Genomic DNA, 207,713 nt, shown 5'->3' with positions numbered 1-207,713 from the left:
GAAAAAACTGCCAAAAACTGATGAATTCTGATATTTTGTGTTCGCATTATTTAATTTATATTTTCTAGATAGAATAAAGTGATATCTTGAAAATTATTATTTGAGTTATAGCTTATTGTTATATGTATCAGTCAGGAAATTATCAAAACCAAATCTCATCTACTTTCATAGATATTTGAAATTACCTTCCCCTACCCCGTTGTAAAACTTATGTCAATTTTAGGCAAAATGCCAGCCAAAAATAAGGATGAAAATTTTTTTTTTCGCAAAAAGCAGAATCTGTTTGGTTAAATGGTACATTATTAGCCATATTTTAATGATTTAGCATTAATTTTTGGCAAAACTTTTGTTAGAAAGCAATATTTGAAGAAACATTTTTCAAAATGGCGGATATCCTGGGGAAAAAAAACGCCCGTACATCCTTAAGTCAGAATTTGTATTTGAAGAATATTTTAACATACTGCCTTTGCAACTTTTTTTCAGCTTTGCTAAAATTTAGATGAATGAATCATTAGATGCCAATTGAAAAAGGTCGATTCTTCCGCTGTCATGAGGTCAAAGTCCAAGTTCACCACATACTTAGTAACTGGGGTACCTCAGATAGGCTAGGTCATACTGTGAAATCATTATACCCCAACAAACGAAGTTTTTTGTTTCTTTTTATTTTGTGTGTGTGTGTGGGGGGGGGGGGGGGGGGAGTAGGTGGGTATTATAGTAACATAGGAGTGAGCTTGTCGGTCGGTCTGTGGGTGGGTGGGTCGGTCCGTTCTAACCCGAAATTTCGAGTTAGTAAATCGAAATTTCGAATTACGTAAGTCGAAATTTCAGGTTACTAACTCGAAATTTCGGGTTACGTAACTCGAAATTTCGAGATAATAAATAAAACCCACCCGGTGCTAATACTTATGCTCTTTCGTAAATTTCATATTTGAACAAGGAAAATTATCACGGAAGAGTACGGAAGAACATTAGTGCCAGGTGCTGTTATTTTCTCAAAGTTTCGGGTTACTATCCTGAAATTTCGAGATATTTAACTCGAAATTTCAAGATTCTAATTCGAAATTTCAAGATACTAACTCGAAATTTCGACTTAGTAGCTTAATTCGAAATTTCGAGATACTAAGTCGAAATTTTGAGTAAGTCACTTTTCGAGATAATAAGTCTAAATTTCGAGTTAATAACAAGCAATTTCGACTTCGTATCTTGCCCTTTTATCCGCAAAATTTGAACGTCTGTCCGTCTGTCAAAGGCCAAAAATGAAATGGACGACTTTTGACTTTTCGAACTCTTCGAAGTGGAATCATCTATCTACACATCCATATATTGTGCCCAACATGTAGCGACTTGTTCAAAACATAACACTACCATACATCAATGTATGACCTAACCCATAGCCTCTAGAGCTTCTCCAGATTTCAATCTGTATCCAGGATATATACCTTCATTTACATGTATAGTGTGTTCAGGTGGTAGGGGCTCAAACTAGGTCGAAAACCTTTCAAATATGGTCAAAATAGTGAAATATTCTAAGTTTTAATACTTTCAGGTCACCTTCTATGACCTCTCCTCAAAATCTAGATCGATCCAGGTACCCAATCTTGGTCAGACTCATTACTACACGTTCATGTAGGGTATGTCTATATTTCCTTGCCATATGGGCTCGAACTAGGTCGAAAACCTTCCAGACTTAAACATGGTTTAAATAGTGATATTTTTTTGAGCAAACGCTGCCCGGTCATCTTAATCATATAACCCTGTAGGGCTATCCGATGGATACACAAGGTACCTTGGCCAGGTCCTATACATACATGTAAACTATTGTAGTTAGTAACTCGAAATTTCGACTTAGTAACTCGAAATTTCGAGATACGTAACTCAAAGTTGCGACTTAGTAACTCGAAATTAATAAATAACATACATTTAACGCTAATGCTCTTCCGCATTTTCCTCACTTGAGCCTCTCTAGGTGTTTCTTTATGTCCGACCGCCGAATACGATGCCACGAAAAAGAAACACGCCAGACTTTGGTTCAATACTTTTAATGCTAATTATATGTATTGTACACAAGACACAGGCCAAAGAAGTAGATTAGGCGTAAAAAGAAATTGTTTGTTTCCGGTATCCCGACCTAACCTAAATTTTTGGCCCGACCCTAAATGTTTTTATGGCCTTGGAGAATATGTTTTTCAACTTTTAACAAAAAGTTGCAAAACTGCACTTTTTATGCTTTAAACATGGTCATGGTCATGTTAGAAATCAATTTACTGATGCTCTATTGTTTTTTAGGCCTTAGCGGCATTGGTCCTACAAGACGTTAATTGTTTGAACGCAAAAGTCAAAGGGGACGTGTTAGTGTAAACAGTTTATCTTACTACAAACCGACAATAAAACAAAAGCACACAAAAAATAGAACAAACATTCTGGTAAAAATATTTTCGTTTAAGATTTTTTTAACGTTTGTATTTTGTATTTCTTTAAGAATTTGAACAATTTGTGATAAAAAATCAGTGAAACCTCATGTATTACGCAATAACGATAACTTGTTGTAACAACGTTATTTGTAATATACTAATGTATTTTTTCTAATATTGAATTCTTTTACTTTAAGGCTTGTAAAACACCTATAGATGCTGCCTGTGGGCCAAATGCCCAAATCAGTCAGTGTGGAAACAATGTGATGTACAAGACATAGAAAAGGTTTAACTTTTTGATTTCTGTGCTAATAACACAAGGGAACCAGTGTTAAGTCCATCCATACAATGTGATGTACAAGTCAAATACAAAGTTTAATGGTTTGATTTGTGTGCCACAAGGCATAGACAACAGCAATAGAGTACCAGTGATCAGACTTACGATTCAACGTGATGTATAAGCAAAGTTTTAAGATATGTTCCTACAAGATGATTTCATACAAATCATAATGGAATCAGTGTTTGCTTCTACGATACACCCGATACATTGGCAAATCCTACAAGCTGCTGTTATACACAAGATATTATCCAAAGCATAAGGAAAACAGCGTTTGGTCCTGTGAAAAAGAAATTACAAGGCATAGGCAAAGTTAAACGCTTGATCCTACAACATGACGTCATGCACAAGACACAAAACAGTGTTTGGTACTGCGAGACAATGTGATGTACAAACAAGAGGGCCATGATGGCCCTATATCGCTCACCTGGTTAAATGGTTGCTATGAAGAGTTGCATTTAAGCTTGGCCCCGGGGTCATGATTTGAACAAACTTGGTAGAGATCCACTAGGCAATGCTACACACCAAATATCTAAGCTCTAGGCCTTCTAGTTTATTTCTAGACATTTTTGGAAGATTTTCCTATGTACAATCAAGTAACCCCTGGGGCGGGGCCAATTTGAAGCCGGGGGTCATGATTTAAACAAATTTTGTAGAGGTCCTCTAGGCAATGCTACATGTCAAATATCTAAGCTCTAGGCCTTCTGGTTTATTTTTAGAAATTTTTTGAAGATTTTCCGATGTACAATTAAGTTACCGCTGGGACGGGGTCAATTTTATCCCGGGTGTCATGATTTGAACAAATTTTGCAGAAGTCAACTAGGCAATGCTACATGTCAAATATCTAAGATCTAGGCCTTCTGGTTTATTTTTAGAAAATTTTTGAAGATTTTCCTATGTAAAATCAAGTGACCCCTGGGGCGGGGTCAATTTTGACCCCGGGGTCATGATTTGAACAAATTTTGTAGAAATCCACTAGGCAATGCTACATGTGAAATATCTAAGCTCTAGGCCTTCTGGTTTATTTTTAGATTTTTTTTGAAGATTTTCCTATGTAAAATCAAGTGACCCCTGGGGCGGGGTTAATTTTGACCCTAGGATCATGATTTGAACATATTTTGTAGAGGTCTACTAGGCAATGCTACATGTGAAATATCTAAGCTCTAGGCCTTCTGGTTTATTTAAAAAAAAATTGAAGATTTTCCTATAGAAATCTATGTAAAATCAAGTGACCCCTTGGGCAGGGTCAGTTTTGATCCTGGCGTCATGATTTGAACGAAACTTGGTAGAGGTCTACTAGGCAATGATTCACACCAAATATCTATGCTCTAGGGCTTCTGGTTTTTGAGAAGAAGATTTTTAAAGTTTTTCCTTTCGGTGGCAACCAGAGTTTTGCATGGAATTCAATTCTTTGAAAAGTTTTTGTAGAGCTTCACCCAAGTAATATTCCTGTGAAATTTGGATGAAATCGGCCTAGCGGTTATGAGGAGATGTCATTTAAAGTAAAGGTTTATGGACGGACAACGGACGACGGACGCCGGACGAAGTGCGATGACAAAAGCTCACCTTGTCACTCCGTGACAGGTGAGCTAAAAATAGGCAATGTTTGATGATCATTTTTTTTTCTAAAAAATGATGTCATGCACAAGTCACAGACCAAGTATTTGGGGGGAAAAGGTTAAGTGAGGCGATATTGTAGTCCTACAGGACAATGTCATATACGAGACACATACAATAGGCTAAGTGAAACGATACTTTGGTCCTGCAGCACGGTGCCATGCATAAGACATATACATCAGGTTATGAGAAACACTATTTTTGATCTGATTTTAATGTGGAGTTTACGACACACTAACACATTACAAATCGAATGGCACCAAACAGAACTGGAATCATAAAGATACAGCAAAACCAATTGTTAAGAACCTATTAGTCGTCTCTTGCGACCACGCAAGTCATATTATTTTGAACTACAAGATGATGTTATGCAAAATATAGCCTAATAGTAAAGGTAAACAAATGGGCCAAAGGCTAAGGTATATACGAGTTTTGATCCTACAAGACGTGTAATGCAATCAAAAGCAAGAGCTCTTTGTTAAACACATAATGCCCCGCATGATGGCTTTTGGGAATTAAATTGATACCAAATAAAGTATATTACATAACCTTTGATCAAAATGACCTCGAGAACAAAAGTTATCATTTTCTGACCACTAGCAAACATTCTATAACGCCTGACTTTTTGGGCCCAAATATTCTCCAGATATTGAGAAGAAACAATTTTCAGACTGTGGCGAAATATGACAGTTAAACATTTGGAGGTGATCTACTGGCAAAGTATTCCATAATTTATGTACAGAACTCGTTTTCAGTCGTGACTTTTGACATACTGACCCAAAAATGAGTGATCACAGACAATGAGAAACCATTTCCAGTTTCGAGGTCACTGCGACCTTGACTTTAGTCTTAATGACACAATAGTATCTTCTGACCACTGACAATCATCTTATACAGTTTGACAGTCATAGCACTAGCTATATGTATTGTTAAGTTGTCGATCAGATTCGCGCTCACTGTGACATTAACCTCTGAAACAACAGAGGTCATCTACTGACCACTAGTAATTATGTCTTCCACATGTAGTGGGGGAGACGTATTTATTTAGTGCGGTCCGTCTGTTTTTATGTCACAAAATTTGTCCATGCAACTGCAGTGTTTTACACCAAACTCCAAAAGAGTGATAATTGCCAAGCCTAGTTGTGCATATCGTCGGTATTTTTTGGTTCGATGATGATTTTCAGCGGTGTTACGAACCTTTATTCTTCCAATTGTATTATGTTTTGGCCACTTCTCTTACATTACTGGGTGGATTTCTACCAAAACTTACAGGAGTGAACATTGCCAAGCCTCATTATGAATGTTACCGGTATTTTCCGATTCGATGATTATGTAAAGCCGTAAAGGTGTGGGTCAGAACCTTGTACTGCACTTTGTATTTCACCGGCAACCAATGGAACTCCTTCAGAACGGGTGTTATATGATTGCGACGGGGCGTCTTAGTGATGACGCGAGCTGCCGTGTTCTGGACATGTTGCAACTTGTTAAATGTGCTCTTTGGAATACCACTTAATAAGGCATTACAGTATTCTAACCGTGAAGTAACCAGACTGTTGATAAGGGTCTTTGTGGCATCACTGGTAAGATACCGTCTGATGTGACCTATTGTGCGTAGTTGTGCACATCTAGCTCGGCACACAAGAGTTGACTTGTTGTTCCATATCCATACTGCACCAAGATTCCTAACACATTTTGTGGATTTTATCACAGAGTCATCGACCTTCACCGAGACGTCATCAATGTACTTGGAGTTATGCTTTGATGTGAATAACATTACCTTCGTTTTATCAGCACTGAGCTTCAGCATTTTGCAATGCATCCACGAGACAACTTCAGCCAGACAGCTCTCAATGCGGCGCAAAGCCTCACTTCTAGCCACAGACTCTATCGGCTTAAAGGACAGATAAAATTGAGAATCATCGGCATAGGAAATGGTGAAGAAGTCCATGACGTCTGCATATGGCAGCCACGGGTTGGTGTATATGGTATAGTTCTTTGGACCAAATACTGATCCCTGCCTGGGGCACACTGTATTTCATCAACATAGACGTCGACAACTCACCATCAACGCACACATTTTGATAGCGGTCACTAAGATATAATGACATCTATGCAAGTGCTTTGTCTGTGACTCCAAAATGATACTCTAGTCAGTGTAACAGTGTTTGGTGGTCAATCGTGTCGAAAACTGCAGACAAGTCTGGTAGCACGAGGACTGTTACAGAATTTTGGCCGAGAGATGCGAGGATGTCATTCTGTACCTTTACCAAAGCCGACTCAGTTAAATGAAACTTTCTGTAAGTAGACTGCAGTCCCTCATGTAGCTTTTCTTCACTCAAGTGTCGCTCAAGACGCGCATCTACTACCTTTTCTAAGATTTTTTTAAATGACAGGGAGATTAGACACAGGCCTGTAGTTTTTGAGAATATTTGGTTCAAGGCCTGGTTTCTTAAGCAGGGGTCTTATCCTAGCATTTTAAACTCTTTTGGTACATAACCTAATTCCATTGATGTATTTATGTTTATGTTTGTTATCAACGGCAAGAGCTAATTAAGAATTTCTTCAAAAGCCATGTTGGTGAAGGGTGAAGTTCACAGGTTTTTGTTTCGAGATTTTTGTATGATTTGTTTTACCTCTTCTGTGGTTGCAGGAGCCAAATTTGCTACTTCCTGGTGTTCTGAACAATGCAAGTCTGCTGAATCACAATCAGTCTGGGTATGCGAAATAATGTCATTCCTATTGTTTTCAATTTTCTCGATGAAAAATTAATCCTCACAAAAGTAATCATTGCTGAGTCTAATTGTACATACCATGGGCATGTTCTGGTTTTGTGTTTTACAGCAGGGTTATGGAATTTGATTTATCAAATTTTATGATGTTTTAGCCACTTCTCTTATATCATTCGGCAGATTTCCATCAACTCTTATATAATTACACGAGTGATCAATGCCAAGTTATATTATGCATAGAATTGACATGTTCCAATTCAGTGATGACCCTTTATTTTCAAGTTTTATGATATTTTGGCAACTTCTCTTACACGGCTGGGCAGATGTCCACAAAACCTTTCAGGAGTTATCAGTGCCAAACCTGGTTATACATATCATCGGCATGTTCCAGTTCAGAGATTTTCAGAACAGTTATAGCCCTTGAATTGTCGTACTTTACAGTGTTTACACTGCTTTCTACATACGATTAGATTGCATTTCATGAGTGCTGTTGTGCATATTATCATGTTCTGATTAAATGATTTTCATTAGTCATAATCCTCGATTTGACAAATCATTTTATCGATCTGTGCTTTGGAACTACATCAAACTTCACAGGAGTTAACACTACCAAGCCTAGTTGGGAACATTATTGGAATGTTATGGTTCGGTGATTTTTCCTGAATTTATGGCACTTATTTCTTGGCATTTCACAATTTCTGCATGGCAAGTGGCGATAGACATACGTTTTTTTCGTGAAAAATTATCTGTAGTTATGATATGAAATTAAACGGCGATATACCCCTCCGTTCCATAGGCATAGGAGCAGGGGGTTGAAGGGGGCGGGGGTGAAAGGTGGTTGGTCTCCTTGACTGAGTGCGGGTGGGTTCAACATATATTTTTTCCTTGAAAAGTAGGTTGGCTCGAGGCCTCATGTATATATCTGTAAGCAATGGAAAACAAGAGGGCCAAGATGGTCATAGGCCGCTCACCTGAGTAACACACCATAACAGTGTAAACATGTTTGACCTAGTGACCCAATTTGTGCCACCACATGACTCAAATTCAAACTTGTCCGAGTTTTCAAAAAGATTAACATTCTGATCAAATTTCATAAAGATTGGAGCAAATAAATGGCCTTTAAAGTGTAAACATGATTTTTCTTAGATTTGGCTTACTCACCTAGTTTTTGACCCAACCTGATCCAATTTTTAACCGGTCTGAGATTTCATGGAGACAAATATTCATACCAACTGACCAATTTTCATTACGATTAGAGCAAAAACAAGAGGGCCAAGATGGCGCTAGGTCGCTCACCCGAGAAACACACCATAACAGTGTAAACATGTTTGACCTAGTGATTTCATGGAAACAAAAATTCTTGTCAATTTTCATTAAGATTGGACCAAAAATATGGTCACTTGTGTTTAAACAACTATTTTCTTAGATATGACCTAGTGAACTAGTTTTTGACCCAAGATGACCAATATTCAAACTTGATCTAGATTTTATCGAGGCAATCATTCTGACCAAATTTCATGAAGATCAATTGAAAAATACAGTCTCTATCGCATACACAAGGTTTTTCTTTGATTTGACCTAGTGACCTAGTTTTTGACCTCAGATGACCCATATTCAAAGTCAACATAGATTTCATCAAGGCAATCATTCTGACATAATTTTATGAAGATCAATTGAAAAATACAGCCTCTATCCCATACACAAGGTTTTTCTTTGATTTGACCTAGTGATCTAGTTTTTAACCTAAGATGACCCACATTCGAACTTGACCTAGATTTTATCAAGGCAATCATTCTGACCAAATTTCATGAAGATCAATTGAAAAATACAGCTTCTATCACATACACAAAGTTTTTCTTTTATCTGACCTAGTAACCTAGTTTTTGACCCCAGATTACCCATATTCGAACTTGACCTAGATTTTATCAAGACAATCATTTGAAAAATACAGCCTCTATCGCATACTTAAGTTTTTTCTTTGATTTGACCTAGTTTTCGATCCCAGATGACCCATTTTCAAACTTGGCCTAGATTTCATCAAGGATATCCTTCTGACAAAATTTCATGAAGATCAGTTGAAAAATACAGCCTCTATCGCATACAGAATGTTTTTCTTTGATTTGACCTAGTGACCTAGTTTTTGACCCAAGGTGATCCATTTTCGAGCTTGGCCTAACTTTCATCAAGGTTATCCTTCTGACAAATATTCATGAAGATCAATTGAACTAGAATGTGTCTGTAGGACACAGGGTGTGCCCCCCATTGGTATATTTGTCACAAATAAGGGGCAATAATTAAAATGTTTGCAGTGTTAATGGGGTTTAGCCTAAACAAACATTTTATGAAAAGGATTCATTATTCTAGGCCATATATTTTTGAGCTATGAGCATCACAAACAAAAAAATCCACTATTTTGGCTATTTCAAAGGCCATAACTCTGTAATAAGTGCAAAGATTCTCAAGAAGAATGCCAAGTGTGAAAGGTCACGTCATGATAAAGACTCAAGCAAGGTTTCATGAATTTACATTAAATACTTTTTGAGCTAGGCACATAATTAGGTGAAAATGTGCATTTTTAACTATTTCATGGGCCATAACTTTAACAAGAGGGCCAAGATGGCCCTAGGTCGCTCACCTAAGAAACACACCATAACAGTGTAAAACATGTCTGACCTAGTGATTTCATGGAAACAAATATTCTGACCAATTTTCAATAAGATTGGACCAAAAAATTGGTCTCTTGCGATAAAACACGCATTTTCTTCGATATGACCTAGTTTTTGACCCTAGATGACCCATGTTCAAACTCGACCTAGATTTTATCAAGGCAATCATTCTGACCAAAATTCATGAAGATCAATTGAAAAATACAGCCTCTATCACATACACAAGTTTTTTCTTTGATCTGACCAAGTGACCTAGTTTTTGACCTCAGATGACCCATATTCAAATTCGACTTACATTTCATCAAGGCAATCATCCTGACCAAAGTTCATAAAAATCAATTGAAAAAAACAGTCTCTATCGCATACACAAGATTTTTCTTTAATTTGACCTAGTGACCTAGTTTTTGACCTCAGATAACCCATTTCATCAAGGCAATCACTCTGACCAGATTTCATGAAGATCAATTGAAAAATACATCCTCTATTGCATACACAATGTTTTTCTTCGATTTGACCTAGTGACCTAGTTTTTGATCCCAGATGACCCATTTTCGAACTCGGCCTAGATTTTATCAAGGTAATCATTCTGGCTAAATTTCATGAAGATCAGTTGAAAAATACAGCCTCTATTGTATACACAAGGTTTTTCTTTGATTTGACCTAGTGACCTAGTTTTTGATCCCAGATGACCCATTTGCGAACTTGGTCTAAATTTCATCTAGGTAATCATTCTGACCAAAATTCATGAAGATCAATTGAAAAATACAGCCTCTATAGCATACACAAGGTTTTTCCTTGATCTGACCTAGTGACCTAGTTTTTGATCCAAGATGACCCATTTTCGAAATCGGCCTAGATTTCATCAAGGTTATCATTCTGACCAAAATTCATGAAGACCAATTGAAAAATACCGCCTCTATCACATACACAAGATTTTTCTTTGATTTGGTCTAGTGACCTAGTTTTTGACCCGAGATGACCCATTTTCGAACTCGGCCTAGATTTCATCAAGGCAATCATTCTGACCAATATTCATGAAGATCAATTGAAAAATACAGCCTCTAGCGCATACACAAGGTTTTTCTTTGATTTGACCTAGTGACCTAGTTTTTAACCCGAGATGACCCATTTTCAAAATCGACCTATATTTCATCAAGGTTATCATTCTGACCAAAATTCATTAAGAATAACTGAAAAATACAGCCTCTATCGCATACACAAGGTTTTTCTTTGATTTGACCTAGTGACCTAGTTTTTGACCCGAGATGACCCATTTTCGAACTCGGCTTAGATTTCATCAAGGTTATCATTCTGACCAATATTCATGAAGATTAACTGAAAAATACAGCCTCTATCGCATACACAAGGTTTTTCTTTGATTTGACCTAGTGACCTAGTTTTTGACCCGAGATGACCCATTTTCGAACTCGGCCTAGATTTCATCAAGGCAATCATTCTGACTAATATTCATGAAGATCAATTGAAAAATACAGCCTCTATCGCATACACAAGGTTTTTCTTTGATTTGACCTAGTGACCTAGTTTTTGACCCAAGATGACCCATTTTCGAACTCGGCCTAGATTTCATCAAGGTTATCATTCTGACCAATATTCATGAAGATTAATTGAAAAATACAGCCTCTATCGCATACACAAGGTTTTTCTTTGATTTGACCTAGTGACCTAGTTTTTGACCCGAGATGACCCATTTTCGAACTCGGCCTAGATTTCATCAAGGTTATCATTCTGACCAATATTCATAAAGATTAATTGAAAAATACAGCCTCTATCGCATACACAAGCTAAATGTTGACAGACGACAGACGACGGACGACAGACGCCGGACATCGAGCGATCAGAAAAACTCACCTGAGCATTGCTCAGGTGAACTAAAAATAGGGGGTGGAGCCAGCCAAAAAATAACAGGTGTGCAAGTTTATATCATGATAAAGATGTATGCAAGTTTTCAACCATTTATATTAAATAATTTTTTAGCTAGATGTGTCAAAAGGTGAAAATGTGCATTTTTGACTATTTCAGGGGCCTTAACTCTGAAAATAGGGGACGGAGCCAGACAAAAAATAGGAGATGCGCAGGTTCATATCATGACAAAGACTCATACAAGATTTAATCAATTTATATGAAATACCTTTTGAGTTAGGACCGTCACAGTGTGAAAATGTGCATTTTTGACTATTTCAGGGGCCATTACTCTGAATATAGGGGGCGGAGCCAGACAAAAAATAGAAGGTGCATAAGATCATATCATGATAAAGGCTCATACAAGGTTTATTCAATTTATATGGCATACATTTTGAGCTAGGCACGTCATAAGGTGGGGGGGGGGGGGGGGGGAGACCGAGATGAAAAATAGAAGGTGCACAAGATCATATCATGATAAAGGCTCATACAAGGTTTAATCAATTTATATGAAATACATTTTGAGCTAGGCGCTTCGCAAGGTGAAAATGGGCATTTTTGCCTATTTTAGGGGCCATAACTCTGGAAATGGGGGGGGGGGGGGGGGGGGGGGGGGAACCGAGATGAAAAATAGAAGGTGCACAAGATCATATCATGATAAAGGCTCATACAAGGTTTAATCAATTTATTTGAAATACATTTTGAGCTAGGCGCATCACAAGGTGGAAATGTTCATTTTTGACTATTTCAGGGGCCATAACTCTGAAAATAGGGGGCCTACCCAAATGAAAAATAGGAGGTGCGCAAGTTCATATCATGATTAAGACTCATGCAAGTTTTCATGAATTTATATCAAATATTTTTTGAGCTAGGCATGTAACAAGGTGAAAATGTGCATTTTTGACTATTTCAGGGGCCATAACTCTAAAAATAGGGGGCTAGCCAGACGAAAAATATGTGCGCAAGTTATTATCATGATAAAGACTCATCCAAGGTTTCATCAATCTATATGCCCCCCACCACTCATGGGGGGCACAAAAATACAGCCTCTATCGCATACACAAGGTTTTTCTTTGATTTGACCTAGTTTTTAACCCCAGATTACCCATTTTCCAACTTGGCCTAGATTTCATTAAGGTTATCATTCTGACCAATATTCATGAAGATCAATTGAAAAATACAGCCTCTATCGCATACACAAGGTTTTGTTTTGTTTGATTTGACCCCAGATGACCCATTTTCAAACTTGGCCTAGATTTCATCAAGTTAATCATTCTGACAAAATTTCATGAAGATCAGTTGAAAAATACAGCCTCTATCGCATACACATGCTAAATGTTGACAGACAGACAGACGCCGGACATCGAGCAATCACGAACACTCACCTGAGTATTTGCTCAGGTGAGCTTAAAAGGCATCTAGAGTGTAAACAAGCTTTTCCTTTGATTTGAGCTAGTGACCTAGTTTTTGACCCCAAGTGAGCCAGATTCAAAAACATCCAAGACTTCGTGATAAACATTCTGATCAAGTTTTATGAAGATTGATTTAAACAAGAGCTCCGCCAAGCGGTGCAATATACGCCCGGAGGATTGCATCATAGGATGGGAGCAAAATTTAAAGAACTTGACTGTTGTAGCCCAAAGGAGCGGAACAACAAAAGGAAAACTTCAAAAAACAAATCTAAGTCTGCAAAAAAAATATTCAAAGTCCACAAAAAAAATCCTCATCAAGTACAGGTATGTAAAAATACACATAAAAATTAGAGGGACCATCCATGTTGTACCACAGAAAAGTGGTCTCGGTTTTTCCCTACGGCCAATAATAAAAAAGTTTCAAAATAAGCTATTTATCAGGCTGGTAACATTGCCCAATCGGGCTTTAGACATACAAACTAATGTTTCTTGAAAAATAATGAAGATATTACTTTCAAACTTGGTCCATTAATTAAGCATAACATATGACGCATACTAAGGTAGAAATAACTTTGTTGCCTTCAGTTTTGTTAGAATTACTTCCCTTTTTCAGATTTTTATGATGCATAATTTTTGAAGTCCAAAAAAATTATGTTTTAATGCAATGTTTAAAACAGAAAAGGGTTCAATGGGTTTCTGTTGCTCAAAACTTGTGCGCCCATACCTTTATTATATGTATTTAAGGTTGATATTTTGTTTCTAGTGCAGATGTATGAACAACTTTTTTACAACTAACATTTTTCTATAATGTTGTTAATGAAAGCACAGTAAAATGTATACATTCATGTACTAGCGCAATAATTTAGAACATTAGAAAGCCACTGAACCCTTTTTTATTTTAAACTTAGCATTAGAACACATTTTTTTTGGACTTCAAAAATTATGCGTCATAAAAATCTGAAAAGGAGAAATAATTCTATCAAAACTGAAAGCAACCAAGTTATTTTTATTTAAATTTGTATCACATGAAATGCTTAATAAATGGACCAAGTTTGAAAGAAATATCTTTACTATTTTTCAAGAAATATTAGTTTTTATGTCGAAAGCCCGATCGGGCAATGTTACCAGCCTGTTTATAGTAACATAAAAGGGAAGTAATTCGAAAAAAATTATTGCAAGTGAACAAAAGAGATCTGCCAAATAAAAACAAGAGCACTGCAATGCAGAGCAATATACACAAAGCAAAGTCATATATGACCTTTGACCCTTAAGTGTGACCTTGACCTTGAAGCAAGTCATCCGGAACATGCGCTCTGCAGATCTCAGTGTGGTGAACATTTCTGCCAAGTTTATTTGAAATCCTTCCAGCAGTTCAAGAGTAACAGAGCGGACAAGAAACAAATTGATATGACTTTTGACCCCTGTAACCTTGACCTTGAAGCTAGTCGTCCGGAACATGCGCTCTGCACGTTGTCTTGGTGTGCTGAACATTTGTGTCAAGTTTCTTTAAAATCCTTCAAGGGGTTCAAGAGTTACAGAGCGGACACGAAATTGCTAACGGACAGACGGACACCAGTATCATAACATAATACGTCCATTTGGGTGTATAAAAATGTGGCCCCTACAGTGTAAACAAGGCTAATGGTAGAACCACAGACCAGTAAGCCAGCTGGAAGATTTCCCCAAATGAAAGAATTCTTCACCCAATCGAGGTTTTGAACCCACAGCATTAAAGGCCAAGTCATAGAAGTCAGCATCCTTAACCTTTGAATTGTGGTTTATACAGGAAAAGTTTTTTGGAACAACAGTCTGTTGACAGGCAATGTATGGATGTATGGATGGATGTGATAGACAGCAGGAAAAGATATCACTAGTTCAGGTGGGATAAAACACAAAGACATTCATTAATGAACGACCAAAAACTTTTTTAATGAAATCCAGCACATAATTACTTACATCTATAACAGAAAGAAAACTGATTCCACAAGATATATTAAATCATTTACCAATCATTTTAATATCATGTATACCACAGTATACACAGGATTCAAATAAAAATCTATTAATAACACTACTCATTCACAAAGGCAGCAAAACTTTTCAATTTCTTTGCATTGGGTTTAGCACTGCATTCAGCAGTATCTCAGCTATGTAATGACAGGCAATTAACCTAACTGACAGTTCCTGGATTCTGTACCAGTATTATTCTCCACAAGTAACTTTGAATTAGAGGTGGTGGACAACTTGCTCCAGACACAATGTCTTCAAATCGTCACAGAGAACATATGTCTTGTACAGGGACTCAAAAGTTTTCAAAACAAACTTTTAAATATCCACACATTCTTACACTGGTGTAAAAGAAATGTGTACCTCACATCAGCACTCAAATTAAAATCAATTTTATCTCTGAAAATCAACAAAATCATATTAATAAAAATAAATGATTTAGTTTGAAACCACAGAAAAAATTGGCAAATAAATGAGTTGACAGTTCACAATCACAAATACCTTGTTCGAATTTTGATAATGTTTTTGGGTTTTAGGGCACACAGGTTATATGGCACCAAGCAGAACTAAAACTTTTGGTTTCACATATCATTCACATTGAAATGGAATATAAGGTTTGGAATCAAAACTTTTATTTTTGATGGAATTACAGAGATACAGCAAAACCAAATGCTCAGATTCCATAGCCCCCTCTTACAATCATGCAAGGGTTCGATTTATTTCATAAACCAGTTGTCCCACACCCACATACTTTAGGTGTAAACCAAATGCTTTATAAATCAAACTCTAGAAACTCTTTTATTTTTTACAAAATATAATACCAAGTAATGTCATTCTATAAAACCTGCAAATTTATATAAAAAATATCTGTTGCAACACCTTTATAAAGAGCAGGGAATCTAAAAACCTCAAAATTTAAGTACAATTTATAAACTTCATTTTTCAGCAAAGATCTGTAAGAGAAACACTTTCAGAAACATTAGCTTATAGTAACCCACTGGTTATTCAAATCCAATACAAATTACCATTTCTTAAATAAACACCCATCTTTTAAATGCCTACAATACCTAATACAAATGAAAAATCTTAAAGTAAACAACAAAATGTTGTTACAGCCATAGAATGTGAATCTATATACTCTCTCATGAAACTGTATTTTCCCCCAAAAAGTTGTAAATATAACCTGTACATTGTATATATAAACTATAGCTATCACTAAAGGTGATGAATGTACCCCCACATGCACTGACACAGTACATTGCAATTTGATGCACACAAGATTGCATAATTATGTGGACTGTATGTATATAGACTGTATGTATACAGTATAGTAACAAAAAACGAAGTCCAATAACTATGCAGAATATTTATCTAAAAGAACGTAACATGCACCATGCACAACTAGGGTTGGTACTGATCACTTGTGTGAAGTTTCATTAAATTGTGTGCAAGGGTTCGGAAGATTAGGCACGCACAAGACTGCATATGCAGACTGTATGTACATAGTATGTTAACAAAAAACAAAGTCCTACAACTCTGCAATTTTTGTCGTTGAAAGAACCTAACATGGTCCATGCACAACTACTGTTGTTACTGATCATTTGTGTGAAGTTTCATTAAATTGTGTCAAGGGGATGAGGAGAGATGGTGCGCACAAGATTGTGTCTATGTATATAGTTTAGTAACAAAAAACAAAGTCCCGTAACTCTGCAAATCTTTTTTCTGAAAGAACCTAACATATCCCATGCACAACTACTGTTGATACTGATCACTTGTGTGAACTTTCATTAAATTGTGTCGTGGATGAGGAGAGATGGTGCGCACAAGATTGTGTCTATGTATATAGTATAGTAACAAAAAACAAAGTCCCATAACTCTGCAATTTATTTCTCTGAAAGAACCTAACATGCCTATGCACAACTACTGTTGTTACTGATCACTTGTGTGAAGTTTCATTAAATTGTGTCAAGTGGATGAGGAGAGATGGTGCGCACAAGATTGTGTCTATGTATATAGTATAGTAACAAAAAACAAAGTCCCATAACTCTGCAAGTTTTTTTTTCTGAAAGAACCTAACATGCCCATGCACAACTACTGTTGTTACTGATCACTTGTGTGAAGTTTCATTAAATTGTGTCAAGGGGAAGAGGAGAGACAGTGCGCACAAGATTGTGTCTACTGACAGACAGACGGACAGACAGACAGACAACCTGAAACCAGTATACCCCCCCTTACAACTTTGTTGTCGGGGGAGGGGGGGGGGGTACAATTAGCCCTTAAATAAAATAAATTGGGAGAGCACATGCAAAATGGATTCAGCTAAACAAGATTCATTGTTAGATATACAAATGTACAACAGTTCTTGTCAGGTAATTTCCTAATGCTGATTACTCCAGTCTAACAGATTCAGCAGTTTAAATTATACGTTTATGTTTTAACTGCCATTAATGATAATTACATGTGAATAAAGGCAATGCAATAATGACAAAATTACATAATAGACAATGGTATATAAGTAAATAAGGACAACTGAATGATAATTAGGAATTGCATGCAAATCATGGTAATGTAATGATAACTGCATGTAAATAATGACAATATAATGATAATGAGAAAATTGCATGTATATCAAGGTAATGTAATGATAATTACATGTAAACAAAGACAATACAATGATAATGAGAAAATTGCATGTATATCATGGTAAAGTAATGATAATTACATACAAATAAAGACAATGCAACGATAATGAGAAAATTACATGTAAACTAAGGTAATGTAAAGATGTGATAATTACACGTAAATAATGACAATTCAATGAAAATGAAAAAAAAACTACACATATATCATGATAATGTAATGAGAAAATTGCACATAAATCAAGTACTATCCAGTTGCACATTATACAATTGTGATGTCAAAATCATGACTCTTGTAGCACCTAGGCCATACATGCAAATCATGATTAGAATATTGCATGTAAACTTAAATGCTGCAGGAAAAGATACAATACAGGTCAGTTGTTAATTAAGAAATAACAAGAGCTGTCCGTAAGACAGCCAAGCTCGACTATTCGAAATATTGTCACAGAAGCAGGAAATTATTACCCAAAATGTTAAATATCAAAAGAGTTTTAAGTTCGAAACGGGACATAATTTGACCAAAATGCATATCAGTTATGGGACTTGATGCTATCAACTAGTTTAATAACCCCGAAGAAACATGTGAAGTTTCAATTCCATATCTGCATTAGTTTTGGAGATAATAACTTGCATGTAAAACTTTAACCAGAATTTTCTAAGTCCAAAAGGGGGCATAATTTGCTCAAAATACATGTTAAGAGTTATGGAACTTGACCCAGTGAGGTTGGCAACTGACCTAGAAAAAGAATAAATAAGTTTCAAAGCTATATGCCTTTTGGTAATAGCTGTATGTACTTGTACGCAAAACTTTAACCAGGATTTTCTAAGTCCAAAAGGGGGCATAATTTGCCCAAAATACATGTCAGAGTTATGGGACTTGATTCTATCAACTAGTTTTATAACCCCGAAGACACATGTGAAGTTTCAATTTAATATCTGCATTAGTTTTGGAGATAGTAACTTGCATGTAAAACTTTAACCAGGATTTTCTAAGTCCAAAAGGGGGCATAATTTGCTCAAAATACATGTTAAGAGTTATGGAACTTGACCCAGTGAGGTTGGTAACTGACCTAGAAAAAGAATAAATAAGTTTCAAAGCTATATGCCTTTTGGTAATAGCTGTATGTACTTGTACGCAAAACTTTAACCAGGATTTTCTAAGTCCAAAAGGGGGCATAATTTGCCCAAAATACATGTCAGAGTTATGGGACTTGATTCTATCAACTAGTTTTATAACCCCGAAGACACATGTGAAGTTTCAATTTAATATCTGCATTAGTTTTGGAGATAGTAACTTGCATGTAAAACTTTAACCAGGATTTTCTAAGTCCAAAAGGGGGCATAATTTGCTCAAAATACATGTCAGAGTTATGGGACTTGGCCCAGTGAGGTAGGTAATTGATCTAGAAAAAGAAAAAATAAGTTTCAAATCAATATGCCTTTTAGTAATAGCTGTATGTACTTGCACGCAAAACTTTAACCAGAATTTTCTAAGTTCAAAAGGGGGCATAATTTGGCCAAAATACATGTCAGAGTTATGGGACTTGACCCAGTGAGGTAGGTAATTGATCTAGAAAAAGAAAAAATAAGTTTCAAATCTATATGCCTTTTAGTAATAGCTGTATGTACTTGCACGCAAAACTTTAACCAAAATTTTCTAAGTACAAAAGGGGGCATAATTTGGCCAAAATGAAGGTCAGAGTTATGGGACTTGGTGCTATCAACTAGTTTTATAACCCCAAAGACACATGTGAAGTTTCAATTCAATATCTGCATTAGTTTTGGAGGTAGTAACTTGCATGTAAAACTTTAACCAGAATTTTCTAAGTCCAAAAGGGGGCATAATTTGCTCAAAATACATGTTAGAGTTATGGAACTTGACCCAGAGAGGTTGGTAATTGACCTAGAAAAAGAATAAATAAGTTTCAAAGCTATATACCTTTAAATGATAGCTGTATGTACTTGCATGCAAAAACTTAACCAAGGTGTGACGCCGACGCCGACGCCGACGCCAGGGTGAGTAGAATAGCTAGACTATTCTTCGAATAGTCGAGCTAAAAAGTACATGTAAACAGCACATGCCATGATAATTAAAGTCAAAATGCATTTAAACTGTATAGCACCACTGTGAAAGTCTAACAATTATGTAGAAAATGAAATATAGTACAATTTTCATAGTAGAACGACAGCACATACTGGCATATGATTATCAACAATTATTTTCACACTATATTTACCTAAATATTTCTTCATGAAATGCAAGGATAAAATTTTCTTCAGTAATAATATCAATGTAATTGATTCTTAATAATTTGGGGCCTCCGTGGCTGAGTGGTTAAGGTCGCTGAGTTCAAATCACTTGCCCCTCACCGATGTGGGTTCAAGCCTCACTGGGGGCGCTGAATTCTTCATACGAGGAAGCCATCAAGCTGGCTTACGGAAGGTCGGTGGTTCTACCCAGGTGCCTGCTCGTGATGAAATAATGCTCGGAGGGGCACCTGGGGTCTTCCTCCACCATCAAAGCTGGAAGTTGCCATATGACCTATAATTGTGTCAAAGCGACGTTAAATCCAACAAAATAAATAAATAGTAATTTGAAATACATTTAAATCTGGATATTGATTATAATGATGTACAATGATGACTTATGCCAACCTACTTACAGGGACCAAGACAAAGTGCTATGACATTTTATCAACTATTTTACATTCAAGACGTATTGGCATAGGCAAAGGCATTCCTTAAAATGAACGAGTATGTCAAATCGGATATAATTATGCCACAGGGAATAATTCACTCTGCCTGCAACCACATAAAATTATTCTGTGGGACTTATAACCTCCTTGTTGTGTTTATTTATGTTAATCAAAAATTCAAAACACCTTTATGCTGTATACTGTTATGGATAGCAATCTGTGTTCAAATCTGTATCCAGAAAGGTTATAGCTAGTCTGTGTTCAGACCGTATGTTTGTTCAAAGGAGATAACTCCTAAGGCTATTCAAATTTTGTATATTTATGTCCCTTATCTTCTCAAAACATAGATAATCAGATCCAAGACTGATGAAGTCAGAATATTTTACGGAATTTTTTTTTTCTAAAATAAAAAAGATTATCTAGTCGGTAGCCAGACTAGGTTATAGCACAAAATATTACAGTTTCATAACTACAATATCATTATCAAAAATACTGCAACCCGATTTATTAGTTTTTGTAAGCAAAACATCTCCTGATCAATACATATTACTTTCACAACTAGAGCTATCACTAAAGGTGATGAATGTACCCCCTGCATGCACTGACACAGTACATTGCAATTTGATGCACACAAGATTGCATAATTATGTGGACTGTATGTATATAGACTGTATGTATACAGTATAGTAACAAAAAACAAAGTCCCATAACTATGCAGAATATTTATCTAAAAAAATGTAACATGCACCATGCACAACTAGGGTTGGTACTGATCACTTGTGTGAAGTTTCATTAAATTGTGTGCAAGGGTTTGGTAGATTAGGCATGCACAAGATTGCATATGCAGACTGTATGTACATAGTATGTTAACAAGAAACAAAGTCCCATAACTGTGCAATTTTTGTCGCTGAAAGAACTTAACATGCCCCATGCACAACTACTGTTGTTACTGATCACTTGTGTGAAGTTTCATTAAATTGTGTCAAGGGGATGAGGAGAGATGGTGCGCACAAGATTGTGTCTATGTATATAGTATAGTAACAAAAAACAAAGTCCCATAACTCTGCAAATTTTTTTTTCTGAAAGAACCTTACATGCCCCATGCACAACTACTGTTGTTACTGATCACTTGTGTGAAGTTTCATTAAATTGTGTCGTGGATGAGGAGAGATGGTGCGCACAAGATTGTGTCTATGTATATAGTATAGTAACAAAAAACAAAGTCCCATAACTCTGCAATTTATTTCTCTGAAAGAACCTAACATGCCCATGCACAACTACTGTTGTTACTGATCACTTGTGTGAAGTTTCATTAAATTGTGTCAAGTGGATGAGGAGAGATAGTGCGCACAAGATTGTGTCTATGTATATAGTATAGTAGCAAAAAAACAAAGTCCCATAACTCTGCAAATTTTTTTTCTAAAAGAACTTAACATGCCCCATGCACAACTACTGTTGTTACTGATCACTTGTGTGAAGTTTCATTAAATTGTGTCAAGGGGATGAGGAGAGATGGTGCGCACAAGATTGTGTCTATGTATATAGTATAGTAACAAAAAAAACAAAGTCCCATAACTCTGCAAATTTTTTTCTAAAAGAACCTAACATGCCCCATGCACAACTATTGTTGGTACTGATCACTTGTGTGAAGTTTCATTAAATTGTGTGAAGGGGATGAGGAGAGATGATGTGCACAAGATTGTGTCTATGTATATAGTATAGTAACAAAAAAACAAAGTCCCATAACTCTGTAAATTTTTTTTCTAAAAGAACCTAACAGGCCCCATGCACAACTACTGTTGGTACTGATCACTTGTGTGAAGTTTCATTAAATTGTGTCAAGGGGATAAGAGATGGTGCGCACAAGATTGCGTCTACGGACAGACGGACGGACGGACAGACAGACAACCTGAAACCAGTATACCCCCCCTTACAACTTTGTTGTCTGGGGGTACAAAAAGAGAGCTTTCTCACCAAGGCAGATACACAGCTTATACCACACTAACATACACTAGACTGCCAAATCTTACAGTAAACTTGTAATTCTGTATCAAAGTCAATATAAATAACCCATTAACATACATATTTCACTATAATTACCTAAACAATTATTCAAGTTCTTGTCTGAGCAATCTGAAGTTGTTCCTTCATAACAGTGAATGCCAAATACAGTGAAACACCGCTCGCTCGAGGTCGCAAGGGGATGAGCAAAATGCTCGAGTTATCCATGGTTTCGAGCGACCCGAACATTGACCAACATAAGTAGAAAATAGAATTTTGTTTTACCAGTTGTCATCGGGATCATTTACAGAGTAAATGGTGATGCGTAATAATAACATACTTGTGACATTTAGAAAAAAAACGTATTAAAAACGTTATCTATGATAGACGTTTCAATATGTAATTTGTAAATGGCACATATTAAGAAGCAACTAGGACTTTTAATTTTCATTTATCAACAAGTGCATATCAAAATTATCGTCTCAATTTTATGAAAAGTCTATATCATTTCCTTTATTTGCATGCAAACAAGTGCTGATTAAAATACTAAGATTTCATAACGATCAATTATTGATTACTTAAAACTTCTTTTCTGCGAGAAGATCCCGCAGAAAAGAAGTTTTAAGTAATCAATAATTGATCGATATTTGATCAACAGAACTTTTCTTTAACCTTTTATCAATAATTAATCTCATTAATCAGATCAAATATACCGACAAACAAACATTTAGGATAGTAGTAGAATAGACCACACAATTCTCACGGCGTGTGAAAATTTTTAATTAACCGATACATTCTGACCACCGAAGGTGTGAAAAATTTTGACACCTCTGCTCGAGTTTGCCAGAAGAAGCAAATAGTAAATTAATACATAGGGACCAGATGTCATGCTCGAGCGATCGAGTTATCGATGCTCGACCCAGCCATGGTAATTTCACATAGAAAATAGAAGGAAATCGGCCGGGACCACATGAATTGCTCGAGCGAGCCCGGGTACTCGAGTCATCGATGCTCGAGCGAGCGGTGTTTCACTGTATCAATTTTCAAGTGCTACTGATACTAGTTTCCATCAGAAGCTACAATCAATTTCCAATTATTTTCAAGTGTTTAATATAGTGGACGCAACTTGACCCCGATGGTTGACCTTTGTATCATAATAAATAATGAGGCACAACCTATCATTGAAAAGGAGTGTACATAAAACATGAGCTGCATGAGAAAAGGGAAATATAAATTTGTGTAAGTTAGTGTATTGGAAGGTTTTAACTGATCAAATGTAAGTATATAGTCTTTGATACCGCAATGTATACGGACTAATTCCATATAAATATACACAGCTACCCTAAGCACCCTTGATTTCTACAATGAAATAATCGATATGAATAATCAGCCTAAGGTCAACCATCGCGGTCAAGTTGCGACTACTATACTGACCTATAAATTCCATTAGGAATTAGAATTTTCAAGTGTTACCGGTACATAGTTTCCATCAGGAACTAGAATCGGTTTTCAAGTGTTACAGGTACAAAGTTTCTAATAAAAACAGTTCTAGAATCAATTTCCAAGTGTTACAGATATTCCTATTAGGATCTAGAATCAATTTTCAAGTGTTAGGTATACATAGTTTCCATTAGGAACTAGAGTCAATTTTTAAGTGTTCCATATACATAGATCCCTCTTGGAACTAAAACCAATTTTCAAGCTTTCTAGATACACAGTTTCCACTAGGAACTACAATCAATTTTAAACTGTTACTGATACAAAGTTTCCAACGGCAACTATCGTATTTGGGATATTTTCTGTTGAAATCCCAACATAAATTTCTGTCATAAAGCACCTGATGGCTATTTCTGAAGAACAGCCTTTTTCATGCCTGAGAACTAGGACCAAAGTTTGTTGCAAATATCTATGTAGGTCTTAGAGTATCAAGTCTTTGTTCTCACTTCTTCCTCAGTGAATAACCTGTAAAACAAAAAATAAAGGTTTCACCCTTGAAAAAGCTGAAACGGCTTACGTATTTTTAATAAAAGAATCTCATTTCTACCAGAAGTTAACAACAGCTTGACCTTAAGGTTTCGATGGAGGCCTTGAGAAACAAAAATCAAACAACACCAAATCATAGAAAGAAAGAGTTGTTTGACATGAAAATTGAACAGCATGTAAAACATGTATATTACTTTACGAAACAAGTGTCAGTATACTGATATAAACATTGAATTCCGGAAAAGGGCTGCCTAAAGGGGCTCCACTTCCGGACAGTTCAACGCCTTTAAAAACTCACCATTTTCAAAGAACAGTTACACATGTTCGTTTTGATGCATTTGCAATAGCGTGCGAGTGGTGAAATTTCGCATAACAAGGTGGAACACAGTTTTCAGCAATTGTTTATCTTTATTTATTTACAAATGGCATTCATTTTCAAAGGGAGACAACTGTTCCCGATTATTTTAAGTACAAATGACATTCATTTTCAAAGGGAAACAACTTTTTCCGATTATTTTAAGTAATCTTTGAGAAAAAGTTGTCTCCCTTTGAAAATGAATGCCATTTGTAAAGAAAAAAAGATAAACAATTGCTGAAAACTATGTTCCACCTTGTTACGTGAAATTTCACCACTCGCACGCTATTGCAAATGCATCAAAACAAACATGTGTAACAGTTCTTTGAAAATGGTGAGTTTTTAAACGCGTTTAACTGTCCGGAAGTGGAGCCCCTTTAGGCAGCCCTTTTCCGGAATTCAATGTTTATATCAGTATACTGACACTTGTTTCGTAAAGTAATATACATGTTTTACATGCTGTTCAATTTTCATGTCAAACAACTCTTTCTTTCTATGATTTGGTGTTGTTTGATTTTTGTTTCTCAAGGCCTCCATCGAAACCTTAAACCTTCAGACCAGGTTCATGCGCTCTGCACATAGTCTCATAGCCATCTACCTATATGCCAAGTTTAGAATCAATGCCTTTAATGAATATGAAATTATGCTCCGGATGCGAATTATGACTGATGGACGGATAGACAGACAGATGCAAGCACCATCACATATCCCGTTTTTTTTCAAAATTGGCGTATAAAAAGTGAAACACATTTTCTATTTTAAGCACATGTGTAACAATGACCTTGACCCAATATCTAACCTCAGTGACACTGACCTTTAAGATAATAATATGACCCATAACTACCAGAGAGCTGCCCCTTATCAAAACAAACACCTTATGTAAAGTTTGATAATATGGGCAGTAGTTAAGATAGAGTGAAGTTGAGAAGCTTGCCACTGGGGTACAACAGTTCCTCTTATTCTTTTAACAGATTGAGTAGCTTTTTTGTCATTATTTGTTATTCTGCTTTAATATTTGTAAAAGTTTCTTTCACAACGCTTGTTAAAATTCATGCCCTTTGCCCCAATATTAGCGAAAAGAAATGACTGCAAATATTTCCCAGTTTACAGTATTGCACCTTGTAACAAATGAAAATCAAGAAAATTAAATTATTTTTACACTAAGGCCTAAAAAAATATTGTTTCCGATACACCGACCTACCAAAAAAAGTTGCCGTGACCCTAAATGTTTTTACAGCATTGTTAAGTTTTCTTCGATATTTCTTTTTTGATTTTTAAGGCCTAATGAGGCATAAAATATCACCCATAATCACATCATAAAATTATGATGTTGCACAAGTATTAAAATACCTACCTCCATACATAATAAATGAAATATCTAATACTCACGTCTACCAGAAGCATCAGTTTCTGATTCCTTTTTAGGAGTATGCACAACTGGAGTTGACAGCCTGCAAGTAATATTACATAATAAATCTGTTTATAGATTAAATTTGTATCAAGAAATTATGCACGACATCTGCAGTGGAGATATTACGAAACAAGATGAGATGACTCGCATAACCTGTCACTGGTACAATATTTGAGCCGCACCATGAGAAAACCAACATAGTGCGTTTGCGACCAACATGGATCCAGACCAGCCTGCTCATCCGTGCAGTCTGGTCAGGATCCATGCTGTTCGCTAATGGTTATATACAATCCCAAACACAGTCTCCATGCAAGCTACCTATATACCAACTTTTAATTTGAATCGGTCACTTCTATCTCAAGTTATTGAGTGGAAATTAAGTCACCAGCCCACCCACCCAGACATCCGCTAATCTAACTAGAACTGTCACAGAAGTGACTCATACCCCCACCATATGGTCTTGTCACAGAAGAATGGCAACCATAAGGAATCTTAAAAATACTTTGGAGTACTTCATCCTGGGCTTCCACATATAAGTAATACTAGTATAATACTCGTATAGTAATACTAGTAAATATATTAAATCTCTAATATAAGAGATACACTAAAAGTGAATACAAAAAAGTGTCTTACCGACCCATGTTACCACGGAAAAATGTTTTTACTTTTTACTTAGGACTTATAATAAAAAAGTTAGAAAAATACCTAAAATATTGAAAATCTAAAAATAGAATTTCTAAAAATAGACTAATTCCTGGAATTTAAGGCGAAGAAATTCAGTACAAAGGTTAAAAAAAAGTTACTTCCCTTTGGCTCTAAGCCAATCAGAATGAGATATAGTGAAAATACATCAAAATTAACCTTAAATTCTAGGTAAAAGGGGACACAATTCAAGAAAAATAGTGTCAGAGTTATGCACCTTGTGTCACATGATGTGGGTGATGAGGTGGAACATGTATTTTAAGTCTGAATCAAATCCATTCAGTAGTAATTGAGATATAGTGAAAATACATCAAAATTAACCTTAAATTCTAAGTAAAAAGGGGCATAATTCATGAAAAATTGGTGTCAGAGTTATGCACCTTGTGTCACATGATGTGGGTGATGAGGTGGAACATCTATTTTAAGTTTGAATCAAATCCATTTAGTAATAATTGAGATAATAGATTTCGGGACGGGACGGGACGGGACGCGACGCGACAAAACTGACTCCTATATACCCCCTCAAACGTTTGGTGGGGGTATAATAACCATTTTTGAAAACCTGGTAAAAAATCAATATTCCTACACTTTGGGGAAGTACTTGAACATTTGCTTTTAAGCTAAAAAGAAATTTTTATAAATGATAAATTTGTTTAGTTGCTATCTTTAACATTGATTGTACGAATGTTTTCATTCAATATTTCTATTTTACTATATCATTTCTGTATCATGAAACAGGCCTATGATACAATATGCGTATGGCCAGACTAATGTATCGTGATACATTGAATTTCAATATACTGTTAACGCTTACCTTTTAGATTTCTTGTCTGCCCCAACAACAGGCTGAAATAACAAACAAGGAGTCTGTTTTACAAGTTCTGTTTTTGCTAGCACAAACATTTATTTCAAAGAAAACTCAAAAGTAAATTCTGAACTAGAAGATGCTTTTGTAGAAAAGTGCATGTCTCCCCCAATGCATAGTCATATAGGCAGGAAGTCAATAGGGGACAGGAGTAAAAGTCTAAGCAACACTGGTGCCTGGATGCAATAGGAATCATCTACTTGGCATGTCCAATCATTCCACAAAGTTTCAACATTCTGGGCTAAGTGGTTCTCAAGTTATGAACTGGAAACTGTTTTCCATGTTCAGGCCCCTGTGACCTTGACCTTTAACAGAGTGATCCCAAAATCAATAGGGGTCATCTACTATGCATATCCAATCATCCTATGAAGTTTCAACATTCTGGGTCAAGTGATTCTCAAGTTATTGATCGGAAATGGTTTTCCATGTTCAGGCCCCTGTGACCTTGACCTTTGACGGAGTGACCCCAAAAACAAAAGGGGTCGTCTCCCCCATAAGCGCTGCCATCCTATGATGTTTGAAGGTTCTAGGTCAAATGGTTCTCCAGTTATTGATCAGAAATGAAGTGTGACGTATGGACGGACAGGGCAAAAACAATATGTCTCCCTCAGAAGGTGTGTGTGTGTGTGTGGGGGGGTGGGGACATAATTAAACAGAACATTATACTGCGTCAAATATGGTATAAAAAAAAAATAAGTGTACTGAAGAGTAATATCTATGACTGTTTAATTTTTGCTAATATTTCCAAAGAATGCCTAAAGAAAATTAAAAATATTTGTGAATATTAATCAGCATCATGTCTTAAAACATCAAACACAAGTATTTTTTTTTTGTAAATTCTTAGCTGTTAACAATGAAGGCGCTTTATAGTTACCTAGTATATGGAAACTATCCAATTTACAGTATTACTGAATGAGCATTTAAAATATTAAGTGATGCCTCAAGTCCTATGTTTTAGCTACTTAATCTCAATATACTGGTAGGTAAGACAGTACTCTTGTCTGAAAATAAAGGTAAATAAATGTAAATTCAACCCATCAATTAAAGAGAACGGCCTCACCTTTTTTTTTGGAAATGACACTTCTGAATCGGTTGAATTGTTGCCTGCACTACTTTCAACTGCCAGCTCTCCAGATAGCGGTCTTTTCCTAGTCCCCCGTAAGTTGTCAACATTCTTCACATTCTTTTTAGTGGTTGATGCTGAACCCTTCCTCTGCCTTGCTAACTTGCCAGGTGGAGTACTTAGTAAATTACCTGGTTCTTCTTCAACTGGTGCAGGAATCTTGTCTTTGACTGCTGGAAATCTATTTCCTCCTTTTGACCTTCTACTTCTTCTTGTTTCAACATCTGATTGGTCAGTTGTAGCATCTGTCTCGCTGTTCCAATCATAAATCTTTTTCAAATCAGTTTTGCTTTTTACCGCTTTTTCCTTTGTAGCTACTGATTTTGCAGTTTCAGGTACAGTTTTCGTTGCAGAGCGAAGACGTTTTGGACGAGCTGGACCATCAATGTCAGACTCCTTCTCAGAATCATCTATCAATTCTGACATCCCTCTGCTTCTTGCGACTCTTTTCTTTGTTGAAGCATCTTTAACAGGTTCAGTGCTCTGGTCTGGTGAATCTTTAATTCTCTGACTTTGTCTCTGCCCTTTCTGTGGTGTACTTTCATTCTTTTTCTTTTGCAAAGTCTTGGAATCTGAACTAGAAGGTATACAAGGTGATTTGCTCTCTACAGCACTAGATTTTGTACTTTCTGGTTTAAGATGGGCACCAATATCTGGAATCATAGAAAGATCTTCATCACTTTCAATGCCTGATGTAGGTACACCTGTTTCTTTTTTCTTGGAGACTTTAATATCCGATACTGTCCTCGACTTCTTTTGGCTTGATGGAACAAAATCCTCGCCCGAATCAGATTGGTTCGTCTCCTGTGTATGTTTCATGGCTGGTGACTTATTTTTTGCAGCCGATTCACTTTTTGCTGGTGTCAGTTTCTTCTTTTTACCTGATTTTGGAGTTTTTACCAAACTAGTATTTCCAGGTGTTTCTGGAGATTTCTTTGTACCTGACTTCGGAGTGGTATTTGTGTCTGTCTTTCCTTCTGGTGTTTTTACATTTTCTTTCCTTTCACTAATATTTCTTTTAGCAGACTGCGGAGTTTTATTCTTTGTTTTAAATTCTACATTATGTTCTTTATCTATTTTCTCTTTTGGAGATAAATCTTTCTTACCTGATATATCACTCTCTGTGTCACTATCACTCACTATGTCAATTGTATCAGCTTTCTTTTTTGACACATTTTCACTTTCAGGACTTTTTTTATTGTTTTTATTTGTATTACCAACTGCACTCTTAATTGGAGTGACTGATTTTTTATCAGGAGTGCCAGGAACTGAAATTCGTGTTTTTGAACCACTATCTGAATTTTCAGAAACCTCTAGTGAAGGTTTAGCCTCTGTTTCAGAACCAGACTGAACTGCTTCAACAGGACTTCTCAACTTGCCAGCTTCATCATCTGATGCTGTTTTATGTGGAGTTATCTTTTCTTTCATTTTCAATGGACTTTTCTTTGGTGATGGAGTGTTGCTAACAGATTCTAAACATTCAGATGTCTTTGACTGTTTTTTTCCACCTTTTCTTGGTGAAATGTTAAGTTTTTCAGAAGGTGCAGTATTTCCCGATGTATTTGCATTAGACACACTGTTTTCCTGTATTTTGTCTTCACTTATTTTTTGTTCATTATTTTCATCACCATTTAAATCAATTATTTCCACTCCACTTTGTTTTCCAGAATTTTCAGTATTGCCAACTTTTGACGGTGTTTTTACCTTTGGTGCATATTTCACTGGAGACTTCACCACATCTGTGTTTCGAACATCAGATGCCACATCACCTAAACTTTTCTTCCTCTCTTTTTCATTTAATTTCATTTTTCTAGGACTTGATTTATCACTTGAGTCAGATTTTAATTTTCTTTTTTTTTCTGGAGATTTCAGTTCTTTAGACGAGACTTCTAATTCGTTCTCTAAAGACTCCACAGAATCATCTGTGAACATAGATTCATTGAGCTTCTCTTTGCCTTTAGACACAGATTTCCTTGTACTTGGAGTTCTGATCTTTTCTTTTATTTCTTCAACAATCTCAAAAATTTCTTCTGTTGATTTTGTTCTCTTTCCTGGGTCCTCATCTGCTGCACCTTCACCTTCACTTTCAATATTTTCAGCATCTGTAAATAAACTAACTGAGCCAGATACTTCTTTAACAACATTTGACTTTTTTGGTGTTTTTTTGCCTTTGATGGCTTTTTCAATAAATTTTTCTTCAATAGATCTGGTGTTCATTGCTTGTGTTTTGTTCTTCTTTTCAGGAGTTTGTTGAAATACATCCTCATCACACTCCTCTTCTGCATGCATTTTTGAAACTTTGCTTTGACTTTTTTTAGGACTTTTTCCAACTCTTTCACCAGTATCATCCTTTCCTGCAATAGAACTTATCACATCCTTCTTTTCACCTGACAAAGACTTCTTTGATGCTTTTTTTGACTTGTCTTTGAATGTGTCCGACCCCGATTCTGATGCGGCTTTGTAAGATGACTCTTTGCATTCCCCTCCAATATACTTTGCTGTGTTATCCAGTTCTGCTCCTTCTACAGTTGAGTTCTGGTCCATTTCAGATATATCTGATGTTGTAATTTCAACTGTCTCTGAGTAATTTGTTAAAGTTGACAAACCCGACATGCAGCTGAGACTAGTTTCAGACATAACACTTTCCTCTGCTTTCCTTGTATTTATAGGAACTGGACTTTTCTTTAACAGCTGTTTTCTTGGCGACCCAGTTTTCTGTAATTTTTTTGGCGAACTGACTTTTGATAAAGCCAGTCTGTTTTGGTCAGATCTGTCTTTATTTATTTTCTCTTCTGAAACAGTTGCTTTTTCTTCCAAATTACTTGCATTTGAATTTTCATCAGGTTCAAGAATAATATCGACTATTTCTACACTGCTTTCATGAACAGAACTTAATTCTTCATCTTCATTAGTACTCTCAATTGCATTGTCCTTATCGGCACCTTTAGAAAGTTGAGAGGTACTATCATCCTTTGTCTCTAACTCATTATCTGAATCAGTTATGCTGATTACAGTTTCAGAAAAATCAATTTCATCTCTAGATCCCTTATCTATTCCTTTAGTATTTGAAGCAGATACTGTCTCCAGCAAACCTTTTTCAGCTTTTATGTTTTGCTTTATTTTTACAGTTGAATCTGACATATCCTCATCCTTTTCTGGACTTTTCATGGATTTTGCTTTTGTTTTTCTTGGTGTAACCTTTCTAACAACACTTTTGACTTTGTGATCATCTTCTGATGCTGAAGTGACAGAGTCACAGAAATCTTCTGTTTTCTCTATTGCTGAAATATCGGAATCATCCGTCTCATGTTTCCTTCCATTCTTTCCAATTTTGTGACGTTTTCGTTCTTTATTTGGAGTTGATGAATTTGATTTTGTCCATCTAGCTGACTTATCAGAACTGTTGCTTACTTTACTATCATTATCTTTAATTGTATCTTCACTCACTTCACCTCCGATTGTTTCTTCACCTTCAGATAGAGAGCTAACTGATGTTATTGAGATTATTTCTGATTGAAGGAACTTCTGATCCTCTGGGTCTTTGACTTTCTCCATGACGAATTTTGGGTCAAGTGTGTAGGTCTGTGGTGAATTTATTCCATCCTCTAACACTTTTGTATCAACAAGTTTTTCTACATCTTCTACAGTCTTCAATACAATCGGCTTCAGCTTAGTACTCAATTCTTTAGTAGAACCTTTCCTGCGCTTTTTCTGTGAAGAAATCTTCGTGTTTGGTTCTTCAGTTACTTGTCCGTCTGCCTGAAATAAAGTAACAATGCGCTTGAATACACTGATAAACTTAATACATGATACTGAGCTAATGGTAAACATTATGCATTTTCTAACTGGCAAACTGTACAAAGCAGTTCTGTGGCACTATGAAGTTCATTTATGTCTAAGAAAGAATTTATGAAAACTTAAGAAGCATTCCTCTCCTAAAAGAATTTAATTACACAACATTCACACACCTAATCAAACATCCTGTCACTATTTATAACCCTTATCATATTAAGTTTAGCTTGTTTAAACGATCAGTCACAGTTTCGGTCTTTAAATACTTAACATAATTAGATACAAAATGTATGTTTCTGACATTGAAAAATTACAGAACAGTAAAAACCAAAATTAACAAGGCAGTCTGAAAGATAGCTATATTCCCCGCCATTGTTATGAATAGTGAAAGGGTTTATGGTATTGTGTGGAACCATTAAACAATCCAGTTGTGACCTTGACCTTAAGCTGGCAGAGGTGAATTTTAAATTCTACACACTGTCTTAATAAACTGAATATGACAGCCAAGTCATATTAAAGTCCTTCACAGGGTTAAGGAGATACAGAGCAGACATAAAATGGAAGGCTCAAACCTTTGACCTTGAGTTGTGACCTTGACCTTGAGCCAACAAGGCTGACTCTTGAGTTCTGCACATCGTCTTGATGAGGTGATTAATTGACCCAAGTTTCATGAAAATCCTTCAAAGGGTTTAGGAGATACAGAGCGGACAAAAAATGAAAGGCTCAAACATTTGACCGGGAGTTGTGACCTTGACCTTAAGCCGACATGGCTGACTAATGGGTTCTGCACATCGTCTTGATAAGGTGATCAATTGACCCAAGTTTCATGATGATCCTCCAATGAGTTTTGGAAATAGAGCGGACACAAAACTGAAGGCTCAAACCTTTGACCTCGAGTTGTGACCTTTACCTTGAGCCAACATAGCTGACTCATAAGTTCTGCACATTGTCTTGATGAGGTGATCATTTGACCCAATTTTCATGATTATCCTCCTAGTTTAGGAGTTACAGAGCGGACACGAAATGGAAGGCTCAAACCTGTGGCCTTAAGTTGTGATATTGACCTTGAGCCGACATGGCTGACTAATGGGTTCTGCACATCGTCTTGATAAGGTGATCATTTGACCCAAGTTTCATGATTATCCTCTAAGGAGTTTAGGAGATACAGAGCGGACACGAAATGGAAGACTCAAACCTTTGACCTAGAGCTGTGACTTGACCTTGAGCCTACATGGCTGACTCATAGGTTCTGCACATTTGACCCAAGTTTCAAGAAAATCCTTCAAAGGGTTTACGAGATAGAGATCGGAAACAAAATGTTACGGAGAAAGGATGGAAGGACGGAGAGTATTCCTATAACCCCACCACTCGTGGTGGGGGATTAAATATTTCTTAAAGGAGCAGTCTGAGAAAAAACCACATTCCCCATTACTGTATTTCATATGATCTTAGACAAAGGTGTTCCCAAGATATCGAGAAAAGTTGTTCTTGTACAATCAGTGTGACCTTGACCTTAGGTTTCAAAATGAAATGGGCCATCTTCTGCCCATAAGCAATGTGCCTACCAAGGTTGCTTATCATATGTGAAGACATTCTCAAGAAATGAAGCAGAAGCTACAGTCAATGTGACCTTGACCTTTGATCTCAAAATCAATAGGGGTCATCAATTTCCCATGAGCAATAAGCCAATTAAGTTATAAGGAAAATAAGGCAAAGCATTCTTAACTTCTGAGCAAAGACTAAACTATTAACTTAAGGTAGTTCTGCATGTTTGATAAACTGGCAGTGATGGATTAACATCATTATCTGGAAAAAGAAGAGTAAAGTCTGGATTCAGCTTTCAGAAATGAAAATAATTTTATGAATTAATTGCAACTTATGAGAAAATTGATTACAGTGGCATTGTTACTTTATAAGTTAAAATGTGATATTAAAACATCTGATACATTAAATAATTCAAAATAATCTCTTAAAATTAGCGTGAAATGTGCAGTTCACTTTAATTAATTTAATCAAATATCTCAAATATAAGCACATACCTGTTCGATTCGTAAATTCGGCCACTTTTTGCGGTTTTTCATAAATACTTCTTTTGTTTTACAATTGATTTGTACAAAATTTCTACCATATGTGCTTTAATACAAGCAACATTGATTATTATCATTAACGGCCGTTTACAGTATGGTAAACAATACAACTGCGTTTAAAATAACAAGACAGGTTTAGCCTCCACATTTTGCCTTCTAGAGGTTGTAAATATTCAGTCACTTTTTAAACATAAAGTTAGTTGTATTTTCAACATTTTCTTGGAAATAAATCGATGCTATAGCCAAAATTGTTCTTTTTTTAACAAACTGCAATCAATTTTCAATAGCATACCTCGTGGGAAATATTTGCCAACAGAGATTTAAAAAGCGCCTGTCATCCTTCTCACACCAGCATGACATAGTTTAATTTTTACGTCACGGTTAATCACACATTCTAGCATAAAACTGCTGTTCTTGTCACTTTTCGGGGGTGTTTCAACAGGAGAGTAAAGAGAATCTCTTGCTCACATGCTATTATAACACCTTTTTATATATGCGCGTTCCGTGGCAAAGCATAAACGTATTACGGCCCCAAAACGGATGATTCAAAAGGAAATGACGTCAACGTGAAAAAACAACGTAGACATGGAAATTCAATGACGTTGAGGGACAATATATTCATTTTCTTGGTTTTAACACGTTTTATGCTAGTTAGCGCATGTTCTTTTTGTGTTATAAAGTTTAGATTTGAATTAACCCTTGCCAGGCCTCAGCATAAACGAGCGCGTGCAATGACGTCACACGACCCGCGAGACAAAATATTTGCTATTTAGAGTACACAACTTTAGGGAAGGACAACTTTTTTTCTAGTCACCTCAACTTGTTGTTTTTGCCGACTTTGTAGCTAGCGCAAGTGCTTGTGATGACAGATATGCGTTCTCAAGCATCTTGCTCGAAAAAATGCTTTAAAGTGGGTGGCCGAATATTTACGACCTGGCCGAATTTACGACTCGAACCAGTATACATTTTATTTCACCACATTATAGGCCATATGTTTATTTACAACTGTGAGAAGATTCATTTAATTCTATATTTCAAAAAAAATTTCTATTCGCGAAAATGTTATGAAAGTTATGACATTCCCATAGACTCCCATTATGAAAAATTGCACGAGGTCCAAATTTTTCTAATCAGTCTAGCAAAAAATTAAGCACATGACCTCATCTTTTTATTGCTGAAGTTTTGAAAAATCAAGAGTTTAATCAAATTCTACATTGTAGAAAAAAATTCAATCTGAACGTGCAGAACTACCGTAACAGACGGAACAGAAAATGCAGAATGCTGATACCATTCATCATATCAGAAGAATTTCATTTAAAACATTTTTATGCAAAATACAGTATATACTGAGACTCCTCTAAACCAGAACCCCTGAAAAAAGAACCAAACAAATTATGCAGTCCCAAAATTTTCAGTTATTTAGTTAGAACAAGGAGCTGCGTTCAATAAACGCTTAATGCCCCCGGTGGCATCCTTGTCAATAGATTTTGCACCTAAGTCCAAAATGAGGTCAAGGTCAAGGTCAAACTGAGGTCAGGTGATGTTTGAAGATGAGGAATGGTCACAGGTTACATCTGCATTAGTATCAAGTCATTCTAGTAAGGGGTATTGATGCTAGACGAAACGGTCCCATTTGGTTAACCAAGAGATGGCCCATATAAAGCAACCTAAGTCCAAAATGAGGTCAAGGTCAAACTGAGGTCAGGTGATGTCTGAAGATGAGGAATGGTCACAGGTTACATCTGCATTAGTATCAAATCATTCTAGTAAGGGGTATTGATGCTAGATGAAACAGTCCCATTTGGTTAACCTCGTACGGACGGACCGGTCAATCACTAATGCCTCCCGCATCTGTAGATGCCGGGGGCATAAAAACCCTGTAAATAGGAATCCCTCTATTCTGGAAACCATACAACTGCTTCACATCAAACCTCTATAATATCAGTACACAAATAACTTGAAAACTGAACAACCTTTAAGGCAGTCTGAATAGTTTGAAACTTGTGACTTGAATTTACTTTTATATGACGAACCTGCTTTAGCTTCCACCTGTACTAAACAGACACTTGCCATTTGCAGCTGGTCAGTTAACTTCCCAAATTGACTTTTCGTTCTATGTTCAATCTGCCTTAAGCAGCCACACTGTGTCTCTCCCTAGGCTAGGTGCTTAATACAGGTTTGACTGTATTCCATAAAGTAATTAAAACCAGAACATCCAGATTGTAAATAATCAGCTTTCAATGTGATTACAATGTATATGACTATTTTATGATATGCAACAAACATTACACAGATGAAACACCTGTAAATGGCAACTCCTCCAAAAGAGACATTAATTCAAGTCCAGTAGCTGTTTTATATAGAAGCATTCTACAGTACCAGTAAATCAATATTGAGACTTTTTCACAAAATACAAGTTTCTTAATAAATCTGATAGTTTACTTTCACCGAAAAAACTAGAAAATGCTTTTGTAAAAAAGCGCATGTCTCCCCCAATGCAAAGTCCTATAGGCAAGAAGTCAATAGGGGTCAGGAGCGAAAGTCAAAGAGACACTGATGGTTGGCTGCAATAGGGATCATCTACTTGGCATGTCCAGTCATCCCGCTAAATTTCAACACTCTTGGCCTAGTGGTTCTCAAGTCACTGTTCAGGCTCCTGTGACCTTGACCTTTGATCAAGTGACCTCAAAATAAATAGGGGTCATCTACTCTGCATGTCCAATCATCCTATTAAGTTTCAACATTGTAGGTCAAGTGGTTCTCAAGTTATTTCCAAAAAATGATTTTATATGAACAGGCCACTGTGACCTTGACCTTTAATAGACTGACCCCAAAATCAATAGAGGTCATCTACTCTGCATGATCAATCATCCTATGAAGTTTCAACATTCTGGGTAAAGTGGTTTTTAAGTTATTGATCGGAACTGGTTATCAATGTTCAGGCCCCTGTGACCTTGACCTGTAACGGAGTGTCCCCAAAAACAATAGGGGTCATTTACTCTGCATGAACAATCATCCAATAAAGTTTCAACATTCTGGGGTGAGAGGTTCTCAAGTTACTGACCGGAAATGGTTTTCAATGTTCAGGCCCCTGTGACCTTGACCTTTCACAGAGTGACCCCAAAATCGTTAGGGGTCATCTACTCTGCATGACCAATCATCCTATTAAGTTTCAACATTCAGGGTCTAGTGGTTCTCAAGTTACTGACCGGAAATGGTTTTCAATGTTCAGGCCCCTGTGACCTTGACCTTTAATGGAGTGACCCCAAAATAGATAGGGGTCATCTACTTTGCATGTACAATCATCCAATGAAATTTCAACATTCTGGGTCAAGTGGTTCTCTAGTTATTGATCGGAAATGGTCTTCCATGTTCAGGCCCCTGTAACCTTGACCTTTGACGGAGTGACCCCAAAAACGATAGGGGTCATCTACTCTTTATGACCAATCATCCTATGAAGTTTCAACATTCTGGGTCAAGTGGTTCTCTAGTTATTGATAGGAAATGGTTTTCAATGTTCAGGCCCCTGTGACCTTGACCTTTGACAGAGGGACCCCAAAATCAATAGGGGTCATACTCTGCATGACCAATCATCCTATGAAGTTTCAACATTCTGGGTCAAGTGGTTCTCTAGTTATTGATCGGAAATGGTTTTCAATGTTCAGGCCCCTGTGACCTTGACCTTTGACGGAGTGACCCCAAAAACAATAGGGGTCATCTACTCCAGCAGCCCTACAACCCTAAGAAGTTTGAAGGTTCTAGGTCAAATGGTTCTCCAGTTATTGCTCGGAAATGAAGTGTGACGTACAGACGGACGGACGGACAGGGCAAAAACAATATGTCTCCTGGGGGAGACATAACTATGAATAAGTCCTTTAAAGAGAAGGTACAGTATTTTTCACTATATTCCTTTCCACAACATACTGCTTCACTGTGAGCCATATCTGAAGTTTACAATTATTGCAATATACACAGAGTAATAACTAGAAAATGCTTTTGTAAAAAAGCGCATGTCTCCCCAAATGCAAAGTCCTATAGGCAAGAAGTCAATAGGGGTCAGGAGCGAAAGTCAAAGAGACACTGATGGTTGGCTGCAATAGGGATCATCTACTTGGCATGTCCAGTCATCCTGCTAAATTTCAACACTCTTGGCCTAGTGGTTCTCAAGTCACTGTTCAGGCTCCTGTGACCTTGACCTTTGATCAAGTGACCTCAAAATAAATAGGGGTCATCTACTCTGCATGTCCAATCATCCTATTAAGTTTCAACATTGTAGGTCAAGTGGTTCTCAAGTTATTTCCAAAAAATGATTTTATATGAACAGGCCACTGTGACCTTGACCTTTAATAGACTGACCCCAAAATCAATATGGGGTCATCTACTCTGCATGTTCAATCATCCTATGAAGTTTCAACATTCTGGGTCAAGTGGTTCTCAAGTTATTGATCGGAAATGGTTATCAATGTTCAGGCCTCTGTGACCTTGACCTTTAACGGAGTGACCCCAAAAACAATAGGGGTAATTTACTCTGCATGAACAATCATCCTATGAAGTTTCAACATTCTGGGTCGAGAGGTTCTCAAGTTATTGATTGGAAATGGTTTTCCATGTTCAGGCCCCTGTGGCCTTGACCTTTAACAGAGTGACCCTAAAATCGTTAGGGGTCATCTACTCTGCATGATCAATCATCCTATGAAGTTTCATCATTCTGGGTCAAGTGGTTCTCAAGTTACTGACCGGAAATGGTTTTCAATGTTCAGGCCCCTGTGACCTTGACCTTTCACAGAGTGACCCCAAAATCGTTAGGGGTCATCTACTCTGCATGACCAATCATCCTATTAAGTTTCAACATTCTGGGTCAAGTGGTTCTCAAGTTACTGACCGGAAATGGTTTTCAATGTTCAGGCCCCTGTGACCTTGACCTTTAATGGAATGACGCCAAAATCGATAGGGGTCATCTACTTTGCATGTACAATCTTCCTATGAAGTTTCAATACTCTGGGTCAAGTGGTTCTCTAGTTATTGATTGGAAATGGTTTTCCATGTTCAGGCTCCTGTGACCTTGACCTTTGATGGAGTGACCCCAAAATCAATAGGGGTCATTTACTCTGCATGACCAATCATCCTATGAAGTTTCAACATTCTGGGTCAAGTGGTTCTCTAGTTATTGATCGGAAATGGTTTTCAATGTTCAGGCCCCTGTGACCTTGACCTTTAATGGAGTGACCCCAAAATCGATAGGGGTCATCTACTTTGCATGTACAATCATCCTATGAAGTTTCAACATTCTGGGTCAAGTGGTTCTCTAGTTATTGATCGGAAGTGGTTTTCCATGTTCAGGCCCCTGTGACCTTGACCTTTAATGGAGTGACCCCAAAAAAATAGGGGACATCTACTCTTCATGACCAATCATCCTATGAAGTTTCAACATTCTGGGTCAAGTGGTTCTCTAGTTATTGATCGGAAATGGTTTTCAATGTTCAGGCCCCTGTGACCTTGACCTTTGACGGAGTGACCCCAAAAACAATAGGGGTCGTCTACTCCAGCAGCCCTACAACCCTATGAAGTTTGAAGGTTCTAGGTCAAATGGTTCTCCAGTTATTGCTCGGAAATGAAGTGTGACGTACGGACGGACGGACAGGGCAAAAACAATATGTCTCCTGGGGGAGACATAATTAATGTTGCAAAACTTAAACCAATAAAATTCCAACTGAGTGCCACTGTGCAAAAACCAAAGTTAGGGTTTTTTGACCAGTATGGATCTAGATCTGGTCCCATACAGGTCCCTTAACCAGTTGCATACATAACCTGAAACTGATAATTAAACCCTGACACACACTAATCTGGATCCTTGTAAAGCCCTAACATTGCTTTTAGCAAAGCAGCGCACAATTAGGCAACCCTACTTTACGATTCTCATATCACATGGTGAGATAAAATTAATACACTATTACCTTCTTCCTCATCTTAAAATGCCCTAGAACAATTTACAGAATAATCTGTAAAATAAATTAACTATATCACAATTACGATAAAACTTGGAAACAAAAAGTCCCTACAACGTTAAAGAAACACTAAGCAAATTATTCAAAACGTTTTAATTGTAATTAGAGAAAACGTGTACCATACTGCTTAGTAACACAAAGCTGTTTCCTTCCCAACAGTTAGTTTTAACAATACAATGTAACAGCAGTGGTAACATTTCATATTCCTTTTTCTATTGATTTCTTAATTAATTCACTTTTCTAATGAGTTTCATATTGAGTTTATTTCTTTTTAATTTTGATTTTCTGTCACATTCTTTTATCTGTTCGACAACTAATATGGGCAAGAAACCCATAGAATTTGAACTCAACATGTGGTATCTTCCTTCATACACCATTAATTTTCCATATTCATTTTATCTCTATGATAATTTTAACATCTACATTAAAATGGTAACCCATGGTAAAACTAACTATATTTTCCAGTAAGCTGCTGCTATATTAACCCTTACCCTGCTGCAGGCGAATTTAACAGCCTTTGCAAACTGCTTGGAACCAGATCAGACGCCGATTAAATCGGCGTCTGATCAGGTTCCAAGCTGTTTGCTACTCTTGACAATATTTCTTCCAATTTTGGAGCAAATTGAATGAACTTTACAATTTTAGCAGACGACATTTCCAGCAGACCACAATTTATCTCGCATGCTAAAGGTTAAGCAGTCATCTGTCTTAAGCAACCAGACTGTGTCATTCAATTAGCTGGTTGCATAACAGAGGTTTAAGGATTCGATGGATATTTGACGGCTTGAAATTTCAAGGTGATCAAATCATAGAGAGTTGTTTTACATGAAAATTGCACAGCTTAGAAAATAAATTCTAAATGCCAATTTACTGATGGATGCTTGAATTCCCGAAAAGGGACCACATTATGGGGCCACATATCTAGACAGCTCAGTGCCTTAAAAAACTCACAATTTTTTTTAAAGAAATGTTACTGTTCTTCATTTTGCTACATTAGCAACAATGTACGAGTGCTGAAATTTCGAATAACTAGATTAAACATCAATTTTAGAAATTTTGAAAATTGTTTATTTTTATTTCATTACAAATGGATTTCTTTTTTTTTAAATTTCCATGTCAAACAACTCTTTCATCCATGATATGATGATGTTCAAATCTCAAGATGTCAAATGTCCATTGAATCCTTAATTGTGTTTCCAAAATCTGAAGTATTGTTTCCTTACCATACTAACTGTGATATAAGTAACAAAGTAAACACGATTTAAACTATTTTCAAAGAGCCATGCTTTTCATTAAACTATGCATAATATCTCCTTATGGCTCAATATCATTTTCATTGTAATAAAAATCTTTGAATCTTGAGAACATTTCTTTTCTAAACAAAAACATGTTTCTATATTGACAAGAATGAAATAGAGTCAATATTTCAGTCATCTACTGGTCTAGATATGAAACAGCTGTTGAAAGTCATTTGGGATGTCAATGAATGCATGCAAAGCTAAAGTTCAAATGAGTCAATAGTAATTTTAATATTTTACCCTGTTGTAACTAAAATACTTTCCTTTAAACTAAGCAATGCATTATAAATTCACATCCAAAACATGTGCTCTGCATGTCGTCTCTGTGTGGTGAACATTTGTGTCAAGTTTCTTATAATCCTTCAAGGGATTCAAGAGTTACAGAGCGGACACAAAATCACTAACGAACGGACGGACAGATGGACACTGGGGTATAACATAATACATCCCTTCAGGTATATAACAAGAGGACCATGATGGTCCTGAATCGCTCACCTCTTCCCACATGACCCAGTTTTGAGTATGACATCGTTTTTGACCAACTTTCATGAAGATCCCATGAAAAATGTGACCTCTAGAGTGGTCACAAGGTTTTTCTATTTTTAGACCTACTGACCTAGTTTTTGAAGGCACGTGACCCAGTTTCGAACTTGACCTAGATATCATCAAGATGAACATTCTGCCAACTTTCATAAAGATCCCATGAAAAATGTGACCTCTAGAGTGGTCACAAGGTTTTTCTATTTTTAGACCTACTGACCTAGTTTTTGACCGCACGTGACCCAGTTTCGAACTTGACCTAGATATCATCAAGATGAACATTCTGACCAACTTTCATGAAGATCCCATGGAAAATGTGACCTCTAGAGTGGTCACAAGGTTTTTCTATTTTTAGACCTACTGACCTAGTTTTTGAAGGCACGTGACCAAGTTTCGAACTTGACCTAGATATCATCAAGATGAACATTCTGACCAACTTTCATAAAGATCCCATGAAAAATGTGACCTCTAGAGTGGTCACAAGATTTTTCTATTTTTAGACCTACTGACCTAGTTTTTGACCGCACGTAACCCAGTTTCGAACTTTACCTAGATATCATCAAGATGAACATTCTGACCAACTTTCATGAAGATCCCATGAAAAATGTGACCTCTAGAGTGGTCACAAGGTTTTTCTATTTTTAGACCTACTGACCTAGTTTTTGACCGCACGTGACCCAGTTTCGAACTTTACCTAGATATCATCAAGATGAACATTCTGACCAACTTTCATGAAGATCCCATGAAAAATGTGACCTCTAGAGTGGTCACAAGGTTTTTCTATTTTTAGACCTACTGACCTAGTTTTTGACCGCACGTGACCCAGTTTCTAACTTGACCTAGATATCATCAAGATGAACAATCTGACCAACTTTCATGAAGATCCCATGAAAAATGTGACCTCTAGAGTGGTCACAAGGTTTTTCTATTTTTAGACCTACTGACCTAGTTTTTGACCGCACGTGACCCAGTTTCGAACTTGACCTAGATATCATCAAGATGAACATTCTGACCAACTTTCATGAAGATCCCATGAAAAATGTGACCTCTAGAGTGGTCACAAGGTTTTTCTATTTTTAGACCTACTGACCTAGTTTTTGACTGCACGTGACCCAGTTTCAAACTTGACCTAGATATCATCAAGATGATCATTCTGACCAACTTTCATGAAGATCCCATGAAAAATGTGACCTCTAGAGTGGTCACAAGGTTTTTCTATTTTTAGACCTACTGACCTAGTTTTTGACCGCACGTGACCCAGTTTCGAACTTGACCTAGATATCATCAAGATGAACATTCTGACCAATTTTCATAAAGATCCCATGAAAAATGTGACCTCTAGAGTGGTCACAAGCAAAAAGTTTACGGACGCACGGACGACGGATGACGGACACTGCGCGATCACAAAAGCTCACCTTGTCACTTTGTGACAGGTGAGCTAAAAATCCACTATTTATACTATACTGACCAGTTCCAGTATTGATGAAGATCCCCCAGCTTTGTCCAGGTAGAAGAGATTATCTGTTGCCATGGTAACACCAGTGTCCTCAGCATCTTCCTCTGTTACCGGCACATCATCTGTTTTTCCTTCATCCTCCTTGCTGAGACTCTGGAAAAAGTGTTTATTTTTTTACAACCATTTTTCTGTGGTTTCAAATCAAATCTTTCAAAAAATACATGAAAATATACACCCAATTTCAAAATATTTTTAAGTCAAGCATTTCTCTGAAATATCCAATAAATAGTGGATATTACATTTTGCTACTTAACTTTTTCATAACATAGTTAAAATGTGAAATTGGTGATTTTTTACTAAACTAATTCACCAAGAGAAGGCTTAAAGCATAATGTGAATTTTTTTTGGTGTTTTATATTCTTTTATTGTCATTTTATTCAATAGTATTTCAGTCATGTAACAGCAGTAACATAACCTATTTAACACAAGACCTTATTCTGCAGAAGGTCATAAATGTTCCAAACATATCCAAAATATTAACTGGCTTTAACTGAAATGGGTCATTAAAGAGGGAAAGAATGTACATGCAGACTCTAGATTTTTTTCTTCAGTATTAACTCATAATATAATAACAGAGACTGAGATTAATGGAGATTTGCAGGACATAATTCCTCATTTTGACAAGCGTCTAAGTGCCAAAATTCAAATGGATACAATTTTAATACAGTATAGTAGGACACAATTTAAATGTACATAGTAAGCTTCAAACATGGAATTTTATGTGAGCAATTTGATTAAATTCTTCAGATGAAAATTTCAGCAAACGTTAATCCTAAGTATAGGAATTTATGACGGATGGAGACCATTACCTCCCTCTCATCCCTACCCTCTCCACTACCCCAACCCTACTTCCCTTTAGCAGGTGGGGGGATGGAGGTGGAGGTGGAGGGGTTGGGAGAAGAAATTAGCCAAGAGGGTTAAACTAGATGCGCACACTTACATTTAAGAGAATTGTGATCAAATCATCTTCTGCTTCTTCCAACAGGAATCTGGTTATTTTTGTCGACTTGAACTTCTTGTCCTCTACAGGAATATATTCCATGGCCTCAGGACACTCCTCACTCAACCAATCAAGGAAGCCCGTCCTAGCTGGTATGTTTTTTGTTGCCTAAATAAAGCAAGAGGACCATGATGGTCCTGAATCGCTCACCTTGACCTAGATATTTTAAAGATAAAAATTCTGACCAATTTTCATGAAGATCCATTGAAAAATATGGTCTCTTGGGAGGTCACAAGGTTTTTCTATTATCTGACCTATTGACCTAGTTTTTTAAGGCACGTGACCCAGTTTCAAACTTGACCTAGATATCATCAAAGTGTACATTCTGACTTATTTTCATGACGATCCATTTAAGGGTATGGCCTCTAGAGAGGTCACAAGGTTTTTCTATTTCAAGACCTACTGACCTAGTTTTTGATGGCACATGACCCAGTTTCGAACTTGACCTAGATATCATCAAGGTGAACATTCTGACCAATTTTCATGAAGATCCATTGAAAATTATGGCCTCTAGAGAGGTCACAAGGTTTTTCTATCTTTAGACCTACTGACCTAGTTTTTGATGGCACGTGACCCAGTTTCGAACTTGACCCAGAATTTGCCAAGATGAACATTCTAACCCTTTTTCATAAAGATCCCATGAAAAAAGTGACCTCTAGAGATGTCACAAGGAAAAGTTTACGCACGGACGGACGACGGACACCGCGCGATCACAAAAGCTCACCTTGTCACTTTGTGACAGGTGAGCTAACAAGAGCTGTCCGTAAGACAGTCAAGCTCGACTATTCGAAATATTGTCCCAGAAGCAGGAAAATATTACCCAAAAAGGTTAAATATCAAAAGAGTTTTAAGTTCAAAAGGGGGCATAATTTGACCAAAATGCATATCAGTTATGGGACTTGCTGCTATCAACTAGTTTTATAACCCCGAAGGCACATGTGAAGTTTCAATTCAATATCTGCATTAGTTTTGGAGATAGACACTCGCATGTAAAACTTTAACCAAAATTTTCTAAGTCCAAAAGGGGGCATAATTTGCCCAAAATACATGCCAGAGTTATGGGACTTGACCCAGTGAGGTTGGTAATTGATCTAGAAAAAGAAAAAATAAGTTTCAAATCTATATGCCTTTTAGTAATAGCTGTATGTACTTGCACGCAAAACTTTAACCAGAATTTGCTAAGTCCAAAAGGGGGCATAATTTGGCCAAAATGAAGGTCAGAGTTATGGGACTTGCTGCTATCAACTAGTTTTATAATCCCGAAGACACATGTGAAGTTTCAAATCAATATCTGCATTAGTTTTGGAGATAGTAACTTCCATGTAAAACTTTAACCAAAATTTTCTAAGTCCAAAAGGGGGCATAATTTGCTCAAAATACATGTCAGAGTTATGGGACTTGACCCAGAGAGGTTGGTAATTGACCTAGAAAAAGAAAAAATAAGTTTCAAAGCTATATGCCTTTAATTGATGGCTGTATGTACTTGCATGCAAAAACTTAACCAAGGTGTGACGCCGACGCCGACGCCAGGGTGAGTAGAATAGCTAGACTATTCTTCGAATAGTCGAGCTAAAAAGGAAAACTGTAAAAAGCATGTTAAACAGTTGTAGTAGTAATTGCTTACAAATTACTTTAGCTGCAGCAAGGATTTGAACCTACATCAACATGGTGGAAGTGCCCAGAAACAACTTTTTTACAAACACAGATATACAGAGATAATACAATAAAACCTGTAATAAAGACTACCTCCCTTTTAAGGTCACTACTAAAATCCCTACTGATAAAGGCCACTATTTTCTCTCCCTGTTTTAATTACAAATAATGCTAATCCACCTATGTTGAGACACCACCCATCAACAAAGAAACTTCTGTTTTCATTTCTAAAGGATGGTCTTTACAGCTAGGTTTGACTGTATTAATTAGTGGCACATAAAAATCTGATACAAAAAAAATTAGCATGTTTTTGTAAAGGTTAAAGTTATAAGACCTGTCTAAGAATTCAGCTCTGTCATTGGTCAGTTTCAAAAAAGCGCTCAATTTTAGCCAATCAGAAGCTAGAGTTTTGAGACTGGTCTCTGGACATTGTTTAGACAGAGATCAGTATCAGGAAGTTGAAAAGATACAATTGTGTAAATTAAGTGATATATTCCCCAAACTTTAGAAAACATTCTAACTTCACTGCGCAGTTGGCAGGCTAGCAGATTAGAATTTATCTTTTGTTAAGACTCAAAAAATCATTTATTTATTTTTTTTTTTGTTATCATGGTTAAAACTGTTTACTCAAGATAACAAAGTCCAATAGGTTTTAGTAAAAGAAAACATATATCGACATATATCAGATAACCTGCAAGTCATTGGTATATATGAGAATTTTTCACATTTACAACAAAGTAACTGACATTAGAAGTTTGTGTTTTGGGATTTAATGTTATCATTTTTTTTTTTCAAAATTGAAAGCACAATTTAATTAGATATTATCAGATCAATTAAGTTTTAAGAGAATAAAAACTTGACATTAAGAAAATAAACACTGTCTAAAGATATGAACAGGTTTAACATTGAAGAAATATTTTAAGACGTGATACTTTGCATAAACATTCTAAGAAAGTACAGATGTTTTGCCATTTTGGAATGTCCTGGAGAAGTTTTAAGAAATGAGTTAGAATCTGAGACAAGTACATATTTGTCATGATGGAAAACAATATGAAAGCATTGAACATGTCTGACTCAGCAGAAAAACATCAGTGAAATGAACATGTTTACCAAAATAAGGTAATGTGACTGTTTCTTTTTTTAAACTGTGAACTTTATAGACATTACCATGTTTGTGCTAATTGTGAAAGAAGATAAAGACATTATCACAAAATGCATGCATGGAATAAAAACCTGCCTACAAAGTGTTCGACCACATGTGACTGTCCAACACCGTAGTCTAAGTGATCAGAGTGACGAGAGATTTAGAATTAAATGTGACAAGGTGATCTTCCTCGTCTCCAATAAATCTACAAGTGTAGAAACTGCTAAAACAGAATGGATTGCTAAATTGCCAAAAATCTGCAATGACAATGCAAAATTTAAGATTATCAGACTAGGTGCAACATATGAAAGAGTGAAAAAAGAGTCAAATGAGGAAGCTGGGGAAGCATCCAAGGCAAATGCTACGAAAGAGTCCAATAATAGTGCTGGGAAAGCATCCAAGGCAAAGGCTACAAAAGCATCCAAAGAGAATGCTGAGGAAGCATCCAAGGCAAAAGATACAAAAGAGTCCACTGATAGTGCTGGGGAAGCATCCAAGGCAAAAGCTACCAAAGCATCCAATGAAAAAGATGGGAAAGCATCCAAGGCGAAAGCTGCAAAAACATCCAATGATAATGCTGTGGAAGAATCCAAGGCAAAAGATATGAAAGCATCCAATGACAATGTCGGGGAACCATCAAAGAGTAATGCTACAAAAGTATCCAATGAGAATGATGGGGAAGCATCTGCTAAAGCATCCGATGATAATGTTCCAAATGCATCCAATAATGAAGATCTGACCAATAATAACACTAAGGAAGTGTCCGATGCTAATGCTACAGAAGCATTAAATGCTACTGCTGGTAACAGCAAAAACATCAAAAATGACAGCATAATTAGTGTTGCAAGTTTTGAAAGTAATGTATTTCAATGGTGGCCAGAAATTCTTGTGTTTCTCTTTGGAAAGACAAGCGTCGGAAGATGGCTAAATAGAGATGTACCAAGCAAGAATCTTTACTGTCTGCATTACTTTTCAGATAGTGCAAATATTGCTCATCCAATTACAAGACAGCTTCTTAACATGTTACAAACATTTGGTGCTCGTAAGGCTGGCCATAGTGAAGAGAAACAGTGCTGTATATTGTTATGCAAAGATGCTGGCATGCATTTACCCCTAAGCCAGCAATCGGAATTTGTAAACTCCTCAAAACATGGACATACATTTGCTGTAGCAATCTCGGGCACTAACTTTTCTGATGATCTTATAAGTCATACCGACAGGCACTTCACTAAGCACAATCAAATGAGCTTGATTCTTGTACTGCTAACAGAACTAAATTTGATCAACGCCAAAACAAGACACCAGCCTGCAGGATGGCAAAGTTCAGGCATGCATGTACCATCAGTGCTCAAATTCTTTATAGCACATTTGGTATTTACATTCAATATTCCGGCACTACTTATACAGCTTGCAGTCGCTATGGTCTTTCCCTGGCCATTTATGGTGCTTTTTGCGGTGCATGACAGTGACAAAAAGGTGAAATTTGCCAATCTAGGATTTGCAGTCAGTTCATTAGCAGCTATCATAATTGTGATAGTTACAGAATGTGTATTATATCCGAATTTTTCACCCTTTCCGATATCTGTTCCTGTTGCTATATATTTGTTAATCTGGCAGATCGGGGCTGGACTGAAACTTCACATTGAGCGTGATTACAAATATGGAATATTTTCTATACCATCTCAAATACTGAGTCGCAAATAATTACAGTACACTGTATTACCTTTAAATATAGCTGTTATAATGTGTCATTGCTTTGGCAAAAAAACAACTACTATGAAATCATCAATATTTGTGGGGAACTAAATTTTGTTGATTTCGTGAATACATCTATCCATGAAGTATAATCCCAAGAAACAAACAAATTAATACTTATTTTACTTTTTGGAAAGTTGAAATCCACAAGTTAAAATCCCTATGTAACAGCTGTTCTGGACAAAAGCACGATATTTCATGCCCACAGAATTGAATTAAATTACCAGTATTTTGTGGGACATGGAACATGTTATTTATTCTAACACGACCAGAAAATTACCTACATACAAATAAAAGAAAATCAATTCACCGTTATTTTGAGATAACCAATGCCCGCATAAAGGATGGTTTTGGCTATTCCGTATACCGCCAACCCCATGCCTGCAATTCTTTTTTGTGAATGAAAGTCATGTGATGCTTGTAAATTCTAGCATAAAAATCTTGGTATCCATGTACAACAACAAAGTTCCGTTGCGAAATGGCACAAACAACTAATCTGTTGCATACAGGAACAGTCCGCATGATTCGCCGTGGTTTTGGGGACTGGAGGGTAATTTATGAAAGGTTTGACGGTCCTGTTACACAATATTTGCTGCAATCTTTAAGCAATGGGGTGAATACATGGAGGAAATTTCAACAGCCAAATCCGGGTGCATTGCACAAAGTGTAGTTCACGTCGTAAATAGTAGATACCAATTTTTCTAACAATGTTGTTTCAAGTATGTCATGTTAGAATCAAAATAACAAGTTCCCAAGTGTGATTAAGCATAGAATAACCAGAGTTTTTCGTTCTTATGCGAAACAATATATCACCAAGGCATACAAAAATCACAGCTTATTCTACAATAAACCACACTCTGTAACTTATTATTTCTTAAATACACCAGATTTTTATAGCACCCTTTTCATGATAAGCACCTTCAAAGGCGCTTTACATAAGATTAATGTGGATTTTGTTTCACTGGGATTTAATTTTATTGACAGATGCAATCATGTAACCCTCGTAAATTAGCCTTCATGCATGTTATTTTTCTCATTACACCAAAAATGCCAAGCATTAGGTGAGAGATTGTTACACCAATATATCTGTTTGTGTGAGGTCTTTTGAAATATAATCCTACTGAACTGGAGGACCTAGGATATACCTATTACCATGCTTATATTGTCATTCAAATGATTGAGTGTTTTAATCAACTGATTATAATTATCCTCGTAAGGAAAAAAGTTAAAACAAACAAGATAAAAATTGTTCAAACAACTATTAAAGTCCCATAATGCCTTTACTTAAAATGTGGCTGCCACATTTTTCATTAGGAACATAAAATATATTCATTTCTTGTTTAATTATACTTCCAATAATTGTTTTCTCTATTTGTCAAAGGTTTGCATATTGATGAACATAGCAAAAAGTTTTATTGAGTTTCTGATTACCTCCCTTCATGACTAACTGAAATGTCATGTGCAGTATTAAAAGTAGTGTGTTTTTTTTTAACCATGTAATTATTCAAAACATCTATTTAGACAGTAGCTTCATTTTTAATTTTTTTTTTTTTTTTCATTTTTAATTAAAAATTGAAAGCCTTATGGAACTATAATGTAACCAATTTTTAATCAATTCTATACTGATGTAGCATGCTATATACAGCTCTGGTAAAGATATTTGAGCCGTGCCATGAAAAAACCAACATAGTGGGTTTGCGACCAGCATGGATCCAGACCAGCCTGCGCATCCGCGCAGTCTGGTCAGGCTCCATGCTGTTCGCTTTTAAAGCCTATTGGAATTGGAGAAACTGTTAGCGAACAGCATGGATCCTGACCAGACTGCGCGGATGCGCAGGCTGGTCTGGATCCATGCTGGTCGCACATGGCATGGCTCATTTCATTCAAATAAAAATTTAACCAAATGTATGAACATTGCATTTTTCCTTTTATCAATATTCAGAAAATCAAGAAAGTGCTAAAAGTGTCTGTTCAGTTACATTGGTCATTTAAAAGTAAGTCAGTTGCATGCTTCCAAAAGAGGTCACAGACTTTGTAAAAAAGATTTTGAATTTGTGTCATTTCTTCCTATTTTGTGAAAAGAAATATTTGATTCAGAAGGTCCTTTTTATAGAAGGAAATAGATTTGTGTCCAAAGGATACAAGTGTCTCAACTTACAGTCACTTGCAGCCGTATGTTACCTGTAGACAATGCAAAACTATGTGAACTTTCAATTTCACCTTCATTGTAAAGAAACCAAAACTAGAGTGGGCTGGGCCCTAATACATGTTTTCGACTGAGTCAAGGGCTGTAACCCTGGTCTCACTTAGTTAAACCCAAGAAAAATTCTGTGATTTTCAGCAAGTGACTTAAAGTCAGTAGCATCAACCGTTCTCCAAGTTACCCTAAAACTGAGCTAACAGAGAGTCAATACAAGAAGAATACTATCACTGCTCAGTTCATTTTATAGCCAATAATTAAGCCTGAAATGACATCAGAAGGGACATAACTGAGGAAAGTTTGATGTACATTCAACAAACTATATAAGCTCAACAGCATACTAAAAAGATAAGCAAAAAAAATCCAAGTCCACAAAAAAATATTCTAAGTCCACAAAAAAATCCTTACCAGGTACAGGTATGTCAAAATACACCTACAAATTGGAGGTACCATCCATGTTGTACCACAGAAAAGTGGTCTCGGTTTTTCCTTACAGCCAATAATAAAAAAGTTGCAAAATAAGCTATTTACAGTAAAATAAAAGGGAAGTAATTCAAATTTTTTTTATTGTAAGTGAACAAAAAAGGGATCTGCCAAATAAAAACAAGAGCACTGCAATGCAGAGCAATATAAACAAAGCAAAGTCATATATGACCTTTAACCCCTGTGTCCTTGATCTTGAAGTGAGACATCCAAAACATGCGCTCTGCACGTCGTCTCAGAGTGGTAAACATTTGTGCCAAGTTTCTTTGAAATCCTTTAAGCAGTTCAAGAGTTACAGAGCGGACACAAAACAAACTGATATGACCTTTGACCCCTAAGTGTGACCTTGACCTTGAAGTGAGTCATCCAAAACATGCGCTCTGCACGTCGTTTTGGTGTGGTTTCTTTGAAACCTTTCAAGGGGTTCAAGAGTTACAGAGCGGACATGAAATTGCTAACGGTTGGACGTCCGGACATTGGGGATATAACATAATACGTCCCTTTGGGCGTATAATAATGAGATAAGCTAAAACATATTATAATGATTTTGTTTTTGTTGGGTTTAACATCACACTGACACAATTATAGGTCATATGGCAACTTTTCAGCTTTGAGTGGTGGAGGAAGACCCTTGGTGTCCCTCTGTGTATTATTTCATTACGGGCAAGCATGTGGGTAGAACTACCGATCTTCCGTAAGCCAGCTAGATGGCTTCCTCACATGAAGAACTCTACATCCCAAGGGAGGCTCAAACCCACATTCAATTTGGTGAGAGGCAAGTAACTTGAAGTCAGGGACCTTTAGCACTCGGCCGCAGAGGCCCCACTATAGTGTTGAAGAACCAACCTTTAACCTATGGTGATAGATAAAACAGACTAGATGCCCACAGGCAGCATGTCGAGCCCGCCAGCTGTCAAAAGGACTAACATTTATGGTATTATTTGTTGGCAACAGAACTGATTGTGGCAAACATTTCTGCCAAGTTATTTAAGAACATCTCCATCCATGGCTAAGTTACAGCCCAGACAAGAGAAACTACATCAACTTCTGACCTTTGACCCCAAAGTGTAACTTTGACCTTTCAACAACTTACACCTGAAAGACTGTCTCATTAAGGCAAACAATTGTGCCAGGTTATTTAAGAAACCCCTCAGTCCATAAGTGAGTTACAGCCCGGACAAGGAAAACTGCTCCAAGTTTTGACTTTGACCTTTAAGCTACCAATCTGGTTGTTACACATGACACATCATCTTAGCGAGGCAAACATTTGTGCTAAGGTATTTAAGAATCTCTCAATCCATGGCTGAATTACAGCCCGGACAAGCAAAACAGCATCGAATTTTGACCTTTGACCTCAAAGTATGACCTTGACTTTTAAGCTACCAATCTGGTTCTTGCTAGCAATACATCGCGTTACTGAGGCAAACATGTGCAAAGTTATTTTTTGAATCCCTTGATCCTTGGAGAAGTTACAGCCCGACGGATGGATGGAAACCATGGATGGATGCACGCACGCACGAGCATGTACCGAACCGCCATTCTGACAACTATGTCGAGCTCAATGCCAGCGGGCTCGACAAAAAAGTTGAAACTTCATAGGCCGCTCGACACGGCAAATATGAAAATTTTGCAGGTTCAGTTTGATGGAGTCTGACTTCAAGGTGATACTGGGATGTCTATAATTATGGTATACAGTATCATGAAAAACAATGAAATTCAAACACCATGATTAAACAATATTAAATTCCAGGTGACTGCATTCTCTGTAATACACTAAACACTATAAGTGGTAATTTCTAGGGCTGCAAATAATTCCTAACATCACAGATGTGACAGTGCATACATATATTTATATGGTGAATCTATGATAGAACTTGTACCCATTCACACGACACAGCAGCCAGTACATACATTAAACTGAAAACAATGTAACCTCTCATGAAACTTAATTTTTGTTTTGTTTTGGGTTTAACGCCGTTTTTCAACAGTATTTCAGTCATGTAACGGCGGGCAGTTAACCTTACCAGTGTTCCTGGATTCTGTTTTTTTTTTTTTTTTTTTTTTTTTTTTTGATTTAACGTCACACCGACACATGATTGGTCATATGGCGACTTTCCAGCTTTAATGGTGGAGGAAGACCCCAGGTGACCCTCCGTGCATTATTTCATCACGAGCGGGCACCTGGGTCGAACCACCGACCTTCCGTAAGCCAGCTGGATGGCTTCCTCACATGAAGAATTCAACGCTTTAAGTGAGGCTCGAACCCACATCGATGAGGGGCAAGTGATTTGAAGTCAGCGACCTTAACCACTCGGCCACGGAGCCCCCCTCCTGGATTCTGTATCAGTACAAACCAGTTCTCCGCAAGTAACTGCCAACTTCCCCACATGAAACAGAGGTGGAGGACTAATGATTTCAGACACAATGTCGTTTATCAAATAGTCACAGAGAACATACGCCGCCCTCGAGGACTGAACTCATGACCCCGTGATCCGTAGACCAATGCTCTACCTATTGAGCTAAGCGGGCGGGCCCATGAAACTAATGACAAGACTAAAATGTGTTTGTTGTACAGATGTTCAAGCTTCAGAGAGGTTCATTTACTAAGAATTTCACTGAATTGCAAAGAAACTCTATCTATGCAGTGATATATTTGTTCTTCCAAAAAGTCATTAAAGGAGGTATAAAATGTATTTCAAACATATGTACTTACAAAGTGCAAGCTTCAGAGAGGTTTATTTAATAAGAATTTCACTGAATTGCAAAGAAAACATCTGTCCTTGTAGTGAGATGTTTGTGCTTCCAAGAAGTCATTAATGGAGGCACAAAATAATATATTTTAAACACATGTACTTACTAAGTTCCATGCCTGTATTTCTTCATGTTCTCCATAAGCATCTTTGACCTGTCTGACCAGCATTACATACTTCAGGTAGTAAACATGATCTGTACCCGAGGGCTTCACTTCCAGGCATTTACTGAAAAAGCAAAGACAAGCATTACTTGAGTTGTAAATATGGTGAATGCACTAGAAATTTGAGCAGATTTTTCCCCCTTTATGTGTGGATGAACAGACCTTTGTGCGAGTGTGTGAGTGGAAATACAAGATGGAAATACGAGATGCATTTTAAATGGGATGAGGGTGTAATTATTATTATTATTTACCAGATTTTTATAGCGCTCTTTTCATCCATAAAATAAACGTTCAAAAGCGCTGAGGAAGGTATAAAGGCATCTAAAAAGGGTATAAGATATAAGTTAGTGAGAGGAGGGCTGCAAGTGGGGAGGGTATCTGCAACATCTGGACTAAGAACTTGTATGAGATAGTTTGTGAGAGGAGGGCTGCAAGTGGGGAGGGTATCTGCAACACATCTGCCAAGTGGGAGGGTATCTGCAACATCTGGACTAAGAACCTGTATGAGATAGTTAGTGAGAGGAGGGCTGCAAGTGGGGAGGGTATCTGCAACATCTGGACTAAGAACCTGTATGAGATAGTTAGTGAGAGGAGGGCTGCAAGTGGGGAGGGTATCTGCAACATCTGGACTAAGAACCTGTATGAGATAGTGAGAGGAGGGCTGCAAGTGGGGAGGGTATCTGCAACATCTGGACTAAGAACCTGTATGAGATAGTTAGTGAGAGGAGGGCTGCAAGTGGGGAGGGTATCTGCAACATCTGGACTAAGAACCTGTATGAGATACAAGCACAGTTAAAATGTGAAGCATGCCATAAAACATAACCAACACTTTTAAAACAAGAGCTGTTGGATGACAGCGCGCTCGACTATTCGAAGAATTGATTGAAGAATGGGGTCAAAATATTACCACAGATATTCAGACAAAAGAAAAAAAAAAAGATTAGACAAACAATGTTCCTGTATTTGTGGATTTCGATGAGTCCTGCACTAAATGGCAATGTGTGAACCAATTTCAAAGTCCAAAAAGGGCCATAATTCAGCCAAAATAGTTGTCAGAGTTCTGTATTCTTATCTACAGATTGAAATCATGATAATAAACAAGTGTTTAAAGTTTAAAAGCAATATGTCAAATAGTTTTGATAAAACGTGGACTTGTATGAAAACAGAACAAATTTCCAAGTCCAAAAAGGGCCATAATTCAGCCAAAATAGATGACAGTGTTATGTACTCTTTTCTACAGATTGAACATTATACTAAACAAGTGATTAAAAGTTTAAAAGCCGATATGTCAAACACTTTTACAAAAAATTGACTGGTAGAAAACTAAACAATTTCCTAAGTCCAAAAGGGCCATATTCAGCCAAAATCTTGATGGAGTTATGTACTTTTCCTATAATGGACTATGGTGATGTAAACATGTGATGAAAGTTTCAAAGCTTTATCTCAAAAGACTTCGTCAAAATATTAAGTGGTACGAAAAACTTAACCCAGATTTCTAAGTCAAAAGGGGCCATAATTCAGCCAAAATCCTTGATGGAGTTATGTACTCTTGCCTATAATTGGACATGGTGATGGTAAACAGGTGTTGAAAGTTTCAAAGCTTTATCTCAACAGACTTTGTCAAAATATGAACTGGTATGAAAAACTAAACTGAGATTTCTAAGACAAAAGGTGCCATATTTCAGCCAAAATCCTTGATGGAGTTATGTACTCTTGCCTATAACTGGGCATGGTGATGGTAAACAAGTGTTGAAAGTTTCAAAGCTTTATCTAAAACGACTTTGTCAAAATATGAACTGGTACGAAAAACTTAACCGAGATTTCTAAGACAAAAGGGGCCATAATTCAGCCAAAATCCTTGATGGAATTATGTGCTCTTGCCTTTAAATGGTCATGGTGATGGTAAACAAGTCTTGAAAGTTTCAAAGCTTTATCTCAAAAGACTTTGTCAAAATGTGGACTGGTACCAAAAACTTGACCAAAGTGTGATGCCGACGCCGTGGTGAGTAGGATAGCTCTACTTATTCTTCGAATAGTCGAGCTAAAAATCTAACCCCAGTGAGCTCAACTTTTAAGTACCTGACCTATGACCCTTACTTAGATCAATCAATATGTAAGGTCTGGTGTTTAAAAGGGGCAGTAGGTTAAAAGACATAAAGAATTTAGCTGTCAGAAAACAATAACAAGTACTTTTACAATGATATATTATATTTATCTAACCCCTGTGACCATGAACTTGACCCTCAGAGTATCTGACCATAAACTATCAGATGTCTGCCTCATCCTAAAATCAACCCTTGTATGAAGTTTGATGACTACAGGGGCATTTGTAACCTGAATGCAACTGCAAGTTCAATAGTCCTTCTTTCTATTCAAACTAGAAAATGCTTTTGCAAAAAAGCGCATGTCTACCCCAATGCAAAGTCCTATAGGCAAAAAGTCAATAGGGGTCAGGAGCGAAAATCAAAGAGACACTGATGGTTGGCTGCAATAGGGATCATCTACTTGGCATGTCCAGTCATCCTGCTAAATTTCAACACTCTTGGCCTAGTGGTTCTCAAGTCACTGTTCAGGCTCCTGTGACCTTGACCTTTGATCAAGTGACCTCAAAATAAATAGGGGTCATCTACTCTGCATGTCCAATCATCCTATTAAGTTTCAACATTGTAGGTCAAGTGGTTCTCAAGTTATTTCCAAAAAATGATTTTACATGAACAGGCCACTGTGACCTTGACCTTTAACAGACTGACCCAAAATCAATAGGGGTCATCTACTCTGCATGTTCAATCATCCTATGAAGTTTCAACATTCTGGGTCAAGTGGTTCTCAAGTTATTCATCGGAACTGGTTATCAATGTTCAGGCCCCTGTGACCTTGACCTTTAACAGAGTGACCCCCAAAACAATAGGGGTCATTTACTCTGCATGAACAATCATCCTATGAAGTTTCAACATTCTGGGTCGAGAGGTTCTCAAGTTATTGATTGGAAATGGTTTTCCATGTGCAGGCCCCTGTGGCCTTGACCTTTAACACAGTGACCCTAAAATCGTTAGGGGTCATCTACTCTGCATGACCAATCATCCTATGAAGTTTCATCATTCTGGGTGAAGTGGTTCTTAAGCTACTGACTGGAAATGGTTTTCAATGTTCGGGCCCCTGTGACCTTGACCTTTCACAGAGTGAACCCAAAATCGTTAGGGGTCATCTACTCTGCATGACCAATCATCTTATTAAGTTTCAACATTCTGGGTCAAGTGGTTCTCAAGTTACTGACCGGAAATGGTTTTCCATGTTCAGGCCCCCGTGACCTTGACCTTTAATGGAGTGACCCCAAAAGTGATAGGGGTCATCTACTTTGCATGTACAAGCATCCTATGAAGTTTCAACATTCTGGGTCAAGTGGTTCTCTAGTTATTGATCAGAAATGGTTTTCAATGTTCAGGCCCCTGTGACCTTGACCTTTGACGGAGTGACCCCAAAATCAATAGGGGTCATCTACTCTTCATGACCAATCATCCTATGAAGTTTCAACATTCTGGATCAAGTAGTTCTCTAGTTATTGATCGGAAATGGTTTTCAATGTTCAGGCCCCTGTGACCTTGACCTTTGACGGAGTGACCCCAAAAACAATAGGGGTCGTCTACTCCAGCAGCCCTACAATCCTATGAAGTTTGAAGGTTCTAGGTCAAATGGTTCTCCAGTTATTGCTTGGAAATGAAGTGTGACGGACGGAAGGACAGGGCAAAAACAATATGTCTCCTGGGGAAGACATAATAATCAAGCTAAAATAATTGTCTAAAGGAATTCACATTTTAACAATAACTGTATTAACCCTCAGCCTGCTAAATTTCTAAAATGGACTGTTACATCATTCAGTTTGGGCAATACCATTTATTATTTGAAGGGGTGTTCACTGAAAATTTACTAACTGAATAGCGAACAGTGCAGACCATGATCAGCCTGCACGGATGTGCAGGCTGATCTTGGTCTGCACTGGTCGCAAAGGCAAAACCAATCGCCGCCAGCAGGCTAAGGGTTAATATAATAGACAGCAGCTTCACAACACTTGCTGGCTAAAATGCCAACTGAAATTATTACCAATAAGAGTACAAAAATTTTAAAAGTCAAAAGCTGTCTAATGACAGAGTGCTCAACTATATGAAGCCTTTCAACCTAATACCAGTTTACATTAAAAAACTTCAGCAAAATTTTGTCAGTCGATGACAGAGCCTAATTTTTCCAAAAAATAACCCAGAGAAACTTTCTATGTGAAGTCATCCCTAGAATCAAGTGGAATATCTGAGAAAATTTGGTAAAATAATTCATGAGAAACATGCTTATATGCAAATTGTCATAAAATTACTATGCTACAAAGGGGCAAAACTTTGACCAAACAAAAGTTAGGGTTATGTAGCTTGCCATATGAGGTCATCTATGATGCCAAAGACATGTGTGAAGTTTAAAAGCATTTCGTCATGTAGAAACCTGCTTGCATGCAAGAATTTAACCTAATTTTCTAAGTAAAGGGGCATAATTAGGACAAAAAATAACCTAGAGTTATGTAACTTGCTCCCTTAGGTCAACTTGTAATGCTGAAGAAAATTTGTATAGTTTTAAAGCATTTGGCCAAGAAGTTATTGAGGAATGAAATTCTAAGTTAAAGAGGGCATTATTTTGACAAGACCCAGGAGTCTTCTGAATTTAAAGGATTATACTTCACTAATAGCCAGGTATATTAATACTTACATAATAAGAGGTAATAGTATGTTGTAATAGTCATCTTCTGATCCCTGAATCTGTAGTGCTACTTCTAGTACACTTTCTGGCCACTGCTGCAGGATATAACATACATACCCTGCTATCTCACGTCCATACAACTTCTTCTGTACCACTTGACTGAAGAAACAAGAATTATGTCATCATTGTAAGACACATGCCCTCTGAAAATACTGGCAAAAATATGAAATCCACAAAAAAACAACTGAATACAAATCTGACATGAAATTCCAAACAATACTTCATGCTGATTTGTTTGTTTCGTGTTTATCGCCATTTTCAATAGTAACGTAGTAATTAATCTACCGGTAATCAGTTTTCTGGGATTCTGTACCAGTACTAACCTGTTCTCCAAAAGTAACTGACAACTTCCCCACATGAATCAGAGGTGGAGGGTGAATGATTTCATACATGGATTATCAACTATCATAATTATGCCCTGCCTCAGGATCTAACTCATGACCCTGCGATCCAGGATCTGCACTCTCCTATCAACCAAAAGGGGTGGACTTTCCAAGTTGATGATAAATACAAACTTCCATCTTAATTGGTTAGAACTGTAGGAGGAGTTGAGTACACAAGGTAAAGGTAAAGTTGTAATAACATAGTTAAGTCCAAAAAGGGCATTATAGCTCATAAAGTAATTACAGTGAAACACCGCTCCCTCGAGCATTGATGACTCGAGTACCTGGACTCGCTCGAGCAATTAATGTGGTCCCGGCCGATTTCCTTCTATTTTCTATATAAAATTACCATGGCTGGGTCGAACATCGATAACTCGTGCATGACACCTGGTCCCTGTGTATTAATTTACTATTTGTTGCTTTTGGCAAACTCGAGCAGGTGTCAAAATTTTTCACACCTTCGGTGGTCAGAATGTATCAGTTAATAAAAAAGTTTCACACGTCATGAGAATTGCGTGGTCTATTTCACGACTATCCTAAATGTTTGTTTGTCAGTAAATTTGATCTGATTAATGAGATTAATTATTGATAAAGGGTTGAAGAAAAGTTCTATTGATCAAATATCGATCAATTACTGAATACTTAAAACCTTTTTTCTGCGGGGTCAAGAACATAGTTATGAGATCTTAGTATTTTAATCAGAAGTTGTTTGCACGCAAATGAAGGAAATGATAAAGACTTTTCATAAAATTGAGATGATAATTTTGATATTCACTTGTTGATAAATAAAAGTAAAAAGTCCTAGTTTTTTCTTCACCTGTGCCATATGTATTGAAACGTCTATCATAGATAACGTTTGTAATACGTTTTTTTTTTTTTTTTTAAAATGTCACAAGTATGTTATCATTACGCATCACCGTTTACTCTGCAAATGGTCCCGATGGTAAAACAAAATTCAATTTTATTCTTATGTTTGTTAATGTTCAGGTCGCTCGAAACCATGGATAACTCGAGCATTTTGCTCATCCCCTTGCGACCTCGAGCGAGCGGTGTCTTACTGTATCAGACAAAAATCCCAATAATGTGCAAAAGTCCACTTCATGTTGACACAGAATGCCATGCTTCATCTCATTTCAATGGAAATTATTTGACCCGAATACAAAAGGTACAGAGGTAGTTCCAATATGGCTAACAATATGTTTTAACCTAGTGGCCTAGTTTTTTAACCTCAGGCATCTCACTTTTCAAAACTTCAAAGTTTTATGAGGATCAAATAGTAATGGGGCCTCTGGAGCGCTAACAAGTTTTTTTTGGGGTAATCCAACTTTGAACTTATCCCGTAATTGAAGGAGACAAACATTCCGACAAATAATTTTGATAAATCAAGATGAAAATGTGGCCTTTACAGTGTTAACAAGGTTTTTCTATGATTTGACCTAGTGTTCTAGTTTAAAACCTCAAGTAACCCATTTCAGACTTAACTTAGATTTTACTGACATTGTGACCTTGTTTTTCACCCAAAATGAGGCAGTAACAAAACACATCAGTTATCTTAGTGTTGGTGATCTGGCAAAGTTTTATTCAAACTGGGCTAAAATTACAACTTCTTCAGTGTTAACAGTCCAATGGTTGACGACCCACGTTGGACAATAAATATTAATGAGGGACTTAGGGTAATCACAATAGTTCATCTTGAACTCTTTGTCCTCAGATGAGTTAAAATAACTAGAGCTATCATTGAAGCCGATTAATACCCCCAGACAACTCTTTGATACAAAATAAAATGTTGTGAAAATTAATGATCTTTGTCCTTCAAGTGTGAATTTTTTTACCTTGAACTTAATGTGAGCGCCTCAAGTCTTCTTGATGAAGTTAACAATGGATTTTATAAAAATCTTTCCAGTGGTTAAGAAGACAGGAGCAGACACAGATGAGCTATTTGACCCTTGATATCTAAGTGTTACCTTGATCTTGAACCTAGTGACCTAGGTTGTGCACTCTTCACGTCATCTTGGTAAGGAAATATTTGAAGCTAATTTTATGAAAATCTTTGAACAGCCAAAACGCCCAAAGTGGTAAAATATCCAAAATACTAGGTCCAAACATGATTACCAATTTGTTGACCGATATAAAGTATACTTTATATTTCTTTGTAATCATTAATACCACTGCTTTTTGAAAAGTAACACTTTTACTTGATCTCATGCTTTTGATTTTTATTTTTGCTGATTCCTGGCGTCAACATCTCTAGATTTTGGCGAGAAACATGTGTCCAAAACCAATGTTGTCTCGTATTGTGTCTCATTGTGATATGTACACTATTTCCAAGGGTCCGATACAAACAGAATTCGAAGATAGTCATATTGAATTTACAAAAATTGGTAATTTTAAACCATTTCAATACTTTTCTATTTTTTCATTTCTTCGTTGATAAATGTCCGATTTTTGAAGTGAATTACGTTACACTTTTTACACTGACCTGATATTAAGCAGAAATAAAGATATTCTGTGGTTTGTTTTGCACATACAAAGCAGTTACTATAATAAATCAAAATATCATTGACGAGTACCCTTTACTCTAAAGTATTATGAAATTTTAGTATAATAGTGAAAGACAGCAACGTTTTACGTGAAGATGTGAATTACGTGCACCCTTTCCTATAACATGACATAATATATTAAACAGAGAATAGCTCTGTTGCATAAAAACCTTAAATGCAATTAAACCAAATCCAAATAAAGTCAGTTTGCATTTCTCATCCTGTTTAGATATTTTTTAATGATTTCACCGATTTGTGAATTACGTTACAGTGAATTACGTTATAGCACGTTTTTAAATTGATCCTATATTTTCAATACAAATGAGTTGAACGAGTACATATCACTATGCTAACATGACGTCATCAAAGAGCTAATAATACGTCATCAGCTGCCATTATACAGACCTCGTGTTATATCGAAAGTTCGCCTTACAGAAATTCAATCAAGGTAGGAATTTAAGAATTGTCTTTTTTCCACTTCTAGATTCAACTTCCCGAAATTATTTAATGTTTTTAAAGAAGAAACACTTTCAACTTATGACTGATATATGAATTATTAAAATGCCATTTTTTATGTTGCATTTAAATGAAAATAAATATGGTAACGTAATTCACTTAAAGGTAACGTAATTCACTAGCATATAGAACTTCTCTTTCAGGTAAAATGGCAAAGTCTAGAGCTGAAATCCAGAAAAAATATCGAGAAAGAAAAAAAGCCAAAGAGGGTAAAAAGTATTTAGAGAGAGAAACGACCCGGGTTAAGAAATATTATGTGAAAACTACAGACCTTAATCCACGTAAGTTAAAAGAGAAGAGAGAGCGAACAAGGAACTGTATGAGAAACAAGAGCTGTCGGAGGACAGCAACGCTCGACTATTCAACAGCCTTGTCAATTGAATGAATACAAAAGTTGAAAAAGGGACATAATTTTGTAAAATGCAAAGTAGAGGTATTGAACCTCTGTACTGCATGTCATATCATGACAGTGAACAAGTGTGTGAAGTTTCAATCCTTTCCAATTTGTGGATACTGAGATACCAGCTTACATACAAAAACTTAACAAAAAACTGCTAAGTCAAAGGGGCATAATTTTGTAAAAATGCCAAGTAGAGTTATGGGACCTTCACAGTGCATGTTAAATCATGACAGTGAACAAGTGTGTGAAGTTTCAATCCATTCCAATTAGTGGATACTGAGATATCAGATTACATACAAAAATTTAACCAAAAACTGCTAAGTCGAAAAAGGGGCATAATTTTGAAAAAAAAGAGAGTAAGTTATGGGACCTGCTTAGTGCATGTCAGATCATGACAGTGAACAAGTATGTGAAGTTTCAATCCATTCCCATTAGTAAGTACTGAGATACCAGGTTACATACAAAACCTTAAACCAAAAATTTCTAAGTCGAAAAAGGGGCATAATTTAGTAAAAAAGCAATATAGAGTTATGGAACCTGTGCAATGTAGATCAGTTCATCACAGTGAATAAGTGTGTGAAGTTTCAATCCATTCCCACAAGTGGTTACTGAGTTACCAGCTTACATACAAAACCTTAACCAAAAATTTCTAAGTCGAAAAAGGGGCATAATTTTGTAAAAAAGCAAAATAGAGTTATGGAACCTGTGCAGTGTAAGTCAGTTTGTCACAGTGAATAAGTGTGTGAAGTTTCAATCCATTCCCACAAGTGGTTACTGAGATACCAGCTTACATACAAAACCTTAACCAAAATCGGGACGCAGACGCGGACGCGGACGCGGACGCATGGGCGAGTCCAATAGCTCACTATTCTATGAATAGTCGAGCTAAAAAGAGATTAGAAGAGAAGCAGACAGGTGAAATTTTTTCTAATTCCCAACAAGACTATGAAAGTCAAGAACACAGTAATAAAATGAAAACAAATAATGGAACAGTGTCCGAGGAAGAACTAGGACCTTGTGATTCAACCAATTCAATTCACCCAAGTACAAGTCACGAGTCAGCTGATACATCCTTGATAGTGAAAATGAAATTCAATAACACTTCAAATAAAAAGCGAGAGGGTAAAGCTTATGGTATAGCCAAAAAGAAAATAGCATTTTTGGAAGCAAAACTTAACAGATTGGCACACAAAAACGATGCCATTGAGAAAAAAAACTTTCCCGACAAACTCAGAAAAATAATTTATCAATGAAGAAAGGGTTAGACAAAAACCTAGATACCGATATTTCAAGAACAGACACCGAAAACAATGCAACAAATGTTTGAAAATACCACAGGGGCTGGAAGCAATAAAACATCATGTGAAAGAAAACGAAAATGCACTACGAATGAGAATGATTTATCCGTACTTACACCCAAAAGTCGATCAAAAGAGGAGCTAAGAAGGGGAAGGTTTATCGCCGTCGAAATACCCTAAAATAGTCAAAAAAACTGTCTTTTCACATAGTCCTTGTCAATGACTTGAACGAGAGTATCAAAGAAACCCGAGGTAGACGTAGAGAAAGGTCAGTCATCCAGAGTTTAAGTGGAAAACTGATTAAGAGATACAGAATGAGGTCCTGGCTAAGAAAGGCAGTGGAAGTTTAGTCATCGTTCTATTTACAATGATACAAGTAAAAACCCTAAAGTGAAGTATCTGAAGAGGAAGGCACTAGTGACCAAAGTAGTCACTTTTCTAGAGAGAGAAGACAACAGCTCTTGTTTACCCGGAAAGCGTGATGCTCTGAAATGTAAAACTGAAAAGTTACAAGTAAGGGTTCTGTCAGACTACTTGTACAATCTGCATCTGAAATTCAAAAGTGAGTTTCCTGAGACAAATGTAAGCTTAACAACATTTTCAAGCTGTCGTCCAAAGAATATAAAGCTTTTACACTTCAGCTCCAGAAAGACCTGTCTGTGTCAAAAGCACCAGAATATGGCATTAAAAGTCAAAGCATTGAAACAACTGAATATCACAACCACAAACAGTCCGGACCTTTTAATTAAGAACATGACAGATGAAGATATTTTAGATAGTATTGACAGTTGTGAATCTTCTACATTCGCATACAGTGAATGGCGCCGAAAAGAAGTTGAACACAAAGGAAAGATCACGAAACGTATGCAGATAGAAGTCATTGAAAAACCCAAAGATGAATTTTAAAGAGCTGATGAAAAAGGAATTGATGAATTTCCGTCTTCACACAAAACGTGTAGCAACCCAATATGAACAATTTAAACTATTGAAAGAAACAATTCCAGAACATCACATAATATGCCAGATGGACTTCGCGGGAAAATTATACGTGCGTCATGCTGACGAAGTCCAGTCAGCTTACTTCGACAAAGGTTTTTGTTACTTACATCCAGTGGTGACATACTTTAAAAATCACGAAAATGAGTTGAAACACAAATCATATATTTATGTGTCTGATACACCATCTCACACGGCAGGAACAGTTTATGCATTTCTTAAAAGTATTAATGAAATACTGGTTAAGGAACATGACAATGTTGAATGTATTCATTATATTACAGACTCCCCAACCTCACAATACAGAAATAAACACATGATGAACGTAGTCGGAAATCACGATAAGCTTTTTGGAATCCAAGCCTCATGGCAATACTTTGAAGCAGGCCATGGCAAGGGTGCTTGTGACGGAATAGGCGGAACAGCTAAAGAATGGCAGACACAGCAGTAAAGAGACACGCAGTTGTTATACAAAATGCTGAAGATTTTTTCAAATGGGTTCCAGCCAGACACAGAGTCCAATAACTTACATGTTTGTTCCCAAGGTAAAATGTGACCAAGCCCAAGAAGAATTGACAGCAATGAATGCAAAATCTGTTAAAGGGACTATGGAAATTCATAGCGTAGTTCAAGTAGATACTGCAAAAATTGCAGTACGTGACACGTCATGTTTTTGTCCAAGTTGTTTTATAGATGGAGAGTTCAAAATGGGATGCAGTGGCTGGATCCTTCATAACCTTACCTCAGCTGCTGATAACAAAACCCAAAATACTGAACCGGCTATTGACAATGTTGCAGCAATTACTGTCAAACATGTAGCTAATGCAGCTACAACTTATTCAAAAATCGCTGTTAATACATTTGTAGCAGCAATATACAATGGTAAATGGTATGTTGGGAAAGTATTAGAATATGACCAAGATGACAATGAATACAATATTACGTTTATGCAGGAAGGTAGTAGCAAGCTGTATGTCACATTCAAATGGCCTGCAAAAGATGATGTACTATGGGTCCATGAATCATCCGTTTTGTGCACAGTAGATGATCCTGTCCAATACGGGAAGCGCAAGATGTATAAGCTGTCTGAAACCGACATGAACATGATAGTATCGAAATTTGAACTCAGTGATTTACGTGTTTAAAAATTGTGAATTACGTTACCAGGTTTAAACAATGTTAACTTTTTATCTGTGCAAAGTAGCCTGTTCATTTCCATATATTTGTTCAGAAACAATAGCAAAGCGAGCAGAAATGTTTGTTTTAAGACCTTTAAGACAGGATTTGTGCGTTTAATTTCCTGCGTTTTTGAATCCTTATGTTTTTTTAGGATTTTTTGCCAAAAGTTTGTTTATAAAACATTACAAAGTTGTATTGCCAGTTGGTTTTTCATTAGATTTACATGCAAAGTACCGCAAGGGACTAAAATGTTAAATGTTATCAAGTATTTGACTGATTGTAATATTCACTCCATTGTGACAGTATATGGCATCTCTTTGTGATTTACGTTACTTTTACTGTTACATTTATAGATGTTGTCAAGATAAAATGTAATATTATTTTTTGGTTCAACGATGTGCCTTTTATAATTTACATGTTTCGGTAACTGATCAAAATTTTGGTTTAGTTGTTAAGCAAACTTTTAACTCCACCAATATTTGAAAACATAGCATCAAAATAAAAAAATAAATTTGCTGCTATCAATATTTTAGGTAATGAAATCGGACTCTGTAATCCATAGATATTATGTTTGTATCAAAGAACATTAACTTGTATATATATGCCAAACATCTGTTATTTTAATAACCATGGTTTGAATGATGTATTTCTATTTTGGTTGAAATAAATAAGTTTGATGTTAAGAAAATGTGTTTATAACGTAATTCACACAACTTATATACTACCTGTTTTCAATGGCTGTCAACTATATAATTCCTTTTCTTCTAGATCTTCGGTTTATGATATTTTTTTAGTAAATACCTAAAACTTTCCGTGGATAAATTTTTAATACATTTGGAAATTAAAATTTTTTCGGACATTTTCTTAATCGCAATTTTATCATTTTTCCTGATTTGGCTGTGAAGCGATTTTTAAGATATGGAGGTGACAAGAAAATAAGCTAGTTGACATCCAAGAGTGACCTTGACTGTGGATAAAGTGACCTTGATTAATGACTCTGCCCACTGTCTTGATGAGGTTAATATTTGATGCCAAATTTATGAAAATCTTCCAAGCAGTTTAGAACATATACAGCAGATACAATTTTAAGCTATCTGACCTTTGAACTCAAGTGTGACCTTGACCTTGGAGCTGGAGACATATGTTTGCACATTGTCTTGATGCAAGTTTTATTAAACAAGAGGACCATGATGGTCCTGAATCGCTCACCTCTTCCCACATGACCCAGTTTTGAGAATGATGTCGTTTTTTCTATTATTTGACATAGTAACCTAGTTTTTGAGCTCATGTGACCCAGTTTTGAACTTGACCTAGATATTATCAAGATAAAAATTCTGACCAATTTTCATGAAGATCCATTGAAAAATATGGTCTCTAGAGAGGTCACAAGGTTTTCCTATTATTTGACCTATTGACTTAGTATTCGAAGTAACGTGACCCTGTTTTGAACTTTACCTAGATATCATCAAGGTGAACATTCTCACTAATTTTCCTGAAGATCTCATGAAAAATATGGCCTCTAGAGAGGTCACAAGGTTTTTCTATTTTTATACCTACTGGCCTAGTTTGACTGCACGTGACCCAGTTTCGAAACTGACCTAGATATCATCAAGGTGAACATTCAGATCAATTTTCATGAAGATCCATTGAAAAATATGGCCTCTAGAGAGGTCAAGAGATTCTAATAATTTTAGACCTACTGACCTAGTTTTTGACCGCAGTTGACCCAGTTTTGAACTTGACCTAGATATCATCAAGATGAACATTCAGACCAACTTTCATACAGATCCCATGAAAAGTATAGCCTCTAGAGAGGTCGCAACGTTTTTTTATTATTTGACCTACTGACCTAGTTTTTTAAGGCACGTGACCCAGTTTCAAACTTGACCTAGATATCATCAAGGTGAACATTCTGACCAATTTTCATGAAGATCCATTCAAGGGTATGGCCTCTAGAGAGGTCACAACGTTTTTTCATTATTTGACCTACTGACCTACTTTTTGAAGGCACGTGACCCACTTTCGAACACGTGACCCACTTTCGAACTTGACCTAGATATCATCAAGATGAATATTCTTACCAATTTTTATGGAGATCCATTCACAAGTATGGCCTCTAAAGAGGTCACAAGGTTTTTCTATTTTTAGACCTACTGACCTAGGTTTTGACCGCACATGACCCTGTTTCGATCTTGGCCTAGATATCATCAAGATGAACATTCAGACCAACTTTCATACAGATCCCATGAAAAATATGGCCTTTAGAGAGGTCACAAGGTTTTTCTATTATTTGACCTACTGACCTAGTTTTTGAAGGCATGTGACCCATTTTCGAAACTGACCTAGATATCAACAAGATGAACATTCAGACCAACTTTCATACAGATCCCATCAAAAATATGGCCTCTAGAGAGGTCACAAGGTTTTTCTACTATTTGACCTACTGACCTAGTTTTTGATAGCACGTGACCCACTTTCGAACTTGACCTAGACATCATCAAGGTGAACATTCTGATCAATTTTCATGAAGATCTCATGAAATATTTGGCCTCTAGAGAGGTCACAAGGTTTTTCTATTTTTAGACCTACTGACCTAGTTTTTGACCGCACGTGGCCCAGTTTCAAACTTGACCTAGATATCATCAAAATGAACATTCAGACCAACTTACATACAGATCCCATGAAAAATATGGCCTTTAGAGAGGTCACAAGGTTTTTCTATTATTTGACCTATTGACCTAGTTTTTAATGGCACGTGACCCAGTTTCGAACTTGACCTAGATATCATCAAGGTGAACATTCTGACCAATTTTCATGAAGATCTTATGAAATATATGGCCTCTAGAGAGGTCACAAGGTTTTTCTATTTTTAGACCTACTGACCTAGTTTTTGACAGCACGTGACCCAGTTTCAAACTTGACCTAGATATCATCAAGGTGAACATTCTGACTAAATTTCATGAAGATCTTGTGAAATATATGGCCTCTAGAGAGGTCACAAGGTTTTTCTATTTTTAGACCTACTGACCTAGTTTTTGACGGCACATAACCCAGTTTCAAACTTGACCTAGATATCATCAAGGTGAACATTCTGACCAACTTTCATAAAGATCCCACAAAAAATGTGACCTCTAGAGTGGTCACAAGCAAAAGTTTACGGACGGACGGACTGACGCACGGACGGACGACGGACGCTGCATGATCACAAAAACTCACCTTGTCACTATGTGACAGGTGAGCTAAAAATTACCCAGCGGTTAAGGAGCAGACAAAGACTGACAAGCTGAAGGGCCACCAGATGGACATGTGTGACTCTAATATTGCCCCCATATACATGTGTAAAATTCCAATGATAAAACCTGGGAACTTCATAGCATTAGTATCTGACAAACCATTTAATTTCACTGACATGAAATTTCATTGTTAAAATATCAAACACTCTAGTTTACTTCAATTTACCATTTATGAAGTCATGCATATATTTCATATCAAACTTTGTATATATGAAAATATAAATTTTTTTTACTGAAAATATGAATGTTCTGCTTTAAGCAATACACATACCTAGAATGGACACAACACAAGTCTATGAAGAAGGAAAGCAGTGCTGATACGTATCTACAATACATCTTCTCCTCTGATTCCTGAAATATACATTGATACTATTGGTGTATAATTTACACAGAGAAACTGTCAATATTAGGTTGTAGCTCTGTATGGATAATATGCAATTTAAATCCAACTTCCCCCCCCCCCCCCCCCCCACCCCCGCAACCCCGTCAAAATATTTCGGTCTTCTCCAGTTCTTGCAGGGTCATGTATGGCTGAAGAAAATATTACAAGGGAGCACAAACAATACATAGACAAAACATCTATAAAACACTTCAAATGACACAAAAGAACACTGTCACGACCAAAGATAAGAAAGCTAAAGATTGACAGAATACCGAAAAATGTCCACAAACATCTGCGATGTGCTGACTGATGCAAAACTTTCCAGAAGTATGTATCAGTAGGAGAAAATGTTCTTATTTTTCATATAACAGTCAAGTTATTGTTGAACAATACTGATATGCTTCCCTGTTTTTACAATCTTAAATCTGGATTTTGACTTTTAATGAAATCAGATTTTCAATCAATTTCAGGCCACGACTTGGCCAGGCCAACACATTTCAATAAACTGTTTTTTTTTAGTATTTTGTTGCATCCATGTTCTGTTGTGGCAATGAAATGTCATGTCTATGTTTTGTTTTCTTATGTTTTGTCAAAAACCTTATGAAATTAATTACTCAGAGATTTCCAAATGTTAATCTTGGGTCAACTGCTTTTTTTAAAATGTTGTTCATCCAACAATGTCAATTTACAGCATTTGTTGTTAATAAGAACATTTATTCTGATGTTCTACCAGCCCTTGTATAAGGCCACCTGGGAAGAACCACTGACCTTCCATAACGAGCTCATTAAACCTTCACTGCAGAAGCTGAACCTACAACTTTCTATTCTTTATATGGAACTTTCAAACTAAGAAGATAAAATTTACCTTCAATTTGTCCTTTTCAACCTTCAGATGAGAACTGGTGATAAATTTCTTTATGATGTTGGCCAACTTGCCTGACCTGCAAAGAAAGACAGGAAAGTTGTGAATTTAATGTATTGTGGATTTCATGGTTTAGTCAATCCACAAAATTTAATCCCAACAAACAAGTAAAATTCTCATTCATTTTATATTCAAAAGTTGAAATCCACAAATTCATATGAATATGGTGTACTGATTTTTTTTAAGACTGAAAGTTAGGAAAACATTCTATAACAATTTTACCTGAGAGGTTTTCCCTTTGCTAAACATTTGTCCACATCATTCTGAATAGATTCAAACAGTACTTTGAGTACTCTGATAAATGCTAAAGGCATGGAACCAGTCGTCAGTTCCAGCAGAAGACTGCACATGGGCAACCAGTCAAATTTGGATTTTCCATCTTCCTCATTCTGAAAATGATTTAAAGAGAAAGAAGAGTTACCACTTTACTATTTCTACTTCTGTTTTTTTCCCTGTAATTTAAACCAGCAAGTCATTTTCTTTGCAAGAAATAACCAATTTTATCAAATAAGACAGAATTATAGTCAACTCTGACAAAATTTTGATGAATTTCTTCATTTAATTTCAGTGATTTTGTTTCCGTATTGTTTAATATTACTTATATATACAGTCGAAACTCGGTATCTCAAACTCGCTTACCTCGAAATTCCGCTTAAGTCGAAGAAATTTTCAAGTCCCGTCAAATTTCCTTCTTTATATATGTAATTCAACTCCGGTTCTGTCAAAATTTGACTTACTGAGATCCCGGATGTGTCGAAACGGATTTTCAGTCTCGTCAATAAAATTCAAGTGCATTGTAAACTCAGTAAGTCGATGTGAGAAAAATATGCGATAAAATTTAACACATCTCATTGTGAATGTGGTTGGTTTTTAACACATGTTCATGTTTATTGCCTATCCAGAAAGCCGTGATGCCAACATATCAAAGGTGCGGCAATTATCAAAGTGAGATGATGTCATACTTGTTTGCACATGCCATAAGGCGTAAAAAAAAAAATTGTTTGTTTCCGGTATCCCGACCTACCCTAAATTTTTGGCCCGACCCTAAATGTTTTTATGGCCTTGGAGAATATTTTTTTCAACTTTTTAACAAAAAGATGCAAAACTGCACTTTTTATGCTTTAAACATGGCCAGTGATGTTAGAAATCAACTTACGGATGCTCTAAAGGCATAACCCCCTTATTTGTAATCACTTTTTTGACAAAAAAATAATTTCTGAAAAGTCTCCCTTAATAAAAAAAATTCCAAAAAAAAAAAAAATTTTCCGACCTACCTACCCTAATTTTTTTGAGCATGTTACTGGAAACAAAGAATTTTTTTTTTTAGGCCTAATGATAATTGTTTGATGTTTACAAACATTACATTTCGTAGTCAGCGATCATTTGTTTTCGAGACGTTATGAAAATTGCTTTTAATGTAAATTAAATGAATTAATTAGTTCGAACAATTGGGATCTTTAGTTAGAGGTAATCGCGATGAAACTGTATAAAAAATTCTTCTTGGGGGAAAGCATCATTTGTTCAAAATGTCAGATCGAAATGCTGTCAATCCTCCAGGAGAGAAACATGGTACAAAAAGGAAACTTGACTCAAAAACATTTGAGGTTAGTATCATTTTTATTCTTTGATAAACTGAAAACTTTGATAAACACAAACTGTACAGAATCATGTACGCGTAAAGTGCCGAGAGCGTATACACGGCATCAAGGAAACAGTTTTTATTTTTTATTAAATCTTTTCATAACTTAACCAACTTTTTTCATCATTTGTCCATATACATCTCTCCTCATAAATCGAATTTCGGTTATCTCGAAATAAAAAGCCCGGTCCCTTCGTAAAATTCGTAATACCGAGTTTCAACTGTACCTACTTTTTAGGATATGGTGTTTTTAAATAAAACAGGTAAAAGTTAATGCAGAAATGCTGCTGTACTATCAGATGAACTACTCACAATAACAGCAGCATCTGTCAGCTGAGCTACTCCGAATTAGAGCTTTGCCAGTAAAAACTTTATAAAACTTAACCAAATTCCATGTTAAAAAGAAGCATAACTCTGTCAAATTAAAATCAAAGTTATGAAGATAGTTTCTCCTTGTGAAGACTTTGATAGTAACTACCTATTTTAAGTTTCAAGTCAATAGCTTTGATAGTAACAGAGACAAATGACTTTATCAAAAAATTTAACCAATGGCGATGGCCACGCTGGGGCGAGTGCAATAGCTCTACTTTTTCTTTGGAAAGTTAAGCGAAAAACCTGTGATATTCATACATGTCATCAACAAAATTACAAATAATACTAAATATGTATGGGATATTTCAAACTGGGCTTCCATAAAGATTACATCTAATGTAAAATGTACCTTTGATATCTCACACAAGTCATCAAAATCTTGAATAACTGTCCTGATGAAGGTGTCAGTGACATCTTCCCTGTTTAACACCTTCTGCAAAAATGTTCTGTCTGAAATATTTATACACACAGCACAAAATGTAATCAAAGCTGGTCTATAAAAATGATCTATTAAACTTCATACATTTTAGTTGTCTATTGAAATACGAGTGTAGGTGATAACCTTACAAACTCATTGGTTTCCATGAAATGAGAGCATCAACAATATTTCATCCACACTTTGTTGTTTTCTGTGATTTTGTTTGTTTGTTTTTGGTGTAATGCCATTTTTCATCTGTATGTCTGCCATTATGTAATTGTTGGCAGTCAACATAACCAGTGTTCCTGGATTCTGTACCAGTACAAACTGCCCTCCACAAGTAACTTCCAACTTACCCAAATGAATCAGAGGTTGCTGACAAATGATTTCAGACACAACGTCTTCTATCATATTGTCATGCAGAACATATGCCTCGCCCGTGGACAGAACTTGCGAACCTGCGATCCACAGATTTGCGCTCTCCCTGATGAGCTAAGCGGGCGGGTGAAATTTGTTTAAAATTGTTGAAAATGCCTGTGACCTTCACAGTGGATGTATATGGCTGACATCTTGCAACACTGGTGTATCCCTTCATCACTCAAACTTTATAGGTGAGAACAACTGTCATTTTCGGTTGGGCTTAATATCATACCAACACAAGTACTAAACTGTAGGCAACATGGTGACATTACATCTTTAGGTTGCAGAGGAATATCTCAGGTGCCCCTCCAGGCATAATTCCAAACTGCCAAAGAGGGCCTCTCAAGCAGGCGGGTGAAGTAACAAAATGAAGTACTCTGCGATTATTACATGTCTCTCTTCATGATTAAATAAAACTCAGGAACTGATATATACTCACAGACAAGATATCTCTTCTTGTCATCAAGTTTCTTCACGGCACTCAATTTTGGCTTCTTTGGTTGCCTGTCCACTAGGTTGTATACCTGTAACAATTTATATGTAACTATGTTAAGCTGGCTTCAATGCCCCATAAGAATCCATTGTTTAATTCCTTAACAGATGAAATAAACCATAGGAAGGTCATGATTGATTAATAAACAAGCACTGACAGCCAATGTCCTACTACAGTCGACATTGTATTAAGAGACCACCCAAGGGACTGTTAAGAAATGGTCTCTTAATGGAATGGTCTCTTAATGATGAAAAGAAAATTTATTTTTAACTGCTACTGTGTATTTATTATGAACATACATGTATGATTTCAAAATCTGTTTTAACATCGTAAACACTTTTCAAAGTCCACAAACAGTGAAAATTATAGCTGGATTGTTTGTCAGTTCGACTGATACAAAGGATAATTGTATCCAGTCACGTGCAAAACTTACTCGCTAATTACACAGGCAAAGAAATTCCCGGTAGAATTTTGGTACCCGGTTGCTTAATAGATACTTTTGTCGAATATTTTACCTGTCAGGACTACATTAATGTGGTCGCTAGTCGTTTAATAAAAAAGTCGTTTAATGGAATGAACTTATGTACTGAAAACGTTCTGGAGGGGTTTTGACCGGTCGTTTAATACAAAAATCGCTTAATAGAAATGGTCGCAAGTACGATGTCAACTGTATTTGAATTGTTGTACCAGAAGCAGGAATATTACAGTACCCTAAATTTTAAAATATCTAAAGAGTTTTAATCCAATATCTGCATTAGATTTGGAGATAGTAACTTGCATGCAACTTTAACCAGAAGTTTTTAAGTTCAAAAGGCGACATAATATTGCAAAGTACATGTCAGACTTATGGGATTCGATGCTATGACCTAGTGTCATAAATCTGAAGAAATGTGCAAAATTTCAATTCAATAAATGCATTAGTTTCTGAGACAGTAACTTGAATGCCTAACTGTAACAACGATTTTCTAAGTCCCAAAGGTGCATAATCTGTCCAAAATAAATGTCAAAGTTCTGAGACTTGACTGTGATGTTAGTAACTGACCTAGAAAAAAAGGCAAGTTTCAAAGCTATATGCCTTTAAATAATAGCGATATGTACCCTGTACTTGCATGCAAAACTTTAACCAAGGCGTGACGTCGACACCAGGTGAGTAAAATAGCCTGGACTATTCTTCAAATAGTCGAGCTAAAAACAGTGTAAAGATCATTAACACTAACTTAGAGCATAGCAGTTTTATCTTGTTTGTTTGTTTGTTTTGGGTTAACACGGTTTTCAACAGTATTTCAGTCATGTAATGGCGGGCAGTTAACCTAACCAGTGTTCCTGGATTCTGTACCAGTACAAACCTGTTCTCTGCAAGTAACTGCCAAATTCCCCACATGAATCAGAGGTGGAGGACTAATGATTTCAGACACAATGTCGTTTATCAAATAGTCACAGAGAACATACGCCCCGCCCAAGGATCGAACTCTCGATCCCGCGATCCGTAGACCGACGCTCTACCTACTGAGCTAAGCGGGCGGGTTATGCAGTTTTATCTTGAAAATACTCCACTTTGATTTTTCAAGAATTTAATTTCTGAGTCATCACTTTATGGATTAATATTGCCTTAACCTTTACTCTGCTAAGTTTCTAAAATAGACTGGTCCATCATTTAATTTGGGCAGTACCATTTATCATTTGAAGGGGTGTTCACTGAAAATTTACTGACTGAATAGCAAACAGTGCAATGATCAGACTGCACAGACTGATCTTGGTCTGCACTGGTCGCAAAGGCAGAATAACTTGCCACCAGCAGGCTAAGAGTTTATGACATTTCCTAAAATCCTAGGTACTGTTCCAGAACATCAGAGCATTCTCCTTGCCTAGTGACCAAATCCCTAGCATCTAATTTCAGTATTCAGTCAAATCATCACAGAGAACAATATTCTAACCCAGGTACCAAACTCATAACCTCTGATTTCAGGGTCTTCAGTTACGTACAGTCGAGACTGTTTTAAGAGACCAACTTTGGGAAGCAGCGAAAAAGGTCACATATGACAGGGAGTCTTTTAAAACAGTTTCACTTAACAGGATGAAGCTGGTTTCATATATTTTTCCAATTAAAGTACATGAATATCGGATACTTATATATTGGCCTCTTTTAAGGTAGGATTGGAAAATGATTAAATACTATTTCTTTAATTGCATATTGATAAAATATAAATTTCAAATAATTTGCATCATTCGTATGATGTTGATAAAACAAATTTAAGCTCATGATCTGGCAAGAAAATAAAGGGGAGCAGTAAAATATAAATGTTCCATTTGAACTATATACACACTGAGGTTTATGATATTTATATTTTTGTGTACTAATTGTTCATTGACATTTATTCGATTATTGACTGCATCTTTAATCTGTGTTTACTTCGTCGTTTCCTGTTAAATACCGCCATATTTTTGTTTCACCAGGAATAAAGTTGATTTATGCACCTACTCCGAATTCTTCAGCGACTTTATACGCTGGTTTTCCCTAATCAAGCAATTCAAGTGCCGTAACACGCTGTTCTAATGTCAAAACAGTTCTTTTTTATGTTTTTCATCAGCCATTTTTTGTAAACAAATAAGTTCTCGTCTCAAACAACTTCACGCGAGATAAAGAAGGGTAATGCCATTGTGTAAAATCTTGCGATGGAGCGTCTCAAAGTCGCTGAAAACGGTCTAAATATCGATTCGGGAGCCTGATTTCACAGTCGCTTGTCGCGTAAGGCAGGGGGTTGCTTAATTCAGACTCTTTTAATAGTAAATTGCGTCCGGAGCATAAAATAGGGTCGCATATGACCGGGAGTCGCTTAATTCAGGGGGTCGTGAAGGCAGTTAGACTGTAGGTACAAAAAGCTACATTTAAATTCACAACAATATCTATCAAATTATATTCAGATGTGCATCCATATCCAGTTTAAATTTTGTACCACTTTATGCACATGTTGTTTTGTGCCTTCCTCCTCTGCAATGTCTGTCCTTCCATCAAGCTCCGACTTTGTCAGTTCTTCCAGACTGTCATCCACATGACCACTGATTGACGGTAACTCTCTAGTACACAGATCCTTCAGGCTTCTGTAATTGTAGACAAATAAAGAAATGAGCTGTGCCATGAGAAAACCAACATAGTGGCTTTGTGACCAGCATGGATCCAGACCAGCTTGCGCATTCGTGCAGTCTGGTCAGGATCCATGCTGTTCGCCAACAGTTTCTCTAATTGTAATAGGCTTTGAAAAGGAACAGCATGGATCCTGACCAGACTGCGTAAATGCGCAGCCTGGTCTGGATCCATGCTGGTCCCAAAGCCACTATGTTGGTTTTCTCATGGTGTGGCTCATTTTGATTCTTTATTGAAACATTTTGTAAGTTTTACATGCACCTTGTTTCTAGGATCATACTGAAGCTTAGCTTGCTACTAAATAATTATTAAATAGTAAGATGTATTTTAGTTATAATTTTATTGTGCAGTCCTTGACCCTTCATATGAAGCATTGTATTAGAATTTATATGTAAAATCACTTTAATTCAAATAAATTTTAATAGAAAACCTTTTGGCAGCATATAACTTGACCAAACAAGATAATTGCAGACTTATTTGTTTTAGGGTTTAGTGCTATTTTTCATCAGAATTTCAGTTATGTAAAAGGGTCACGAAACCAAGCCATTGTTCCTGGATTCTGTACCAATACTAACATATTATCCGCATGAATCAGAGGTGGAAGATGAATATCTTCACATACAAGTTGTCATGGAGAATACATGCCTCAACTGGCATCAAACTCGCAACCCCAAAATCCAGAGATCTGCGCTCTCCCTACTAAGCTAAGGAGGCAGGCTAAAACTGAGTCTGTTTAAGACCCCAATAGACCAGAAACAATGGCAGCTAGTATAAGGACTGTTAACAGCTGCCACATGACACTTTAAAAATGCTGTTGTGAGGCCTATCAATCTAAAAGAAGACTGAAAGCATACAATCTAACAATATCTTCGCATATCAGTCTAACATGTTAAAGCTGCGAGTCTCCCAATTTATATCATTTTTTTTTTAAAGTTTGAAAGTCAGTAATTGATACAGAAAGAATTTAAGCTCATTTATAATAAATAATTAACACATATTTAGTCACTTAATATGAAGAAAAACACAAAAGCATTATTAACTTTTGAAATTAACAATACTGCTGTATATTTCTTTTCAAATCTAAATTTTAATGTCTACTCGTATCTGTTTAAAAAAAACTTCTGAAATTTTGATGCTGATCTGGAGGCAGGTCCCTTTAAAACTCACTTTTCTAATCTCTTCAGGTTTTTATCAAAGTTATTGTTGAGCTCATCTTGCAGTTTGCCAGCTGAGATGTTTTTGATCGCCTGCACAAATGAAGATTTCAGATCTTCTTTCGGAATCTCATCTTTGTATTCTGAAAGTAAAAATCCACCAACTTATATATATATAATAAACAAAGCAGTCTTTTAGCATGCCTGGTAATGTTGAACAGTACTATGAGCTACTGCCAAACATGGAACAAAGACGGATAATTATCAGACAGGAAATACGTGATGCAGGAATAATAAACACAGGAAATGCTCATTCTACACATATAGATTATAATTTAGTCAACAGATCATCTGTTTATCTAAAGATAATTTAATATGCTCATTAACATATTACTTTTTCAAAATTTATTTGTGTCATAAAAATACAAAAAGACGTACATTTTCAATCACAATACAAATTAATATAATTATGTATTACTAAGTGATAATAAATATATTTCTCTGAATTTTTTTGTTATGTACTGCGAAATCATTAATATTCGTTGGGGACTAATTTTCGTGGATTTCGTGGTTCAGTTAATCCACTAAATTTAATCCCAACAGACATGTACATTGTAAAATTCCCGTTCATTTTGTGTTAAAAAGTTGAAATCCACGAATTCATATCCCCATGAAATTACTGTTTTGACTAAAACCACGAAATTTCATGCCCACAAAATTAAATGATTTCACAGTATTCTTTTATTGATGTCCGTTTTTGAAAAACTTTTTTTCATCAAAAACTTTCTGATAATGTTTCAGTAAGCTATAGGAGAATGTGATTTTATAATTTCAAGACCCTATAACCATGATAACTGATGATAGAGTTTGGAATATGTGATATATTGATTAATATTTTATAAATATTGCATTCCTGAGAGGAGGATACAAAAATTATTCACCCCAAGATGTATGTTAATCGGCCAAGGTTTTAGTTCTCCCTTCAGGTTTCGAAGTAGGCCTTGATAAACAAAAATCAAACATCACCAAATCATATATATGTAGAATATATATCATCATATATAGTGATATAAACATTGAATCCCAGAAAAGGACTGCCTAAAGGAGCTCCACTTCCGGACAGTTAAACGTCTTTAAACACTCACCATTTTCCGGAAAGAGTTACACAATCATGTTTGTTCTGATGCATTTGCAATAGCATGCTAGTGATGAAATTTCGCATAACAAGGTGGAACACAGCTTTCAGCAATTGTTTTTCTTTATTTCTTTACAAATGGTATTCGTTTTCAAAGGGAGACAACTTTTTCCGATTATTTTAAGTACAAATTGCATTCATTTTCAAAGGGAGTCAACTTTTTCCGATTATCTTAAGTAATCGTCGAGAAAAAGTTGTCTCCTTTTGAAAATGAATGCTATCTGTAAAGAAATAAAGATAAACAATTGCTGAAACCTATGTTCCACCTTGTTATGTAAAATTTCACCACTTGCACGCTATTGCAAATGCATCAAAACGAACATGTGTAACAGTTCTTTGAATATGGTGAGTTTTTAATTAAAGGCGTTTGACTGTCCGGAAGTGGGGCCCCTATAGGCAGTCTTTTTTTGGAATTCAAAGTTTATATCAGTATACTGACACTTGTTTTGTAAAGTAATATACATGTTTTACATGCTGTTCAATTTTCATGTCAAACAACTCTTTCTTTCTATGATTTGGTGTTGTTTGATGTTTGTTTCTCAAGGCCTACTTCGAAACCTTCAAAATATCAATATATGCCTATACTTTTTCGAATTAACTTTCTCTGGAAGTAAATATTTTATTTTACAATATTTAATATTTTCCATCAATAAACATGTCACACACTCCTATCCAACTCCAAGCCACCAAAAGAGGGGTGTGACAATAACAATAGACATGTAGATGTTCATGGAAACAACATCCCAAGGAGTATAAGAGAGAATTATTTTGGTCTGGCAACTGTAAGTGTACCAAAAAATTTACTGCATAGACCAAATCAGTATAAAATACAGAAAACGGCAACAGGAGATAATCTTTCGTAAGCTTGTCAGTGCGTTATGTTATTGAACGTTTGCTGACTTGATTAATCATGATCAAATCAACACACACTTATTAAATTATTACACTGGCGGTACAGCCGGCACGTAATAAACTGTATCGGGTTCAATGACAACTGTTCATTTCTCAGACTTCCAATCATTCATTTCTTCTCCGTATAGAAAATATTAATCAGGTCGGAGACTTCCCCTGGATTGAGAGACAGTCTCTTTAACTAAACACTGTCTCTCGTTTGAAAGATAAAATGATCGAAAGACTGTATTTAGCTTAGGCCTAAAAAAAATCTTTGTTTCCAGTAACATGCTCAAAAAAATTAGGGTAGGTAAGTCGGAAATTTTTTTGGGGGAAATCTTTTTTATTAAGGGAGACTTTTTGGAAATTATTTTTGTGTCAAAAAATGAATACAAATAAGAGGGTTATGCCTTTATAGCATCAGTAAGTTGACTTCTAACATCACTGGCCATGTTTAAAGCATAAAAAAGTGCAGTTTTTTTTATGCCTTAAGGGTTGAAAAAACTTGAAATCATTATTAAAACAATAATTTCAAATAGTCGCATTATTTATTCATTGTTATTTCAAGTAAACTTTACAAGAAACACATTGTCGTAGATGTTTGCCAAATAATTTTGATTTTGAAAATTTGATAAGGCCTAAAAAAATATTCTTTGTTTCCAGTAACATGCTCAAAAAAATTAGGGTAGGTAAGTCGGAAATTTTTTTTTTTGGAAAGTTTTTTTATTAAGGGAGACTTTTCGGAATTTTTTTTTTTGTCAAAAAATGATTACAAATAAGGGGGTTATGCCTTTAGAGCATCAGTGAGTTGATTTCTAACATCACTGGCCATGTTTAAAGCATAAAATGTGCAGTTTTGCATCTTTTTGTTAAAAAGTTGGAAAAAATATTCTCCAAGGCCATAAAAACATTTAGGGTCGGGCCAAAAATTTAGGGTAGGTCGGGATACCGGAAACAAACAATTTTTTTTTTACGCCTAAAAGGTAATTTTCTATATTTGAAATAAATTTGCACATTCTAAAAAGAGAGTTTTAATTACTCTTAGTCCAAATAATTGTACTCGAGAGTTGAATATCGTTATATTTTTTGGACTTGTCGATATGTCTGCTCCTCTAGGCAGACAACGTAAAATATCAAAATGTAAAATCGGTCTACCCGAGGTCTCATTATTTCAACTAAATTACTCTTTCATTGATTTTCATTTCTCAGGCTAGCTAAAAAATTTCAGCTCAGAGATGTTTATAGGCTGTTACGGATCTTTGACCAGAAAATAAAAACAGCGTCAGTTGAGATATGGTAGTCAGAACTATGCTTAAGCTAATTTGAGTCTTTCAATCGAAAGCTTTCGAACGAGAGACAATGTTTAGATCGAGAGAATGCCTGTCAATCCAGGGGAAATCTCCGACCTGTACATTAGATTAAACCGACAGTTGGCAAGGCGGATCAAACGTGCAATGGGAATATCCCCAAATAAATGACTGGTTAAACCACAAAAATTTAAAAACCAAACAAAATAATTAAGAAAACAACCTTCAAATATGCACTGGCTTAAATTGTGAATGAAGGTTTTAGCCTTCATCTTTTCCTCGCGTCCTGTCTCGTCTGAGGTTAATTTCCAGTGAGTATTCAGTAAAATTAATTAAAACACGTGCAATCCGTGAGCTCTTGTCAAATTGTTTACTTTTTGCAACGCTAAGTTTGATTGGGGAGAAAATATAGGAATTCCATATTTTTGTCCAATCAAAATGCTTTTTATTACCCGCAAATATAACGAACAATTTTGGTATTTTTTTGGAATAAAATTTATTTAAGATATTTTTGTTACTTTTGAAATTATGCTTCGAAAAATATATCTGTATTCGTTGTGTGGATTTTGCATTTTCCAATTTTTCTTACAAATTTGTAGCTTATTCGAAACTAAATACTCGTCTTTTAGTCAGCTTCGTATGAAATTTGCATTGCATCTTGGGATAGACTGGAAAGCAGAGTTTTGTGAAATTTTTAGCAAAATCTTTTCACTCAATTCAGCTTTCTGCCTTTAAGAAGAATGCATTGCTGTTGTCATTTAATTCCATCATTTCCTTAATAACTTGTCTAAGTTCCAGAATCTAGGAAACATATCTATGTGGAGCAGCTGAGAAGAAAAACGCAACTGAAAATGTTCCCAAACGGTAAGCATTGTTTATTTACATTTGTGATGAAATGGACACGTTTTGGGTAAATATTTTAGAAGTGTAAATATTTGTTAATCCTTTTGTTTCTTTGCAGGTTCTAACGGAATGGGTTCCCGACAAGATCCACAGCAGAAAAGGCCTCACAACTATAAGTTAGTGATTGATCCGATGATTCACCGAGGCGGTCAAAAAATATACAGATTTGATGGAATTGACCCAGCTGTAAGACACATTAACAAATACCTGATACGTAAAATGTCAGGATTAGGTATTTGTTAGTCCAACTAATTGTACACGAGTCGGGGTATTGTGATTTTTTGCATAGGTCAATATCCCTCCTCAAAATTATGTACAACATAGGATTAGGAAGGACTTTTTCTGCGGTGACCCTTCCACGACAATTCTAATTGACAATTTTTTATATCTCATTTTAACTTAAAAAAAACCAAAAAACATAAAAACATTAGTGAAAAATTACGATACCTAGAAAGAGTATCCATTTTTTCCTTCCATTCAATTAATGTTTGTGAATTGCAAAACACGAGTTTGTCACAACGCACCATAAAGTTAACACATATTTTACATGGCTCCGCTTCATGTCACATGATTGATAACAACCAGCTGCACTGTCAGCTATACTGAGTGTAATGGCGAACATGTTAATACATCCAGGTAGCCAAAATGAAACATATAGTGTTTACGTTTTTTAATGTGTTTTACTTTATGTTAAACCATAAAATGATTCAGTTTTGTTTTGTTTTACAATTTCATCGTTTAAGTATATTGCCTGATCGTGTTTTCACCTAAATCTATTTTCACCACAGAAAAGGTCTTTACTGGTTTTGACGTAAAGAGAGGGATTCTGCCCTATCACGAAAAATATCTCGGAATCAGTTCTGACGTCAAATTATTTGGACCAGGTATTTGGATCAAGTTTTGGGTCTACCTGTAATAAAGATGAAATGTTCTAAAACATTTTTTTTCCAGGGATTTTCAGCTCCACGTCCAAAATGTTAGTGCATTTTTAATGTGACTTGCCCAATCACATGAAATTTGCAATAGCGGAAATTGAAATGGACATTTCCACACTTTCCTCAACTTTCAATTTCTTTGTGCTGTAAATGTGCATTTTTTTATTTGAAGGTCTTTTCACATAGTATGCATCAAATTTTTATATGCGAGTGTTCTGAAGCCTAGTTATCAAGTTTTTGTAACAATGTTAAATGGTTTCATGAACAAAATTGTTAGTTTAAGTTGGTATTTTGTGAGATGCAGGGATTAAAAAAATTTGCAAGTGCAAAGAAAAAAGTCAATTCTATCCCAAATCTGTGTTACCTGACATATGTAAATGAGTTAGTCCAACTAATTTGACACGATCCTAGAAAATATTGAGTTATTTTTTTTTATGGGCAGTATCTCCACTCGCGTCCAACACTTGAAAGACCAAAACAGTGGAGGAAATTTCCAATGAAATTGTCATCGCTGCCGATTTTGGTTTAAATGCTGGTTTTGTTGCGAATATGAGATAAATTTAAATGAAACTTAAATGTATCAAAAGGGGATTCCATTGCTCATTGATTTATATAATGATTATGAAATAATTTTCAAAAAAATTAGAAATTTTATGGTGATATAAACCTATGTACGTATAGTACATAACGTTTACAGCGTCTTCATGGCTATATGCGCAAGCGATAAAACCAGTAACTTTACATGATGGTGTACTGTGATTTATCCTCATTTATTTTGGTCCTTCGAAGTTTTGACGGTAAGATTACCCTTTACAAATATATAACAATCCAACTGTCTAATTATTTTGACTATTAAGAGTCGTATGTTTACTTTAAAAGCTACACAGTAGAAAGAATAATTACAGGAAGTTTACTAAAAAGCAAAAAGGGAAATTGGGTGTTTTGGAAATCATTGAGTGAAGTTCTGCTTGTTTTATTCAAGTTGTTCTTTTTTCTTCCAGGATAACACATTGATATCTGTGAAGGACCCAAGACCTCGTTATTTGAGATTTTGGAGTAAGAGGATTCCAGCTGACTTGCCAGTCCCGAAATTCCAGGTTAGTGTCTGTTTATTTGTATTTATATACAGGAAGGTGTTAAATCAGAAATTCAGCAAGAACAGACTGCTTCTGCGTTTAAACTGGGAGCATCTTAGATTATAATACATTTTAAAGTTTAGTTTGTTAAAAGTTCTATTGTTTTAATTACTAGTTCTACTTCATGGGTTTACTTGTAAACATCCACCATGTAGACATCTATAATGATGTTACAAGTCGACAGGCATTAGGTAAATGTAATGGAATAAGTATCGTAAAAGAATTTTATGGATTTGCCTGGCAATATGTCAGCCAGTTTTTCCTGGACTATGATACACGCTCAGATGAATTTGCTAATTATTATTATGTCTTCCACCACACAGTGGTGTGGGAGACATATTGATTTACTCCAGTCTGTGTGTCTGTCACAAACCTTGTCCGCACTCTAAGTCGAACATTTCTCATCCGATCTTCACCAGACTTTTACAAAATGTGTTTGACCATGAGATCTCGGCCAAGTTCGATAACTAGCCAAATCGGTCCAGGCACTTCGGAATTATGGCCCTTGAATTACCGAAATATGCTCAGGTCTTGGGAGCTAAAACGGCCCATATACTACCAATCATTAGTAGTATAGGAGTCCCTTTGGGGCACTTTATGTGCGCTCTAAGTGCAAGCTTCACCAAACTTGAACAAAGTGTGTTTGACTATAAGGCCTCGGCCAAGCTCGATATCTACCCAAATTGGCCCAGGCACTTTGGAATTATGGCCCTTGAATTACCGAAACGGCGTTTTTACTCTTGTCAACGGCGTTTTTGCTCTTGTCTGCACTCTCAAGTCGAACATTTCTCATCCGATCTTCACCAAATTTGACCAAAGTGTGTTTGACCATAAGACCTCGGACAAGTTTGATAATGAGCCAAAACATGTTTAGGCATTTTTGAGTTCTGGCCCTTGAATTGTAGTGAGTAAACAGTATATAAAGACTGACTTGCTATTTAGATGATTAGGCAGTTGTTGGAGACTTCGCTTTTCTCAAAAGCAGCTCTAGTTAAGAATAAATGTGACTAAGAAGATTTGTCCACTTGATTCTTTTTGCCAGTGTTACTTCATCTTTGTTTCTCAGACTCCTCTTGCCAAATTGTCATGAAAAAATTAAATGATTTTGTATTAGCTCTTCTGATTTTTAGCCCACCATCATCAGATGGTGGGCTATTCAAATCACTCTGCGTCTGTGGTCCATCCGTCCGTCAGTCCATCCATTAACAATTTCTCATCGCATCTCCTCAGAAACTACTGACCAAACTTTGTCAGAATGATGTATTGGTACCCCTAGTTGTGTCCTTCTGGAGATCAGACTGGTTCAACAATTTTTAGCTCACCTGAGCACAAAGTGCTCAGGGTGAGGTATTGTGATCGCTCACCGTCCGGCGTCCGTCCGTCCGTCCGTCTGTCCGTCCGTCCGGCGTCCGTCCACACTTTCCTTTAAACAACATCTCCTCCTAAACCAACAGGCCAATTTTGATGAAACTTCACAGGGATGTTCCTTGGATGGCCCCCTTTCAAAATTGTTCAAAGAATTGAATTCTATGCAGAACACTGGTTGCCATGGCAACCGAAAGGAAAAACTTTAAAAATCTTCTTCTCAAAAACCAGAAGACCTAGAGCTTAGATATTTGGTGTGAAGCATTGCCTAGTGGACCTCTACCAAGTTTGTTCAAATCATGACCCCGGGGTCAAAATTGACCCCGCCCCAGGGGTCACTTGATTTTACATAAGAAAATCTTAAAAAATCTTCTTCTCAAAAACCAGAAGCCTTAGAGCTTAGATATTTGACATGTAGCATTGCCTAGTGGACCTCTACTAAAATTGTTCAAATCATGACCCCGGGGTCAAAATTGACTCTGCCCCAGGGGGCACTTGATTTTACATAGGAAAATCTTCAAAAAATTTCTAAAAATAAACCAGAAGGCCTAAAGCTTAGATATTTCACATGTAGCATTGCCTAGTGGACCTCTACAAAATTTGTTCAAATCATGGCCCCCGGGGTCAAAATTGACCCCGCCCCAGGGGTCACTTGATTTTACATAAGAAAATATTTAAAAAAATCTTCTTCTCAAAAACCAGAAGCCCTAGAGCTTAGATATTTGACATGTAGCATTGCCTAGTTGACCTCTACTAAAGTTGTTCAAATTATGACCCGGGGTCAAAATTGACCCCGCCCTAGGGGTCACTTGACTTTACAACGGAAAATCTTCAAAAGTTTTCTAAAAACAAACCAGAAGGCCTAGAGCTTAGATATTTCACATGTAGCATTACCTAGTGGACCTCTACAAAATTTGTTCATATCATGACCCCCTGGGTCAAAATTGACCCCGCCCCAGAGGTCACTTGATTTTACATAGGAAAATCTTCAAAAATTTTCTAAAAATAAACTAGAAGGCGTAGAGACTAGATATTTGACATGTAGCATTGCCTAGTGGACCTCTACAAAATTTGTTCAAACCTTGTCCCCCGGGGTCAAAATTGACTCCGCCCTAGGGGTCACTTGATTTTACATAGGAAAATCTTAAAAAAAAATTCTAAAAATAAACCAGAAGGCCTAGATCTTAGATATTTGACATGTAGCATTGCCTATTAGACTTTTACAAAGTTTATTCAAATCATGACCCCTGGGGTCAAATTGACCCTGCCCCATGGGGTTACTTGATTGTACATAGAAAAATCTTCAAAATTTTCTAAAAATAAACCAGAAGAGCTTAGATATTTGACATGTAGCATTGCCTAGTGGACCTCTACAAAAAGTTTTCAAATCTTGTTTTTAAAGTTACTTAAAGAAAATTTCAACTATATTTTCTCATAATTCTTTTGATTGATTTCTATTATGATCTTTTGACCTTGAAGACTTGTCCTTAAGTGCAATGATAACAGGTGAGCGATATAGGGCCATCATGGCCCTCTTGTTTAGTGAGTTATGGCCATTTGTTTATTTCTATAATTTACATAGATTTATATAGTGAAAAACTTTGACAATCTTCTTGTCCAAAACCACAGAGCCTAGGGCTTTGATATTTGGTATGAAGCATCATCTAGTGGTCCTCTACCAAGATGATTCATATTATTTCCCTGGGGTCAAATATGGCCCCACCCCGGGGGTCACATGGTTTATATAGACTTATATAAGGAAAAACTTTGAAAAACCTCTTGTCCAAAACCACAGGGCCTAGGGCTTTGATATTTTGTATGTGACATCATCTAGTGGTTCTCTACCAAATTTGTTCAAATTATCCCCCTACGGTCAAATATGGCCCTGCCCTGGGGGTCACATTGTTCATATAGACTTGTATAGGGAAAGGCTTTTAAAATCTTCTTGTCATTACCTACAACATTCAAATTTGGACCACATGTATGGTTTTGAGTGGCAAGATGAACCTTGACATGAGTTGACCTTGATTTTGACCTAGTGACCTACTTTCACATTTCTGTAGCTACAGCCTTCAAATTTGGACCACATGCATAGTTTTGTGCACCGGAAAAAACTTTTACCTTGACATTGACCTAGTAATCTACTTTCACATTTTTGAAGGTACAGGCTTCAAATTTGGACCACATGCATAGTTTCCTGTTCCGAAATGAAATCGGACCTTGATTTTGACCTAGTTACCTACTTTCACATTTCTCAAGCTACAGCCCTCAGATTTGGACCACATGCATAGTTTTGTGTACCGAAACAAACTTTGACCTTGAGATTGACCTAGTGACCTACTTTCACATTTTTCAAGCTACAGCCTTCAGATTTGGACTACATGCATAGTTCTGTGCTCCGAAATAAAATTTGGCCTTGATTTTGACCTAGTGACCTACTTTCACATTTCTCAAGCTACAGCCTTCAGATTTGGACCACTTGTATAGTTTTGTGTGCTGAAATTAACTTTGACCTTAAGATTGATCTAGTGACCTACTTTCACATTTCTGTAACTACAGGCTTTAAATTTAGACCACATGCATAGGATTGTGTACCCAAACAAACTTTGACCTTGACATTGACCGAGTGACCTACTTTTACATTTTTTAAGGTACAGGCTTCAAATTTGGACCACATGCATAATTTGTGTTCTGAAGTGAAATTTGACCTTGATTTTGACCTAGTGACCTACTTTCACATTTCTCAAGCTACAGCCTTCAAATTTGGACCACTTGCATAGTTTTGTGTATCGAAATAAACTTTGACCTTAAGATTGACCTAGTGACCTACTTTCAAATTTCTCAAATTACAGCCTTCAAACTTGATGCACATGCATAGTTTTGTGCACAAAGAACTTTGTCCTTGAAATTGATCTAGTGACCTACTTTCACATTTCTCAAGCTACAGCTTCAAATTTGGACCACATGCATAATTTGTGTTCTAAAGTGAAATTTGACCTTGATTTTGACCTAATGACCTACTTTCACATTTCTCAAGCTACAGCCTTCAAATTTGGACCACTTGCATAGTTTTGTGTATCGAAATAAACTTTGACCTTAAGATTGACCTAGTGACCTACTTTCAAATTTCTCAAATTACAGCCTTCAAACTTGATGCACATGCATAGTTTTGTGTACAAAGAACTTTGTCCTTGAAATTGATCTGGTGACCTACTTTTACATTTCTCAAGCTACAGCTTTCAAATTTGGACCACATGCACAGTGTTGTGTACGGAAATGAAATTTAACCTTGAGCTAGTCAATAAGTCTTGATATTTGGAACACTCAAAAATGGTACATTGGTGGGTGCCAAGATCACTCTGTGATCTCTTGTTTTGAATAAAATGATGAGTTATTGTCATCATTTGATCGGCGTCGGCTTTGCCAGGTTAAATTTTATGATTAGATCAGCTTTTCTCCTAAACCATTAAAGCTATTGCTTTAAAACCTGCAGCACTTGTTCACTATCAGTAGCTGACTCTGTACAGCAAGAAACATAACTCCATACTGCTTTTTGCAAGAATTATGGCCCCTTTTGAACTTAGAAATTATGCGATTTCTTGGTTAAGTTTTGCATTTAAATAAACTTTTCTCCTTAACGGTCAAAGCTATTGCTTTAAAACTTGCAACACTTGTTTACCATCAAAAGCTGACTCTGTACAGCAAGAAACATAACTCCATCCTGCTTTTTGCAAGAATTATGGCCCCTTTTAGACTTAGAAAATATCAGATTTCTTGGTTAAGTGTTGCGTTTAGGTAAACTTTTCTCCTTAAAGGTCAAAGCTATTGCTTTAAAACGTGGACCAGTTATTTGCCATTAAAAGCTGACTCTGCATAGCAAGTACTGTAACTTTACATTGCTTTTTGCAAGAATTATGGCCCCTTTTGGACTTAGAAAATCAGATTTCTTGGTTAAGTTTTGTGTTTAGGTCAGCTTTTCTCCTAATCTATCCAAGCTATTGCTTTAAAACTTGCAACACTTGTTCACCATTAAAAGCTGAGCTGACTCTGTAGAGCAAGAAACATAATGAAACTATACAAATCAGTTTTCTTTTTGCTGAAATATTGTAAAAAAATATGGTAACACTCAGTGTATGTCCGATTTCATGAATAGATTGAACAAAAAAATCTCTCCTCCCATGGAAAATCTAAGAAAAATCTGGATTTAAGAGCGAAAAAAAAACAACAAAAGATTTGCTATTGGGCCTCCTTTGTCATCAGCTTCAGTCTACAAAAAACTTGAAATAATTTTGAAATAAATGCCAAATGTTTGAACACAACTGGCCTCAACATGATCTGCATTTTCAAGTTTTTCACATACTGTTGTGCATCTTACTTACTCTTGTATTCTTTCTCTGTACACTTCTATTCCTTGCCCTTTTATTTAGATTTAAAAAAAACAAAACAAAAAAAAAAAAAACACTAAAGAAATTTGAGAGAGAAATAGAATTTACCCATCATTCTTTCATCACTGTATTATAGTTTGATGAACATTACATTGGTATGCCTCCACCCAATGAGGTGACGTTCACAAATTTGAATGACAACATCAACCGAGACTTTCTGGAAAAGATGTGTGATCCATTTGGGAAAATGGAAGAAGTCAAGATTTACTATAACCCGAAGACAAAGAAGCATATGGGTATCGGAAAGGTAGGTATCGTTATTGTTCTTTTGGGTTTTGTGCTACAGCAACCAAATTTATGCCAGGTTGTGACTTTACAGCTTAAATGGCAGAGAAAGATGCCAGGTGCCCCTTTTAAGTATTATTTTCAGGTACATAGTTTAGGCTGTATGGAGACTTGTAAGATTTTAGTGGCTGAGGAACACACATTGCCAGGCACTGTTATGAATGTTTTGCTTGCTAAATACATTGTGAAATACAAATATGAGGGGCATACTGTTGCTTAGTTTAGGCAAGTTTTCAGTATCAATTGTATTTATTCGGCCTCTTCCCTAGTCCAAAAAGTATGATTTCCCCAATTTCGACAATTATCGGATCCTAATTTTTTTTACATGTTCTCACACAATCTCTTATTAGATCTACATAATTAATACAAAGGTACCATTTAAAACACAGGATAGTATGCCTTTAAGTAAATTAAGCTCTTTATGACTGTAACATAATGAAAAATGTTGTTTTTACATTGACACAATTTTCCCCCAGTGAAATTTTCCCCTCCAAATAGGCCCTGCCACCATTCTCCCAAAACTGGAAAAACACTGCTATTGTACATAAGCAGATCTATGTTTGTATTTCAAGCAGCATGCATATCCTTTTTTTGTGACTTATTCATAACTTACAGAATGTCTTACATAGTTGGTTGTTGTTTTTTTCGCTCAGGTGGTGTTCACATCCTCGAAGGCAGCAAAAGCCTGTGCCCTTAAACTTGATCAGACATCAAAGATGGGAAACATCATGAACGTATTTGTAGACCAGCTGGGTAAGAAAGAAAATTCACTTATAATAAAATTACTTTTAATATATATACCTTTGAAGGTGATACAAGTATATCTAAAAGTTCATCTGTACATTGTGGTATGGGAGACATATTGATTTACTCCTGTCTGTGTGTCTGTCACAAATCTTGTCCACACTCTAAATCGAACATTTCTCATCTGATCTTCACCATACTTGAACAAAATGTTTTTGACCATAAAACCTCGGCCAAGTTCGATAACTAGCCAAACAGCCCAGGCACTTCGGAATTATGGCCCTTGAGTAACCGAATATCTGCCTTTTTATTAGCTCAGGTGAGTTTTTGTGATCGCTTGTTTGTCGTTCTTGTTCGCACTATAAGTCAAACATTTCTCATCCAATCTTCACCAGACTTGAACAAAATGTGTTTGACAATAAGTCCATGGCCAAGTTCGATAAATAGCCAAACCATCCCAGGCATTTCGGATTTACGGCCCTTAAATTGTCGAAAAATCGTCCTTTTTACTCTTGTCCGTGCTCTAAGTCGAATATGCCTCATCTGATCGTCAACACAAAAGCTCCTGTTTCATGAACGCTTAACACTGAAAATAGGGGTGCTAACCATGAAATTGTTAAAATTGTCTTTAAGTATATGCAGAAATGGCACAATCCACAGTATTTGCTGATGATTTAAAAGGTAATTTACAGTACTGTTTGTCTTTTTTATTCCATCAAAACCTATGATGACGTATCATTAACTTAGACATACTTTCAGTACATCAGTATTGCATGTTACACTGATGGCCCTTTGATATACTGAGAACTTCATCATTTTCCAGAAACTATTTTACTGTTTTTGGGACTTGCAGTTTCCTATACAAATGTCAGTTGAAAGATTAAACTTACGTGTAAACTTTATTTTCATTTTGCACATTTCAGGGGCAGAAAGACAAAAAATAATGGACAACATTTTGGACAATAAACCTACTTGTAAACCTCCTTCACCAAAAACAGATCCTAGGACAGGACTACCAGTAGATATAAATGCAGCTCTACGTATAGATCACGACCCTGTCAGTCAGAATGCATTACCACCGTTTAACTCGAATACCTTACTGGACCCAGGTGGGCTAGGTATAAATCACCGTGGGAATACGTTCATGCAGAATAATATGGAGCAAACACCGTCAGAATATAGTTACTCTTCAACAAACCACTCGGATCAGGGTTACGGAACACCAGGATCTGGCAGTTATCGTGGCCATAATGTGAGCGGGAATCAACAGTTTAATAATAATCAGTTCAATTCGGGTTTTGGTGCAAATAATGGTGGTTTTGGAAATAGAAATCAGTTCGGTAAAAGTGGACCTCCTTTTGGGAACACACCTGGTGGAAGTAATTTTGGAAACACCCCAGGGAGTTTTGGAACTACACCTGGTAGTGGTAGTTTTAAAGGAACACCCATGAGCTTTGACAGTGGTATTCAGCCAACGCCCTCTACACCTCAAACTCCCATGCCATACGGGATGAATGATATGAAAAATGACTTCCCGAACATGAATGATAGTAACAATAGAAATAGGGGTAGAAATTTTCACAATCGTGACAGAAGAGACAGCTACAATAATAGAGATCGTCGAGATAGTTATAACAGTTACAACAGAGACAATAGGGATAGGAACAAAGACAATGAATATAACAGACGTAAAAATAGTGACTGGAATACTAGTAGGGACAGACATGGAAGAGACAGGGACAGAAATCGTAGAGATTGGAAAAATGATCGGAATGATTATAAAAATGAAAGAGATGATTGGGGGCGTGATAGAGATCGAAATCGACACAGAGATGGAAGAGATACCAGAGACAGAGATAGAAATAGAAATGAATTAAGAGACAATAGAGATGAGCCCACAACACCAAATTTTAGAAACAAACCTGCTGATCGTGCTCCAGCATATCCCCCACCACCTCCCCAGGAAGAAATTCATACCCCAGCACCAGTATTCACTCCGCCTGCCCCTAAACCACCTCCAGTCATCAGTCCACCCCCACAGATTCCATTGCAACCACCACCTAAAGAAAAAGAAGAAGATGACACTAGAAGTATGAGTCTTGACTCTCGTATCCAAAGTCTTCTATCTGGTTTTAAGAGTCCGGAACCAGAAAGGCCTAAAACTCCCCCCTCAGCAAAAGCAGTCCCAACTGACATGTATAATCAGTCTCCACATGATGTACCAAATCAGCAGATGTACGACTCAAACCCTCAAATGATGGTTCCAAATGGTAATATGTATGCCGAAATTTCGATTCAAGGACAGCAGCCACAAGACGATGATGATCGTATGAGTTTAGATTCAACCGGAAGCACCGGTGTTCCAGGAGCAATTGAAGTAAATCCAGCAGACACGTCCGTTCCACCACCACCTTTGATCCCTTCACAGATGCCAAATTCAACATCCCAAGTTCAGAACTGGCAACAGCAAAACGAAATTGGCAGTAATTACCTGCCGGGTTACATGAATAATTACTCTGGCGGACAATTTAACCAAAACTTTGTAAATCAGTTTAGCAATGACTTAAATAATCAGAGATTTGAATCCTTGAAACCCAAAGATCCGAAAGAAGAGGCTGATAAACATGAAGTGACATTCGAAAAAGTGCTTGAAGATTTTGTAAATGAACTGAAGGAGATAATGACTAAAGATTTATGTAAGAAAATGGTCGAGACATCAGCTTTTAAATCATATGAGCAGTGGTGGGACAATGAAGAGTCAAAGACAAAGGTATGTATTGTTTGGCTTATGCCTGGCTATCTGTGAGTTTATGTAAACATTTTTCAACATTCTGTCTTAACTGTCATAATAGAGTCAATGCTTTTTACAGATTTTATTGTCATTTCGACCTTTCTGCATCAACAATGCTCTGTAGATTTAAAAATATCCTTGCAATTTCTAATGATTTGTTTCATTGCCTATCAGATAATGTAGGTCACAGCGGTCTTAATACTGAAAATGGTTTCTGCTCAATAAAAGATAATTGTCAAGTTTCATAGGATGATTGCCTGTTTTCACTAGTTGACCCCTGTAGGTTTTGGGGTCAGTTGGTCTCTAGAGGTCACATTGACCTTGAGACTGAAAATAGTTTCTATTCAGTAACGTAAGAACCCTATAGATGCCATACTGTCTTCAGACTTCGTAGGATGATTGCCTTTGGGCACTAGATGTCTCTTACTATGTTGGTGGTCAGTACTTCAAAGGAAAAGGCCATAGTGATCTCAGAACTGAAGATCAGGCCATCATGGAGATCATTTGAGCCGTGCCATGGGAAAACCAACATAGTGGCTTTGCGACCAGCATGGATCCAGACCAGCCTGCACATCCGCGCAGTCTGGTCAGGCTCCATGCTGTTCGCTAACAGTTTCTCCAATTCCAATAGGCTTTAAAAGCGAACAGATGGAGCCTGACCAGACTGCGCGGATGCGCAGGCTGGTCTGGATCCATGCTGGTCGCAAAGCCACTATGTTGGTTTTCCCATGGCACGGCTCATTTGTGCTTTACAAACAGCACTTGTTCAGTGTATGATATTTTTTGTGCATTTACTCCAGCCTCAGAAGCCAGTGGTGATGGAGAAGTCTAAACCCGAGGAGAAACCCTCAAATGCTGTTGTAGGCAAAGCTGAAGTGAGTGCTTCCTTGGTAGGCTTATTTGCACAGCCAGAACGGGCGCGGCACCCGTGGAGTAAAGAAGGACACTTCGATATAGCAGCAGCCTATGGCGGTATGGGAGAAAGTCCAATGGGTGGCATGGGAGGGCTGCTTGGTATTAGAACAGGCATGCCTAGACTACCGTCTTTCAAGGTATGCACATTTCAGTCGTTGAGTAACATTTATATACATTGAAATAAAGACCATAAACATGCTTGATATTTACTGTAAATTCTTTGAAATTAATTTTCAGTGACTTGTTGTGTCAGTTGATAAAATTTAATTAAATTTCCATTTATTTGAAATTCATGAATACATGGCATGATAGCCAATATGTGAATTTTATAACTTGGTAGCCAGTAGGTAAAGTAGATATCTCCTATGACAATCCTTTTGTTTTTAGCTCACCTGTCACAAAGTGACAAGGTGAGCTTTTGTGATCGCGCGGTGTCCGTGCGTCCGTCCGTTCGTAAACTTTTGCTTGTGACCACTCTAGAGGTCACATTTTTTATGGGATCTTTATGAAAGTTGGTCAGAATGTTCATCTTGATGATATCTAGGTCAAGTTCGAAACTGGGTCACGTGCCGTCAAAAACTAGGTCAGTAGGTCTAAAAATAGAAAAACCTTGTGACCTCTCTATAGGCCATAATTTTCAATGGATCTTCATGAAAATTGGTCAGAATGTTTATCTTGATGATATCTAGGTCAAGTTCGAAACTGGGTCACAAGCGGTCAAAAACTAGGTCAGTAGGTCTAAAAATAGAAAAACCTTGTGACCTCTCTAGAGGCCATATATTTCATGAAATCTTCATGAACGTTGGTCAGAACGTTCACCTTGATGATATCTAGATCAAGTTCGAAACTGGGTCACGGGCCTTCAAAAACTAGGTCAGTAGGTCAAATAATAGAAAAACCTTGTGACCTCTCTAAAGGCTATATTTTTCATGGGATCTGTATGAAAGTTGGTCTGAATGTTCATCTTGATGATTTCTAGGTCAAGTTCGAAACTGGGTCACGTGCCGTCAAAAACTAGGTCAGTAGGTCTAAAAACAGAAAAACCTTGTGACCTTTCTAGAGGCCATATATTTCACAAGATCTTCATGAAAATTGGTCAGAACGTTCACCTTGATGATATCTAGGTCTAGTTTGAAACTGGGTCACGTGCGGTCAAAAACTAGGTCAGTAGGTCTAAAAATAGAAAAACCTTGTGACCTCTCTAGAGGCCATATATTTCATGAAATCTTCATGAAAATTTGTCAGAATGTTCACCTTGATGATATCTAAGTCAAGTTCGAAAGTGGGTCACGTGCCATCAAAAACTAGGTCAGTAGGTCAAATAATAGAGAAACCTTGTGACCTTTCACATGGGATCTGTGTGAAAGTTGGTCTGAATGGTCATCTTGATGATATCTAGGTCAAGTTCAAAACTGGGTCAGGTGCGGTCAAAAACTAGGTCAGTAGGTCTAAAAATAGAAAAACCTTGTGACCTCTCTAGAGGCCATATATTTCATGAAATCTTCATGAAAATTTGTCAGAATGTTCACCTTGATGATATCTAAGTCAAGTTCGAAAGTGGGTCACGTGCCATCAAAAACTAGGTCAGTAGGTCAAATAATAGAGAAACCTTGTGACCTAACTAGAGGCCATATTTTCCATGGGATCTGTATGAAAGTTGGTCTGAATGTTCATCTTGATGATATCCAGGTCAAATTTGAAAGTGGGTCACGTGCCGTCAAAAACTAGGTCAGTAGGTCAAATAATAGAAAAACCTTGTGACCTCTCTAAAGGCCATATTTTTCAATGGATCTTCATGAAAGTTGGTCTGAATGTTCATCTTGATGATATCTAGGTCAAATTCGAAACAGGGTCATGTGCGGTCAAAAACTAGGTCAGTAGGTCTAAAAATAGAAAAACCTTGTGACCTCTCTAGAGGTCATACTTGTGAATGGATATTCATAAAAATTGGTCAGAATGTTCACCTTGATGATATCTAAGTCAAGTTCGAAAGTGGGTCACGTGCCTTCAAAAAGTAGGTCAGTAGGTCAAATAATGAAAAAACGTTGTGACCTCTCTAAAGGCCATATTTTTCATGGGATCTGTATGAAAGTTGGTCTGAATGTTTATCTTGATGATATCTAGGTCAAGTTTGAAACTGGGTCAACTGCGATCAAAAACTAGGTCAGTAGGTCTTCAAATAGAAAAACCTTGTGACCTCTCTAGAGGCCATACCCTTGAATGGATCTTCATGAAAATTGGTCAGAATGTTCACCTTGATGATATCTAGGTCAAGTTTGAAACTGGGTCACGTGCCTTAAAAAACTAGGTCAATAGGTCAAATAATAGAAAAACCTTGTGACCTCTCTAGAGACCATATTTTTCAATGGATCTTCATGAAAATTGGTCAGAATTTTTATCTTTATAATATCTAGGTCAAGTTCAAAACTGGGTCACATGAGCTCAAAAACTAGGTCACTATGTCAAATAATAGAAAAAACGACGTCATACTCAAAACTGGATCATGTGGGAAGAGGTGAGCGATTCAGGACCATCATGGTCCTCTTGTTTAACAATTGATGATACTGTTACGTGGCAGTTTATTCTCATAATTCATGACAGAAGAATGCTAAGTATGCCTTGTTATGTCTCCCACCACACAGTGGTGTGGGAGACATATTGATTTACTCCTGTCTGTCTCTGTCACAAAGCTTGTCCGCACTCTAAGTCGAACATTTCTCATCTGATCTTCACCAAACTTGAACAAAATGTGTTTGACCATAAGACATGCTTCCCAACCTTTTTCTACCCTCAAGAGGGGTTTTCATGATTTCTAAATTGGGTATTTGGAGTCCGAAGTGGGAGGTTTTTCGCGGCACAATTTTTTGTGGTGCATACTATAACAATTACATTGATGGTATTATACCTTACTATGATGGTTTTTGACCTTAGTTTACTAGATAAATAGGATTTATAATCAAATACAGCAGTTTCATCTTTATTGTATTTATTAAAGTAATTAAATCATAACAGGATATCATTTATACATACAGTCTATGTTGTGAAAGAGCTCTCATTTCTTTTGTTCAAAGATGACACTGATGATTCATACTTTCAAACATTCTTATTCAGTTACCCTCATGAAGTGTTGGCTTGCATTTTCAGAGACAAATATCAGCAGATAATTAATAAGCAACAAGTTTTGTTGAACAACTATCAATAAGCAAATTTATTTTGTCAGTCATCACATATCATTTCATAATTGATTTATGTTAAGAGCATAGGCAATTCGTCAAATCCACATGTAATCAGTGACTTTGTACCTATATCACTGATTAAACCCATTGTTCTTCGTTGATGCCAAAATGAAAGTAGAATGCAACGTAAAAAGTACATGCTGTGAAATTTGCTAAATTACATCATCTGCCACTATGCATAACTTTTTCATGACATCACCTGTGCATCAGGGGTTCTAACTGACCAGTCAGAGAGCTGCATTTATCATTCCCTCATTGCTCGGAAGTTTCTGCGATAAATACACAAAAAATAACTGATTATGAATCTGTTTTTAGCCCACCATCATCAGATGGTGGGCTATTCAAATCACTGTGCGTCCGTGGTCCGTCGTCCTTCCGTCCATTAACAATTTCTCGTTATCGCATCTCCTCAGAAACTACCAGAGAGATTTTGACCAAACTTTGTCAGAATGATGTATTGGTACCCTAGTTGTGTCCCCCTGAAAATCAGACTGGTTCAACAATTTTTTAGTCAGTTATGGCCCTTTGTTTATTTCTATAATTTACATAGTTTTATATAGGGAAAAACTTTGAAAATCTTCTTGTCCAAAACCACAGAGCATAGGGCTTTGATATTTGGTATGAAGCAGCATCTAGTGGTCCTCTACCAAGATGATTCAAATTATTTCCCTGGGGTCAAATATGGCCCCGCCCCGGGGGTCACATGGTTTATATAGACTTATATAGGGAAAAACTTTGAAAAACCTCTTGTTCAAAACCACAGGGCCTAGGGCTTTGGTATTTTGTATGTGACATCATCTAGTGGTCTTCTACTAAGATTATTCAAATTATCCCTCTAGGGTAAAATATGGCCCCGCCCCGGGGTTCACATGGACTTTGAAAATCTTCTTGTCCAAACCACAAAGCCTAGGGCTTTGGCATTTGTAATGTAGCATCATCTAGTGGTTCTCTACCAAGTTTGTTCAAATTATCCCCCTAGGGTCAAATATGGCCCTGCCCTGGCGGTCACATGGTTCATATAGACTTATATAGGGAAAAGCTTTTAAAATCTTCTTGTCAATAACCTACAACATTCAAATTTGGACCACATGTATGGTTTTGAGTGGCAAGATGAACCTTTTACATGAGTTGACCTTGATTTTGACCTATTGACCTACTTTCACATTTCTGTAGCTACAGCCTTCAAATTTGGACCACATGCATAGTTTTGTGCACTGAAAAAAACTTTGACCTTGACATTGACCTAGTTACCTACTTTCACATTTTTGAAGGTACAGGCTTCAAATTTGGACCACATGCATAGTTTCGTGTTCCAAAATGAAATTTGACCTTGATTTTGACCTAGTGACCTACTTTCACATTTCTCAAGCTACAGCCTTCAAATTTAGACCACATGCATAGTTTTGTATACCGAAACAAACTTTGACCTTTACATTGACCTAGTGACCTACTTTCACATTTTTGAAGGTACATGCTTCAAATTTGGACCACATGTATAGATTTGTGTTCTGAAGTGTAATTTTACCTTGATTTTGACCTAGTGACCTACTTTCACATTTCTCAAGCTACAGCCTTCAAATTTGGACCACTTGCATAGTTTTGTGTACCGAAATGAACTTTGACCTTAAGATTGACCTAGTGACCTACTTTCACATTTCCGTAGCTACAGGCTTCAAATTTAGACCACATGTATAGGATTGTGTACCTAAACAAACTTTGACCTTGACATTGACCTAGTGACCTACTTTCACATTTTTGAAGGTACAGGCTTTAAATTTGGACCACATGCATAGATTTGTGTTCTGAAGTGTAATTTTACCTTGATTTTGACCTAGTGACCTACTTTCACATTTCTCAAGCTACAGCCTTCAAATTTGGACCACTTGCATAGTTAATGTGTACAGAAATAAACTTTGACCTTAAGATTGACCTAGTGACATACTTTCAAATTTCTCAAACTTCAGCCTTCAAACTTGATGCACATGCATAGTTTTGTGTACAAAGAACTTTGTCCTTGAAATTGATCTAGTGACCTACTTTTACATTTCTCAAGCTACAGCTTTCAAATTTGGACAACATGCACAGTGTTGTGTACGGAAATGAAATTTGACCTTGAGCTAGTCAATAAGTCTTGAAATTTGGAACACTCAAAAATGGCACATTGGTGGGCGCCAAGATCACTCTGTGATCTCTTGTTCCATCTAGTCATACAGTATTCAGTAATATAAACATAAGTGTGGATGCCTACGGTTCATTGCAAGTAATAACTCGAAATTTCGGCTTACTTGACGCTTGTGACCGTGCACTTTCAACTTAAATTTCGGCCTTATAAAAACGTCTTAACAAATTATTTACGAAAACAAAACTGTGGCCTTGCATTTTTAGTTTATTCATTTAAATCTCAAAAAGTGTTTATAACTTTATCGCTAAGTTATCGGTTATTTCCATACGGATTAGAATCTGTGTTTTCAAATTTTCAAGATGGTGGCGACTTCTGCATCGGCGTAAAGAAATAGAATAAATCTTGTAGATAAAATTGATATAAAATATTTCGAGTCTGGTCAATTTTCTTGGGTTGGTCGGCGATCGGTAAAGGGCAAACATGTATTCAATATTTAATTTCTAAAGGCCTAATGAGCGCATCGAAAATGTGCGATTATCAATCTGCATTTTAAATGATTACAACCTTTTAAATTAATTATGGTTTAATGGACCATTTTGAATCATTTCTTCCATAAAAGGCTACATGTAGCTTCACGGCCGACATGCTAAAAACGACAATTTTTCATCTATTATTCCCAATTAAAGTATAATAAAACAGTAATTGATTGCAAAATCATGTCAGTTCTTAATCAGGGTCATTCACGGTTGATGCACCCACGTGTCGGCCTCTTGAACAAAGCCGTTATAATCGACGGTACAATACACGGAACATGTCCCGCAGACATTGACTAACCTGGCTGGTTTTGAAAGGGCAATCTATCACAACCATAACATCATAACAATGCCCCGAAGCTATTTGCATTACACATAACTTTGGAAAATATTCAAATCGGGTTTTTTGAATGCTGATTGGGGTGATCGGGACTTGGCTTCCTAATCGGGATAATCCCGATTGAATCGGGAGGGTTGGGAAGCATGATAAGACCTCGGCCAAGTTTGATAACTAGCCGAATCGGCCAAGACACTTCGGAATTATGGCCCTTGAACATAATTACCAATAACTACCGGTGCAACTTAATAGACCGTTAACTCCACTCTGCTACCGAAACAGCATTGTAGACCGGTGCAGCAGTGTAGACCGGTTACCACTACCGACACAGTATTGTAGACTGGTTAGTGGTTACTCCAACATGTGAATACCAATAGGCCACAAACAGTTTACAAAGACAGACTTACTATTCAGATGATTAGGCAGTTGTGGGAGACATGCGCTTTTCCCAAAAGCACCTCTAGTTAGTATTTCAAAATTTTAGAAAATGTTACTGATTATATTTCTGATTACTGTAGAAAAAGGTCATACAGAAGTCACCAGAAGAGATAGAAAGGGAAGAACGACGAGAAAGAAGAGAGAAAGAGAGGAGAGAAAGAAGGGAGAAGAAAAGAAGAGAACGTGAGGAGAAACAGAAACAAGAAAAGAAGAAAGAGGACTCTGAATCAGGTATTGTTTCTCCAGTTTCATGCATTGGTAAGATAAACTTTCGAAGTTTGTTTTAGGCATTTTTTATTGGGGATTGATTAATTTTTAGCTCATCTGATTTTTTGAGAGAAAAAATGATGAGTTATTGTCATCACTTGATTGGCGTTGGCGTTGGTGTTGTCTGGTTAAGTTTTGTGTTTAGCTCAGCTTTTCTACTAAACTATCAAAGCTATTGTTTTAAAACTTGCAACACTTGTTCACCATCAATAGCTGACACTGTACAACAGAAACATAACTCCATCCTGCTTTTTGCAAGAATTATGGCCCCTTTTGGACTTAGAAAATATCAGATTTCTTGGTCAACTTTTCTCCTTAACGGTCTAAGCTATTGCTTTAAAACTTGGAGCAGTTATTCATCATTAAAAGCTGACTCTGCACAGCAAGAACTGTAACTCTACATTGCTTTTTGCAAAAATTACGACCCCTTTTGGACTGCTGCACAGAGACAAAAAAATCAGATGAGCGTCTGCACCCGCAAGGCGGTGCTCCTGTTTAACTTTAGAAGTCTCTCGCATTTATGTCCACTGCTGGATTAATTTTCTTTGAAATTGCTTCAATGCCAGTGGGAAATTGGTAGTTGCATGTTCTCTTTATTACAAAGGGGTAAATGCTTGCAGTTTCACACAATGCAGTTGTACACATTCAAAATGCACGTTAAAACAAAATCTAATCTATGAAATGGTAATGTTAACATATCATATGGTGAGCTACTCATTTCTACAGTCAAATTTTTGCAGATTAAGAAACTCGCACTGGTTGAAGGTGTGGATAGAAATATCTGATCCATGTTCAGATACATGTAGTTACCACATACAGTTATACGGGAGTCGGATATTTCCATCCAGGCCTACAGCCATTGATAGATTCTTATTCTTGCATTCCGTATTGTTAAAATGGTAGAGGAAATGAAATAAAACAATGGTAACGTTGTTCTTCATAGAACTATATTATGGGCTCGATCCTAAGGACTGCCCTATTGCCTGGAGCAGGTGAAAGTGGAGTGCGGGGAGGCAAAACATCCTCGGTTGCCCGTCTGGCAAGTGAAATATATGAAAGATCCCAAGAAATACTTATCAGAAAATTATCAACTACTGTTTTTAGCTCACCTGAGCAATGCTCAGGTGAGTTTTTCTGATCACTCGATGTCCGGCGTCCATCGTCTGTCGTCCGTCGTCTGTCAACATTTAGCTTGTGAATGCGATAGAGGCTGTATTTTTCAATTAATCTTCATGAATATTGGTCAGAATGATAACCTTGATGAAATCTAGGCCAAGTTCGAAAATGGGTCATCCTGGGTCAAAAACTAGGTCACTAGGTCAAATCAAAGAAAAACCTTGTGTATGCGATAGAGGTGGTATTTTTCATTTAATCTTCATGAATATTGGTCAGAATGATTGCCTTGATGAAATCTAGGCCGAGTTCGAAAATGGGTCATCTCGGGTCAAAAACTAGGTCACTAGGTCAAATCAAAGAAAAACCTTGTGTATGCGATAGAGGTGGTATTTTTCAATTAATCTTCATGAATATTGGTCAGAATGATAACCTTGATAAAATCTAAGCCGAGTTCGAAAATGGGTCATCTCGGGTCAAAAACTAGGTCACTAGGTCAAATCAAAGAAAAACCTTGTGTATGCGATAGAGGCTGTATTTTTCAATTGATCTTCATGAATATTGGTCAGAATGATTGCCTTGATGAAATCTAGGCTGAGTTAGAAAATGGGTCATCTCGGGTCAAAAACTAGGTCACTAGGTCAAATCAAAGAAAAACCTTGTGTATGCGATAGAGGATGTATTTTTCAATTGATCTTCATGAATATTGGTCAGAATGATTGCCTTGATGAAATCTAGGCCGAGTTCGAAAATGGGTCATCTCTGGTCAAAAACTAGATCACTAGGTCAAATCAAAGAAAAACCTTGTGTATGCGATAGAGGCGGTATTTTTCAATTGATCTTCATGAATTTTGGTCAGAATGATAACCTTGATGAAATCTAGGCCGAGTTCGAAAATGGGTCATCTGGGGTCAAAAACTAGGTCACTAGGTCATATCACGTAAAAACCTTGTGTATGCGATAGAGGCTGTATTTTTCAACTGATCTTCATGAAATTTAGCCAGAATGATTACCTTGATAAAATCTAGGCTGATTTCGAAAATGGGTCATCTGGGATCAAAAACTAGGTCACTAGGTCAAATCGAAGAGAAACATTGTGTATGCAATAGAGGATGTATTTTTCAATTGATCTTCATGAAATTTGGTCAGAGTGATTGCCTTGATGAAAACTAGGTCGAATTTGAATATGGGTCATCTGAGGTCAAAAACTAGGTCACTTGGTCAAATCAAGGAAAAAACTTCTGTATGTGATAGAGGCTGTATTTTTCAGTTGATCTTCATGAATTTTGGTCAGAATGATTGCCTTGATAAAATCTAGGTTGAGTTTGAACATGGGTCATCTAGGGTCAAAAACTAGGTCATATCTAAGAAAATGCTTGTTTTATCGCAAGAGACCAATTTTTTGGTCCAATCGTAATGAAAATTGGTCAGAATATTTGTTTCCATGAAATCACTAGGTCAAACATGTTTTACACTGTTATGGAGTGTTTCTTAGGTGAGCGACCTAGGGCCATCTTGGCCCTCTTGTTGTTGTTATACTGCTTTGCAATATCTCATCTCGTCACCATGTTACATTTAGGCAACCAAAAATTGGGTTTGGGCTAGTATAAAAGAAAGAGTTTAAATTGCCTTAATGGGCAAATGCTCTACAGAGTTAAATGTCAAGCCACGATTATAGGAGCATGTACTCATAAGAACAGCACTAGAACCATCGTACACATGTGGTTTAATAGAGGAGGCTCTATACTATAATTCTGCCCAGACCGCTATTGTTGACTGTGGTTTAAGAAAAAAATTTGCATCCCCTGTCTGGCATGTAAGAATACTTCTATGAATTTTCTGTAGGTAGACGTGCACATCAGCATCTTTAAGCCGCTGTCTCTTTACACTGTACTTACTCAGTATTTAGTTATGTGAAAATAAATTTCTGTTTTGGTTCCACACTGTAAGATTGATAAACTTACTTGTACATTGTATGTTTTTAAGAAAAAGATGAGGAAAGTAAAGCAACGCAGAAAGCAATATTCAGCAGCAGTGAGTCAGAAGCAGAAGAATCAGAAGGTAAAGCTATTGTTTCTATACATTGTTTTAGTCCCCTACCGGTGGAATACTGGAGGGGACTATAGGAATACCCTCTGTCTATCTGTCTGTCTATGCATCCATCTATCTGTCTGTCCGTCCGCAAATCTAGATCCTGCAAATATTCAAGTATAAGTATTCAAGCTAGGTTCATAAAACTTGAAATGTGATGTAGATTACGCTTGCTTGTAGGTCAAAGGCCAAGGTCACTGTTAAAGATCAAGTAAAAATTGTTTCATCTCCATAACTTTTATATATGACTTAGTGCTTCACAATGACATCACATGACCTATGCTTGTTGGTCGAAAGTCAAGGTCACTATTAAAAGTTTTCCACTGGAAAGGGACTTCAGTATTGCCACTGCAAGACCTGGTCACTTGTTAATTCTAACATTACCTATTAACAAAGAAGACTGAAAATGTGACATTATTATGCAGAAAAGTCACTGTACATCACAATTATTATGCCAGAGTGTCATAAGTCTAGGGCATGCTTGAAAAGGATACATAAAACAGGCATATATTTGATGGATAACATAAAGGATGCTGGTAGTAATCCTTGATACTTTGTTAGAATAGTAATGGTATATCTCAAGTATTATTTTGTCCTGGATAGAACCACTGTTTTTCATTCAAGCGCATGATACAAATCGTTCACATATGAGTTCCAAAGTTGAAACGATGATTTAATTCATTGACAAAATTTTTGTTTGAAATATCTTATTTCTTAAATGACAATTACATGCTTTATTTTAAGCATAAAAGCATAAATATGGATAATTGGATGTCTATTGTCAAGTATATTCAGTCACTGATGTTAAATTGTTTGTCTTTTAAGTGTTTGTGTAGGTCAGATTCGTCTGTATGAGATATCTGTTCAGTTGGTGTCTGAAAGATTGGTGGTTTGAATTTGATAACATAGGTGCCTGAAATAATACTGAAATGGTGTGTCTTGGCTCTTCCACCTGTATTTTAACAGTAGAAGTCCCTATTCATTGCATTTGGCTACTGGTGTAACTTTAAACCCTAAAAAGACGAAAAACAACTTCTTAAAAGGTATAAAGATAAAAAAAGATTGTTGTGTTGATGACGATGATGATGATGATGATGATTTTTGTTCACAGAAGAGGAGGGTGAAGCAACATCAGAGGCAGCAGCAACCTCATCCAGTGAAGCCGAATCGTCTTCATCATCGAGTAGTGATGATGATGATGACGACGATGATGACGATGAGGAGGGTAGTGACAGCAGTTCTGAGGCAGCATCATCAAGTTCAGAGGCAGAATCTTCGGACGAAGAGGAAGATAAGGACATTGCAAAATCTGATAAGAGTGATGACAGGTATGTTAGGTGCTGTCGATTAAAAGCAGAAGTTTTCAGTCTAAGAAGGGACATTACTCCAACTTTATATCAGATATTTCGAGAATGCTTCTATAAGGAATTGTAGGTAAAAAAAACAAAACGCTTGATTTATTGAGTTCTAAGCAATCATTGTAAAAGCATTTGTAGTGTGTTAAAAAAGCTGTTAGTCAACTGGTGCAAATTTGATGTAAAATAGAATGAGTGAGAAGTTGGAAGAGTGACTTTAGACACACACAATTAAAACAAAAAAGTTTTTTTTTTCTTTTTACATAATATAATTACTTTTGCAGTGATGAAGAAGTTGAGGTCAAGGTTACCGGAACATCTTCATCATCATCCGAAGCTTCCTCATCCGAATCTGAGGACGAGGAGGGAGAGAAGGAGAAAGAAGAATCAGAAAAGGAAGAAGGAGAAGTCAGTACTCAGTCAGAGGGAGAGACTGACAAACAGAAGGAAAAAGAGGAAGAAGAAATGGAAGTTGAAAGAGAGAAGTATGGGTTTCTAACTAGAAATTTAAGTTGAAAATTACAGTCTTGGTAACTGTGACTACAAAGAAACAAATCCTGGTTTGAAGGAGAGGTAGACTCAGTAATTCAAGCTTGCTTTCACAGTAGATTAAAAAAAAACGTAAATTGTCGGAAACTAAGCAAGAAAGCGTCCGGGGGCCGACTGGTTAAGGTAGCTTACTTTAACTTACCAAGGTGCCTGCCTGTGATGAAATATTGCACAGAGGGGCACCTGGGGTCTTCTCCACCAACAAAAGCTTGAATGTTGCCATATGACCTTAAATTGTGTTTGTGTGATGTTAAACCCAACAAAAACAATAAAAAAGAAAAAAAAGCAAGAAATGCTCTCTTGCTTAGTAAAACCACGAATCACTGAATCTTACTTGCTTTGAGCATACCATCTTCAAAATTGTGTCAATTGCATGACTTTGGAGTAAAGATTAATCATAAATGTTAACATTGATGCTTACTTACACAAAATAGTTATGTAAATTATACATTTTATTCTGAGATTTAAGTTCTTTTTATAAAATACTCAAAATGCAGTTTCATTTGTTATATAAACTGAGAATTTTATGTTACGATTTATTATCTAAAAGTTTGCTAGTTTATGTTTTGAATTGCAATGAAATGCTTTGTTTTCTTAGAATTAACATACCTTGTACATGATAAATTGTAGGTCACCTGATAAGGCAGCACCTGATCTATCCCCTAAGAAACAAGGTTCACGAGCTGATACGCCAGTTGACATAGAAACACCAATGACAAGTGAAGAAAAAATGGAGATTGGACAATCCAGGGAGGAAACTGCTCAAATTGTGCCACCAAAATCACCAGTGAAAAAGACACAAAAGAAATCACCAGGGCGGCCTAAGAAAGGCCAGCAGCCTGGCGTATCAAAAGATCAGCAAGATCGAAACTTGTTTGACAATCTTAGTGGTCATGGCGAAGGTGCCAGTGCTTCAACCGACATAAGTGGATTATCATTACTCAGTGAGGCAGCTTCAATGTCATTGAGGGAACTAGTGGAGAGGGCACCAGCATTCAGGAAACCGGAAACCGATCAGACTTCTCAGGATGAAAGTGATCGCCGGGAGTGGGACGAAAATCGACCTAGTTTCCTGTCCGAGCATGCTTATTATGCAATGCCGAATGTTGAGGAGGATAAAGAATCAACTGCAACACTTTCTGCTGAGGAAGATGATGAAGAAGATGAACTGAAAGGTCATCGACTTGTTTGGATCGACCACAATTACTGCCAAGTTCCGTCTCCTCAGATTCTCGCTGACATGCAGAAGGAATATGAACAAACGCTTGAATTGGCACGAGCCATTGAGCGTAAACAGGAAGAACAGACTAAGGACTTAATTAGAAATGAGAATCTAGATCAGTTGGAAAAACCGAAGAAAGGCAGGAAAAGAAAAGTTGATGCTCTTCTGGATATTACAAATAAAAAAGACAACAAAATTAGTCGTGAATTGGCTGGTTTATTAGAGCCAGTTAAACCCAAAGAAGTGAAAATAGTTAAATACGAACCTCGGACTTTTGAAGAGGAAAGGCAAGCGTTCTATAATATATTTAGCAATGGAATTGATATTGAGGATATAAACTATTTAAAGCAAAGTTACGAGAAATTATTATCGACAGACGATCCAATGTTTTATTGGTTAAATGACATTCTGTGGGTGGATCACCCTATCACAAATATTCCAGATCCTGTACCACCAAAACGTCGGCGGAAAATGGACCAAGAAGTTCCGACGTCCAAACATAAAACAGGTTATTACTATTTTCATGATTTCTGTGTCATTCTTAGTGTTTAGAAAATAAAAGACAATCAGATATTAAAGTGAATGACTTTAAAGTCAGATGTTTCCATTGATATAGGAAAGCAGGTCTGGTTTAAAATTAAGTTTGGTTTACGTATCTGAAAAAGATTTTCAGCACAAAGTTTACGCGTTAAATGTGATAAAAATTAATGATTTTTACACGAAAGTTTGCTTTTTATAATTTCATTGTGATTGAAAGAGTTTATTTATTGTTTTTAGCTCATCTGATTTTTTGAAAAAAAAATGATGAGTTATTGTCATCACTTGAGCGGTTGTCGGCGTCGGCGTTGCCTGGTTAAGTTTTATGTTTAGGTCAGCTTTTCTCCTAAACTATCAAAGCTATTGCTTTGAAACTTGGAATACTTGTTCACCATCATAAGCTGACCCTGTATAGCAAGAAACATAACTCCATCTTGCTTTTTGCAAGATTTATGGCCCCTTTTGTACTTAGAAAATATCAGATTTCTTGGTTAAGTTTTATGTTTAGGTCAACTTTTCTCCTAAACTGTCAAAGCTTTTGCTTTGAAACTTGGAATACTTGTTCACCATCATAAGCAGACCCTGTACATCAAGAAACATAACTCCATCTTGCTTTTTGCAAGATTTATTGCCCCTTTTGGACTTAGAAAATCAGTTTTCTTGGTTAAGTTTTATGTTTAGGTCAGCTTTTATCCTAAACTATCAAAGCTATTCCTTTAAAACTTGCAACACTTGTTCACCATCATAAGCTGACCCTGTACAGCAAGAAACATAACTCCGTCCTGCTTTTTGCAAGATTTATGGCCCCTTTTGGACTTAGAAAATATCAGATTTCTTGGTTAAGTTTTATGTTTAGGTCAACTTTTTCTCTTAAACTATCAAAGCTATTGCTTTGAAACTTGCAACACTTGTTCACCATCATAAGCTGACCCTGTACAGCAAGCAACATAACTCCATCCTGCTTTTTGCAATAATTATTGCCCCTTTTGGACTTAGAAAATCATTTTCTTGGTTGAGTATTATGTTTAAGTCAACTTTTCTCATAAACTATCAAAGCTATTGCTTTAAAACTTGCAACAGTTTTTCACCATCATAAGTGGACACTGTACATCAAGAAACATAACTCTATCCTGCTTTTTGCAAGAATGATGGCCCTTTTTGGACTTAGAAAATCATGGGTAGGACAATATTTCTATTACACAAAAAAAATCAGATGAGCGTCAGCACCCGCAAGGCGGTGCTCTTGTTTTACAGGCTGTAGAAGGTACAGTTTATAGTATACTCGACATGTATGATATATCAATAATTAAATACAAATGGTATGTTAGTAGTTTTTAAGGTTTGATAGTTCCTATAAAATTTATGATTTGTTATAAATGGTACACCAGTATCTAGAACAGTATTGTTAGCATGAATTATGTTTTTCAGGTTGTGCTAGAACAGAAGGTTATTATAAGATCAGTATGAAAGAAAAAGCATCATATCTTCAACATGCATACAACCAACAAAAGGCAGTCGAAAAAGCCAAACAGCTGGTAAGTTCTTGTTGCTTTTTCCCTAATTATCTGATCATACAGAGTAAAAAACTAGAGTTTTAAGACCAGTCGAAAAATTTTCAGCTTCTGATTGGTTAATGCTGAGCTCATTTCGAAATTGACCAAAAACAATACTGCAAATTTGCATTCAGAGACTGGTCCCAATCACAGTTTATCATACCCTGGTTTGCTGGTAAACAGGAGTTATAAATGCCGCATTTTAATACTTTCTTTTAAAAATGCAAGAAAAAAAAATGAATGCCAGGGTTAGATTATTAAAGTTTTTTGCTGGTTGTAGGTGTAGATGGGAATATCTGACACTAGGGTCACTTAAGGTGGTAAAGAGGTTTTGCTAATTTACCTTAAAAAAAAAACAGTTACCCAAATGCTAGATACAAATGTACATCTAACTGCACCTTCCAGTGATACATTCTTTTCCTTGCATACCATATTATAAAAGTCAAATGGTTTATCGCGGCCAGAAATTTGTACAAGCCGGACAGAAGTTGCGAAATTGTCATTTGTGCAGGAAAGAAGCATTTACCATAATGTTCAGTACTGGACAGGTATTGTGACCATGCACGGACACAGCCAATTTTCTCAGAGGGGGTCCGATCCCCTGCCCCCTCACCCCCACCCTGGAATTTTTGAAATTTAGCACTTCAGTTTTGCATTCTGGGACAGTTTTATGGACTAACCTGTTAAATTTGGGAAAAATGATAAAATCAAGCTTTCTTGAAGGTAAAACTCTGGATCTGCGCATGGTGACATATCATGCTTCAGAGCTCCAGATAAGCTTTTGGTGCAATTGGGTATTTACCCATCACTTTTTGTCTGAATTGGGTATTGGAAATTTGAATTGGGTAAAAATAATATCATTACCCAGCCTTTTCAGAAGTAATTGGGTATTTGCTAAAACCAATTGGGTATTTTACCAATCTCGCACTAACAATTGAGTATTTTTTTGCTTACAGTATACATGGTATATATCATTAAACAGGACTGACTAAGTATTTTAATGGCGCTCTTCAATGTTTAATACAAAAATGTATTTAAAATTGTAATGAATGTTTCATACTGTTGTTTTCTTTTTCACTTTTAATGCAGTCTGAGATCAGTTCATCCACAATATCCCGAACGATGTGGTCACCGCAATATGCATTCTCCCAAAAGATGTCATCCAGTATTGGTGACACTACGTTGTCACAAACAGAACTGTCATTGTTGAACAGTAAAATATCCCACTAATTTGTTTGTTTGTGCTGCAACAATGTTTTTTCCTGCAACCTCTTTACATTTTATCGGCGTAAAATTGTTTACAAAGCGCCCAAATAACACCGATCAGCCGACTGAATGGTCCTGTTATTTTTCGATAAATTGCAACCTGTTCTGCAGTAACGTATAACCAGTCAGTCAAATCTAGCGTTAAAGTCTCGTACCCATTCTAGTTATAAGGAAAATGCGATACGCAAGCTATTTTTTACGAATTGGGTATTAGGAATTTTAATTGCGTTTCAGTACGCACGCTGTATGAATTCAATTGGGTTTTCTGCAATTTCAGTTGCGTAAATACGCAAATACGCAGCTTATCTGGAGCTCTGATGCTTTCTGTTTATGCAGGTAAACTTGTGTGTGGTTAAAATTTAACAGAGCACAATTGTCTGAACAGTGTACAAACTCATTACTGTTTTTTCAGGCAAGGGTGGAAAAAAAGTGGTAGAAAATGAAAGCAGTAACATTTTTATTAAATGAAAAATAAACAATGAGACAAACATTTCCAACATCTTTGGACGGTTCAGAAATCCCATGTTAAACATACAATAAAGCCCGAAACGCGTGAAAATGTTCCGAATGTAAATCGGGCGAAGTAAGCGCTCTATGTATGCATCTAGATTGATTAAACTGACTGGGCGAGTCTACTTACTTATTACTTGAGGATGAAAAAAAAACATGTTTTTTAAATGTTCCTCTTAAACAAGGGTGGCGGTTGAACTACTAAAAGTACAACAACAGTTAATTCACAACAAATCGTACGGTATGTTTTATAATCGGTAGAAGCTAGTCGTATTTACGCTAATGAGACCTGTTTCACCCACAAGTAAAGAATTCACAGGTCCATCATGAAATATTTTAACCAGCGCGCAAATACTTGTCCTATTCAAAATGATAAAAGAAATGGAATAAAACAAAACACTGTTTTCTCATAGATGTATGTTCAGATGTCCGTTAACTGAATGGCATAATATTTCAAAACAGAATGATGATATTTCAGTGTAAACAACAACTTTAGTTCTAGTTTAGATTATGATTAGTGTGAATTTTGATCTTAAGTTTGTTATTTTATAAAAACATGTTATATCTGAGGCACTCTGCTATGTGTATACCACTCTCCAGACGGGTGCTTGTTTCATATGCAAATTTGGGCTAGAAACAGTCATAATAGTGGATTAGCAAGGTGATTTTGATGAAACTTTCCAAAAACTAGCGGACAAGCTTTGCAGATATAAAGAATATAAAATCCCATTCTTCCAAAAAAGCTGCAGTTTGTATTATTAATATTAGTAGATAGGTTTCTGTTTAGGATAGATGCAGGTTTAGTTCGATGTAAGACGGTGTATATACATGTAGTTATGCAGTGACAGCTTGATTTGCGGAATCAAATGTTTCACCTGGTAATTATTAAAAATGAAATATTTTGTTTGTTTACAGGAGGACTCTACAAAGGCATCCAAGTCTTTAGCATCAGTTCGTGATCTCAGGCATGAAAATAGACGATTACAAGTCTCCTTACAGGAGTTCGAGTTCTCAGGCGATCTTTTCAAATTTAATCAGCTTAAGGTAGGCATAGTCTTAAATTGTTTACTTAGTGGGTTTCTTTTTTTTTTTTTTTTTACCATATAAGGCTACAGTTTTTCAGTTTTCTAAAAGTGTCAAGAATTTAGTTAGGTAGGTACAAAATGTCTTGTTTTTCCTTTTATTTTCTAAACAGAACTCGCAAGATTATTTATTTTTGATATACCTCACTTTTGTCTACAATGATAAAATCCCATTACCCAAGAAAGAGATATTTTGACTACCAAAAACATTTTCAACTTTTTGACACATGACCAAGCGAAAGTGACTACTAGTATCAGGTCATGTGACTGAGCTGATATTTTGAATGTCATATAAGGGTAAATAATAATTGCTTCAATTATTTAGCCAAATCATGAAATGGTTGCCTCCCTTGTACACATATAGTAGTCACATCACTATTCAATGCGGTATTTTGTTTACCTTGTTGAACTTGTTTGAAATGAAACTGTTGAATTAAATGAATTAAAAACATTTTTTAACTTTTTTAATGTACTTAAATTTGTTCAGTATGATAAAATAAATATCATATGGCGGCATGTGTGACATTGATTTTGTCAACCCTCGAAATAGTATGTCATCACTCAGTTTTTGCCTCAGGTGACCTCTGGTTGACAATATCAGTGTCACACACGCTGCCATATTATATCTATATAATATGAATAAAACATGAAATTGTAAAAGTAAAGGTATAGTGGACGCAACTTGACCCCGATGGTTGACCTTTGTATGATAATACATAATAAGGCACAACCTATTATTGAAAAGGAGTGTACGTAAAACACAAGCTGCATGAGAAAAAGGAAATATAAATTTGTGTAAATATAAATTAGTGTATTGGAAAGTTTTAACTGATCAAATGTAAGTATATATACCTTGATACTGCGCTGTATACAAACTAATTCCACATAAATATACACGGCTACCCTAAGCACCCTTGATTTCTGTAATGATATAATCGATACGAATAATCAGCCTAAGGTCAACCATCGCGGTCAAGTTGCGACTACTATAAAATTTAAATATTATTTATTGTTACTGTGTGAAACAATGAACATAATTCAGTTAAAGTTAAAACCAATTATATGTTACCCCCAGTAATTGTTTAAACAATATTTATTTTCATTATAAATAATACACAAAGTCATATAAACAAGAACATGTACATAGGTTTCTAGTCTTAGGATATGTAAACAAACCTATAGAAGCTTATATTAATATAGCTCAGTAATTGGCAATAAGTTATTTACGATAGTTATGAAAAACCTTGTTAGTAAAACTTTATAATAATAAAAGTTCTCTATTATCTGTGTATTTTTAAATATTTTCAGTTCCGAAAGAAAGCATTGAAATTTGCCCGCAGTGGTATTCACGACTGGGGTCTCTTTGCACTGGAGCCTATCTCTCAGGATGAAATGGTGATAGAGTATGTGGGTACAAACTTACGGCAGTCTGTAGCAGACTTACGTGAGAAACAGTACGAGGCAAGCGGTATCGGCAGCAGTTACATGTTCCGTGTAGATGGTGAAACCATCATAGATGCTACAAAAACTGGCAATTTAGCGAGATTTATTAACCATAGTTGTAATGTAAGTATTTCATTAACTTTAAGTTTATTGTAAGTTCTTTACAGATGCAGTAAGGGGAGGGGGGTTATGAAGAAAGGAAGGAACCTGAGCATGTCATTTTGGGGAGCAGAGGAATTTTCATGGTACTGCGGCAAAGAGGAATATATAATTCTTGGTGAAAACCAATTTCAGGGAGGAATCTGCATGATTTGAAAGCCAGCATTCCCACTGACTTTTTGAAAAGTGGGTACATGTACCCACATACTTCAGAAAATGTGGGTACATGATAAAAAAGTTGGGTACAAACCATACAAATTGAAAAAATGTTCCAACTGAAACAAAATTATAAAGAAGTATATGGGAAGTGACACTTTTATTCAGCCTGTGTTAATGACAGTGGTTTGTTTTACACATGCACCATAGGGATACAGCTAAAAGTCACTTCTCCTTATAGAAAAGTGGAGAGACTTCTAGTTGAAAAACAGAAATTTATGAACATCATTTCTAACTCAGTATACACCCACCCCCCACTCCCCCACCACACACACCCAGCAAGCTTGTGAAGCAATTTGAAAAGATGGCTATAATTTTCTTGTTTCAATATGGATAAAAGCTATTGATGTGACCATTCATTTTCTTAGATAATCATTTTCCATGCAAAGAGTTTTTCTTTATTCCATAGTTCTGAAAAAAAAACGACGTTTCCAAAAATTCAAGCAGACGCTGATAAGTACCACCCACCGAGTTTTTATAATATTTTTTTGCTGCTATATCTTGCTGCAACATTATAGCAACAAAACAAAAATGTTATAAAATAAAAACTCGGCGGGTAATACTTATTTAGCATGAACAGTATCGGACTCGAATAAAAATGAAAAATTGCCCGATGAAAGTCAGTCTGCAACCGGTCATTTTGTAAATATTAATAAACAAGCAGCTTACGAGTCTTTCTTTTACAATGGAGACCAAATAATTGTGTAGTGGACGCCAGCTGACCACTTAATTATTCAACCACTTGTTGAAAAAATCCTTGTTTTTGCACTCGCACATGTTGACAATTATCGGAAAGTGTCAAAGATGCAACTGCGTCGTTGACTGGCTGAATACTATCACGTCTAGTTTTACAAATTATTTGATTGGCTGTCACAGTTCTCGCGAAAATCTCACAAGTATCTGGAGTAGGCGGAGCTTAAATTATGCTACCGGCATGTAAATTCAACTCGTCTTGACATACATGTAGCAAATTGCGGTAATTTGCGTGTACGGATCAAAAATAATGTCTGATTACTTGAATTTCGTCTCTTTATCGACGAACAATGTATTTTCTGTCAGATTTTTTGCGCGTGCATTGTACCCGTGGAATTTTAAAACTTGCGTGCAGTTGACTTTTTATGCGTGAATTACGCTGATTTTTGCGTGAATGGGAATGCTGAAAGCTATTTTCAGAGGGGAAGAGACTTATAAACAGCCACTACTATAGCAAAAGAAACCCAGAAATGAGAAGTGTCTGCCTTTTGCTTTAAAAAATTGAATATCTATAGATACCAAACTTGCAGTTATGCATGTTTATGATGTAATTTGTTAAAACTGAATTGGATGTAATAGTCTTTGTGTTAAAGAGTTGCAGGTTTTTCAGATTCTCACTTTCACACACATTTTCTGTCCAGTAAGGGAGGGAACTCTGAGAATGCTTGCCATCTTTGTTGTATAAATGCAGTGAGATCATTAATATTCTTTGGCAACTACTTTTTAGCTCACATGTCACAAAGTGACAAGGTGAGCTTTTGTGATCGCATGGCGTCAGTCGTCCGTCCGTCAGTAAACTTTTGCTTGTGACCACTCTAGAGGTCACATTTTTCATGTGATCTTTATGAAAGTTGGTCAGAATGTTCATCTTGATGATATCTAGGTCAGGTTCGAAACTGGGTCACATGCGGTCCAAAACTAGGTCAGTAGGTCTAAAAATAGAAAAACCTTGTGACCTCTCTAGAGGCCATACTTTTCAATGGACCTTCATGAAAATTGGTCAGAATGTTCACCTTGATGATAGCTAGGTCAGGTTTGAAACTGTGTCACGTGCCATCAAAAACTAGGTCAGTAGGTCAAATTATAAAAAAAACCTTGTGACCTAGGCCATATTTTTCATGGGATCTGTATGAAAGTTGGTCTGAATATTCATCTTGATGATATCTAGGTCAAGTTCAAAACCGGGTCAAAAACTAGGTCAGTAGGTATAAAAATAGAAAAATAACCTTGTGACCTCTCTAGAGGCCATACTTTTCAATGGATCTTCATGAAAATTGGTCAGAATGTTCACCTTGATGATATCTAGGTCAGGTTCGAAACTGGGTCACGTGCCTTCAAAAACTAGGTCAGTAGGTCAAATAATGAAAAAAACCTTGTGACCTCTCTAGAGACCATATGTGACATATTGTTTTTGCCCTGTCCGTCCGTCCCACTTCATTTCCGATCAATAACTGGAAAACCATTTGACCTAGAACCTTTAAACTTCATAGGGTGGCAAGGGCAGGACTTACGGAGTAGACGACCCCTATTGTTTTTAGGGTCACTCCGTCAAAGGTCAAGGTCACAGGGGCCTGAACATGGAAAACCATTTCCGATCAATAACTTGAGAACTACTTGACCCAGAATGTTGAAACTTCATAGGATGATTGGTCATGCAGAGTAGATTACCCCTATTGATTTTATGATCACTGCGTTAAAGGTCAAGGTCACGGGGGCCCAAACAAGGAAAACCATTTCCGGTCAGTAACTTGAGAACCACTTGACCTAGAATGTTGAAACTTCATAGGATGATTGGTCATGCAGAGTAGATGACCCCTATTGATTTTGGGGTCACCCTAATAAAGGTCAAGGTCACGGGGGCCAGAACATGAAAAACCTTTTCCGATCAATAACTTGAGAACCACTTGACCAAGAATGTTGAAACTTCATAGGATGATTGGACATGCAGAGTAGATGACCCCTATTGACTTTGGGGTAACTCAGTTAAAGTTCAAGGTCACAGGAGTCTGAACATGGAAAACCATTTCCGTTCAGTAACTTGAGAACCACTTGACCCAGAATGTTGAAACTTCATAGGATGATTGGACATGCAGAGTAGATGAGCGCTATTAATTTTGGGGTCACTGCATTTAAGGTCAAGGTCACGGGCCCAAACAAGGAAAACCATTTCCGGTCAGTAACTTGAGAACCACTTGACCCAGAATGTTGAAACTTCATAGGATGATTGGTCATGCAGAGTAGATGACCCCTATTGATTTTGGGGCCACTCTATTAAAGGTCAAGGTCACTGGGGCCTGAACATGAAAAACCATTTCCGGTCAGTAACTTGAGAACCACCTGACTCAGAATGTTGAAACTTCATAGGATGATTGGGCATGCAGAGGAGATGACCCCTATTTATTTTAGGGTCACTCTATTAAAGGTCAAGGACACAGGGGGCTGAACATGGAAAACCATTTCCGGTCAGTAACTTGAGAACCACTTGACCCAGAATGTTGAAACTTCATAGGATGATTGGACATGCAGACTAGATTACCCCTATTGATTTTAGGGTCACTTGAGCAAAGGTCAAGGTCACATGGGCCTGAACATGGAAAACAAATTCCATTCAGTAACTTGAGAACCACTTGGCCCAGAATGTTGAAACTTCATAGGATGATTGGTCATGCAGAGGAGATGACCTCTATTGATTTTGGGGTCACTCCGTTTAAGGTCAGGGAAAACCATATCCAATTCATAACTTGAGAACCACTAGGCCCAGAATGTTGAAACTTAGTGGGATGATTAGACATGCCAGATAGATGATCCCTGTTGCAGCCAACCACCAGTGTCTCTTTGACTTTCGCTCTTCTCCCCTATTGACTTCTTGCATATACTACTATGCAGTGGGGGAGACATGCGCTTTTTTACAAAAGCATCTTCTAGTTTTCATGGGATCTGTATGAAAGTTGGTCTGAATGTTCATCTCGATGATATCTAGGTCAAGTTCGAAACTGGGTCACGTGCGGTCCAAAACTAGGTCAGTGGGTCTAAAAATAGAAAAACCTTTTGACCTCTCTAGAGGCCATATTTTTCAATGGATCTTCATGAAAATTGGTCAGTGTTCACCTTGATGATATCTAGTTCAAATTTGAAACTGGGTCACATGCTGTCAAAAACTAGGTCGGTAGGTCTAAAAATAGAAAAAAAAACTTGTGACCTCTCTAGAGGCCATATTTTTCATGAGATCTTCATGAAAATTGGTGAGAATGTTCACCTTGATGATATCTAGGTCAAGTTCAAAACTGGGTCACATGCCTTCAAAAACTAGGTCATTAGGTCAAATAATAGAAAAACCTTGTGACCTCTCTAGAGGCTATATTTTTTAATGGATCTTCATGAAAATTGGTCAGAATTTTTATCTTGATGATATCTAGGTCAAGTTCAAAACTGGGTCACATGAGCTCAAAAACTAGGTCACTATGTCAAATAATAGAAAAAAACGATGTCATACTCGGTTCAAAACTGGGTCATGTGGGGACAGTTGAGCGATTCAGGACCATCATGGTCCTCTTGTCATGGATTTTGTAGTTTTGTCCACCACATTTATTCCCAACAAACATAAAGTTCCTATTCATTTATCTTCAGAAATTGAATTCTATGAATTCATATCCTCACAAAATATCCATTAATATGGTCAAAAGCATGAAATTTTGTGCCTGCAAAATTATATACTACACTATCTTCCAGTCATTCTTTGAAATATTTAATGAATAAGTAAGTTGACCAGATGTGATTATCAGCCTGATTGCGCTGACATTTCTTTACTAAAAATATGTATAAATGGTTAAGATGTCTGACAGAGTTGACGGTCCAAGACTGTTGTAGTTAAGGGTCTAACAGTTGATCAGATTCTTTCATATTGAACGGTCGTTTAGCTGGCTTGTGGTAGGTCTGTGGTTTTAAAAAGAAACCCATTGGTGCCTAAAATAAGACATGGAGAGACATCTTTGGTCATTTGAATCATTTAAAATGCTGTTTGAAATATCTTGTTGTGACTTAAACCCAACAACAACAACAACAAAAAGTTACTTTGTCGTTTCACAAAAACTTACTTTATTCACATGTATTTCAGCCAAACTGTTATGCCAAAGTGATTACTGTAGAGAACAGGAAGAAAATTGTGATATATTCCCGCCGCGACATCAATGTGAACGAAGAAATCACATACGATTACAAGTTTCCCATTGAAGATGAGAAAATTCCATGTTTGTGTGGTGCAGCAGGTTGTCGAGGAACACTTAATTGAAAGACAAAAATCTGTGTTATATGTGTATTACATCTTGTAATAGTGCTAGTCTAGTTTACAGAATGGTCAGAAAGATCACTTCTCCTGATTGCAAAATAATGCAAATACAGTCTGACAAATACATGTTTACAGTTTGATCAGGGTTCAGTGTTTGATGTTTTATTGAAAGTGGAAGACTGTTTCCTACTTTGTTTAACCCGTACCCTGCTAAATTTCTATAATGAAATTGTCAATCAATTTGGACAGTACCATTAACTATTAAAAGGGGTGCTTACCAAAATATACTGACTGAATGGCGAACAGTGCAGACCATGATCAGACTGCACGGATGTGCCGGCTGATCTTTGTCTGCACTGGTCGCAAAGGCAGAATCACTTGCCACCAGCAGGCTAAGGGTTAATATTGTTCAAAGTTGAACATTTAAACACTTGACATTCTTTAAATTTTAACTGTGCAGTTTTATTTCTGTAATTGTAGGTGAAAGGTACAAGTATACTGAATATCACTACCAATGTACTTTATAGACAATTCCACTAGTTTTATGTACAGAAATAGAGTCTTCAAAATATAAAAATAGTCACACATGATAAATATTTTTCTGATGTACACAAATTTTCTTGCAAAAAAAAAAAAAGAAGATTTTTGTAGGATTTTTATTATAATTTCCTGTATGGGATAGCTTCAATTTTTGTTTGTTTAAAAGACATATTATTTCAGTAAATAGTATTCGTCCAGACCTCTGGCTGTTTTCATCAGGTTGAACGTTTAAAGTCTGAAACTTAGTCTTCAGAATGGAATCATTCAAGTTGCGTAGCATGTTTAAAATTTGTAGCTGCACATTTATGCAAAGTTTCATTACTATCTGTGCTAATTTTACAATGATTGGGCAAAAAGAAAATTTAGCATTTTAATGTCTTAAATCTCAATTTTAGACTTCAAATGTTGTTGAATACTAGCCTATTAGTTGCTAAAATTTAGCATAAACCTGTACATTCAAACCTATGATTAATACAAGCTATGTATTGAAACCACTTCTCACAGAAGACTGAGGTCGGAGACCATTCTCTAATATGCAACCTTGCCATTAGCCAATTTCATGTTTGAGCTCGGAATCCACCAGCCATGTTGGAATTTGTAGTGAGGTCCCCAAATTCAGTTTTACAACCTTGGGATGGGGGTTAGGGCATTCGTTCCTTTTCTGATAAAGCATAAATTTGTCCTGTGTTATAAATCTTAGGGTATGAAAAAGTTACTGTATCATCTCTTACTGGTTAAATTTGAAGTATAACCTTGGGGGTTTGGAGTGGGGCCATTAGTTTCTTTTCTTTATAAAGCATCTGTCCCATGTGTTAACCATTACTTATTAAAATCATTTGTCCCGTGTGTTGACTTTAATGTATTAAAAAGTTGCCAACTGTTACTGGTTAAATTTGACATTTTCATTTTCAACAGAAGTATGAATTCACATCTGTGCAATAAGAAGAAGCAGTATTTTCATATCAAAAATATTTGGATTGCCATAAACTTTATCTGTCTCTTTAAACAGGAGATTAAATGTACTTTCATTGAAGTTGTTGAAGATAAAATATTCCTGATATTTTGAAAATTCTGCTGGTAAGCAGATTGCTTTTGCTTTATATGCTTTATGTATGCGGTAAAAAGTACAGCCGGACTTCGTTTGCTTGAACTCAACGAGACTGGCAATTTTTTTTCAAGTTTTGGGTAGCCTGAGCCACTGAAATAATATGCAGCATAGGGATTTCTGTGGGACCTGACAATAAGTTTGAGCTGGTTTTCGAATTATCCAAGTTCGAGCAAACGAAGTTTGACTGTACATATAAGTATCAGCTTGTATGCTGTAGGCAGTAACTTTACATTTAGATAACATGTTTGAAGTTCGCTTCGGGTAAAAATTTATGTTAGCAACTGTTAACGTAGCAGTCTTGGGCCCATTTGTTTAGTTCCTTGGGAATTTGCAGTTGAATTGGTTCTTTATCATATACCCTTTACCTGAAGTGATAGGTATCGGATACTGACTGGTACCCGGTCCCTACATCAGCCTGTAACTTACAAAAATGTTGGCAAAATCTAAAATTTGGACATGAGTTTTTAGGGAATACAACTTTTAATACTAATTGAATTATTAGGATACTGAATGTAGGAAGGAAGGTACATAGTGTTCTTGGAAAATGAATATACTTGTATCTTACTAATTCAACATATTTAGTCAGTGGTTATTTATATGTGAATCACATTTTGTAATATGTTTGATCAGTTCTTGTATTTTTTCTTGTGTTATAACTAGGACCTAAATAACATGGATTTGTAACTTTGGATTTATCTTTAAACAAGAGCAAAACTCTAAATACCCATAATCCTTGGCATTCTTTTTGGACAGTTACCAGTAATATTTACTAGGGTTTTTTTGTGGAGTGGGAGTGCAATAGTTTTATCTCCGATAATGGAATAATCTGATGCAATTACTGTCTTGACTTTTGCAAGAATTAGCCACCAAGGCAGTCGCAATCTCATGATTTCTCACTTGTCTGTCCAATTGCGAGAATATGCTTTTATGATACATATATGAGCCGTGCCATGAGAAAACCAACATAGTGGCTTTGCGACCAGCATGGATCTAGACCAGCCTGCGCATCTGCGCAGTCTGGTCAGGATCCATGCTGTTCGCTAACGATTTCTCTAATTGCAATAGGCTTTGAAAGCGAACAGCATGGATCCTGACCAGACTGGGCGGATGCGCAGGCTGGTCTAGATCCATGCTGGTCGTAAAGCCACAATGTTGGTTTTCTCATGGCACGGCTCATATGTAAAAAGAAGTATTATATCCATGTTTATTTAGGTTCCTTGATTTTATGTTTAACATAACTGTACAGTTAGTTGATTTCTGTTATGAAACGGATGTTATGGAATAAATGTTGCTCATTAACGTGTAAATTTTTACAATAAATTCCAAAAATAATGGAAGATTTTTATATATATCACTTGTGCTAGAAAAATTTCATAATGAAATTCCATTTAAAAAATGTGTATGTGGACTTCATTTTTGGAAGTGTTTGGAAAAAAACAGTAAACATTATAAAAAAATGATTTAAATAAATGAAATTAAGATAAAGAGTTTGTTTTACTTTATTTTACTTTATTAGTGTACATGTATATAAATCTTCATCAAAATATTTCATGCTTCTGCCTTTCTATCTCAGCAACTACCGCCCTAACTTCAATTGAACTTCATTTGAAGTTTCACTACCAAGGTGGGTAAGCTTATTTATTGCAGTTATGACCCTTGAATGGTAATTTTTAGCTTGATTATTCAAAGAATAGTCCAAGCTATTGTACTTTACCTGGCGTTGGCATCTGCGTCGCACCTTGGTTAAAGTTTTGCATGCAAGTAACTTTCATTTAAAGGCATATAGCTTTGAAACATAGTTTTTCTTTTCCTAGGTCAATAATCAACTTCACAGGATCAAGTCCCATAACTCTTGTCTTCAGGTTGATAAAACTAGGTCATAGCATCAAGTCCCATAACTGACATGTATTTTGCCAAATTATATCCCCTTTTGAACTTCTTCTGCCGGATTGAAACTATAGATATTTTAACATTTAGGGTAATATTTCAGCTTCTGGCTGTCTTACGGACAGCTCTCGTTAATAAAGTTCTTCTACTCTACCTCTTTATTATGCCCCCCTTTGAAGAAGGAGGGGTATATTGTTTTGCAGATGTCGGTATGTAGACCAATCAATTTCCGGATGATAACTCAAGAACGCTTGGGCCTTGGATCATGAAAGTTGATAGGGAGGTAGGTCATGACAAGCAGTTGACCCCTATTGATTTTGAGGTCAAAGGTCAAGGTCACAGTGACCTGGAACAGTTAAACGGTTTCCAGATGATAACTCAAGAACGCTTGGGCCTAGGGTCATGAATGTTGATAGGGAGGTTGGTCATGACCAGCAGATGATCCCTACTGATTTTGAGGTCAGTATGTCAAAGGTCAAGGTCACAGTGATCTTGAACAGTTAAGTAGTTTCCAGACGATAACTCAAGCACACTTTGGCCTAGGATCATGAAAGTTGATAGGGAGGTTGGTCATGACCAGTAGATGACCCCTATTGATTCTGAGGTCAATAGGTCAAGGTCACAGTGACCCGGAACAACTAAACAGTTTCCGGATGATAACTTGAGAACAATTAGGCATAGGATCACAAAAGTTGATAGAGAGGTTGATCATGACCAGCAGATGACCCCTATTGATTTTAAGGTCAGTAGGTAAAAGTCAAGGTCACAGTGACCCGGAACAACTAAACCATTTCCGGACAATAACTTGAGAACAGTTGGGCCTAGGATCACAAAACTTGATAGGAAGGTTGATCATGACCAGTAGATGACCCCTACTGATTTTGAGGTCAGTATGTCAAAGGTCAAGGTCAAATTGACCCGGAACAGTTCAACCGTTTCCAGACAATAACTTGAAAACACTTGAGCCTAAGATCATGAAACTTAATAGGGAGGTTGATCATGGCCAGCAGATGACCCCTATTGATATTGAGATCAGTAGGTCAAAGGTCAAGGTCACACTGACGCAGAACAGTAGAACTTTTTTTGCGAAATAACTAGAGAATGCTTTGGTTTAAGATCAAATTTGTTACAGAGGTCACTTATGACTGGTAAATGACCAGTAATTATTGATTTGAGGTCAGTACGTCAAATGTCCAGCGCACAGTGACCAAATAATTTCTGTTCCTTGTGCAGTTACTGAATGCATCAAGGGGGGCAGTTCCGCACAATTGCCATGTGATAGTAACAGCTGAAAATGGAAATGCGTTTAGGATGATATTTCACAAAATACAGTCTGTACAATCATTTAATAGACCCTCTTAAATATCGTCAAACGGTTCTGCGATTCTGTACATGAAAACCACAATAGTGTAAAAAATAAAAACATTCACATGACCTTCTGTATACAACTGGATTTAAGTTGATCAAACTTGCTCAGTAGCATTCTTGCATATAGATATATAGATTTGAGATGGTCTGCAGCATTCAGGGGTAAGGTCAGGTGAGCGTTTTGATGCCAATCTGTCTTTCTAAAAAATGTCACACGTGCATAAAACTTGAACCAACTTCACTGGAAGCATCCATACAGTGATTTAGTTTCTGACGCTGGAAATGTCAACCCGATCAATTCAAATAAAAACGATCAGCGTTTTCTGCCTGTGGTTTGATAAATGTGCAGTGATCAACATTTCATGAATAAACCAATGAATAAATAAGCATCATTCTCGCACAAATTGGTATACCCGGTGTCTCTACCTTTGAAAAATTAGAATAATCGGCCTCTTTTAGTTACAATGATTGATATATTCATAACAAAAGCGGTTTGATTATAATATTGCGATAATATGTTCCAATTAACAGTTACAAACCAGTCATTATGAAACGAAGTCCTCTGTCGATATTATTCTATTAATTAGAGAAGTTTCACTGACTGATTTTGAAAAGGGTTCTGGAAATGCATGTTTAATTATTTACTATTGCAAATATAGCAAATATAATCTGATACATCCGCGACCCGTCGTCATAGCAACGGCGTAAAAGGCCAAATCAAAACAGAAAAAGTTTCTTGCAGCCCTTCTAAAATACAGAAAAAAGTTGATATAGTGCTCTTAAAATTATGAACAGATCTGTAAGGAAAAAAAAACGCATTTTTCTTAAGCCATCCGCCAGTGGTGTTTGTCGAATTTGCTCAAATATTCAGCATCTCGCGGGCAGTTGTTCATGTTAATGTCTATGTTTGGTAATGTAACTTCGTTAAAAAAAAAAACCCTTTCTGCTCAAATACATTCTCGCATACCAGAGGCCCTACCATTGTTCCCAGGTCGTCACAGAGCTATGCCGAACTTGCGGAGATTCGGAGCGGATCGAATCAAACGAAACTATCTACTAACCTATGCGCTCTTGTCTGTACCAAACTTGGTATGAAGAACTGATGTCAGAGCTAGCTGCGCTGGTCATCTTCATATCTGGTTAAATGTTTTTTGCAGAGTTGTAGGCGTCTTATGATTTTTTTCAATATGCAAAGTATGTATGTGGTGGAGGTGTGGCATAGATATGCAAAATACTGACCATGTTCCATTGTGCATAGTATATAGTTGATACTTGCCTCGGAGACACGTGCTTCTTTTTGAAAGTGGTTTCTCTTCGTTTCATGCAGTGTAAATAAGCCGTGTGAAAGGTGTTGTTCACATACGAAATGGATTCAGGCGAATCAAATAATTTGTCACTCTAAATAACAGGATTTGGAGCCTAGCATGGTAATTTGTTAGATGGTCGCTACCAAAGGGGCGGTTGCCGAGTGTGCAAACAAAAATGCAAACAATTTTACTACAAAAGCACATGGCAGGGAAGTCAGGAAACAAATTTTATTATTTAACTGTAGCATATTTGTCAAATTAAAAATCAATAGATATATTGTACCGTAGAAAACAAATAAAAGACATTAAATGACAGCTTGCGGGTCGCAAGACATACAGGGACAACAAATATTATGTTGCTTCAAATCCCATGTCGGATATCATTATGCAAACTGAATGCATTATTAGTTGTTAAGCAACATAAACATGACATATGCGTTGGTTACAGACACGTTTAACACGACAGCGCCTATAAGCCATCGAGAAGCTTCCCGCTCTGTATCTTCCGGTTGCAGCAGACGGCATTAAAAAGTCATGAAAAGCACGGACATAGAGATGAAGATTAAGCATTGACATATCCGGTAGAAGAGAGTGAAATCAATACGTTTATATCTAATTTACTAATACGATCAGGCAAATTAATCAAGATTATTACTTACTTCGAAAAGGGAAAATTGCGGCGACAATCAAATGGAAATTATTTCGCGTCGAGTAATTGAAGGCAATTGTCCGATTTAATGCGACTTTCAAGCCTGAAATGTATTGAGAAAATGTTGATACAGTTGGTAAAAAGGTAAGATGCTTAAATATTTGTTTATTTTTTAATTTTTAATATTATAAAAGAGACACTCTGGCTTGCTTCTTTTCCATTCGATTCTCTTGTTCCTATTGTTTTTAGAAAATTTTAGGCATATTTGTTTTACAAAATATAATTTACAACTAGATTTTGTAACGTATTTTACTGACACAAACTTTGTGTTCCTGTACTTAAGAATATAGAAATGTAAATAACAAATTATATAGGCTGCGATTTTTTTAGGATTTTTAAAGTCGCGCACTGTTTCCTTATCTGCGAAAGGTATTAATCAACACGATTTACCTATTACAGAAATTCGTATTTAAAAAATCAAAATAACAAATAAAATATAAACCAATTGAAATATCATAGATTCACCCAATTGTAATCGTAAACTCGCTTTATAGATACTTTTAATGGCGAATGAATATGTTAAGTATCTTTTATATATCAACATTGATAAATTCTTACACTGTAAATATGATTCCTTGGTTTTTGTTTACAAAGGAAATATCTTTTGAAATGCTGTTGGAAGACAGGTTCAGTATTTCAATGCAAAATGAAATGATTGAATTCAATCTACGTAAACAGTGTCAAAACGAAATTATACCTTTTTATTAAAAGCTTAATTTCAAAAAAGTGTATATACACAATCCATCTATTGTATGAAAAGTGCATCAATAGTTTTATATTCTGTTTTTTTTTATCTATTTATTGGAGTTTCGTCAATAACTATGGACTCACTTTGCACACAGCTTTCCCACGATACTGCAGAGTCTGTAAGTGTCTTGAATTGATAATTGTAAAAGCCTGAGGCTATGAAGTCTTCGTTTTTTACCCCTAAAGTTATTTGTCTGCGTTAATTCAGTCTTTGATTACTTTAATGCAGGAGGTCTTCTAGACTCTCGCACAGTCTAAATAAAATTCTTTTTCTTTGAAAAAACAACAACAACAACAACGGGCAAGCGCAGCGTAAAAGCCTTGTCTTCTTTGATGTCTTAGATCATGCCATCTTCTTTAACTGTTAAAGATCGCGTCATCTTCTTTGTCTGTCGTCTTTGACTGTCTGAGGTCATGTCATCTTTGTTTTCGGTCATACCACCTTCTTTTACTGCAGTAGGCCATGCTATCTTGTTTGACTGCTCTAGGTCATGCCATTTTCTTTGTCTGCAATAGGCCATGTCATTTTCTTTGTCTGCAATAGGCCGTGTCATTTTCTTTGTCTGCAATTGGCCGTGTCATTTTCTTTGTCTGCAGTAGGCCATGTCATTTTCTTTGTCTGCAATAGGCCATGTCATTTTCTTTGTCTGCAATAGGCCATGTCATTTTCTTTGTCTGCAATAGGCCGTGTCATTTTCTTTGTCTGCAATAGGCCATATCATTTTCTGTCTGCAATAGGCCATGCCATTTTCTTTGACTGTTAAAGGATTACGTCAGCTCTTTTGTCTGCTTAAGGTCATGTCATCTTTGAATGCTTTAGACCATACCATTTTCTTTGACTGCTTTAGACTGTGTCATTTTTACAGCTTTAGGCCGTACCATTTTCTTTGACAGCTTTAAACCATCCCATCATATTTGTCTGCTGTAACTCATGCCATCTTTTTTGGCTGTTTAAGGTCATACTATCTTCTTTGACGACTTTAAACCATGTTGTCTTGGCTATGTCATCATTACGACTGCCTCAGACCATGCCATCTTCTTTGCTTTAAGCCATACCATCTTCTTCGAGTGCTATAGGCCAAGCTATCTTCTTTAACTGTTGTTGAAGGTTTCGTCTTCTTCTGTGACGGTTGAAGGTCACGTCATTTTATTTGATATTTTATGCCACGACATCTTTGTCTGGTCTAAGGTCATGCAAAATTTTTGACTACTTTTTGTAAGTTTAGGCCTTGCCATATTTTATTATTCTTTCCCGTTAGTAGTATCTTCTTTGCCTGCTTTAGGCTGTGCCATCTTCCCATCTTCTTTAGTTGCTTAAGGCTATGCCATCTTCTCTGACTGCTTTAGGCCGTGGTATCTTCTTTGACTGCTTTAGACCATGCCATCTTCCCATCTTCTTTGGTTGCTTTAGGCTATACCATCTTCTCTGACTACTTAAGACCATGTCATCTTCTTTAACTGCTTTATACTTTGCCATCTTCTTTGACTGCTTTTAGCCATACCAATGACGTACGACTATCTTAGGCCATACCATCTTCTTTGACTGCTTTAGGCAAAGCCATCTTCTTTGGTTGCTTTAAGGTCACATCATCTGGACTGTTTCATGCCCAGATGTTTTCTTTGACTGCATAAGGGAACGATGACTTCTTTGGCTGCCGATTTATGTAACTTCATTTTCTATGCCTTGTGTATTTTATGACGTCTCCAATGATTTAATACGTGAAGTCCTCTCTTACTTTATAAAACATGGTGTCTGCTTCGAATGCATTTTTTTTCGAATGCTTTCGCCAATTTGAAAGACGCCGTTGAATGTTTCAGACCAGTACACACATATGAGCCGCGCCATGAGAAAACCAACATAGTGGCTTTGCGACCAGCACATCCGCGCAGTCTGGTCAGGATCCATGCTGTTCGCTAACAGTTTCTCTAATAGCAATAGGCTTTGAAAGCGAACAGCATGGATCCTGACCAGACTGCGCGGAAGCGCAGGCTGGTCTGGATCTATGCTGGTCGCAAAGCCACTATGTTGGTTTTCCCATGGCATATTTTGTGACTCTTTTAGAGCAATGGAGTCGCCTTAAACTGCTTTATGTCACGATATCTTCTTGGAAATAGGTGTGTCGGTACTCGTGGGAGCTGTGTAAGCTTCCACTTGATTGGACTGGACACGACTATAGGATTTTATGATTTGGGTTATGGCTTAATAGGCAAAGTTGTAATGTTACAAAGTGCCATGACCCTTTGACCATACTTACAGATCTAGAATTTCACAAAAAAAAAAATCGATTGCTATCCCATTGACAGCGCATATACGAGGGATGTTAAAAAATAACGTAGACTTTTGCTGTCAAATGTTGCATATTGTGTAAATAATAATGTGAAATATATCGTTGTAATTCGGAATCTTTCTGTAATTTGGTCAAACATTTTTTTGTAACACTTTTGCTGATAGGCGCAGCGCGTCGATTGTTTTTATTCCTACGCATAACCGGCGCAGTCGCTTTTTGATTTGTCGTGATATGAATTTGATCCCTATGTTCGAGCTAATAGTATACTTATTTGCCCCAAAATATGCCAAAGTGGCGCACGCATGCTTTGATATTGAATGTATGTTAACTGTAGTTCTGTTTAGTGATGTCGCATACGATAATAAGACAGTTGCTTAGTTAGGAGAAATTTTGGTGAACAGCAACTGAAATTCATCAACTAATAAAGTTGACGCAACAAAAATGTTTATTCATCTGTGTCTTCATCTTCAAGTGGTACAAACGGTTCTCAAATAGTCCAGAATTGCTTAAAGACAGCGAAGATGGAGGGAGAAAAAAGGAAAAACTGCGAATGGACGTTAACGCCAATGTATGACGCCGTAGATGAAGACCAAGTACTCATGTTGAGTACCCTGTCCGAAATGCGTGTCATAAGTGTTCATACATTTTTAGTATTCTAACCAAACAACTTTTATGACTTAAGTATTGCTTATGAAAATTTATGAAATAAATTTACAAATATGAATTAATGCAAACTTAATGAAAGCATCACGATGAAGGCACGGCGTCGTTAACGTCGTTGAAATATATTGCCGTGCGCCGGGTCCATGTAAGTGACTGTTTTTGAGGAGGCGTAACTCCTGAATGCATGGTGATAATCAAGTCAAAATTGCAGTGCAGTTAGTAGAAAGATAGCAAATTAATATGATATATTTCTTGTTTTGCTTCATTAAAGTATATAAAAGCTAGAGAAAAAGTCTACGTTATTTTTGAAGAGCCCTCGTATTAGGACAAAAACACACGAGAAAATCATGCAAACTTGTTTTGATTCTTATTTATTTCTAATATATATGTATATCGTTCAGTCTGTGATTATGTCGCTAACTGAACACCATACTTGGACTCCATTCCATACTGCTTTGCATGTAACGAATCCATTATTCATATGACAAGATTTATGGAGCTTTTAAAAAAGAAAAACAGCCACTTTTGTCAGCAAGTATTTCAATTTAAATATTTCTAAATGCATTTATTGCTATGTATAGAGACTTCTTTTTGAAGACCGCTGTTAAACAGTGGAATAAAATCGATGAATCAATGTAAGAACAAGATACATAAATATTTTGATATCTGTATATGCTAAAATCATCCTCCCAACAAAGGCCACTAGTATTAAATCAATTTAGTAGTATATTGGTTCTATACCTAGTAAGTGTGTCCATATCCAAGAAAAATCCTCAGACAACCTATTCATTATTATACCAGTAAGACTGTCGCCTCTGTGCAAAGCTGTTTTTTAGTCGCAACCGATTACCGTTATGGGCGACCCCTCTAGAGTGTTAGTATATTTTTATTTAGAGGATATTGCACAGTGCGGGAGACGTTCAAGTTTCAACTTTAGCGTGCCAGGTGTAAAATACCTATACGCGACTGAATTCTTAACCGAAATATATTTATTTCAGTCGGAATGTTGGGGCCCGAACTCACGAATCCTCGTGTCGCAGTCCGGCCAAGTACCACTGTACACTGTCACCTCTTAAATGATTCCATAAAGCTAATCTATGGGACTAGACCTGAACCTCAGCATTTAATTGACTGTTTCTAAGCGTCTGATTGGCTGTTTCTAAGCATTTGATTTTCTGTTTCTAAGCATCTGATTGGCTGTTTCTAAGCATCTAATTAGCTGTTTCTAAGCAACTGATTGGCTGTTTCTAAGCGTCTGATTGGCTGTTTCTAAGCGTCTGATTGGCTGTTTCTAAGCATCTCATTGGCTGTTTCTAAGCATCTGATCGGCTGTTTCTAAGCGTTTGATTGATTGTTTCTAAGCAACTGATTATTGATTGGCCGTTCTTATGCCTCGATCAATTGTTTCGAAGCATGTTTTTTTTTTTTTGTTGTTTCTAAGCACAAAACTGGATTTTAGACGGATCATTGTCAACATTTTAGAGCCTCTGGGTAACCGAACTTCTTTGTGTGACTTGAAAAGTGAGGCTTAATGCTACTCAACTCCTTTAAGTAAAAAAAACATGTCTTCGCTCGCTGGAGAAATTAGTGATCATCATTCGATCAATTCTCTTGTTAATCTCTCATCAAGTAGATTTATTTGTATTTGATTGCAGTTACGAACACTGGACATTGAATATTTACAAGTTTTAAGTACATTTAAACAATGTATTAGTTGCTAAAAGATTTGGACGTAAAATATTTGAGAGAGGGTATGGTTACTGCATACATAGTGTAAGGTTTCATGTTATTGATAACGAGGCTTCAAGTGGTTTTATGTGGCGTCCTTATTGTATGGTTAGCATTTAGCCTGTTATCCCCGTACTCTGAAAGTCATTAAATATCCCTATATGTTTTGAGTACATTTTGGCTTCCTTTCGTTTAAATAAATCTAAATGTATTTGTTTAAGGCTTTAAATGTTACATATTTGACTTTTTGGCACTACGACTGACTTCTTAAACATCGCCAAACATTTGTTTTCAAGCTGTGCCACTGAATGTTAGCATAGATGTGAAAACTCATAGCTTCTATAGATAAACAAAACAAGACAGTGTCGATGGTTTGAAAATAGGCTTGATTTCAGTGGTAACAAATTCTTCTTATCATTGTCTGAAATATCACCGAAACTTTGTCTGAAAATTGTTGTCTGAAAATTCAACAAAACGAAATGTTGTCTGAAATATTTGAACATGGTCTGAAAATCAGCCGAAACGTTGCCTGAAAAATCAGCGAAACGTACATGTAGTTTGAAAGTTCAAGTCATCCTTGTTTTAAAACGTTACGTAACGTTGTCTTGGCATATTTTCATTGACTGAAAATAGTAACAGTGCAGTAGTTTATTGAAAATTCATCGTGTGTTTAGGTGAATTTGTATCATATCGTTGTCGTTTTGTCAATAACCATCGTTGAAAATTGCTTATACCTTAAATCATAGCATCGTGGTCTGAAATATTTTCAAAACTCATCTCAAAGATTGTCCGTGCACCGTTTGCAAAATATGTATTTTATCAGTACGTGCTGAGAATTTTCGTTTTGTACCAGATCTAATTGAAAGACATATGCATTTCATGAAAATTCAAAGCATCGTTGATTAAAATTCCATAATGTTGTCAGTTTTACTGATCATTACGTCAAGTGTGCGTTATTTATTAACTGCCATTGCAATAGGTACCTTGTTGTCCCTAGAGGGTAATGTAAGATGAGCGGACAATGTTGGCTTTTAAATATATCAATATTTTAAGCATGTTTAAGTCTGGGATGATTTCAATCCAGTTTGAGCCTATATGAAAAGGGGATATAGATCTACCCTAAATGAGAGTGCAGTTACGGGTTCTACCCTTTGAAACCAAGATCGGATACCTGGTTAAGAGGTCATAGAATGTGATGGTGTTCAAACAGATATTTCACTACACGTATTTTGATCATATCTAGATGGTTTTCAGTTTGGTTCAAGCCCCAACTACCGGAATATACACCGCATGTATACATAGGTATATACCCTGGATAAGGTTCGAAAGCTGTAGTAGCATTAGATGCTAGGACATGTCATACATGGATATATGCTGGTATATATTCAAGTCCCTACATGCTTTATACCATATATGTATGTGTAGATAGATGTATCCACTTTACATTTTCAGTCGAAGAGTCAATAAAATAACTTCCCGGCTCATGTGTGTAGGAGAAGTACAAAATGTATCTCATTAACATTTTGACAGATAGGCAAACGCTCAAATTTTGCGAATACGAAGGCCCTATTAACTCGAAACCTTCAACTCACGTAACTCGAAATTTCGAAGTCCACATTTCTAAATTTCAAGGTGTTAAATCGAAATTTCGATTTAGTTAATAATATTCATCTGACAGCAACGCTGTCCAGTAGATCATACAAGGTAATGGGCATTCAGTGCTCGAATCGATGCCTTATTGTTTTTTAAAGTTGGCGAGACCTTGAACCGCCTGTGAATTTTTCCTTAGTGTTGGTTTAATACCATTTCCATCCAACTTTATCTATATTTCTTACAATATCTAAGATCAGATATTTATTATTTAACATTTTTATAAAACATTGCATGATCAATTTATTCGAGGTCAGCTATTGACTTGTCTAAGTGTCTAAATGGATTTGTATCCGAAAGAATCCAATACTCTTATAATAATATATAAACTCAATACCTCTGATATTCAGAGTTTTAAAAACTATCTATTCTGTGTCAATTATCTAAACTAAAATACGAAGCCCATTACATTGTAGATCGATCTATACCACGGTAGGGTTACAGTTTGTGTGTATTTTTTAATATATTGCTTTTCAAACAAGGCTGGGAATTTTTACGTCGAGTAAAATAATTCAAATTATTCAACATCAGTGACCTGGATATACCTTTAGAGGTAAAATATTTTTACATATTTGAACAAGGTGAGCAAACATGCAAAATCAGTATGTTGATTTGTCTTTGATTTATATATAGGTACAGAGTTGGCAAATTATGAATACAAACTTCAGTATTTCGAGTGTACGTTGGCATATATGATTACCTATGTCAAAATAATACAATAGGTATGCTAATGTAAAATAATATTTAATCATTGAAAAGAATGATGCCTGAATAAAAAAGAAGATTGAACGAGGTTAGAACTGGTAGAACGTTGCGTATTTTATTACACTTACACTGAAACACCCCACACTGGTTTTGTCGGCAGATAATTTTCGTATAATTCTGCTTTTAATAAATGTTTGTTGTCAATATTGCTGTACGTCGTTTTGTCATTATTGCAATGCATCATCGTGGGAGCTCTTACTTTTATAAAATATCAGAATGATACCCAAATGCGCAAGAATACCCTTTCTTATACAGAAAAGAAAAGAATTTAAAGAAATATCTGCTGAAAAAAGATAAACAGGCGTCAGCTCACAATGAATTAAAAAGTCTCTCAAGGATTATGCTCTCTCTCTCTCTCTCTCTCTCTCTCTCTCTTGTATCTACTGATGTTTGGCTATTCAAACAAAATTTTTGAGCTTGCTGTTCGTCCTTAGTTAAGTTTCAATAACTCTTGTAATGTACACCGTTTCTGTGTAAACTCGTGTATTTAATATTCATGGATTTTTATCTGTTTAATTAAACGAAATAAACAACAATCGATTATCAGTTCATCGTATATTCACGTAGCCATGAAGCTCGCTGCCATGTTGTTTGATATAACAATCACAATTTGCATATTTAATGTCTTCTTGCATGCATACTACATGATTCATTTACTCTGCACTGCGCGGATAGATCCACTGCTCCAAACAGAGAATTGTTTGTTTCATTGAAAAGAAATAGAATATTTGCCATTTTTAAGATACATAGTATATCAGTTTATTTTGTTACTCTGATTTTTAGACAAGAGCATTACTAAGAACATTTATGTTGTTATGAAATATACAGTCGCAGTTTGTACGTGATTGTTCGAGCTTGCGACTTCCTGATCCGGAGGCCAGCAGACATATGATCGACTGCACAGCGCTACTCCCCTACTCATTTTTACTAAGGAAAAGATAAGACACACGAAGGGTATTTTTTTTAAATGCAGTAATGTTGTTTTTTTTTCTATTCTGATACTTTGGTCCCTTTAAATCGCAGACTTGGGGTAACTGCTTCCCGTCGCTCTTAGTCCGTGGTAGGCCGGTGTTGATATTTTTTAAAAATGTGGCAGACATTTGAATGTCGATGCTTCTACCTAGATGCCCGTCCATTTCTGAAGTTTTGTCATGACCCATGATCAAGAGTTTCTTTATCATTAGCACAGGTAAGTCCCGACATGACATTCAACTGATTAACTGGCAGCGTGATTTAAACCGCAACCAAAGTAAAAATTTATCTGGTAACCTTGCTAGTGGCTCAAAAAGTCTTGTCTTTTAAAGCAAGAGACATTAAATCGAAATTTAAGACGGTTTCAAATTCTGTAATGTCAGATAATTGTTCAATAATGTAAAAGAATATTACAAACTGGATTATCTTGATACGTCTTGTTTTCTTTCTGATGGACAGCTCGTGACTGGGTCGTTCCATAGGAGATGTGTAAAAAAACCCACATAATCTGAACTGATACACACATTAACCTGAAAAGTAGATCCCTTTTCTAACTCCCTAAGGAAGAAACTGTGTAAACTTTTCATTTCATTTATCTTTCCGACCGGTGTATTCTCTCACACTGCACTGAGAAAAAAATAAAAGAAGAAGAAGAACCCTTATTATGCATGAAATCTTACAAGAAAAATATCTGATGAACATAACTATGGTCCACAGAAAGATTTTTCTAAGAAACATAGAGAAAATAAGATGTTATCGCAAAATAAATCAAATTTGTGCTATTTCATTAAGTGAGATACATTTTAGTTCATCAGCGCATTTTGATATGCTAAAATATATCCTAGTTTTTAAACTGTTGTTTAACTATAGAAATTCCTTTCTTTATATCTTTTGTAAGATTTGATTTGAACTATAAATTGACATTTGATTGTTACAATGTTCTGTTATTTTACTTTTGTAACACTTTGGATTAAATATCATAATCAAAACGGAAATTTTAACCTTAGGTGAAGTAGTATGTAGCGTAATACAACTGATTTGGCACAGACAAAAATAGTCAACCATTTGTTCACACTAATTACATATTTAAAAGTGTGTACATATTATTGTAAATATTTATACTACAAATGCTCTAAGTGGCTTGAGCAAATTTATAAGCTCTGATTTGTTGACATTTTTAAAGAGCTATTAATGATAAAATTTCGATGTTTTTTGTCTTCAATTTTACACTTAGAAGTTCTACGTCCAAGCATGCCATGTGACCACATAGTTTATTTTCACAAAGAAGCCTGGTCACGGCCCCTAAAAGGCTGCTCTGTAAAGATGTTTGTTAATTTTGTTATGTATTTTGTCCTAGTATTACTGCAAGATTACAGGCTTTCAGATTTTTACGACCAGAAGTTTAAATTATTTTATCTATCTTGGCTTAAAAATGTAGAAAGAAAGAGGGTTATCTTGTAGAAACACCGTTGATGACTGTGAGACAGGAGTACACCAAAGTGGGCTTCGAACCGCGGTACCGTTTTCTGTTAAACGAAACTTTTTTTAATCAACTGACGGTTTCCTGACTTTCCTCAAGACTCTTAATAACTCATTTATAAAGTACAAAGTTAAGTTGAAAATGATATTGAGAAATATCGGTTATGTTATCGATTTGATTTAATATCTTTATTTATTACTAAAGTTCAATGTAATAATAAAATTATATGACGTCAATATCAATAGATATAATTAAATGTAAAGTTTGAATACATCATTGACAATCATAATGTATATTAACTGACATCAAGGTTTTTGTAATAGAAGTTTGCCCCAATACCCTTCAGCGAATAAACACAAAATGTCAAAATGGACATCTATAAAGAGAACTCCAAGAGGTCTCATGGTATTTATTCAACATATCCGGATCTTAAGTAAAACATTTATTTAAGACTTGCATTAACACTAAAATGGTAAAAGCTGTAAGAGTTTTGGTCATTTCTCTATGACTTACTCTATATATAGGTTCGTCGATAGGATATTATATGCGGGACGGAAATCAAAATATTTGCTATGTCATGAAATCTATAAAACGGTCATTCAAGGGTAGGGTATACCCTAAAATGGAAATATAGTATGTTTGCATACGATTGTATAGTAGCAAAGAACATTACCAAACATACATCATACAGCTTTTATATAATCTCTTTTAGAGTAAACTTTTTCATGAAGGTGGCTAAGAGTGTTTCTTTTTTATTTACGGACATATGCTTTTTATGACCGGAGTGCTTATATAAATCGCCGGTCCATAGTTTGTAGTATTGACTGGTCTATATTTTAGCACCAAATCTTGTTGGGTTAAAGTCAAAACTTGGAAGAAAAGATGTGAACATTTATTTCTTATGTCATGTAATAAAAGACTTATTGAATGACTTGCCGGTCAGTAGTCAAAACTGTTTACCACTGACCAGCAGGTGATTTAATAAACGTATACAACTGTACATCATTGTATATATACATTTTAAGACAGGAACAAAAATGCAAAATGTCGCCTTGGTCAATTTAAGAACAGTACAAACACCATTTATGATCAGGAACAAGACAAATTTGCGGCACAATAGTGGTTTTTTAAAAATATATTTTGATATTCCCCTCGGGTTTTGCCCACGCCATTAAGTTACTTACATTAAGAATTGTAGTCCCTTTCAGAACAAGCTGTCAGACCAGACACACTAATACTAGACGTTTGGGCTTCTTATATTGATAATAAAAAAGAAGTTGGTTTGCGTTGTTAGACTATTGTTTAATGTTAGGGAATACTCTAGCCACTGGACTAGGAAATGACCATTGCATATAAATGGAAACGTTTGAATACTCCGAGGTTAATTCGGGGGTTTATAACATCTAATGTTGCTACATGTATATTTTTTATCAAACTTTTTATGTTTACAGAGAATATATTTAAAATGTAAACCAAAACATGATGTCATCTTAATGCAAAGGAGATGGAAAATGTTTAGGCGAGTGAAAATAAAAATGATTAAAATTTATTGAAGCATACTTTGAATAGCGGTTCATCAAAGGCGAAAGAAACTGTGCTGCATTTAACTCAATAGATTCTTTCTATCAATAAAGAAGCGTCGGTTAACTTATAATGTATGATCAAGTATTTGATATTTTCTTGTTAAATTTACCATAGGTAATATGATGATTTTCTTTATAAAAATTTATAAATATTATGCATTAAGTTGACAGGTACCTACTAAATATGCATTTCTAAACTGTTCTATCGTCTTTTGAAAAAAATAAATCATCCGCTTAAGTAAGAGTGTCTGAACGGGTTATTTTACGTACAACATAATAAGAATTGTGCACGTGTGCACCTACTTAACGTGCAGCTTTATTTCTTGTTTTATTTTCTTTCGTGGAGATGCTTCCGTACAGTATAGCTCAAATATCAGTGTATATATAAAATATTTCAAAAATGTTCATTTTCACTATTTGAAGTATCACCATTAGTAAAAAGACGCTTCAGGCATACAGACACTAAATAGAAAAATGGCGCCAAAAAAATGGTATCGCATAATGGCGGATACAAATAGTCCTCAGTTTTTTTTGCCCTGTAGAGCTATTTTCCTTATTTTCTTTGCATTTTTTTTGGCTAAAATCACATGACAGATCTATGCTTGACATGTAGGTAGCATTTTCATAATGAAATAACAACATGACAAAATTTTTCATGGAAACTTAGATCATACACCACCATCATAATTTGGGGTCTTATTTTTTAGCTGATTTTGCAGTTTGTGTGTTTGACTGAAATTATTTTTCTTGCATCAAACATGACCCCCACTTTTCTCTTGATCTTTAGTTAGCACTGACAATATTCTTCAAGAAAATGTAAGTTACAGACATTTAAAATGGGTCCTGATGTGTGCTGCGGTCATTGGAATTAGGTCAATTTTATATAGAATAAAGAACAACAACTATTTAGTGTGTTATAACCTTAGATGACATTGGTGAAAAATGAAATCTGGCCAGATGATGGTGGAAATGGGCTACTTTGATTAGAATTTGATAGAAAATGACAAATTAATTGCAATTTTGTTGAAAATGAGGATAAAACCCAAAAATATCACATTTTCACTGTTTTGGGTGTATTTTTCTCAAAAACTGCATATTTATAGGCTACTGATTGCTATTTTCTGGCTATCAGAGGTAAAAATGAACATATTAAACAGTTTAAATGTGTAATTTGCATGCAGATCAGAGTAGAAAATGTCAAAACAGGGCAAAACAAGGCTGCATTTAGGGTAACTGCTTCAAAATTATGTCGCGACAGCTATTTTTGACAAAATCTGACGCTTTGTCTTATGGTACTGAAAATGCCGTAAAAACTTGGAAACTGTTGATATCAAGCTAAAACCTTGTATTTTTCAATGCATTTGGGTTCTTGTACATTTCAAATGAAACTGGCACGGTGTCAGAGAAAAAAAGTTTTTATTATAAGCATACAGACACTAAATAGAAAAATGGCGCGAAAAAAATGGCGTAATGGCGGATACAAATAGTCCTCAGTTTTTTGCTCTGTAGAGCTATTTTCCTTATTTTCTTTGCATTTTTATGCCCCCGAAGGGAGGCATATAGTTTTTGAACCGTCTGTCTGTCTGTCGGTCTGTCGGTCTGTCCGCAATTTTCGTGTCCGGTCCATATCTTTGTCATCGATGGATGGATTTTCAAATAACTTGGCATGAATGTGTACCACAGTCAGACGACGTGCAGTGCGCAAGACCCAGGTCCGTAGCTCAAAGGTCAAGGTCACACTTAGACGTTAAAGGATAGTGCATTGTTGGGCGTGTCCGGTCCATATCTTTGTCATCGATGGATGGATTTTCAAATAACTTGGCATGAATGTGTACCACAGTCAGACGACGTGCAGTACGCAAGACCCAGGTCCGTAGCTCAAAGGTCAAGGTCACACTTAGACGTTAAAGGATAGTGCATTGATGGGCGTGTCCGGTCCATATCTTTGTCATCGATGGATGGATTTTCAAATAACTTGGCATGAATGTGTACCACAGTCAGACGACGTGCAGTGCGCAAGACCCAGGTCTGTAGCTCAAAGGTCAAGGTCACACTTAGACGTTAAAGGATAGTGCATTGATGGGCGTGTCCGGTCCATATCTTTGTCATCGATGGATGGATTTTCAAATAACTTGGCATGAATGTGTACTACAGTAAGACGACGTGCAGTGCGCAAGACCCAGGTCCGTAGCTCAAAGGTCAAGGTCACACTTAGACGTTAAAGATCATTTTTCATGATAGTGCATTGATGGGCATGTCCGGTCCTTATCTTTGTCATTCATGCATGCATTTTAAAATAACTATGCATGAATGTGTGACACAGTAAGACGATGTGTCGCGCGCAAGACCCAGCTCCGTAGGTCAAAGGTCCTAAACTCTAACATTGGCCATAACTATTCATTCAAAGTGCCATCGGGGGCATGTGTCATCCTACGGAGACAGCTCTTGTTTTTTGCTAAAATGACAAAAATTTTCATGGAAACTTAGATCATACACCACCAGTATAATTTGGGGTCTCATTTTTTAGCTAATTTTGCAGTTTGTGTGTTTGACTGAAATTATTTTTCTTGCATCAAACATGACCCCCACTTTTCGCTTGATCTTTAGTTAGCACTGACAATATTCTTCAAGAAAATGTAAGTTACAGACATTTAAAATGGGTCCTGATGTGGGCTGCGGTCATTGGAAATAGGTCAATTTTATATAGAATAAAGAATAACAGCTATTTAGTGTGTTATAACCTTCATACATCTAAATATATACAGGAAGTAATCTAGTAGCATTTAAAAAGCTGGGAACTAGTAACTGTTTTATCAAGCAACTGAAATATTCTGGTCAATATTGCGGCCCAGGGTGTTTTTCCTCATTCCTCCTTAATATCTTAGTGTATTTTGTTTTTGAACGTTGCAAACCCCCTTGAAATGTATTTGATATATTCGCACTTCTAATGTTTAATTTCGCCCAGGTCTTAAGTGTTTGATTTTGAGAAAGTATTCCATGTTTCAAGTGTATAGAGTAATCCCCTTTGCTACCTTTAATGCCGTATGTAAATAAGGCATATACCGATTCAACAGAATGATATAAAATGGCCCTAATAAAGCTATTGTCAATAAGTTACAGGCTTAAATTTGAGGTAATAAATCTACTTCTATACGTATGGCCAACTAATTTTGATCAAGAATACCTTACTGAACCTATACATTAAATCTTCTATTACCATGTATGTCATGAAGATATCTAAAATCCCATAAATTTATCAAATTAAGAAATATGAAAACTCTTCTTTACGCAAGCGTTTAAAAAAAAAAAGGAAATAAATTGAGTGCATTACTGGTAATATAATTGATTTAAAAACTGGAGTACATAATAGGTAAAAAAAATTTTTTTTCAAGGACAGTTTTATATTTTTTACTTTCTGTACTTTTAAACTGACAGCGCAATATATAGGCGGAGTCTTACTGCATGCTCTTCGAAATTAATTTTGTCAAATCAGCCTATATTATGTGCCAGCACTGATAAATGACATTATTCTACGCAACTTACTGACAATAAAAGATGACGGACAAATAACTTCAAATACATTGTCGTCGGTCAAGCCAACAAGCAGAACTAGTGCCATGCCCGAGATTTAAACTCACGATAATTCTGTTTCCCACCTATTGAGTATATACAGACGGGCTGGAAGAATTTTAACCCCTTTAATAGAATAGCCGAATATAACAATTATTCTTCCCTTTAACATATATCCTGCTGGCGGCAAGTGATTCCGCCTTTGCGGCCAGTGCAGACCAAGATCAGCCTGCACATCCGTGTAGTCTATTCTGTTCGCTATTCTGTCAGTAAATTTTCAGTAAACATCCCTTCGAATGGTATTGCCCAATTTGAATGATGGACCAGTCCATTATAGAAAAATTGCATGCTAAAGGTTAAGACGCAGGGCTTAAATAGAGACTGCTGTCTGTGATAATGCCTCTCTCTGCGGCATGGCTTAACTAGTCGTTTAAAAACAAGGTTCTGTTTAAACACAATTGGGACTAAACGTTTTAAATAATATGTGACCTTGAAAGAAAAAAATGACGACTAATAATTACTAATATCACTGTACAAATGTTTCTTATCACAAACAGGGAATCGATCAAAAACTCGAATCTCGGTTACAGTTTAATTTAATTTGTATTTTTGTATATAAGCCAAAAAGAAATATTAAATATACATCAATTTATATCAGTCTATATCAAGCCGTTTCGTCCTTAACAAAATTAATTGCCAAATCGCAACAATATTTAAAGTCAAATCGAGCCAATCGCATTTATATGTTGATCGTCAAGATCTATAATCCGCATTAATACCAAAATATATTTTGCCTATCAACTGACTGTATTAGTTTATGTATGGACACATTGAAGAAGTATTGCAGTAATTGATGAACGGTCTTTAAAATTTTATTTTTAATAAAAGATTGTGAAGGATAAATTTAAAAACAACATGGCTAATAACTATCAAGGTAATCTTTTCATAAAATGCGTTTCATAAAATTGCAGTAAATTGTTTATTATTACATAATCATTGGTTTTCAATGTGGATTAATTGGAATTAATTGTTATGTCATTTCTTTAAGTCGGTAGATAAAAATTGTAGATGTTTAATTCGTTTATTACAAACTCGGTCTAGGGGAATATATCAGAATACGCCTATTGACAATTCTCTCACTGGCGTGTCTTAAGTTAGAGAGTGTTTGAATAAAATTCAAGTGGAGTCACAATGTAATACTGAAGTTGAATATTTTAATTTTTCATTTCAGAAAGTAAACAGTGTCGGGATTGCGGATAGAGTGTTTTTGAAATAAAAAACAGTCTTCAGTGGTATTTGTGGATCTTAATTTTTTAACATTTCCTGACTCGGAAAATTTTCCGTGGTGAGGAAAATTCAAACTGTGATTTTGAGGCAAAAAGTGGAAAGATAAGCGGACAAATATAGCTACTACCTGTTCTTGTCAGGGAGCAAAAGAGGAAAGAAACTAAAGGATTTTTGGCGGGAATCTGAGTGTGGCAGGAGAAAAGAGTTTAGAAATTGATGTCCATAAGTTCCGAATGCAAAACACACAGAGCCCCGAGTATGTTGATATTTGGAGTACACGAAGGAGAAAGGGTCGCGATAGATGTGCCTATTGGTTCCACGGTGGGGGAGGTGAAGAAAATGATACAGGTAATGTACTAGAGCCGGCGACGATATAGTTAACAAAAGTTTTCAGTTCATATCTGAGTGTATTTTTTTGTGTTAGTTATTTATTTTAGCTCGGTTGTAATGAAAGCTTGGCGCTTATTCGAATTACCTTCGAGTCCGCTTCCTGAAAAACCCATTACTGGTGTCACATGAGAAGGTATGGGCGTGATCCTAGTTGGGCTCGAATCAACGACCTCCGGGTTGAGTGGCCGACACCTTAACCACCGCTCCAATTATATTTTCAGTGACACCATGATTTGAAAGGGCCGTTTTTTTTTCAGAATAACGTGTTGACAATAAAGATCGTAACTACCTAAGCTTTGAGAGCACCGACTCATTTTATCTAAAACATTGTTTTAATATATCTTATTCAGCCCACAGAATTCATCAGAAAAATTACCCCCAACCCAAAGCAAAACTAAATGATTACTTTTTGAAAATGTGAAACTATATTCCACCGTACAACTAAAATGTATTCTTTAAACACTAGAAACTGTGACTGTGTAAAGCGGGAGTTTGAATTTTAAGTGACCAGTTCTCATTTTAAATCGCGTTCTATCGTAGTGAATCTAATATTTTGCAAGCGAAGGGTTGTACAGCTGATGTCGATTTTAGATAATAAAGTAGAACCATTTTACAACGATGTAAGAAGTTATACTTGTATATAGAGAGTAAAGTAGCGTTAATCCAATAATGTGGGACTTTTATCTCTCAGAAGTTCATATAGTTCAGATATTAAGAAATTTTATTGAGCCAACTGTACAGGATACTTGTAAAGGTTAGTGAATGGAGACCGGCTTTGCATTTGAAACAAACTCATCAACGCAAAGATTCAGTTTTATAAGGCATGGAAATCAATTTTCTTTCGATACAGTAAAAGGAAAAGTTCAAACGGTGCTTTCAGCAATATAGGTTAATCGAGTCCTAACCTGTAGATTAAACTTTTGAGGATTATCCCACCTCTTTTACTTCGAAAATCCTGATCCTTTGGAACTTTTACAAAATGTATAATTAAGTCAGTATGTGTTAAGTATGTGGTGCATCCGAGGTTATTCGGCCGGGCGGTCTTCCCTGCGCTTATGTTGTCGGAAAGTGGTTACCATTTCTCTGCCCGGTGTATTTTACGGGGATGGTCATTCAAAATATACTTTGACCATTAACAGGGCCTTACGTAAAAGTCAAACTCTAGAACGTATAGATCAGCAGTCTCAAGCTTTGAACCAAGAGAAAGACCCTGACAAACTTTAATACAAGAAAACAAAGAAACAAAATTAGAAAGAAATATCATATTTCCCCCAGTGGACTCTTGAATACAAAATTCCGCAGGGAGAAAAGTTATTTCACCCTTTACCAACTAGATTTCTTTTTCTTCCCATCTTTGGCCGGTCTTTAACGTTAACATGCACCAACATATTACTTAATTTCGTTTTTCTTACATTTCAGGTCAAACTTAACATTTATTTTGATGATCTGGTAAAACAAGACAAGAAAGTTCTGGTGGTGTCTTATGCCGGATCAGATCTGAACGATGCATGGATTTTTACGGATTTGGGGATTGTACCTGGGTCAACTGTGAAAGTCTGCATGAAAGAGGAGGTCAAGCCAGTCCTGTTTGTGAAATGTTCACACAGTGGTGAAGTTATTGAGATTATGGATGACTACTTTGTTGAAAAGCTTCTGGTTGACGATCTGAGAACAATGGTGTCCAAGAAATCCGGACTACCGGTTTCTATTTTTAGATTAGTTTCACGTGATAATTTGGAATTGTTTGACAGACATGTTCTGTTCGATTACAGTATAGAATGTGGAGACACTGTTTACATGGAGAGTTGGGACGGATGGACAGAGCTGATAAATTACAGCATATTGGGATTGACACCTAGCGTAATGCCTTTGATTGTATCAGACGAGATACAGTCTCGATTTCAACTCAAAGTAGTGTTATACATAGCCGCCCATTTTGGATGCGTAGACTTGGCACGCACTTGCATAAAATCGGGAATCCGTCCAGATGAGCCGATAGGTGAACATCCTAGTAGACAATGGTGTAAAGAACAGTCACACACTGAGACAATGAGGTCCGCCGTGCACGAAGCCGCCGAGTTTGGACAGCTTGGAGTATTAAGACTTTTTGTGAATACTGATATCACTTGCTCAATGGCTAGAGATGGCCACAGTCTAACACCGCTCAATCTGGCCCTTCGAAATAAACAGCGACCGTGTGCCTCTTTCTTGTTGACAAAGCAGTGGGTTCGAGTCCCCGTGACTCGTAGCCAATCTATGACCTTGCAAACATTTAGAAGAATCAAGCTCTGGTGCGAAAGATGTAAGGAAAAAGCATTTATGAAGTTTGGCCCTAACAAGTCTTCTCTAAAGCGTCGTTCTTTCAACACTGGGCCACTTGTAAGCCACGGTGTCATTGTGGACGGGTATTCAGTCAGTCCAATGAACGGAAAATCCAAAAATGTACAAAGTATGAGGGACCGAAGACGACAAGCAAATGAAAATAACAACTCGACATCGGAAAGTGACGGAGATCCTGAATCGTATTTCAAACACTTGACGGCAGTTCAGACTTACGGTCCCAAATTCCGGCAAAATACTCGTTGGGGTAAAATGGTCGGGCGGTCAAGCGTCGGTGCAATGCTGGGTGCCGGCCTGAAGAATGTCTTGAAGGGAGATAAACCTGACGGTCAAGAGAGAGAAGAATCCCCGGATGGAGGCGACGTTAAAGATTCGAATACAGATAAAGATACAAAGCTTCCTCCTATTATGGAAAAGGCCAGGATTAACATGACTTTATCTCAGTCACAGCCTTCTGTTGCTCATGGCAATCCCGACGAAGAAAAATTAGATCCAGCTGAAAAGTTGAGTGTCGTTCCGGAAAAAGGCCGAAAATATATCCGCACCGGTGTAATTTCACGAGCGAAAACTACAGATATGAGCGCATCTATGCCAAACATGAAAGTAAAATCCACAAGCGAAAATAAAGAGAATAAAGAGCCCAAAGAGCCAATTAAAGAAAGAGATAGAGGTAGCCTAACTTCGGCAAAATCCGATAAAACCATGGAAAGGGCTGGAACGTCCATGTCTCTTGCAAACAAAAAGAAGAAAAAGCTCTCAGCCGCCATGTTACTGCAGCAAGGTAGGAAATCGAAAGCGGAAGGGGCTGTTCCACTTCCGGCAATCAGCACGGAGCACGATCTTCGGCCATTTTTTTACCACAATGGTGTGCGCGAGGACGATATTGTAATTCCAATGATGAATCTTGTAACACAATATCAAGGCACAGATGCTAGAGATAGAGCAGTAAAGTCTTTAGCCATTGCTAACACGTTTAAAGAAAAGCCATGGCTGATGCAGGTGCGCATGGCGATGAGTCTGACGTCATCGACGTTAAAGCGTGAGGTCACTAACTTACGTCACAGTTTTAACGAAGTTTCAAGGCATGAGCGCCGGAGTGGAAGAACGGTAAAAAGTTTAAACGCGTAAATTAATCAAGTTTGATTGGATGGCAAACTTCCTTTCAATCCAAATTATTACTGTAGTACGGATATGCAAATGTAACAAAAACTAGACAACTTGTCCCTGATTTGTAGAAGCTCAGACTTACAGACGATGTTAATTAGGAGATTATACACGTGCATTTTTACATTGTGATTCAGCCGTTTTGCTTCGCACGCATGCTAGATAAAATTCACGCTGTTTTTGTTTGAAGAAAAAACAACAACAAAAAAACGGGCATGCAATGCTTCACAAATATAGTGTTGCGTTCACATTAACACGTGTACACTCTTAGAAAAAATGTATACGTTATTAAATAATGATAAAAGTCTTTTAATAATGTCTGTCTAACTATCAAGTTCTGTATTTCAAGGTCTTGTTTTTCGGTATATCTTTCCAACTTCTAAACAAACAAACGATTGTATATAAATAGTTGTAGATAAACAGAACTGATATGTTTAATGTTAACAGTTCTTTTATTGAATAAACTGTTTTAGTTCAGTTATGGTTAATTAACAATGTTGCGTGCAGCATAACACTTGTAACAATAGAGATTAGATTTTGAAACAGTTATTTTCGTCCGTAGTTATTAAATGTTGATATTGTTGATTTGCATAATTTATTTAAGATCTTTTTTCTTTACTGTGATACAATAAGAATTATGTTTGTGATATATTTGTAATGATTTGTGATATATTTGTGATATTTCATTTAACATTTAATCTGTTGTATTTACTAACACAGTGAAAAAATAAATTTTTAAATGTATGTTTATCATTGTGACATTGACCGTACATAAGGGCCTCCAGTTTAAATTATGTTTAGCTATCTTGTTATTGTTAGAATCTAGACATGAATACGAAGTTTATTAACACTAACATGTGTCATATATATGTAAACATTAATGCGCCATACTGCGTTTAAAAGTCACGGGAAAAACCTGTTAACTTTGAAATACTGGCGCGTCTGGACTGTGGGTTTGAACCATATTAAGGGAGCAGAATTCTTTTGTATGATGAATATGATTGCTTCTTCTCAGGTGTGCACTTCTGGTTGAATTAATGTTGCATTATTCGCTAGTCGGGAATGTGCGTGCGTGTGTGTGCGTGCGTATGTGTGTGTTCGGTTTTAACGTCTTTTTCAACATTTTTTCAGTCATATAAACGACGGTGTCTATTTGTAGCAGTGAGCACAATGCCCAACTTTATAGTGCTGCCTCACTGGAATTATATCACGCTGTAGACACGTGGCATGATACCCCACCCAGTCACATTATACTGACACCGGGCTGACCAGTCCTAGCACTATCCCCTTAATGCTGAGCGCCAAGCGAGGAAGCTGCTAGTACCATTTTTTTTTTACGTCTTTGGTATGACGCGGCCGGGGATCGAATCAACGACCTCCCGCACTCGAAGCGGACGCTCTACCACTAGGCTAGTCGGGAAACTCGCAATTTGTCAGCATAATCATGTGTACAAACATTTGGATGCAGAAGTACTGAACAGCTCGAGTTTGTGCCAAAATAGTTCGCGGACATTTTTAAAAGTGTCCAAGTGTCCATTGACCTACAGACGCCAAAAAACTAGTAGTAAATCATGGTCAAACTGGAGCTGCTTTTGAGAAAAGCGCATGTCTCCCACAACTGCCTAATCATCTGAATAGTAGTAGAAGATCGGATGAGAAATGTTCGAGCGTAAACTCTACTCCCTATAAATTCCTAATTCCCAATCAGACTTTCAGTGTTTTGATTATAAAAAACAATCCAATCAGACTTTCAGTGCTTTGATACAACCCAGCTTTGATACAACCTAATCACACTTTAAGTGCTTTGATTATTAAAACAATGTTTCAAGGGCCATAATCCCGAAGTGCCCGGGCCGATTTGGCTAGTTATTAAACTTGGCCGAGGAATTATTGGCAAACACATTTTGTTCAAGTTTGGTGAAGATTAAATGAGAAATGTTCGATTTAGAGTGCGGACAAGGTTTGTAACAGACGGACGGACGGACACACAGCCAGACAGGAGTAAATCAATATGTCTCCCAGCGGTGTGGTAGACATAATTACAAACGTGATCGATAAAACAAACCACCGAACCACCGGAAATTTATGATGTTGACGGTAAAGCAACAAAGTACTGTCAATTTTTGTTCGTTTTCATTGGCACAACAAGCTTTCAAGTTATTTTCATGATCATTGTCTATCCGATGGTAAAACAACAAAAGATGGGCAATGTGATATCATAATCATCGACCTTCAGACAGCTTCTGAAAATATGGGCAATTCATTATCATGATTTTAGCCATCTGACGTTAAAACTTGAAAACATGAGCAATTTATTATAATGAATTTGACCTTCTGACGAGAAAACAACCATGAGTTGTTATCATGAACTTTGACCTACCGAGCCAAAACAGCACACTATAATAGTTGTGTTCTTTGGCCTTCCGGTGCCAAAACAACTATGGGCAATTTGACATCATCTATCTATCTATTTTTGTATACGGCTGGACTCCCCTCACGGGTATAATAGCCGGGTTGCACGTCACAAAATGAAGATAGTGAGATGAAAGTGTTAAGTAAGACGAAATACGAAAAAGGGTTTAAAAACATCCGCTTTGCGAGTTCAGGGGCGGTAAGAGAGGACCGAGGGGTCAAGACATCGTTTGAACCCCTCAAGGTCAGGCTGGAGTACAGTTTGAGATGGCAGGTGGTTCCACAATACGACAGTATATTGGAAGGAGTATTTGAAATAATTTGCTTCAGTATGGACTTGACGGAAGGAGAGTTCATGCATATGCCGGGTCATTCTCACAGGCCTTTCTAAGTAAGATGGAACTGGTACCGCAACTAATCCATACCCGATCTTAAAAAACATGGTCAGTTGGGCTAGGTCGCGTCTGTCCTGTAAAGTCTGCAAACCAAACTCGTTCCGCATGCTGGTGACACTGTCATAGGTAGAATAATTATTTTTAACCCATCTAACAGATCTTTTTTGAACTTTTTCTAATTTATCAATGTTGGTATGTGTGTGGGGTCTCTAGACTGTAGAGGCATACTCTAATTGCGGTTTTACCATGGTCTTATAGGCTCTTTCCTTAATATGTTGGTTTGTAGTCTGGATGTTTCTACATAAAAATCCTAATGTTTCCTTTGCATCTGATGTTATTTGCTCTATGTGTTGATTCCATGAAAGGTCTTCAGATATATTGACTCCAAGATATTTTGCAATGGGTACTGATTCTAATATTTGGCCATGTAAGGTGTAATTGAATTTAATTTTGTGTTTGGTACTTTTAGATATATGAATGACGACACACTTGCTTGGAATGAACTCCATCTCCCAAGCATCCTTCCACAACACAAGTTTATTTAGATTCTGTTGAATGGAATAGTCTTGCTTGCTGATGATCATTAATATAAAGAAGAAAGAGAATAGGACAAAGTGCATGATCATGATCTTTGGATGCCCCCCCCTCCCAACAAATAAAGGGTTTTTACCTATCTGCTACTCATAGTAAAAACCTTTAAGCAAAAGAGTGAAACCTTCCAGAACCAGTAAGGTAAGAGACGGCGTAAAACTTGCATGCAAAACATCGTCCAGCATAGGGCAGAAATGGAGAACACCTTGGATGCTCATCAACTGACTTTGCATGCTTTAAATGATAATATTTTTCCCTTTATTATTTGAAATGAAAGTAAGCACAGAGTATGTTCTTTTCCTTTATTAAGTATACAAATGCATCAGTAAATAAATTCATCTAGTTGTTTCTTTCTTGGTTATACAATACAAAAGCAGAAAATTTCGGATATAAAATACTAGTATACTTTGATTGAAAGCGTGTATCTATCTGACTAGAAGTCATTAAGATGTAAGTGTGTATGTAAATATCGTAACATGCCAAAATACTGAAAGACTGCAAAACACACTATGATATACAACAAAATGCTTTGCCTTGAGTTTTTTCAAAGTAAATCAAATCTTAATCTAGAAATAATTTGAATGATACAAATATAACTTCTGATTTAGAATTATATAGACCAAATAACCCCTGGAAACACGTCAACCTAAAGACCTTCTGACCCTTGTTAACCAATCAGCCTCAAGACCAAATAACACCTTTAAACCAATCAGATTCAAGACCAAATAACCTCTGTAAACTGATAAGCCTCAAGACAAAATAATCACTGTAAACCTCAAGACCAACTGACACCTGTAACCCAATCAGCCTCAAGACCTTCCGACCCATTGTAAAGCAATCAGCCTCAAGACCTTCCGACCAATTGGAAAGCAATCAGCCTTAAGACCTTCTGACCCATTGTAAAGCACTCAGCCTCAAGACCTTCCGACCCATTATAAAGCAGTCAGCCTCAAGACCTTCTGACCCATTGTAAAGCAATCAGCCTCAAGACCTTCTGACCCATTGTAAAGCAATCAGCCTCAAGACCTTCTGACCCATTGTAAAGCAATCAGCCTCAAGACCTTCTGACCCATGTAAAGCAATCAGCCTCAAGACCTTCTGACCCATTGTAAAGCAATCAGCCACAAGACCTTCTGACCCATTATAAAGCAATCAGCCTCAAGACCTTCTGACCCATTATAAAGCAATCAGCCTCAAGACCTTCTGACCCATTATAAAGCAATCAGCCTCAAGACCTTCTGACTCACTGTAAAAAGCAATCAGCCTCAAGATCTTCTGACCCATTGTAAAGCAATCCAATCAAATAACCCCTTTAAAGGGATCAGCCTCAAGACCAGATAACCCCTGTAAAGGGATCAGCCTCAAGACCAAATAACCCCTGTAATGGGATCAGCCTCAAGACCAAATAACCCCTGTAAACCAACCAGCCTCGAGACCAAATAACCCTGTTAACCAATCAGTCTCTAGACCAAGTAACTACTGTAAACCATACAGGCTTACAAACAAATCATAAAATCTGTTTGGTTTTAATAGCAGGTTATTTCATAATACGAAGAACTTGTTCTTTACCAAGGCTATTTTTACATGTGGAAAGATTAATTCCTTTTTATGAGTATCTGATTTACAAGGGTTTCACTGCAAGTGATAAACAGGACAACTGGTTATTTTTTTTTTAAAGTTGAAATCAATTTCTTAGAAGTTAAAGGAAATGAGTAAGTAACTGTTGTTTCCTTTTTAAAAGCTAGTTACTAATTTAAAAATGGTTTTAAAAGAGGTTTATTATATCTTTCAGGTATTCTGCAGTTTCTCAGTATTTCTATACACTGGATAAATTATGCAAAAGAAGAAAAACAAAAAAGAACCAGTCTTTTAAAGGCATAATCTTCAGGAGAGAGTGTATAAATTCTTGACAAAAGAATTAAAACATCAACAAGAAACTCGGAAGATATGAGTCTTACAAAAAGAAGATACAAAAAATATATTTTTTTAACAAAAAATTGATAAATTGGTAAACAATCAATTAACAAATTAGATTAAAACAACCAGTGTGATTTTTCAGATGTAGGACTTTACTGACAAAATGTTACAATGTTGGTATCAGTCAGTCTACAAAATGGCTTCTGTTATTCTCTGATATGCTGGGAAATTATTTAATTTCATAGGCACAAATTTCTTGAGTTGGCAAAAAATGGTTCCTGGATTTTAATTGCTCACATAACAAGAGCACCGCCTTGCGGGTGCTGACGCTCATCTGATTTTTTTTGTATAATAGAAATATTGTCCTACCCATGATTTTCTAAGTCCAAAAAGGGCCATCATTCTTGCAAAAAGCAGGATAGAGTTATGTTTCTTGATGTACTGTGTCTGCTTATGATGGTGAAAAACTGTTGCAAGTTTTAAAGCAATAGATTTGATAGTTTATGAGAAAAGCTGACTTAAACATAATACTCAACCAAGAAAACTGATTTTATAAGTCCAAAATGGGCAATAATTATTGCAAAAAGCAGGATGGAGTTATGTTTCTTGATGTACAGGGTCAGCTTATGATGGTGAACAAGTGTGGCAAGTTTCAAAGCAATATCTTTGATAGTTTAAGAGAAAAAGTTGACCTAAACATAAAACTTAACCAAGACATCTGATATTTTCTAAGTCCAAAAGAGGCCACCAATCTTGGAAAAAGCAGGATGGAGTTATGTTTCTTGCTGTACAGGGTCTGCTTATGATGGTGAACAAGTGTTGCAAGTTTTAAAGCAATAGCTTTGACAGTTTAGGAGAAAAGCTGACCTAAACATAAAACTTAACCAAGAAAACTGATTTTCTAAGTCCAAAAGGGGCAATGATTCTCGCAAAAAGCAGGATGGAGTAATGTTTCTAGATGTACAGGGTCAGCTTATGATGGTGAACAAGTGTGGCAAGTTTCAAAGCAATAGCTTTGATAGTTTAGGAGAAAAGTTGACCTAAACATAAAACTTAACCAAGAAATCTGATATTTTCTAAGTACAAAAGGGGCCATAAATCTTGCAAAAAGCAGGATGGAGTTATGTTTCTTGCTGTACAGGGTCAGCTTATGATGGTGAACAAGTGTTGCAAGTTTCAAAGCAATAGCTTTGGTATTTTAGGAGAAAAGCTGACCTAAACATAAAACTTAACCAGGCAATGCCGACGCCGATTAAGTGATGACAATAACTCATCATTTTTTTTCAAAAAATCAGATGAGCTAAAAATCAATGAGAATTTTACCTGTTCAATGGATTTAAATTTCAAAGATTTATTTTTAACCAAAATTCATAAAAATTGGCCTCTCAGAACATTAATAATTTCACACTGGCATTATTCATCACCTGTACAAAATGCTGAAAACGGTATGTACCAAAATAAATTGGCAGTTTTACTTGGGTGTGTATGAGCTGAACAAATGTTTTTTTCTTTTATTCTACTCAATTTATCTTAATTATCTTCAACAAATACATTGACACAATTATCAGTCATAGTGTCAAGGGGTTTAATTTGTTCAAAAATCATAAATCATGGAACCTGTGAACAAGTCTTGTTTTTATGCAAGGTATCTGTAACACAATGCAAACAGCTTCCATATTTATTTTTGTCTTAAACCTTCCTGGTTGTTGTATTTCAAATGAGGAAGTTTTCCAATTCTTGCACAGACAACTGGTATTTCTAGAAATAAATGTCAAAAATTCCTACAGTAAATATTTCAGAGTCTGTTCTCACTGGCAGTTTACTATATTAACTCATTTCTTTTATAAATATGCGAATAAATACAAATAATATGTACATATAAGGAATGCATGTTATATTATAAATTATACCTGAAGTTTGAATATGTTTAATTAACCTTTATCCTGCTAAATTTCTAAAATAGACTAGTCCATCATTCAATTTGGACAGCACTATTTATTATTCAAGGGGGTGTTCAATGAAAATTTACTAATTAGATTGCGAACAGTGCAGACCAAGATAAGCCTGCACGGATGTCGCAAAAGCAGAATCACTTGCCGCCAGCAGGCTAAAGGTTAACTAAACCTTTACTTCAACAGACTGGTTTCAATTTATTATATCTGTAAAGTTTAGACTGAATTAAAGCATTATCGTAACATGTAATTTTAAAGTTTCCATAAATCACAATTAAGACTGGTTTAATTTGATCAAAGTTTTGTAAATCACAATTATGACCAGTTTCCATAAATCCTATCTGGTTCCCTGTCAATGTGCAAGAGCTCCCATTGGATCCCATGCTGGAAGCACGACTGGTTCCTGTTCCAATATTGCTAAAGTCTCTGCATCTAGAAGCTTTTTGCTGATAACAACTTCATACACATACTCCGAGAACCAGTCATCAGTCATTACAAGGTAGCCTGTAATTCAATCATACAGAAATGTAAAGTAGATAAAGCTAAATGTAAAAGTTTCTTTAAAGTGGGAAGTTGACAAAAGTCTCCAACAAAAATAAATGAAAACTTATTTACAGATAAGCCCACGACAGGTCTCAATCTAATAACTCACATAGCACTTGGCTATCTTAGCCTATACAATAAATGTTTATAACTGAATTACTAAGAAAGGGAAGTAATCTCTTCTAAAATGCTTTACTGGATCCAATGTTCTAAAATCCTATTGCCATCTCATGTTTGCAAATCTTTGTAAAATTGATGTAATTATGCCTTAAATCAAGTTTAATTAAGATAAATTGTTGGAAAATAGCTAGGACCCAAGTCTGGTTTTCACAAACCTCAATAAAATTGTTGCAAAATAAAATGTCAAGAATCAAAAGTAATTACCTTTGTCCCCACGATCATTTCCCCAAGAATTTTCTACCCTCCATTTATCTGCTTTTGGTGTTTCATCTGTCTTCTCAACATTCTGTAAATAAAATCACATCTAAAAATAATAACTTAGGCATTCAACACCATGGTAAACTACAAAACTGGATATTCCTTCTCAACTTTTACTAACTATGAATCTACACACAACCACTGTCACATGGGCAAATTACGCCAAAATAATTTCACCTTTTTTATTCATTTGTTTAATGCATTCTTGTTTTGTTTGCAAAGAATGTTGGCAGAACCTTTAATTTTCTTTGATCCCTAAATACATTAGAAGAACAAGAGCTGTCACTAATGGTGACAAATGCCCCCGCAGCACCTTGACCTGGTGACCCCAATGTCAATAGGGGTCGTGTACTCAATAAGTACTATCAGCATGTGAAGTTTGAAGGTCCTGGGTGCAGTGGTTCGCAAGTAAAGTGCCTTCATGCAAAAAGTTAACATTGGCCCCTGTGACCTTGACCTTTGACCTGGTGACCCCAAAGTCAGTAGGGGTCATGTACTCAATAAGTACTATCAGCATGTGGAGTTTGAAGGTCCTGGGTGCAGTGGTTCATGAGTAAAGTGCCTTCATGCAAAAAGTTAACATTGGCCCCTGTGACCTTGGTTTTTGACCTGGTGACCCCAAAGTCATTAAGGGCCGTGTACTCAATAAGTACAATCAGCATGTGAAGTTTGAAGGTCCTGGGTGCAGTGGTTCACGGGTAAAAAGCCTTAATGCAAAAAGTTAACATTGGCCCCTCAGACCTTGACCTTTGACCTGTAGGAGTCGGTACTCAATAAGTACTATCAGCATGTGAAGTTTGAAGGTCCTGGGTGCAGAAGTTCGCGAGTAAAGAGCCTTCATGCAAAAAATAAACATTGGCCCCTGTGACCTTGACCTTTGACCTGGTACCAATGTATTGTCATTTTATAGAACTGTTGACCAAGGCCGATTGTAACAGTTCTTAACTTCATCTTAAAGAACGTAACACCATTTATATAGAGCACTTCGTGATACATGATTTTTTTACAAAAATTCTGAGTTTCTTGCTTGTAAGTTAATCCCTGTGCAGACCATGGCATGAGCCATAATTGTGTCACCTGTAAGTAAACCCCTTTGAAGACCACAGTCTGTGCCATAAGAGACTCACCTGTAAGTTAACCCCTGTGAAACTATGGTCTGTGCCATAAGCGACTCACCTGCAAGTTAACTCCTGTGAAGATCATGGCATAAGCCATAAGTGACTCGCCTGTAAGTTAACCGCTGTGAAGACCATGGCCTATGCCATAAGTGACTCAACTGTAAGTAAACCCCTGTGAAGACCATGGCCTATGCCATAAGTGACTCACCTGTAAGTAAACCCCTGTAAAGACCATGGCCTGTGCCATAAGTGATTCACCTGTAAGTAAACCCCTGTGAAGACCATGGCCTATGCCAAAAGTGACTCACCTGTAAGTTAACCCCTGTGAAGACCATGGCATGTGTCATAAGTGACTCCCCATACATCAATCTTTCTGCTTTATTCATCTTGTGTGTATCTATCCCTAGCACAAGTTTGTAATCAATCCTGCAAAAGTTGTTTTAAATTAGCATTGTAAGAGATATCCATACAAATAACCCCTGGAAAGGCAGAGTTTTTTAATTAATAAATGTTCATTCTGCTAGTTTTACACCACCTTAAACAGTGGTTGGTGAATTTACCCAAAATGCACCCACAGTGAAATTTAATCAAGACTGGCAAATCCATTAAATTAAATTTTAAAAAGGTCCCTTTTATACCTACAACATATTTCCTTCAAACCTGTTAAGCGTTTTTACATAACTTACATATTTTCATGTAAGGAATGTTCTCTGCAACTACTAGTACATGTCGACTAGTCTTAACAGCAGCACGTTATCACTAACCGGCAATATTGTAAGTTTTGTACCTTTTCTTTTGGGTTTAAGCCAAATGAATGTTTTTATTTTCAATGTATGTAAGTATAAAAGCTTACCCTTTAAGATCCAAATATCCATCATTACCCCTGAATGACTTCCCTACATCACAGCCAAACCATACTGCCTGAAAACATTTATTTGTAATATTGTTTTGATTATTTTTGGATAATTGTAAATCTAACTTATATAAGGTCTAACTAATATAAAAGAATAAAATTCTGACACACAAAAGCAAAACAAAGTAAAGACCAAAAAACACTGTACTGACAAGTATGTCAGGACAGACGCGAACACAACAGATGGACAAAGCGGCAGCTATATGCCTTATTGGCAATATGACAATGATGACCTTAAAGGTAATATCACAGTGATGGCCTTAATGGTAACTTTTACAATGTTGGCTCTAATGGCAATATCACAATGTTGGCTCTAATGGCAATATCACAATGTTGGCTCTAATGGCAATATCACAATCATGACCTTAATGGCAATATCACAATGTTGGCTCTAATGGCAATATCACAATCATGACCTTAATGGCAATATCACAATGTTGGCTCTAATGGCAATATCACAATCATGACCTTAATTGCAATATCACAATGTTGGCTCTAATGGCAATATCACAATCATGACCTTAAGGTGGCAGGGGAGCGGTTTCGTAGTTTGGCCCCGGTCGATTTTCTGTATAAACAGGACAGGGTAGATATAAAGGCATATCTATCTTACTGGTTATTTATCATTATTAATTCTTTAATATATCTGGGGAATGAGGAACGGTTAATGATTCTACACGGTGGGTGTTTTAAAATTCCTAGCTCAGTACTTCCGATTGAGGCTAAAACATAAACATTAGAACAAAAAGTCGACCGGACGCTCGGCTGTTATCCATCCACTTTTTTTCAAGTGAAAATTAGGGAAATAAAGTGGTGGTTGGGAGACACATTCCAAACCACGTGGGTATGCATCTATGTTCGCACTATACATATATGCTACGAAATTGGATTTAAAAATACAAAATGGATGAATGGCAGAGTTCAAAGTGAGGCCCGGTTAGGCTAATTTTGGTCTATAAATTTTGGGTGATTTGGCGAATTTTCACTACATCTGGCATGGAAAGCGACAGGTGCATAGGACCGGAGGGTCGTCTTTATGTAGTCTATAGTGTCTGCAATAGTCCATAGTAGTTTCAAAGAAAAACTAGAAAATGCTTTTGTAAAAAAGCGCATGTCTCCCCCAATGCAAAGTCCTACAGGCAAGAAGTCAATAGGGGTCAGGAGCAAAAGTCAAAGAGACACTGATGGTTGGCTGCAATAGGGATCATCTACTTGGCATGTCCAATCATCCCGCTAAATTTCAACACTCTTGGCCTAGTGGTTCTCAAGTCACTGTTCAGGCTTCTGTGACCTTGACCTTTGATCAAGTGACCTCAAAATATATAGGGGTCATCTACTCTGCAAGTCCAATCATCCTATTAAGTTTCAACATTGTAGGTCAAGTGGTTCTCAAGTTATTTCCAAAAAATGATTTTACATGAACAGGTCACTGTGGCCTTGACCTTTAATAGACTGGGTCTAGTGGTTCTCAAGTTACTGACCGGAAATGGTTTTCAATGTTCAGGCCCCTGTGACCTTGACCTTTCACAGAGTGACCCCAAAATCGTTAGGGATCATCTACTCTGCATGACCAATCATCCTATTAAGTTTCAACATTCTGGGTCAAGTGGTTCTCAAGTTACTGACCGGAAATGGTTTTCAATGTTCAGGCCCCTGTGACCTTGACCTTTAATGGAGTGACCCCAAAATCGATAGGGGTCATCTACTCTGCATGTACAATCATCCTATGAAGTTTCAACATTCTGGGTCAAGTGGTTCTCTAGTTATTGATTGGAAATGGTTTTCCATGTTCAGGCCCCTGTGACCTTGACCTCTGACAGAGTGACCCCAAAATCAATAGGGGTCATCTACTCTTCATGACCAATCATCCTATGAAGTTTCAACATTCTGGGTCCAGTGGTTCTCAAGTTACTGACCGGAAATGGTTTTCAATGTTCAGGCCCCTGTGACCTTGACCTTTAATGGAGTGACCCCAAAATCGATAGGGGTCATCTACTCTGCATGTACAATCATCCTATGAAGTTTCAACATTCTGGGTCATGTGGTTCTCTAGTTATTGATTGGAAATGGTTTTCCATGTTCAGGCCCCTGTGACCTTGACCTTTGACAGAGTGACCCCAAAATCAATAGGGGTCATCTACTCTTCATGATCAATCATCCTATGAAGTTTCAACATTCTGGGTCAAGTGGTTCTCAAGTTACTGACCGGAAATGGTTTTCAATGTTCGGGCCCCTGTGACCTTGACCTTTAATGGAGTGACCCCAAAAACAATAGGGGTCGTCTACTCAAGCAGCCCTACAACCCTATTAAATTTGAAGGTTCTAGGTCAAATGGTTCTCCAGTTATTGCTCGGAAATGAAGTGTGACATACGGACGGACAGAAGGACAGACGGATGGACGGACAGGGCAAAAACAATATGTCTCCTGGGGGAGACATAATAAGCAAAAACGAGATTTCTATGGATATTTCAACACTGGTACCCACACGTCGATGTGGAATTCGCAAATCTGTACTCCCCTGCCACCTTAATGGCAATATCACAATCATGACCTTAATGGCAATATCACAATGATGGCCCTAACGGCAATATCACAATGATGGCCCTAATGGCAATACCACAATCATGACCTGAATGGCAATATTACAATTATGGCCTAAAATCAATATTAAAATGATGGGCATAACTGCAATATTACGATGACGGCTTTAACAGAAATATCACGATAATGGCCCTTATGGCATTGCCGCAATATAACAATGATTGCCCTAATGACCATCCAGGTACTGTACAGTATTTAGTTTGTTGTACTTACCGATTTATTGTCCACAATAGATTTAATTGCAAGCTGTTTCAACACATCAACTGGTTTGTTGATATAAAGAACACGTTTTCCCCCAGTCATGTTGCCAAGGTACTGCACAGTGTACAGTTTGTTGTATGGATTCTGAGGTCGAGGATCATTCACCAAACACACCTGTGAATGAGAAAGAAACATCAGATGGTTTGGTATAGTAGTAATTTAGCTGAAAAAAAAAAGCCCCTTAAAATTCATATCTAAACAGACAAGTTTGTTAAATATTTTACACATAAACTGGCACCATTATTTCACATGTGGAATGTGTTTTATATAAACAAAATCATTTTCAAGGCTTATAATAGCATTTATTTGAGTTTTGTTTTCGAAACAGATATCAATTTTTTGACCTGTATAACTATTTGGATCAATGAATAAAACTGCTTCATCCACCTAATATGTAGTAGGTTTTTTTTTTGTGAATTTCCACTTTATTATGCAATGTCTAGATGTAAGTTATACATTACTCTTAAGATCCCCATAGGTGCTATTTTGACCTTTTTTTTTTAATTGTGAAGATATCTTGAATACTGTCAACTTTATGGACAAACAAGAGCTATGCTAAATCAAAGAAGTATAAAATACACAGAATGGCAACTGGCTGTAATCTCGCGTGAGCTCGTGTCAGAGCGTGATTCGGCGTTATCTTACTAAAAACAAACATCGGCAAGCATGGAGTTACAATTTGTACCTTTAAAACTACATTTAAAATACATGTTAGCTTCTAAAACAAAATTATTAATGTGAAATTGTCTTAAACAACGAAGTACACGTTTTTTTTAGCCATCGAAAGAAGCGTGGTCATACGGTGATAATTATTTTACCGATGAATAATTGCTTTCGCATACAAAATGGTGCGTGGAGAAAGCGCCACTTCCGGTAAACGAGATCTCGTTTTTTTGTCACAGGAGGTTGGCGAGATTTGCTCTATATGCCTTTCAAGTTGCCAATCTATTTATTTTTATAGCTCTTTGGTCAAATAACGGGCATAATTTTGTACAAAAGTTGTACAGTTATGGAACCTGCCCAGTATAAGTTTATCACAGTGAATAAGTGTGTAAAGTTTTAATCCATTCTCACAATGGTTACTGAGATACCAGCTTACATACGAAAACTTAACCAAATTGGGATGCATACACCGGCGCACTGGTAAGACCAATAACACTACCATTTCTTTGAATAGTCAACCTAAAAATATGATTTTTCCTGTGTAAAAATCAGGTCAAAATACAATTTCAAAAACCTTTTTGATTTTAAAATGGCACAATTTATTTTACATATTAAAGTTGTTTTAATGCTACCCTGAAAGCTTTATAACAATCTTTCTCAAAATAAAACCAAAATTTAATGGAAAAAAAAATCTAATAAAGGTATTTTCAAAAGTTAAAAAGTTCCTACAAATGAGTGGAACTCTAGACAGTATACCTTTATGGTCCAAAAATGTCAAAATTTCATATATTGGGATTCCACTGTACATTTAGAAGAAAGTGTTTTATTAGTACATAACCTAAAAGAGAAAATATTTACTCTGAAAGCTGTCCAGCTGGCAGGGAAAACAAATCCTCATCCCTTATTATGCTTGCAATTACCAAAGAAGGGATTTTATTGTAAGTATTAAAGGTAAACTACAGGTACTGTATTAAATTCAGCCTTTTCCATAGCTTTAAAAGATTTCTACAACGGAATCTGTACAGTAACTGTTGTAGCATCTGGTTTAAAAACACCGACTATCAAGAAGGTCTGATGAAAGGGAAAAAACAACAAGAGCTGTTCGTAAGACAGCCAATGATCTACTGTTCGAATTGTTGTCCAAGAAGCAGAATATTACCCTAAATGTTAAAATATCTAGAGTTTCAATCCAGTATCTGCATTAGATTTGAAGATAGTAACTTGCATGCAAAACTTGACAAGTCTAAAAGGGGGCATAATTTGGCCAAAATACATGTCTGAGTGATGGTACTTGATGCTTCATGATGTCATCCAAGCATGGAAGTACCATGTGTAATGACTCAGATTAAACTGAACAGAAAGTCAGACTCATGGTTTAGGAGATGTGGTTTCAAGATTTTTCTATTTTTAGCTCTGGCTGCCCCTATGTGCAACTGCTGGTAGAGTAACATCCAGGCCAAGATTCATCAATTTCCCTCAAAAAATTTCAGAATATCCAATGTTGTTTGAAGAAAATGGATAAAGGACTGACAATTGATGAAGGCATGTGATCCCATTAGCTCAAACTGAGTATGTTGTGCTCTGGTGAGCTAAATTAATGAGAAGATTTTTAAAGCACAAAACGAATCAAATAAGCATACCAAATCCTCCATGTCGAGGCAGTCTGGTTTGATATGTTTGCTATAAAAATCTTGAGGCGATAATGGTCCTAACGAGTTAAACTTAGGCGACTTGTCATTCTCACCCTTGCTGTAGTACTGGAATGTGAAGTTGGTCGGTGGTGTTCCTAACACTATACACATCATACGATATATCTGGAATGGAAATAAAATGGAAGACTCAGAATGTAGCCTTACAAATTTGGGGAATATTTTGTGTTGATATGATATCGTGACTGTATTAATCAACAAAATTAAATTCCAACAAAGAAAATTCCTATACATTTTCTCTGTAGCCTTGGAAATCCATGAATTTAAGTCCCCGCAACATTGCTGTTTGGGTCAAAAGCACAAAATTTTATGCCAACAAAATTAAATGATTTCACAGTACATGTATTTCAATTGTATGGTACATCTTGATAATATTCAAACCTCTTCCATCATGTTCATTTTCTCTTTGTTGATTTCTACATCCGTTTTTCCTGCAGATACCATTCTATGCAGACACATACAGTTTTCTCTCAACTGAAAAAAAATGTTGTTTCATTTGTAGTCTTAGAGCAAAAAACGTTGTATCTAATGCTTTATATAAAGATGGCAATTTCTTAAAATTTTAATCAATCCTGTGTAAGCAGTGAAATAGTTTTAAGTGTTGCTCTATGTAGAACTGGTTCATGCAAAGATGAGACTGTTGGGCATCTTCTGATAACGCTTTCAATCAAGTCAGATTTAATTTAACCTTTAACCTGCTGGTGGCAAGTGATTCTGCCTTTGCGACCAGTCCAGACGAAGATCAGTCTGTACATTTTCAGTGAACACCCTTCAAATAATAAATGATACTGCCCAAATTTAATGATAGAACAGTCCATTTTAGAAATTTAGCAGGGTAAAGGTTAAAGTTGTGACACAAATTCTTTTAGAACTTTGTATCCAACCTCAGGCATTTTGCAGAAATTAACTAACTTAAGCTAAAACAAAGAAATTGTATGGATGTTTTTGGAACAGAGAAATCTGTTATTGCTTAGTATTAGGGATGACTGAGAAAACTACTTTCTTTGACTTACTGACCTCTTGCAATTCAAAAGTTGGTTGCTCTATAGAAGTTTCATAAAGTTTCTATCAATCCAGTCCAGTACTGTGATATCATATCTTTTCGTGGGGGACTAATTAAGAAGGATTTCATGGTTGAGTCAATCCGCAAAGTAAAGTCTGGTTGAACAAAATTAATACAAGAGCTGTCACTAATGGTGACAAATGCCCCTGCAGCGCCTTGACCTTTGACCTTGTGACCTTGACCTTTGACCTGGTGACCCCAAAATCAGTAGGGGTTGTGTACTCAATAAGTACTATCAGCATGTGAAGTTTGAAGGTCCTGGGTGCAGTGGTTCACAGGTAAAGTGCCTTCATGCAAAAAGTTAACGTTGTGATGAATGAACGAACGAACGGACGGACAGTTGAAAACTAATATGCCTCCCTTTGGGGGCATAAAAATTGTCATTACTTTTTTGTACAAAATCTGAAACCATCACATTATGTCCCCAGTAATTAGCTTTTTGGCCAAAACCCTACAATTTTGTGCCTAGAAATTATCTGTTTTCACAGTATCATCAGACTGTCCTGTTTATAAGGCTGAACCACTTTATACAGCAGAGGCAAAGCTACTTTTTCAGGGAAGTTAATAAATGTAAAAATTTTGTACAAAACGGGCAGACCAATATTCCCAGTCCTTGATTCTAGTCAAACCTGTGCTTAAGTATACATGTGAACTCTACAGAACATATATTTAAGTTCCATATCCATGATATCTAAATATTCAGAGTGCTTTTAAGTCTATAAGTAAATACCAAATGCATACACAGAGCATTTCTGGCTCTCCAATGTGTGAATTTTACATAATTGAGCCGTGCCATGGGAAAACCAACATAGTGGCTTTGCAATCAGCATGGATCCAGACCAGCCTGCGCATCCGCGCAGTCTGGTCAGGCTCCATGCTGTTCGCTTTTAAAGCCTACTGGAATTGAAGAAACTGTAAGCGAAAAGCATGGATCCTGACCAGACTGCACGGATGCGCAGGCTGGTCTGGATCCATGCTGGTCGCAAACCCACTATGTTGGTTTTCCCATGGCAAGGCTCATATACTGAAGCATTATAATCTTACCCTATTGTTCAACAATTCCCCAATTTTCCTCGAATTTTCTGCACTCCAACTCTCTGGGTAACAAACTTTTGGAATAACCCCATACTTCTCAACCAGGTTTGTCAGCATATCCCACTGGCCCCCGTCCTCTGAGGGATTGTGCAATAAGTGACTTATTAGTCGACCCTCGTAGGTTTCACCATTCCTTGCACATTCAACAAAAGCATCAAGAAGGTAATTTGCTCTCTCAACCTGAAAGAAAATAGTATAAGTTTAACCCTTACCCTGCTAAATTGCTTAAAACCTGTCCTTCTTTCAATTTGAACAGTACCATTACCTGTAAGAAGGGGTGCATACCAAAAATATAGTGACTGAATAACAAACAGTGCAGATCATGATCAGACTGCACAGATTTGAAGACTGATCATGATCTACACTGGTCGCAAAGGCAAATTCAGTCGTGTCCAGCATGATAAGGGTTAACAAGATCCTGGGATTTTATATATTTTGCTGAATGCATTGTGTAGCAAGGGTTGTATTAGTCAACCATCGTATGTTTCATTTTTACCTGCATATTCAATGGAAGCCTTCCAGAAGTTAAGCTGCACTCTCAATATGAGATAACTCAATCTTACTCAACAGACATGGCAGATACAATATTAATAGAATCAAAATAACGTGTTCTGTTTTTTAAAATGTAACAACTTACAAATCATTAACTAATTTTCATAATTATGCAGTTCAGAGCTGTATGTCATAAGTACTTGCAAGAAACAATTTTTTGCAGAGCTCTGTGGTTGCCACAATTTATGAATATAAATCCCAACAGTCAAATAAACTTTCCATCAATTTTATCTTCCGAATTTAAAAGGCATAAATTCATGTCCCTACAAAATTATTTATTTATTTGTTTGGGTTTTACGGCGCACCAACACAGTATAGGTTATATGGCGCCAAACAGGACTACAAATTTTGGTTTCACATCTCATTTATATCAAAATAACAAGAGGACCATGATGGTCCTGAATCGCTCACCTCTTCCCACATGACCCAGTTTTGAGTATGACGTCGTTTTTTCTATTATTTGACATAGTGACCTAGTTTTTGAGCTCATGTGACCCAGTTTTGAACCTGACCTAGATATTATCAAGATAAAAATTCTGACCAACTTTCAAGAAGATCCATTGAAAAATATGGTCTCTAGAGAGGTCACAAGGTTTTTCTATTATTTGACCTATTGACTTAGTTTTTGAAGGTACGTGACCCTGTTTTGAATTTTACCTAGATAATATTATCATCAAGGTGAACATTCTCACTAATTTTCATGAAGATCTCATGAAAAATATGGCCTCTAGAGAGGTCACAAAGTTTTTCTATTTTTATACCTACTGGCCTAGTTTTTGACCGCACGTGACCCAGTTTCAAAACTGACCTAGATATCATCAAGGTGAACATTCAGATCAATTTTCATGAAGATCCTTTGAAAAATATGGCCTCTAGAGAGGTCAAAAGATTTTAATAATTTTAGACCTACTGACCTAGTTTTTGACCGCAGTTGACCCAGTTTCAAACCTGAACTAGATATCATCAAGATGAACATTCAGACCAACTTTCATACAGATCCCATGAAAAGTATGGCCTCTAGAGAGGTCACAAGGTTTTTCTATTATCTGACCTACTGACCTAGTTTTTGAAGGCACGTGACCCAGTTTCAAATTTGACCTAGATATCATCAAGGTGAACATTCTGACCAATTTTTATGGAGATCCATTCATAAGTATGGCCTCTAGAGAGGTCACAAGGTTTTTCTATTTTCAGACCTACTGACCTAGTTTTTGACCGCACATGACCCTGTTTCGAACCTGACCTAGATATCATCAAGATGAACATTCAGACCAACTTTCATACAGATCCCATGAAAAATATGGCCTTTAGAGAGGTCACAAGGTTTTTCTATTATTTGACCTACTGACCTAGTTTTTGAAGGCACGTGACCCACTTTCGAAACTGACCTAGATATCATCAAGATGAACATTCAGACCAACTTTCATACAGATCCCATGAAAAATATGGCCTCTAGAGAGGTCACAAGGTTTTTCTATTATTTGACCTACTGACCTAGTTTTTGAAGGCACATGACCCACTTTCGAACTTGACCTAGATATCATCAAGATGAACATTCTGACCAATTTTCATGAAGATCTCATGAAATATATGGCCTCTAGAGAGGTCACAAGGTTTTTCTATTTTTAGACCTACTGACCTAGTTTTTGACCGCACGTGACCCAGTTTCGAACTTGACCTAGATATCATCAAGATGAACATTCAGACCAACTTTCATACAGATCCCATGAAAAATGTGGCCTTTAGAGAGGTCACAAGGTTTTTCTATTATTTGACCTACTGACCTAGTTTTTGAAGGCACGTGACCCACTTTCGAACTTGAACTAGATATCATCAAGATGAATGTTCTGACCAATTTTCATGAAGATCTTGTGAAATATATGGCCTCTAGAGAGGTCACAAGGTTTTTCTATTTTTAGACCTACTTACCTAGCTTTTGATGGCACGTGACCCAGTTTCGAACTTGACCTAGATATCATCAAGGTGAACATTCTGACCAATTTTCATGAAGATCTTTTGAAATATATGGCCTCTAGAGAGGTCACAAGGTTTTTCTATTTTTAAATCTACTGACCTAGTTTTTAAAGGCACGTGACCCAGTTTCGAACTTGACCTAGATATCATCAAGATGAACATTCTGACCAAATTTCATAAAGATCCCATGAAAAATGTGACCTCTAGAGTGGTCACAAGCAAAAGTTCACGGACGCACGGACGACGGACACCGCGCGATCACAAAAGCTCACCTTGTCACTTTGTGACAGGTGAGCTAAAAACATGAGGTATGGAATCAAAATCTGCATACCTGCCGGAATTACAGAGTTACAGCAAAACCAAGTGTTAAGACCCTATTAGTCGCCTCTTACGATCATGCAAGGGTAAGGCAGTGGTTCCAATTCTTTTCATACATAGATCATCCCAGAACCACATGGGGCCTCTACAAAAATACTGGTTGGTGTTCAAGACAAAATGACAGACTGTTGTTCTCTTACATACTTACCAGCTATATTCAGCAGGTTACATAAGTAAACTAAACTTACATATTGTCATTATGCTAGATAATCCTCCAAATTTCTCTTTAAAATGGGGAGGGATGTTTTTTTTTTTTTTTTTAAAATATTGTTATCCCTGATAACTGAGTGAATCCTGTCTGAATAAGGCATAATATGGGGTTATTTAAAAATGGTATGCAACAGATTGAATTATGTCTCAGTCAACAGTTAATAAATCTGTTACAATAATAATTCTAATATGCCTATCAATGCTTCAATCATCACAACGATATTATGTTGACGTCACTTCGATGTGATATCTAATGCCGTACATGCATCAAGAAATAGCACAACTGTCTCGATTAATTTACAAACACACTGAGTTGGTTATTCACTGTGCAGAATAATTCGCCATCATTTGTGTCCTAATGGAACTATTCCGCAAGACGTATTATCACTTTCGGTCCTGGTGTGTATAAACAAAAGGAGTGCAACGATCTACCATTTGGCGCGATACATGCATGAAGAAACAGTTCTATCATATTTTATCTAAATTTTACAATAAAAGATATATTAGAATCGAAATGAAATGAAATAATTTCACATGGGTTGCACCCTCATGAAATTATAACCACCCATCATGTATAAATAGAGTTAAATCACGGTTTTGCCCTAAATTATTTCTTAAGTAATAACTGAAAAACAAGTATCATTTTCCTAAAGATTTTTTATCAAAAATATTCCAGCACTGATATTTCTAGAAAACAAGAAAAGCCAGGAAGATGTAAAACACTGGCAGAGAGAGGGGATGTTAACCTACTGGTTGGCGACCCAGAATTTCGGATTACCCAGAAACCCGCACAGTCGCGTAAATGCTTATTTTGACGTTCTTTTTGATCATTTGTTGACAAGTACATAGACGCTTGCTTCATGTGCAACATCCACTATAACAATTGCAAATCGGTAAGTAAAACTTACAAAATTGGAATATTTACATTTGTTCATGAAATGTTGTGACAGCTCTGGCTGGGGAAGATGCATGTGCTTTTAGTGAGCATGTGCATACTTGTTTTGAGGCCCAAACATTATTCAAGGGGTACTCATCTACAATCTGCTAAATGAAGACAAGAAAATTGCATGTTTTAAAATGATCAAAATGGGTAGATAGTGCCAGGCTTAAATAAAATTTTCCAGAAGATAATGGCAATTATAAATTTCAAAATTTTGTGTTGTCTAGGCCAGCTGATTTTTAACTCTCGACAGCCTTATATCAAACAAGCAAATTCGATGAATTGGAATCCCCTGCTGAAAGGGTCAGAGTTGAGGAACGGCAAAAAAATATATCCAGCAAAAAGTTAAGAATGTTACCAAGAAGCAAATAATTTCATAAGTCAAAATCAAATTAAAAGAAAATGAATGGTTTGTTTGGATGGGGCTGGGGGGGGGGGGGGGGGGGGGGAGGATACAACAGTTTACATGTTGATTATAAATATTGATAGAAAATGAAAAATGAAAAAAAAAAAAAAAAAAAAAAAAAAAAAAAAAAGGGGGGGGGGGGGGGGGGGGGGGAAACCAAGGTAAGGTGGTGACCAGGTGTAGGTACACAACATCACATGTTTATAATAAATGTTCATGGAAAAGAATGAAAGAAGTTTAATGAAATTCTTCCAATTGGTTGGTTTGTTATGTACAGATCTGTGGATTTTTAAACAATTAAAGGGCAATAACTATATGGAAAATTGACCAATCGAAAAAAAACTTGAAGGGCATCGTCGCAGTATCTTGGTTCATGTCTGTTTCAAGTTTGATGAAATTCTACCTGCTAGTTACTGAGAAATGGCTGCAGACGGACATTTTTCATTAAATCAAGGGCAATAACTCTGACTGAAATTGACCTATCAAAAAAAAAACTTGATGGGCATCAGCACAGTATCTTGGTTCATGTCTATTTCAAATTTGATGAAATTCTACCTGTTAGTTACTGAGAAATGGCTGCAGACGGACATTTTTTATCAAATCAAGGGCAATAACTCTGAGGGAAATTGACCAATCAAAAAAAAACTTGACGGGCATCATCGCAGTATGTTGGTTCATGTTTATTTCAAGTTTCATGAAATTCTACCAAGTAGTTACTGAGAAATGGCTGAGGACGGACGGACTGATGGACGGACAACGCCATTTCAATACCCCCCTCCCGATTTCATCGGCGGGGGATAACAATAAGAGTTGAATGTAAACAAGGTATATATGTTGTTTTATCATTAACACCGACCTAAAAGTGATTCTGCAAGGCAGAAATGACAATAATTAGCGTTTTCCTATGGTTCTATTTCTGGGTCCTGCAACAGGTTAAATTTACATACCCTCTTTTGGGCCTCAGTGACGTGTTCGGTTTTTCAGAAACAAACAAATTTGCGTTTTGTGACACTGAAGAACTGAACTAGAGTCAGGTTACATTTCATGGATCTTGCATTAAAAATGAAAAAATGACAGCTGAAAAGGTTGTAAAATTGTCCGAATATGGGTCGCCAACCAGCAGCAATTATTTCATTATGGCCTTATAGGTTCATTGCCTTAATTAACCAACATGAATTAAATTTTACTTTTAACATGTGTACCATATTTGTGTTAGTAAAATAACTTCACTACATTGATATAATTTGCACTGAAAAATCACAAGGTCAAAAGTTATCTAATTTAACAGTAAAGGCTTAGAACTATCAGCATTACCTTGTCCCAGAAGAAGAGGTAAGTTTGGCTAAACTCAAACTCCTCCAGGTTAAATTTCTTCATGAATGGAATTCTCATGATATTGTTACAAGCAAAGATCCAGCACCTCCCGGAACCTTTCTGATTGGTCATAGGACTTCCTTCCTTTTCAACCTGAAAATATAAAGTTCTCTCTTAGCTAGAAATATATTTGTCACAGTGTTACTATTTTTTTCTCTCTCTTGCAAATTCCTTAGTGGACAAGTTGTTTAAAAGGAGACTAACATTAGAATCAGTTGCCCTTCACCTCTGTTAAGTCAAGCATTGTTTCTCTTCTGTCATGTGAGGAAGCAATACTACTGGCTTGCAAAGAATTGGTGGCCAAATTCACCTAGATACTTTTTGAGATATGAATGACACAAATTTGGACAGATGGATGGACAAATGGATGGACAAGGGTATATCGAAGCACCTCCCTGCCCCCTGCAATTTTTTTTTAAGGAGGCACAATAATCAGACAGCCACATTATAAACAAAAGCATTATGAGCTTTTAAATACCAAGGAATTAACATTACAGAGCTTTTTAGATTTATTCAGGTTATGCAAACCAATTCATTCCCAAAAAAAGCATGGCTATCATAGTGTGCTTACTAAGTGGTTATCATTCTTTTACTTCTCAGTTTCAAAAACTTTTAGAGGGGGCACAATAATCCAACAGCCACATTATAAACAAAAGCATTATGAGCCTTTAAGTACCAAGGAACCAACATCACTGAGCCTTCTAGATTTATACAGGTTATGCAAACCATTTCCTTCCCAGAAAAGCATGGTTATTATAATGTGCTTACTATGTGGTTATCTTTCTGTTTACCTCTCAGTATTCCAAAATTCGTTTCTGACTAAATGTTGTGTACAAACTGTAACAGTTGGTAAATTTCTATTTCTAAATTTGACCTGTGAACCTTGACCTTAAGTTATCAGAATATTTCCATGAATGCATCACTGACCAGCTCTGCAATATATACATATAATTCCCGCCATAAGGCAGTTCTTAGATAAAACTTGAATAGCTCACATCTGTGTCTTTCTTGTTTACTATCTCACGTTAGTGAAATCCCGGAATGCAAATAATACAAAAACATTACACAAACCTTGTGAGAAAAGCAATGTTGTGTTGTCTGCTTCCTGGCTCGGCTGGAACACATTTCCACCAGACTATGTTGTACACACACATTTTGTGCCAGTAAATTCTTCTCTGAGCTTTCAAAATTCTTTTGATATTTCTCTATCCATTCTTGAGATATCCCTGCTCAATAAAATAAGACTGAAATTTAGGCATATACAAATCAGATAACAGTAATTAGACTTTTACAAATCATTTGAAATGATCGGTGGGTTTTGTGTAGCAAATTAACCTTTAGCCTGCTGGCTGCAAGTGATTCTGCCTTAGTGACCAATGCAGACCAAGATTGGCCTGCTAATCATAGTCTGCACTGTTCGCTATTCAGTCTGTAAATTTTTATTGAACAACTCTTTGAATAATAAATGGTTCTGCCCAAATTGAATGATAATTGATGGACCAGTTCATTTTTATCAATTAAGCAGGCTAAAGGTTAAAGACATCATTACAGCTTACTAAAAAGACTAGACAGATGTTCTCCAGATTCAACCTTACTGTCAACTCTTGCGACATAAATATCTCACCTGAAATCCATCCAGAACATTATCAAATGTAAGATTATTGTGCACAGGCAGATACACCTATGTTCATTTTCTTTTACAAATATGATCACTTTGAAAAATTGCATTATTAATTTATAGGATGAAAGATTTCACATCAATCTTTAACTTCGAAAATTCATCATATTCACAATTTTTGCCTTTAACCCTTAGTTTGCTGGCAGCAAGTGATTTGGTTTTGCGACCAGTGCAGACTAAGATCAGCCTGCATGGATCATGGTCTGCACTGTTCGCTATTCAGTCAGTAATTTTTCAGTGAACACCCCTTTGAATAGTAAGTGGTACTTAGAGATTTAGCAGGCATGGACTCTATTTATAACAAAATGATTGTATGAAAGGATAAATTTTATTCTGTTTAATTAATTTATGTTTCAGCTTTAGACTTTTGGCAAAAAAATCGTTAAAACACCAGGTAAAAATATCACTATTGTCGTTCAAAGAAGACAGGTGGGGAATTTTAGCATTTTCTAGCATATACCTATTACCGTGAATTTCACATTCAATCTAAAGAAGTTGTTAAATTGATCTAAGACAAAGACAGCATTTCTATTTTACAATGGGCAAAACTAAGTATGAAACAGATATGGCAGAAATAATCAACTTAATTGAAAATTTGCAGAGAAAAAATGCAAAGATTAACCATAACAACCAGTCAATTAGCTAAATTCCTTAATTTCTGGGATCAGTGTGAAATTAAAATAAAGAAACTCTAATTTTCAGAAATAGTTTTGCCAAAAATCTAAGCACATTGAACATGAATTTATAATGAGAGAAAAAATGTAAAGCAATGTTCATGTTAAGTCGGCCAATAGCTATTCATAGCTAATGTTATTATGTTTTGAAACCAGACTATAAATAAAATTTTGTATCTTTTAAGTGTCAAAACAGGAGATTCACGGTAATATGTATATCCCAGTAACTGGTATACCCAGTACTGTATATAGGTCCATGTGTTTGATTTTGAGATACTTTCCCATCCAAATAAACTGTCAAAGTACATGTGATATAGGACAAAATGTGTTGTTCAATAGTAAATAACCTGTCTTGAAAGCTTTTCCTACTTATTACAAACAGCCTGGTAGATTCTTTCGGCGTAAAAAAAATTGTTTGTTTCCGGTATCCCGGCCTATATACCCTAAATTTTTGGCCCATCCCTAAATGTTTTTATGGCCTTGGAGAATATTTTTTTCAAATTTTTAACAAAAAGATGCAAAACTGCACTTTTTATGCTTTAAACAGGGCCAGTGATGTTAGAAATCAACTTACTGATGCTCTAAAGGCATAACACCCATATTGTAATCATTTTTTGACAAAAAAATAATTTCCGAAATGTCTCCCTTAATAAAAAAAATTTCCAAAAAAAAAAATTTTTCTGACCTACCTACCGTAATTTTTTTGAGCATGTTACCAGAAACAAAGAATTTTTTTTTAGGCCTTATGATAAATCAAGGCCTATGTGACATATAAAAGTTTTTAATTAAAACTAAAACAAAAATTCATGGAAGGGTTAAAAGATCCTTAACAATAACATTTCATTCATTGAAATCCTTTAAAAATATAAGAGGCGTCCTTCTTAATATTTTATTTCAAATCCATGACTCATTTAGAACATGTGAAAGAGAAAAGAAATTAACTGAACAAATAGGAAATTATATCATTTGGACAAAATATGCGAGTATCCGAATTCACTGCACGTGCTTTGAGATGTCAACTTTTGAACCATGCATATTCTGTTCAGAGAATTCCTTCAAAGTTGATTATATAAGTGATAAAAAACTTTATAGATCTATTATGTTATTATAGAGAGTACCTGGTGTTGTTTTTGACATTATTTACAAACTTTACTTTAATGATCTTGATGTTGTTGATATATTTCTACGGAGTTGTCGCCCTTCAACAATTAGGGGGAGGGTCTTTTCACCCAAAGTCACCCCAAAACACCCTAAGACACCTAAAACTATCTTATTGTTTAGTATTAAGATGTCAAAATAATAACATATTTTAAAGTTATTGGATAAAATTTTCTTTTTTAAATTATCGTAGAAAAGGTACACAACTATAAAACATAATAATTCAAGGGGAACAATCCAGAAAGCTTAACTGTAAAAACCCTTTTTCAACCCTTCTTTATCTTGCTTTTTACCTTTACTTTTACTCTTTTAATATTCTCGCTAGTTGACGCGCAAAGTCTAGGTCCCCAGCAGGGGTTTGACTAAATGGCAGATAGATAGGTCCCCTGCTCTTCCTAGCTTACATAAATGACCTCCCACAAAACATTAGTTCCAAAGTCCGTCTGTTTGCAGATGACACGGCAATATATCTAACATTGTCATCTGCAGACCAATCTGTCACTCTCCAAAATGACCTAAAACTTCTAAAAATGTGGGAGTTGGAGTGGGATATGGAGTGAAACCCCTCCAAGTGTCAAGTGATCCACGCCACTAGAAGGAAACATCATTCCCTACCCAGTATTCCCTTTAAGGGAGTCCCAACTTGAATCGGTCAGCTCAGTAAATACCTAGGCGTGGATATCCCCAAATGACCTACATGGGACAATCACATAAATAGGTCAACCAAAAAAAACTAACCAAACCCTAGGGTTCTTACGAAGAAACAAAGGTCAAATCCCAACCCTTTAAAGACCTTTTGCTTACAAGACTCTAGACCGACCCAGCTTGAATATGCATCCGGGGTATGGTCGCCCCACACCCAACCCAGATAGACCAAATGAAAGCGTCCAAAGGAGAGCCGCCCGTTGGATAAAGACTGACTACGGCCGTCTACTTCTAGTGTACAGATATGTTTCCACTCCCTAAACCTTCGTCGACTGGATTTAAAGGGCCCGTATAGATTCTAGGTTATCACTCTTCTATAAGATTCACCATGATTTGGTTGCTATCTCAATCGTAGATTGCCTTACCCAATGACCCGATGTGTCCGCTATGGCCATTCCCTAAGTTACAGGTTAATTACTGCAACCGCTGACTATTGCAAGTTCTCTTATTTTCCGAGAACTGTGTACCATTGGAACCAACTTTCCCCAGTGTCCCCCACCTCCCTACCCTAGAGCAGTCCAATCCCGCAGTTTGCAGCCTTGAATTTGGGCTCGCCCCTGTTATCCTGCAACTCAAGTTTTTAACTTTTTTATTTCACCAAAATTATTTTTTTTTAGTTTCTTCCACTCTAAATTTTTATCACTATATTCTTTCTCTTTATGATTTTGACGCGCAAAACGTCTACGTCCTCGCAAGGGGTCCGACGGTTATGGCACACAGACACTAAATAGAAAAATGGCGCGAAAAAAAAATGGTAGTCGCATAATGGCGGATACAAATAGTCCTCAGTTTTTTTTGCTCTGTAGAGCTGTTTCCTTATTTTTTCTTTGCATTTTTTTTGCCTAAAATCACATGACAGTGTATGCTTGACATGTAAGTAGCATTTTCATAATGAAATAACAACATGACAAAATTTTTCATGGAAACTTAGATCATACACCACCAGTATAATTTGGGGGTCTCATTTTTTAGCTGATTTTGCAGTTTGTGTGTTTCACTGAAATTATTTTTCTTGCATCAAACATGACCTCCACTTTTCTTTTGATTTTTAGTTAAGCACTGACAATATTCTCAAGAAAATGTAAGTTACAGACTTTTAAAATGGGTCCTGATGTGTGCTGCGGTCATTGGAAATAGGTCATTTTATTTTAGAATAAAGAACAACAACTATTAGTGTTTTATAACCTATAAGATGACATTGGTAAAAAATGAAAATTTCTGGCCAGATGATGGTGGAAATGGGCTACTTTGATTGGGATTTGATAGAAAATGACAAATTATTTTGAAATTTTGTGAAAATGAGGATAAAACCCAAAATATCACTTTTCACTGTTTTGATGTATTTTTTTTTTTCAAAAACTGCATATTTATAGGCTACTGACTGCATTTTCTGGCCATCAGAGGTAAAAGTGAACATTTTAACAGTTAAATGTGTAATTTGCATGCAGATCAGAGTAGAAAAATGTCAAAACAGGGCAAAACAAGGCTGCATTTAGGGTAACTGCTTCAAAATTATGTCGCGAAGCTATTTTTGACAAAATCGGACGCTTTGTCTTTGGTACTGAAAAGCCGTAAAAACTTGGAAACTGTTGATATCAAGCTAAAACCTTGTATTTTTCATGCATTTGGGTTTCTTGTACATTTCAAATGAAACTGGCACAGTGTCAGAGAAAAAAGTTTTCCTTATATGGAAGATAGATAGATAGATAGATAGATAGATAGATAGATAGATAGAAAAAACCTAAAGGAGTTATTTAAGCCAGTTATTTCCCTTCCATTCAGAAGTTACTGTGTTTGTAAAATATGTTAGTACATTTGAGCAAAAAAAATATTTGTTTTTATTGTAAGGGCGTCCAGGATCTGCAGAATGACCATATCCAAGGGAAAAAATCAGTATGTTATTTACACAGTAACGTTGGCTTACCTCCCTTTAACATTAATAACAAGTTCGTTTCAGCTGATGTTCATAGATGTAGGCCCTATTTATGTTTGCATGTAAAATCCTGAATTTAGTGTCCACCGATGTATGAACACATCTTAGTATGTCTCTAAATCTTATTTCGGTAATTGTAACATGTGCAAATGTTTAAGAGCCATGGGCGGTAACAGGCATTTCCACTACTAGTACCGTCCATGAACGGTCTCTATCACACCGAGCCTGCAGTATTTTATTGTTTGTCGTTTCTGGCAACCTGTGGAGTTTCCATCGTTTTTAGCTCTTTTTTTCCGAAGAAAAAGTAGAGTACAGCTATTGCACATGCCCCAGCGTCGGCGTCGGTGTCGGTGTCGGCGTCGGCGTCGGCGTCGGCGTCGCCGTTGGTATAAGTTTTTGATAAAGTCTAATATCTCTGTTACTATCAAAGCTATTGACTTGAAACTTAAAATAGTCATTTACTATCAAAGTCTACACCAGAAGAAACAATCCCCATAACTCTGATTTGAATTTTGACAGAGTTAGAATTTTTGGTTAAACTTTTTGATAAAGTCAAATATCTCTGTTACTATCCAAGCTTTTGACTTGAAACTTTAAACAATTATTTACTATCAAAGTCTACACCAGGAGAAACAATCCCCACAACTCTGACTGACTTTGACAGAATTATGCCCCTTTTAAACTTAGAGTTTGTTAAAGTTTTTATAACGTCCAATATCTCTGTTACTGTCAAAACCATTGACTTGAATTTACTATCAAAGGCTACACCAGAAGAAACAATCCCAATTACTCTGATTACATATTTGATTGAGTTAAGCTCATTTTACTAGCAAAGCTCTAATTCAGAGTCAAGCACTAAGAAAAGTCGAGCGTGCTGTCTTACGGACAACTCTTGTTATTTTTCTTATCTGCCAGCCATACTAGTAGAAGGCATTTATTACTAGTCCATACACCGACCAACATACAGCCCACAGGTGTCTGCTGACGACTACCTGTGACGAAGCTGAAATACTGGCAAGTTAATTGTACATTTGTATTTTAACACATGACCTGCCAGTAACGTAACAAGTATGGTTACAGTAATACTCACCTCGAATCTGCTTTATATTGCTCATTTTACTGATCCTGGATATAATCACTTAGATATTTCCCTTAGTTAAATAATTATAATGTTCAGAACACCAAAATAATTACTTATGTTCTGTAGCGTAACACTTGCACGGTCTGTTTGTGAACAAGTGTGCAATTCTTTTTCATAAAGGTATTGCTTGAAAAATCTTCAACTGAATGGTTATCAGTGTTAAAATGAATATCAATTTTAGTTGAATGAACCTGAAAATATGACATCAACAATTTTGAGGAATTTAATGTTGCTATTCATTTCAACAGAGATAATCGTTATGTTGAAGATTGTCATTCAGGCCGATTGATAAATTTCACGACTATATGCATAAATGCACATTTCATCAAAATATTTAAAGCTATTTTATTTATCCCAATTCAGCAATTTACTACACTGAAAATGATTAATTGTTAATTGTTACAGATTTATATTGTTAATTCGTACTATACAATTAAAACGTATTTGTTCCTTTCTGTTTAAATTTTACTTTGATGTAATATACTTCGATATCACTAAGTTCATTTATTCTGATTATAGTCCACTAACAAAGCAAACACTAAGCAGAAAGCTTATAAAACCAGATGTAGCCTTCACTAAAATGCGAAAGAGCGCTGAAATAACGACTAACGTTTTCTACAAATGTTAATTTGTTCAGATCTATCACTTTTTTTCCAACATGACAGATGACAGATGGCCATTGGCAAAAGCAAATGTTTATAAATTTTGCGGGTTTTCATTTATTTACATTTTAAAACGACTGATTTTGTCCTAAGGTATATACTTCAATAATTTCACGTGCATATGTTGAATTTCTAACCACGTTAAACCAGTAGATTAGAAATTTTACTAACTATTTAAATGCAACGATGCATTTCAACGATTTTGTATGCATAACATAGAGATAGTACCTAAAATTACAAATTATGAAAAACAATTAAAAAATAAACGTTGAATGCTTATATATAACATTTAAGACCGAAAATAATACATAAGTATTGATTTGATCATTTTGAAGCATGTTGTATGAGCTTTTATGAAACTTCTATTTAATTTCCAAGTAGCTGCTCTTGCCGATAGTTCTACCTACCAAGTCATTGACCAATAGTTAATTTCCAATTATACCCAGATTACTGCGGGAAGAACTTATCTCAATGCAAAACAGTTGTCAAAAATACGATTACTGTATGGCATCAGAAAATGTTTTAAATCTATTGAAATAAATTCAGATCCATTATATAAGCTAAAATTTAGATATTAGATATAATGTTATTTGTACCATAATACATATTATACATAAAAACAAGAAAAAACTCTTCTGTATTTACCATGAAATTTAACATTACAATGAAATGACTGATCACAAAGTTTTTAACTATACAGTTACTTCATTGTTCCTTATAACTTCTGTCATACAGGTGTACAGGTAAATGCAGGGTAGGATTATCATTTGTGTGTTGATTGATCTTTAGTACTATATCTACATAACAATTGAATGTTATGTTGAGTCTTAACTAAATACATTTTAGAACTCTATACTATAAACACTTTCGTAAGTCATTGAAAATATATCTAATAATCCTGCACATTTTGTTCTGAATTTTATGACTAGAGTGTCACACGAAAGGTATCGAAATATTTCAAATATATATAAAGAATCTACATTAATTTGACTTGGCTGAGAAGCATTAACCCTTATCATACTGGAAACGACTGATTCTACCTTTGCAACCAGCGTAGATCATGATCAGCCTGCACACCCGTTTTAAAGGATGTGTTGTCCCTTTCTGGTAAAGTATCCCACAAAGGCACGTTAAAGAGGGTTGATATTTTGACAGCAGAGGGAGAAATTCATTATACTTTCCATTTATTCCACTGCAGTTCTACTTGATTATTGACTTGACATCTATTGGCAATTGTTCAAACCGGTTTTAGTGGTTTATGGGATCATAATATTCATTCCCAATGTCCGTGGTATCCAGTTATTTTTTTTTATCATGGTGTTTTATTTACACTTGTTGCCGAAAAATTGCTCCTTGAGTTGAATTGCCAATACACTGAGCTTGTGGTTTGGAATAGGGGTGTTTTTGTACAGCAGACAGAGCTTTGGCTGGAATATATTTTGAAATATTTATTGGTTGCTTAAGGCTATCGAACTGAAGGGTACACCTTGGAAAACATCAATATATCAGTTTGTGTATAGTGTTGTTTTGTTTGCGTTAGCTTATACAGTCAGTGAATAAACTGGTATTAGTTTTGGAGGTGTACATTTGGCGCTTGCAATTTGTCTGGCATCTGGTGCCCTAGGTGCTTTTAATATAGAGGACATTATCTTCGGTTTTCCATATCTCGAAGCCACGAGGCTAGAACAAGTGTTCCTAGCTGCAATTCACACAGCACAGTTGACGGGTACTAGGTTTCATGACCAGTAGAATGGCCATTTTGGTAACATTTATGACAAGTGTACTATCTGTTCTCTCTTTTGCAGTTAGTCCGCTCGCTTAGTTTTAAAGGGAGATCGCAGATCTACGGATCACGGTATCATGAGTTCGATCCCCGGATGAGGCGTATGTTCTCCATGACGATTGATGAAAAATATTGTTTCTGGAATCGTCCTCCTCCTTTGATTCATGTGGAGAAGTTGATAGTTACCTGGGGAAAACAGGTTAATAATGGTATAGAGTCCAGGAGCACCAGTAAGATTAACTGGCCGCCGTTACACAACTAAAACTCTGTCGAAAAACGGCTCTATCATCCCAAAACAAACAAACAAACAAACAAACTTTTGCACTTGGACCCGTTGTATCCGAACTTAAAAATGGTAGCACTTAAGAGGTTTTCGTATATATATGGTAACGTTTGTAATGACATTTCAGATCTTTATAAAGGAAGAAAAAAAAAACGGAATGCCAGATGTTAGAATGGCAGTGTTATAGATGATTTCATTGCCTTGTCGTTTTATTTTGACTTGTGTAGTTGCAGTAACATGTTGTTCAGCAAAGCCTTGCACTATGACCATCTCAGAATCACGGCGCAAGATCAGGAGATAAATGACCCTCTTTGAGGAATCCAGAGTACGGTGTGCAGTGTACTTACATAGGTGTGATATCAAGTGGATCATGGGCGTAAATTGTCTTTTCAACTTCAACAAGTAGGTCCCATGTATGTAATTCGGTCATGCACACTTTGTTTTTAGATCTAACTTTCCAAAGTATTAATTTTAAGTCCATGAAGAACACCACTCTTTTATTTGAAATTTTGGACTCTTTTACTTTTTCAAACGACTGCGGTTATTTTTAACACTAAGTTGCATCCATGACTCAACAGGAATAAGTGACACTATTTGCAATGTCGACGTCATTCATTTCTTGTTCAATGACTGGTGTAACGAAGTATTATATAAATGACCACAGTTTCTTCTAAATATACAAGAGTTAAAAAAGAGTAATTACACATAGATCTTTCATTTTTTACCTTTGGAAATTGTTCTTAAAGTATACTTTTAATACATAGATATTTTAGATACTGGTGTAGTTGCCTGTATCAAAGTCCGTAACCTGAAAAAAATAAAGGATCATTTATCATGTTTGTCAAAACATGATCCTGGGTAAAATACTCTGCGAAACTTGTAGGTTTAGGTGTCATTTTATCTCAGCAAACTATGCAATGAAAGAACACGCGTAAAATTTAATGCTAAAGGCAGATTTTGATAAAACCTTTAATTGTCAGTCGTCGGTAATTTGCAAAGAAAAATAGTTAAAAATATGCTTGCCCTGGCTGTTTTCAGTAGTAAAATTTATCAACAAACAGACGATGTGTTTTTCTTTCCCCTTTCTTTGAAAAAAACAAAACAAACAAAACCCATAGAAGTTCACATGGGAGCGATTGCTTGAATGAGAACAATCTCTGCTACCTATATATATGCGTCAAGCTATGGGAGTAAATATCTAGAAATATGATATATACAAATAAAGCAATTTTGAGGTGACTGTTAGTTGCATGACTGTTTCATTGCATTGATGTTAACTCAATAATTGCTTGTTTCCCTGGGGTAGAGTCTCTAATCTAAGTCGTATATCAGTGTGTACATGCCACTTGGTATGTGACGTCATTTTCATGTATTACGGCAAGATAATTAATAAACAAATCCATCGATTCAGAACTTGAAAACACCGTAAGTATTTCATTTTTTCACCGATTTGAATAATTGTTTTTACGAGGCTCAAGCCAAGATAGTGGGCTATAAACACAAGACAATGTTTTTCTGAAATTCTAAGCCGTTTTTGCAAAGGTCGGTTCCAACCCTAAAACTTGGCACATTCTTGAAGGGTAATACGGCAAGAAAAACCCGTGTTTTACAGAATAATGCAGAATTGCTTTCCTTTACATTGTTGTGCCTTTCACCGCTGTTTATTTGGGTTCCAAGAAGGCCTGCGAACCACTGTACTGGAAATAAAATGGTAGGTTTCTCTGTGAAAAAATGTGTCTTCGAGAAATGCTAATACGGCAAGAATGATATAACGGCAAGCATATTCATGATTACAACTTTTGTACCTAACAGTAGTTGAGACTTGATTCTTTAAAACCTCACTTCTGTCAGCTTGATTGTATCTAAATGTAAGTAAATAGGGTCTATACCTACTTAATTCATGGTATGCTTAACTAGACGGAACTGATTATAAACAGTAAAGCCTTGTTTGATTTTTAAAGTGTTGACAAAACATTTATTAGAAGGAATAATTCAGTGGTCTGTTTTCAAAAGTCATAACGAGGCAAGTCGTGCGTGTATAATGATGCAAGAAAGATGTAATTAAAGCTCTAGGCCTCTACATGCATCACTGATTGATATGATTAAATCAAACAATCAGTATCTTAAGAATAAGCATCCTCGATGGCGGACTTCTTTTATCAAGTTGAATAGAAAGAAGTGTATTATACCGCCTACGTCACATTAAAATATGATAAATGTAGATTTCCAACTACTTTATTATTTATGTTTCAGAACTATGACGGAAGCAAAGACTCATATTTGTTCTGTGGAAAGTCATACAAACACATGCGAAATTTGGCAACACCTGAAAAAAACCACAGTTGAACTCTGCCCTTCACATGCTGTAGATTTGCTTTTCCGTCGAGAAGGGGATTACAGAGACACAGGTTAACCATTAAAGCTTAACCATATAAATGATAGCTTTGAAAAACAATTATATTCCAAATTTATCTAGACAAAGACAAAAAGAGACCAGAAAGGTAGCTATCAGTTTTCAGAATTTTCAGTCAACCGTTGACTTTTAACTGTCTGGAACATTCCTTACATGGCACATCTTATGAATCATCTTACAGTTTTAATGCTCGTTATATATTGTATTATTAAACCGTTAATTTCACCATTAAGTAATCATTGGAGTAGGTCTTAACTGACATAAGAAACTGCGCTTAAATTGTTTCACTGTGTTTTTAGACAGTGTCTTTAAAGTTTTCAATTGGTTATAACTTTCATAACTGTTATTCAGTTGTTGATTACATAATAGAGTGTTACCTTTCTATTCACTTACATTATTAATAGTGCAGCCATTTTTAAATAAAATTTGATGTCTTTCAGAGACAACGAATTTGACAACGAGGGACGTTTGCGAGTAAGCTATAAAAAGAGGCACACTTAGACACAAATAGAAATGCAATATGTAGGGGTGCACTAATGAGGGCAAACTGTTGCCAATCTACAGACCAGGCACTGGGTTAGAGGAACTGAAATGAATGCTGCGTATAACTGAAATTTTAAGTGACTTCACATTGTAAAGAAATTGATATAATTTCTTTTTGTTGAAAGAAAGCACACTCTCCTTATATCTTTTCAAAGTTATAAAACAACTTTTCTTTCAAAAAGGCGAGACTAAACAGGTTAAGGTCTAAGGTAATTAATAAGACGTCACTATAGAAAAAACAAATGTTGTTTTTTTTTTACAAAGTGCACATAAAATGCATCTAAAGTTATTAGTCAGGTCGTATAAGTGTTATATTGCAGTAAAATGATGGACATTGGGTGCAACTTGAGTGGCAATTTATCTATATTTTACGAGAAATATTTTTATTGTTTATTACTTTCGATTTGTACCAGAATTCATTAATTTTGCTTATGTAAATGATGAAATTTGACCAATCTGTATAAATATGGAGACAAAATGTGTATTGTCGGACTTAGCTGAAAGGGAACGCTCGCTCACACAGCAACCACGTGGTGGCTTGGAAGCCGGCCGGGGCTAAGGCCTTGCGCTGCGCGCAGCCTGAGAAGGAAAAGAAAGGAGACAGAGAGTTATGAAATGCTTAAAGGCTTTTTGTTTTCTAAAATGGAACTTTGTAGCTCTGTCAGTTAGACGTTATAAATTTGTGACTGAAAATAAACTGAATGGAAACCAAAACAGTTGTATTGAGTTAATTTATCCAGAGAAATTAAGGAGCGGGACGCTACAACATTTGATTTTATATGCTGTTCAAATCTGTACACGAACTACATGTATATTGTGAATTCTTACGTAGGATATTTACATATAAATATTTGTAGACTTGTCTGATTATGTACTTATTTGGAGCAAAGAAGTCTTGTATCAAATTAACAAAATTGCAGTTATACGAATTATTATATTCTCTTGTGTTTTCTCTTTATCGTTCGTGTTATGTACAGGTTAAACTTATTGTATTGTTACCCAAGTTTATGGCTATGGATGAGCTATGAGACACTCCTTATAACAGTTGCCTATGATAATTTAATGCAATAACTGCGTTTTTATCCCCCGCCGAAGGCGAAGGGAAACAGTTTTGGCATTGTCCGTCCGTCTGTCCTTCCGTCCGTATATTTCCGTCCGTCTGCCCGGAGCCATAACTATGAAGTGGTTTGAAACATTTAAATAAAATTTAATATACATGTTCATCCCCTTAGTAATTTCTATTTATACAGGGTACTATAAATATGGCAATTTCTGCTTCATAACTTGTGACGTATTTGACCTAGAACTATGAAAACTAAACTGAATTTAGATCACCACGATGTCAGCATCTCCTTACAAACTTCAGAGTTAATGCCCTTGAATTGTTTAAAAACCCACATATTTGTACATTACGCACTCACCAATTGGTAGAATTTTATGAAACTTGTATCTTTCCATGTAAGGACATCTGTTCTTTTAAGTTCAAATTTACATGTTTACATCCTTAAACGTTTTGCCGGAATGTATAATTTTCTTTGCCATTTCACACCACAGACACATTCGGCGGGGGATACAAATTCATCGAATTTGTTTGTTTCATTCATGAAATGGTATAAATTAACACACTGAATTATAGTATAGGCAGATAGTTACAAATTTTAGAAATTTATTAAATGTTTTTAAATGTAAAACACAACAGTAAAAATTATTCATGAATCTGCTTGCCGTTCAGAAAACATTGTCTTTATAGCTCACTAGCTTGGCTTGAGCCTCGTAAAAAATTATTCAAATCGGTGAAAAAATGAAATACTTACGGTGATTTCAAGTTCTGAATCGATGGATTTGTTTATTAATTTTCTTGTCTTAATACCCGAAAATGACGTAAAATACCACGTGATATGTACACACAGTATATCAAGAGTGTCTTTCCTCCAATCAATAATTGTGTGTCATGCATACTGTAAATTTACAGTAAACCCAGACTTTTATAATGAAATTCGCGGGGACAGTATATTCACAAACTGAAATTGTCACAAAATCCTGTGACATCATCGCTAACTTAATAATATAATGCTATAATATCACTTTTGAAACGCGAACATTAATAGTCACGGCGGCGTCGATCGACGGCAACCACACGAAATATTGCAGCCGCAAACATTTACGAGTTTACAGTTAATGTTCAGATAGATTAATTACACTTGAAAAAGATTCATGTTCGCGCCTTGACATATTTTATTTACTGTTTTTTTGCGATTTAAATTTGATCATTTTTAGTTTAGAACAACGGTTTGATTGAAAGATAATTTTAAAAATTAAATGTAAATATCAACGATCATTTTTACAAAAGAATATTATAGCATGCCCTTAAAAATTTCATGCAGATAAAATAAAAAACTGTTGGCTAATCATATATATTTTTCCAAATTTATTAATAGAGCTAAAGAAAAGTTCATAAAACCCCAGGGAAAGACTAGAAGAAATATCGAAAAAGTATTTCCAAGGGGATTTGAAACTATCATGTGTTTTCACAATTTTAATAAGTCTTGTCCCCGTTAGACAAAAATCATAAAACAAAATCTTAGCCGGGGATCAAAGATTTTTAATAAATTTTATGATTTCCCCAAAAACATGCGGGTTTTTGCTAAGGGCATTTTTAGTTTACCAAATGGCATTTATATTCGGGGGTGGTCTTCAAATTTCGTTTTTAAACCAAAGCCGGGAAATCATACACGAAAAAAAAATTAACACAAAATCCCCATTTCATTTTTTTAAAAAAATAACAACTTGAAAATGATTACTTTTTTTGCTTTGTGTGCAGAAAATAGCTGGTTTGTTTTTTTGTTTATTTTGGAATTCATTTTGCGCTTTTGTTTGGCAATTGTCGCTGATCGTAAAGTGGGGGTCTGGGTTTTGTTCCTTGTCCCCTTTTCCCTTTCACCTCCCCCAGGGGCTACCCTTGGGGAAAAAAAAGGACCGATTTTTCGTAGTCTTCCCTCCCCGACACACCTTCGCAACAACCCTTTTTTGCATGCCCCCCGGTTGCGCCACACGGTAAGAGCACCTTGGGGCCTCAGGCAAAACTGCGGGGGACTGGGAGGGGGGTTTCCCCCCAACATGGGCATCCCAGGCCCACCGGGTGGGGACACGCCCTGACCTATGAAAAACCCCCATTTGGGGACAAATACCCTGTTTTCCCCGGGATATTTTAACTGGGAACAAGGGGTGAAAACCCCCGAAAAAAAAACCAGAGAGTTGAAAAAATCTCAGGGCACTCTTTTAACGAAACAGCAAATGCAATATCGCTATGTTACACACCACCCGGTATTCCCCAAACGGGTGCTGAATCTCTGGGGCCCTCCGGGGGGTTTCAGTGGGGGCTCGGGCCTCGACAGAGTCCCCCCACAGTACTGGGGGTCCCCCCTTTCAATCCCCAACTGAAAGGAAGAAGGGGAAATACCAAGAAAAGCCCCAACCCTCACAACCTTTCAGGTTTTTGCATTGGAATCGGAGGTGCTTCAAAAAAAAAGCTGAATTGAATATCCCCCATGAGAAAACACCTGTCTTTTGATTCGGGAAAACTCATACAGTAGGGGAAATCCTTCAAAGTCAGGGGATACCATGTTTCCGTAACAAATTGGCAGACAAAAGGAGCTCATGACTTTGGTCGGAACAACATCAGCGCTGCCAAACCAAACGGAATGATGACTCACCCAAGTTTGGGCCTCGAAAGAACGATTTCGATTAAACTTTTTTAACTATATCTCCAAGTGACAAAGCTCTTCCCTTGAAAAAGTTAAAACTGATAAACCATTCACTTTGTAGGAGATTTTAAACAGTCATCACAAAGCGGGGGATTCCCACCGGGAAAAACTAAAATAACCGGGCAAAGATAAAAGCAAAACCCTCATCCAACCCAGATGCCCCCCAACCCTTTTTACCCCAAAGCGGGCAAACAACATAAACCCCCTATTTTGTTATTACTGAGGGAATAAGGGACATGTCAAGGGGGAAGTCTAAACAACTGGGGTACGCCCACCGCCAGTCCAACTCATATGGAACTTATAAGCCCTCTTCATCAAACCCCAGAGGAAACTACAAGAACCAGATCCCTTTTCCCAAAAGTCGAGGATGACCTGAAAAGACTCAGAGTAAGTAGAGATATAAACCCGGGTTGTCAAAGATTCAACCCATTTACACTTAAGGCTGCTTACAGCGCCTTCCAAGAGGGCAAAAAGGGCTATAACCCCTGGGGTATGGGGTTGGGGAATCACAGGGAAATTTTCAAAGCCAAGGGGGAAACAAAAAACAATCCTCACAAGAAAATAAAAACCTTTCTCAGAAGCCCCGCCAAATTTCCCCAGGCACAAAAAGGGAAGAAGAGGAAGAGTGGAGAAACAAAACAGCCTCGGGCCAAACCTAGGCAGATCCAAAACTGTGGGGAAATTTACGGAAAACTGAACGAGAAGAAAAGGAAAAGGGTCTAACTTTGGGAAAAGAAAGGGGAACGTTGAAGGGGAAACAAGGGGCAAACATTTTGCCTCTATTAAAAGATTTCCAAAACCCCATCAACAGGGGAAAGGCAAAGGAACCGAAGAGAAAAAAGCCAAGTGACACCCGAAAGCATGAAGCGGTCTTAAACCCGCTGACTACAGAATCTTAGGCAGTTAAAAAAAAAAAAGTCCCTTGGGCAAGATGGGGGTCAAAATGAAATGTGACCCATCTAGGCACTGAAAAAATTTTCAAATCTGGAAATTTACAACTCAGTGGCACAAGGGTCTTCCAAGATTGGGGAAAAAGGGGTCATGTCCCCACCCCAAGAAGGGGAAGGGCCAAAGAAGGCTGTAAAAACTACCCCCCAACACTAACCAGCTGTTTGGAAAGACCATGGGAAGGGTTTTGAATGCACGCCCGAAGTGACTGGAGACTAACAACCATTTCAACGCAACAAGCGGCTTCAGACAATTGCCCACTGAGGGCCCAACCCCCCTTATCTTGCAAAGATAGAGGACGCCTTCCAAAGCAAAAGTCATCTTACAGCAGGATTTATCTGCAGAGGGGTTTGACAAAGTCTGGGTGATGGACTCCTCGTCAACGATGGGGTGGGTTTGGGGGTCACATGCTGAGGGGGATTAAGCCAAACCCCCAAAAAATAGAGCAAATCAGTTTAAACATGCCAGCATAAAATTCCGTTGCGTCAGGGGTCCCACAGGGGGAATATTTTCCCCCTACCTCTTTTTGCTTTTCATCAATGATCTGGGGTCTGAATTACCGAAAGAGTTAAGGGTGTCCCCACGTGACATTGGGGTTATGGGGTAAGGGAAAACATGCCACTACAGCCACTACAATGCAAGAAGCAATCAACAGCTTTTCCCTTGGGGTGAAGTTTGGTGTGTATCGTCAATACAAAAAATCGCACCCACACATTCTCCCCGTCGTCAAAGCAAGGGCGGTAAAATCAAATGGGAAAAATTCGTTGATTAAAACAGACGAGGGAAAAATCTTGGGGGGACCCTTTTACAAAAATTTTAAACAGAAGGGGGCCCGTTAAAAAGCTTGCCTGATCCAAATTGCGGGAACAACGTGGGGGGCAAATGAGCAAATTCCCAAACATATATCAGGGGAAAATGAGCCCCCTTTTGAGTATAGCTCAACTCCCGGTCCACTCTGCCAAAACTAACCAAACTTTAGACAAGGGTTTAAAACCCGCAATGCGGATCGAAGGTCTACAAAGTCTACAAATCTCCCTTTTGGGAAGCTAACGGCACACAGCCTTACAAGCAAAACATCAAAGGGTTTCTTCAAGCAGAGAATTCAGGTCTTTTCAAGCCTCCAAAAGCCAAGCAGGGTGGGGTATACAAACAAAAGGCTCAAACTAAACTTGTCATGGGGAGGAAACCAACCAAAATTCAAACGAACTGAGATTCAAACGACCCCTTAGGGATAAGACATATAAACCACGGAAGGGTTTGCCCATGATGTGAGGGCTTCGTTCCCGTTTTGACCCCGGGAAGCAAAAGGGTGAGGCATTGGGAAAAGCCTCACATTCTATGATCAATGAAATATCCTCCGGAAATTTTGGACTCGTCTAACAGAGGGTCACCCCATGCGCCCTCAAAGATGGAGGGGCAGGGTTTTTATTCAATACCCTCTGGCAAAGAGAAAAAAACTACATGACCACGGGAAAACATGCAGCAACTTAAGGCAAGATGAAGCACTCAGAAGCCCCTCCAATGCTGAAGATCGCAAAAAACTCCTCAGTCGTCTTTTTCACGATGCATGTCGTCTGGAACTCTATCAACAATAAATCCGCAGCTAGCAGGAGAAAGCAGCCCCGAGTTTAAACCCCAATGCGACTTCATGGTTCCATCCCATTTGGGGCTTGCGGCAATGAAGAGGGAGACAAAACTGGAAGTAGGGCTCAGCAGAACAACCAACGTTTCCCGTGAGTTACAAAGGGGAAAGTCACCATACAAAGGGCCAAGAGACCCAAAGGGGAGGAAATGCTTTTTTCCCTTGATCGGGTTTAACAAGGATGTGGTCAGGTCCGCCCGGGGCCCAAAAAGCTCAATACTCAAGTCAAGAAATACAGCTGACTACGCCAAATTGTTTTTTTGAAGAAATCAACTGCGGGGCTATATTCAAGATGTAAAAGGGACGACCAGGGGGCGAGCGCGGGCTTGGCCAGTAAAACCTAATCCCCCAAAAATGAATGGATGCTTAGGGTCTTAGGGGAGACCACAATTTCATCGGGCTACTGGGTTTAAAATGTAATGCGAACGACAAGAAAAAAAAGAAGATTTGCGCTTTTTGAAAATTTAGATTTTAAAAGCAAAAGTTTTTAGTAAATATTTTACATTTTTACATGTGCATTTTACCTACACATTTATGAGTGAACACTATTAATGCGGATTAAAAATGAAAAAATCAACTTTTTACATTTGGAAAATCATGACGCCAGGGTAGGACCTAACCTATTGTCATAGAACAAAAAAAGCAATTCGGTTCAAAAAAAAAAAAAAAAAAGAGGTGGCAAAAAAATGAAAGGACGGGAAATAATAAAGGAGTGAATAAAAAATAATTTGCAAACTTTCCACAAAAATTCCCGCTGTGATTCAAACAAGATGCTTCTCACAATGCACTGTCTGTCAGGAATCTGTAACAATAAAGCTCCCGCACCCAGGAAAATCAACCCGAGTATAACCTGCAAAGAAACACTTCAGGGGATTCCACCCCATTTGGATTGCGGGCAATGAAGGGCAGAAAAAACGGCTAAGCTGGGAGCCAGTCAGAACAACCAACAGTACCTGTGAGTTAAGGAGAAAGTCACCATCATAAAGGGGCACTAACGAGCCCAAAGGCTGGGGGAAGATGTTTTTCACCCCTTGAGGGGTCTGAACAAGTGTGATGGCAGTCTCCGCCAGGGCCAACAAGCTAAATGCTCACTTAACAAGAATACAACTGACATCATCCCAACTTGTTGTGGTAAGAAATCAATGGGGAGCATTATTTCAGAGATGAAAAGGCAGCCGGGGAGCGGCTCGATTTGGGCCAATAATCCCTCAATCCACCAAAACGTATGGATATTGGGGATCTAGGGACCAAAATTTCTCGGGGGCTACGGGTCGAAAGTGTAGATCGAACAAAAGAAGAAGAAGTTTTTGCGTTTTTTTTTAAATTTAATTTTAAAAGCAAAATTTGTAGTAAATATGTACATTCTTACATGGCTTTTTTTCCTACTGAAATGATAGTAAAACAATTAATGCTTAAAATAAAAAAAATTTTAACAATATTGGAAAATCGTGACTGCCCGGGGTGTCGAACTAACCCTTTGTCACAGAACAAACAAAGCAATTACGGATTCAGAAATAAAAAAGGGGAAAGAGAGGGGTCAAAATCGAGAAAAGGGGCATGGGAAATAATAAAGGGGTGAATAAAAAATTTGCAAATTCACCACAAAAATTCCGCTGTGATTCAAAAAAATGCTTCCAAATGGAAAAATAAAAAAAATAATATGAATAATATTAAAAGAAAAATATGAATCTCTAACATAACAAAGGTCAGAAACACAAAAGTTATTCAAAAACCCCAAAGATCGTTAAAACAAGACAATCCATTTGTGATTTATCCTTTAAAACGTTTTCGACGTTTTTGCCTCACAGAGACAGGGCTGACAATACCGGGTAAAACACAGTAGTGAGCTTGCCCCTACGGTATCGCATGAACAAGTCCCTCGTCCCGGGAAAAGCGCGGAGGCGGAGTCCCATATTTATAAGTCCAATATAATTTAAAAATTTCTGACATTTTCTGGGTGGCCCCCCAAATTTGACACTTTGTTTTAAAACATTGCAAAAATAAAACTTTTTTACGATTTCAGTCGTATACAGCCCACCACCACACAAAAAACTTTTTCAGTACAAATTTAATTCCCTTCAGCACGAAGGGCCTCTGTTTCTTTAAAAATAGCTCATTTGACAAGCCAAATTATTTTTGGGCACTTAAACTTTCATCAGCTCCTACGATCGTGACCTTCCAATTAACAGCTTCGGGAAACATTGGGTTTTGGGGCAACATTTTCAAGGACCAACACACTTAAAGGGACATACTTTGGGATTTCTTATCACAAAGACACTGAAAATATTGTATCAAATATTGAATTACGACCCGGGACTCTCTATTCAAAGGAAGTATCACTTCCATTTCGTGGGGTATTTCATATTCAAGAGAAAAAACCTGCCCCCAATAAAAAAACGGCCCTTTCCCAAGTTAATCCTTTACATTAAATTTTTTAAAAACGAAAAAAAATCTTTGGAGTTTTCTTGACACAACCTTAATTTCTGAGTTGACAAGCAGGGGAATACTGAACAACTTTGATATCACCTTTGACCACACGCCCTTGCTTACAAAAAATAGTTTCCCGACTTGCCCGGTAAAAAAGTACTACACAAGCCAAACTTTGAAACGAAAACTTGAACGCAAAGGGAGTAAAACAAATATGACATGGCAGGGGTATACAAAAACCCCTCGCTTCGTGAATAAATTGCTGAAAAAACACGGAAATTTCACTAAAACAAGTCCTCAACGAGATCAGAAAACTTTATTCAAATGACAAAGAATCTTTTTGGGAAGTCATGAGCCGTCTGCCAACATCTTTCTCTTCCAAAAACTAGCGCAAACTTTCACGATTTCTTCACCCTAAATTGTGGAAAAGAAATAAAATTAGGTCAAAAAACAAAATTTAAAAACCGGGTTTACCACCGAAAAAATTTCGAACACGCAAATAAAAAATTTGTTGTTTTCACCCCATCTCACGGGATGAAGTGAAAAAATTTTTCAAAATCTGCAAGTAAATCGTGGAGCTAGATCCATTCCCAACATGGCTTTTTGAAAGAATTTTAAAAAATGCTACCATTTCTCCAAAAATAATCAATTTTCTTTGGAAAAGCATATGTACCGAAATACTTCAAAATTTCTTGATCAGCCCATCATAAAAAAATCAATCGGGCAAATGTTTGAAAATACAACCTGACTAATTTACCGGACCCCAAAAATACTTAAAAAAGGTAGTCGATCTCTTTTGGGGAAAGCCACTTGTCTTTGAACATCCCCCACGAAAACACCAGTTGCATACAAAAAAATTTCACTCCACTAACTGATTACGAAGGTTCAAAGGGACATTCTCAACTCCCTTGCCCAAAATGATGAAAACAATGTTGTGATGCTTGACCTTCGGCTGTTTTTTGGGGGGGGGGATACCATCGGCCAAAAACACTATAGCACCGCCCCCACGACCATTTTGGTATCGCGGGAAACCACTTAAATGGATAACTCTTTTCTGAGCGACCGCTACAAACAGTGACCAAAATATGAATTGTAAAAACCTGCAAAGAAAACAGTGGCCCACGGGGGCCCCTTTCGGACCAAAAATTTTTCACAATGTCACAAAAAACCATTGGACAATATCAAAAAACATGGCTAAATCATTTTTTTTATGGGGGCAGGCATTTTATTTATCTTTAAAAACCAACAAATCCGTCCCCAAAAAGGAGCTTTACTTTGTTAAAAATTGTCTCTAGAAATCGTATTTGGGATAACAGCATGTTCAAAATCAATGCCGAAAAACGAAGCCATTGTTTTCCCCAAAAAACAAAAAACATTTTAATGGGTTACGGGAAAAATTGGGAGAAGAGAACGTTAAACCATCTAAATTTTAAAGGAATTTGGTCCTTTTAGACTCCAAAAGGGCATGGAAAAAAAATTTTAACCTTTTTGAGTCGGGGTACGGACAGCTACGTCAAATGGGCCACATAAAAATATCAAAACAATGCACAAAACTTAGTAAAATTCATTCGTCACTTCCGCATTATTATTGAAAGCCTTTGTTTGGGTTCCAAAGGGTCTTGCTTTTTTAACTTCAAAAGTCTTCAGAACACGGCACCGAATTTATCAAATACGCGTTATGATCACATTACCCATTAAAAGAACTGCATTGGATACCTTTTCCCCTAGGTGGATTTTAAGTTTCTATTCCACAACAAACATTGCAACCAATCACCATCTTGAAAAGACTTGTTTGGAACCTATCACCAGGAAGAAATTTAGACCCAAGAACAACCCAAAACAACATTGTTTCAAAAAGAAAAACTGTGAGGTAGGGGACGTTTTTTTCATCATGCACCTAAGTTAGGGAAATGCTCTTTCGGCTACCATTAGAGAGAAAAAAGCTTGGGCTTTCAAACGATCATTAAAAAACACATTTATCTTAAAATCATTGAAACTCACTTTGCCACGGAAAAACAAGCTTTGCGAGGAAATTATTTCCAAATGTTAATGGTTCTTTTAAAATATCTATACATTAAATGAGATTTAAACGTGATTCGGGGCAAATCTTTTATTGTTGATTATTTTTTTGTTTATTGCATGCCCAATTCATTCTGGATATGATTTGACAGCGTTTTTGTTTGAAGTTTATTTTATAGATAAAGAGGCATAAAAAATTGGTAAATAATAAAAATAAAAATAATAATAATAATAATAATAAAAATTAATATTTTCCACCTTTGTGGGAAAAAAACTTTTAAAAACGAAATAATTTTCAACCCTCCGAAAATTGGGAATGTACTTGTCACTGTAATTAATTTTAATTGGGGCTCCCCTCATTCAAATAAAATTAAAAAGGGGACAACAGAAAAAGTGACGTCAAAGAACCACCCCTTTTAGAACAAAAACTTTGCATGTTGAGTTATGTAAACAAGTAACACACGGAGGAACGCTTTGGGAACACCACGGGGTATTCAGTCGGGTTTTTTACTTCGGAAAACGTGATAAAAATTTTTTTACCACGTTTTTAAACAAAAGGCAAAAGGAAAAACCCAGAAATGCTCAAAATATAGAAAAAAAAGTAAAAAAATAATGTACCATTACCTACATGTTTGAAGGAAAGGCAAAAAGAAAATTAATAAAACGCGCCAAAACAACTAGAAAAAATATCGAACCTTTTTTGTCCCAACTTTTTGAGAATATCATGCGTCTTTAAACCAATCTTTTCCCTTCTACACAAAAAAAAAATTTTAGTCCTGGATCAAATTTTATAAAGCGTTTTTGATAGACCTTTCCCCGAAACATCTAACGGTTTCTGAAGGGCATTTTTGTTTACCAGGGTCATATGGTATTTGGGGGACTGTCGTCAAATTTCATTTTTTATAACCGGAGCTCGGGAAATGCGATGCACTTTGCAATTATTAAAACTTAACACAAAAATGGTCATTTTTTTTTATTTTAAAAAAAATAACAACTTCAAATTTTTTATTCTTTTTTCTTTTTTTGAAAACGCTTTTAAAAACCTTTGACTTTTGGCACCCATTTATAACTTCCCCCTTTGCTGGGAAAAGGGAAAACATTCAGTTTTACTTCGTTCAAAAAACGTTACGTCCAGTAAATTCTGAGTTCGGACATTAAGAAAACAAAAAGTTCAGCGCTAAAACCCTTACGGGGGTTCTCTTTTTTTTCCCAAGGGGGGAAACCTCCGCGAAAAATCCCTTTCCCTGTAAAAAAATTCATTTAAAGATCTTTTTTTTCCAAATATTTTTCCCTTTTTCCCCCGGGCTCTGGGAAGTTCCGTCTACCAGACCTACTGGATAAAAATCATAGTTGCCGATTTTGGGTCTTTTTTTTTACCCATACCCGTTTTTTTCATTTTTTCGTAATCGGCTTTTGATTGGTTCTTTACGAGAAAGCGGTTCGCCAAGCTGAGGTTGTAAACTAGACTGGAACTGCACACTATCCGCGTTTTAGAAAAAAAATCCTTGTCTTGGTTTTGAAAATTTCGCGTTTAGAAAAGTCCCGTTTTGATTCCATTTCCTTTTCTTGTTTGTCCTTCAGCAGAAGCTTTTTTTTCCTGCTTTAAAAAAGCAAATCTATCCATGGGCGCTTGTTTTAACCACTTTTGGGTTTAAATTTTTAAGTTTAAACCCCCCTGTCTTGCTAATGTTTGATTTTTTTTACATATCACCGAACTACATCAATAGTTTGCCCTTGGAAGTAAACTTTCCTATTCATTTTTTTGATATGAAAAACTTTTTGCATTCCAATTCGTACCCTTTGTTCCATACTTTTACTTTTATGCGGGGGTTTCAGTTCTGGGTACCCGAAAAGGTGTATTTGGCAATCGTCTGCCGGGACCCGGCCCATTGGGCATAAAATTTAACACTTTAAAAGCAGAAAAAAAAACCAGGGACCACTGTTTTTACCTTTCCAAGTTATGTAAAACACGCGAATTTTAAATTAACACTTGACCATCACTGTTTCTTTTTGACGACTTACGTCCCTTCCGGAAGAGGGAGTCTGACAGATTTATTTTAACGTTGCGGGGAGCGAATTCCTCTGATGTTCTCGAATCCTATCCTAGTTTGGGCCTTTCCCCAAGGCGATCGATGGCAATCTGGTCATTTTCAAAATGAAGCCTCTTTTCGTTAAATCCACGTTGTATAGAGAATTTATTACACCGTGCCGCCCCTTTTTATTTATACTGAAAAATATAAAGGCAACAAGACTTTGTAAAGCCATTAAACACTTCAACACCCATTATTCAGTTATTGGGGCAGAAAATTAGAAAAATTTTTCCTGTTTTAAATTTTTTTTTTTATTCGGAACTATTTGCCCTTTTTTTCAATAAACCCTTTATTAAAAAAAGCTTTGACGGCTTTCAGCATAGGGGTAATTTGGATTATTAAGAAATACACACCTACTTAAAAGAGTAAAATCAAGAAAGTTTTAAAATTATAAAATTTCAAACATGGCAATAAATTACATTTTTTCCCCCCCCCCCCCCCACCACAGCAAATAAATAAATATATGCTAAATGTTTGTGTTGCATGTTGCATTTGGCCCATGTCCATGACAAACATCTAGATTTTTTTGGTGTTGCATCCACTTACATTCGACCTTTTACGATTTTGAGTTATTTTTTTTCAGATCATTTATTGCGAATGTTTGAGCTAAAGGAAAAAATAAGAAAAAAAAACAACGAAAAATTTCAACAATCTTCCAACAACCCGCCCCCCCAAAAGAACGTACATCATTATTTGGATCGTAAATGATTGGCAATAAAGAATAAATCAACTGACAATTTGGGCAAAAAAAAACAAATTTAAAGGGAAAACAGGGCACCCCTTTTACCGTTCGTGAAGATCAAACTCAAAAGGGTACACAAAACCCCTCTTTAGTCCATCCCACATTCCTCAGCCCCAAGTATGTTTTAAATTTTCAGGACATGTAAATAAAACCAACACCAAACATATGATGGCTCGTTTTCCTGTTTAAAAAAAAAGTTTTATGAGTTTCTTATTCATTTTAGAAAATTTTGATTTAAACGTGCTAAAAAAACTTTTTAATATAACTTTCCGTAAAACTAAATAAAATTTCTTTCCCCCATAATCGATTGGGGGTGATTTAACAGTGCATTGCGTGCACAACATTACAAGAAGCATAAGAACTATTTAGCAAACCAAACCGGGAAAGGGCGTAACGTCCACGAAGAAAAATTTTTTTGTAAAATGTTACATTTTTGTAAATAGGTACACCCCTAGAAATTTAAAACCGAGTTTTTGCTCCTTAGATAAAGGAAATTTTGGCCAATAGTCCATTATTTTTGGGGAACCTTTTTTTAAAGATTTGAAATCAGGAAATGGTAGCGTGCGAAATATTTTTTTTGTTTGTTTCAAAAAATTTTGTTTGGGATATCGATCAAATTTTTTCCCAGTTTCTTCCATGAAAAGAAAGATATTTGTCATGTTTTTGACCAGGTAAATTATTAAAAAAAATCGGTTTTTTCCCTCTTATGTGTCTGTTCTCCATAAATTCATATATTAATTTTTAAAGCCCAAGCAAAAAGACCCTAATCATTTTAATCATTGACCGGGAACTCTTTGTCATAACATTGTTATTTCTATTTTTAAGAAAACTGTTTTGTACGTTGGTGAGGTTTAATTTCATTTATTTTTCTTTTGAAAATAAAAAATAAAAAAAGAATAAAGACATGCACGAAACGACTCAATTTGGTTTGCGTTTTTGGGTAAAATAATTTAAAAAAAAACATTGAAACTCTTGGTAAAATTTTTTACGAGGGGGCGTAGCCCCCGAGATAAAACTTTTACCCAAAAGTTTTAAACTTCTTTCGTTTTGTATCATCCATCCCCTTTAAAAGGTGTTCGTAGGGGTTCCAAAATTTTCCAATCGCATTTCATATCTATAAATCCTTGCTTTACAAATTGTAAACTCAGGAAAATAAAAAAAATGCGACGCAGAAAATCAATAAAAAAAAGCACTTTTTGGCTGCTGTTAGGGGAAAACCCCAAAAACCGGCATACTTTCCACCAACATGCGGTAACTAGCGGCGGGGATTTTAAAACCTCACACTTTTAGTTACCCCACCCTGCCATGGCCCAATCAAAATACCCCAGTATTCAAAACAACCCTGGTCAGAACAAAATAACAAACCCTTTTCAATCGCGCATTTCAACAAAAAAACGCTGCGGTAAATGTTTACTATTTCAAAAATGGTAATTTATAATAGAAAGACATTGAAACTCGAGGGGAACGTTTTGTACGAGGGGGGGTTAAACCCCCCATATAAAATTTTTTACCCCGGGGTTTTAAGTTCTTTCTGTTTGTATCATACCCTCCATATATGGTAGTTGTAGGGGTTTTACATTGCCCAATACAGCATTCGTGGGTCTTTTAAAACCTTGCTTTACAAAGTGCAAGCCCCGGTAAAAAAAACCCCAAAGTAGACGAAAATCAATAAAATACACTTTCCCGTCTATGTTCCGACACCTATCTACTTTTCCCACCCAACAGGCGGGAACAGCTGCGGGTATCAAAACCTGCACCTTTTTTTTACCGCACCCCGTATTCACTGTATACGAATTTCCCACCAAAAATTTTTAAGAAAAAACACCCACATGTACAATTTCCATTGTCCCGGGCACATTTTTTCAATGCCTTTCTTAAAAAACAAAGCGTATTTTTTTTTTATAGAAATTTTTAACAGTATTAAAACAAAAAACTTGCCAAAAATTCCCATGAATTCCGTTCTAATAAAAAACCATTTTTGTTTGGGTTTGTGAAAAGTAGTCAACTCATTTATTTTCACGTGTTCGCAAAATGTGAAAATGCCATAAGTGCAAAAGAATAAAATAAACAGAACAATGCGACCCCAAAGTACATTTCAAAAATTAAAGACATATACAAGATAATTTCATTCTCTTTCGATTATATGAAATTGTGATTTTCTTAAATTCTGTTTTTTTTTGTTTACTTTTTGCCAAACATTTTCACACTCCGTGACCCTAGACCGGGTTTTTATTTGGAAGGGCAACAAATTTTTTGTAAAGTTGACGAAAGCATAAAATTGTTATAAACTCACAAAATGTTTTTGAGACAAGTGACTGGGGCACGATGGAAGATAAATTATCGCTTGTTCTTTGAAATAACTAGGTCCCTTCACCGAACTGCGCGTTCAGTTTAGAAATGTCATTGAAACGGGTTAGGCCTTTCCATTCTTTACAATTTGGGTTTTTATAGAAAACCTAGGGGTAGGGTATAAAACGTACGGAGGATTTCTTGTATTGGGCCATGCACCCTGCCTCATGTTACATTTACCTGCACCCAAAATTTTTTAAAAAAACACCGACTATATAGAACACTATTTTTGCCCCCCTTTATATCTGGTGGTATGTTTTTTTTTGGGAAAAAAACGGGTTTTCCTGCTTTTCAAGGGGGAAAAACCCTTTTAAATTTTTTGATGGCTATTGAAACCTTTTAAGCATTTACGTGCGTTTTAAAGCTTTAAACTGAAGTGTAAAGAAGGGAAAAACAACCCTAATTTTACATACTGATTTTTTAACACACTAAAAAACCCAAAAAGAAATAAAATAATTACCATTCTCATGAAATCCCACCCCCATGTTTCTTTGAGAAATATAGAAGAAAAGCGTAAACCCAAAAAACTTTGATTTGCACCGTTTTCTCATTATAGAAAGGTGTACAAAAGGTATTTCTTTCTGGGGGTGCCAATGCACTAAATTTTTTTATATTTTATTCGTTGGGTCTCTTTACATTTGAAAGGGCTTTTAAATTTTCCCAAAATTTTTGTCCGGAATTTGCTACTGTCAAAAAATTTCACCTCAAATTACAAGAAATTTTTTCATTGGTGTATATCCAGGGGCTTATTTTAAAACCCATGTGTCTTGCGTGCCATCATAATGCAGTGAAATTTACTTGTAAGTGCAAAAAGGGTGTTTTTTTGTTTCGCATTTCATTCCTTTTTAACAGCGTGCGTTGGGTAGTAGCACATTTCGTGCGTCGTTTGGCAGTGTGGGAACCCGGGGAATGAAAACTTGCTTTCGTCTTGGAGTGGCGCCACATCCAAAACAATTTTTTTAATGGCGTCCCAGCGCGAAACAATAAAACATTCATTTTGGGGTTTTGGGGTGCCCCAAATCGCCAAAATAACTTTTTTTGATACGGGGCGCCACATGAAATAAAATTTTGTTCTGTCGCTTGCTATCCGTTTTGGGGCCATTGGGGGCACACGCCAGGGGGGCAAAAGAAAATTCCTTTAACAACACCCACGTTTCAACTCGGTATTCATTTATCAGCGATAATTTTTTTCATAAACCCAAACTTTTGAAAAAAAATGCCATTAATTTTTAATAGAAAAACCCCCCAAAAACCCAAAAAATTTTTAATGTTTTCTTATATTTTTAGAAAACTTCCGATTTTCATTTGCTTTTCAAATTTTTCCCCTCTACTTCCCCAAAAAAATAACAATACAAAAGTATCAAGCTTCACTTTTGAAAATTGCGGCAAATATTTTGATTTTTTTTTTTCAAAGTTTTGGAAGACTGGTCATAATAAAGTTGTTCAGTGTGTCGTTATAAAAAAATAACAATTAATTTGCATTTTACATTGTACCCATTTAGCTTGTTGAAATAATTGTATACGCTATTGCATGTTGAAGTGGTTTGTGTTTGTTCAATATGATAAGCACGTATTTTATCTATATTGGGATCTTAAGCAGTTAAGATATCATTAAAACTACACTGTACGTGAATAAAATCACCATTAAAATATTTTTTATCTTATTCTTTCTTTGTGTGTATCTAGTATATATGAATTAATGATTTCAACATGTATATGCATCTTGATTTCCGACGCTTCAGAGAAACAAAATTGAATTATTCCTGGGGTTAAGCCTGTAGTTTTCAGGAAAACTCATTTTTCAAGCATATTAAATGGAACCATTACCCAGCCGACAGTCTTAATCATGTTTAATTTAGTGATTGAATAATTGAATACATGTCAAAAATTTTTTTACATATAAAAGTGTTCGGAATATCTCTAAAGTATTGATGTATTAATTAAATACCATTAAAAGATCAAATTGCGAGTGGGAGAAAGGAGACAATCAAATTTTATGTATTTTTTTCAGTTGATGTAGATTGTGTGTCAAAAATCAGAAATTAAACAAATAAATAAATTTGAAAACTGAATAATTCATATTCGTTGAATATTTAATAAGGAAATGAAATATTGAAAAGAAGAGATATTGTCTTACCTCATACATACATTTAAGTTCCTTTAATAAAAATCATATTTTATCAATATGATTTCACCCATTTTATACATATTTCCTCTAAATTTCCCATGAATTATCAATTTATTTTTATCCTATAAGTGCATTATCTTAAAATGTTATGTTTACAAGTCTTTGCTATTGATATGAATGTGGCGTACATATCTTAAGTATTGTATTAACCACACGGCCATAACCTTTGTGATAGAACAATTGCCACATGCAGATGTTGAGTGATAATTTTTAGATATCCAATCAATAAATTAGCTAACCTAATTAATGAAGTCATATAGCAAACTAATGATTATATCTTAAACGGTGCCGAAATATGTTAATCGCGGTTTCTATAACGAACTAACATTTAACGCTTACCCTGCTAAATTTCTATAATGAACTTGTCCATCTTTCAATTTGGACAGTACCATTAGCTGCTTACCAAAAATATACTGACTGAAAGGCGAACAGTGCAGACTATGATCAGACTGCACGGATGTGCAGGCTGATATTGGTCTGCACTGGTCGCAAAGGTAGAATCACTTGCCGCCAGCAGGCTAGAGGTTCACATTGATTACAGTCAAACCAGTTCATAAAGACCGCCCTTGTGAAAACGTGGTCTTTCAGAACAGGTGGTCTCTTATAACACCTTAAAATCAGTATGCAGGTAAGTGACAAGGGAAAAAAGGGACCTCTGAAGGTAGCGTATCTTTTCGTGGTCTTTATTCGAAAGTGGTTTTTAGTTCAGGGTTCATTGTATTTTTAACATTTCGGACTCTCTGAAAAAGCCGTATAGTCATAGCATGTTAAACATAAATTGATTTTCATCTAACCTCAAACTGTGCTAAATAAGGAGAAAGGGATTCAACCCTCTAGACAGATTATATGTTTGTGGTCGTTATTTGGAGGAGAGGCATTTACTAGAATCAGTCAAACCAAGTCTTGTTTGAAGGATCTTTTTACAGCTTTTATTGACTATCAAAACATTAGTCTTTTAGTGCTGTGTGGTAGTTCTAAAACGTCTCCGTATACTTGGACTCAGTGTTGTTATATTCAATGGTCATTTGCGATCATGGAGTATATTAATTTCTTGTGGATATTGTTGAGTTTAACGTCGCATCGACACAATTATAGGTCATATGGCGACTTTCCAGCTTTGATGGTGGAGGAAGACCCAAGGTGCCCCTCCGTGCATTATTTCATCACTTGCGGACATCTGGGTAGAACCACCGGCATTCCGTAAGCCAGCTGGATAGCTTCCGCACTTGAAGAATTCAACGCCCCGATTGAGGCACGAACTCACATCGGTGAGGAGCAAGTGAGTTGAAGTCTGCGACCTTAACCATTCGGCCACGGAGGCCCCTGCATAATTATAATAGAGTTTCGCTTAAGCCGGTTATAGGGGGCGTGAGGATTGTTGCACATTTCATAGGCTCAATCAAACCGAGTCTGCTATTAGTTTTGCTTGGTAGAGAGGAGGACAAATTCCAACATTTACTTAAATCCTGTTGAAAGTGGAATTTTTGTACTCCGTGACTTGATAGAAAATTAAACGTCAGATTTCTTGACGGGAAAAGGGGAAAAACACACTGTTGAAAGTGGCGTTTAACACATATCAAACGGACGTGTTTCATGGTAGTTTGGTATCATATATACATCTCTTGGTCATCGGGAATTGTAGATTTATATATACAGTATATTCAAAAGTTTAGAATTCGCTTACTAGTAGTCATACTACAAATTATCTTATGCCATGTTTTAATGCATTCGCGACACGATTCTGCTTCATTAGTCACGGATTCATTCTTGTTTGAAGGCATCATTGTGACCCTTTACAATCTTTCATAAATATTACACGAGACATTGAAAACAGGGGGCTTCGTCTCAGCAATGCTTGTTATAATCACACTCCGTTAACAAGCACGTCCAGGTACCTCCTATGGAATCTAGCAAAAACATTCGACCAGAAGATCAAAGGTTCGATTGCCGCGCCATATGTTTGTTTTCCGTGGAGATAACCTGAAGACAACGTGTCTATCAATAATCCATCGCCTCTGATACATGTAGGGAACTTGTCAGTTATGTTTGGTTGTCTCCCTTTAAGTGCATTTTGACTATATTTCTTCTCGCGTTGTTCAGAAGGAGGAAATACTTTCTACACTGTAACAGCGGTTATTTAATTGTTTTTCGAAATATAAAATCTTTTTTATGTAAAACAAGTTTTATGTCTTAAACTGTATAACGTATACTCCAGTCGAAGAGATCTTCTTTTTCAATCACCGTGCTTATATTAAAAATTAGATCGCAGTATAAATAAAAATTATCTCCGCCTGATGAAAACTGGCAAAAAAAACCACAGAAATCCTCAATAACAAAACTTAACGAACTGTGTATGCATATTTCGATAAGTTACGGTCATCGAATTAATAAAATGATTTTACGTCAAATCCTTCTTTTCCCACACATTCAATATAACATAGCAAAAACCAAATGGAATTCACATCTAGAGGCCGTTTTTGTTCATTTAAGCACTTTTAAAATTTGAAGCATGTTTAAATTTAAAGTTTAGAAGGACATTTTTTCATGACTTATATATATAGACGGCGTTATTTTACAAAACAAACACCAAGCACGTGTATCTTTCCGTGAGAAAAGTTTCATCATTTTGATGTGTCTTTTATATTCTCGAATAGGGATTTATAAGGTGTGTGTATGGTGTGTGTGTGTGGGGCGGGGGGGGGGGGGGTGTTATGTCCGGACAGGACATCTACAATTCTCATATATGACGCCATGTCTTTGACAATAGCTTTTTAGCTCACCAAAGCACAAAGTGCTCAAGGTGAGCTATTGTGACCGGTTATTGTTTTGTCTGGCGTCCGGTGTGCAACGTGCATACGGTCCGTCGTCCGTCAACATTTGCATTGTTTCCACTCTAGAGGCCACATTTGTAACCCAGTATTAATGAAACTTGGTCAGAATGTTTGTGTTGATGAACTCTAGGTCAAGTTTGAAACTGGGTTCAAAAACTAGGTCAGTAGGTTATATCAAAGGAAAATCTTGTTAACACTCTTGAGTCCACAGGCTAAGTCGGAAACTCATGTGAGTTGGCCAGAGTGTTTATCTGGATGACCTCCGTATGTCAAGTTTGAATCTGGCTTATGTGGATTCAAAAACTAGGACACCGGGTGAATTCAAATGAAAAGCTTGTTAACACTCTAGAGGCCACAATTGTAACTCAAAGCTTTATGAAACTTGGTCAGAATGTTTGTATAGATTATCTCTAGATCAGTTTATAACTAGGTCATGTGAGGTCAAAAACTAGGTCAGTAGGCCAGATTAAAGGAAAATCTTGTGAACACTCACGAATCTACAGTTTAAGTTTGAAACTCATGAGAATTGGTCAGCATGTTTGTCTTGATGACCTCTAGGTCAAGTTCGGATCTTGGTCATGTGGGGGTCATATACTAGGTCACCCGGTCAAATCAAAGGAAAAAAAAACTTGTTAACAATCTACAGGCCACAGTAGTGATCCAATCTTTTTGAAACTTTGTCAGAATATTTCTTCTGATGATCTCAAGGTCAAATTTGAAACTGGGTCATGTGAGGTCAAAAACTAGGTCAGTAGGCCAGATCAACTCTGGTGAGCGATATAGGGCCATGGTGGCTCTCTTGTTTTTGCTTTGTATCGGAAAGACTGATTTTGTGGTTGACCGTCAACTTGTGATAGAATACGCATATCAATTCTAGGCTGCCTAGTGAAGGAAGGTACTAATTGTCTGTTCACATGTCAGGGATAGATATTCGTGTCTTTCTGTAGTGGAAATACCTCGTCTAAAATAGCTGGCGCTTTAATCATATTATGACGTCATAAACTATACACATAGTACTGGAAATACAAAAAAGCGATATATTTTAACATGATAAGCAAGAAAAAAGGATCTTACGTATGTCAGTGACTGACAGCTTTTTTC

The 207,713-nt window shown here is 36.5% G+C and overlaps 4 protein-coding genes across 7 annotated transcripts; 2 read left to right on the top strand and 2 right to left on the bottom strand.

Moving 5' to 3' along the window:
• Positions 1-23,176: 23,176 nt before the first annotated feature.
• Positions 23,177-83,362, bottom strand: LOC123533953 (serine/arginine repetitive matrix protein 2-like). Its single transcript, XM_045315947.2, has 16 exons — positions 83,225-83,362; positions 79,622-79,751; positions 78,267-78,411; positions 75,259-75,343; positions 74,331-74,431; positions 72,193-72,359; positions 71,914-71,989; positions 70,938-71,017; positions 60,011-60,160; positions 55,208-55,328; positions 45,056-45,223; positions 44,068-44,208; positions 28,815-32,636; positions 27,704-27,735; positions 26,166-26,227; positions 23,177-24,400 (listed from the first exon to the last, which is right to left on the bottom strand). The coding sequence occupies exons 1-16, from the start codon at positions 83,271-83,273 to the stop codon at positions 24,378-24,380; spliced, it is 5,352 nt and encodes a 1,783-aa protein (XP_045171882.2). The 5' UTR covers positions 83,274-83,362; the 3' UTR covers positions 23,177-24,377.
• Positions 83,363-83,641: 279 nt separating this feature from the next.
• On the top strand, positions 83,642-124,720 carry LOC123535042 (histone-lysine N-methyltransferase SETD1B-like). Its single transcript, XM_045317564.2, has 16 exons — positions 83,642-83,865; positions 83,963-84,090; positions 85,841-85,936; positions 91,862-92,032; positions 92,724-92,823; positions 93,738-95,584; positions 96,406-96,657; positions 103,267-103,417; positions 106,553-106,627; positions 107,769-107,985; positions 108,297-108,497; positions 109,192-110,291; positions 111,749-111,855; positions 114,565-114,693; positions 116,040-116,297; positions 121,417-124,720. Exons 1-16 carry the CDS (start codon positions 83,853-83,855, stop codon positions 121,588-121,590), a joined length of 5,019 nt encoding a protein of 1,672 aa, XP_045173499.2. The 5' UTR covers positions 83,642-83,852; the 3' UTR covers positions 121,591-124,720.
• An 11,261-nt stretch (positions 124,721-135,981) lies between these two features.
• LOC123534112 (uncharacterized) lies at positions 135,982-149,877 on the top strand. 2 transcript variants are annotated; one of them, XM_045316193.2, is made up of 3 exons: positions 135,982-136,135; positions 145,184-145,587; positions 147,049-149,877. In XM_045316193.2, the coding sequence occupies exons 2-3, from the start codon at positions 145,456-145,458 to the stop codon at positions 149,095-149,097; spliced, it is 2,181 nt and encodes a 726-aa protein (XP_045172128.2). In that variant the 5' UTR covers positions 135,982-136,135; positions 145,184-145,455; the 3' UTR covers positions 149,098-149,877. The 2 variants fall into 2 exon arrangements, with proteins under 2 accessions (XP_045172128.2, XP_045172127.2); XM_045316192.2 differs by lacking the exon at positions 135,982-136,135 and adding an exon at positions 144,436-144,886.
• Positions 149,878-152,819: 2,942 nt separating this feature from the next.
• LOC123534318 (bleomycin hydrolase-like) lies at positions 152,820-176,218 on the bottom strand. Of its 3 annotated transcripts, XR_008366473.1 has the most exons (12): positions 176,110-176,188; positions 173,711-173,868; positions 172,580-172,732; positions 166,755-166,985; positions 165,029-165,121; positions 164,579-164,752; positions 162,228-162,389; positions 159,353-159,420; positions 158,808-158,925; positions 157,328-157,409; positions 153,418-156,904; positions 152,820-153,382 (listed from the first exon to the last, which is right to left on the bottom strand). XR_008366473.1 is itself a non-coding variant. In XM_045316517.2 (11 exons), the coding sequence occupies exons 1-11, from the start codon at positions 176,126-176,128 to the stop codon at positions 156,753-156,755; spliced, it is 1,407 nt and encodes a 468-aa protein (XP_045172452.2). In that variant the 5' UTR covers positions 176,129-176,218; the 3' UTR covers positions 152,820-156,752. The 3 variants fall into 3 exon arrangements, 2 of the variants coding, with proteins under 2 accessions (XP_045172452.2, XP_045172451.2); XM_045316517.2 differs by having other exon boundaries at positions 152,820-156,904; positions 173,711-173,865; positions 176,110-176,218; XM_045316516.2 differs by having other exon boundaries at positions 152,820-156,904.
• Positions 176,219-207,713: the final 31,495 nt, after the last annotated feature.

This window comes from Mercenaria mercenaria, chromosome 12, assembly GCF_021730395.1.
Source record: "Mercenaria mercenaria strain notata chromosome 12, MADL_Memer_1, whole genome shotgun sequence".
Taxonomy (NCBI): Eukaryota; Metazoa; Mollusca; class Bivalvia; order Venerida; family Veneridae; genus Mercenaria; species Mercenaria mercenaria.
This window is presented reverse-complemented; position numbering and strand designations above follow the sequence as displayed.

Bases quoted from the DNA above. Each gene is read 5' to 3' on its own strand.
- LOC123533953 (XM_045315947.2), bottom strand. From the start codon at position 83,273: ATGAAGGCTAAAACCTTCATTCACAATTTAAGCCAGTGCATATTTGAA. The intron at 71,018-71,913 runs GTAAATTTTATC...TGTATATTTCAG, and splicing joins TTGAAAAGGACAAATTGAAG to GAATCAGAGGAGAAGATGTA. The intron at 24,401-26,165 runs GTGAGTATTAGA...TTTGTTTTACAG, and splicing joins AACTGATGCTTCTGGTAGAC to GTTATTCACTGAGGAAGAAG.
- LOC123535042 (XM_045317564.2), top strand. The intron at 106,628-107,768 runs GTAAAGCTATTG...TTTTGTTCACAG, and splicing joins AGAAGCAGAAGAATCAGAAG to AAGAGGAGGGTGAAGCAACA. The intron at 111,856-114,564 runs GTAAGTTCTTGT...GTTTGTTTACAG, and splicing joins TCGAAAAAGCCAAACAGCTG to GAGGACTCTACAAAGGCATC.
- LOC123534112 (XM_045316193.2), top strand. From the start codon at position 145,456: ATGTCCATAAGTTCCGAATGCAAAACACACAGAGCCCCGAGTATGTTG. The intron at 145,588-147,048 runs GTAATGTACTAG...CTTACATTTCAG, and splicing joins AGGTGAAGAAAATGATACAG to GTCAAACTTAACATTTATTT.
- LOC123534318 (XM_045316516.2), bottom strand. The intron at 166,986-172,579 runs GTAATGCTGATA...ATTTTCTTTCAG, and splicing joins ACCTCTTCTTCTGGGACAAG to GTTGAGAGAGCAAATTACCT. The intron at 162,390-164,578 runs GTATGCTTATTT...TCTCATTCACAG, and splicing joins GCCTCGACATGGAGGATTTG to GTGTGTTTGGTGAATGATCC.